Source organism: Scyliorhinus torazame, chromosome 5 (genome assembly GCF_047496885.1).
Source record: "Scyliorhinus torazame isolate Kashiwa2021f chromosome 5, sScyTor2.1, whole genome shotgun sequence".
Lineage (NCBI taxonomy): Eukaryota > Metazoa > Chordata > Chondrichthyes > Carcharhiniformes > Scyliorhinidae > Scyliorhinus > Scyliorhinus torazame.
The window spans coordinates 145,541,190-145,752,630 of NC_092711.1; the positions used below are offsets into that span (position 1 = coordinate 145,541,190).

The 211,441-nt window shown below is 47.6% G+C and overlaps 5 protein-coding genes, 8 long non-coding RNA genes and 3 other non-coding genes across 18 annotated transcripts in view; 8 read left to right on the forward strand and 8 right to left on the reverse strand.

Moving 5' to 3' along the window:
• LOC140421949 (uncharacterized) overlaps window positions 1-4,673 on the forward strand; it is a 5,428-nt gene extending 755 nt beyond the window's left edge. The window contains exons 2-3 of one of the 2 annotated variants that reach the window (XR_011947177.1): window positions 37-1,530; window positions 4,315-4,673. Coding sequence is in view for 1 of the 2 variants with exons in the window: in XM_072506943.1 (XP_072363044.1) it covers window positions 393-1,238 (846 nt within the window). In the remaining variant the exon portion in view is untranslated. Of the gene's footprint in view, window positions 1-36 lie in introns of both variants that reach the window. The other variant, XM_072506943.1, reaches the window with a different exon arrangement.
• Window positions 4,674-6,154: 1,481 nt separating this feature from the next.
• LOC140422001 (uncharacterized) lies at window positions 6,155-18,988 on the reverse strand. Its single transcript, XR_011947215.1, has 2 exons — window positions 18,798-18,988; window positions 6,155-6,439 (listed from the first exon to the last, which is right to left on the reverse strand). It is a non-coding gene; the product is annotated as an uncharacterized lncRNA (long non-coding RNA).
• A 167-nt stretch (window positions 18,989-19,155) lies between these two features.
• Window positions 19,156-26,536, forward strand: LOC140421971 (uncharacterized). The gene is made up of 3 exons (XR_011947185.1): window positions 19,156-19,268; window positions 22,901-23,230; window positions 26,069-26,536. It is a non-coding gene; the product is annotated as an uncharacterized lncRNA (long non-coding RNA).
• LOC140421917 (uncharacterized) lies at window positions 25,463-38,528 on the reverse strand. Of its 2 annotated transcripts, none has more exons than XM_072506884.1 (2): window positions 38,435-38,528; window positions 25,463-32,296 (listed from the first exon to the last, which is right to left on the reverse strand). In XM_072506884.1, the coding sequence occupies exon 2, from the start codon at window positions 31,936-31,938 to the stop codon at window positions 30,679-30,681; it is 1,260 nt and encodes a 419-aa protein (XP_072362985.1). In that variant the 5' UTR covers window positions 31,939-32,296; window positions 38,435-38,528; the 3' UTR covers window positions 25,463-30,678. The 2 variants fall into 2 exon arrangements, with proteins under 2 accessions (XP_072362985.1, XP_072362987.1); XM_072506886.1 differs by lacking the exon at window positions 38,435-38,528 and adding an exon at window positions 36,623-36,923.
• A 207-nt stretch (window positions 38,529-38,735) lies between these two features.
• LOC140421975 (uncharacterized) lies at window positions 38,736-46,678 on the forward strand. Its single transcript, XR_011947189.1, has 2 exons — window positions 38,736-38,884; window positions 43,782-46,678. It is a non-coding gene; the product is annotated as an uncharacterized lncRNA (long non-coding RNA).
• A 1,717-nt stretch (window positions 46,679-48,395) lies between these two features.
• On the reverse strand, window positions 48,396-55,518 carry LOC140421993 (uncharacterized). Its single transcript, XR_011947207.1, has 2 exons — window positions 55,207-55,518; window positions 48,396-52,710 (listed from the first exon to the last, which is right to left on the reverse strand). It is a non-coding gene; the product is annotated as an uncharacterized lncRNA (long non-coding RNA).
• Window positions 55,519-62,215: 6,697 nt separating this feature from the next.
• Window positions 62,216-134,606, reverse strand: LOC140417955 (uncharacterized). The gene is given in 6 exon segments (XM_072501387.1): window positions 62,216-64,761; window positions 78,493-78,811; window positions 96,668-96,933; window positions 126,363-127,884; window positions 130,425-131,456; window positions 133,855-134,606. Coding segments are annotated over 4 exon segments (2,280 nt in total). The 5' UTR covers window positions 127,539-127,884; window positions 130,425-131,456; window positions 133,855-134,606; the 3' UTR covers window positions 62,216-64,242.
• Window positions 81,698-95,600, forward strand: LOC140421979 (uncharacterized). The gene is made up of 2 exons (XR_011947193.1): window positions 81,698-81,919; window positions 85,896-95,600. It is a non-coding gene; the product is annotated as an uncharacterized lncRNA (long non-coding RNA).
• LOC140421974 (uncharacterized) lies at window positions 114,199-115,973 on the reverse strand. Its single transcript, XR_011947188.1, has 2 exons — window positions 115,825-115,973; window positions 114,199-114,566 (listed from the first exon to the last, which is right to left on the reverse strand). It is a non-coding gene; the product is annotated as an uncharacterized lncRNA (long non-coding RNA).
• On the forward strand, window positions 116,025-120,679 carry LOC140421933 (uncharacterized). Its single transcript, XM_072506916.1, has 2 exons — window positions 116,025-116,136; window positions 118,737-120,679. The coding sequence occupies exon 2, from the start codon at window positions 119,095-119,097 to the stop codon at window positions 120,100-120,102; it is 1,008 nt and encodes a 335-aa protein (XP_072363017.1). The 5' UTR covers window positions 116,025-116,136; window positions 118,737-119,094; the 3' UTR covers window positions 120,103-120,679.
• A 76-nt stretch (window positions 134,607-134,682) lies between the features above and the next one.
• Window positions 134,683-138,236, forward strand: LOC140422002 (uncharacterized). Its single transcript, XR_011947216.1, has 2 exons — window positions 134,683-134,758; window positions 135,086-138,236. It is a non-coding gene; the product is annotated as an uncharacterized lncRNA (long non-coding RNA).
• A 9,725-nt stretch (window positions 138,237-147,961) lies between these two features.
• Window positions 147,962-152,051, reverse strand: LOC140422007 (uncharacterized). Its single transcript, XR_011947220.1, has 2 exons — window positions 151,245-152,051; window positions 147,962-149,474 (listed from the first exon to the last, which is right to left on the reverse strand). It is a non-coding gene; the product is annotated as an uncharacterized lncRNA (long non-coding RNA).
• Window positions 152,052-182,244: 30,193 nt separating this feature from the next.
• On the forward strand, window positions 182,245-189,052 carry LOC140421911 (uncharacterized). Its single transcript, XM_072506874.1, has 2 exons — window positions 182,245-182,305; window positions 186,816-189,052. Exon 2 carries the CDS (start codon window positions 187,183-187,185, stop codon window positions 188,554-188,556), a length of 1,374 nt encoding a protein of 457 aa, XP_072362975.1. The 5' UTR covers window positions 182,245-182,305; window positions 186,816-187,182; the 3' UTR covers window positions 188,557-189,052.
• Window positions 189,053-198,524: 9,472 nt separating this feature from the next.
• On the reverse strand, window positions 198,525-198,596 carry trnae-cuc (transfer RNA glutamic acid (anticodon CUC)). The gene has a single exon. It is a non-coding gene; the product is annotated as a tRNA-Glu (tRNA).
• A 1,183-nt stretch (window positions 198,597-199,779) lies between these two features.
• trnae-cuc (transfer RNA glutamic acid (anticodon CUC)) lies at window positions 199,780-199,851 on the reverse strand. The gene has a single exon. It is a non-coding gene; the product is annotated as a tRNA-Glu (tRNA).
• Window positions 199,852-201,097: 1,246 nt separating this feature from the next.
• Window positions 201,098-201,169, forward strand: trnae-uuc (transfer RNA glutamic acid (anticodon UUC)). Its single transcript has one exon. It is a non-coding gene; the product is annotated as a tRNA-Glu (tRNA).
• The last annotated feature ends 10,272 nt before the right edge of the window (window positions 201,170-211,441 follow it).

A 211,441-nucleotide genomic window follows, 5' to 3' on the forward strand; every position in this document is an offset into this window, starting at 1 on the left:
ACTTTTGTAAACTCATTTTGTAAACTCCTTTTATAGGATATTAGAAGAGGAGGAATTACAGACAGAAATCTCAAACGTAACCTCTCGATGTGACGGAGTCACTCTATTCCTTGGGACCTGAATATCATCAGCCTTTGAATCTAGAAGGAGAAATGTTTGTCTGTTCTGTCGGCTTCAAAATATTTTAGCCATCAGTGTGACTGGAAAAGCACCGAGACACACACACCCGAGTGAGAGTGTTCCAGAGCACTGACTGTGGAAAGAGCTTTAACCGGTTACACAGCCTGAAAAAAAAATCACACCATTCACAGCGGGGAGAGACCGTACACGTGTTCTGTGCAGGAGGCGTCAACTGATTGTCTGACCTGGAGAGACACGAGGAGACCCAAAACATGGAGAAACCGTGGAAATGTGGGAACTGTGGGAAGGGATTCAGATCCCCATCTGTACTGGAAGCTCATCGACGCATTCACACTGGGGAGAGGCCCTTTACCTGCTCTGTGTGTGGGAAGAGATTTGCTGTGTTATCCAACCTGCGGGCACACCAGCGAATTCACACCGGCGAGAAGCCATTCAGCTGCTCTCAATGTGGGAAGAGATTCAGTGATTCATCCAACCTGCGGAATCATCAGCTGATTCACACTGGGGAGCGACTGTTCACATGCTCTCAGTGTGGGAAGAGATTCACTCAGTTATCCCAGCTGAAGAGTCACCAACGGGTTCACACTGGCGAGAAGCCATTCACCTGCTCTCTGTGTGGGAAGGGATTCACTGAGTTATCCAGCCTGAAGAAACATCAGCGAGTTCACACTGGGGAGAGGCCATTCACCTGCTCTCAGTGTGGGAAGGGATTCCGTGTTTCATCCGTACTAGTGAAACACCAGCGAGTTCACACTGGAGAGAGGCCATTCACCTGCTCTGCTTGTGGGAAGGGATTTACTGAGCTATCCATATTGAAGAAACACCAGCGAGTTCACACAGGGGAGAGGCCATACACCTGCTCTCAGTGTGGGAAGAGATTCACTCGGTCAGACACCCTGCAATCACATGAGCGAATACACACTGGGGAGAGGGCATGCAAATGCCCTCAGTGTGGGAAGGCATTCTATGTTTCAACCAGCCTATGGTCACATCAGCGAGTTCACACTGGGGAGAGGCCGTTCACCTGCTCTCAGTGTGGGAAAGGATTTATTCACTCATCCAGCCTGCGGTCACAACAACGACTTCACACCGGATAAAGGCCACTCGTGCCCACAGCCTGGGAAGGAAATCTGTGATTCATCGCAGCTGCTGATTCGCCAAGTTCACAATTGATTACAGTGGTTGGATTCTGTTATTGTTTCTGCTTCAATTACATCCAGGACTGCATTTTGTTCATTCTGACAGTTGGCCAATGGGGATGGTCAGACGGTTTCTTTCTGCTGGACTGCCGGTCTCACGAGGTTGCCTCCAGTGGGCTGATGCTCTTTGAGACTTGTTGCAATTGTCTGGTTCTAAATTTCACGAGGATCACAGACTGAAAGAGTGTTTGTAAGTTTGAAGATATTTAGTTCCCATTTCTGTTTGGAACCCCCAAAGCTTGCCACCTTGCCATGGAGATGGGCTGTGGTGGTTATATGTTTTTTTCTGTTTAATTTATTTGGGTGTTCTTCAGAGAAGAAAACTATGAGGGTATGAAATAAATGAAAGAAAATTGCTTATTGTCACAAGTAGGCTTCAAATGAAGTTACTGTGAAAAGCCCCTAGTCGCCACATTCCGGTGCCTGTTCGGGGAGGCTGGTAGGGGAGTTGAACTGTGCTGCTGGCCTGCCTTGGCCTGCTTTCAAAGCCAGCGATTTAGCCCTGTGCTAAACAGCCCCCTCGGAGGGGCAAGTTGTTTGAGGTGGATTGGGAAACCGGGATTAGCTAAGATTAAAGGAAATATGACATATTTACCAGCTGGTCAGTTAGCTCAGTTGGCTGGTTCATGATGCGGAGCGACGCCAACAGCATGGGTTCAATTCCCCTACAGAGGTTATTGATGAAGACCCTGCCTTCTCAACATTGCCCCTCACCTGAAGTGTGGTGACCCTCCAGTAAGTAATCACCAGTAAGCTCTCTCTCTCTCAAAGGGGAGAGCAGCCCATGGTCCTTTGGTGACTTTCATTTTACAGAATACAACAAGATTCCTTTAAGGATCACAAATCAAAGTTAAAGATCCCATTAGATCAAAGGAAGCGGCTCTTGAAGTGGCCAAAACAGTAGTAAGCCTGAGGATTGGGAACTTGTTTCGAATTCAGCAAAGGAGGACAAAGAAACTGATAAAGAAAAAATAGAATATGAGAGCAAACTGGGGAGAAACATAAAAACCCACTGGAAAAGCTCCGATAGGAATGTGAAAAGGAAAAGATTAGCAAAGACCAACATGGGTCCATTCCAGGCAGAGACAGGAGAGTTTATAATGGAGAATAAGAAAATGGCAGAGAAACTAAACAATGTGTGTCTGTCTTCATGGAGGAACATACAGAAAATTGTTCAAAAACTCAAGGGAACCAAGGAACTGGTATTCAAGAGGGACTGAAAGAGATTAGTATTAGTGACAAAGTAGTATTGGAGAAATTAATGTGGGTTGAAAGTTAATAAATCCCACAAAGTTGATGCTCTACATCCCAGAGTGCTGAAAGATGTGGCTGTAGAGATAGTGGATACATTGGTGATCATCTTTCAAAGATTCTACAGATTCTGGAATGGTTCCTGCAGGTTGGAAGGTGGTAAATGTAACCCCAATATTTAAGGAGGGAGAGAGTAAACAGGGAACCACAGACGCATTAGCCTGACATCAGTAGGAGGGAAAATGCTGCAATCTATTATAAAGGATGTGATAACAGACAAATTAGGAGCAGGAGTAGGCCACTCGGCCCCTCGAGCCTGCTCCACCATTCAATAAGTTCACAGCTGCTCTGATTGTAACTTCCAATCCACATTCCCGCTACCCTCCCGATAACCTTTCACCCTCTTGCTTACCAAGAATCTATCCAGCTCTGCCTTCAAAATATTCACAGACTCTGCTTCCACTGCCCTTTGAGGAAGAGTGCTCCAAAGACTCACGACCCTCAGAGAGAAAAAAGTTCTCCTCTGCCTTAAATGGGCAAGTTATTACTTTTAAAGTGACTCCAATTTCTAGATTCTTCCACAAGAGGAAACATCCTTTCCACATCCACCCTGTCAAGGCCCCTCAGGATCTTTTACGGTTCAATCAAGTCACCTAAACTCCATCGGACACAAGCCCAGCCCGTCCAATCATTCCTCATAAGACCAGCCTCCAATTCCAGGTACGAGTCCAGTAAACCTTCTCTGAACTGCTTCCAACACATTGACATCATTCCTTAAATGAGAGCAATACTGTACACAGTGCTCCAGATGTGGTCTCACCAATGTCCTTTGTAACTGAAGCATAACCTCCCTACTTTTGTATTCAATTCCCCTCACAATAAACAATAACATTCTATTAGCTTTCCTAATTACTTGCTGTACCTGTATACTCGCCTTTTGTGATTCATGCTCTTGGACACCCAGATCCCTCTGAATCTCAGAGCTCTGCAATCTCTCACCGTTTAGATTATAAGCTTTTTTTATTCTTTCTACCAAGATGGACAATTTCACATTTTTCCCTCATTATGCTCCATTTGGCAGATTTTTTCCCACTCACTTAACCTACCTATATCACTTTAGTCTCCTTATGTCCCATTCACAATTTACTTTCCTTCCTATCTTTGTTACAATTGGAACATAGGAGCAGGAATTGGCTATTCAGCCCGTCGACCTGCTCCACCATTCAATACGATCATGGCTGATCATCCACTTCAATGCCTTTCCCCCCACACTATCCCCATATCCCTTTGTGTAGGGGCTGGTTTAACACAGTGGGCTAAAACAGCTGGCTCATAAAGCAGGATAAGGCCAGCAGCGAGGGTTCCATCCCCGTACCAGCCTCCCCGAACAGGCGCCAGAATGTGGCGATTAGGGGCTTTTCACAGTAACTTCATTTGAAGCCTACTTGTGACAATAAGCGATTTTTGTTTCATTTCATGTTATTGGGATTTAGAAATCTGTGTCTCTGCTTTAAACACACTCAATGACTGAGCTTCCACAGCCCTCTGGGGTAGAGAATTCCAAAGATTCACAACCCTCTGAGTAAAGAAATGTCTCCTCTGAGACTGGTCCTAAATGGCTTCCCCCTTATTTTGAAATTCTGTCCCCTGGTTCTAGACTCTCCAAACGGGGGAAACATCTCACCTGCACCTGTTACCAATTATTTTTGGCTATCCTCAACAGACACAGAATACAAAGCAGCTGATAAATGTGAAGAACAGATGATGAATGCTGCAGCATCGATAGCAACCTGTCTGACCATCAAGAGAAGAATTCTGCTGTCAGAGCCAGGCAACTACAGATCACTGAATTGTTGAAGCTTTTCTTGTGTAATCTTGGAGGCCGCCCCGGTCTTTGGAAATCTAGGAATGGGTAAATTTATGCTCGCGACTGTGACATGTGAGACTAAAATGGACTACGCTCGTGTGTATGTTTGCCTGTTGAAAAATGTAAAATGTTATTATAGAGTACAAGTTGCATGTAATCATAAGAAATGTTTAAAATTTTAAAAGTTTTTAGAAAAATAAAGCCATCTGCGTACATCGCTGGTTCATTTTTTTTGAAGGGGGAGGTGTGACGATTGGAAGATTTTTGGAAAATTTGATTATAAATGTATTGGGCAATTTAAGGGTTAAAAGCGTGGGGTTAGAGTGTGATTCACTGCAAAATTATAGAGAGCAGTTTTTGGAGAAAGGTTTGGAGAGAGAAGTTCAATTTTGGGCCCACAATTCTCCCACAGTGAGATAGATTGAGATCTGTATCTTTCTTTTCCTGTTGTTTAAGGGGAGATTGAGTAGTAATGTTTAAATGGGTAATTGTAAGCTGTTGTTTTGGGTGTGAAGTTAAAAAGTTTAATATTGTAGCCACAATAAAGTTTTATTTTAAAAATAACCAAGCCCTATTTCTTCATGCGATCATTCCTGGAGTGAATCATTCCTTCCGCACAGTCACACAAATAGACTGAAATATTGGGGTTTTGGTCCAGTATCCTAGCCACTGTTGGGGTCTGGTCTGGGATCGGAATAGTGAACGATGTACCAATTGGTTGGTGGCCCATTTTCCAGTCAGTCCTCCAGCACCTTCCTGTCTCTCTATTACTGCGACGCCCATGGCAGTTTCCCAACTGGGACACAGGCCCCGTTATTCTCAGCGAAATTCATCCCTCAGCTCTGTCGCCCGGCTGTCATTGATATGAGCAACAGAGACAGAAAGGTGCAGAGGAGCAAGTGGGAAGTTAAAACTTGTGGCTCAAAATCAATACTTCAACATTTGTCAGTGAAATCCATGTTATTTATACTGGGTTTTTAATTATTAGATTTAGGCATCGGAGGCAAAGGGTGGAGGGTTTTAAAGTATAACTTTTCCTTTCTAACTAGAGTCCGCCATGGCTCAGGGGGCAGCACTATCACCTCTGGGTCAGAAGGTTAAGACCCAGTTAGGGACCTGTGGACAAAAACCAGTTCCAACATTCCTGGTCCCAGCACTGAGTGAATGCTGCACTGTCAGAACAGCTTTCTTTCAAATAAGATATTAAACTGAGGCCCTGTCTCCCCCCCCCCCCGCCCCCCCCCCTCCCCCCCCCCCCCCCCCCCCCCCCCCCCACCTCCCACACCCCACCTCCCACGCGCCCCCCCCCCCCCACTTTGAAGAAGAGCAGAGGAGTTATCCCCGGTGTCCCGGTCAATATTTATCCCTCAATCAACATCACTAAAACCAGATCATCTGCTCATTATCATTTGGTGTGTGGGATCTTGCTGTGTGGAAATTGGCCGCTGCGCTTCCTACATTACAACAGTGACTACACTTCAAAAGAACTTCATTGGCTGTAAAGCACTTTGGGACGTTCTGTGGTTGTGAAAGGCGCTATAGACATGTAAGTTTTTTAATTGAAGGTTTATGTTATCTGATCTTGTTATCTGGAACTTAATTGATTTGAGCCACACCCAACTTGCGATTTAATAAATTCACTTTGGTTCAGACAAGACTTTAACCAATTAAGACAAAATCAAAATTCTCTGGATAGTAAATTTAAAAATAAGTTTATTAAATGAAAAAATTTTACTGAATAACTTTAACACATTGACTTTTCCAACTTCATGTGGGTGATCAGTCTGTAGAAGCGTAACCCTCTCTGGCTCCTTTGACAGTAATTCTTGTAGAATTCAGCCTCGGGAGTCTGGCTCCTTCTTTGACAGTAATTTCTTTGGAACTCAACCTCGGGAGTCTTCAGTACTTGGCCAGCAAGGAAGATCTTCCGAACCTCTACTTTTATCCCCAAAGTGACCATTATCTCACGTCAGAGTTGGGTCTGTTGTAACATGATAATTGGTCAATTTGGTCACTCGATTAATTTAATTGGATCCCCAATTACTGACACCTTCTCATTATCTCAGACAGGAATACAATAGAACTGTTTCATACTATCCCTTTATCTGATTCTCTACAATCCCTTATTCATACAGTTTCAAATGTTGAGGCTAATCAGAGCTTGAAGGTCTCTCTTGTCAGTACATTTGTCCTTATTGCACTTTCTTTATACACAGCAATTAACCTTTGACATTTTTACAGCAAATGAGAATCAGGGCACGACCTAATGGCCACGATGCGCAAGGCGCAAATCCAAGTGTGCCAGTTAGATCGCAGGAGAGTCCGAAATTGGGCACCAAGCGCCAATCGGTTTCCGATCTAACCGGCCTATTCCCACTGGCCGGATTCAGGCCAATCTCCATCCCGTTAACGGGAAGGACCCCCTATCTAAAGGCAAAGCTTGATTTAAGCGACTCCATAGCCGGTCACATGGACGCCGATGAGTATTGGCCCCACACAGACATGGGCCAGGCATCACGGTACCGGAGGGGTTCCCGGGCCATGGAGGCCCCCGACTGGTCAGGTATAGGGCAGGGTGCCCCCCCCGGCACAGCCCTGGGACGTGTGCATCTTGGCACCGCAAACCTGGACATTTCACACTCTGCCCACTCACTAAGATCATTCATAAAGACTGAGTCTTGATTTTGTGCAACAACCATGTCTTTCTCTCCATTTCAAATCCCCTGTGAAAATCCAAACACAGTGTATCGTGAAATTATTAGATTTAAAAAAGAACGAGTTGTTGGGATTCACTGCCTCACAATGGTGCAGGAAGGAAATTCAACTGTAACTTTCACAAGGGAACTGGACAGATTCTGGAGGAAAAGAAACTTGCCGGGCGATGGGACTAATTAGTTAATTCAAAGAGCTAGCATGGGAACAATGGGCGGGATGGCCTCTTTCTGTGCTCACTGAGACTCGTTTGCATTTGAAGAAAGTGGGAAATACCTGGAAGCCACTTCCTATGATGCGGGTAGAAGCAGAGATAATGGAAAGTCTCCCAAAGGAAATTAGATGGGCTTTTCAGGGAAATAAACTGACGGATACGGGAATAGGACGGGGCAATGGTTTGATCTACAGAGATCTACAAGTTGTGAATGTTTGGAATTCTCTACCCCAGAGGGCTGTGGGAACTCAGTCATTGAGTGTGTTTAAAGCAGAGACTGACAGATTTCTAAATACCAATAACACAAAGAGATATGGGGATAGTGTGGGGGAAAAGGCATTGAAGTGGATGATCAGCCATGATCGTATTGAACGGTGGAGCAGGCTCGACGGGCTGAATGGCCAATTCCTGCTCCTATGTTTCAATGATACAAAAGTAAGCAGGAAAGTAAATTATGAAGAGGACATAAGGAGGTTAAAAAGGTAGATGTTAAATGAGTGAAACAAGATCTGCCAAATGGAGAATAATGTAGGAAAATGTGTAATTGTCCATGTTGGGCAGAAGAATAAAAAAGTTTATTATCTAAATGGTGAGAGATTGCAGATATCCGAGACTCAGAGGGATCTGGATGTCCACGAGCATGAATCACAAAAGGCGAGTATACAGGTGCAGCAAGTAATTAGGAAAGCTATTAGAATGTTATTGTTCATTGTGAGGGGAATTGAAGACAAGAGTAGGGAGGTTATGCTTCAGTTGTACACAGTAGCACAAGTGGATACCACTGTGGCTTCACAGCTCCAGGGTCCGAGAATCGATTGCCCACTGGATCACTGTCTGTGGAGTCTGCACGTTCTCCCCGTGTCTGCGTGGGTTTCCTCCAGGTGCTCCGGGTTCCTCTCAGTCCAAAAGTGTGCAGGTCAGGTGGTTGGCCACGATAAATTGACCTTAGTGATCAAAAAGTTTAGGAGGGCTTATTGGGTTACGGGGATAGCGCTTAAGTGGGTCGGTGCAGACTCGATGGGCTGAATGGCCCCCTTCTGCACTGTATGTTGTATGTACTATATTGGTGAGACCATATCTGGAGCACTGTGTACAGTATTACTCTAATTTAAGGAATGATGTAAATGTGTTGGAAGCAGTTCAGAGAAGGTTTACTGGACTCATACCCGGAATTGGAGGCTGGTCTTGTGAGGAATGATTGGACAGGCTGGGCTTGTGTCCGATGGAGGTTTGGTGACTTGATTGAACCGTATAAGATGCTGAGGGACCTTGACAGGGTGGCTGTGGAAAGGATGTTTCCTCTTGTGGGAGAATCTAGAAATTGGAGTCACTTCAAAAGTAATAACTTGTCCATTTAAGGCAGAGGAGAACTTTATCTCTCAGAGGGTTGGGAGACTTTGGAACTCTCTTCCTCAAAGGGCAGTGGAAGCAGAGTCTTTGAATATTTTTGAGGCAAAGATGGATAGATTCTTGAAAATCAAGGGGGTGAAAGTTTATCAGGGGTAGGTGGGAATAAGACCACACTAAGACCATAAGGAATAGGAGTAGGCCATTCGGCCCTTCCAGCCTGCACCACATTTCAACAGGATCATGGCTGAAACCAACATTCCTCACATTCACTTTCCGGCCCTTTCCCCATAATCCTCGGTTCCCTGACTGAGCAAGAATCTAGCTCAGCCGGGCAGCACGGTGGCACAGTGGTTAGCACTGCTGCCTCACGGCGTCAAGGTTCCAGGTTCGATCCCGGCTCTGGGTCACGGTCCATGTGGTGTTTGCACATTCTCCCAGTGTTTGCATGGGTTTCGCCCCCACAACCCAAGGATGTGCAGGGTAGACGGATTGGCCATGCTAAATTGTCCCTTAATTGGAAAAAAATGAATTGGGCACTCTAAATTTACATTTAAAAAAACAAATTGAGATAAAAAATCTATCTCAGCCTTAAATATACACAAGGACTCTGTCCCCACAACTCTCTCAGTTCCAAAGTCTCTCAGAAGAAATTCCTCCTCATCTCAGTCTTCAATTGACATCTCTTTATTCTGAGACTATGCCCTCTGGTCAACTCTCCCATGAGGGAAACATCCTCTCAGCATTTACCCTGTCAAACCCCTTAAGAATCCTGGATGTTTCAATGAGATCACCTCTCATTCTTCTAAATTCCAATGAGTAGAGTCCAAACCTGTTAAACCTTTGCCCCGAAGACAATCCCCCCATAATGGGGATCATCCTAGTGAACCTTCTCTAAACAGCCTCCAATGAAATAATATCTTTCCTTAAATAAGGGGACCAAAACTGCTCTCAGTTCTCCAGATGTGGTGTCACCAGCACCTTGTACAGCTGCAGCAAGACTTCCCGACTCTTATACTCCAACCCCCTTGGAATCAGGGCCAACATTCCATTAGCCTTCCTGATTACCTGCTGCACCTGTCTGCTAGCTTTCTGTGTTTCGTGCACAAGTTCCCCCAAGTCCCTTTGTGCTGCAGCTTTCTGTAGTTTTTCGCCATTTAAATAATACTGTTCTTTTGTTCTCCCTTCCAAAATGAACTTCACATTTTCCCACATTATGCTCCATGTGGCAACCTTTTGTCCACTTGCTTAACCTCTCAATATCTCTTTGCAAACTGTTTGTATCCCCCTCACAACTTGCCTTTCCATCTATTTTTGTGTTGTCTGTAAATTTGGGCACAGTACGTTCGCTTCCTTCCTCCAAGTCATTAATATAAATTGTACACAGTTGCGGTCCCAGCACTGATCCCTGTGGAACCCCACTGGTTACAGGTCACCAACCTTAAAAAGAACCCCTTATCCCCAATCGCTGTTTCCTGCTCATTAGCCAATTCTCTATCCACGCCAACCCCATGTGTTCTTATCTCATGACTTAATGTTTTGTGAGGTACCTTGTCAAAGGCCTTCTGGAAGGTTAAATACAACACATCTACTGGTCCCCCTCTATCCACTCTGGTTGAAACTTCCTCGAAACACTCTGATAAATTAGTCAGACACAGTTTCCCTTTCACAAAGCTATGCTGACTCTGCTTGATTAGATTATGATTTTCTCAATGTGCTGCTATTACTTCCTAATAATTGATTCCAACATTTTTTTCAACAATAAATGTTAGGCTGATCGTCGTATAGTGTCTCGTTTTTGCCTCCCTCCCATTCTGAATCGGCGGGTTGTCACATTGGCAGTTTTCCAATCCTCTGGTACTTCTTCAGAATCCAAGGATGTTTGGAACATTACAATCAATGCATCCACTATCTCTGTAGACATTTCTTTTAGGATCCGAGGATGCAGCCATCCAGGGGACATATCTTATCCCCATCGGTTTGTCCAATACAACTTCTCCAGTGATGGCATTTAATTGCTCCCTCCGTATTCTTTCGTATTAATGGAATATTCGATTTATCTTCCACCATAAAGGCTCATGCAAAATATCTGTTTAACTCCTCTGCCATTTCCTTGTTCCCCATAACTGACACAGTGGCGTGGAGGCACAGTGGTTAGTACTGTTGCTTCACAGCTCCAGGGACCCGGGTTCAATTCTCGGTTTGGGTCACTGTCTGTGCGGAGTCTGCACGTTCTCCCCAAAACTGCGTGGGTTTCCTCCGGGTGCTCCGGTTTCCTCCCACAAGTCCCAAAAGACGTGCTTGTTAGGTGAATTGGACATTCTGAATTCTCCCTCTGTGTACCTGAACAGGTGCCGGAGTGTGGCGACTAGGGGCTTTTCACAGTAACTTCATTGCAGTGTTAATGTAAGCCTACTTGTGAAAATAATAAAGATTATTTTTATAATAAAAAATATTATTAGGCTCTCCCAAGATTTATTTTCAAAGGAGCCTCTGTGGAGTTGAGGTTTCAATTAGATCAGCCGTGAACTTATTGAATTGTGGAGCAGGCTCGAGGGGCCGAGTGGCCTGCTCCTGCTCCTAATTTGTATGTTATCACATCCTTTATAATAGATTGTAGCATTTTCCCTCCTCCTGATGTCAGGCTAATGGGTCTGTGGTTCCCGTTTTCTCTCTCTCCTTAAATAGTGGGGTTACATTTACCACCTTCCAACTTGCAGGAACCATTCCAGGATCTATAGAATTTTGAAAGATGATCACTAATGTATCCACTATCTCTACAGCCACCTCTTTCAACACTCTGGGATGGAGAGGTCAGCTTTTGGGGATTTATTAACTTTCAATACCATTAATTTCTCCAGTGCTACTTTTTCACTAATACTAATCTCTTTCAGTTCGTCGTGCTCACTGGTCCCTTGGTTCTCTCGTGTTTTGGGGATGATTTCTGTCTCTTCCTCTGTGAAGACAGACACACATTGTTTAGTTTCTCTGTCATTTTCTTATTCCCCATTATAAACTCTCCTGTCTCTGCCTGGAATGGACCCACATTGGTCTTTGCTAATCTTTTTCTTTTCACATTCCTACAGAAGCTTTTCCAGTCGTTTTTTATGTTTTCCCCAGTTTGCTCTCATATTCTATTTTCTCTTTATCAGTTTCTTGGTCCTTTGCTGAATTCTAAAACAAATTCCCAATCCTCAGGCTCACTACTATTTGGGCCACTTTATGAGTCTCCTCCATTGATCTAATGGAATCTTTAACTTTTCTTGGTAGCCACGATAGCTTCATTTTGCTGTTTAATTTTTGCTTCTTAAAGGAATCAATATTTTATGTAAATAAAATGCGAGTGGTTGCCTGTCTATTGTCTATCGTCATACAAAGAACAAAGGACAGTACAGCACATGAACAGGCCCTTCGGCCCACCAAGCCTGCTCGGATCATGATGTCTGTCTAAACTAAAACCTTCTGTGCTTCCAGGGTCTGTATCCGTCTATTCCTATCCTATTCATGTATTCGTCAAGATGCCTCTTAAACGTCACTATCGTACCTGCTTCCACGACCTCCTCCGGCAGCGAGTTCCAGGCACTCACCACCCTCGGTGTAAAAAACGTCCCTCGCACATCTCGGCTAAACTTTGCCCATATGTCACCTGGTAATTGACTTTTGCCCCTTGCACCTTAAACCTCTGTCATCTGGGAAAAAGCTTCTATCAACTCTGTCCATGCCACTCATCATTTTGTAAACTTTTATCAGGTCGTCCCTCAACCTCGTCGCTCTAGTTAAAACAATCCGAGTTTATCCAACCTCTCCTGACAGCTAATCCCCTCCAGGCCATGCAACATCCTGGTAAACCTCCTCTGTACTCTCTCCAAAGCCTCCACATCCTTTTGGTAATGTGGTGACCAGAATTGTCGGCAATATTCCACGTGTGGCCTAACTAAGGTTCTGTTCAGCTGCAGCATGACTTGCCAATTTCTATACTCAATGCCCCGACCAATGAAGACAAGCATGCCGCCTGCCTTCTTAGCTCCTTATCCACCTGCGTTGCCACTTTCAGTGATATGTTTATTGTCATTTCCCAATCTACCACAGACAACTTGCCCCTCATACCATGACAGTCTCCTTCTGCGACAACCACCCAGATAAATTAGACAAATGAAGTATGTAACCACCATAGCCCATCTTCATGGCAACATGGTTGCTTTGGGAACTAAATATCTTCCAACGTGCAAACACCTTTTCATTCTGTGCTCCTCGTCAAACTTGGAACCAGGTAATCGCAACGAGGCTCAAAAATGGTCAGCCCACCGGAGGCAGAGGTGTTAGACCGGCCGGTCCAGCAGAAAGAAACCCTCCAATCATCACCATTCACCAGATGTCAGAATGAACAAAATGCAGTCCTGGATGTCAGTGAGAGCAGAAACAATAACAACGGAGCCAACATCTGTAATTTATTGTGAACTTGTTGGAGTCACAACAGATGTGATGAATCAGAAAACCCCTCCCCACATTGAGAGCAGATGAATGGTCTCTCCCCAGAATTAACTCGCTAGTGTCTCCGGAGTTGGGATGGATCATTGAATGTCTCCCCTGCTCAGAGCAGGGGAATGGCCTCTTCCAGGTGTGAACTCTCTAGTGTTCCCGCAGGGTGTATGGATATCTGAATCCCTTCTCTCACTAAGAACAGGTTAACGCCTTCTCCCCTGTGTGAACTCGCTGGTGGCTCTGCAGGTTGGATAACTGAGTGAATCCCTTCCCACACTGAGAGCAGATGAACGGCCTCTCCCCAGTGTGAACTCGCTGGTGTCTCTGCAGGTCGGATGAGTGAGGGAATCCCTTCTCACACTGAGAGCAGGTGAACGGCCTCTCCCCAGTGTGAACTCGCTGGTGTCTCTGCAAGTCGGATGATTGAGTGAATCGCTTCTCACACTGAGAGCAAATGAACGGCCTCTCCCCAGTGTGAACTCGCTGGTGTGTCCGCAGGCCGGATAACTGAGTGAAACATTTCTCACATTGAGAGCAGGTGATCGGTCTCTCCCCAGTGTGAACTCGCTGGTGTCTCCGCAGGCTCAATGAAGTAGTGAATCCCTTCTCACACTGAGAGCAGGTGAACGGCCTCTCCCCAGTGTGAACTCGCTGGTGTGTCTGCAGGACGGATAACTGAGTGAAGCACTTCTCACATTGAGAGCAGGTGAACGGCCTCTCCCCAGTGTGAACTCGCTGGTGTCTCCGCAGGCTCGATGAAGTAGTGAATCCCTTCTCACACTGAGAGCATGTGAACGGCCTCTCCCCAGTGTGAACTCGCTGGTGTGTCTGCAGGACGGATAACTGAGTGAAACACTTCTCACACTGAGAGCAGGTGAACGGCCTCTCCCCAGTGTGAACTCGCTGGTGTAATTGCAGGGTGGATAACTGAATGAATCCCTTCCCACACACAGAGCAGATGAACGGCCTCTCCCCAGTGTGAATGCGCCGATGAGCTTCCAGTGCAGATGGAACCCAGAATCCCTTCCCACAGTCCCCACATTTCCATTGTTTCTCCAGGGTGGGGGTGTCCTCGTGTCTCTCCAGGTTTGTCGATCAGTTGAAGCCTCGTCCACACACAGAACACGTGTAACGTCTCTCCCACTGTGAATGGTGTGATGTTTTTTCAGGCTGCGTAACTGGTTAAAGCTCTTTCCACAGTCAGTGCTCTGGAACACTCTCACTCGGGTGTGTGTGTGTCTCGGGGCTTTTCCAGCCACACTGATGTTTTGAAGCGGACAGAAAAGACAAACATTTCTCCTTCTCGATTCAAAGTCCGGTGATATTCAGTTCCAAGGAATTGAGAGACTCAGTCAGATTGAGACGTGACGTTTGAGATTTCTGTCTGTAATTCCTCCTCCTCTAATATTCTGTAAAAACAATTTACAAAAGTTACTTTTCCTCTCCTCATTTTGGAGAAGGTATCCTGAGGGTAACGACAGTCTGGCTGTGGGATTAATCCTCCGGGTCCTCAGTCTTATTGAGGAATGTCCCCTTGGGTCTATTGTGGTGGTGATTCTTTTGTATTTTTGTTATTATGGGAGGGTTTATGTGTTGTTGACTTTATCCTACTCTGGTACAGACGGGGCTTTTATCTGTGAAAGGAGCAGTTTGGGGAGACTTTGGTGCCTCTGGTGTAAAGTGAGTTGGAGGAGGGGGTAATGGCGCACGCCCGATTGTGGTGTGAAAATCTGTTCCTGTCTCTCTGTCGCCTAACTAATGGCGGCAGTTAATCGGCAAATTTTCTCAGGGAATGTACGGGGCATCCATCACCCTATCAGAAGGAAAAAGATCCTCTCTTTTCGAAAGGAGAACGTCGACATCGCTTTATTACAGGAAACGCATCTGGATTATGAGGAACACTTTAAATTGAGGCGGGATTTGATTGAGCAGTTTTTTTCACCTCTTTTTCATCGAGTCGCAGACTTGTGACAATGCTTATTATACACTATCCAAGCAGTCAGGGTAACTGTGCCGATTACAATGTGCATGTCAATTTCCTTTGTGTCGGTCCCTCCATCTCCCGTCCCTCCCCTCCGCCCCCTTCACTTGTCGTTTCTGGGTCCTTTCCTGGCCCTTCACTGTACAATGGGAGTTATCTGTTATTTACAAGTGGACGGTGCCCTCCCTTCCCCCCCCCTCCCCCATTGATGGGCCTCCCCCCTTCCACCCCGCGCACTCCCTGTCCTGTTTTTCACCTTCCCTTGGGGGTTCCTCTTCTTGTTTTTTGTTCTGGGCTCTCTGGTCTCTGTGTCAGTTGGTTTCTGTTTCTTCCTCCTTGTCCCAGTAGCCCCCTTCCCCCCGTCCCGTTTTCCTGCCTGTTCCCTGTGATCCCGTTGGCTCCCGTACGCCCACCTCCCTCCCCAGTGTTCCATTGGCCGCTGGCTTCAAACAGGTCCTGGAACAAGTTGGTGAATGGCCTCCACACTTTGTGGGAACCATCCTCTGACCCTCGGACGGTGAACTTGATCTTCTCCAGGTGGAGAAATCCAGATAGGTCTGCCAGCTCGTCTGAGCTGTGGGTGGTGCTGCTAATCGCCAGCCGAGCAGGATTCTCCAGCGGCCGATTAGAGAAGCAAAGGCAAGGGCGTCCACCCTTTTCCCCATGAATAGTTCTGGCTGGTCTGATACCCCGAAGACTGCCATTTGTGGGCACGGCTCCACCATCATAACCATGGACATTGTCTCTAAATAGGCTGTCCAGAATTCAACTGTAAATATGCTGTCCAGAATTTGACAATTCTGGGACATACCCAGAACAGGTGGGCATGGTTTGCCGGGCCCCCCTGGCACCATTCACATTTGTCCTCCATCTCCGGGAAGAACCTGCTCATTTGGGTTCTTGTCGGGTGTGCTCTGTGCACAACATTCAGCTGCATGAAGCTTCGCCTTGCGTAGGAGAAGGTGGAGTTGGTCCCGTTCAGTGCTTCGCTCCAGAGTCCCCACCCTATTTCCGTCCCTCGCTCTTCCTCCCATTTTTCCTGGGTTTCGTCAAGTAAGGAGCGCATCCTTATTAAGAGTTGTCCGTACAGGTCCCCACAGTTTCCCTTCCCCAGACTGTCTGCGTCCAGTAACTCCTCTTGCATTGTGCTTCTCAGGGTTTCTGGGTATGCTGGTGTCTCCTTGCGGAGAAAGTTTTTGACCTGGAGCTCATCCCTGTTTGGTAGGTCCAGTCTATCCGTCAGCTCCTCTAAGGTCGCTAGTCTATTTCCCGTGTAAAAGTCCCTAACCATCAGTGTTCCCCCTTCTTGTCTCTACCTCTTGAAGGTGATGTTGAGAATGGCTGGTGCAAACCGATTGGTTGCCGCAGATGGGGGCCATAAAGGACACATCGGTCATACTGAAATGCTGCCACATCTGGTTCCAGGTTCTCAGGGTAGCTGCCACCACTGGACTGGTGCTGACGGGGATGGGAGTGTTGCCGTAGCGAGGGCCGGGAGGGTCATTCCTGTACACGAGGACTCGGCCATCATCAACCATTCCATGTCTGGGTCCTTTACCCATCTCCTCACTCTTTCGGCCGTGGCTGCCCAGTGATAGTATTGCAAGTTCGGGAGGGCCAGGCCTCCCATGTTTCTTCTCCATTGTAGTACTGTTTTAGGGATTTTTGAATTCTTGCCCCTCCGCACAAACGATGTTAGGTTAGGTGGGTTGACCATGATCAATGGACCGGATTATGGGACTAGGATGGGGAGTCTGCCTCTGTGAGTGCTTTTTCTGAGGGTCAGTGCAGACTTGAAGAAGCAAATGGCCTCCTTCTGCACTATAGAGATTCTACGTCATCTATGTTATTTTAATTCGACTCTGCTGTTAGTGTGTTTTGTAATATTTTGGGGTATGCGCCCTGCATTGTTATTCTTCTGTTTTTATATAATTTTACCCTCTTTCCCCGCTCACTATGTTAACCTGTTAACTGATCTGGCATTTCATCTAGAGGCTCTGGTCGCTCAAATATCCTGCTCTGAATTAATTCTGCAATGTATTGCTTGTATTTATGCGGAAGTATCAGTTGTTCTACACTGTACCCATTTTCCAGCAATATTTCTGTTATTCTGTTGCATTCATTATTTTAAAAATGGTAAAAAAACATGACAAAGGAAATATTAAAAATCTGTCCAACTCATCCTTGAATATATTCAGTGACCCAAAGACTCCACTGATCCCTGTGGAAGAGAATGCCATAGACTAATAGCCTTTTGAGGGAAGAGATGACTGGAAATATATAAAGCCGATCATAGAATTTACAGTGCAGAAGGAGGCCATTCGGCCCATCGAGTCTGTACCGGCTCTTGGGAAGAGCACCCCACCCAAGGTCAACACCTCCACCCTATCCCCATAACCCATTAACCCCACCCAACACTAAGGGCAATTTTGGACACAAAGGGCATTTATCATGGCCAATCCACCTAACCTGCACATCTTTGGACTGTGGGAGGAAACCGGAGCACCTGGAGGAAACCCACGCACACACGGGGAGGATGTGCAGACTCCGCAGAGACAGTGACCCAAGCCGGAATCGAACCTGGGACCCTGGAGCTGTGAAGCAATTGTGCTATCCACAATGCTACCGTGCTGCCCACTTTTTTTTAAGAAATAAGAACAAATAGCGACAGTACAATATTATACAACCAGAAATAATAGTAAATGTACTTTATTACAGACCATAAATAATATATCTAATTTAAAACTACTAGACATATCTCTAACTGATATTAATTTACTGTCCCATTAAATAGCAGCCATCTCCTGGAGAAACCAGCCCTTTAATTGTGATAAAAGAAAATTACTGTGGGTGCTGGCATCTGAAACGAAAGAGAAAATGCTGGAAAATCTCAGCAGGTCTGGCAGCATCTGGAGGGTGAGAAAAGAGCTGACGTTTCGAGTTCGATGACTCTTTGTCCAAAGCTTTGTCAAAGAGTCATCGGACTTGAAACGTCAGCTTTTTTCTCCCTACAGATGCTGCCAGACCTGCTGAGATTTTCCAGCATTTTCTCTTCCTTTAATTGTGAACATCAGGAAAGAGACCATCCTTTTATTTATTAATTATTTTTTTTTAAAAATGCATTTTATTCAAACTTGTATCAAAGTAGGTTACAGCAAATAAACACCCCGGGAAACATTCTTCCCAACAATCAACTATACGGTTTGTACAGATTTTTCTCCTTTTTCATTCCCCCCACACGACGAACAGCTCCTCAAACATGGTCACAAACATCCCCCACCTTTTCTCAAACTCCCCTGCTGCAACCTTAACTCAGACTTTCTCTTCTCTAACCGCAGGAAGCCGTGCAGGTCACCCAACCGCGCTGCTACCCCGGTGGCGAGAGACCATCCTTTTAGCCAGACAAATAAATGTGTCAAGCTGAGGGAGCAAAGGGTGTCAATGTCTTTGAGAGAGAGAGAGAGAGAGACCTGGGCCAAGCTTTCCAGAGTCTGCACTCTCCCTGGATTCACTTCCTTTCCCTTCAGTTGCTGCAAGTGACCAATTGAAGGTCAGAATGAGAAAAGAAATGGAAAGGGGGAGAAAAGAAAGTGTTTTACTCACAGATGTTGGAGAAAGGAGTTTTTTTCCTTCACTTCCGCTGTGACATCACAATGGGGCACTGCCCGAATCAGCCAATAGGAATTACTCTTCCGCGCTGTCGTCACCGGGTTCCAGTGCGCAGGCGCGGCGCTCCCCGCCCCCACCCGTTGTTTCGCCTGCCCCTTGAATAAGGGGGGAAATAAACCGGCAACAGAACCTCCTCGAGACAAGGTTTCCAGGCAACCGGCTGACGGCCAGAGCGAGAAGCCAATCGGTGATCTCCCCCTGCCCACGACTGCGCATGTCCAAGGGAGAGGGGAGGCTGTGCATGTGCAACGGGTAGCCCGCCTTCTGACCTTTTACCTGAGGTATTAACCAATGGCAAGAGTTGGAGGACCAGAAGGATGGTCCTCCTGCTAATCAGCTCGGGCTTTGTGTGACTGCTCGATTGAACTTCACAAGGATGCAAACCTCCTTCCGTCTCCAACAACTGTGAGTAAAACATTTTCTTTTCTCCCCCTTTCCATTTCGTTTCTCATTCTGACCTTCAATTGGTCACTTGCAGCAACTGAAGGGAAAGGAAGTGAATCCAGGGAGGGTGCAGAGTCTGGAAAGCTTGGCTCAGGTCTCTCTCTCTCTCTTAAAGACATTGACATCCTTTGCTCCCTCAGCTTGACACATTTATTTGTCGAGATCTTCTCAGAAGCCCAAATACGACATTCATGAACCCTGCCGCTGCCCAGCTTGTAATATAATTAGGAGCCAATTTAGCTCAGCTGGTTAGTGATGCAGAGCGAGGTCAGACTGGTCCTCCCTCATGATTGTCAGATGGAGGGCAGCACGGTAGTGCAGTGGTTAGCACTGCTGCCTCACGGCACCGAGGTCCCAGGTTTCATCGCGGCTCTGGGTCACTGACCATGTGGAGTTTGCACATTCTCCCCGTGTTTGTGTGGGTTTCACCCCCACAACCCAAAGATATGCAGGGGAGGTGGATTGGCCAAGCTAAATTGTCCCTAAATTAGAAAAAATGAATTGGGTACTCTAAATTTAAAAAATAAATTGATTGTTGGAAGGATGCCCTCCAGCTTTCTCACCAAAACTTTAGATAGCAGTTTCAAGTCAACATTCAAAAGATAGATTGGCTGATAAGAGATGCGCTCCCTCGATCCTTGTCCGCTTCAGAATCAAACAGACATAAGCCTCAGAAAGAGTCAATGGCAGCATACTTGAGTCAAAGTGATAATACAAACCCACAAATAGTTCCAACAGTAAACCTCAAATCCCCTATAAAACCCACACCCACAGCCATGTGGTCCCAGCGCTTTACCTGGCTGAAGCTCCTCCATGGTCTTTGACATCGCTTCCCTAGAAAGAGTAGCATTAAGAGCCTCATGCTGGCTTTCTGAGGCTTCCGGGAGATTCAAGGAAAATAAATAATGCCCCACACTGCCAATACATCACCAGACTGCTCAGACTTGTATAATCCTGCATAGAATTCCCGAAATTCCTGTTTATTTCCTCCGTCTTCGTGACCCTTTTCCCTTTGCCAAGCCGCACAGAGAAATTCGCTCCAAAGTCGGCCTTTGTATTTGCTCGGGTTACTCCCAAACTCGTACAACTTCTGCCTCGCAATCTTTCAACTTTTCTCAACCTGCTGAGTAAATAGGGAGTCTTGCTGCGTTAACCTCCTTCAGCAATAGCTTACTCGGGCCTCCTTATAATTCTCCTCGGCCTTCGCCAAACAAACCTCCAGACAGCGCTGGTTCTCCAACACCTGCACCTCTTATTTGCAGTGTAAGAAGTATTCATCCACCTGCCCCGCCCCCGCCACCCCCCCCCCCCCCGATGAGTGAAAACATCGCCCAGTGTCTTATTAACCCATGTCCACAAAGTCCTCAGTTCGGCACCAGCCCTCCTCTCTTGGCGAAGTCCATCGCATCCTCGGGCTCCTCAAAGTAATGGTGCCGTCCCTCGTGTGTGATCCACAGGTGAGCCGGATACAGCAGCCCAAACTTCACCTGCTTCTTAAACAGAATCTCTTTGACTTGCCTGTAGCCTGCCCTTCTTCTGGTCACCTCCACGCTCAGGTCCTGGTAGATGCGCATGGCACTGTTATTCCAATGGCAGCTCCGCGTACGCTTAGCCCACTGTCGCACCCGCTCCTTGTCCAGGAACCTGTGAAACCGGGCCACCATCGCTCGGGGGAGGGGGGGCGCCTCTCGCGGCTGCCTCACCAGCGCCCTGTGCGCCCTGTCCACTTCCACCGGGCGCGGGAAGTCATCATCTCCCAACAGCTTCTGGAACATGCCCGCCACATCGCGGCACCGTCTCCCTCAGCCCCCTCCGGGAGACCAACGATTCTCAAATTCTGCTGATGCGACCTATTTTCCAGGTCCTCTACCTTCTCCAGAAGCCTTTTTTGTTGGTCCTTCAGCCTCTCTATCTCCGCTTCCACCACCGTTTTGGTTATCCTCCTGCTCCTCCAGCGCCTTTTCCAACTTCTGGATCGTACGATCCTGGGCATCCAGCCTATGCTCAAGCCCTCGATGTCCTTCTGAATCAGGTCTCAACTGTTCCGCTGCAAAACAGTAAAGCACTCTTGAATGACCTTCAACAGATGCTCCGTCGTTGGCTGGGCTGTCTGCACCGCGGTCCGGACGTCGGCCATATTGTCCTCAGCAGCAGCTTGTACACTGCCCTTGTTTGCCCACTTCTTCAACTGTTTGCGATTCTTTCTGCTTCTTAATTCCATACACCTGTGTCTGGAGTCAGTGCCTGAGTGCCTATGCCTTCCAAACTAGCACTCAAAAGTACAAAAAAGTCAGGGGAAAAGTCCGACTGGATTGAGAGCCACCAAGTGTGCGACTTACTCCTCCTTAGCCGCCACCGGAACTTCCACCTAACCATTTTGGACACTAAGGGCAATTTATCATGGTCAATCCTCCTAACCTGCACATCTTTGCACTGTGGGAGGAAACTGGAGCACCCGTACGAAACCTACGCTGACACAGATTTCCACAGACAGTGACCGAAGCCGGAATCGAACCTGGGACCCTGGAGATGTGAAGCAACGGTGCTAACCACTGGGCTACCAGGCTGCCCATCTAGAATGCCTGAAAGACGTGCGTTTGGTGAATTGAACATTCTGAATTCTCCTTCTGTGTACCCTAACGGGCGCCGAATGTGGTGACTAGGGGAGTTTCACAGTAACTTCATTGCAGTGTTTTTTTTAAAATATAGATTACCCAATTCATCTTTTAAAATTAAGGGGCAATTTAGCGTGTTCAATCCACCTACCCTGCACAACTGTGGGTTGTGTGGACAAAACCCAGGCAAACACAGAGAGAATGTGCAAACTCCACACGGACAGTGACCCCGATCCAGAATCTAACCTGGGACCTTGGCGCCGTGAGGCGGCAGAGCTAACCACTGCGTCACCGTACCGCCCCATTGCAGTGTTAATGTAAGCCGACTTGTGACAATAATAAAGATTATTATTTAAAAATTTTAGGGTACCCAATTCATTTTTTTCCCCAATTAAGGGGCAATTTTGCGTGGCCAATCCACCTAGTTTGCACATCTTTTTGGTTGTGGGGACAAAACCATCACAAACACGGGGAGAATGTGCAAACTCCACACAGTGTCCGAAAGCCGGAATCAAATCTGGGATCTCAGTGCTGTGAGGCCGCAGTGCTAACCCACTGCGCCACTGTGCTGCCCCCGATTATTATTAAGAGGGAGTAGCCTCTCCAACTCTACTTTACCTTTCCATTTCTTTTCTCATTCTGAGGGGACTTTGGTGACTTGCAGCAACTGAAGCGAAAGGAAGTTTGTATGTTGCACACATTTTGAGTTGGTATTATAGACATATTCCTGTCTGGCAGCCTGCATGGAGATTTTCAGGCCTCTGTCCAGGACAGGAAGCAGTGAGCATGGATCTGTGAATCAGCCTGAAGCAGCACCTTTCGAGATTTGGGAGGATTAGAGAAGATAAATATTACATACTGTAGAGTGAGAATGGAGGGAGAGTGTGTTGGGTGGAAATTTACAGCTTTTGGAGAATGAGAAAGGAAAGAATGTTTTATAGAAACTAGAATTGTCTGTTCTCAACTTGCATCTTACAGGATATTAGATGAAGATTTGCAGAAAAAAACAAACATCACTTCAGGATTTGGAAGAGTCACTTGGTTTATCGGGACCTGAATACGGTACACGTGACAATAAACAAATCCAATCCAATCCGGAGAACCATCACAGCAAGACACCTCTGGGGTTAAGGGTTGCCAGTCAGGCAAAGGAACACAATGGCAGTAAACACAGGAATGAAGAATCACATTGGGCTGGTTCCAGGAGAATTGAGTGACAATTTCTGCAACGTAACCATGGAGTGTGATTATTGATCGTGTTAAAGTAAAAGTAAGAAGTCTCACAACACCACGTTAAAAGTCCAACAGGTTTGTTTCGAATCACTAACTTTCAGAGCACAGCTCCTTCCTCAGGTGAATGAAGAGGTGGGTTCCAGAAACATATAGATAGATAAAGTCAATGATGCAAGACGATACTGTTGAATGAGAGTCTTTGCAGGTAATTAAGTCTTTACAGGTCCAGACAGAGCAACTGGAGAGAGGGATAATCACAGGTTAAAGAGATGTGAATTGTCTCAAGCCAGGAGAGTCGATAGGATTTTGCAACCCAACAATGCAGAATCGCCAAGCAGAAACTTATAGCTAGGTTCCGCACACATGAGTACAGCCTCAACCAAGACCTTGGATTCATGTCGCATTACATTCACCCCCCACCATCTGGCCTGGGCTTGCGAAATCCTACCAACTGTCCTGGCTTGAGACAATTCACACCTCTTTAACCTGCTCCATCTGGACCTGTAAAGTACATTTATTATTATTTCTAGTCTTTTAATATTGTACTGCAACCATGTTATATATTTTCAGTAATCTCTTATCTCAGAGGGTTGTTAATCTCTGGAATTTGTTTCCCCCAGGGTCCAGTGGAGTCTGGGAGTCATTGAATATATTCAAGAATAAGCTAGACAGAATTATTTGTTTTATTATACGTGCCCAGTCTTTTTTTCAATTAAGGGTCCCTCTCCCTTGGACATGTGCAGTTCCAGACCACCCACCCATCTGGGATAAAGCAGTTTCTCCAGCATGGGAGGATTGTGGGAGCTGCGTCCGCCATTACTTGTCCGGAGCAGTCTCCAACCTCCTGAGACTCGGATGAAAAGTGAGGGGGTGGACATTGACACCAACCTGACACAAAGTATATGTGGGTAGTCACTGGATTTGATTGTGCCCCCCCACCCCCCCTCCCTCGCCAAAACATAATTTTTTCATTTAAGGTACCCAATTCATGTTTTTTCCAATTAAGGGCCAATTTAGAATGGCCAATCCACCAACCCTGCACATCTTTGGGCTGTGGGGATGAGACCCACACAGACACGGAGAGACTGTGCAAACTCCAAACGCAGTGTCCTGGGGCCGGGATTGAACCTGGGTCCTTGGCGCCGTGAAGTTAGACAGAATTCTGATTGACGAGGGAGTTGAGGGGCACGGGGAACAGGTAGGAAAATGGACTGAAAGTTAAGATGAGGAGCGAATTCTTCACTCCAGGATGTGGTGAAGCTTTGGAATTCTCTGCTCCAGAGGACTGTGGAGCCTCAAGTCATCAAGTATTTTCCAGATCGAGTTGATAGGTTTCGAGATGTTGAAGTCACTAAGGGAAATGGTGCTGAGCTAGATCGGCCATTGAGCTTATTACAGGGTTGAGCAAATTCAATGGGCCAAATGGTCAACTGCAGTGCCTATTTGTACTGGAAGCTCATTGGCGCATTCACACTTGGCTGAGACCATTCAGCTGCTCTCTTTGTGGGAAAGGATTCAGTCAGTCATTCACCCTGCAGACACACCAGTGAGTTCACACTGGGGAGAGACCGTTCACCTGCTTTCGGTGTGGGAATGGATTCACTCAATTATCCAGCCTGCAGAGGCACCAGTGGGTTCACACTGGGGAGGCCATTCATCTGCTCTCACTGTGGGAAGGGATTCTGTGAATCATCCACACTGCGGAGGCACCAGCGAGTTCACGCTGGGGAGAAGCCGTTCACCTGCTCTCAGTGTGAGAAGGGATTCTGTGCTTTCTCGAACTTGCTGAGACACCAACATGGTCACAATTGATTACAGGGGTTGGATTCTGTTGTTATTGTTTCTGCTCTCAATTACATCCAGGACTGCATTGTGTTCATTCTGTCAGTTGGTCAATGGGGAGGGTCGGAGGGTTTCTTTCTGCTGGACTGGCCTTCTCATGACTGATGCTCTTGAGCCTTGTGGCAAATTTCATAAGGATCACAGAGTGAAAGGGTGTTTGGAAGGTAGATGACAGATAGTTCCTGTTTCTGTTTGGAACCCCAATGCATGCAGTTCAGATGAAGATAGGCTATGGTGGTTACATGGTTCTGTCTCAGAAGGAAACTGTCAAGCTATGAGGGGCAAGTTGATTGGGAACATACAATAAAATGTGTAATGAAACACAGGCAATCGCATTTAAGGAATTATCACATATTTACATAAAATATAGATTCCTTTAAGAAACAAAAATCCAACAGGAAAAGTGACGCAACCGTGACTATCAAGAAACATTAAAGATTCCATTAAGTCAAAGGAAGAGGCTCATTGATAGATTACAGATTTATTGCTTCACTGATTTATTGGTACCTTGAAGAATCAATGCAGTATAATTCTTAAATTCAGTATACATACAGGCAGAAATTGTTTCAGATAAAAATATGAGAATTGCTGTACAGCAACTTAATATGTGTCAGAATCTAACACAGTTTCAAGAAAAGTTGCATAAAAGCCCTCGTCATGAATAAAACATTGTTCTACAAATACATCTAGCAATGAAAACGTATCGCAGCCTCAGCAACAGAAACATTTACAAAATGTAGCAAAGCCTTAGCAACAAGCAAGGTTAATGCAGAACGCCTTATCTTCAGAGGATTGGTACACGTGGCGGGAGCATGTAGACATTTAATTAACTTGATAGACATTAATGAATCTTCAGTAAAGACCAATGCCTGGATAACAAATCATGCTCCAAGTGACAGAGTTTTCTGATTAAATCAGGAAGCCTCAGCTGAGAATTTGAAACCAATAAGGGGTTAGACCATTGATAAGAATTTCTTTAAGAATAGTTTCATGACTAAAGTTTGTTCTATATTCATGCTTTAAGAAATTCTGAACCATCTATTGATTTCCTAATATTTTCTTATTTCATAGAATTAACAGTGCAGAAGGAGTCCATTCGGCCCATCGAGTCTGCACCGGCTCTTGGAAAGAGCACCCTACCCAAGGTCAACACCTTCACCCTATCCCCATAATCCAGTAACCCCACCCAACACTAAGGGCAATTTTGGACACTAAGGGCAATTTATCCTGGCCAATCCACCTAACCTGCACATCTTTGGACTGTGGGAGGAAACCAGAGCATCCGAAGGAAACCCACGCAGACACGGGGAGGATGTGCAGACTCCGCACAGACAGTGGCCCAAGCCGGAATTGAACCTGGGACCCTGGAGCGGCGAAGCAATTGTGCTATCCACAATGCTACCGTGTTTCCCCAATGTTTTTGTTTAACTCTCTTTGTTATGTTTTGACGTATTATTTGATCTGAATTTTGAATTATTTTTATGTAAGAGAATTGAGGTGGATAATTAGCAATAAAGTTGTATTTTTGGACACCTCCAATCAACCAGATCTTGGGCTCATTTTTGAAGATAAAATAAGAGATCTTATCACTCATATAGTTGCCAAAATAAGTGTAACCCTGAGGATTGGAAACTTGTTTTAGTATTTACAAAGGAGGATCAAGAAACTCATAAAGAGAAAATAGAAGACGAGAGCAAACTGGCTAGAAACATAAAAAAACGATTGGAAAAGTTCCTATAAAATGTGAAAAGGAAAAGATTCGCAAAGACCAATGTGGGTCCATTCCAGGCAGAGACAGAAGGGTTTATGATGGGGAATAAGGAAATTTCAGCGAAACTAAACAATGTGTGTCTGTCTTCACAGAGGAAGATACAGAAATTGTCCTAAAACACTAGAGAACCAAGGGACCAGTGAGCACGAGGAACTGAAAGAGATTAGTATTAGTGAGAAAGTAATACTGGAGAAATTAATGTGGTTGAAAGTTAATAAATCCCCAAAAGCTGATGCTCTCCATCCCAGAGTGTTGAAAGAGGCGGCTGGAGAGATAGTGGGTACATTGGTGATCATCTTTCAAAATTCTATAGATTCTGGAATGGTTCCTGCAGATTGGAAGGTAGTAAATGTAACCACACTATTTAAGGAGTGAGAGAGAAAACGGGGAACCACAGACCCATTAGCTTGACATCAGTTGGAGGTAAAATGCTACAATCTATTATATAGGATGTGATAACATACAAATTAGGAGCTGGAGTAGGCCACTCGGCCCCTCGAGCCTGCTCCACCATTTAATAAGTTGATCTGATTGTAACCTCAATTCCACATTCCCCCCGATAACCATTCACCCCCTTGCTTATCAAGAATCTATTCAACTCATTCTTCAAAATATTCAAAGACTCTGCTTCCACTGCCCTTTGAGGAAGAGAGTTCCAAAGACTCCCAACTCTGAGAGAAAAAAGTTCTCCTCTGCCTTAAATAGGCAAGTTGTTACTTTTAAAGTGACTCCAATTTCTAGATTCTCCCACAAGAGGAAACATCCTTTCCACATCCACCCTGTCAAGGCCCCTCAGGATCTGATACGGTTCAATCAAGTCACCTAAACTCCATCGGACACAAGCCCAGCCCGTCCAATCATTCCTCATAAGACCAGCCTCCAATTCCAGGTACGAGTCCAGTAAACCTTCTCTGAACTGCTTCCAACACATTTACATCCTTCCTTAAATGAGAGCAAGACTATACACAGTGCTCCAGATGTGGACTCATCAATGTCCTGTATAACTGAAGCACAACCTCCCTACTTTTGTATTCAATTCCCTTTTTGTGATTCATGCTCTTGGACACCCAGATACCTCGGAGTCTCAGAGCTCTACAATCTCTCACTATTCAGATCAGAAACTGTTTTATTCTTCTGGCAACATGGACAATTTCTCATTTTCTCACATTATTCTCCATTTGGCAGATCTTTTCCCACTCACATAACCTACCTCTATCCTTTGTAGTCTCCTTATGTCCTCTTCACAGTTTACTTTCCTACCGATCTTTATACCATTGGAGCATCAGAGCAGGAGTTGGCCATTCAGCCCATCGATCCTGCGCCGCCATTCAATGCGATCATGGCTGATCATCCATTTCATGGTAGCACACTGGTTAGCACAGTTGCTTCACAGCTCCCGGGTCCCAGGTCCGATTCCCGGCTTGGGTTACTATCTGTGCGGAGTTTGCACTTTCTCCAGGTGTCTGAGTGGGTTTCCTCCCACAGTCCAAAGATGTGCAGGTTAGGTGAATTGGCCATGCTAAAATGCCCTTAATGTCCAAAAAGGTTGGGTGGGGTTACTGGGTTACGGCGATAGGGTGGGGGTGTGGACTTTGATCGGGTGCTCTTTCCAAGGGCCGGTGCAGACTCAATGGGCCAAATGGCCTCCTTCTGCCCTGTAAATACTATGATCCTATGATTCAATGTCTTTTTCCCCACACTATCTCCATATCCATATGGGTTATTGATATTTAGAAATCTGTCAGTTGGGTGGCACGGTTGCCCAGTGGTTAGCACTGTTGCCTCACGGCACCAAGAACCTGCGTTCGATCCTGGCCCTGGGTCACTGTCCATGTGGAGTTTGCACATTCTCCTAGTGCCTTGTGGGTCTCAGATCCACAACCAAATTTGATGTGCAGCATTGGTGAATTGGCCTCGCTACACTGCCCCTTAATTCGAAAAAAATAATTTATTAAACAAAAAAAAAAAGAAATCTGTCGGTCTCTGCTTTAAACACACTCAGTGACTGAGCTTCCACAGCCCTCTGGGGTAGAGAATTCCAAAGATTCACAACCCGAGGAGTAAAGAAATGTCTCCTCCGAGACCGGTCCTAAGTGGCTTCTCCCTTAGTTTGAAATTGTGTCCCCGGGTTCCAGACTCTCCAACCAGGGGAAACCTCTCACCTGCACCCACCCTGTCTATTCCTTTATGGATTTTGTAAGTTTCAATGAAATCCCCTCTCATTCCTTGGAACTCTAGAGAAAAGAGGCCTAGTTTCCCCAATCTGCTTTCATAGGACAGTCCTGCCATACCCGGGACAAGTCTGGTCAAACTTTGTTGCTGTTCCTCTGTGGCAATACCTTTCCTAAGGCAAGGGGAGTAAAACTGCACACATTACTCCAGCTGTGGTCTAAGCATTTCATAATGATCAATGTCATTGAGGCACGTTGCCTGGTTCTTCTTTGGCACCGGTATGATGGTGGTCTTCTTGAAGCAGGTGGAAACCTCAGAACGGAGGAGGGAAAGGTTGAGGATGTCCGCACATGATCTGGGTGTATGGCAGGGACTCCCGTCAGGACCTGTCGCTTTCCGAGGCTTCACTTTCAAGAAGGCCAATCTGACTTTGGAGGCTGTGACGGTGGGCATGGGCGTGTCCAAGGCTGCTGGGGCAGATGACAAAGGTTTGTTGATTTCCTGCTCGAAATAAGCATAGAATGCATTGCGTTTGTTGGGAAGGGGAAGCACTGTTGCTAAAGATTCTACTCGGCTTTGCTTTTTAGCGCATTATGTTGTTTACGCCTTGCCACAATCGATGAGAGTCCATGATTCTTGCTTAGTCTGGACAACTCTTCTGTTGTCTCTTGGTATCCCTGTTGGCTTTGCAGAGGTTGTACCTAGATTTTTTTGTACAGGTCAGGGTTGCCTGACTTGAACGCCTCAGACCAGTCGGGAGTGAATCTCCCGATTAAGCCATGGTTTCTGGTTGGGTAACGTATGTACTACCTTCTTTGGCACACAATCTTCTACACACTTGCTGATGAAGCCTGTGATGGTGCTGACATACTCGTTTCGGCTAACTGCCGAGTTCTTGAATATGGACCAGTCACGTAGGAGCTCTTTTGCCTCAAACCAGCATTTGCACAACCTTCTTAACCGGATTTTCCCGCTCAAGTTTCTGCTTGTACGCCGAGAGAAGGAGCGCCATCTTGTGGTCCGATTTTCCGAAGTGCGGTCAGGGGATGGATCATCAGGCGCCCTTGATGTTTTTGTGGCAATGGTCAAGGATGTTGGGGCCCCTGTCGGGACAGGAGATGTGTTGGTGGAATTTTGGCAGTACACACTTGAGGTTGGCCTGGTTAAAGTCCCCGGCCACGATGAACAAGGCCGCCAGGTATTCTGTTTCATTGTTATTTATAGCGGTTACAATTCATCAAGCGCCTTCTTCACTTCCGCCTGGGGTGGGATGTAGACCGCCGTGATGATGGCAGAAGTGAACTCCATGGAAGGCAGTATGGATGGCACTTCACAGTCAGGTATTCCAGGTCCAGGGAGCAGTAGTTCCCCAGGGTCGCCACATCCGAGCACCAGGTGTTGACGAGGAGACAAATCCCTCCACCCACTCCAGGTTCAGTCCTGGATGTGATTAACAGCAGGAATAACAGCAGAATCTAACCCATCATCACTTGTGAACCCTTTGGTGTCTCAGCGTGTTGGACGACTGAGTGAATCCCTCCCCACAGTGAGAGCAGGTGAATGGCTTCTTTCCAGTGTGAACTCGCTGATGTCTCCGCAATGTGGATGATGTTTGAAACCTCTTTGTCGCAGTGAGAGGAGCTGAGCGGTCTCTCCTCAGTGTGAATGCACTGGTGTTCCATCAGTACCCAAGAGCTTTGAAACCCACTCCCACAGTCGGAGCATTTAAAAGGGTCTCTCATTGGTGTGAGTGACGTTGTGGCTCAGCAAGTGATGACCGAGTGAATCTTTTCCCAGTCGGCGAGGTGAACGGGCTCTCCCCAGTGTGACCTCGCTGGTGTCTCCGCAAGTTGGATGAGGTACTAAAGCTCTTTGTGCAATGAGAGCAGCTGAACGGTCTCTCCTCAGAGTGAAAGCGCTGGTGGGACATCAGTAGCTGAGAGCTTTTGAAACCCCTCTTGCAGTCAGAGCATTTAAAGGGCCTGCTCTTGGTGTGATTGACATTGTGTTTCAGCAGGTGGGATGAATGAGCAAATCCCTTATCACACACAGTGCAGATGAACGGCTTCTCCCCGGTGTGAACTCTCTGGTGACTCTGCAGGTCGGACAACTGAAAGAATCCCTTCCCACAGTCAGAGCAGGTGAATGGCATCTCCCCGGTGTGAACTCGTTCGTGCCTCCGCAGGCTGCTAATGTTAGTGAATCCCTTTCCACACTGAGAGCAGGTGAAAGGCCTCTCTCCAGTGTGAACTCGTTTGTGTTGCCGCAGGTGGCCAATGTTACTGAATCCCTTTTCACACTGAGAGCAGGTGAAAGGCTTCTCCCCAGTGTGAACTCGTTCGTGTTGCCGCAGGTTGCCAATGACATTGAATCTCTTTTCACACTGAGAGCAGGTGAAAGGCCTCTCTCCAGTGTGAACTCGTTCGTGTCTCCGCAGGTTGCCAATGAAATTGAATCTCTTTTCACACTGAGAGCAGGTGAAAGGCCTCTCTCCAGTGTGAGCTCGTTCGTGTTGCCGCAGGTTGCCAATATAATTGAATCTTTTTTCACACTGAGTGCAAGTGAAAGGCCTCTCTCCAGTGTGAACTCGTTCGTGTCTCCGCAGGCTGCCAATGTCAGCGAATCCCTTTTCACACTGAGGGCAGGTGAAAGGCCTCTCTCCAGTGTGAACTCGTTCGTGTGTCCGCAGGCTGCTAATGTTAGTGAATCTCTTTTCACACTGAGAGCAGGTGAAAGGCCTCTCTCCAGTGTGAACTCGTTCGTGTGTCCGCAGGCTGCCAATGTCAGTGAATCCCTTTTCACACTGAGAGCAGGTGAAAGGCCTCTCCCCAGTGTGAACTCGTTCGTGTTTCCGCAGGCTGCTAATGTCAGTGAATCCCTTTTCACACTGAGAGCAGGTGAACGGCTTCTCTCCAGTGTGACTGCTTTGATGCCTTTCCAGCTTGTGTGGGGCTCTGAATCCCTTCCCACAATCCTCACATTTCCATGGTTTCTCCATGGTCCGGGTGATCTTGCGTCTCACCACGTTGGATGATCAGTTGAAGACTCGGCCACACACAGAACACATGTACAGTCTCTCCCTTCTGTGAATGGTGTAGTATTTGTTCAGGCTGTGTCACTGGTTAAAGTTCTTTCCACAGTCAGTGCTCTGTAACAGTCTCACACGGGTGTGTGTGTGTGTCTCAGTGCTTTTCCAGACACACTGATGTTTAAAATCTCTTGAAGCAGACAGAATAGACAAACATTTCTCCTTCTAGATTCAAAGGCCAATGATCCCAAGAATTGAGTGACTCAGTCAGTTCTTGCGTGATATTTAGTTTGAGATCTCGGCCTCAAACTCCTCTTGTTCGAACTTCCTGCAAACAGATTTTACAACAGTAATCATTGTTAGTACAGGATAGAAACTCAGAACATACAATTCTAGTTTCTATCGAACATTCTTTCCTCTCTCTTTCCCTGAAATGCTCTAAATCTCAATCCCACACACTCTCCCTCCATTCTCACTCTGCTGTATCTAATATTCCCCCTTCCAATTCTCCTGAAGGTGCTGATTCAGGCTGATTGACAAATCCAAGCTCACTGCTTCCTACCCTGGACAGAGAGACCTATATTCACTTACTTTCCCTCCCAATTTTCCTGAAGGTGCTGATCAACAAATCTAAACTCACTAAAACCTGTACAAGAGTAGAGAATCTCCATATAAATACATTTACTGATTAGAGATAGGGAAATTCTGAGGAAGAACTTTATTTAGTCATGGAGTGGTCATGACAGGGAACTCACTGCCCACAAGCGTTGTGGAAGTCGAGATGATCAATAATTCAAAATAATATATGAAGAAAATAAGCTTTCAGGGGAACAGGGATATCGAGGGGGAATGGCACTGACTGGATTGCTGTACAGAGAGTCAGCATTGACTTGAGTTCCCAAATGGATTCCATAAGTGCTGCAATGACTGTATGACTGGAAATATATAACGTAGGTAGAACTAATAATACATGTATTTCATTACAGAACCATCAATAATATATCTAATACATTCTATATAACACTAGATATATCTCTGTGCAATATAACATTTTTTAAAATTCATTTACGGGATGTGGGAGTCGCTGGTTCAGCCAGCATTTATTGCCCATCCCTAGTTGCCCTTCAGAAGGTGGTGATGAGTTGCCTTCTTGAACCGCTGCAGTCCTTGAGTTGTAGGTACACACCCTGTGCTGTCAGGGAAGGAGTTACAGGATGTCGCCCCAGCAACAATGAAGGAAGGGCGATATATTTCCAAGTCTGTCTGGTGAGTGACTTGGAGGAGAACCTCCAGGTAGTGGGGTTCTCAACTATCTGCTGCTCTTGGCCTTCTAGATAGTAGTGGTTGTGGGTTTGGAAGGTGCTGTCGGAGGAACCTTGGTGAGTTACTGCAGTGTATCTTGTAGATGGTATACACGGCTGCCACTGTTCGTCGGTGGTGGAGTGTTTGAATATTCATGGAATGTGGAGCAGTCAAGCGGGCTGCTTTGTTCTGGATGGTGTAGAGCAGCATGTTGGAGCTGCACTCAACCAGGCAAGTAGTGATTATTCTGTTACATGCCTGACTTGTGCCTTGTAGATGGTGGAGAGGCTTTGGGGGTCAGGAGGTGCGTTAGCCGCTGTAGCCTTTGGCCTGCCCTGGTGGCCACCATATTAATATGGCTAGTCCAGTTCAGTTTCTGATCAATGATAACCCTCAGGATGTTGGTTGTGGAGGATTCACCAATGCTAATGTCAAGAGGCAGTGGTTAGATCCTCCTTGGTAGGAGATGGTCGTTGCCTGGCACTTGTGAAGCACAAATGTGATTTGCCACTTATCAGCCAACATCTGGATACTGTGCAGGACATGCTGCATTTGGACATGGACTGCTTCATTATCTGGAGTCATGAATGGTGCTAAAGATTGTGCAGTCATCCACAAACATCCCCACTTCTGGCCTTATGATGAAAGGTAGGTCATTGATGAAGCAGCTAAAGATGGTTGGGCCTAGGAGTGTGCCCTGAGGAACTCCTGCAGCTGAGATGATTGACCTCCAACCACTACAACCATCTTTTTTTGTGCCAGGTATGACTCCAACCAGCGGAGAGTTTCCCCCGATTCCCACTGACTCCAGTTTAGCTGGGGCTCCTTGATGCCATAGTCGGTCAAATGCTGCCCTGATACCAAGGGCAGTCACTCTCACCTCTGGCATTCACCTCTTTTGTCCATGATTGAACCAAGGCTGGAATGAGGACAGGAGCTGAGTGACCCTGGTGGAACCCAAACTGAGCGTCCGTGAGCAGGTTTTGCTGAGTAAGTACCACTTGATAGCGCTGTTAATGACCCCTTCCATCACTTTGCTGATGGTGGAGAGTATTCCGACAGGAAAGTAATTGGTTTGGTTTGTCCTGTTTACTGTTCCCTTTAATGTCAGCCATCTCCTGGGGAAACCAGCCCTTTAAATGTGAACATTAGGAAAGAGACCATCATTTTAGCCAGACAAATAAATGTGTCAAGCTGAGGGAGCAAAGGATGTCAATGTCTTTCAGAGAGAGAGACCTGGGCCAAGCTTTTCAGAGTCTGCACCCTCCCTGGATTGACTTCCTTTCCCTTCAGTTGCTGCAAGTGACCAATTGAAGGTGAGAATGAGACAAGAAATGGACAGGGGGAGAAAAGAAAGTGTTTTACTCACAGATGTTGGAGACAGGAGGACATTTCAGTCTGTGTGAAGCCCAATCTCCTTTCACATAAAGCCCGCGCTGATTGGAGGACCAGCGTCCTTCCGGTCCTAACTCTATCCATTAGCCAACACCTCACAGGAAGGTCAGGGGCTGGGCTTTCCTCCACACATGCGCAGCTTCCCCTCACCCTTGGACATGCGCAGTACCTGATCACCCGCCCGTGCGGCGGATAGAGCGGGTTCCCCAGCGCGGGGGATTGTGGGAGCTAAGGCCGACACTGTCCAAACTCCTGGGGTGAAAAGTGGAGGAGGCTTGGGCGGTTGTGTGCGAGCTTGGTGTCCGCCCCCGGGCCGATTCGAAAAGCAGGCCGCCTCTGGGAGCTTCCTGGATGGGGTGAAACAGCAACTCGGCGCCCATTGCTCCTGGTCCCTGAGGGAAGGGGAGAAGACCGGTTTCGGAGTACTGCGACCAGTCGTGTTTCAAGTCAGCGGTTGAGCTGCGGAGACGCTGCTTCGGACTGCGAGGTTTGCTGTCGGCGGTTTTGAGTTCGCCCAATGGAGGACGAAGGAATGGAGGAAGGATGGCAGCTGGATAGGCTGCTGGAAGCGGCGGGTCGGAACCAGGAGTGGATACCCGATGGGCGGCCCGCGGCCTGCAGCCCGGGGTGGGTTGCTGCCGTTCCTGGGGTCTCCGGGGGTTCGGCCCCCCTGGACGCCCTGTGGGCGGTTGGGACTGACTCTGGGACTTTCCTCCCCGTTGTCGACTGTTGCCAACATTGGAGTGACTCTGGCTGCTGCCATTGGAGGACTTTGAGGACATGTTGTTCCTCGTGAAATTTCGGCAAGAGCGCCGGTGCTGTGTTATGGAACTTGCAAAATTAATGGACTTTTTCTGCAGACTTTTTCTATGTATAATGAGGGATTTGCTTTCTTGTTTTCCTTGCTTTTGTTTTATTTAGTAGCCTATAACATTTAACACATTTCGGTCCTCCGGAATGGTATTTAGTAATTGTGGTGGAACGCTGGTTAGTGCAGAACTGCTCTCCCTCCGAATGGTCCTGTGCCCTCGGGCGGGTCCAGGAGAGGGGAACCCTCTCTCCTCCGCCGCGCCCGGGTCTGGCTCTCCGGGGGGTCTGTGCTCTCAGCCAAGGGGGGGCCTTTCCCCCGGGGTGTCGGCGGCAGGGCGGGGCGAACGGGGGTGGGTGAGCAGGGATTAGTGTTCGGTGATGGATTCTACCCCGTTAAACCATTTCTGGGGTAAATTAAGGCCTGGTGCCTGGTGATTGGGTTTTGATATGATACTGTTAAAAAGAATTGAGGCCCTGTGGGTCATATTTGTAACTGGAGCGGCCGTATTGTATCGGGGCCTTGTGCCTCGCGACTGCTTGTCTTTTGTGTTTAGAGTCGTTACCTTGAAACGTGCCTGTGTCGTGTGTTGTACTTTTGGGTTTTATTTCTCTTTTCTTTACTTTATTTTGGAGTGGTCGTATGGTTTTGGGGCCTTGTGCCTCGCGACTGCTTGTGTATGTGTTTGGAGGTTGATGCCTCGATGTAATTGTGCTTTGTGTCTCCTTGTTTCTTTTTACTTTTAAAACAGTCGTTTGGTTTCATGGCCTTGTGCCTTACGACTGTTCGAGTTATGAACCTGTTTGATTGTTACCTGAACTACACGTAGGGCCTGTGCCTTGCGGCTGGTTGTGATAAATGACTGGTTAATTGGTATTTGGAAATGTATCTCGGCCCTGCGCTTTGCAGCTGTTTGTGTTCAATGACTGTTACAACGTTGTCGTGAAATGTAATTGGGCCTGGCGCCTCGCAGCTGTTTTGTGGTCAGTGATCGTTTAATCGTTAATGTGAAGTGTAATTGGGCCTTGTGCCTTGCAGCTGTTTCGTGTTCAGTGACTGTTGAATCGTTAATGTGAAGTGTAATTGGGCCTTGTGCCCTGTAAATGAGTCTGTGTTGAAAATTGTGACGACATTAAAAGAGGTACTCACAGATGTTGGAGACACAGGAGGATGTTTCAGTCTGTGTGAAGCCCAATCTCCTTTCACATAAAGCCCGCGCTGATTGGAGGACCAGCGTCCTTCCGGTCCTAACTCTATCCATTAGCCAACACCTCACAGGAAGGTCAGGGCTGGGCTTTCCTCCACACATGTGCAGCTTCCCCTCACCCTTGGACATGCGCAGTACCTGATCACCTGCCCGTGCGGCGGATAGAGCGGGTTCCCCAGCGTGGGGGATTGTGGGAGCTACGCCGACACTGTCCAAACTCCTGGGGTGAAAAGTGGAGGAGGCTTGGGCGGTTGTGTGCGAGCTTGGTGTCCGCCCCCGGGCCGATTCGAAAGGCAGGCCGCCTCTGGGAGCTTCCTGGATGGGGTGAAACAGCAACTCGGCGCCCATTGCTCCTGGTCCCCGAGGGAAGGGGAGAAGACCGGTTTCGGAGTACTGCGACCAGTCGTGTTTCAAGTCAGCGTTTGAGCTGCGGAGACGCTGCTTCGGACTGCGAGGTTTGCTGTCGGCGGGTTTGAGTTCGCCCAATGGAGGACGAAGGAATGGAGGAAGGATGGCAGCTGGATAGGCTGCTGGAAGCGGCGGGTCGGAACCGGGAGTGGATACCCGATGGGCGGCCTGCGGCCTGCAGCCCGGGGTGGGTTGCTGCCGTTCCTGGGGTCTCCGGGGGTTCGGCCCCCCCTGGACGCCCTGTGGGCGGTTGGGACTGACTCTGGGACTTTCTTCCCTGTTGTCGACTGTTGCCAACATTGGAGCGACTCTGGCCGCTGCCATTGGAGGACTTTAGGACATGTTGTTCCTTGTGAAATTTCGGCTGGAGCGCTGGGGTCATGATGTGGAACGTGCAAAATTAATGGACTCTTTTTTTTATGGACTTTTCTATGAGTACTAAGGGATTTTGTTTTCATGTTTTCTTTGCCTTCGTTTTCTTTAGCAGCCTATGACATTCAACTCATTTCGGGTTTCCTTGAAATGGTAATTAGTAATTGTGGTGGAACGCTAGTTGGTGCGAAACTGCTCTCCCTCCTAATGGTCCCGAGCCTTTGGGCGGGGTCCAGGAGGGAGGAACCCTCTCTCCTCCGCCGCGCCCGGGTCTGGCTCTCCGGTGGTCTGTGCTCTTAGCGAGGAGGGGCCTTTCCCCCGGGGTGTCGGCTGCAGGGCGGGGTGAACGGGGGTGGGTGAGCGGGGATTAGTGTTCGGTGATTGATTCTATCCTGTTAAATCTTTTCTGGGGTGAATTGAGGCCTGGTGCCTGATGATTGGGTTTGATATGACACTGTTAAAATGTATCGAGGCCCTGTGGGTCATACTTGTTGCCGAAGCGGCCGTATTGTATCGGGGCCTTGTGCCTCGCGACTGCTTGTCTTATGTGTTTAGAGGTCGTCACCTCGAAATGTACTTGTGTCTTGTGGTTTTTTTGTTCCTTTTTTCTTTGGAATGGTCGTTTGGTTTCGAGGCCTTGTGCCTCACGACTGTTCGTGTGATGCGACTGTTCGATTGTTACTTGAACTATGTGTAGGGCCTGTGCCTTGTGGCTGGTTGTGATAAGTGACTGGTTAATTGGTATCTGGAAACGTATTTCGGCCCTGTGCCTTGCAGCTATTTGTGTTCAATGACTGTTCCAACGTTATTGTGAAATGTAATTGGGCCTTGTGCCTTGCAGCTGTTTTGTGTAAAGTGACTGTTTAATCATCAATTTGACGTGTGTTTAATCGTCAATTTGAAGTGTAATGAGGCCTGGAGCCTTGTAAATTGGTTTCTGTAATAATTGTGACGACAATAAAAGAGTTACTCACAGATGTTGGAGACAGGAGGAAGGTTCAGTCTGTGACGTCCAAGCTCCATTCACACAAAGCCCGCGCGGATTGCCTTGGAGGACCAGAGTCCTTCCGGTCATCCAACCCTTCCCATTGGTCAACGCCTCAGCAGGAAGGTCAAGGGTGAGCTTTCCCTCGCACATGCGCAATCTCTGCTCTCCCTCAGACATGCTCAGTCCCGGGGTGGGGAGAGGGGAATCACCGAGAGACTTCTTGTTCTGGCCGCAGCCGGTTGCCTGGAAACCTTGTCTCGAGGAGGGGAACAATGAGTGAGGCGGAGGAAAGTTGTTGACCAATGGGAAGAGTTGGTGAACCGGAAGGACTCTTCCACCATCCAATTAGTTTCCCGTTTTCTGAATGCGGAAGCTGGACAATGAGCAAAACTGGGGCCTCACACAGACTGAAAACTTGTTTTTGTCGCCAACATCTGTGAGTAAAACACTTTCTTTTCTCCCCCCTTTCCATTTCTTTTCTCATTCTCACCTTCAATTGGTCACTTGTAGCAACTGAAGGGAAAGGAAGTGAATCCAGGGAGGGCGCAGACTCTGCAAAGCTTGGCCCAGGTCTCTTCTTTCTCTCAAAGACATTGACATCCTTTGCTCCCTCAGCTTCACACATTTATTTGTCTGGCTAAAAGGATGGTCTCTTTCCTAATATTCACAATAAAGGGCTAGTTTCTCCAGGTGATTGGTATTAATTTACTGTCCCCTTAAATGTCAGCAGACAGGCATATCTTATATGGTACACATCAGATATATTATTTATGGTTCTGCGATAAAGTGCAATCCAGTCATCTCTTCCCTTGGAGGGTTATTAGTCTCTGGATTTCTCTTCCACAGGGACCAGTGGGGTGTGGAGTCATTGAATATATTCACAGATGAGTTGGACAGATTTTTAATAAATTGTTTTGTTTTAAATCATTTTTAAACAATGAATGCAACAGAGTAACAGAAAAAATCGTGGCAAATGGGTACAGAGCGGAACAAGAGATATTGCCAACATACATCTAAGCAACACATTGCAGAATTAATTTGGAACAGGATATTTGAGGGAGCAGAGCCTCGAGATGAAATGCCAGATTAATTGAAGAACCAGTTTACAGGTTAAAGTCGTGAGTGGGGAAAGAGGGTAAGATTATATAACAATTCAGTTTGTAAACCCCAAAATATTACAAGCAGACTAACAGCATAATCAAATTAAAATGAATAACACAACACGGATAACATAGAACTATAGTGCAAAAGGCCATTCGCCCCTTCAAGTCTGCACTGAGTCGCAGAAAAAGCATTTCACTGAGGCCCATTCCCCATCCTATCCTCGTAACCCGTTGCATTGATCATGGTCAACCCACCTAACCTACACATCTTTGATACTAAGGGGCAAATTAGCGTGACCAATCCACTTTCACTGCTCATCTTTGGACAGTGGGAGGAAACCGGAGCACCCGGAGGAAACACACGAAGACACGAGGAGAATATGCAAACTCCACACAGACAGCCACCCAAGGCTGGGATTGAACCTGGGTCCCCGGCGCTGAGGTAGCAGCACTAATCACTGTGCCCTACTCCCGGCCTAAGTTGAATTGAATTCACTCATGGAAAGCCAGGAGGAGCAAGTCAGTCAAATGTAAGAGTCCCATCCTTTACCCAATGCATAAGACTCAGAATGAATCACGGACATTAAAAATTGCATGGAGATGCATTTCATAATCAGCCTATGCTGGTTTTGGATCGAGAGAGAACTGACTGGTCTGCTTCTGTATTGAGCCAGATGAATGTTGGCTCCATCCTAACCCAATCCCTTATGAACCTAAGACGAGAGGCCAATTGATGAAGCCTGATTTTCGGAAGACCATACCCTCCCTTATCTTGGTGATTGGAGCTGAACAAACATTTTGTTCCAGGTAGAGTTATAGATGTTTACAGCATGGAACCAGGCCCTTCGGCCCAGCTTGTCCATGCCGCCCAGTTTCTATCACTAAGCTAGTCCCACTTGCCAGCATTTGGCCCATATCCCTCTATACCCACCCTGCCCATGTAACTATCTAACTGCTTTTTAAAGGACAAATTTGTACCTGCCTCTACACTGCCTCTGGCAGCCCATTCCAGAAGTTCACCACCCTCTGTGTGAAGAATTTTCCCCTTTGGTCTCTTTTGTATCTCCTCTCACCTTAAACCTATGCCCTCTAGTTCTAGACTCCTCTACCTCGGGGGAAAAAATGTTGGCTATCTTCCTTATCTATGCTCCTCATTATTTTATAGACCTCTATAAGATCACACCAAACCTCCTACACTCCAGGGAAAAAAGTCCCAGCCTCTCCTTATAACTCAGACCATCAAGTCCTCGCAGCATCCTGGTAAATTTCTTTGCACTCTTTCGTGTTTAACATTATTCTTTCTATAATAAGGTGACCAGAACTGAACACAGTATTCCATGTCCGGTCTTACCAATGTCTTGTCCAATTTCAATAAGACATCCCGACTCCGGTATTCAATATTCTAACCAATAAAACTGAGCATACTGAATACCTTCTTCACCACCCTGTCCACCTGCGACTCCACCTTCAAGGAGCTATGAACCTGTACTCCTAGATCTCTTTGTTCTGTAACTCTCCCCAACTCCCTACCATTAACTGAGTAGGTCCTGCCCTGATTTGATTAATTTCCCGAACAACTCTGGTTGACAGTAGTATAGACAGCATCTGCAGAGGGTACAACAGTCTGGGCAACACATTTTAATGAAGGGGATCCTCCCTCACCATGAAATCGGAAGAGCCGACCACCGGGCAAGGTCCCACCTAATAGTCACCATCAGCTGTGGAAAGTTGGCCCCATAAAGCCGTCATTGATCGGTTTGGGCTGGTTTAGCTCAGTGGGCTAGACAGCTGGTTTGACATAGACATAGACCAAACAGTGCAGAAGGAGGCCATTCAGCCCATTGAGTCTGCACCGACCCACTTAAGCCCTCACTTCCACCCTATCCCCGTAACTCAATAACCCCTCCTAACCTTTTTGGTCACGAAGGGCAATGTATCATGGCTAATCCACCTAACCGGCACGTCTTTGGACTGTGGGAGTAAATTGGAGCACCCGAGGAAACCCAAGCAGACACGGGGAGAACGTGCAGACTCAGCACAGACAATGTCCCAGCGGGGAATCGAACCTGGGACCCTGGCGCTGTGAAGCCACAGTGTTATCCACTTGTGCCACCATGCTGCCCCTAGGCTGCAGAACGAAGGTCCTTTGTCAAACAGGCCAAGTATTTGCTCGGCTTATTCCCAAACTCGTACAACTTCAATCTCACTAACTTTCAACTTTTCTCGGCTTGCTGAGTAAATAGGGAGTTCAAAGCCACTCTTGCTGCGTTAACCTCCTTCAGCAGTAGCTTACTCGGGCCCTCCATATGATTCTCTTCCACCATCGCCAAACAAGCCTCCAGAGGCTGCTGGTTCTCCAGCATCCTGCACCTTTTATTAGCAGTGTAAGAAATGATCAGCCCCCGAGCATAAACCGTAAATGTCTCCAACAAAATGGAGAAGGAAATACAAGGAGTCGAGTTAACCAAAATGAAGAACTCAAACTCGTCCCGAAAGTGCATAATAAATGAACTCAGGGAGGCTCCAAACCTCCACATTCTCGACCTGGGGGTGAGCCCTCGAGCAAAAACTCCAGGGGAAGGTCTGCGATTACGATGATCCCTGTGGTGCAAGTGGACACCAGGTGTAGGATCGTCCTCGGCACAAAAAAGGTTGTCGATTCTAGTCTGACATTGCTGGGGGCTAGAAAGAAGGTAAAATCTCTGCTCCTCGGGTACAAAGTTCTCTAACCATCCACATAGCCCACCTTCTCATGGTTATGATCCCGGACCAGACCCCAACAGTGGCTCGGATACTGGGCACAAACCCCAATATTTTATTTGTGTTTTGTCAGACTGTGAGGAAAGGATACCTCACTCCAGGAGTGATTTCACACAAAATGGGGCCATGCTATGTGAAAACAAACTTTATTATTGACACAATATTCAAATATATAACATCACACCAGAAAACAGCTGACAATTAGCCCTTAAACAATGCTAATCAATACAGTGAATACAGTAACCCTTAACTGCTACCTTTATTCCCACTCAAACAGCAAAAACACATCTCAGCTCTCAATCCACCGTTAAACACAGTTAGCCCTCAGCAATACCTGCTTTACACAGATGTTCTTTGAGAAAGAGAGATCTTGTGTCACCGCTTTAAAGACAAGATCTCAAACCTGTCAGAACCATGAAGAAACTTGGGAAGCTGTTTCAGCTTGTTTCAGCTCACCTTCTAACGACACTCTTCTGAACTGCTTGGAAAGAAACTGCTCATCTAGCGACAGACATATATTTTCAATTGAACTGAGATGCTTGACCTCTGCTCACATCTTGAACTAATTCTCAACTAAAAGACTGCTTTGCTGCAAAAAGCCTAAAACCGTGGCTCCTCCCAGTACTGATACCATCTTACCAAGCTGCAATCTAATTAACTCCACAGGGAATCCCCTTCATCCAAACAACATTCCATTAGCCCACACTTTTTATGATGCTTTAATTACACCTCTGGCTGCAAAACTTAGTTGTCCTTCAAAATAAATAAATTTAGAGTACCCAATTCTTTTTTTCCAATTAAGGGGCAATTTAGCGTGGCCAATTCACCGACCCTGCACATCGTTTTACATTGTGGGGGTGAGACCCACGCTGGCCTAGGGAGAATGTGCAGACTCCACATGGACAGTGACCCGGGGCTGGCATCAAACCCAGGTCCTCGGCACTGAGGGGCAGCAGTTCTAACCACTGCGCCACCGTGCTGCCCCGGCAATGAATTTAAAGACAATGTGGTGAAACTTTGGGATTCTCTACCCCAGAGGACTGTGGAGCCTCAGCATCAAGTATTTTTAGACCGAGAGTGATAGGTGTCTCGATATTGAAGATATCGAGGGATATGGGGGATAGTGTGGAAAAATGGTGCTGAGGTCAATCGGCCAATGATCCCATTGAATGGTCGAGTCGGCTTGATGGGCTGAATGGCCGACTGCAGCTCCTATTTGTTATGATCTGTGACCTGGACAGGAAGCAGTGAGCAGGGATCTGTCAATCAGCCTGAATCAGCACCTTCAGGAGAATTGGGAGGGTGAATATTAGAGACAGCAGAGTGAGAATGGAGGGAGAGTGTGTGGGATGGAGATTTACAGCTTTTGGGGAACGAGAGAGAAAAGAATGTTCCAGAGAAATTAAAATAATCTGTTCTGAATTTCTGTCCTGTACTGACTCTGATGTCTTTTGTAAACTCCTTTTACAGGATGTTAAAAGGAGAGGATTTACAGACAGAAATCTCAAACATCACGTCTGGATCTGACAGAGTCACTCGGTTCATCGATCATTAAAACTAGGAGAAATGTTTGCCAGACCTGTTGACTTCAACAAAGTTTAACCATCAGTGTGACTGGAAAAGCCCCGAGACACACACGCCCGAGTGAGAGTGTTCCAGAGCACTGACTGTGGAAAGAGCTTTAACCAGTTACATAATCTGAAAAACCATTGCACCATTCACAGCGGGGCGAGACCGTACACGTGTTCTGTGTGTGGACGAGGCTTCAACTGATTGTCCAACCTGGAGAGACACGAGGAGACCCAAAACATGGAGAAACCGTGGAAATGTGGGGACTGTGGGAAGGGTTACAGAGTCCCATCTGTGCTGGAAATTCACCGACGCAGTCACACTGGGGAAAGACCATTCATCTGCTCTCCGTGTGGGAAGGGGTTTAGTCAATTATCCCACCTGAAGTCACACCAACGAATTCACACTCGGGAGAGGCCGTTCACCTGCTCTCAGTGTGAGAAGGGATTCACTACGTTATTCAGCCTGAAGTCGCACCAGCGAGTTCACACTGGGGAGAGGCCGTTCACCTGCTCTCAGTGTGAGAAGGGATTCACTACGTTATTCAGCCTGAAGTCACACCAGCGAATTCACACTGGGGAGAGACCATTCACTTGCTCTCATTATGGGAAGGGATTTACTGACTCAAGCAGCCTGCAGAGACACCAGCGAGTTCACACTGGGGAGAGACCATTCACTTGCTCTCATTGTGGGAAGGGATTCACTGACTCAAGCAGCCTGCAGAGACACCAGCGAGTTCACACTGGGGAGAGACCATTCACCTGCTCTCAGTGTGGGAACGGATTCACTCAGTCAAGCAGCCTGCAGAAACATCAGCGAGTTCACACTGGGGAGAAGCCGTTCACCTGCTCTCAGTGTGGGAAGGGATTCTATGTTTCCTCGTCCCTGCTGAGACACCAACAAGTTCACAATTGATTAGTGATGGATTCTGCTGTTATTGTTTCTGCTTCAATTACATCCAGGACTGCATTTCGTTCTCTCTTCTCTTTCTCTCTCTCAGGGATTCTGAGACAGGAAAAGTGATGCAACCTGTGGCTAACAAGAAAAGTTAAAGATTCCATTAGATCAAAGGAAGAGGCTCATAAAGTGGCCAAAATAGTAGTGAGTCTGAGGATTGGGAACTTGTTTTAGAATTCATCAAAGAAGGACCAAGGAACTGATGAAGAGAAAATAGAATGAGAGCAAACTGGCGAGAAACATAAAAACCGACAGGAAAAGCTCCTATAGGAATGTGAAAAGGAAAAGATTAGCAAAGACCAATGTGGGTCCATTCCAGGCAGACAGGAGAGTTTATAATGGGGAATAAGGAAATGGCAGAGAAACTAAACAATGTGTGCCTGTCTTCACAGAGGAAGATACGGAAATTGTCCTAAAAACACTGGAGAACAAGGGACTAGTGTGCAGGAGGAACTGAAAGAGATTGGCACCACAGGGAACACAGTCCATTCCAATGAGAAACGTGGCAGATTTGCCGGATTCACGATTGACACTCAGGAGGCTGACAAGCTGCAGCTGCACAAACACACTTCACTCCCCACCATCATCCCAGCCAACAAGATGGCAGTGAGGAGAGTGGCACTCCGCTTTACGACACCGAGCTTGAGACCCTGCTGGACGCCATGGAGGAGAGGCGGGCAACCCAGTACCGCGGCCCGGGAAGGAGGCTGCCAGCTGCCACCATTCATCGTGCCTGGGTGCAGGTGGCAAAGGCAGTAACCTCCGTGAGCAACACCGTCCAGACAGGCCAACAGTGCTGTAAAAAACTGTACAACCTCCTCGGGGTGAGTGGCAGCACTGTGCCTCTGGCACCAAACCCGTCCCATGCTGTTCCTTGGCTCCACCCAAACAGATTTCACATTTTGTATTCCTGATCTGAGATCCTCCCTTATTAATGTACTGATGCCGTCCCTTATCAGTGCAACACCACCTCCTTTTCCTTTTTGCCTGCATCATCAGCAAACTTAAATGACCATATCTTCAGTCCCATCATCCAAGTCATTGATATAAATTGTAAAAGATTGACTCCCCAGCACTGATCCCTGTGACACACCACTCGTTACATCTTGCCAACCAAATAATGACCTATTTATGGTTAGTCTCAGTTTTCTGGTAGCTCGCCAATCTTTCACTGTGAAAGACTGTTCTGGAGTTAAAGGCTGCCAGATTGGGAAAAGAAAAGAACTGAACCCTCAGGAATCACTTTGGACTGATACTTTTAAGGTGTAGGTTTCCTACAAAAATAATATTTAGTTAATGTTGCTTCTAGTTTGTTTGTTGCAGTAAAGTTATAAAACCTTATGTCCTGTCATGTGGTCCTTTAATTTGTTGACTGGGGATTTGATTTTTGTTTTGAAGTTACTGATCTTTACAGAGATCCCAATCCACAAGTTTTGTCTCCCATTTGAGCCTCGGGCACCTTTCTGTCTCGTTATTGATCGTGTCAATGACAGCCAGGCAACTGAGCTGAGGGCTGAATTTAGCTGAGAAGAACAGGGCCTGTGCCCCAGTTGGGAATCTGCCATGGGTGTCACACTAATAGAGGACTGACTGGGAAATCAAGGGATGGGGATGATCAGGGCTGATGGTGTCTTGAACCCAGGGTTCAGTGCATGTGTCCAAAGTGGGGAGTCACAGGAACAGGCTACAGAGGAACCAAAGAGAAACATTTGGGTCCTGAATATTGTAAACATCCTTTCATGGTTACTCTTTACTCTGGTTGTCTTTGATCCACAAGTAATGTTCCGATATTATTTAAAACCATGTTCTATTTCATTAATAAACTTGGTTCATTGAAAATATTTGATTTTTGGTGGTATTTTTCTGCTTAACTTCATTCACTTTGGGGAAAGTGGGTGAAAGAGGTTGACAGGCTCTTTAACTGAAAGTGAGTCTCTCTTAAGCTAATTGCAAAGGAGCCAGAGGGTGAGAGGAGATTTTATTTTTCTTTTGACACAATGTTTGAAAATGTGGTTCAGAGAGTCAATCGGGATTGACTAATTTATAGAGTCTTTTTCAGGAAGTAACAAGGGATGTCAATAAAGGGGAACCTGTTTATCTAGGTTTCCAGAAAATATTCCCCAGGATGTCACATCAAAGGTTATTACACATATTAAGAGCTAAGGATGGGGGGGGGGGGGGGGGTGGGGGGGGGCAACATATCAGCATGGTTAGAAGGTTGGTTAGCTAACAGGAAGCAGAGAGTAGGTATAAATGGGTTACGTTTGGGTTGGTAAGATGCAACAAGTGGAATGTCACAAGGATCAGTGCTGGGCCCTCAACGATTTTACAATCTATATGAATGAGTTGGATGATGGGATTGAATGTATGGGGGCTAAATTTGATGATGGCACAAAGTTTGGTTGGAAAGTAATTTGTGAAGTGAACTTAAGGAGTCTGCAAAAGACAACAAATAGGTTAAGTGAGTGGGAACAAATTGACAGACGGAGCATAACGTGGGAAAATGTGAATGTGTCCACTTTGGCAGAAAGGGTTAAATAAAACAGAACATTATTTAAATAGGGAGAGATTGCTGAAGCATGAGGGACAGAGATTTCTGGGTGTCCTGGTACAGGAACCACAATAAATTAGTTTGCAGGTACAGCAAGGGATTTGGAAGGCAAATGGAATATTGTCATTTGTTGCAAAGGGACTGGGATATAAATGTAGCTATGATTTGCTACAGTTGTACAGGGCTTTGGTTAGAGCACTGTGTACAGTTTGGGTCTCCTTATTTCAGAAATGAGATTAATGCATTGTAAGCAGTTCAGAGAAGGTTGACTCCCTCGGTTCCTGGAATGAGGGGGTTATCCTCACCGGTATCCCAAAATCATGTCACATATTCTTAACTCTCAGATGCTCTGATGAAAAGATCAAAGAGAGTGTGTCTTTCTTATCTGCCCTGTTATGGTGCTGATATTTCTTGTAGTATCTGGGCTTTCAAATGTGGATTTCTTTAAAATTAAGTTCATGGGCCAGGGTGTAAATATATCTGGGTGGCACGGTGGTCAGCACTGCTACCTTAAGACGCCGAGGACCCGGGTTCGATCCCGACCCCAGGTCACTGTCTGTGAGGAGTTTGCACATTCTCCCCGTGTCTGCGTCGGTCTCACCCCCACAACCCAAAGGATGTGCTGGGCAGGTGGATTGGCCATGCTAAATTACCCCTTTATTGGGAAAAAATAATTGGGTCCTCTATTTTTTTTTAAAAAGCATGTCAATATTTCCAAGAGAAAGTGATCAACTTATTCATCCCGTCTACACATTCCAGACTTTCACTAGAATGTCGGAGGATACAAGATTGATATATTCCATTCACCCACACCCAAGGTAAATATTCCAATCATTTATTGTCCAGGACAATATTCCCAGTATCTTTCATACAGAAATTAAACATTCCCGTCTGATCCCAGGTATTAACCTATTCTGTTTGTTTGTTCATGTCAGGCTGGGATTGTTCACCTCGGAGCAAAGGAGGTTGAGGGGAGATTTGAGAGAGGTGGACAAGAATATGACAGGTTTATTTGATTTGATTTATTGTCACATGTATTGGTATACAGTAAAAAGTATTGTTTCTTGCATGCTTTACAGACAATCCATACCGTACACAGGGAAGGAAGGAGAGACTGCAGAATATAATGTTACAGCTATAGCTAGGGTGTAGAGAAAAGATCAACTTAATACGAGGAAGGTCCATTCAAAAGACTGATGGCAGTCGGCAAAAAGCTGTTCCTGAGTTGGTTGGTACGTGACCTCAAACTTTTGTATCTTTTTCCTAACGGAAGAAGGTGGAAGAGAGTATGTCTGGAGTGAGTTGGGTTCCTAATTATGCTGGCTGCCTTTCCGAGGCAGTGGGAATAGTAGACAGAGTCAATGGATGGGAGGCTGGTTTGCGTGACGGATTGGGCTGCATTCATGACCTTTTGTAGTTTCCTGCGGTCTTGGGCAGAGCAGGTTCATTACCAAGCAGTGATACAACCAGAAAGAATGCTTTCTATGGTGCATCTGTAGAGGTTGGTGAGAGAGGTTGGTGACATGCCAAATTTCCTTAGTCTTCTGAGAAAGTAGAGTTGTTGGTGGGCTTTCTTAACTTCGTGTCGGCATGGGGGGGACCAGGACAGGTTGTTGGTTTTCTGGACACCTAAAAACTTGAAGCTCTCGACCCTTTCTACTTCATTCCCATTGATGTAGACAGGGGCATGTTCTCCACTACGCTTCCTGAAGTCAATGACAATCTCCTTTGTTTTGTTCACATTGAGGGAGAGATTATTGTCGTCGCACCAGTTCACCAGATTCTCTGTACCATTCCTGTACTCTGTCTCGTCATTGTTTGAGATCCGACCCACTGTGGCGATCTCATCAGCAAATTTGAAAATCGAGTTGGAGGGGCGGGGAATATTTTGATGTGGCGAATGGTAATGACCTGGAACTCACTGCCTGTGAGGGGAAGGTGTTGTGTGGAAATGAAGACAATGGAAGATTTCAAACGGGAATTGGATCGGCATTTGAGGGAACTAAACTGCAGGGCTGCAGGGATAGAACGGGGCACTGGGAACATATCAGTCATGACAGAGTCAATGGATGGGAGGCAGGTTTGTGTGATGGACTGGGTTGTATTCACGACTCTCTGTAGTTTCTTACGGTCTTGGGCCGAGCAGTTGCCATACCAAGCTGTGCTGCAGCCAGATAGGATACTTTTTATGGTGCACCTGTAATAATTGGTAAGAGTCAATGTAGACATGCTGAATTTCCTGAGTTTCCTGAGGAAGTATAGGCGCTGTTGTGCTTTCTTGGTCGTAGTGTTGATGTTGGTGGACCAGGACAGATTGTTGGTGATTTGCACACCTAGCAATTTGAAGTTGGCAACCATCTCCCCCTCGGCACCATTGAGGCAAACAGGGGTGTGTACGATATTTTGCTTCCTGAAGGAAATGACTAGCTCCTTAGTTTTGCTGACATTGCTGGGGAGATTGTTGTTGTTACACCATGCTCTATCTCCCTCCCGTACTCTGACTCATTGTTGTTTGAGATCCGACCCACTGCAGCCGTGTCATCGACAAACATGGAGGTGGAGTCAAATTTTGCCACACAGTGGTGTGTGTACAGCGAGTATAGTAGGGAGCTAAGTATGCAGCCTTGTGGAGCCCTACTATTGACGACTATCGCAAAGGAGGAGGCATTGTTGTTTATCCTTACTGATTCCTGTCAGGGGCTGGTTTAGCACACTGGGCTAAATAGCTGGCTTTTAAAGCAGACAAAGGCAGGCCAGCAGCACTGTTCAATTCCCGTACCAGCCTCCCCGAACAGGTGCCGGAATGTAGCGACTAGGGGCTTTTCACAGTAACTTCATTTGAAGCCTACTTGTGACAATAAGCGATTTTCACTTTCATTTCAGGAAGTTGATGATCCAGTTGCAGGGGGAGGAGCCAAGATCTAGGTTTTGGAGTTTTGATATGAGCTTGGCTGGGATTATGGAGTTGACGGCAGAGCAGTAGTTAATGACTAGAAGTCTGACATAGAGGTCCTTGTTGTCGAGATGCTCCAGGAATGAGTGTAGGGCCAGGGAGATGGCAGTGGCGTCTGCGGTGGACCGGTTGCGGTGGTATGCGAATTGCAGTGGATCAAGGCACTCTGGGGGTCTGGAGTTGATGTGTCTCATGGCCAACCTCTCGAAGCACATCATAATGATCGATGTCAAGGCCACCGGATGGTAGTCGTTGCCTGGTTCTCCTTTGGCACCGGTATGGATGGTGGTCTTCTTGAAGCAGGTGGGAATCTCGGAACGGAGTAGGGAGAGGTTGAGGATGTCCGGAAACACATCCGCCAGTCTGCACAGTATCTGGGTTCATGACCAGGGATCCCGTCAGGACCCACCGCTTACCGAGGGTTCACTTTCAAGAAGGCTGATCTGACTTCGCAGGCTGTGATGGTGAGTGTGGGTGTGTCCAAGGTTGCTGGAGCAGTTGACAAAGGTTTGTTGGTTTCCTGTTGAAGTGAACATAGAATGCATTGAATTTGTCGGGGAGGGGTGCCCTGTTGCCGAAGATTCTACTTGGCTTTACAGCTCATTATGTTGTTTAAGCCTTGTCACAACCGACGCGAGTCCATGTCATTAGTCTGTGATTCTAGCTTAGTCTGGTATTGTTTCTTGACGCCCTGTTGGCTTTGTGGAGGTCGTACCTAGATTTCTTGTATAGGTCAGGGTCGCCTGCCTTAAATGCCTTCAGTACGAAGTGAATCTCCCGATTAAACCATGGTTTCTGGTTGGGCAATATACGTACTACCTTCTTTGACACACAATCTTCTACACACTTACTGATGAAGTTTGTGATGGTGCTGGCATACCCGTTTAGGTTGACTGCTGAGTTCTTGAATATGGACCAGTCCACTGACTCGAAGTAGTCACGTAGGAGCTCTTCCATTTCCTCGGACCAGCACTGCATGACTTTCTTAACCGGATTCTCCTGCTTAAGTTTCTGCTTGTATGCCGGGAGAAGGAGCACCGTCTTGTGGTCCGATTTTTCGAAGTGCGGTTGGGGGATGGATCGAGAGATGCCCTTGATGTTTGTGTAGCAGTGGTCAAGGATGTTGGGGCCCCTGTTGGGACAGGAGATGTGTTGGTGGAATTTTGGCAGTACACTCTTGAGGTTGGCCTGGTTAAAGTCCCCGGCCACAATGAACAAGGCCTCCAGGTATTCTGCTTCATTGGTAGGTGTGACCTCGCACGTGTTTCATCAGGTTGGATGACGTTCTAAACCTCTTTGCGCAGTGAGAGCAGCTGAACGGTCTCTCCTCAGTGTGAAGGCGCTGGTGGATCATCAGTACCGGACAGCTTTTAAACCCACTCCCACAGTCAGAGCATTTAAAGGGTCTCTCATTGGTGTGAATGACATTGTGGCTCAGCAGGCTGGATAACTGAGCAAATCCCTTATCACACACCGAGCAGATGAATGGCCTCTCCCCAGTGTGAACTCGCCGGTGTGTCTGCAGGTTGGATAACTGAGCAAATCCCTTATCACACACAGAGCAGGTGAACGGCCTCTCCCCGGTGTGAGCGCTCTGGTGTCTCTGCAGGGTGGATAACTGAGTGAATCCCTCATCACACACACTGCAGATGAATGGCCTCTCCCCAGTGTGGACTGTCTGGTGTCTCTGCAGGTTGGGTAACTGAGTGAATCCCTTCCCACAGTCAGAGCAGGTGAACGGCCTCTCCCCAGTGTGAACTCGCTGGTGCACCTTCAAGGTGGATAACTGAGTAAATCCCTTCCCACACACAGTGCAGGTGAACGGCCTCTCCCCGGTGTGGACTGTCTGGTGTCTCTGCAGGTTGGATAACCGAGTGAATTCCTTCCCACAGTCAGAGCAGGTGAATGGCTTCTCTCCAGTGTGACTGTGTTGATGCCTTTCCGGCCCGAATGGAGCTGTGAATCCCTTCCCATAATCCTCACATTTCCATGGTTTCTCCATGGTCCAGGTGATCTTGCGTCTCACCACGTTGGACGATCAGTTGAAGCCTCGTCCACGCACAGAACACGTATACAGTCTCTTCCTGATGTGAATGGTGTAGTATTTTTTCAGGCTGTATCACTGGTTGAAGCTCTTTCCACAGTCAGTGCTCTGTAACAGTCTCACACGGGTGTGTGTGTGTGTGTCTCAGTGCTTTTCCAGACACACTGATGTTTAAAATCTCTTGATCAGACAGAATAGACAAACGTTTTGCCTTCTAGATTCCAAGGTCGATGATATTCGGTTCCCAAGAATTGAGTGACTCAGTCAGTTCTGACGTGATATTTAGTTTGAGATATCGGCCTCAAACTCTTCGCGTTCGAACTTCCTGCAAAAATATTTTACAAAAATCATCATTGTCAGTACAGGTCAGAAACTCAGAACAGACAATTCTAGTTTCTATCGAACATTCTTTCTTCTCTCTTTCCCTCAAATGCTCTAAATCTCCATTCCACACACTCTCTCTCCATTCTCACTCTGCTGTATCTAATATTCACCCTCCCAATTCTCCTGAAGGCACTGAATCAGGCTGATTGACAGATCCAAGCTTTCTGTCCTGGACACCGAGGCTGCCAGACAGATATATGTCTCTGTTACTGGACGATAAATGTGTGTAATATACAGACTGGATTCACTTCCTTCCCCTCCCAATTCTTATGAAGGTGCTGATTGATGCTGATCAACAAATCTAAACTCATTACAACCTGTACAAGAGTAGAGACTCTCCATCTAAGTATATTTACGGATTAGAGATGGGGAGATTCTGAGGAAGAATTTTATTTAATCATGGAGTGGTCATGACCGGAAAATCACTGCCCACAAGTGTTGTGGAAGTTGAGATGATCAATAGTTCAAAATAGAATATGAAGAAAATAAGCTTTCAGATGAACAGGGATATCGAGGGGGAATGGGACTGACTGGATTGCTGTGCAGAGAGTCAGCACTGACTTGAGTTTCCAAAAGGATTTCGTCAGTGCTGCAATAACTGTATGACTGGAAATAGATAATGTAGCTACAGTACTATATTACAGAACTAGAAATAATAATACATGTATTTTATTACTGTACCATCAATAATATATCTAATACATTCCATATAACACTAGATATATATCTGTCCGATATAACATTTTTAAAAATTATTTTACGGGGTGTGGACATCGATGATGAGGCCAGCATTTATTGCCCATCCCTAGTTGCCCTTCAGAAGGTGGTGATGAGTTGCCTTCTTGAACCGCTGCAGTCCTTGAATTGTAGGTACTGAGGTTCCCAGGTATCTGCTGCTCTTGGCCTTCTAGATAGTAGTGGTTGTGGGTTTGGAAGGTGCTGTCTGAGGAACCTTGGTGAGTTACTGCAGTGCACATTGTAGATGGTATACACGGCTGTCACTGTTCGTCGGTGGTGGCGTGTTTGAATATTCGTGGAATGGGGAGCAGTCAAGCAGGCTGCTTTGTTCTGGATGGTGTAGAGCAGCATCTTGAGTGTTATTGGAGTTACACTCAACCAGGCAAGTGGTGATTATCCTATTACATGCCTGACTTGTGCCTTGTATATAGTGGACAGGCTTTGGGGGTCAGGAGGTGCATTACTCGCTGTAGTCTTTGGCCTGCCCTGGTCGCCAACACATTAATATGGCTAGTCCAGTTCAGTTTCTGATCAATGATAACCCTCAGGATGTTGGTTGTGGAGGATTCAGCGATACTAATGCCACTGAATGTCAAGGGGCGGTGATTAGATCCTCCTTTGTAGGAGATGGTCATTGCCTGACACTCGTGTAGCATAAATGTAACTTCCACTTATCAGCCCACATCAGGATACTGTCCAGGTCATGCTGCATTTGGACATGGACTGCTTCATTATCTGAGGAGTCACGAATGGTGGTAAACATTGTGCAGTCATCCACAAACATCCCCACTTCTCACCTTATCATGAAAGGGAGGTCATTGATGAAGCAGCGAAAGATGGCTGGGCCAAGGAGTGCGCCCTGAGGAACTCCTGGAGCTGAGATGATTGACCTCCAACCACCACAACCATCTTCCCTTGTGCCAGGTATGACTCCAAACAGCGGAGAATTTTCCCCGATTATCATTGACTCCAGTTTAGCTGGGGCTCCTTGATGCCATACTCGGTCAAATGCTGGTTCAGCACACTGGGCTAAATCGCTGGCTTTTAAAGCAGACCAAGCAGGCCAGCAGCACGATTCAATTCCCATACCAGCCTCCCCGAACATGCGCTGGAATGTGGCGACTAGGGGCTTTTCACAGTAACTTCATTGAAGCCTACTTGTGACAAGCGATTTTCATTTCATACTGCCTTGATACCAAGGGCAGTCACTCTCACCTCTTTAAACCATGTTTGAACCAAGGCTGTAATGAGGTCAGGAGCTGAGTGACCCTGCGGAACCCAAACTGAGCGTCTGTGAGCAGGTTTTGCTGAGTAAGTACCACTTGATAGCGCTGTTAATGACTCCTTTCATCACTTTGCTGATGGTGGAGTGTATTCCGACAGGGAAGTAATTGGTTGGGTTTGATTTGTCCTGTTTACTGTTCCCTTTCATGTCAGCAATCTCCTGGGGAAACCAGCCCTTTAAATGTGAACATTAGGAAAGAGATCATCATTTTAGCCAGACAAATAAATGTGTCAAGCTGAGGGAGCAAAGGATGTCAATGTCTTTAAGAGAGAGAGAGAGACCTGGGCCAAGCTTTGCAGAGTCTGCACCCTCCCTGGATTCACTTCCTTTCCCTTTAGTTGCTGCAAGTCACCAGTTGAAGGTCAGAATGAGACAAGAAATGGAAAGAGGGAGAAAAGAAAGTGTTATCCTCACAGATGTTGGAGACAAGAGTCTGTGTGCAGCTCAAGCTCATTCAGCGTTGGGGGAACAACAGCTTTGCTCGGCAGAAAACACCATGTCCAGCTTCCGCATTGAGACAATGGGGGAGCTGTGATTGGTGGAGGAGCAGAATCCTTCCGGTCCTCCAATCTTCCTATTGGTCAACACCTCAGCAGGAAGGTCAGCAGAAGTGAGCTCCCCTACACATGCGCAGTTTCCCCTTCCCTTAGAAATGCGCAGACCCGGGTGAGGGGCTGTGGAAACCATCGACGGTCGGAACTGTCAGCCGTTTGCCTGGGAACCTTGTCTCGAGGATATGTGGGGGATGGGGAACAATGGATGGGGCGGGGCTCCCGCGTCTGCGCGCTGGCAAGTGACGTCACCCCAGAGCGGACTCATTCCTATTGGTTGATTTAGAGGCCGAGTTCCTTTGCGATGTCACAATGTGGAGGTTGGACAATAAGTTTCAGACTAAAACATTCTCCTCTGGGCAACATCTGGGAGGAAATCAATGTCTCCCCCTTTCATAAATTCATAAGATATAGGAGCAGAATGAGGCCATTTGGCCCATCGAGTATAACCCTTCAACCCCGATTAAAAATCTGTCGAACTCCTCCCTAAAATTACTGTCCCAGCTCCACCGCACTCTGGGGTAGTGAATTGCACAGATTCACAGCCCTTTGGGAGAAGAAGCTTCTCCTCAACTCTTTGGAATTTGCTACCACTTTTTAAAAATAATATTTATTGTCACAAGTAGGCTTACATTAACACTGCAATGAAGTTACTCTGAAAAGCCCAACTCGCCACATTTTGGCGCCTGTTGGGCACACGGAGAATTCAGAAAGTCCAAATTATCTAACAGCATGTCCTTCGGGGCTTGTGGGAGGAAACTGAAGCACCCGGTGGAATCATAGAATTTACAGTGCAGAAGGAGGGCATTCAGCCCATCGAGTCTGCACCAGCCCCTGGAAAGAGCACCCCACCCTAGCCCATGCCTCCACCCCATCCCTGTAACCCAGTAAACCCACCTAACCTTTTTGGACACTAAGGGCAATTTATCATGGCCAATCTACCTTTTACATGTCCAATCCACGTAACCTGCACATCTTTGGACTGTGGGAGGAAACCAGGCCACCCGTACAAAGCCTACGAAGACACAGGGAGAACATACAGACTCCACACAGCCAGTGACCCAAGCCGGAATCGAACCTGGGACCCTGGAGCTGTGAAGCAACTGTGCTAACCACTGTGCTACCATGCTGCCCATCTTATCCTAAGACTATTACCTCTCGTTCTAAAATGCCTGAAAGACGTGCTGTTAGGTGAATTGAACATTCTAAATTCTCCTTCAGTGTACCCTAACAGGCGCCAGAATGTGGCGACATGGGGAGTTTCACAGTAACTTCATTGCTGTGTGTTTTTTAAAATTTAAAGTACCCAATTCATTTTTTCCAATTCAGGGGCAATTTAGCGTGGCCAATCCACCTAGGCTGCACATCTTTGGGTTGAGGGGGCGAACCCACTCAAACCGGGGAGACTGCAAACTCCGCACGGACAGTGACCCAGATCCGGGATCGAACCTGGTACCTCGGCGCCATGAGGCGGCAGTGCTAACCACTGTACCACCGTGCTGCCTCATTGTGGTGTTAATGTAAGCCTACTTGTGACAAAAATGCAGATTATTATTATTATTAAGTGGGAGTAGCCTCTCCAAGGCAGCCTTCAGGACGCGCGTATATGCAGAATCGCCAAGCAGGAACTTTTAGCCAAGTTCCACACACGAGTACGGCCTTGACCGGGACCTTGGATTCATGTCACATTACATTCACCCCCCCCCCCCCACCATCTGGCCTGGGCTTGCAAAATTCTACCAACTGTCCTGGATTGAGACAATTCGCACCTCTTTAACCTGTGATTATCCCTCTCTCCAGTCACTCCGTCTGGACCTGTAAATACTTAATTACCTGCAAAGACTCGCATTCAAAAGTATCGTCTTGTATCATTGACTTTGTCTATGTATGTTTCTGGAACCCACCTCTTCATTCACCTGAGGAAGGAGCTGTCCGAAAGCTAGTGATTCGAAACAAACCTGTTGGACTTTAACCTGGTGCTGTAAGACTTCTTACTGTGCTCACTCCAGTCCAATGCGGGCATTACCCCATTAAAGTAAAGGGGCAAAGTGGCAGCATGGTGGCACAGTGGTTAGTGCTGCTGCCTGATGGCGCCGAGGTCCCAGGTTTGATCCCGGCTCTGGGTCACTGTCCGTATGGAGTTTGCACATTCTCCCCGTGTTTGCGTGGGTTTCACCCCCACAACCCAAAGATGTGCAGGGTAGGTAAACTGGTATTGCTAAATTGCCCCTTAATTGGAAAAAATAAATTGGGTACTCTAAAATTTCAAAAAAAGTAAAAGGGCAAAGTCTATTTATAGTTTGAGATACATTCCTAATAAAAACAGTGTTTAGGCACTGTTGCTTCTAGTTTTTTGCAGTAAAAGTTATAAAATCTGAAGTTTTTGCCTTATGACTCTTTAATTTGTTCACTGGGTTTAGAATTTATCATTTAAAGTTACTGATCTGTTCAGAAATCTTACACAGTTGATTTAGAGCTACAAGTTTCAACTTCCCATTGAGCCTCAGGCAACTTCTGTCTCTCCATTGCTCATGTCAATGACAGCCCAGCAACAGAGCTGAGGGCTGGAGATGCTGTCACTCCTTGTAGGAGCTGGAATCAGTAGAAAGAAGAACCATAGTTTCTGGTTGAGCTATTTGTTCGCTGTCTGACCATATATAAATAGCTAAGCAGGTAATATGCTGTGATGAGGGTTTAGAAACAGACCCTGGGTCGACGAGTTCACTGAAGCTGTGGGCTTGTCAGCTGTACAGTGAAACCAGGCATCCAACAGCCACAGAGACCTCTAATATTGGACACTGGGTTTAACCCTGTTCTGTAAAAAACAGACCTATCTGATACTGGGGGTGATATGGTTAATCTGACCCTTAATTCATTTAATTCCAAAAGTGAATAACATTGATTCAAGTATAGTGATTACTCTGTTAATCTGTCAACAAAGTGGTGTCAGTTCATGCAGAACTCTGTCTGAACTCAATTTAATTACATATTTTTGTTACTGACTAGTATAGTGTCCAATCTAAAAGGACGGTAGCACAGTGGTTAGCACAGTTGCTTCTCAGCTCCAGGGTCCCAGGTTCAATTCCCGGCTTGAGTCACTCTCTGTGAGGAGTCTGCACTTTCTCCCCGTGTCTGCGTGGGTTTCCACCGGGTGCTCCGGTTTCCTCCCAGTCCAAAGATGTACAGGTCAGATGGATTGGTCATGATAAATTGCTCTTAGTGTTCAAAAAAGATTAGCTGGGGTTACTGGGTAACAGGGGTAGGGTAGAGACATGGGCTTAAGTAGGGTGCTCTTTCAAAGAGCCGGTGCAGACTCGATGGGCCAAATGGCCTCCTTCTGCACTGTAAATTCCATGATTCCTCTATGACACAGCTCAGAATAGGGATGTTTGGTTTGTGTTTCCTGTCTGCAAAACCTCTCTGCTCATCGCCTGGGAAAGGTGATTACAAAGGACATCGCTGTGAGTAAAGGGTAGAAATCCAGAACTGACAATTCTAGTCATCAGAGAACATACTTTTCCCTCTCAAACTATAAATCACTGTTCCCCACACACTCCCTATTGATTATAGATCGAATACATCCTCCTATCACATTACCATGGGCACCTCACCAGTAGAGAGACAGGAAGGTGCTGGAGGATGGACTGGAAATGGGGCTCTACCAATCAGGGCACAAGGTTTGGGACAATGTGTGTGTGTGTGGGGGCTTTGGTATCGTGACTCACAGGGTTCAGTTCTCATGTCCAAAGCAGGGAGTCACGGGAACAGGGTACAGAGGAACCAAAGAGAAACAATTTGGATCCTGAACATTGTGAACATCCTTTACTCTGGTTGTATTTGAGCCGCAAGGCATTTTGTCTTTATCACCTTGTTTGTTTCATTAATTAACATTTGTTATAAAAATGTTGATTTTTGAGACTTTTCATGATTAGATTGATGCACTTTTGGGAAAGTGGGTGAGAGGGGTTGACAGGCTCTTATTAAAAATAAATTTAGAGTACCGAATTATGTTTTATCCAATTAAGGGGCAATTTAGCAGAGCCAATCCACCTACCCTGCACATCTTTGGGTTGTGGGGGTGAGACCCATGCAGACACTGGGAGAATGTGCAAACTCCACACAGACAGTGACCTGGGGCTGAGATCGAATCCGGGTCCTCGGCGCCATGAGGCAGCAGTGCTAACCACTGCATCACCATGCCGTCCCTGACAGACTCTTTTAACAGAAAGTGAGTCCCTCCACGGTAATTGGCAAAGGAGCCAGAGGGACAGATGAGATTTTATTTTTGACACTGCGATGTTAGACAATGGGCTTCCGGGAGTCAATACAACCTTTATCCCTCTTTCCCAAATTCGGGAATGATTCACAGTGATAACCCTTATTGGTGACAGCGGTTAGATTTTATTCAGTAGAAACAAGAGCTGACTCATGCTAATGTCTGAGCAGTTGTATCAAAGTGCAGCAGCATTCCCATTACACTCTGGGTCGAAGCACCATCTCCAGGTAAATGCTCCCTGCTCTGCCCCAGATGCCATGGCCCCAGTCAGTGGAATATGTAAAACCTCAACAAATCTCTGTGCTCAGGGAGTCCCTTCTTATACTTTATTACATCACAAAGTCTGTGGAGACTGATTTAACCCAATCATTGCTGAGCTAACATTTGAACGGACCAATTACAAAACCAGCCATTGAACCATCTGTACCCACTCAAGCCACATCAAACTCGCAAACAATTGTCTTCCCCACGCTCCGTCCCCGGTACAGGGAGTCAGCATCCCCATGCCAAGCAGTGAAAACATGGTGGCCTTGACACCCAGGTGTTGTCCAGGATTCCAGGCACTCTTGTTTTCTCTGTCCTCTGGGATTTGTTTATCTCCCTGTTCCCACACAGCAAGTTGTCTGTTCTCAGCTCTGCTCGATTTCTGCTGGAGTTTGGTCCCTTTTACACCTTTCGGATCAATAAAACATTTGGTCAGCGAAGACCCAAACCACAATTTCCCATCCTGTCACCTGTCAACCATCCTTACCCAGAGCGTAATCTCAACAGGAATAAAAACAGAAGTGCAACAATCAAATTCAAAATAAATCCACAGCCAGTCATAGAATTTAATTTAATGTTCACTAATTAGCAAGAAAACCCGAAGCAGGGAGTCCCCCAGGCTTCTTACACTCCACACCTTGAGGGAGAGGAGAACTCTCTCTCTGACCCCTCACTCAATTTCACTCCGTTATTTTCCAGTACTGTTCTGGCTCCACCTGGGGTAACATCTACTCGATCTTTTCGTCTCCTGGAGCACCGTGAGTTCTTGGTTACTGGTACAGTGGGACAGATGTTTCAAGGAGTAGATGAAACATGGACGTAAAAGATTCTCCAACTCTCTCTTTACCCCCGTTCAACTTGTGAGCACTTCTTACTTGTATTATTTCTCCCAAGTCCATTATTGGCCCAACTGAATTTTTAAATTAAAAAATACATATAGTTACAGGATGTGGGCCTTGCTGGCTAGACCCAGCATTTATTGAACATCCCTAGTTTCCTTAGAGAAGGTAGTGGTGAGCTGCCTTCTTGAACCACTGCAGTCCATGTGATGTTGGTATATCCACTGTGCTATTAGCGACTGAAGGAACAGCAATATATTTGCAGATCAGGATGGTGTGTGGCTTGGAGAGGAACATCCACTTGGTGCTGTTCCCATGTGTCTGCTGTCCTTGTCCTATATGGTAGTGATCATGGGTTTGGAAGGTACTGCCTGAGGAGCCTTGGTGAGTTCCTGCTGTGCATCTTCTAGATGGTACACACACTTCTGCTCCTGTGCCTTAGGTGGTGGAGGGAGTGAATGTTTGTGGGTGGGTGCCAGTGAAACAAGCTGCATTGTCTTGGAAGGTGCCGACCTTATTTAATTTTGGAGATGCACTCAGCCAGGTAACTGGAGAGTGATCCATCACACTCCTGAACTCGAGATAATGGGCAGCCTTTCAGGAATGAGGAGGTGAGTGACTCACGGCAGGATTCCCAGCCTCTGACCCACTCTTGTAGCCACAGTATTTATATGGCTAGTCCAGTTCAGTTTCTGGTCAATGGTAACCCCCAAGATGTTGATAGTGGGGTATTTAGCAATGGCAATGCCATTGAATGTCATGGGGAGGTGGTTAGATTCTCTCATGAGGGAGGTGGTCTTTGCCTGGCATTTGTGTGGCTCAAAGTTACTTGCAGGACTGCAGAGCTCAAATCTGATCGATTGGTTGTTGGATCATTTAGCTCTGTCTATTGATTGCTGCTTTTGATGTCTGGCATGCAAATAGTCCGGTTTCATTCATAATACTATTCCTGCCTCGCAGTGCCAGGGACCTGGATTCAATTCCAGCCTTGGGTGACTGTCTGTGTGGAGTTTGCACATTCTCCCCGTGTTTGCATGGGTTTCCTCCATCGCTCTGGAGTCCTCTCACAGTTCAAAGATATACAGGTTAAGTGGGTTTATGGGGATATGGCGGGGGAATAGACTGAGGTAGCTGCTCTGGGTACGGTTGGTGCAGACTCGATGGGCCGAATGGTCCCCTTCTGGGACTGTAGAATTCCATTCTATGGAATAAACATCCTTGCGGATTCTTACAGCTTTGTGCTGGGCCATTTCAGAGTCAACCACATTGCTGTGGATCTGGAGTCACACGTAGTCTAGACCAGGTAAGGAGGCAGATTCCTTCCCTAAAGGGAATTAGTAAACCAGATGGGTTTTTTCTACCAACAATGGACAAGATCATTCGACTTTTAGTTCGCGTTTTTAATATATGTATTTTATTCCAAACACAATCAATTATACAAACAAACAACAACCGAATACCATTGGCTTTCAAACAGTTTGTCATTTTCCCCCTTTTCTTCCCTAAACTACCCCAACATTCCTTTCCCAACTGCTGCCCCCCCCCAACCCCGGCGACAAACAGATCCTCAAATAGAGACAGAAAGACCCTCCATCTTACGTAGAACCCTCTTTACCCTCGGAGAACGTACTTAGTCTTCTCCAACTGTAGAAATTCCGCCAAATCCCCCAACCATGCGAATACCTTCGGTGGGGCGACCGACCTCCAACCCAGTGAGATTTGCCGCCGGGCAATCAGAGTGGTGAAGACCCACTTCCCCTCCAGCAGCTCTGGCAGATCTGAAACACCAGAAAGCCCCACCAAAGAGCACGGCTCCATCGTCACCCCCACACTTCCGGCAGGGTCTCGGAAATCAATGGCCAGAATCCCCCAACTTCGGGCACACCCAAAACATGTGAACATGATTGACAGGCCCCCTCCTGTACCTCTCACATCTGTCCTCAACCTCCGGGAAGAACCCACCCATACGAGCTTGAGTCATAACATGCAAAAAACAACATAACATTTACAAAACTTGTATATACACGTCGAGACAGAACGATCCCACCATTAGTCCTCCCCCAATCCAAGCTCCTTGACAAAGTCATCCGCTTCCTCTGGCATCATAAAATAATGCCGTTTGCCCTTGTGAAAGTCACCCAGAGTTTGTCCGGGTACAACACCCCAAACCGGAGCTTGGTCAAAAGAGCGCCACCTGAGCTCTGTTAAAACCCGCCTGCCATTTGGCCAGGTCAGCCCCAATGTCCTGGTAGATCCGGATCAGATTCCCCTCCCAGCTACAGTCTCACATTGACTTCACCAACCTCAGAATCCTCTCCTTCTCCTGGAACTTGTGCATCCGGCCGATCACTGCCCACGGTGGCTCACCAGCTCTCAGCCTCCGTTGTAATGATTGGGGAGCCCGATCCACCTCCGGGGCCTTATCGCAGACCCCCTTCTCAACCAGCTTCGTGAACATTTTCAATACATAGCCCGTGGCACTCGTTCCCTCCACCCCTTCCTCAGACCTACAATTCACAGATTCTGTCGCCTGGACTGATTCTCCTGGTCGTCCACCTTCGCCCTCAGCACCTTGCAGGCCTCTCCCAGCATCACTATCTCTGCCTCCAGCAACACGATCTGATCACTGGGATCCAACACCATCCTTTCCACCTCTCGGATCATTGCACCTTCTGACTCCAGGCGCTCCACAACCCACTCCAAAGTCCCACGAAGAGGGGCTACTGCTTCCTCAATCACCCTGGACCAGTTCTCTTGCATCTCTTTCCGATGCTGCCGAAACATCCTCCAACTCCACCATACTCTCAGTTGCTGCACCACACAGATCCTCCATCTCAAGCCAAGGCTTTACTCAACTTTTGCCGGGTGTTGTAACCTGCTGATATTCCACTTTGGAGGAGAAACCACTTCCCTCCACTTATTCTGCACTTTATACAAACTAAGTCGCCATTAACTGGGCAGAAAGGGCCAGAAATCCAAGCTTCCAAGATGCAGCCACCTTGTGTGCAGCCGATAAATTCATGGCCTCCACTGGAAGTCATTCCAGGACATTTTTGTCATTTAATCTCACCAATCCCTGACTTTCGCTTTTGTTCTCCCTGACCCTCCTCCTTTCTCACCAGCATAAAACCCATCACATTTCTCCCTAGTTAGTTCTGAAGTAGAGTTACATTGGACGTGAAACGTCAACTCTGTTTCTCTCTCACAGATGCTGCCAGACCTGCTGCGTTTTTCCAGTTCTTTCTGTATTTATTTTAGATCTACCTGTAATGGGGGGAAAACACTATTATTATTCAGGATAAAATAAATGTCCTTCATCAATTTTTGTGGATCAATTCAGTGGAAATGCGCTCTCCCAGGCTCAAAGAGCATCAACCCACTGGGAGCAAAGTTGTGAGATCGGCCAATCCAGCAGAAAGAAACTCTCCGACCCTCCCACTTCACCAAGTGTCAGAATGAACATGGTTCAGTCCTGGATGTGATTAACAGCAGCAATAACAGCATAATCCAACCCCTCTCTTCACTCGTGAACTTGCTGGTGTCTCAGCAGAAGTGTTGACCGAGTGAATCCCTTCTCACACACGGTGCAGGTGAATGGCCTCTCCCCTGTGTGAACTCGCTGGTGTGCCTGCAACGTGGCTAAGAGAGTGAATCCCTTCCCACATTCAGAGCAGGTGAATGGCCTCTCCCCAGTGTGAATTCGCTGGTGTACCTGCAGATTGGGTAGCTGAGTGAATCTCTTTCCACAGTCAGAGCAAATGAACGGCCTCTCCCCAGTGTGAATTCGCTGGTGTGTCTGTAGGTGGGATAACCGAGTGAATCCTGTCCCACAGTCAGAGCAGGTGAATGGCCTCTCCCCAGTGTGAACTCGCTGGTGTCTCTGCAGGTGGGATAACCGAGTGAATCCCTTCCCACAGTCAGAGCAGGTGAACGGCCGCTCCCCAGTGTGAACTCGCTGGTGTGCCTGTAGGTTGCTTATTTGAGTGAATCCCTTTCCACACTGAGAGCAGGTGAACGGCCTCTCTCCGGTGTGCAGGAGCTGGTGTGTCAGCAGATGGGATGAGATTCGAAACATCTTTGTGCAGTGAGAGCAGCTGAACGGTCTCTCCCTCGTGTGAACTAGTTGGTGTGTCAGCAGTCTGGAAGAAGTACTGAACCCCTTCCCACACGTGGAGCAGGTGAATGGCCTCTCCCCGACGTGGACTGGCTGGTGCTTCTTCAGGTTAGATAACTTAGCAAATCCCTTCTCACACTGAGAGCAGGTGAACGGCCTCTCCCCAGTGTGAATGCGTCGATGAGTTTCCAGTGCTGATGGGAATCTGAATCCCTTCCCACAGTTCCCACATTTCCATGGTTTCTCCATGGTGCTGGTGTCCTTGTGTCTCTCCAGGTTGGACGATCAGTTGAAGGCTCCCACCGAACTCGGGTATGGTCACTCCCCGCTGTTTTTTTCAGGCTGTGTAACTGGTTAAAGCTCTTTTCAGTCAGTACTCTGGAACACTCTCTCTCAGGTATGCGTGTCTCGATGATTTTCCAATCACACTGATGGTTAAATCCATCTGAAGCAGAAAGAATAGACAAATCTTTTTCCTTCTCAATTCAAAGGCCGAAGATATTCAAGTCCCGGTGAATTGAGTGAATCAGTCAAATCGAGACGTGAGGTTTGGTTTGAGATTTCTGTCTGTAATTCTTCCTCTTCTGATATCCTGTAAAAGGAGTTTACAAAAGACACCACTGTCAGTACAGGATCGGAATTCAGAACTTTTCTGGTTTCTATGGTCCTCTCTCATTTCCCCAAATCTGTAAATCTATATCCCACACACACACCCTCCATTCTCACTCTGCTGTATCTAATATTCACCCTCCCAATTCTCCTGAAGGTGCTGATTCAGGCTGACTGACAGATCCCTGCTCACTGCTCACTCATCACAGAGAGATGAAAATCTTCATGCAGGCTGCTAGCCTATCGGAAATATGTAACAGGACTAAAATTGTGTTTGATGTATGGGATTGTTCCAGTTGGTTAAAATATACGGGGTTGTGATTGATCATGATCTGGAACTTTCTGGATTGGATGGACGCTGCAGGGTTACTTTTGTCAATAATAGATTATTATTATCCTCCTGTAACCAAAGGCTATCCTACTCACTATTTACCACCACCAATTTTCACACAATCCGTGAACTTACTGAGAGACCTGGCCCAACCTTTCCAGAATCTGCACCCTGGAATCACTTCCTTTTCCTTCAGAACCAGAGACCTTCCGGCCCTCCAACTATTCCAATTGGTCAACACCTCAGCTGAAAGGTCAGGAGGTGGGATCTTTCTGCACATGCGCAGCTCCCCATCGCTCCCATGGACATGGGCAGTCCGGGCCGCCCGCGCGGCGAATAGAGCGGTTTCGTCCCCGCGGTGGGTTATGGGAGCTGTAACCGCCATTACCCATCCTGTTTCCAGTCTCCAAACTCCTTGGCATGGGATGAAATGTGTGTGTGTGGTGTGTGGCCGGGGGGGGGGGGGGGCGGGGGGGGGATGACTCTACCCTGACACACAGTACATATGGGTAGCCAGTGGATTTGATTGTGGCGCCCCTTAACAAAACAGTTTGTTAACTTAATATGTAAAGGTTAGACACGTGGGTGAAATATTGGGGAGGGCAATAGTTTAATGTGAAACTGAACTCGAGTGTCAGCGCCTTCAGGGGAGGAGATTTTGGGGAAAAGCAGGAGGATAGTGGAATGATTTAGCGTTGAAATGAATAGGAAGGAGAGACTATGTGGGGGAATGAGATGTAGAATTTCTGAGAGCAGTATTTTGTGTCACATCACGATCTTCGACAACCTTCGTGAAACTTTGTTTTACAATGTTCCTGGAAAATCCTTGGCATTTTTTTATTAAGTCAAATGTGCTGACCAATAGGGCGGCACGGTGGCACAGTGGTTGACACTGCTGCCTACAGCGCTGAGGAGCTTGGTTCGATCCCAGCCCAAGTTGACTGTGTGGAGTTTGCATAATCTCCCTGTGTCTGCGTGGGTTCACCCCCGCAATCCAAAGATGTGCCGGTTAGGTGAATTGGCCACATTAAATTGCCCCTCAATTGGAAAAAAATAATTAGGTACTCTAATTTTTTTTTTAATGTGCTGTCCAAATGCAATTAATGCTTTATTGATGACAGCCACTTGAACTCCTCGACTACTCCCAAATACCAAGTACCTGTTCATGAACAGTCTGATCAACCATCTAATTCACACAGACCAGCCGAGCCCACCCATTAGCCTGGTATTGCCTTTAACTCTGACATTGTCCATTCCGGATTCAAGAGAAAATGTTTCACTCACAGAACATTTCAGATCATTGTTTCCAATATTGCCCAATCAATGCCTTTCCCAATCCGGTATCTGAGTGAGCTGCTGAGGCAATAAATTCAACTACAAACATCAAATGGGATTTCTTCCAATATATCTTTGAAGAGCAGATCTTTTTTCAAGTGGACTAAATTGGTTATGTTTTCTCGGTCACAGTCCTTTCCGACAACAATTATTAATTATCAGCCAGTCTTATTCAAATTATGGAGTCTGTTTTATGCAGTAAGAAGTCTCACAACACCAGGTTAAAGTCCAACAGGTTTATTTGAAATCAAAAGTTTTCGGAGCACTGCTCCTTCATCAGGTGAAGTGCTCCAAAAGCTTGTGATTTTAAATAAAGCTGTTGGACTTCATCTTGGTGTTGTGAGACTTCTCACTATGCCACCCCTGTCCAACGCTGGCATCTCCACATCATGTTTTATACAGGACAAAGCATCTGCTTGTTCAGTACCTCATTCACCATCTGAAACAGTGACTCTCTTGACATCCTGAGCACAATGGTGGCAGTGTGTGTACCATCTACAAGATATTTCACTGTAGCACAGTGATAGGGCAGGATGTTAGCACAGTATTAGGGGCAGCACGGTAGCACAGTGGTTCAGGCAGCATAGTGGTAAGGGCAGCACGGTAGCACAGTGGTTAGCACAGTTGCTTCACAGCTCCAGGGTCCCAGGTTCGTTTCCAGGCTTGGGTCATTGTTTGTGCAGAGTCGGCACATTCTCCCCGTGTCTGCGTGGGTTTCCTCCGGGTGCTCTGGTTTCCTCCACAATCCAAAGATGTGCAGGTTAGGTGGATTGGTCAAAGTAAATTGTCCTTAGTGTCCAAAAAGGTTAGGTGGGGTTACTGGGTTATGGGGATAGGGTGGGGCATGGGCTTAAGTGGGGTGTTCTTTCCAAGATCCGGTGTAGACTCGAAGGGCTGAATGGCCTCCTTTTGCACTGTAAATTCTATCATCTATGAGCTCACAAGGCCTCCTTCAACATCACCTTCCCAACCCATAACCTTGACTGTCATGAAGGACAAGGGCAGCAAACACATGGGAACAGCACCACCTGAAATTCCCTTAGGACGACTTGGAATTATCTGCTTCAGGGTCTGTGAATACAAAAAGTGCTTCAGATCAATATCTGTGTGTACACAAACCTCTTTAGTTCAGAGTCTGTCCAGACCCTGGTCCCTTTCAGCTCAGTATCAGCTTGCTCAGCCCATTCTGCTGCATTCTGGGCCGGTTTTAACATGGCTATTTCCTGATCTTTAGCCCCTACCCTCTGATCCTCGCTATTTTTACATTTATAAGCGTGGCGCTGTTTCAACATTAAGATCCCCACCCTAAACTTGAGCAAGTTTTCCATGTTAAAACACCGCATCTCAAACAAAGTTTTTAACACATCAAATGCCAAAACGTTTTTTTAATAAGTATTTCATTGGCTGAAGAGGTGGGAATCTTCTGTGATGCAAGTTCTTCGCTCACAATGTACAGCACCCGAACCAGGCCATTCAGTCCCTGTTATTTATACTGTACACGAGACTCCTCCACTTTACTTCATCAAGCTCCAGCTTTCTTCCTCATGTGTTTACCCAGCTTCCCCTTACATACACCTGTATTGTTCACCTCAAACACTCTGTGGCAGCGAGCTCCACATTCTCACCACTCTTATCCTTCTCTTCCCCTTCATCTGTTCATCCAGCCACCCCTGATATACATCAATACTATCCACCTCATCCACTACCCGTGGTAGTGAGTTCCACAATTACACTTCGCTGGTAAGAAGATTATTTTTGTAACCTTTGTCTTTATCCCTTTTAGTTACTGCCCAGTTTCTCAGCTCGATTTGCTGTTCCTGGAATGGGGTAAAGGATAGGGAAAGGATGAGACTGAGACTTCACATCACTTCCCCGAACACCGTGGCTCAGTCAATCTCATACTCTCGCCTCTGAGGCTGAAGGGTTCAAGTCCCCCCTCCAGAGACTCGACTCCCCCATAATCCAGGGCTGATTCTCTTTCAGTCTTCAGCTGCCAGGTTCCTAAACTCTGGAATTCCCCCCCTTGACCCCCTCCACTTCTCTCCCCTCCTTCAACACTCTGCTTAAAACCTACCTTTTCCTTTCGGTGACATCAAGGACTTGAAAAACTCACGGGAGATAATTTATTTGAAATTAATCCAGAATAATAAATTCCCAGCCCAGTTACAGGGATTATTAACAACAACAGAAAATACCTCAACTGTCAGAGTGAACATGGTTCAGTCCTGGATATGATTAACAGCAGCAATAGCAGAAGAATCCAACCCCTACATTCAAACAGAAACTCACTGGTGTGTCAGGATATTGTCAGGGAATGAGTGACTCCCGTCCCACTGTTATGGGCCAGGGTTTAGGCAACTCCAAAATGTATTATGGAGTTCACCTGATCTACAACCTTTATGTTGAATTTGGCTAGGATGAGCACAACATTTTTCAAAATTTTTCATTTTTCAAAAGCCTTCGCCTCAGGTGTGATTCAACAGACTCCCTAGACACCTTAATCAGAACAAGTTTTATTCGAAGAATATAGTTAACATATATATATAAACACACAGCAAGAATGATCAATTACATATATAAAGGCGCCACACAGCTACAGTAATTTATGTATAACATTTAACAAATTCCCTCTTTAACTGTTCCAATTCAATAACAAAATCCAATAAACCAAAAAGCCCTACTCAAACCACACACTGCATTCTCACTTGAATGGGACTGGTCTTTTTCCTGAAATTTTGATCCAGTCTCAACCAGCAGATTTAAACTCCTTCCGGAAACCAAACTATATATTTTTAAGATACCAAAGCAGGTATCCACAACCAATGTTTTTTTTACTGGAACAGATATTTCAAATGAAAATAGAGAGAGATAGGAAAAAAACACTTATTTCCTCCTCTGCACTCAATGCACACAATGAAGCTGAGACCAAACACCTGACAGCGACAGCCCAGCTCCATACACAAAATGACATCACTGAAGCCATGTGATAAGACAATAATCTTTCTTCAAGGGACACTCGCATGACACCACACACACAACATTTAATCAGCCTCTTCCTGGAGTGAACTCACCGGGGCGTCAACAAATTGGAAAACTGGGTGTATCTCTTCACACACAGGGAACACTTAAATGCACCTAAGATAAAAGCTAATTACTGCAGATGCTCAATCAGAAACAAAACAGAAAATGCTGAACAGTCTCACCGGTCTGCCAGCATCGGTGGAGAGAGAATGGAGCTACCGTTCTGGATGTCTCTTTGTCAAAGCTGGAGGAAACTGGCAATAAGATGAGATTTCTCCTGTTGTGAGGGGTGGCGGCGTGTAGCAGTGGGGCTGGATAGAGGGCCAGTGACAGGTGGAGATATAGGGGCTGGTTTAGCACAGGGCTAAATTGCTGGCTTTTAAAGCAGACCAAGGCAGGCCAGCAGCCGGTTCAATTCCTGTACCAGCCTGCCCAACAGGCGCCGGAATGTGGCGACTAGGGGCTTTTCACAGTAACATAGAACATAGAAAATACAGCACAGAACAGGCCCTTCGGCCCACGATGTTGTGCCGAACCTTTGTCCTAGATTAATCATAGATTATCATTGAATTTACAGTGCAGAAGGAGGCCATTCGGCCCTTTGAGTCTGCACCAGCTCCTGGAAAGAGCACCCTACCCAAACTCAACACCTCCACCCAACACCAAGGGCAATTTTGGACATTAAGGGCAATTTATCATTGGCCAATTCACCTAACCTGCACATCTTTGGACTGTGGGAGGAAACCGGAGCACCCGGAGGAAACCCACGCAGACACGGGGAGGACGTGCAGACTCCGCACAGACAGTGACCCAAGCCGGAATCGAACCTGGGACCCTGGAGCTGTGAAGCAATTGTGCTATCCACAATGCTACCGTGCTGCCCTTAAGAACAAATAAATCTACACTATATCATTTTACCGTAATCCATGTACCTATCCAATAGCTGCTTGAAGGTCCCTAATGTTTCCGACTCAACTACTTCCACAGGCAGTGCATTCCATGCCCCCCACTACTCTCTGGGTAAAGAACCTACCTCTGATATCCCTCCTATATCTTCCACCTTTCACCTTAAATTTATGTCCCCATGTAATGGTTTGTTCCACCCGGGGAAAAAGTCTCTGACTGTCTACTCTATCTATTCCCCTGATCATCTTATAAACCTCTATCAAGTCACCCCTCATCCTTCTCCGTTCTAATGAGAAAAGGCCTAGCACCCTCAACCTTTCCTCGTAAGACCTACTCTCCATTCCAGGCAACATCCTGGTAAATCTTCTTTGCACCTGTTCCAAAGCTTCCACATCCTTCCTAAAATGAGGCGACCAGAACTGTACACAGTACTCCAAATGTGACCTTACCAAAGTTTTGTACAGCTGCATCATCACCTCACGGCTCTTAAATTCAATCCCTGTTAATGAACGCGAGCACACCATAGGCCTTCTTCACAGCTCTATCCACTTGAGTGGCAACTTTCAAAGATGTATGAACATAGACCCCAAGATCTCTCTGCTCCTCCACATTGCCAAGAACTCTACCGTTAACCCTGTATTCTGCATTCATATTTGTCCTTCCAAAATGGACAACCTCACACTTTTCAGGGTTAAACTCCATCTGTCACTTCTCAGCCCAGCTCTGCATCCTATCTATGTCTCTTTGCAGCCGACAACAGCCCTCCTTACTATTCACAACTCCACCAATCTTCGTATCGTCTGCAAATTTACTGACCCACCCTTCAACTCCCTCATCCAAGTCATTAATGAAAATCACAAACAGCAGAGGACCCAGAACTGATCCCTGCGGTACGCCACTGGTAACTGGGATCCAGGCTGAATATTTGCCATCCACCACCACTCTCTGACTTCTATCGGTTAGCCAGTTCGTTATCCAACTGGCCAAATTTCCCACTATCCCATGCCTCCTTACTTTCTGCATAAGCCTACCATGGGGAACCTTATCAAATGCCTTACTAAAATCCATGCACACTACATCCACTGCTTTACCTTCATCCACATGCTTGGTCACCTCCTCAAAGAATTCAATAAGACTTGTAAGGCAAGACCTACCCCTCACAAATCCGTGCTGACTATCCCTAATCAAGCAGTGTCTTTCCAGATGCTCAGAAATCCTATCCTTCAGTACCCTTTCCATTACTTTGCCTACCACCGAAGTAAGACTAACTGGCCTGTAATTCCCAGGGTTATCCCTAGTCCCTTTTTTGAACAGGGGCACGACATTCGCCATTCTCCAATCCCCTGGTACCACCCTTGTTGACAGTGAGGACGAAAAGATCATTGCCAACGGCTCTGCAATTTCATCTCTTGCTTCCCATAGAATCCTTGGATATATCCCGTCAGGCCCAGGGGACTTGTCTATCCTCAAGTTTTTCAAAATGCCCAACACATCTTCCTTCTTAACAAGTATTTCCTCGAGCTTACCAATCTGTTTCACACTGTCCTCTCCAACTATATCGCACCTCTCATTTGTAAATACAGAAGAAAAGTACTCGTTCAAGACCTCTCCTATCTCTTCAGACTCAATACATAATCTCCCGCTACTGTCCTTGATCGGACCTACCCTCGCTCTAGTCATTCTCATATTTCTCACATATGTGTAAAAGGCCTTGGGGTTTTCCTTGATCCTACCCGCCAAAGATTGTTCATGCCCTCTCTTAGCTCTCCTAATCCCTTTCTTCAGTTCCCTCCTGGCTATCTTGTATCCCTCCAATGCCCTGTCTGAACCTTGTTTCCTCAGCCTTACATAAGTCTCCTTTTTCCTCTTAACAAGACATTCAACCTCTCTTGTCAACCATGGTTCCCTCACTCGACCATCTCTTCCCTGCCTGACAGGGACATACATATCAAGGACACATAGCACCTGTTCCTTGAACAAGTTCCACATTTCACTTGTGTCCTTCCCTGCCAGCCTATGTTCCCAACTTATGCACTTCAATTCTTGTCTGACAACATCGTATTTACCCTTCCCCCAATTGTAAACCTTGCCCCGTTGCACGTACCTATCCCTCTCCATTACTAAAGTGAAAGTCACAGAATTGTGGTCACTATCTCCAAAATGCTCCCCCACTAACAAATCTATCACTTGCCCTGGTTCATTACCCAGTACTAAATACAATATTGCCCCTCCTCTGGTCGGACAATCTACATACTGTGTTAGAAAAGCTTCCTGGACACACTGCACAAACACCACCCCATCCAAACTATTTGATCTAAAGAGTTTCCACTCAATATTTGGGAAGTTAAAGTCGCCCATGACTACTACCCTATGACTTCTGCACCTTTCCAAAATCTGTTTCCCAATCTGTTCCTCCACATCTCTGCTACTATTGGGGGGCCTATAGAAAACTCCTAACAAGGTGACTGCTCCTTTCCTATTTCTGACTTCAACCCATACTACCTCAATAGGGTGATACTCCTCGAACTGCCTTTCTGCAGCTGTTATACTATCTCTAATTAATAATGCCCCCCCCCCCCCCACCTCTTTTACCACCCTCCCTAATCTTATTGAAACATCGATAACCAGGGACCTCCAACAACCATTTCTGCCCCTCTTCTATCCAAGTTTCCGTGATGGCCACCACATTGTAGTCCCAAGTACCGATCCATGCCTTAAATTCACCCACCTTATTCCTGATGCTTCTTGCGTTGAAGTATACACACTTCAACCCATCTCCGTGCCTGCAAGTACTCTCCTTTGTCAGTGTTCCCTTCCCCACTGCCTCATTGCACACTTTGGCGTCCTGAATATCGGCTACCTTAGTTGCTGGACTACAAATCCGGTTCCCATTCCCCTGCCAAATTAGTTTAAACCCTCCCGAAGAGTACTAGAAAACCTCCCTCCCAGGATATTGGTGCCCCTCTGGTTCAGATGCAACCCGTCCTGCTTGTACAGGTCCCACCTTCCCCAGAATGCGCTCCAATTATCCAAATACCTGAAGCCCTCCCTCCTACACCATTCCTGCAGCCACGTGTTCAACTGCACTCTCTCCCTATTCCTAGCCTCGCTATCACGTGGCACCGGCAACAAACCAGAGATGACAACTCTGTCTGTCCTGGCTTTTAACTTCCAGCCTAACTCCCTGAACTTGTTTATTACCTCCACACCCCTTTTCCTACCTATGTCGTTGGTACCAATGTGCACCACGACTTCTGGCTGCTCACCCTCCCCCTTAAGGATCCTGAAGACACGATCCGAGACATCCCTGGCCCTGGCACCCGGGAGGCAACATACCTTCCGGGAGTCTCGCTCGCGGCCACAGAATCTCCTATCCATTCCCCTAACCATTGAATCTCCTACAACTATTGCTTTTCTTTTCTCCCCCCTTCCCTTCTGAGCCCCAGAGCCAGACTCAGTGCCAGAGACCTGGCTGCTAGGGCCTTCCCCCGGTAGGTCATCCCCCCCAACAGCATCCAAACGGTATACTTGTTTTGAAGGGGAACGGCCACCAGGGATCCCTGCACTGTCTGCCTGTTTGTTTTTTTTCCCCCTGACTGTAACCCAGCTATTCTTGTCCGGTACCTTGCGTGTGGTTACCTCCCTGTAACTCTTCTCAATCACCCCCTCTGCCTCCCGGATGATCCAAAGTTCATCCAGCTTCAGCTCCAGTTCCCTAACACGGTCTTTGAGGAGCTGAAGTTGGGTGCACTTCCCGCAGGTATAGTCAGCGGGGACACCAGTTGTATCCCTCACCACCCACATCCTACAGGAGGAGCATGCAACTGGCCTAGCCTCCATCCCCTCTTACCATACAGAATATAGCTGCCCTGTAGACCAACTGGACCTCCGCCCTCCGACTCTGCTCCCAGTCAGCTGCACTCTCTGTAAACTCCTGGCTCTCTTCTCACTCTTTGCGGAAATGTAGGAAACAAAATAAAAGGAGCACCTTACTCCCTCCTCACCTAACTCTCTCAGTCACCAAACTCTCACTATAGCACTCAAATGCACCAAATTCAGCACTCCCTCAGTCACCAAACTCTCACTATAGCACTCAAATGCACCAAATTCAGCACTCCCTCAGTCACCAAACTCTCACTATAGCACTCAAATGCACCAAATTCAGCACTCCCTCAGTCACCAAACTCTCACTATAGCACTCAAATGCACCAAATTCAGCACTCCCTCAGTCACCAAACTCTCACTCTAGCACTCAAATGCACCAAATTCAGCACTCAGTGCAAACAAAGTCTGCACTGTAGGGGATCACTTTTATACTGTGAATCGAGCCTCTGAAAACTGGCCTAATCCAATTAACTAATTAACAAGCTCCAGCTGCAAGTGCCTACAAGTAGAAGCTTGTTTAAAGCTGATTGAAAATTCACCTTCTTCTAAACCAAACAGCAACTTTTAAGTTAATTAACTAAATAAAAGAAAGACTAGACTTTAGATAAAAATGAAGCCTTATACTCCCTCAGTCACCAAACTCTCACTATAGCACTCAAATGCACCAAATTCAGCATTCAAACTTCATTTGAAGTCTACTTGTGACAATAAGCGATTTTCATTTCATGAACAACGTCTGATGCATTTATTTATAAGAAACAATAATGAAATTTGAGACATGATTCACACATGATTGTAAGTAACAGGTTCACAGAATGTGTAGGTGACTATCTGTGTAAAAGAGGTGACTTTAATGTGAATGGTGAGTCAGTCTTAGATTATATAAAATTGGTCTCTTCCTTCATACATCGGAATAAAGCTGATCCTGAGTATCTCCTGGTGGGGACTGGGTTGTCCCACAACGGTCGCCATCAGCATTCTCAGCCTCAGAAGTTTTTGTTTGATTAGTTATTATTCAAAAACACGATTCTTTCGCTGATGACAATTCATTACATAATGATACTGAGAATCAATGATGAAAACACTGATTAATCATCCCCAGTGCATTTCCCGGGTTCAAACACCTCCGGTTACCATCCAAGACCCATATTTTGTTTCAACTTTCAAATTGATGAACAGTTTGACTATTTTCACATCACCTATCAACAAACATACCTTGCTCCCAATATGTCACCCAGGTGTCTAAATCTTTACACCTGAAGTTAACGAAATATTTTGTAAACATAGAATATAGAACATACAGTGCTGAAGGAGGCCATTCGGCCCATCGAGTCTGCACCGACCCAATTAAGTCCTCACTTCCACCCTGTCCCCGTAACTCAATAACCCCTCCTAACCTTTTTGGTGGCTTTATCATGGCCAATCCACATAACCTGCACGTCTTTGAACTATGGGAGGAAGCCGGAGCACCCGGAGGAAACCCACGCAGACACGGGGAGAACGTGCAGACTCCGCACAGACAGTGACCCAGTGGGGAATCGAACATGGGAAGCCACAGTGCTATCAACTTGTGCTACCGTGTTGCCCCCCCCCCCCTCTCCCGTAAGGGGGTGTCACAATCAAATCCAGTGACCACCCAGATGTACTTTGTATCAGGGTGGGGTCACCGCGCCCTGCCCCCTTTTGAACACTGTCCCAGGTGTTTGGAGACTGGGCCCTGGATGAGTAATGGCGTCCGTCGCTCCCACAATCCCGCGCGCTGGGGAAATCGCTCCATCTGCCGTGCGGCAGGCGGCCCAGGACTGCGCATGTTCAAGGGAGAAGAGAAACAGCGCATGTGCAGTGGAGTGCCTACCCCCTGACCGTTCCCTCAGGTTTTGACCAATAGAAAGAGGTGACACCGAACAGACTCTTCTCCTCCAGCGAATCAAAGTGTGGGCTTTGTGTGACTGATTTAGCCCCACACAGACTGAAACTTCCTCCTGTGACTAAAACACTTTCTTTTCGCCCCTTTCCCATTTTCTCATTCTCACCTTCAATTGGTCACTTGCAGCAACTGAAGGGAAAGGAAGTGAATCCAGGGAGGGTGCAGACACTGGAAGGTTGGCCCAGGTCTCTCTCTCTCTCTCTTAAAGACATTGACAGCCTTTGCTCCCTCAGCCTGACACATTTATTTGTCTGACTGAAAGGATGGCCTCTTTCCTAATGTTCACAATTAAAGCGCTGGTTTCCCCAGGATATGGCTGACAATTGAGGGAGCAGTAAATTATCAGAAAGAGATATGTCTACTGTTGGTATATGGTACAGATTAGATATATTATTCATGGTTCAGTAATAAAATATATTTGTTATTATTTCTAGTTTTGTGATATAGGTGTGTATCTATGTTTCATTTTTCCAGTCATTGAGAGATGATAGCACAGAAGGAGTCCATTCATTAATTTGAAACCGTAACGAATCTGTTGAGCAAACTAGTCAGTGCAATTATATCTCTCTATCCATGTTCCCCTGCAGATTTAGTTCCTAAATGGGCCCAAGCTATTTCATTTTGAAATCAATAATCATTGCAGCTTCCATCAACCTTATAGGCAGGAAGTTAGATTTCCTGACAACTCGCTCCTAAATAAAGTTTTTCCCGTACACCCATCTGTAATCAAGCAATACAGTTCGGCGGCACAGTGGTACGGCTGCTCACAATACCAGAGACACAGGTTCGATTCCAGACTTGGATGTGACTTGGGTGACATATCCTTTGCTAATGTGGTGACCAGAAGTGTAACCAATATTCTACGTGTGGCCTAACTAAGGTTCTGTGCAGCTGCAGCATGACTTGCCAATTTTTATACTCAATGCCCAGACCAATGAAGACAAGCATGCCGTATACCTTCTTAGCTTCCTTATCCACCTGCGTTGCCACTTTCAGTGATATGTTTATTGTAATTTCCCAATCTATCACAGACAACTTGCCCCTCATACCATGACAGTTTCCTTCTGCAAGAAACATCCAGATAAATTAGGCAAAAGAACCCTGTAACCACCATAGCCCATCTTCATGGCTGCTTTGGGAACTAAATATCTTCCAAAGTGCAAACACCTTTTCGTTCTGTGCTCCGCATCAAACTTGGAACCAGGTAATTGCAACTAGCCTCAAAAATGGTCAGCCCACCGGAGGCAGAGGTGTTAGACTGGCCAGTCCAGCAGAAAGAAACCCTCCAATCATCACCATTCACCAGATATCAGAATGAACAAAATGCAGTCCTGGATGTAAGTGAGAGCAGAAACAATAACAACGGAGCCAACATCTGTAATTTATTGTGAACATGTTGGAGTCACAACGGGTGTGATGAATCACAAACCCCCTCCCCACATTGAGAGCAGATGAATGGTCTCTCCCCAGAATTAACTCGCTCGTGTCTCCGTAGTTGGAACGGATCATTGAATGTATCCCCTGCTCAGAGCAGGTGAATGGCTTCTTCCAGGTGTGAACTCGCTAGTGTTCCTGCAGGGTGTATGGCTATCTGAATCCCTTCTCTCACTAAGAGCAGGTTAACGCCGTCTCCCCTGTTAACTCGCTGGTGCCTCTGCAGGTTGGATAACTGAGAGAATCCCTTCCCACACTTAGAACAGGTGAACGGCCTCTCCCCAGTGTGAACTCGCTGGTGTATCTGCAGATTCGATGAAGTAGTGAATCCTTTCTCACACTGAGAGCAGGTGAACGGTCTCTCCCCAGTGTGAACCCGCTGATGTTTCCGCAGGTTCGATGAAGTAGTGAATCCCTTCTCACACTGAGAGCACGTGAACGGCTTTTCCCCAGTGTGAACTCGCTGATGTATCTGCAGGTTTGATGAAGTAGTGAATCCCTTCTCACACTGAGAACAGGTGAATGGCCTCTCCCCAGTGTGAAGTCGCTGATGTTTCTGCAGGCTCTTTAAAGTAGTGAATCCGTTCTCAAACTCAGAGTAAGTGAACGGCCTCTCCCCAGTGTGAATGCGTCGATGAGCTTCCAGCTGAGATGGAGCCCTGAATCCCTTCCCACAATCCCCGCATTCCCACGGTTTATTCATGTTTTAGGTCTCCTCGTGTCTCTCCAGGTTTGGCAATAAGTTGAAGCCTCGTCTACACAAAGAACACGTGTACGGCCTCTCCCTGCTGTGAATGGTGTAATATTTTTTCAGGCTGTGTAATTGGTTAAAGCTCTTTCCACAGTCAGTGCTCTGGAACACTCTCACTCGGGTGTGTATATCTCGGTGCTTTTCCAGTCACACTGATGTTTAAAATCTTTTGAAGCCAACAGATCAGACAAACATTTCTCCTTCTAGATTCATAGTCCGGTGATATCCAGTTCCAAGGAATTGAGAGACTCGGCCAGATTGAGACGTGATGTTTGAGATTTCTGTCTGTAATTCCTCCTCTTCTAATATCCTGTAAAAACAGTTTACAAAATTCATCACTGTCAGTACAGGATAGAATTCAGAACAGACAATTCTAGTTCCTAGAGAACATTGTTTCCTCTCTTATTCCCCAAAAGCTGTAAATCTCCATCCCACACACTCTCCCTCCATTCTCACTCTGCTGTATCTAATATTCACCCTCCCAATTCTCCTGAAGGTGCTGATTCAGGCTGATTGACAGATCCACTTCCTGTCCTGGTCACAGAGATCATAACAAATAGGAGCTGCAGTCGGCCATTCGGCCCATCAAGCCTGCCCATTTATTCTGTGGGATCATTGGGCGATCTATGTCAGCGATATTTTCCGTGTTATTGACCAGAGGCTGAGTGTGCTGACTCAATATCTGTGAGCTCAGGAGGCCGAGCTGTAAAACACCAAGGAAAGGATCGACGATCCTGAAGAGAGAATCCTGAATGTTGAGCAAGATGCCTCCTCGGGGGAGGCAAGAATTAAATCCTTGGAAAACCAGCTGAGTGGTGTGGTGGACTCCTGGAGAACTTGGAGAACCGAGGGTCAGAGAAAGAACATCCGAGTTGTCGGCCTGCCAGAAGGTGTGGAGGGTGAGGCTCCGGTTAGGTTCTTCGAGGACCGGCTGCCATGTTTTCTCAAGCTGGATGTGAAGCCTGGGTGTTTCAAATTAGAAAAGGCATCGGATCCTGTCTTTGAGGCCGAAGGATAGTTTTCACCCCAGGCCTGTAATCATTCACTTCCATGTGGGAGGGACTTTCGACCCCCATTCCCTTGTTGGCCCTTCTTTTCTTCTCATTTTGGAGAAGGTGTCCTGAGGGTAATGACAGTCTGGCCGTGGGGTTAATCCTCCGGATCCTCAGTCTTATTGAGGATCACCAGAAGGTCCTGGAGATGGGTCAGATGAGATGGGACTTGGCTCCATGAGGGAGTGAGGATTTCCTTATTCGAGGATTTTTCAACAGCAACGCAAACGAAGCATCGAGGCTTCAATGAAGTTTGAAGGGAACTCTAGGCTGTGGGAGTGAATTATGTCGCTTTATCCTGAGACTCTGAAAATTGTATCTACAACTCCGTCAAGTCTTTCGAGAATCCATCTAGTGCCTTGGCCTTCGTTAAATCCATGAAGGTCAAGGATTTGGAGGGATGGTTTGCAGCTCAGACTAACTCAGGCTCTAATCTGGACTCTTTCCCTATCATGGTGTTGTCTGAATTTGTTATCTTTTATCCTGTTGAAGGAAGTTGTTATTCTGTGAGCGCCGATTGAATGTCTTCTCCTCCTTGAGTGTTACAGGTTCTCGTGTTATCTTATCTCAGTTATGGTAGATGTGCCATATGCTTATTATCTGCCGTCTTTCTTCTATTATCCGAGCGTTAATCATGGCAGAATTGAGTGGTGCCATTGCCGAAGGGTGCGTTGTGGTGGATACCGGTCTTCACGGGTGGGTCTAAAATGTGGGAGGGATATTCAATCCCCATTCCCTTGTTGGCCCTTCTTTTCTTCTCCTCATTTTGGGGAAGGTATCCTGAGGGTAACGACAGTCTGGCCGTGGGGTTAATCCTCCGGGTCCTCAGTCTTATTGAGGAATGTCTCATTGGATCTATTGTGGTGGTGATTCTTTTGTATTTTTGTTATTATGGGAGGGTTTATGTGTTGTTGACTTTATCCTACTCTGGTACAGACGGGGCTTTTATCTGTGAAAGGAGCAGTTTGGGGAGACTGCTTCTGTTCTCTCTGTCGCCTAACTAATGGCGGCATTTAATCTTCAAATTTTCTCAGGGAATGTACGGGGCATCCATCACCCTATCAGAAGGAAAAAGATCCTCTCCTTTCTTCAGGAGAAAGTTGACAGAGCTTTATTCCAGGAAACTCATCTGGATGATGAGGAACACATTAAATTGAGACGGGATTGGGTGGGGAAGATTTTTTTCCTCCTCCTTTTCATCAAGTAGCAGGCGTGTGACAATCCTTATTGATAAAATATCCCTTTTAAGTTTTAAACGTATATCAAGGACAAAGGAGGTAGATATGTGATCATTAGAGGTTTGGTGCATGGAGATGCTGTTTCGAGAGTGAATGTTTATAGATCCCTGAGTTACTCCCTGGAGTTCATTACGAAGGTGTTTCTGGATTTTGCAGAGTTAGCTTCGACTAATTCTTTTGTGGTTGGTGACTTCAACGGCCACTTAAGTCCTCTGGTAAATAAGCTCCCCCTTACCAGGATCACCCCCCGCCCCGCCAACCATGCTGCAAGCTAGGCCCTCCCACTCTTCCCATTGGTCGACATCTCAGCAGGAAGGTCAGGAGGCGGGCTCTCCTTTGCACATGCGCAACTTTCCCTCTCGGACATGCGCAGTCACGGGCCGGGGGAAGGGGGCGATCACCGAGCGGCTTCTCGCTCTGGCCGGAGCCGTCAGCCAGTTGCCTGGAAACCTTGTCTCGAGGAGGTGAAGGGCGTGCGAACTGGAACCCAGAGATGTCATGGCGGAGATGATGATTTCTATTGGTAGATTTATTCAGGGCTTCATTTAGACGTCACAAAGCGAAAATTGGAGGTAAAACCTCCTCCTGTCTCCTGTGAGTAAAACACTTTCCTCCCCCTTTCCATTTCTTTTCTCATTCTCACCTTCAATTGGTCACTTGCAGCAACTGAAGGGAAAGGAAGTGAATCCAGGGAGGGTGCAGACTCTGCAAAGCTTGGCCCAGGTCTCTCCCTCTCTCTCTCAAAGACATTGACATCCTTTGCTCTCTCAGCTTGACACATTTATTTGTCTGGCTAAAAGGATGGTCTCTTTCCCAATGTTCACAATTAAAGGCTGGTTTCCTCAGGAAATGGCTGACATTTAAGGGGACAGTAAATTAATACCAGACAGAGAAATGTCCAGTGTTGTTATATGTTACAGATTAGATATATTATTGATGGTTCTGTAATAAAGTACATTTATTATTATTTCTAGTAGCGTAATATTGTACTGTAGCTACGTTATATATTTCCAGTCATCTCTTCCGTCAGAGGGTTTTTAGTCTGTGGGTTTCTCTTCCACAGGGACCAGTGGAGTCTGGGGGCCATTGAATATTTTCACAGATGAGTTTGACAGATTTTTAAAAATTCATTTTTCACATTTTGTTTTACCGTTGTATGACAATAAACACAACAGAGTAACAGAAAAATTGGTGGAAAATGGGCACAGAGCAGAACAAGAGGTATTGCCGCATAAATACAAGCAAAGCATTGCAGAATTCATTCGGAACAGGATATTTGACGGACCAGAGCCTCTAGGTGAAATGCCGGATCAATTGAACAACCAGTAATCGTGTTAACACGGTTAGAATGGAAAAAAGATTAGATTCTATAAAAACAGGAGGATAACCATGCAGCTCGCACACCCCAAAATATTGTGAAACAGACTAACAACATAGTTGACTTAAAATGAATAAGGTGAATTGAATTTGGTCATGGAAAACCCAGGAGGAGCAAGTCAGCTGAATTGGAGCCTATGAATTTAAGATAGGGCTCCCATACTTTACACAATACTACTTTACACAATATTTCAGACTTGGAGCAGAGTACAGATGTTAAAAATTCCATAGGGATGCATTCTGTAATCAGCCTATCTCGGTTTTGGATAATCTAGGGAGATTATGCTTCAGTTATACAGGACATTGGTGAGACCACATCTGGAGCACTGTGTACAGTATTGCCCTCATTTAAGGAATGCTGTAAATGTGTTGTAAGCAGTTCAGAGAAGGTTTACTGGACTCATACCTGGAATTGGAGGCTGGTTTTATGAGGAATGATTGGACGGCTGGTCTTGTGTCCAATGGAGTTTTGGTGACTTGATTGAACCGTATAAGATCCCAAGGGGCCTTGACAGGGTGGATGTGGAAAGGATGTTTCCTCTTGTGGGAGAATCTAGAAATTGGAGTCATCTTAAAATAACAACTTTTCCTACATTGTACTCCATTTGGGAAATTTTATCCCACTCATTTAACATATATTTTTGTAACCTCCTTATGTCCTGTTCACAATTTAATTTCCTACCTCTCTTTGTAACATTGGAACATAGGGGCAGGAGTTGGCCATTCTGCCCATCGAGCCTGCACCATCATTCAATACGATCATGGCCGATCATCCACTTCAATGCCTTTTCCCCCACACTATCCCCATATCCCTTTGTGTTGTTGATATTTAGAAATATGTCAGTTGGGCGGCATGGTGGCGCAGTGGTTAGCACTGTTGCCTGATGGCACCAAGGACCCGGGTTCGATCCTGGCCCTGGGTCACTGTCCGTGCGGAGTTTGCACATTCTCCCCTTGTCTGTGTGGGTCTCACCCCCAGAACCCAAAGATGTGTAGGGTAGGTGGATTGATACTGGTTTTGCAAATCAGTCCATAATTTTCCATGGTTTTTAATTCTATCTGGAATAATTGATTCTGGAAGCTTGCCCACCAATGATGTTAAACTAACTGATCTGTAATTGCTATCCTTTTTGAACAAATGCATAAGATTTGTAATTCTCCAGTCCTCTGGCACCTCCAGCAAAGACTGGGAAATTATTGCCAGCTCCCCTGTAATTTACATTCTCACTTTAACATTTCCTCACCTGTTCAGGTACACTGAGGGAGAATTCAGAATGTCCAATTAACCTAGCAAGCATATCTTTCGGGACTTGTGGGAGGAAACCAGAACACGTGGAGGAACCCCACGGAGACACAGGGAGAACATGCAGACTCTGCACAGGCAGTGACCCAAGCCGGGAATCGAACCCGGGACCCTGGCACTATGGAGTAAAAGTGATAATCACTGTGCTACTGCGCCGCTCTAGCGACAAAGTTTCCTAGTCTGCCTCCATGGCCTGGGTAGCATCTATATCCTTGGTAAAGACAGACAATGAGTTTAGTTTCATTTTGAACAGGGTGTCAAGTTACTGTGTCTCATTCTTTAAAAGATCCTTCTTCCCATTTAAACAGGTAATGGTAAGTGGGGGAAAAATGATGCACAGTGACCCAAAAACAAGATACTGTCGACTTTCAGATAAAAGCAAATTACTGCAGATGCTGGAATCTGAAACAAAAGCAGTAAAAATTCAAGTATTTCAGCAGGTCTGACAGCATCTGGGGAGAGAAAGGGAGCTAATGTTTCGAGTATGGATGGCTTTGACAAAGAGTCATCCAGGCACAAAACATTTGCTCCCTTTTCTCTCCACAGATGCTGTCGGACCTGCTGAGATTGTCCAGCATATTCTGTTACTGTAGACATTCCCTGTCTGCCCAGTTCTATTTTGAAGTCAGCCCCTGAATTGTGTGGACATAGTTTCAACTTTCTACATTTGAGGAACAAACGTTGAAATATTTGCTCCACACCCACAGGGTCTCATCTGTTTAAAGCCACAAACAGAAAGGTGCAGTTTCCTCCTGGAGTTTGAGACAAATTAGCTTTCAAAATGCTGCAGAGTTTCAACCAATGAGGAAGATCCGGGCTCAGGCCCGCCCCTCATTCACTCTGATTGGCTGGTGGATCAGCCGCTCCCGTTCAGGCGTCCAGGTCCGTCCCCTCTTCGTATTGGTCTGGAGCTGCTGTCAATCAACCTGGCATTGTGATGCAGAGCATGCGCAATGCGGCTGCTATAGTTGGACACCAGTGCGCAGGCTCAGGAACGAAATTTGGAGCATGCGCAATTCCAGTGTTGGCCTTGCGGATAAGTCCTTTGTCCCGGAGAAGCGGAGTCAGCGTCAGGCGGTGAGTGGGAGAATCCGCAAACCCTTCAGAATCATTGTCAGCTCCCTGGTTTGCAGCTGCCGGGAACAGGCCCAGGTTAACCCTCCTACTTCAGCGACTGGAGGATGGTTCACACCAGAGGAGGGGGGACAGTAAATAAGAGCTGTCACTTTGCACTCAAATCAATGAGGATTCTGATCTCTGGAAAGGAAGGAAACCCTGGGAGGTGGGCGGGGAGGATTCACAAACACCCGCTGGAGGCCCCAAACCCCCAATAGGAACCTGCAGGTCCCGAGTTTGCAGCTCCCGGGGCTTGTTTACTTGTGTGCCCAAGTGAGCGGGCATCAGGGTCCCAGCGACCAGGACAGAAAATGATTGATTAATTGATTTTATTCTCACTTTGCAAAGAGAGGCTTGAGAATTGAACACAGCCAGAGTGGAGGCAGGAGGTAAATTGTAAGGAAAATAATTGTGACGGTGCTGTGCTGGGTTTGACGGGCTGACCAACTCTCATGGTGAAAATTAAGGGTGGCGTCTGCCAGAGCTGTTGGAACATAGAAGCGGTAAGGAACATGGTTCTGTGCAGTGACAAAGATCCAGTTTATAGTACAGCCAGCATCCAGGCAGCATGCAGACTGGGGCAGTGAACTCAAATACATTTCTGTAAAATATGGGACTATTAGTCACCCTGGGATTTGCATTCAGCGTGGGGTGCAAGAGAGTGTATGGGTTTACTGTTTTGCAGGTACAAATGAGGAAAATATGTTGTATAGAAAATAGAATTGTATTTTCAGGATTTCTCTCTATATAACGTTTTGTAAACTTCTTTTCCAGGGCTGAATGGGTGGATTTACAGACAGGAAGCTCAAACTGAACATCACAGCATGATCTGACAGAGTCACTGAGTCGCCATGGCCAGAATATCATTAGTCATTGAATTTGCAAGGAGAAAGGTTTGCGTGTTCTGCCTGTGTGACACCATTTCAGACATCATTGTGACTGGAAAAGCATCAGGACACACAATGGAATGAGAGTGTTCCAGTACATTGACTGTACAAAGAGCTTCAACCAGTGAAACAGCCTGTAAAAAAATCACACGATTCACAGCAAGGAGAAACCATACAGGTGTTCTGTGTGTGTGGACAAAGCTTCAACTGACTGTCCAAACTGGAGAGATATGAGGAAACTGGCACCATGGAGAAACCGTGGAAATGTGAGGACTCTGGTGAAGGATTCAATTCTTCACCTCGGCTGGAAATCCATCGACGCGTTCACACTGGGGAAAGGCCGTTCAGCTGTTCTGTGTGTGAGAGGAGATTCACTCAGTCATCTGCCCTTCGCTTACACCAGCGAGTTCACGCTGAGAAGAAACCATTCAGCTGCACAACCTGTGACGAGAAATTCAAGTCTTTATCCATCCTCACTGAACACCAGCGAATTCACACGGGTCAGAAACCATTCATTTGCTTTGTGTGTGGGAAGGGATTCACTCAGGTATTCACCCTCCAGACACACCACCAAATGCACACAAACGAGGAACCATTCAGGTGCATCACCTGTGGAGAGAGTTTCAATCAGTCTACTGACCTCAGTGAGCACCAACGCATTCACACTGGGGAGAAGCCGTTCACCTGCTCCGTGTGTGGGATGGGATTTCCTTGGGCATCCCAACTGCTGACACATCAGTGGGATCACACCGGGGGGAGACGGTTCTCCTGCTCCTTGTGTGGAGCGGGATTCACTCAGTCACAACACCTGCTGAGACACCAGCGAGTTCACAAATGACTGCAGGGATTGGAATCTGCTGTTTTGCTGCTGCTAATCACATCCAGGATTGATAGTCTGACAATATCTGGTTTGATTCTGCTGATGTTAACAATCCCTATAACTGGCTGCAGTTTAATATTCTGAAAATGTCACTGATTTTTGGGGCTGAAATGTCCCTTTTTAAAATTCCCCTGTGATCTTTCTCCTCAATTCAAAAACTCTCAACAGGAACACATTTACAGTAAAATTATGAACTTGTACTTCAATCCTAACGTGATCTTTGATGCAAATCAGTGTCTAAAAGGTTCCACTGATTGTCATCTCCAATTAGAAAGTGCAGATTAATCCTTGCTGACAATTCTTACTGACTCCTTCAGTGTTATGTCCATTATGATATTAAAATTGTGAAGGAAGCAAAACAAACAGTGAAATATTATACAGGTACTGTAAAAACGTACATAAAAACCATTACATCAACATTGACACTGATGAAGTTTGGAAGTCGCTGAGTTGAATCATTTCTGACACAGCAGCAGCAACATTTGGTAAAGGTGGAACCCACAACAAAGACTGGTTCAGACTCACTCAGCCGAGATGACGTCTGGCATTGAAGCAAAAAGCAAAGTCGACCTGATGTGCAACATAAACCTAACAGCTAGAACACTGCATTACTTGAACGTAGCCAAGACAGTTGTGTAAATATCAGGGAGATCCTGTGCAAATAAACATTGGACCAGCCTCTGTCAATAATTCCAAGCTGCCTGTGACAATGGAAATCTACGACTGATGGGGTCAAGAGGGATCTTTGTCCGACCATCACCAAAGTTGTGCGACTGAAATTGGCAGCTGGTGAAGTTCTCACCAACAGAAGTAAACAGATGTCCTGCTGGGTTGATCACGACTGTGAGCTGGACATCTCCCAGACTCTGATTGCCTCTATTGCAGCTTCCATGGTTGAGTTGGACAAGGAACCCTCACCGGTTGAGCTGGAAAAGGCCATTGATTGCTGAGCAAGCAGAAAGGCACCCGACAAGGATGGGATTCCAGCTGATCTGCTTACACACGGAAAGTCCCTTCGGCTGTTACACCTTCATGACCTCCGACGTCTCTGATGGGTGACAGGAACCATTCCATACGTGTGATGGAAAATCATCACAATATATAAAATCAGCAGTGACAGAGGAGATTCCAACAACTACAGGGACATCTCACTCCTTAGCATCACTGGGAGGTCCTTCACTCGGGTCATGTCTAAAAGATCCATCTACTTGCAGATTGAATGTATCCAGAAGCACAGTGCGGTTTCTCTGCTGACAGGTCTGCAGTGAACATGATCTCCACACACCAGCTACAAGAGAAGTGAACAATTGGTATTTAATCTAAAATGTCTATGCTGAGAAAAGTGAAACGTTATCATTACTGAGTGAAAGTGAACCATTCAGTGTGAATCACAATTTAATTGTACAATTGGAAAAGGCACCAAAATGTTTGATTCCCTCAAGACAAACTTCAGCCTCACATAGAAACATAGAAAATAGAAGCAGGAGGAGGCCATTCGGCCCTTCGAGCTTGCTCCATCATTCATTATGATCATGGCTGATCATCCAACTCAGTAACCTGTTCCCCGCTTTCCCTCCACATCCTTTGATCCCTTTTGTCCGAAGAGCTGTGTCTAACTGCTTCTTGAAAGCAGACAATGTTTTGTCCTCAACTCTTTCTGTGGTAGTGAATTCCCCAGGCTGACCACTCTCTGGGTGAAGAAATTTCTCCTAATTTCTGTCCTAAGTGGTCTACCCCATATCCTTCGACTATGACGCATGGTGCTGGACTCCCTCACCATCGGGAATCCTTCCCGCATTTACCCTGTCTAGTCCTGTTAGAAGTTTATAGGTTTCCATAAGATCCCTTTCATTCTTCTGAACTCCAGCGAACATAATCCTAACTGGCTGAATCTCTCCTCATACATCGGTCTCGCCATCCCAGGAATCAGTCTGGTAAACCTTCACTGCACTCCCTCTATAGCAAGAACACCCTTCCTCAGATAAGGAGACCAAATCTGCAGACAATATCCCAGGTGTGGTCTCACCAAGGCCCTGTATAATTGCAACAAGACATCCCTGCTCCTGTACTCAAATCCTCCTGTTAATAAGGCCAGCATACCATTTTTCTTCTTCAGCACCTGTTGTACCTGCATGCTTACCTTCAGTGACTGGTGTGCGAAGACACCCAGGTCTCATTGCACATTCCCCTCTCTTAATTTAGAGTTATTCAGATAATAATCTGCCGTCCTGTTTTTGCTGCCAAACTGGATAACCTCGTATTAACCACATTATACCACATCTGCCATGCATTTTTCCACTCAACTTGTCCAAATAGCACTGAAGCATCCCTGCATCCTCTTCACAGCTCATCCTACCACATAGTTTTGTGCCATCTGCAAATTTTGGGATATTACATTTATTCCCTCATCTAAATCATGGATATAGTGAATAGCTGAGGTGCTGGTACCGATCCTAGCGGTACCCCACTGGTCACTGCTATTCGGAAAAATACTTGTTTATTCCTACTCTTTATTTCCTGCCTGCCAACCAGTTTTCTATCCATCTCAATATATAATCCCGAAACCCATGCGGTTTAACTTTCTGATGTGGAACTTTGTTGAAAGCCTTCTGAAAGTCCAAATAACCCACATCCACTGGCTTCCCCTCATCAACTATTCATCAGTTACATCCTTGAAGAATTGCAATAGATTTGTCAAGCATGATTTCCCTTTCCCAGGATGGTGTATTGCCTCCCTGGTGCCAGGGTCAAAGATGTGTCGGAACGAACACAGGACATCCTGAAGGGGGAGGGTGAACAGCCAGACGTCGTAGTATACATAGGTACGAATGACATAGGCAGGAAAAGGGATGAGGTCCTTCAGAAGGAGTTCAGGGAGTTAGGCAGTAAGCTAAGAAGCAGGACCTCTCGGGTTGTAATCTCGGGATTACTCCCTGTGCCATGTGCCAGTGAGGCTAGAAATAGGAGGATAGTGCAGCTAAACACGTGGCTAAACCAGTGGTGTAGGAGGGAGGGTTTCAGATTTCTGGGCCAGAGGGATCTCTTCGGAGGCAGGTGCAACCTGTACAAGAAGGACGGGTTGCATCTAAACTCGAGCGGTACCAATATTGGGGCAGCACGGTAGCATTGTGGATAGCACAAATGCTTCACAGCTCCAGGGTCCCAGGTTCGATTCCGGCTTGGGTCACTGTCTGTGCGGAGTCTGCACATCCTCCCTGTGTGTGCGTGGGTTTCCTCCGGGTGCTCCGGTTTCCTCCCACAGTCCAAAGATGTGCGTGTTAGGTGGATTGGCCATGCTAAATTGCCCATAGTGTCCAAAATTGCCCTTAGTGTAGGGTGGGGTTACTGGGTTATGGGGATAGGGTGGAGGTGTGGACCTTGGGTAGGGTGCTCTTTCCAAGGGCCGGTGCAGACTCGATGGGCCGAATGGCCTCCTTCTGCACTGTAAATTCTATGAAATATCCTGGCTGGAGGTTTGCTTGTGTCACTCGGGAGGATTTAAACTAATATGGCAGGGGTTGGGGACCAGAACGTTAGCTTAGAAGCTGTCATAACTGAAGAGGAAATAGAGAACAAAAATAGTAGAACATCACCCTCAGGCAGAACAAAAAAGGTGACAAGTGTGAGAAGGGAGGTGGTCAATGCAGGACTGAGGGTATTGTACCTTAATGATCGCAAGATACGTAATAAGATCAATGAGCTTGTTGCGCACATTGAAATTGGCCGGTACGATGTTGTGGGCATCACAGAGACGTGGCTGCAAGGGGATCAGGGTGGGATCTAAATATACAAAGTGCTGGTGGACAAGGATAAGAGCGGACCTCGGTTGAATGTGGTAAATTGGGGGAAGGCTAATTCTAACAATATTAGGCGGGAACTGAAGAACCTAGATTGGGGGCGGATGTTGAGGGTAGATCAACATCTGACATGTGGGAGGCTTTCAAATGTCAGTTGAAAGGAATTCAGGACCGGCATGATCCTGTGCGGAAGAAGGATAAATATGGAAAATTTCGGGAACCTTGGATAACGAAAGATATCGTAGGTCTCGTCAAAAAGAAAAAGGAGGCATTTGTCAGGACGAGAAGGCTGGGAACAGATGAAGCCTGTGTAGAATATAAGGAAAGTACGAAGGTACTTAAGCAAGGAGTCAGAAGGGCTAAAAGGGGTCACGAAAAGTCATTGGCAAATAGGGTTAAGGAAAATCCCAAGGCTTTTTACACGTACATAAAAAGCAAGAGGGTAGCCAGGGAAAGGGTTGGCCCACTGAAAGACAGGCAAGGGAATCTATGCGTGGAGCCAGAGGAAATGGGCAAGGTACTAAATGAATACTCTGCATCAGTATTTACCAAAGAGAAGGAATTGGTGGATGTTGAGTCTGAAGAAGGGTGTATAGATAACCTGGGTCACATTGAGATCCAAAAAGACGAGTTGTTGGGCGTCTTGAAAAATATTAAGCTGGATAAGTCCCCAGGACCTGATGGGATCTATCCCAGAATACTGAAGGAGGCAAGGGAGGAAATTGCTGAGGCCTTAACAGAAATCTTTGGATCCTCACTGTCTTCAGGTGATGTCCCGGAGGACTGGAGAATAGCCAACGTTGTTCCTTTGTTTAAGAAGGGTAGCAAGGAGACTACAGGCCGGTGGGCCTTACGTCAGTGGTAGGGAAATTACTGGAGAGAATTCTTCGAGGCAGGATCTACTCCCATTTGGAAGCAAGTGGACATATTAGCGAGAGGCAGCACGGTTTTGTGAAGGGGAGGTCGTGTCTCACTAACTTGATAGAGTTTTTCGAGGTCACAAGATGGTTGATGCAGGTAGGGCAGTGGATGTTGTCTATATGGACTTCAGTAAGGCCTTTGACAAGGTCCCTCATGGTAGACTGGTACAAAAGATGAAGTCACATGGGATCAGGGGTGAGCTGGCAAGATGGATACAGAACTGGCTAGGTCATAGAAGGCAGAGAGTAGCAATGGAAGGGTACCTTTCTGATTGGAGGGCTGTGGACTCGTGGTGTTCTGCAGGGACCAGTGCTGGGACCTTTGCTGTTTGTAGTATATATCAATGATTTGGAGGAAAATGTAACTGGTCTGATTAGTAAGTTTGCGGACGACACAAAGGTTGGTGGAATTGCGGATAGCGATGAGGGCTGTCAGAGGATACAGCAGGATTTAGATCGTTTGGAGACTTGGGCGGAGAGATGGCAGATAGCGTTTAATCCGGACAAATGTGAGGTAATGCATTTTGGAAGGTCTAATACAGGTAGGGAATATACAGTGAATGGTAGAACCTTCAAGAGTATTGACAGTCAGCAACATCTAGGTGTACAGGTCCACAGGTCACTGCAAGGGGCAACACAGGTGGAGAAGCTAGTCAAGAAGGCAGATGGCATGCTTGCCTTCATTGGCCAGGGCATTGAGTGTAAAAATTGGCAAGTCATGTTGCAGCTGTATAGAACCTTAGTTAGGCCACACTTGGAGTATAGTTTCAATTCTGGTCGCCACACTACCAGACAGATGTGGAGGCTTTAGAGAGGGTGCAGATGGGATTTACCAGGATGTTGCCTGGTATGGAGGGCACAAGCTATGAGGAGAGGTTGAATAAACTTGGTTTGTTCTCATTGGAACGACGGAGGTTGAGGGGCAACCTGATAGAGATCTTCAACATTATGAGGGGCATAGAGAGTGGATGGTCAGAATGAAGGGGTCAATTACTAGGGGGGATAGGTTTAAGGCGCGAGGGGCAAGGTTTAGAGGAGATGTACGAGGCAAGCTTTTTACATAGAGACTAGTGAGTGCCTGGAACTCGCTACCGGAGGAGGTGATGGAAGCAGGGACGATAGTGACGTTTAAGGGGCATCTTGACAAATACATGGATAGGATGGGAATAGAGGGATACGGACCCTGGAAGTGTAGAAGATTTTAGTTTAGTCGAGCAGCATGGTCGACGCAGGCTTGGAGGGCCGAAGGGCCTGTTCCTGTGCTGTCCTTCTCTTTGTTCTTTCATAAATCCATGTTGACTCTGACCAATTCTGCCACTGTTTTCTAAGTACTCCACTATAAAATCTTTGATTATGGACTTTAGAATTTTCCCCACTGCCGTAATCACGTCGATTAATCTATAATTGCATTTTCTTTCTACCTCCCTTTTTAAATAGTGAGGTTACATTAGCCTCCCTCTGATCTGTAGGAAAGGTTCCAGAGTCTATACAATCTTGGAAGATGACCACCAATACATCCACTATTCCTTGAGTCACTTCCTTAAGTCGTCTGGTATGTAGATTATCAGGCCCCGGAGATTTATCGACCTTCAATCTCATCAATGTCCCCAACACCATTTCTCTACTCTGATTTCCTTCAGTTCCTCCCCTCTCTGAACCCTGCATTCCCCAACATTTCTGGTATGTTATTTGTGTCGTCCTTTGAGAAAACAGAACCAAAGTATGTATTGAGTTGCTCAGCCATTTGTCTTCACCAATCTCTTTCTCTTCATGTATCGATAGAAACTTTTGCAGTCAGTTTTTTATGTTCCACGCAAGCTTCCCTCGTACGCTATTTCCCCTTTCTTAATCAATCTCTTGGTCCTCCTTTGCTGAATTCTAACCTGCTCCCAATCCTCAGGTTTGTTGTTTCTCCTGGCCAATTTGTATGCTTAGTCCTTGGATCTTGGAGTAATGTTTCAGAACTCTCAAACTGTGGGAGGCTTCACCCTCTTTAAGAAGGTTGAAGCTTACCTGTGAAAGCTAATGTTCTTGCTTTATTTTTCTTCAGGTTTATTCCTGTGATTTGGAAAGGTGCCTCAAGGAGAATGGGGGAAAACAGTCACAATTGGGCAAAGCTGAAACCCCCTTCCCAAAAGAATTGGAAAACAAAGTTTAAAATGGTATTTGGTTCATCTTTGATCTGAAAAGGAAAGTCACCTAAAGTCAGCACAATTGGCAGAGTTGGGAATGTTTGCAAACAAACCGAGAAGTTAACCCTTTCCACTGACAGCACGGTGATAATTTGCCTTTTAAAGATTTGGCTTTATCCCATTTCTTATCTTTCAAAACAGGGTGTTTGAGAACGGGAGATATGGGAGTTATCTCCAAACTGATTTCAAATATTTGTGTCTCTGATATACAAAGACAATATTGTGTGAATGCAATACTATTGGACAGTAAAGTTTCTCCAGGACTCCTGAATGAAACTGAATAATAATTAATAGGATGGCCCACTCAGAATAAGATCGAGAAAATCACATTACCCAATGGAAATTGGAATAACTCACCCCGGGGAGAGCTCAATAGAATAGATCAATGTTATATCGATGTACATTCTAGTGAAAATCAGTGTAGATCAGACAAATAGATTGATAACTTTCTCTTGGAGATAAATGTGTCCCTGCCTCTGAACTTTAAAAGATAAACTGAATTGATTGGCCATTGACTGAGGCATTGGAGCCATGCAGGGAGAGAGAAGTACAGATCCTCCGACAGAGATCTCCCGCCCCCCCCCCCCCCGGCCCACGCGCCAGATGTTTTGGTAAGATCACCTGAAAGTCCAAGAGTGACGTGTGTGGCACATGGAGCCTGATACTGGGATACCAGTGTGGGTGTGCTGATGTGGAAATGCATGGTGAAGCTGGAAGCTGCACTGAAGAGCGGGTCCCAGACATACTCAGCTATTTGATAACAGAACAACATTGAGTGATTAATGTGGTCAGTAAAATGAGACAACATTTTAAATCATTATGATATTGACACATATTCCACTGGAAAATAGACTTTAAAACAATCAGAATCTAATTATACACACTTGTATCTGTCAGAGGGAGTGAAATTAAAGTGAAAAGGGATCTAGAATCTGGATTTAGAAAATATCTACAAGCTGGAGGTAGGTGAACAGAGAGCTGGAGAATCTTTAAAGTCCGTGCATGAACTTCTGTTTGAAGCTGATGTATTTTCAACATGCCAATAATTTGGAATGGTGTGAGATGCTCTGCAGCTGGGAAAGATGAATCTAAGTGAACAGTTATCACATTTTACTGGAAAGGTTTTTACTTTTATTCTTGGTGGCAGCTCAAGCATTTGTGTTGCTGATTCTGATAATTTTAGCAGTTTTAGTATGTTGTCGAAATGTGTTATCGACGTAATCAAGAAATTATGAAAACAAGCTTGTAGTGTAGAAATAGGTGGGTTGATCAGAAATCAGTTGAGAGAAGTCAATAAGGATATTCACTTCTCAAGACGGGAAGATTTGTAAGAAATAAATGATAAAATATGAAGGCATTTATTGAATATTATAGGAATAGCTCACTTCCTTTCTCGCCTGTGAAGAAATCTTCCACAGCAGCTTGCTGGGTGACAAACACAGGACAGACCTGTTCTTTCTGCCCAGGACTGGTCTCTAACACAGGCTCTTAAATTGACATTTCTAATCCTGATATGATTGGATGTCAGGATCCATCCGCAAACCATTTGTCTGTGTAAAGGTTAAAACAGGAAGAGATTTCTAAAAAGATCCATACTGGCTTCACCCAACACCCACACTGGCTCACAGCAGTGAACCATCCAGAGTAGACTGCAGCCACTAGTCATGGAGACCAGTACTCATTCTGCATCATCCGTCTGTCCTCTGGGACTGGGAAATCATTCTCAGGCTGTATGATGTTTAGTGTGTCCATTATGCATCATTTTTAAACTGTTGTTTCTTAATAAACCAGCGTAAAATCGCATATTAGCTTGGTCCCATTTTTTGGGTTATCTGTGACTCTTGGATCAAGTATCTCACCGATCACTGCATGTTGTTCCGGTCACGATATTATAAAATGATACCGAGGCACTGAAGAGGGTGCAAAGAAGATTTATAATGGTGAAACCAGAAATGTGTAGGTACATATAAAATATCAGGAAAGGATTGACAGGCTGGGTCTCATCTCTCCTTAGAAATGAAGGCGGTGGGGATAACCTAATAGAAATCTTTAAAATAATGGAAGGTTTTGTGAGAGAGGATATGGAGAGAATGTGGGGAAGAGCATAACTAGAGAACATCAATACTTTATACACATGACATGGAGTCACCAATCCATATCTACATGTGTTCCAGATTTTAATGTAATTGTCCAATACAGAAAACACAGTATTTTGTGTCTGTGTGGGTCTCACCCTCAAACCCAAGGAAGTAATAAGGTATGAGAATTGAAATAATATAGAGTTAGAAAGGAGAAAAGTCCAAAAAATGGAGCAGTCTGTGACAGGACACAAATTAGTTGCCTCTTATCCTGGAGAAATTAAGGACCCAACAAAGTGTGTGTCTGAAACATTAATTTATTTGACAAATATCAAAATATTAAACTCCAACTGGTTACAGGGATTATTATCAGCAGAAACAAACTCCAGCTGTCAGAATGAACATGGTTCAGTCCTGGATGTGATTAACAGCAGCAATAACAGCAGAATCCAACCCCTGCAGTCACTCGTGAAGTCTCTGGTGTCTCAGCATGTGGGATGACCAAGTGAATCTCTTCCACACACACAGCAGATGAACGGCCTCTCCCCAGTGTGAGTGTGTTGGTGTTTCAGCAGATCAGATGTAGTTTTATAGCTCTTCTCACAGTCAGAACATTTAAAAGGTTTCTGATCACTGTGAACAAGTTGATGTGTAGCAAGGTTCCATAAGTGAAGGAATCTCTTCCCACACTCAGAGCAGGTGAACGACCTCTCTCCAGTATGAACTGTCTGGTGTCTCTGCAGGTTAGATAAATGATTAAATCTTTCCCCACACACGGAGCAAGGGAACAGCCTCTCTCCAGTGTGAACCTGCTGGTGTGTGAGCAGGTTGGCTGACTGAGTGAATCCCTTACCACACTCGGAACAGGTGAATGGCCTCTTTCCGGTGTGAACTCGCTGGTGTCTCAGCAGATCCATTTCACTTTTGAAGCTCTTCTCACAGTCAGAACATTTAAAAGATCTCGTATTACTGTGCACAAGTTGATGTTTCATAAGGTGTGCTGACTGAGTAAATCCCTTTCCACACAGGCAGCAGGTGAATGGTCTCTCCCCAGTGTGACTGCGTTGATGAGCTTCCAGCAGGGATGGAGATTTGAACCCCTTCCCACAACCTCCACATTTCCACGTTTCTCCATGGTGCCGATGACCTTGTGTCTCTCCAGATTGGAGCCTCATTCACACACAGAACATCGTGTACAGTTTCTCTCTGCTGTGAATGATGTGATGTTTTTTCAGGCTGTGTAACTGGTTAAGGCTCTTTTCACAGTCAGCTCACTGGAACACATTCACTTGCGTATGTATGTGTCTCGGTGCTTTTTCCAGTCACACTGACCTTCCCGCAGATAGAACATAGAACATAGAAAATACAGCACAGAACAGGCCCTTCAGCCCACGATGTTGTGCCGAACCGTTGTCCTAGATTAATCATAGATTATCATTGAATTTACAGTGCAGAAGGAGGCTATTCGGCCCCCTGAGTCTGCACTGGCTCTTGGAAAGAGCACCCTACCCAAACTCTACACCTCCACCCAACACCAAGGGCAATTTTGGACACTAAGGGCAATTTATCATGGCCAATCCTCCTACCCTGCACATCTTTGGACTGTGGGAGGAAACCGGAGCACCCGGAGGAAACCCACGCAGACACGGGGAGGACGTGCAGACTCCGCACAGACAGTGACCCAAGCCGGAATCGAACCTGGGACCCTGGAGCTGTGAAGCAATTGTGCTATCCACAATGCTACCGTGCTGCCCTTAAGAACAAATAAATCTACACTATATCATTTTACCGTAATCCATGTACCTATCCAATAGCTGAAGGTCCCTAATGTTTCCGACTCATATACCACAGGCAGTGCATTCCATGCCCCCACTACTCTCTGGGTAAAGAACCTACCTCTGATATCCCTCCTATATCTTCCACCTTTCAACTTAAATTTATGTCCCCTTGTAATGGTTTGTTCCACCCGGGGAAAAAGTCTCTGACTGTCTACTCTATCTATTCCCCTGATCATCTTATAAACCTCTATCAAGTCGCCTCTCATCCTTCTCCGTTCTAATGAGAAAAGGCCTAGCACCCTCAACCTTTCCTCGTAAGACCTACTCTCCATTCCAGGTAACATCCTGGTAAATCTTCTTTGCACCTTTTCCAAAGCTTCCACATCCTTCCTAAAATGAGGTGACCAGAACTGTACACAGTACTCCAAATGTGGCCTTACCAAAGTTTTGTACAGCTGCATCATCATCTCACGGCTCTTAAATTCAATCCCTCTGTTAATGAACGCGAGCACACCATAGGCCTTCTTCACAGCTCTATCCACTTGAGTGGCAACTTTCAAAGATGTATGAACATAGACCCCAAGATCTCTCTGCTCCTCCACATTGCCAAGAACTCTACCGTTAACCCTGTATTCCGCATTCATATTTGTCCTTCCAAAATGGACAACCTCACACTTTTCAGGGTTAAACTCCATCTGCCACTTCTCAGCCCAGCTCTGCATCCTATCTATGTCTCGTTGCAGCCGACAACAGCCCTCCTTACTATCCACAACTCCACCAATCTTCGTATCGTCTGCAAATTTACTGACCCACCCTTCAACTCCCTCATCCAAGTCATTAATGAAAATCACAACAGCAGAGGACCCAGAACGTATCCCTGAGGTACGCCACTGGTAACTGGGATCCAGGCTGGATATTTGCCATCCACCACCACTCTCTGACTTCTATCGGTTAGCCAGTTCGTTATCCAACTGGCCAGATTTCCCACTATCCCATGCCTCCTTACTTTCTGTAGAAGCCTACCATGGGGAACCTTATCAAATGCCTTACTAAAATCCATGTACACTACATCCACTGCTTTACCTTCATCCACATGCTTGGTCACCTCCTCAAAGAATTCAATAAGATTTGTAAGGCAAGACCTACCCCTCACAAATCCGTGCTGACTATCCCTAATCAAGCAGTGTCTTTCCAGATGCTCAGAAATCCTATCCTTCAGTACCCTTTCCATTACTTTGCCTACCACCGAAGTAAGACTAACTGGCCTGTAATTCCCAGGGTTATCCCTAGTCCCTTTTTTGAACAGGGGCACGACATTCGCCACTCTCTAATCCCCTGGTACCACCCCTGTTGACAGTGAGGACGAAAAGATCATTGCCAACGGCTCTGCAATTTCATCTCTTGCATCCCATAGAATCCTTGGATATATCCCGTCAGGCCCAGGGGACTTGTCTATCCTCAAGTTTTTCAAAATGCCCAACACATCTTCCTTCCTAACAAGTATTTCCTCGAGCTTACCAGTCTGTTTCACACTGTCCTCTCCAACAATATGGTCCCTCTCATTTGTAAATACAGAAGAAAAGTACTCGTTCAAGACCTCTCCTATCTCTTCAGACTCAATACACAATCTCCCGCTACTGTCCTTGATCGGACCTACCCTCGCTCTAGTCATTCTCATATTTCTCACATATGTGTAAAAGGCCTTGGGGTTTTCCTTGATCCTACCTGCCAAAGATTGTTCTTGCCCTCTCTTAGCTCTCCTAATCCCTTTCTTCAGTTTCCTCCTGGCGATCTTGTATCCCTCCAATGCCCTGTCTGAACCTTGTTTCCTCAGCCGTACAGAAGTCTCCTTTTTCCTCTTAACAAGACATTCAACCTCTCTTGTCAACCATGGTTCCCTCACTCGACCATCTCTTCCCTGCCTGACAGGGACATACATATCAAGGACACGTAGTACCTGTTCCTTGAACAAGTTCCACATTTCACTTGTATCCTTCCCTGACAACCTATGTTCCCAACTTATGCACTTCAATTCTTGTCTGACAACATCGTATTTACCCTTCCCCCAATTGTAAACCTTGCCCTGTTGCACACACCTATCCCTCTCCATTACTAAAGTGAAAGTCACAGAATTGTGGTCACTATCTCCAAAATGCTCCCCCACTAACAAATCTATCACTTGCCCTGGTTCATTACCAAGTACTAAATCCAATATTGCCCCTCCTCTGGTCGGACAATCTACATACTGTGTTAGAAAAGCTTCCTGGACACACTGCACAAACACCACCCAATCCAAACTATTTGATCTAAAGAGTTTCCACTCAATATTTGGGAAGTTAAAGTCACCCATGACTACTACCCTGTGACTTCTGCACCTTTCCAAAATCTGTTTCCCAATCTGTTCCTCCACATCTCTGCTACTATTGGGGGGCCTATAGAAAACTCCTAACAAGGTGACTGCTCCTTTCCCATTTCTGACTTCAACCCATACTACCTCATTAGGGTGATACTCCTCGAACTGCCTTTCTGCAGCTGTTATCATAGAATTTACAGTGCAGAAGGAGGCCATTCGGCCCATCGAGTCTGCACCGGCTCTTGGAAAGAGCACCCTACCCAAGGTCCACACCTCCACCCTATCCCCATAACCCAGCAACCCCACCCAACACTAAGGGCAATTTTGGACACTAACGGCAATTCATCATGGCCAATTCACCTAACCTGCACATCTTTGGACTGTGGGAGGAAACCGGAGCACCCGGAGGAAACCCACGCACACACGGGGAGGATGTGCAGACTCTGCACAGACAGTGACCCAAGCCGGAGTCGAACCTGGGACCCTGGAGCTGTGAAGCAATTGTGCTAACCACCATGCTACGTTGCTGCCCCGGTGGTTATACTATCTCTAATTAACAATGCCCCCCCCCCCCCCCCCCACCTCTTTTACCACCCTCCCTAATCTTATTGAAACATCTATAACCAGGGACATCCAACAACCATTTCTGCCCCTCTTCTATCCAAGTTTCCGTGATGGCCACCACATCGTAGTCCCAAGTACCGATCCATGCCTTAAGTTCCCCCACCTTATTCCTGATGCTTCTTGTGTTGAAGTATACACACTTCAACCCATCTCCGTGCCTGCAAGTACTCTCCTTTGTCAGTGTTCCCTTCCCCACTGCCTCATTACACACTTTGGCGTCCTGAATATCGGCTACCTTAGTTGCTGGACTACAAATCCAGTTCCCATTCCCCTGCCAAATTAGTTTAAACCCTCCTGAAGAGTACTAGAAAACCTCCCTCCCAGGATATTGGTGCCCCTCTGGTTCAGATGCAACCCGTCCTGCTTGTACAGGTCCCACCTTCCCCAGAATGCGCTCCAATTATCCAAATACCTGAAGCCCTCCCTCCTACACCATTCCTGCAGCCACGTGTGCAACTGCATTCTCTCCCTATTCCTAGCCTCGCTATCACGTGGCACCGGCAACAAACCAGAGATGACAACTCTGTCTGTCCTGGCTTTTAACTTCCAGCCTAACTCTCTAAACTTGTTTATTACCTCCACACCCCTTTTTCTACCTATGTCTTTGGTACCAATGTGCACCACAACTTCTGGCTGCTCCCCCTCCCCTTAAGGATCCTGAAGTATTTGGCAGGAAGGATCAAGGAAAACCCAAAAGCTTTCTATAGGTATGTCAGGAATAAGCGAATGACTCGGGAAAGAGTAGGACCAGTCAAGGACAGGGATGGGAAATTGTGTGTGGAGTCTGAAGAGATAGGCGAGATACTAAATGAATATTTTTCGTCAGTATTCACTCAGGAAAAAGATAATGTTGTGGAGGAGAATGCTGAGCCCCAGGCTAATAGAATAGATGGCATTGAGGTACGTAGGGAAGAGGTGTTGGCAATTCTGGACAGGCTGAAAATAGATAAGTCCCCGGGACCTGATGGGATTTATCCTAGGATTCTATGGGAGGCCAGGGAAGAGATTGCTGGACCTTTGGCTTTGATTTTTATGTCATCATTGGCTACAGGAATAGTGCCAGAGGACTGGAGGACAGCAAATGTGGTCCCTTTGTTCAAAAAGGGGAGCAGAGACAACCCCGGCAACTATAGGCCGGTGAGCCTCACGTCTGTAGTGGGTAAAGTCTTGGAGGGGATTATAAGAGACAAGATTTATAATCATCTAGATAGGAATAATATGATCAGGGATAGTCAGCATGGCTTTGTGAAGGGTAGGTCATGCCTCACAAACCTTATTGAGTTCTTTGAGAAGGTGACTGAACAGGTAGACGAGGGTAGAGCAGTTGATGTGGTGTATATGGATTTCAGCAAAGCGTTTGATAAGGTTCCCCACGGTAGGCTATTGCAAAAAATACGGAGGCTGGGGATTGAGGGTGATTTAGAGATGTGGATCAGAAATTGGCTAGCTGAAAGAAGACAGAGGGTGGTGGTTGATGGGAAATGTTCAGAATGGAGTACAGTCACAAGTGGAGTACCACAAGGATCTGTTCTGGGGCCGTTGCTGTTTGTCATTTTTATCAATGACCTAGAGGAAGGCGCAGAAGGGTGGGTGAGTAAATTTGCAGACGATACTAAAGTTGGTGGTGTTGTCGATAGTGTGGAAGGATGTAGCAGATTACAGAGGGATATAGATAAGCTGCAGAGCTGGGCCGAGAGGTGGCAAATGGAGTTTAATGTAGAGAAGTGTGAGGTGATTCACTTTGGAAGGAATAACAGGAATGCGGAATATTTGGCTAATGGTAAAGTTCTTGAAAGTGTGGATGAGCAGAGGGATCTAGGTGTCCATGTACATAGATCCCTGAAAGTTGCCACCCAGGTTGATAGGGTTGTGAAGAAGGCCTATGGAGTGTTGGCCTTTATTGGTAGAGGGATTGAGTTCCGGAGTCGGGAGGTCATGTTGCAGCTGTACAGAACTCTGGGACGGCCGCATTTGGAGTATTGCGTACAGTTCTGGTCACCGCATTATAGGAAGGACGTGGAGGCTTTGGAGCGGGTGCAGAGGAGATTTACCAGGATGTTGCCTGGTATGGAGGGAAAATCTTATGAGGAAAGTCTGATGGACTTGAGGTTGTTTTCGTTGGAGAGAAGAAGGTTAAGAGGAGACTTAATAGAGGCATACAAAATGATCAGGGGGTTGGATAGGGTGGACAGTGAGAGCCTTCTCCCGCGGATGGATATGGCTGGCACGAGGGGACATAACTTTAAACTGAGGGGTAATAGATATAGGACAGAGGTCAGAGGTAGGTTCTTTACGCAAGGAGTAGTGAGGCCGTGGAATGCCCTACCTGCTACAGTGGTGAACTCGCCAACATTGAGGGCATTTAAAAGTTTATTGGATAAACATATGGATGATAATGGCATAGTGTAGGTTGGATGGCTTTTGTTTCGGTGCAACATCGTGGGCCGAAGGGCCTGTACTGCGCTGTATTGTTCTATGTTCTATGTTCTATGTTCTAAGACACGATCCGAGACATCCCTGACCCTGGCACACGGGAGGCAACATACCTTCCGGGAGTCTCGCTCGCGACCACAGAATCTCCTATTCCCCTAACCATTGAATCTCCGACAACTATTGCTTTTCTATTCTCCCCCCTTCCCTTCTGAGCTCCAGAGCCAGACTCAGTGCCAGAGACCTGGCCGCTAGGGCCTTCCCCCGGTAGGTCATCCCCCACAACAGTATCCAAAACGGTATACTTGTTTTGAAGGGGAACGGCCACGAGGGATCCCTGCACTGTCTGCCTGTTTGGTTTTTTCCCCCTGACTGTAACCCAACTATTCTTGTCCTGTACATTGGGTGTGGTTACCTCCCTGTAACTCTTCTCTATCACCCCCTCTGCCTCCCGGATGATCCGAAGTTCATCCAGCTTCAGCTCCAGTTCCCTAACACGGTCTTTGAGGAGCTGAAGTTGGGTGCACTTCCCACAGGTATCGTCAGCGGGGACACCGGTGGTATCCCTCACCACCCACATCCTACAGGAGGAGCATGCAACTGGCCTAGCCTCCATCCCCTCTTACCTGACAGAATATAGCCGCCCTGTGGACTAACTAGATCTTCGCCCTCCGACTCTGCTCCCAGTCAGCTACACTTTCTGTAAACTCCTGGCTCTCTTCTCACTCTTTGCGGAAATGTCGGAAACAAAATGAAAGGAGCACCTTACTCCCTCCTCACCTAACTCCCTCAGTCACCAAACTCTTACTATAACACTCAAATGCACCAAATTCAGCACTCCCTCGGTCACCAAACTCTTACTATAGCACTCAAATGCACCAAATTCAGCACTCCCTCGGTCACCAAACTCTTACTATAGCACTCAAATGCACCAAATTCAGCACTCCCTCGGTCACCAAACTCTTACTATAGCACTCAAATGCACCAAATTCAGCACTCAGTGCAAACAAAGTCTGCACTGTAGGGGATCACTTTTATGCTGTGAATCTAGCCTCTGAAAACTGGCCTAATCCAATTAACTAATTAACAAGCTCCAGCTGCAAGTGCCTACAAGTAGAAGCTTGTTTAAAGCTGATTGAAAATTCACCTTCTTCAAAACCAAACAGCAACTTTTAAGTTAATTAACTAAATAAAAGAAAGACTAAACTTTAGATAAAAATGAAGCCTTATACTCCCTCGGTCACCAAACTCTTACTATAGCACTCAAAATGCACCAAATTCAGCACTCTGTGCAAACATTTCTCCTTTCACATAGAAGACAAACATTTCTCCTTCCACATTCAGGGGTCGATGATATTCATATCCTGAGAAATCAAAAGGCTCTCAAACCTTGAGTTTGCTGCCTGTAAGTCTTTCCATTCCATACCCTGTAAAAAGAATCAAAGTAGAATGAAACTCAATAGACAGCACAAAAACAGGTCATTGTACCCAGTGTCAGTGTATATATTCCCCATGAGCCTATCACTTCTCTCTGTCAGCAGGTATTTCTACTCCTTTCTCTCTTGTGTCTGCAACTTGCTAAGTGCATTCATGCTGTTTTCCTCAACCAGTCCCTGTGGCAGCAAGTTCCACACCCTCTGGATAAAGACATTGAATCTAACCAGTACTATCCTGTGTGGCCGCAGAGCAATGCTGCCTCTTTTCTCAATTTCCTGCAGAGGCTGAATCATTGTTGATGAAAAAGCGTTGAGCCCAGCAGCATTACTCTTGTCTGATCATCTCTGGAAAGCAGGCCTACCAGAAAAGTCAGCTCAGCCTTCACAACACTCAGAATAAAGCCAATACCTTGTCAAGGAACTGCAATGAACCACAAACAACTATTTGTAGGAACCACTGTCTGCCTATCCTCCGGTAAAACATCTTGAGATGTCAATGGCGATATGTGAATAAGATGAGGCGTCTCTTCATTCAAGTTTGTCAATTGGAATTCGACACCTTGAAGGCTGTGGATGCTCAGTCGCTGAGTATATTCAAGACTGAATTCAACAGATTATTGGATACAGGGGGAAAGAAGGAAAATGGCGACAAGGAGAAAAAGTGGAGCAGGCTCTATGTCCTCCAACTGCTCCTGTTTATTCTGCTCTTAAGTAGCTCTTGATGGACAGTGTCCTCTTTACATTTAGTAAAATGACCAATAACGATTTCGGATTTTATTTTGCTTCCATTCAGGTTCCGAGAATCGTAGAGATGCATTGCACAAGAGGGGGCGATGGGGGTTGTTCAGCCCATCTTTCCTGTGCTGACTTTTAGAAAGAACGGACTTGTTCAGTCCCTCAGTCCAGTTTCATGTCCCTCGCCTTGCACCTTCTCATACTCAGGTAACTATCCACCTCTCTTTTAAAATTAATTAGTGAATCGTATCGCTGCCTTTTCAGGCAGATCCTGGAACTCACTGAGTTTTGCTCAACTGCCATTGTGATACAGGTAGTTCAATGAAGGTTTTGCAGTGGGCAGTACGAGAGTATTTCAAAAATATCAACTGAAAACTATGTTTGAATATTAAAATTATTGGATGGGAGGGTAGAGCTGGTCCAGGGTTCAGAATGATTTTTCTTCTGGTCACTGGGACCCTGAAGCCTCCACTTCCTGTTCCTTCACCAAAATGGCCACACGTGCGCCACTTCTACCAAGTTTCTACTTTGTTTCTACCAAGATGGCGGCCGGTCACCCTGGGTCAGTGGGCTGACACTAGACTCTGGACACTTTGGGAGCAGAAGGGGACAAATAGAAGTGGAGAGACAAGAGGTGAAAGAGACAGATTTTATACAACTACAACTTCAGACATGGTTGAATGGTGGAGTGGACTCGATGGGCTGAATGGCCTTACTTCTGCTCCTGTGTCTTATGGTCTTATGGTCTAACTTGAACAATAACTTTGACAGAATCTCAAACCCCCAACTTCCCCAAAGTAAGAGGTGTATATGAAAACCACCACCTCCAATTCACACATCGTCCTGACTTGTCTGACATCCAGAATTGGGTGAACAGACATTTCCTCCAATTAAACATTGGAAATAGTGAAGTCATTGAGTTTGCACATTCTCCCAGTGTCTGCGTGGGTGTCATCCCCACAACCCAAAGATGTGCAGCGTGGGTGGATTGGCCACGCTAAATTGGAAAATAATAATTGGGAACTCAAAATTTATTTTAAAAAATAAATAGTGAAGCCATTGTCTTATGGCCCTGCTACAAACTCCATTCTCTAGTCACCATCCACCTCCCTGGAAACTGTGTTTATTTTATCCTTTCACAGGGCGTGGATATTGCTGGGAGAAATCATTGCCCACTCCAAATTGCCCTTGAGAAGATGGTAGTGAGTTGTCTTCTCAAACCGCTGTAATACATGATGTGTAGGTTGAGTCACAGCATAGCCAGGGTGGGAGTTCCAGGATTTTCACCCAACAACAGTGAAGGAACAGTGACATAGTTCCAAGTCAGGATGTTGTGTGACTTGGAGGGGAACCTGCAGGTGATGGTGTTCTCCTGTGTCTGCTGTTCTTGTCGTATGAGGTGGTCAAGGGTTGAAAAGTACTGTCTAAAGAGCCTTGATGAGTTGCTGCAGTGCATCTTGTAGGTGGTACGCGCACTGTGTGCGACTAATGCAGATTTCAATGTCATATTTGACCAGATGAGCTTTTGACTACATATTTGCACCATCACTAAGACTGTTTATATCCAGCTCAATAATATTGCCCTCACCTCAGTGTGTCTGCTCTGAAACCAACATCTATGCAACTGTTATCTTTAAACTTGATGATTGCAACATACTCCTGACCAACTTCCCAACTTTTATCATCTGTAAACCTGAAGATAATTTGCTGCCCATTTTCTCACTCTTACCAATTCCCTTTTCACTTGGCGCAGTCTTATCAACTGGTTGAACTGTTGATTACCAGAGGCAGCAGCAACACATCCAGCTCTACCTGGCCCTGCTCTCCTCTGCCTAAACTGATCACTATTTCTGGATTGTTCCTGGAAGCAAAGACAACCCAGATTCTGTTCTTCATGAATATCTTCTTAAATCTCTTTCCTGACTTCAAACAAGTGCAAGAAGCTCATTGATTTCTTTGTCACTGACACTGAGATCATCCGTTCAGCTGAATCTACTTCCAAAAGTTATTTGTGAACTCGCCTGTGTCTCATTAGGTTTTGTGACTGCGTGAATCTCTGCCCACACATGGAGCAGTTGAAAGGCCTCTACCCGGTGTGAACTCGCTGGTGTGTTAGAAGGTCAGGTGAATTAGTAAATCTCTTCCCACACTTGAAGCAGATGAACGGTCTTTCCCCAGTGTGACCACGTTTGTGTTTCAGCAGGTGTGATGAACTGCTGAATCCTTTCATACACACAGAGCAGATGAATGACCGCTCTCCAGTGTGAATTCGCTGGTGTGTGCGAAGGTTGAACAATCGATTAAATTGTTTCCCACACATGGAGCAGGTGAAAGGTCTCTCCCCTGAGTGACTACGCAGATGAGTTTCCAGTTGGGATGGAGATATGAATGCCTTCCCACAGGCCCCACATTTCCATGGTTTGTCTGTGGTGTGGATGTCCTTGTGTCTCTCCAGGTTGGACGATTTCACACCTGTAGATTTCAAATTTCCCATAAAAAGAGTTTCTAAACATCATCATTGTCAACACCGAATAAAAATGAAGGAGAGACAATTTTCATTTGTATGGAAAAGGCTTTCTGCACTTCTTTCTGCGAAACAGTAAATCCTCATCACATCCATTCTCCCTCCTCCCTATGCTGGAATCCAAACCAGCCCACATTTTATGGGCCATATTTGAATCCACTGAGATTTGCTGCTTGGGTGTCTGACTCATCAACTGGACCTATGTAGAACTCTGTTCCAACCCTTCTGGCAGCCAACCACCCCCTCCCTGGCCTCACATTTCTGTCAGCAGCCCACCCAACACCGCCCACCTCTTCACGCAGACCCGTGCAGGCTTACCTTTAATTTTCACCATGAGAGTTTGTCAGTCTGCCAAACCTTTCAAACCATCTTCAAAATTCCTTTCCTTACAGTTTACCCGCTCCCTCCACTCTGGCTGGGTTCAGTTCTCAAGTCCCTCTGTGTAGAGTGAGAATAAATGGGTAATTTTCTCTCCTGGTCACTGGTACCCTGATGCTCCGCTCACTCTGTTGTTTCAACAAGACAGCCGCAGCTGAAGCAAACAAGCCCCGGGAGCTGCAAAATCAGGATCTGTGGGTTCTTCTTGGGGGTTTGGGGCCTCCAGCAGGTGTTTGTGAATCCTCCCCGCCCACCTCCCAGGGCTTCCTTCCTTTCCAGAGATCAGAGTCGTCATTGATTTGAGTGCAAAGTGTAAGCTCTTATTTATTGTCTCCCCCCTCCCCCATCCTCTGATGTGAACCATCCTCCAATCGCTGAAGCAGGATGGTGACCTTTAACCTGGGCCTGTTCCTAGGAGGGAGAAGCCCCGCAGCTGCAAATCAGGGAGCTGACAATGATTGTGAAGGGTTTGCGGATCCTCCCTCCCACCGCCTGACACTAACTTTGCTTCCGCGGGACAAAGGACTCTCCTCCAGACGAACAATAGCATTGCGCCTGCGCGCTACTGTCTCACCTCATCAACCGCACTGCACATGCTCCAGATCACAATGCCCAGGGGAATGATTGACGGCGGCTCCTGACCACTAGTAATAGGGGGCGGGACTGGAGGACTGTATGGGAGCAGCTGGTCCTCCAACCAATCGGAGCGAATGAGGGGCAGTGAATGAAGCATGCGCAGTGCGGGAAATGGCGAGGGGTGGATACTTTTTTTCTCGGATCTGTAATTTGTAAGCGGAAAATCACAGATCAGAGCGTATGATGGAGCTGGCGTGTGGACGGTACAATTTCTATTCAGGTTCTGTCATCTACAAACTCCCTCAAAAACTCATCAATCCCATTTGTACTGAGCGGGGCCAAAGATCCCTTAAATCGTCCCGGTTAATGATCACCATCTTTATTGGGGGCAATGTGCAGCACTGAGCATGTGCGGCCGCCATCACGTTGGGGGCATTATTTTCATAGCTGGGTGGAGCTTGTCCCCCATTATTTCGAATAGAGACAACCTGTCCATCAAACTGGGTCACCCTTTGAGTCCCAGTGTCTTAATGAGGAGGCAGGGTGGGAGCAGGGAAGGAAGGAAAAGGATGTAACTCCTGCTCTCTGGATCCTACTACCTCAAGGGACGTCCTGCCTTTTGTGCCCAAAAATCTGTGGCGAAAGTACCCTAAAACATATGGAATTATGCTCACTACTCCCAAAATGTTCCCCTACTGAAACCTCAACGACCTGTCCAGGCTCATTCCCCAATACCAGATCCAGTACTGCCCCTCCCCTCGTTGGACTATCTACATATTGCACCAGGAAGGGACTGCTGACAATGACAAGGGGTAAAGTTAATTTCAGTAGGGCACACGAGTGTTCATCCTAAGTTAGAATTATATTCACACCCAAAGATGTGCTGGTTGGGTGGATTGGCCACGCTAAATTGCCCCTTAAATGGAAAAGAAATATAATTGGCTCCTCTGAAATATTTTTTAAAAGTTAGAATTATAGAATCCCTGTTTCTGGGAGGGCAGTTTACGAGCTTTGAGGAGCTGACCGAGATGTTTGGGTTGGCGTGGGGAGAATGTTTTAGGTATATGCGGGTGCTGGACTTTGCAAGGAAGGTCTTCCCGACCTTCCGAATAGTGCCTGTCTCCTCGCTGTTGGAGGCTGTGCTGTCAGCGGACCGGGGGCGGTGGGGGGGGGGGGGTCGTCTCTGTGATTTACAGGGGATTTTGTAGGAGGATGAGGTGTCCATGGAGGAGTTAAGGTGAAGTGGGAGGAAAAGCGCTGGAAGAGGGGGTGTGCTTTGAGGTGCTGCGGAGACTTTGTGTGCGAGGCTGGGGCTGATACCGCTGAAGGTGGTGGACAAGGTGCACCTTACAAAGTCTTGTGGTCTTGGCACCTTCAGGTAATGCCACCTAAGACAGAGTAAATAAAATCAGGAATACTCAGGAAGTATCAATTCGAGGAGCATAGATCTCTCAGAGGTAACAAAGGAATAGATCAGAGTTTCAGCAACAGATGCTCTGAGCCTTGGCTGGAGTCAGGCAATGTTACTGAGGTGGAATCCAGTCTTCAAGATGATGTAAATATGTGGTTGGGAGCAAGTCACAGGGTCAAATATCACACCAACCATTTGGACAATCTCTTTCAATCTCAATTTCAAAACAATGACCAGGGTGAGGGATGGAGTCAGTGGCTAATAAATGGAGTTTGTTACAGGGGCTGAACGCAATGTCTTCCCAATGTTGAAGTGGAGAAAGTTTCTGCTCACCCATTACTTACTGTCAGAACTGTGTGTGCCTTGGAGGGGAACCTGGATGTGATGGTGTTCACAGACCCGATATCCTGGTCCTTCAAGGAGGTGGAGGTTAAGGGTTTGGGATATTCTGTCAATATAAATTCCCTTGCCTTCTCCACCTCTGCTCTCAATCTTTTCTCACTCTCCTCCCCCCACAAAGGCTTGTAACTTTTCTGGCCCAGACCTGTGGAAGGTTCCCTTCCCTGAACGACATCAGTGAATCAGTTCTTTTGTGAACATCTGGCAGTTTTGAAGGTCACCTTTTCCTAGTGCCGGCCTCACAAATGACCAGATTTCAGCTCAATATTCACAATCCACCTTTGTGTTTTTCTGGCTTTTCTCTCACTCCTTTTTTCTGTCTAAACAGATTTCACAGGATATTGGAAGGGGAAGGTTTGCATTTGGGAAACATCACATCAGGATCTGACGGAGTCGCTTAAGTTATTGTTACTGAATATCAGCAGGTTTTGAACATAATATAAAAATATAAGAACTGGAAGCAGGAGTAGGCCATCTGGACCTTCGAGCCTGCTCCGCCATTCAATGAGATCATGGCTGATGTATTGTCGACTTAGCTCCACTTTCCCGCCAGAACACCATAACCCTTTATTCCTTTATCCTTCAAAAAACGATCTATCTTTATCTTGAAAACATTTAATGAACGAGCCTCAACTGCTTCACTGGGCAGGGAATTCCATCGATTCACATGGAAGGAAAAAACACCGTTCACAGTGGAGAGAAACCATACATGGGTTGTGTGTGTGTGGACGAGGTTTCAGCCAATCTTCTGGCCTGTCAAGACACAAGCGCATTCACACTGGCGCGAAACCGTGGAAATGTGGAGATTGTGAGGTGGCATTTGGTTTCCCGTCTGAGCTGGAAACTCATCGACGCACTCACACTGGGGAGAGACCATTCATCTGCTCCGTGTGTGGGAAGGGATCTACTTGGTCAATAAACTTGCTGACGCAACAGCGGGTTCACACTGGAGAGAAGCTGTTCACCTGCTGTGCGTGTGGAAATGGATTTACTGATTCATCCAACCGACTGAAACAGCAGCGAGTTCACACCAGGGGAGACCATTTGCCTGTACTGAGTGTGGGAAGGGATTCACTCATATATCCACACTGCTGAGACACCAGCAAGTTCACACTGACAAAATTCCTTTCAAATGTCTGCACTGTGGGAGTGCCCAGACTATGTGAAATGTTATGAAGGCTCCTGGGAGCTGATGTCCCATCAACATATTCACACTGATGAGAGACCGTTCAGGTGTTCTCGCTGTCGGACTGGGTTCAGGCGATCATCTCAACTCACTGCCCACCAGCGAATTCACACTGGGGAGAGGCCATTCATCTGATTGTGGGAAGGGATTCATGCAGTAATCCGCCTTGCTGAAATACTAGTGGGATCATATTGGGGTGGTACAGTAGCACAGTGGTTAGGGGTCCCAGGTTCGATTCCCGGCTTGGATCACTGTCTGTGGGAAGTCTGCACGCTCTCCCCGTGTCCACGTGGGGTTTCCTCCGGGTGCTCCGGTTTCCTCTCACGAGTCCCGAAAGAGGTGAACATAGAACAATACAAGAACAACACGGTGGCGCAGTGGTAGCACTGCAGTCTCATGGCACCGAGGTCCCAGGTTCAATCCCAGCTCTGGGTCACTGTCCGTGTGGAGTTTGCACATTCTCCCCTTGTTTGCGTGGGTGTCACCCCCACAACCCAAAAGATGTACAGGTAGGTGGATTGAACATGCTAAATTGTCCCTTAATTTGAAAAGATGAATTGGGTACTCTAAATAAAAAAAAGCAGAGAACAATACAGCACAGGAACAGGCCCTTCGGCCCTCCAAGCCTGCACCGACCCTGGTACCTGCCTGAACTAAAACTGTCTGCACTTATGGAGTCCATATCCTTCCATTCCCACCATTTTCATATATTTATCTAGATGTCCCTTAAATGCTGCTACCGTACCTGCTCCCACCACCTCCCCAGGCAGCACGTTCCATATATTTCCCACCCTGTGTAAAAAACCTGCTCCGCACATCTGTTCTGAACATTTCCCCGTGCACTTTAAACCTCTGTCCCCGAGTACTTGACTCTCCTACCCTAGGAAAGAGCATCTGACTATCCACTCTGTCCATACCACTCATAATCTTGTAGACCTCTATCAGCTCACCTCTCAACCTCCGTCGTTCCAGTGAGAACTGACCGAGTTTATCTAACGTGCTGTTGGGTAATTTGGACATTCTGAATTCTCCCTCCGTGTACCCGAACAGACGGCAGAATGTGGCGACTTGGGGCTTTTCACTTCATTGCAATGTTAATGTGAGCTTACTTGTGACAATAGAGATTATTATTATTAAAGACAGACCTTTCAAATGTCTAAACTGTGGGAAATTCTATAAAATGTCCGGGGAACTGATGCCCCATCAGTTTGGTCACTGATGAGAGACCGTTCAGGTGCTCTCACTGTGGGACGAGATTCATGCGATCGGAGCAACTCACTGTACACCGGCGAATTCACACTGGGGAGATCCAATATTTCCTCATAGTTAAAATTCTCCATCCCTGGTAACATCATCATAAATCTCCTCTGCAGCAGGCAGCATGAGGTCCCAGGTTCGATCCCGACTCTGGGTCACTGTCCGTGCGGAGTTTGCACATTCTCCCCCCGTTTGCGTGGGTTTCGCCCCCACAACACAAACTTGTGCAGGGTAGGTCGATTGGCCAAAATAAATTGCCCCTTAATTGGAAAAATTAATTGGGAACTCTAAATTTAAATAAATAAATAAATAAATCTCCTCTGCAGTCTCTCTCGTGTGATCACATCCTTCATGTAATATGGCTGTGGTCTAACTGGTGTTTGATGCTGTTCCAGCACAATCTCCCTATTCTCATAATCTCAGCCCTCGGCTACCAAAGGAAACTATCCCACCTGCCTTCCTAAGCACTGAAGAGAGAGAGTGATTGGCAGCTGAGAGAGACAGAGGGAGAGAGAGGAAGCAGAGGGAGTGAGAGGCACCAGAGAGAAAGGAGCACCAGAGACTGAGAGAGGCAGGAGAGAGAGAGGAGAGAAGAGAGAGACAGTCTAGTCAGTAACAAAAATAAGTAATGGAATTTAGTTCAGACATGGATCTGCATGAACTGACACCACTTTACTGACAGATTGACATGGTAGTTACTTTACTTGAATCAATGTTATTCAATTTTGAATAAAGGGTAAGATTAACTATATCACAGTCACCCAGTATCAACTAGGTCTTCTGTTTAATACAGAACAGGATTAAACCCAGTGTCCAATATTCGAGGTCTCTGTGGCTGTTGGATGCCTGGTTTCACTGGACAGCTGACGAGCCCACAGCTTCACTGAACTCGTCTACCCAGGGTCTGTTTCTAAACCCTCATCACAACATATTACCTGGTTAGCTATTGCACATATCATCATGGTCAGACACTTCACACAAAGCTCAACCAGAAACAACGGTTCTTCTTTCTACTGATCCCAGCTCCTACAATGGGTCACAGCATCTCCAGCCCTCAGCTCTGTTACTGGACTGTCATTGACATGAGCAACAAAGAGACAGCAAGTTGCCTGAGGCTGAATGGGAAGTTGAAACTTGTGACTCAAAACCAACTGTGTAAGATCTCTGAAAGATCAGGAATTTTAAAGGATAAATTCTATACCCAGTGAACAAATTAATGAGACATAAGACAAAAACATCATGTTTTATGATTTTTACTGCAACAAACTAGAAGCAACAATGCCTAAACACTATTTTTAAAGGGAACGTATCCCTTAAACTATAAATAGAATGTTGCCCTTTTACTTTTAAGACAATCAAAAATCACACTCCATGGTTTTGTCGCTGAAGTTGTCACTCAATTCTCCTGGAACCAGCCCAATGTGATTCTTCATTCCTGTGTTTACTTCCATTCTGTTCCTTCGCCTGACTGGCAATCCTTAACCCCAGATGTGTCTTTTGCAGTGATAGTTTTCCTGATGATATTCAGGTCCTGAAAAACCAAGTGACTCTTCCAAATCCTGAAGTGACGTTCGTTTTTTTTCTGCAAATCTTCATCTAATATCCTGTAAAAGGAATTTATAAATGGAAATTGAGAACAGGCAATTCTAGTTTCCATCCAACACACTCTCCCTCCATTCTCACTCTGTAATGTTCATCCTCCTAATTCTCTAAAGGTGCTGATTCAGGCTGACTGACAGATCCCTGCTCACTGCTTCCCATCTTGGAGAGGCCTGAACATCTCCATGCAGACTGCCAGACATAAATATGTCTATATTACTGAACTCAAAATGTGTGGAACATATCGACTAGATTCACTTCCTTTCTCTTCAGTTGCTGCAAGTTACCAATGACCCCTCAGGATGAGAAAAGAAATGGAAAGATAAAGTAGACTTGGAGCGCTGCTGCCTCTTGTGGGGCATTCCAGAACGAGAGGTAATAGTCTTACGAAAAGCGGTAGCAAATTCAAAACAGTTTTAATTAAAAAAAATTTTTTTTTTAGAGTAACCAATTATTTTTTCTTCCAATTAAGGGGCAATTTAGTGTGACCAATTCACCAACTTTGCACATCTATGGGTTGTGGGGGTGAAACCTACGCAGACACGGGGAGAAAGTGCAAATTCCACAGGCAGTGACCCGGGGCCGGGATCGAACCCAGGTCCTCAGCACCGTAGACAGCAGTGCTAACCACTGGTCCACAGTGCTGCCCTATTCAAAACAGAGTTGAGGAAAAACTGTTTCTCCCAAGGGCTGTGAATATGTGGAATTCACTACCCCAGAGTGCGGTGGAGCTGGGACAGTGAGTAAATTTAGAGTTGGACAGATTTTTAATCGGGTTCAATGGTTCTGAAGAACTCTCAGGACAGTGGAGATAAGGCCAGGATGAGATCAGCCATGACCGAATGGCAGAGCAGACTCGATGGGCCAAATGGCCTAATTCTGCTCCTATATCTTATGAACTTCTGGTTAAAGTCCAACAGGTTTATTCCTCAGGTGAAGGAGCAGCGCTCCAAAGCTAGTGACATCGAAACAAAACTGTTGGACTTTAACCTGGTGTTGTAAGACTTCTTACTGTGCCCACCCCAGTCCAACGCCGGCATCTCCACATTATGAACTTCTGAAAGGGGGAGTCATTAATTTGATTCCCAGATGTTGCCCAGAGGAGAAAGTTTTAGTCTGAAACTCATTGTCCAATCTCCACATTGTGACATCACAAAGGAGATCATCCTCTAAATCAGCCAATAGGAATCGATCCGCTCCGCGGTGACGTCAATGCATTAGTGCGCACACGCAGGCGCGCGGACGCGCGAGCCCCGTCCCCACCCTTTGTTCTCTCTTCCCCAACACATCCTCGAAACGGTTTCCAGGCAACCGGCTGACAGTTCCGACCGTCGGTCATATCCCCCTCCCCTGACCCGGGACTGCGCATGTCTCAGGGAGAGGGGAAGCTCCGCATGCGCAGGAGAGCTCACTTCCGCTGACCTTTCCGCTCAGATGTTCACCAATGGAAAGACTGGGAGGACCGGAAAGAATCTGCCCCTCCGCTAATCAGATGCGGAAGTTGGAAAAGGAGGTTTCTGCGGAGCAAAGCTGTTGTTCCTTGAACCCTGACTGAGACTTCTGTCTCCAACATCTGTGAGTAAAACACTTTCTTTTCTCCCCCTATTCTCATTCTCACCTTTAATTGGTCACTTGCAGCAACTGAAGGGAAAGGAAGTGAATCCAGGGAGGGTGCAGACTCTGGAAAGCTTGGCCCAGGTCGCTCTCTCTCGCTTAAAGACATTGACACCCTTTGCTCCCTCAGCTTGACACATTTATTTGTCTGGCTAAAAGGATGGTCTCTTTCCTAATGTTCACAATTAAAGGCTGGTTTCTCCAGGAGATGGCTGGCATTGATGGGGTCAGTAAACAGGCCAAATCCAACCCAGCCAGTTACTTCCCTGTCGGAATACTCTCCATCATCAGCAAAGTGATGGAAGGAGTCATCAAAGGTCCTATTAAGTGGCACTCATTCTGCAATAACCTGCTCCTGGACGCTCAGTTTGGGTTCCGCAGGGTCACTCAGCTCCTGACCTCATTACATCCTTGGTTCAAACTTGGACGAAAGAGCTGAATGCCAGAAGTGAGGTGAGAGTGACTCCCCTTGACATCAAGGCAGCATTTGACCTAGTATGGCATCAAGGAGCCCCAGCTAAACTGGAGTCAATGGGAATCGGGGGATAACTTTCCACTGGTTGGAGTCATACCTGGCACAAAAGAAGATGGTTGTGGTGATTGGAGGTCAATCATCTCAGCTCCATGACATCACTGCAGGAGTTCCTCAGGGCAGTATCCTAGGCCCAACCATCTTCAGCTGTTTCATCAATGATCTCCCTTCCATCATAAGGTGAGAAGTGGTGATGTTTGTGGATGACTGCACAATGTTCAGCACCATTCTCAACTCCTCAGATAATGAAGCAGTCCATGTCCAAATTCAGTAAGACCTGGACAATATCCAGACTTGGGCTGATAAGTGGCAAGTTACATTCGCGCTACACAAGTGCCAGGCAATGACCATCTTCGAAAAGAGAGGATCTAACTACCACCCCTTGACATTCAGTGGCATTCCCATCGCTGACACCCACACAACCAACATCCTGGGGGTTACCATTGATCAAAAACTGAACTGGACTAGCCATATTAATACTGTAGCTACCAGGGCAGATCAAGGGTTGGGAATCCTACGACGAGTAACACGCTTCCTGATACCCCAAAGCCTGTCCACCAGACATCTACAAGCACAAGTCAGGAGTGTAATCGAATGCGCTCCACTTTGCTGGATGAGTGCAGCTCCAACAACAAAGAAGCTCTATCCAGGAGAAAGCAGCCTAATTGATTGCACCCCCTTCCATAAACATTCAAACCTTCCACCACTTTCCAAACAGTAGCAGCTGTGTATACCATCTACAAGATACACTGCAGTAACTCATAAAGGTTCCTCAGACAGCAACTTCCAAACCCACAACCACTACCATCTAGAAGGACAAGAGCAGCAGAAACCTGGGAAGCCCACCACCTGGAAGTTCTCCTCCAAGTTACTCACCACCTTGACTTGGAAATATATTGCCATTCCTTCACTGTCCCTGGGGCAACATCCTGGAATTCCCTCCCTAACAGCACAGGGGATGTACCTACACCTCCAGGACTGCAGCAGTTCAAGAAGGCAGCTCACCACTACTTCGGAAGGGCAACTGGGGAAGGGCAATAAATGCTGGCCTGACCAGCATTGTCCATATCCCGTAAATTAATTTTTAAAAATTTAATATTGGACAGAGATATGTCTAGTGTTGTTATATGGTATGTATTGTAGATATTATTGATGGTTCTGTAATAAAATACATGGATTATTATTTCTACTTTTGTAACGTAGTACTGTACCTACATTATATATTTCCAGTTATAGTCATTGCAGCACTGACAGAATCCATTTGGGAACTCAACTCAATGCTGACTCTCTGTACAGCAATCCAGTCAGTGCCATTCCCCCTCGATATCCCTGTTCACCAGCAAGTTTATTTTCTTCAAGTAACCATCCTATTTTACTTTAAATTATTGATCATCTCGACTTCCACAACCCTTGTGGGCAGTGAGTTCCCTGTCATGACTAAATAAAATTCTTCCTCAGAATTTCCCTACCTCTAATCAGTAAATATACTTATATGGAGATTCTCTACTCTTGTACAGGTTTTAGTGAGTTTAGATTTGTTGATCAGCGCCTTCACGAAAACTGGGAGGGAAAATAAGTGAATACAATCTGTATATTACACACATTTTTCATCCAGTAATATCAACATATATCTGTCTGGCAGCCTGCATGAAGATTTTCAGGTCTCTGTGTCCAGGACAGGAAGCAGTGAGCTTGGATCTGTCAATGAGCCTGAATCAGCACCTTCAGGAGAATTGGGAGGGTGAATATTAGATACAATGAAAATGAAATGAAAATCGCTTATTGTCACAAGTAGGCTTCAAATGAAGGTACTGTGAAAAGCCCCTAGTCGTCACATTCCGGCGCCTGTTCGGGGAGGCTGTTACGGGAATTGAACCGTGCTGCTGGCCTGCCTTGGAGTGTGTGGGATTGAGATTTACAGCATTTCAGGGGAAGAGAGAGGAAAGAATGTTCGATATAAACTAGAATTGACTGTTCTGAGTTTCTATCCTGTCCTGACAATGATTACTATTGTAAAATCTGTTTGCAGGAAGTTCGAACGAGAGGAGTTTGAGGCCGATATCTCAAACTAAATATCACATCAAGAACTGACTGAGTAACTCAATTCTTGGGATCATCGGCCTTTGAATCTAGAAGGAGAAATGTTTGTCTATTCTGTCTGCTTCACGAGATTTTAAACATTAGTGTGTCTGGAAAAGCACTGAGACACAAACACACACCCGTGTGAGACTGTTACAGAGCACTGACTGTGGAAAGAGCTTTAACCAGTGACACAGTCTGAAAAAGTACTACACCATTCACAGCAGGGAGAGACTGTATAGGTGTTCTGTGTGTGGACGAGGCTTCACTGATTGGTCAACGCGGTGAGACGCAAGATCACCTGGACCATGGAGAAACCATGGAAATGTGAGGATTGTGGGAAGGGATTCACAGCCCCACACGAGCTGGCAAGGCATCAACACAGTCACACTGGAGAGAGGTCGTTCACCTCTCAGTGTTTAAAGGGATTCACTGCCATTGGCAGCCTGCGGCGACACGAACGAATTCACACTGGGGAGAGGCCATTCATCTGCACTGTGTGTGAAAAGGGGTTCACTGACATTGGCAGCCTGCGGAGACACGAACGAGTTCACACTGGGGAGAGGCCATTCATCTGCACTGTGTGTGATAAGGGATTCACTGACATTAGCAGCCTGCGGAGACACGAAAGAGTCCACACTGGAGAGAGGCCTTTCACCTGCTCTCAGTGTGATAAGGGATTCACTGACATTGGCAGCCTGCGGAGACACGAACGAGTTCACACCGGAGAGAGGCCATTCATCTGCACTGTGTGTGATAAGGGATTCACTCATTTACACAACCTGCAGACCCACCAGCGAGTTCACACCGGGGAGAGACCATTCATCTGCACTGTGTGTGATAAGGGATTTACTCGGTTACCCCACCTGCAGAGACACCAGAGAGTTCACACCGGGGAGAAGCCGTTCATCTGCACTGTGTGTGATAAGGGATTCACTCAGTTATCCCACCTGCAGAGACACCAGCGAGTTCACACCGGGGAGAAGCCGTACATCTGCACTGTGTGTGATATGGGATTCACTCAATTATCCAACCTGCGTAGCCACAATGTCACTCACACCAAGAGCAGGCCCTTTAAATGCTCTGACTGCAGGAAGGGTTTCAAAAGCGCTCAGCTACTGATGTCCCACCAGCGCATTCACACTGAGGAGAGACCGTTCAGCTGCTCTCACTGCACAAAGAGGTTTCAAACATCATCCAGATTGCGGAGACACCAGCGAGTTCACACTGGAAAGAAGCCATTCACCTGCTCTCACTGTGGGGAGGGATTCACTCAGTCGTCCAACATGCTGAAACACCAAAGGGTTCACAAGTGATGTTGGGTTAGATTCTGCTGTTAATCACATCCAGGACTGAACCTGGAGTGGGTGAAAGTGTTTGTCTCCTCGCCAACTCCTGGTGCTCGGACGTGGTGACCCTGGCGAACTACTGCTCCCCGGATCTGGAATACCCGACTGTGAAGTGCCGTCCAAACTACCTTCCATGGGAATTCTCTTCTGCCATCATCACGGCGGTCTACATCCCACCCCAGGCGGAAGTGAAGAAGGCGCTTGATGAATTGTACACCGCACTGTTATAAATAACAATGAAGCAGAATACCCGGAGGCCTTGTTCATCGTGGCCGGGGACTTCAACCAGGCCAACCTCGAGTGTACTGCCAAAATTTCACCAACACATCTCCTGTCCCGACAGGGACCCCAACATCCTTGACTGGAAGTATCGGCAGTATCAAGGTGCTAAAGTACGTCCTGTACTTTCCCACTAACTTACAGACAAAACAGCAGCAACTGTACTGTGTATAAACGTGTGTTATTGTAACTACTCCCAGAGATGCTTCGGTTCGCTGAAGCATTCCCTGCATGTTTGTAATAAAGATTCCCAAACTTTACCCAACTCTAGACTCCGAGTGACATTTGTCCCAAAACAACCTGGTGTCAGGAACAGGATCCACTGACGGCTCTGATTAAAGGAAAGTCCCCGTGGACAGCAGATACCGGGGTGAGTATTGTTTGTTTTATACCACCCGTGTTTAGTTCAGTTTGACTGACCACTGGGGACTCCTCAGAACCTCAGGGAGCTGTTTCTGGTCTGTTTCTTTGACATCCATTCAATGCAATTTCAATAACTGGAACATTTCAGGCAGGGAATTGTCGGTTTTACACCAAGGATATGTTTGGGGGCGATACTGAAGTCCCCGTGACCGAGAGGGTTTTGTAGCTGCCAAAATATGAGGGGATAAAGGCGTACGGGAGGTAAAACAGAAAGAGTTAGGCAGTTGGACAGAGTTTGGCGTGTGTTCAGAGGTCCCAGATAGGGGTCAGCCAGCATCATCACATCGATGGATCTGCACAGAAAAGGTCCAACCAGATGGAACTTATAAGGCCCAAGGTGAGGTCAGTGACGCGGGAATTTGAAGAAATCTTTGGAGAGAAAGTGGTCAGAGTGGACTCACCCACAGCGGGAAAGGTAAATTTGAAATTTCTTTGGCCCTTTTCGTGACATTTTCTCGGAACCTTCAGTCAAGAAACATAAAAGCTGCATTTGCGCTGGGGGATCTCCTCCAGAGGGCAGTGTTTCTGCAACCACCAACGGTGCCAGATGGAGATCGAAGACTTTGGAAGTTCAATAAGTTTGTCTATGTTTTGAACAATGTTTCAAGTGTATGGCACTTCTCAGTTAGATCAGTTTTGTCCAAGTCAGGTTGTCCCTACCTGAAGGCAGAAGCTGCCGTGCTTTATTGGTACGAAGGCAGGAAACTCTCGGGCATCTTTATGATGCATGTTGATGGCTGCCTATGTGGTGGTACTAGTGAGTTCCAAAATAATGTTACTGACAGGATCAGAACGACATTTAAGGTTGGAGCCAGGCTTCTGGGACCTTTAAATAAATTGGATTGGAAATCGGGCAGTGTGGGGGTCTGACGTGACTTTACATCAACAATCTCAGGGAGACAGTATGAACCCTGTCACAGTCAATGGGGCCAGGGCCTCACAGAAAGATGAAGATGTTTCCAAAGCTGGGACTGAGCTGCTGCAAAGTTGAATTGATGAATGGAGCCCACAGGCAAGGCCGGATACAAGTTTTGATGTCTTTGAGCTGAGTTCTGTAATGAAACATCCAGAAGTCGAGGATATTTAACGGGCAAACAAAACATTAAAAAATACAAGGTGGAGAAATGTGTGCTGAAATTTCCATCTTTGGGTGAGCTGCAAAATATAAAATGGATTTTTTTAGTGATGCCTCACTCGGATGAGCCTGGCTCAGTGTCTGTACACTGAGTGATGTGTAAGAATCTCTTTCAGCAGAAGAACAGACGAACATTTCTCATTCTAAATTCAAAGGTCGATGATATTCAGCTCCCATGAATCGAGTGACTCTGTCACATCTTGATGTGATGTTTGGTGTGAAATTTCTGTCTGTAACTCCTCCCCTTCTAATATCCTGTAAAAGGAGTTTACAAAAGCCATCACTGTTAGTGCAGGATACCCAAATGAAATGTGAAATTCGATCCTATTGTAAGATCCGGGTTTGGCTCCAATCTCAATTGTAACACTCAAATCAATTACACGTCAGACTGTGTTGTGAAAGTTACCTGCAGCTCCTGACTAGTTACAGACCATTCCAGGTACAAGAATATTGTCACAGAATTTATTAAGTTAATTGTAATAAGTACAAAATCACAATAATTAACAAAGGCAGTGGATCAGTCCGTTCACTCTGGATCACCAGCTCTCAGCTTCCAGGTGACTGTGGAGCTGGCTCTTGTTCTGTTGACTGAAGTCTATCCTCTTACTTCATGTTGAGTTGTGCACCGAGCTCAAGAATTGTAGCTCATTAACCCTTTCTAGTACCTACCTCTACGCATGGCTGGTAGTTTCCTGTGGTTCTGATTGGCCCAAGCAGCCCATGATCAGTCCCTGATTGGTTAAATGGCGCACGATCACTGTCTGATTGCTCTCTGAAGGATATCGGTCACCTTGCTGATGTGTGATGTCAGTTTCTCATTGTGGTGTCACTTCCTCATGATTAATATTCGTCAGGCTCATCGTCCTAACTGATGCCTAAAGTCACCCATGATTATTGTGGTACATTAATTACAAGCCTTATTTAATACTTCCTGTACACTCTACCTACAATGTAACTACTGTTAGGAGGCCCATTAACTACTCACACAAGAGACCTTGTAACTTATTAGTTCTTATCTCGAGCAAAGCTGATTCCACACCCTTAACGGTCAGGCTAAGTTGATCTCTCTGTCCTGAACTAATGTAATCCTTAATGAACAGGAGCAATCCCATCATCTTTTCCGAGCTTCATGCATTCCAATATGTCAAATACCCTTCAACATTTAGATTCCAGCCTTGGTCCCCTTTCAAACAAGTCTCTGTAACGTCTATCAGGACACACATTTATCTCTATCCGTGCTGACAATTCTTTTTTTTAAATTTAGAGTACCCAATTCATTTTTCCAATTAAGGGGCAATTTAGCATGGCCAATCCACCTAGCCTGCACATCTTTCAATTGTGGGGGTGAAACCCACGCAAACACGAAGAGAATGTGCAAACTCCACATGTCAGTGACCCAGAGCCAGGATCGAACCTGGGACCTCGGCGCCGTGAGGCAGCACTGCTAACCACTGCACCACCGTGCTGCCCCATCTGCGCTGACAATTCATCCAATCTCTGTCAAATGCTGTGTGCATTTTCAATCCATTTTCAGGGGTTCAATAATCCAATAGGGATTTCAAGTGAAACCTCTTCATCCAGCGAGTTGTGAGAATGTGGAACTCGCTACCACAGTGAGTGGTTGAGGTGAACAGCATGAATGCTGCATGAACAGCTGTATCTTGACAAGGGAGAAAGGAATAGAAGGATATGCTGATGGGGGGAGATGAAGAGGGCTGGGTGGAGGCTCATGTGGAGCATAAATACTGACAGAGACCAATTGAGCCGACTGGCCTGGCCCTGTGCTGTAGACTCAATGGAACCGAGACAAATGTATTTATTTTAGATCCACCTGATAAAACTCTTTTCTTGGGATGGAGACATCACGGGCTGGGTCAGCATTTGTTACCCATTCATAATTGCCCTTGAACTGAGTGGCTTGCTAGGTCATTACAGTGGGGGACAGTTAAGAGTCAACCACATCTGTGTGGCTCTGGAGTCACGTGTGGGCCAGACCAGGTAAGGATGGCAGATTTCTTTCACTGAAGGACATTAGTAAAACAGATGGGTTTTTACAACAATTGACAATGGTTTCATGGTCATCATTAGACTTTTAATTCCAAATTTTTATTGAATTAAAATCTCACCATCTGTCCTGGTGGGATTCGAACCCCAGAATAATACCTGGGTCTCTGGATTACTAGTCCAGTGGCAATACCACTAGGCCACCGCCTCCCCCATACTATCCAGGATAAAATAAACACAAAGTCGTGAGACTGTCCAGAATGTACCTGTTGTGTAGAACCTTGGTCAGACCGCAGCTGGAGGACTGTGTGCAGTTTTACTGCCCTTGTCGCCAGAGGGAAAGGGCAACAAAGGTTCACCAGACTTGTTCCGGGGATGGCAGGACTGCCCTTAGAGGAGAGATTGGAGAAACCTGGCCTGTATTCTCTAGTGTCAAATAATGAGAAGTGATCACAATGAAACCTACAAAATACTGAAAGGAATAGACAGGGGAGGTGCAGGTGAGATGTTTCCCCTGGTTGGGGAGTCTGGAACCAGTGGACACAATTTCAAAATAAGGGGGAAGCCACTTAGGACCGGTCTCGGAGGAGACATTTTTTTACTCCGAGTGTTGTGAATCTTTGGAATTCTCTACCCCAGAGGGCTGTGGAAGCTCAGTCATTGAGTGTGTTTAAAGCAGAGACTGACAGATTTCTAAATAGCAATAACACAAAGGGATATGGGGATAGTGTGGGGGACCCAGACTCACTCACTCACTCACACAGACTCACTCACTCACTCACACAGACTCACTCACTCACTCACACAGACTCACTCACTCACACAGACTCACTCAATCACTCACTCACTCACTCACACAGAATCACTCACTCACTCCCACATACTCACTCAATCACTCACTCACTCACTCACACAGACTCACTCAAGTGGATGATCAGCCATGATTGTATTGAATGTTGGCGCAGGCTCGATGGGCTGAATGGCCAAGTCCTGCTCCTATGTTCCAATGATACAAAGAAAAGTAGGAAAGTGAATTGTGAAGAGGACATAAGGAGGTTACAAGGTGATATAGATAGGTTAAGTGAGTGGAAAAAATATGCAAAATGGAGAATAATGTGGGAAAATGTGAAATTGTCCATTTTGGCAGGAAGAATAAAAAAGCTTCTTATCTAAACGGTGAGAGATTGCAGAGCTCTGAGATTCAGAGGGATCTGGGTGTCCAAGAGCATGAATCACAAAAGGCGAGTATACAGGTACAGCAAGTAATTAGGAAAGCTAATAGAATGTTATTGTTTATTGTGAGGGGAATTGAATACAAAAGTAGGTTATGCTCCTGTGAGCGGGAATGAATCCAAAAGAATCCCTCGACATTCAGGTCTGCTTCAAACACAAAACAGTTTATTGTTGTAACACCGGCGGGGAGTAAGCCTCTGGGCAAAGGCAGATACCTCTCCACTGAACAAAGGGAATCATCATCATTTATACAATTTCAAATAGTTAGTCAGCCCAAGTCAGCCGGACACGATCCAATCACAATGATTGTAGATTACACACATTGACTGGTAGATCCAATGAAAGTGGTTACTGGGCAGCAGGGAATTGTGTGATCAGCTCATGGACAGCTAGGGGGTTACTCATGATGCCTTCCAGACCCCCTCATCGACCATCCTTGGGTCTCGTGTATACATAACTCACTTATCTTAACCTTGTTACTGGCTGGTACCATTGTCAGAATTCCATAAGAGCATCCCCCTTTGTGAGGGAGAGAGTGAGCTGACTGGTGGTGATTTAATCTGACGGTCACCACACCTCAGACGAGGGACAATGTTGAGGAGGCGGGGCCTTCATGGATGGCCTCAGCCGGTACGGCAGTTGAACCCACGCTGTTGGTGTCGCTCAGTATCACAAACTAGCCATCCAGCCAACTGAGCTAACCAATCCCCTGAAATATTAGTTATTGCCTGTCTCCCGTCACACCATTTAATGTTGTTTCTCAGTCCATGTCAGACAACCTGCCCCATACCTTGATAATTTTCTTCTGCGAGAAACACGAGATAAATTAAACAAAAGAACCATGTACCCTCCATGGCCCATCTCCATGGCAAGGTGGCATGCTTTAGGGGGATCCAAACAGAAATGGGAAGGAAACATCTTCCAACTTCCAAACCAACTTTCAATCTGTGATCCTTGTGAAATTTGAAACCAGGTATTCGCAACAAGGCTCGAAGAGCAACAGCCCACTGGAGTCAAAGTCATGAGACCGGCCAGTCCAGTAGAGGAAACTCTCCAACCATCCCCATTGACCAACTGTCAGAATGAACAAAATGTAGTCCTGGATGTCATTGAGAACAGAAACAATAACAGTAGAATCCAACCCCTGTAATCACTTGTGAACTTGTTTGTGTCTCAGCAGGTGCGTTGAATCACGGAATCCCTTCCCACATTCAGAGCAGGTGAACAAACTCTCCCCAGTGTGAACTCGCTGATGTGCCTGCAGATGGGATAACTGAGTGAATCCCTTCCCACACGGAGAGCAGGTGAACGGCTTCTCCCCAGTGTGAACTCACTGGTGTCTCTGTAGGTTGGATAACTGAGTGAATCCCTTCCCACACGGAGAGCAGGTGAATGGCTTCTCCCCAGTGTGAACTCGCTGGTGTCTCTGTAGGTTGGATAACCGAGCGAATCCCTTCCTACAATGAGAGCAGGCGAATGGCTTCTCCCCAGTGTGAACTTGACGGTGTGCCCGCAGGTTGGATAACAAAGTGAATGTCTTCCCACACTGAGAACAGGTGAATGGCCTCTCCCCAGTGTGAACTCGCTGGTGTGTCTGCAGGTGGGATAACCGAGTGAATCCCTTCCCACACTGGGAGCAGGCGAATGTCCTCTCCCCAGTGTGAACTCGCTGGTGTGACTGCAGGCTGGACATATGAGTGAATGCCTTCCCACACTGGGAGCAGGTGAATGGCTTCTCCCCAGTGTGAACTTGCTGGTGTGTCTGCAGGTGGGATAAGAGAGTGAATCCCTTCCCACACTGGGAGCAGGTGAATGGCTTCTCCCCAGTGTGAACTTGCTGGTGTGTCTGCAGGTGGGATAAGAGAGTGAATCCCTTCCCACACTGGGAGCAGGTGAACGGCCTCTCCCCAGTGTGAACTCGCTGATGTGACTGCAAGTTATCGAACCGAGTGAATCCTTTCCCACACTGAGAGCAGGTGAACAACCTCTCCCCAGTGTGAGTTCGCTGGTGTATCTGCAGGCTGATCAACTGAGTGAATCTCTTCTCACACTGAGAGCAGGTGAACGGCCTCTCCCCAGTGTGAACTCGCTGATGTATCTGCAGATGGGATAACTGAGTGAATCCCTTCCCACACTGGGAGCAGGCAAACGGCCACTCCCCTGTGTAAACTCGCTGGTGTCTCTGCAGGTTGGATGAGGAAATGAATCCCTTCCCACACTGAGAGCAGGTGAATGGCCTCTCCCCAGTGTGACTGCGTCGATGAATCTCCAGCGCAGATGGGACTCTGAATCCCTTCCCACAGTCCCCACATTTCCATCGTTTCTCCATATTTTGGGTCTATTTGTGTCTCTCCAGGGCGGACAATCAGTTGACGCCTTGTTCACACACAGAACACGTGTACGGTCTCTTCCTGCTGTTTTTTCAGGCTGTGTAACTGATTAGAGCTCTTTCCACAGTCAGTGCTCTGGAACACTCTCACTCGGGTGTGTGTGTCTCGGTGCTTTTCCAGTCACACTGATGTTTTAAAATCTTCTCAAGCCAACAGACGAGGCAAACATTTCTCCTTCTAGATTCAAAGTCCGATGATGTTCATGCCCTGATGAATCGAGTGACTCAGTCTGATCGAGACGCTTAGTTTGAGATATCTGTCTGTAATTCCTCCTTTTCTAATATCCTGTAAAAACAATTTACAAAACACATCAGTGTCAGTACAGGACAGAAACTCAGAACACACGGGGACTTCCGGTTGCGACATGTCGGGAGCGGCCGCATATGAGGCAGCTCTCATCCGGGGACTTTGTTTTCCATCTTTTTCACCCAGTCTTTGAGGGGGTTTGGGGATATTTCAAATTTGTCAATGGGATAAAGCTCAATTACTGTGGAAATGTCCAAGAAACCAAGTTTGAAGAAGCCAGCGGGCAAAGAATCGTCATCCGATTCAGATTCTTTTCCAGGCTCATTGGAAACAAAATGGCGGCGGCTGCTGCCGAAGCGAAAGTTATGGTGTTGTCAGTTGAGATGCTCATGGGCATCTTAGCAACAGCCGACTATCTCCGAGGATGTCCCTATATCAACCGAGGAGCCCCCAGCTCCTATTCAATTGATAAACGGTAAAGGGTGCAGGGCATGGGGGTGGCTCTTTCGATGAAGAGCAAGCGGATTGTCTCTTTAGAGGCTAAGATGGTCTTTTGGCTGATAATAACAAATCTCTATGTGCCAAAGTAGACGACTTAGAGAATCGCTTCAGGAGACAAACTCTTCGCGTTATGGGGCTGCTGGAGGGATTGGAGGGCCCGCACCCGACTGAATACACGTCCAGGATGTTTGGGAAGATGGTGGGGAGGGTGAACAGTTGTTCCTTCCTGAGCTGGATGGGGCCCATCACTCGCTCTGTCAGACGCCTTGCCCAGGAGAGCCACCTCGGGCAATTACCGTCAGGTTCCACAGTTACCGGGATAAGGAACGAGTCCTGAGGTGGGCGAATGATCACCGTAACTACAAATGGGATAGCCATGCCATCAGGCCCCATCAGGATGTGGGGGCGGAGCTGCCAAAAAAGAGGGCGGCATTTATCAAGCCCAAGGCTGCACTTTTCATACGTGGTGTTCGGTTTGGGGTGGTTTACCCAGCACACCTCACAGTGAGTTTTAATTCAAAAGACCACTACTTTTGAGGCGCTGGATGATGCCGATGCTTTTGTGAGGAAGCTCAGGCTCGGTATTTTTGTATTATATATGGGGTCTTGTTGTTTTTGGAGAGGGATTGTGGTTTTGGGGTCTTGTTGGGGTTTCTTGTACCAGTTTGTATTTGACTGTTTTTTTGTGGGGGTGGGGGTTTCCTTTATTTAAAGTTGGGTGCAGGTGGGAGGGGGGTTTGTTATGGTTACTCAGTTTTATATGCCCCGTGGGGGAGTTGCCCTGCGAGCTGAAGAAGGTAGTTAATGGGAACAAAGTGGTGGGGGTAACTGCAGCTCATTAACATAGTATAGGTTTTAGATTATGGGCTGAGTGTGTTGGTTCTGTTTGGCGTTAAGGATTGTTGAGCAAGGATTGTTGAGCTAAGGGTCTGAGGGGGTTCTTCGGGCTTTTGGTTGTGGTTTTAATGAGAGGCAGGGAGATGGGGGATGGAGAGCTGGGGGATGGAGAGCTGGGGGATGGAGAGCTGGGGGATGGAGACCTGGGGGATGGGGAGCTGGGGGATGGGGAGCTGGGGGATGGGGAGCTGGGGAGCTGGGGGATGGGGAGCTGGGGGATGGGGAGCTGGGGGATGGGGAGCTGGGGGATGGGGAGCTGGGGGATGGGGAGCTGGGGGATGGGGAGCTGGGGGATGGGGAGCTGGAGGATGAGGAGCTGGGGGATGGGGAGCTGGGGGATGGGGAGGGTTTATCAACAGTGACTACAGCTTGCTCTTTGCTCTGTTTTGTTGGGGGCCTGGTGGCCGACTCAGGTGGGCTCGATGCCGATACTTTTTCAGTCATTTTAGAATGATCTCTTTTGGTGGATATGGCTGACTGGGGTACGGGGTGGGTGGGGGTAAACCCTCAATCCGACTGGCCATTTGGAATGTGAGGATGTGAGGGGGTTGAACGGTCTAGTGAAGAGATCAGGGATATTCGCTTATGTGAAGAGTTTGAATGCGGATGTGGTGTTTTTGCAGGAGGGCCATTTGCGGGTCAGGATCAGACACTGTTACGGAAGGCTTGGGTGGGACAGATGTAGGTCCCAGGGGACCGCAGTGTTGATAAGTAAAAGCGTTTCTTTTTCAGCTTTTCGAATTCTGACAGATCCGAATGGGAGACACGTGATTGTCAGTGGGTCTTTCGTGGGCACCTTGATAGTCCCAGTACATGTGTCCACTCCGAATTGGGACGATCACAGTTTATATTAATAAATTACTGACCTCTATTCCTGACTTGGACACACATCAGCTAATCTTGGGGGGAGACTTTAATTGTGTTTTGGATCCTAGTCTGACCGATCTATGCCCAGGTCTGTGATTCCTTCGGGGTGGCCAAAGTGGTGGTGACTTTCATAAGACCATATGACATAGGAGCAGAATTAGGCCACTCGGCCCATCGAGTCTGCTCCGCCATTCAATCATGGCTGATATTTTCTCATCCCCATTCTCCTGCGTTCTCCCCATAACCCCTGATCCCCTTATTAATCAATAACCCATCTAACTTCATGGAGCAGATTGGGGGGCAGAAATTCATACCTTGGATCCGTTGTTATAAAGGCCTCCCACCACTAGTGTTTATACAAATATGCTGAGCTCAGGTTATTTTCAGTTGGATAGGGGCACAAGGCAGTGTTGCCCACTGTCTCTGCTTCTGTTTGCCTTGGGGTGGCATGGTGGCACAGTGGTTAGCACTGCTGCCTCACAGCACCATGGACCCGGGTTCAATTCCAGCCTTGGGTGACTGTCTGTGTGGAGTTTGCCCTTTCTCCTCGTATCTGAGTGGGTTTCCTCCTGGAGCTCCGGTTTCCTCCCACAGTCCAAAGATGTTCAGGTGAGGTGGACCGGCCGTGATAAACATCCCCCTAGTGTCCAAAAGGGGATGGTTGGGTTACAGGAATAGGGTAGAGGTGTGGGCCTAGGTAGGATGCTCTTTCAGAGGGGCGGTGCAGACTTGATGGGCCGAATTGCCTCCTTCTGTACTGTAGGAATTCGATAATACTATGAATAAAGCCATTGGCTACTACGTTGAGGTTTTCCGGGTGATGGACAGGGTTAGAGAGGCGAGGGAGAGAGCACAGGGTGTCCCTGTATGCAGATGATCTGCTTCTTTATATCACGGACCCAGTCTCCATGATGGATGAGATAATGAAGCTTTTGTGGAGTTTTGACTCCTTTTCTGGGTACAGAGTAAATCCGGACAAGAGCTCATATTATCTGGTGATCCCCCAGAGAGGGGGGCTGACCTGGGGATGTTGCCTTTTAACCTTGCCAGATCCAGCTTGGTTATCTGGGAATCCACGTAGCCCACGAGAGGGCCTCTCTTCAGAAATGTCAGTTTGCTCGGCTGGTGAATGAGGTCAGGGCAGATTTGCAGAGGTGGCAACCTCCCACTGTCTTTGGCCGACAGGGTTCAGATGGTTAACATGAACATCCTTCCGAGGTTGCTGTTTCTTTTCCAATGTCTCCCTATCTTTTATCTTTCTTCACAAATCATCCAATGTTAAAATCAATACGCTGATTACTTCTTTCATTTGGGTGGGAAGGACCCCGAGGATTTGCAGGACATTCCTGCAGAGAGAGAGAGACAGGCTTAGCCATATTTCATCTGTTTAAGAAGGGTAGCAAGGATAATCCAGGGAACTACAGGCCGGTGAGCGTTACGTCAGTGATAGGGAAATTACTGGAGAGAATTCTTCGAGACAGGATCTACTCCCATTTGGAAGCAAATGGACGTATTAGTGAGAGGCAGCATGGTTTTGTGAAGGGGAGGTCATGTCTCACTAACTTGATAGAGTTTTTCGAGGAGGTCACTAAGATGATTGATGCAGGTAGGGCAGTGGATGTTGTCTATATGGACTTCAGTAAGGCCTTTGACAAGGTCCCTCATGGTAGACTAGTACAAAAGGTGAAGTCACACGGGATCAGGAGTGAGCTGGCAAGGTGGATACAGAACTGGCTAGGTCATAGAAGGCAGAGAGGAGCAATGGAAGGATGCTTTTCTAATTGGAGGGCTGTGACTAGTGGTGTTCCGCAGGGATCAGTGCTGGGACCTTTGCTGTTTGTAGTATATATAAATGATTTGGAGGAAAATGTAACTAGTCTGATTAGTAAGTTTGCAGACGACACAAAGGTTGGTGGAATTGCGGATAGCGATGAGGACTGTCAGAGGATACAGCAGGATTTAGATTGTTTTGGAGACTTGGGCGGAGAGATGGCAGATGGAGTTTAATCCGAACAAATGTGAGGTAATGCATTTTGGAAGGTCTAATGCAGGTAGGGAATATACAGTGAATGGTAGACCCCTCAAGAGTATTGAAAGTCAGAGAGATCTAGGTGTACAGGTCCACACAGGTCACTGAAGGGGCAACACAGGTGGAGAAGGTAGTCAAGAAGGCATACAGTATGCTTGCCTTCATTGGCCGGGGCATTGAGTATAAGAATTGGCAAGTCATGTTGCAGCTGTATAGAACCTTAGTTAGGCCACACTTGGAGTATAGTGTTCAATTCTGGTCGCCACACTACCAGACGGATGTGGAGGCTTTAGAGAGGGTGCAGAAGAGATGTACCAGAATGTTGCCTGGTATGGAGAGCATTAGCTATGAGGAACGGTTGAATAAACTTGGTTTGTTCTCACTGGAACGACGGAGGTTGAAGGGCGATCTGATAGAGATCTACAAAATTGTGAGGGGCATAGACAGAGTGGATAGTCAGAGGCTTTTCCCCAGGGTAGAGGGGTCAATTACTCAGGGGCATAGGTTTAAGGTGCGAGGGGCAAGGTTTAGAGTAGATGTACGAGGCAAGTTTTTTTACACAGAGGGTAGTGGGTGCCTGGAGGTGGTGGAAGCAGGGACGATCGTGACATTTAAGGGGAGTCTTGACAAATACGTGAATAGGATGGGAATAGAGGGATACGGACCCAGGAAGTGTAGAAGATTGTAGTTTAGTCGGGCAGCATGGTCGGCACAGGCTTGGAGGGCCGAAAGGCCTGTTCCTGTGCTGTACTTTTCTTTGTTCTATTATTGGGCAGCCAATATTGAAAGGGTGCTGGGGTTATTCAGAGATCTGAATTCTATATGGGGGTAGATGGAGACAGGCACTTGTCAGGGTCCAGTTTACGGGCCTTGGTTAATGCCTTGCTTCCGTTTTCTCCTATGAAATGTACCTTGAGCCCTGTGGTGGTGGCTACACTGAGGGTTTGGAGACAGTTCAGGCAACGCTATTGGCTCAGCTCAATATTGTTGTTGGCCCCTCTCTATGGGACTCACCACATTTTGCCTACGGATTTAGATTTAGGTCCTGGAGGAGGGAAGCTCTGGAAAAGTTTGGTGACTTGTTTGTGAACGGCAGGTTTATTGGTTTTGATGAACTGGTGGAAAAATTACAACTCGCGAGCTCTAATTTTCTTAGATGCATGATTTCCTACGTAAGGAGATCTCGGCGTTTCCTTTAGCACGCCTGCCGTCTCTGATGATTTGGATTCTATCTCTTGCTGACGTGGGTGAGGGTAGGATTTCAGATATCTACAGTCTGCTAAGCAAGCTCCACTGAATGAGGTGAAGAGAAAGTGGAAGGGGGAATTGGATCTGGTTTCTGTGGAGGGGGTGTGGAGTGAGACTGTACAGGGTCAACACAACCTCCTCCTGTGTTAAGTGGAGCTTGACAGGGGACATCTGACTAGATTGTGTGGTTTTGTTCTCGGGGGTGGCAGACAGGTGAGCTTGGTGTTCTCGGGTCTGGCGAATCATAAAAGGTACCATCTTTTTAGCCAGACAAATAAATGTGTCAAGCTGAGGGAGCAAAGGATGTCAATGTCTTTCAGAGAGAGAGAGAGACCTGGGCCAACCTTTGCAGAGTCTGCACCCTCCCTGGATTCACTTCCTTTCCCTTCGGTTGCTGCAAGTCACCAATTAAAGATCAGAATGAGAAAATAAATGGAAAGGGGGAGAAAATAAAGTATTTTACTCACAGATGTTGGAGACAAGAGGAAGTATCAGTCTGGGTAAAGCTCAATAGTCATTCACACAAAGCCCGCGCTCTGATTGGCTGGAGGGCAAAAGTCCTTCCGGTGGCCCACTCTTTCCTTTCAACATTTCAGCGGGAAGTCAGGGCGGGGGAGGGTCTCTGCACATGCGCAGCTGCCTCTCTGTTATGGACATGCGCATTACCGGTCGACGTTGGGACGCAAACGGAATTGTCGGTGTTTGGAGCATGCGCATTCGGAATAATGGGCCTGTTCGTTTTGGAAAGCCCGAGCAAAACTAAGGAGGTGGGTGGAAAGATTTGGAAATACTCTGTGGAGCCGCAAAACCTGATGAATAGTTGTCAGCTCCCTGATTCTGGTTCGGGAAATTCTTTCCCAGGACCAGGCTCAAGTTAATGCCCAAAATATTTGTTCAGTGAGTGGAGGATAGGGAGGGGAAAACAATAAGGTTAGACCCCGCCCCTCATGCACTCTGACTGGCTGAAGGACCGAGCGGCTGTCTCCGTCCTGTAGCCCCGCCCCTCATTCTCTCTGATTGACTGGAGGACCGAGCGGCTCTCTGAGTCCTCCAGACCCGCCCCTCATTCACTGCGTGCTGGAGGACCATGCGTCTGTCTCAGTCCTCCAGTCCCGCCCCTCATTCACTCAAATGGCTGACACAGTCCTCCAGCCCCGCACCTCATTAACTCTGACTGGCTGGAGGGCCAAGCGGCAGTCTCAGTCCTCCAGGCCCGCCCCTCATTATCTCTGATTGGCTGGAGGACCAGTCGGCTCTCAGTCCTCCAGACCCGCCTCTCATTCACTCTGATTGGCTGGAGGACCAGGCAGCTCTCAGTCCTCCAGCTCCGATCCGTTACCTGGAGACTGTGCAGCGCATTCCCAACGGAAGGTATTCAAATTCCGGCTCCAAAATCACACCCTAGCGAGTAGGCCGTGAATCCCCAAGGAAAGGTTTTTTCATTGAGCTCCGAAAATCCGGACCTCTCAGTCCACTCCCTGGAAACTAGGCCGTGAATCCCCGAGGAAAGGTCTTTATACTGACTGCTCCGAGACTCTGCCTCTCCAAGTCCACTCCCTGAAGACAGGGAGAAAGAGGCGTTAGAGACTCGGTATTGGGGAATGAGAGAGGAAAGAATGTTCTCCAGGAACTAGAATTGTCTGTTCTGAATTTCTATCCTGTGCTGACAGTGATGTCTTTTGTAAACTCCTTTTACAGGATATGAGAAGAGGAGGAATTACAGACAGAAATCTCAAACGTAACGTCTCGATCTGACAGTCACCAGATTCCCTGGGAATCTGACTATCATCAGCCTTTGAATCTAGAAGGGAAGAAGAACTGTTTGCCTAATCTGACAGCCTCTAAAGGATTTTAAACATCATTGTGACTGGAAAAGCACTGAGACCCCCCCCCCCCCCCCCCCCATGAATCAACATTGTGCCATTCACAGCGGGGAGTGACACGTGTGAACGAGACTTCCAACTAATTTTCTGACCTGGAGAGACACAAGGAGACACAAAACATGGAGAAACCGTGGATATGTGGGGACTGTGGGAAGGGATTCAATGCACCATCTCAACTTGAGTTTCATCAACGCATTCACACCGGGGAGAGGCCGTTCACCTGTGCTCAGTGTCGGGAGGGATTCACTGTGTTATCCCGCCTACAGACACACCAGCGAGTTCACACTGGGGAGAGGCCGTTCAACTGCTCAGGGTGGGAAGGGATTCACTCAGTTATCCCATCGACAGACACACCAGCGAGTTCACACTGGGCATAAGCCATTCAACTGTTCAGTGTGGGAAGTGATTCACTCAGTTATCTCATCTGCGGAGACATCAGCAAGTTCACACTGGGGAGAGGCTGTTCACCAGCTCTCAGTGTGGAAATAAATTCTCTGAGTTATCCAGCCTGCAGACACACCAGTGAGTTCACACTGCGGAGAGGCCTGAGAAAGATGGAAAACAAAGTCCCCGGATGAGAGCTGCCTCACATGCGGCCGCTCCCGACATGTCGCAACCGAAGTCCCCGTCTGTTCTTAATTTCTGCTGTACTGACACTGATGTCTTTTGTAAATTGTTTTTACAAGATATTAGAAAAGGAGGAATTACAGACAGATATCTCAAACTAAACGTCTCAATCAGACTGGGTCACTCGATTCATCAGGGCCTGAACGTCATCGGACTTTAAATCTAGAAGGAGAAATGTTTGCCTCGTCTGTCAGCTTGAGAAGATTTTGAACATCAGTATGACTGGAAAAGTACCAAGCCACACACACCCGACTGAGAGTGTTCCAGAGCACTGACTGTGGAAAGAGCTTTAACCAGTTACACAGCCTGAAAAAAACATCACACCATTCACAGTGGGGAGAGACCGTACACGTGTTCTGTGTGTGAACAAGGCGTCAACTGATTGTCCGCCCTGGAGAGACACAAATAGACCCAAAATATGGAGAAACGATGGAAATGTGGGGACTGGGAAGGGATTCAGAGTCCCATCTGCGCTGGAGATTCATCAACGTAGTCACACTGGGGAGAGGCCCTTCACCTGCTCTCAGTGTGAGAAGGGATTCACTCAGTATTCTGACCTGCAGACACACCAGCGAGTTCACACCGGGGAGAGGCCGTTCACCTGCTCTCAGTGTGAGAAAGGATTCAGTCAGTTATCCAGTCTGCGGACACACCAGCGAGTTCACACTGGAGAGAGACCATTCACCTGCTCTCAGTGTGGGGAGGGATTCATTCAGTTGATCAGCCTGCAGATACACGAGCGAGTTCATAGCGGCAAGTGGCCGTTCACCTGCTCTCAGTGTGGGAAGGGATTCATTTCCTCATCCAACCTGCAGATACACCAGCGAGTTCATACTGGGGAGAGGCCGTTCACCTGCTCTCAGTGTGGGAAGGGAGTCACTCAGTTATCCCACCTGCAGTCCCCACATATCCACGGTTTCTCTCACCTGTGGAGACATCAGCGAATTCACACTGGGGAGAGGCTGTTCACCTGCTCTCAGTGTGGAAATAAATTCTCTGAGTTATCCAGCCTGCAGACACACCAGCGAGTTCACACTGGGGAGAGGCCGTTCACCTACTCTCCGTGTGAGAAGGCCATCACCACGTTATCCAACCTGCGGAAACACCAACGAGTTCACACCAGGGAGAATTAACTCAGTTGGCTGGATGGCTGGTTTGTGATGCAAAGCGACTCCAACATCAGGGGGTTCAACTCCCGTACCGGCTGAGGTTATCCATGAAGGCCCCACCTTTTCAACATTGCCCCTTGCCTGAGGTGTGGTGACCGTCAGATTCAATCACCACCAGTCAGCTCTCTCTCTCTCAAGAGGGCAAAGCAGACTCTGGTCCTCTGGGACTTTGGCGACTCTTATTTCACACAAATACAACAAACATAGATTCCTTTAAGGAGCAAAAATCCAACAGGAAAAGTGATGCAACCGTGGCTAACAAGAAATGTTAAAGATTCCATTAGATCAATGGAGGAGACTCATAAAGTGGCCAAAATAGTCGTAAGCCTGAGGATTGAGAACTTGTTTGAGAATTCAGCAAAGGAGGATCAAGAAACTGATCAAGAGAAAATAGAATATGAGAGCGATAAACATAAAAAACGACTGGAAAAGCTCCTATAGGAATGTGAAAAGGAAAAGATTAGCAAAGACCAATGTGGGTCCATTCCAGGCAGAGACAGGAGTGTTTTTTTTTTAAATTTAGAGTACCCAATTCATTCTTTCCAATTAAGGAGCAATGTAGAGTGGCCAATTCACCAACTCTGGACTTCCGGTGGCGGCTATGGATGGAGACTTCCGGTGGCGGCTATGAAGGAGTAAGTTGCACATTTGGTGGCTCCCGCTCTGGTCGGACTTTTGGACCTTTCCCCTGGACTTTTTTCTGGTTTTAAACAGTAAATTCAAAGGCTGAATCAATTGGACACTGTTTCCACGTATTCGTGTATGGAGCAAAGAACCAGAAGTGCACGAAAAGGCAGAAATAAAAAGTTGGCCAAGAGCTGTGTTGAAGCTGCAGCAGGAGACAGCATGGCCGAGGACGGGACGCCTGGGGTGGCGGCGCTGCGACCATCCGAGCAGTTGATGCAGGTCATCCAGGATGGTTTCGGGGTATAAGCTCAATATGGGGAAGAGCAAGATGTTTGTGGTCCAGGCGAGAGATCAGGAGAGACGACTGCGGGATCTGCCATTCAGAGTGGTAGGGGACAGTTTCAGGTACCTAGGTATCCGAGTGGCGATGGATTTGCGACTAAATAGAATTTGGCCCGGCTGGAGGATCAGATGAAGGAGGGATCCGGAAATGGAATGCGCTCCCGTTGTCTCTGGCGGGCAGAGATTAAACGGTAAAAATGACGGTCCTCCCAAGATTCCTATTCATTTTTCAATGCCTCCCCATCTTCATCCCGCAGTCCTTTTTTCAGCGGGTCAATAAAGTTATTGTGGGCTGTGTGTGACGGGGGGCAAGTCCTCGCGGGTGAAGAGGGCAATGCTCGAGTGGAGTCAGGGGGATCGTGAGCTGGCGCTGCCGAATTTCAGCAATTATTACTGGGCGGCTAACATAGCCATGGTGAGGAGGTGACTGGTGGGGGGGAAGCCGGCGTGGGTGTGCATGGAGGCGGCTTCTTGCAAGGGCACAAGTCTGAGGGCGGTGGTAACAGCGCCTCTACCATTCCCGCCAGCGCGGTACTCCACCAGTCTGAGTGGTGGTGGCGGCCTGAGAGTCTGGGGGCAGTGGAGGGGACATGTGGAAGCAGAGGGGGCATCGGTATGGTCCCCAATCTGCGATAATCACTGCTTTGCCCCGGGGAGGATGGACGGGGGGGTTCCGAATTTGGCGGAGAGCGGGGATCGAGAGGATGGGCGACATGTTTATAGAGGGGAGTTTTCCGAGTATGAGGGCGCTGGAGGAGAAGTTTGCATTGGCGGGGGGAAATGAATTTCGATATCTGCAGGTGCGGGACTTTTTGCGGAAGCAGGTACCAACCTTCCCACTCCTGCCGCTAAGGGGGATTCAGGATAGGGTGGTTTCTAGAGGATGGATAGGAGAGGGAAGCGCCTCGGACATATATAAAGAGCTTATGGGATCGGAGGAGACGCAGACTGAGGAGCCGAAGCAAACGTGGGAGGAGGAGCTGGGGGAGAGTTAGAGGAGGGCCTTTGGGCAGACGCGTTGAGTCGGGTCAACGCGACCGCAACATGTGCCAGGCTCAGCCGGATCCAATTCAAGGCCGTTCACCGGCCCACATGACAGTGGCTCGGATGAGCAGATTCTTTGGGGTGGAGGACAGGTGTGCGAAGTGCGCGGGGGGCCAGTGAACCATGTCCACATGTTCTGGGCATGTCCAAGGCTGAGGGGATTTTGGCAGGGGTTTGCCGACGTCATGTCCAAGGTATTAAATACGAGGGTGGCAATGAGTCCAGAGGTGGCGATTTTCAGGTTGTCGCAGGATCCGGGAATCCAGGAGGAGAAAGAGGCAGATGTTCTGGCCTTTGCTTCCCTGGTAGCCCGGAGATGGATATTACTGGCATGGAGGGACTCAAAGCCCCCGAAATCGGAGACCTGGCTTTTGGACATGGCTGGCTTCCTCTGCCTGGAGAAAATTAAGTTTGCCATGAGAGTCTGTTAGGGTTCACCCGGAGGTGGCAACAATCCGTCAACTTCTTTGCAGAGAATTAATCATCAGCAGAAGGGGGGGGGGGGTTAGGCTCGCGTTGATTATGGGCAGCACGGTAGCATTGTGGATAGCACAATTGCTTCACAGCTCCAGGGTCCCAGGTTCGATTCCGGCTTGGGTCACTGTCTGTGCGGAGTCTGCACATCCTCCCCGTGTGTGCGTGGGTTTCCTCCGGGTGCTCCGGTTTCCTCCCACAGTCCAAAGATGTGCAGGTTAGGTGGATTGGTCATGACAAATTGTCCTTAGTGTCCAAAATTGTCCTTAGTGTTGGGTGGGGTTACTGGGTTATGGGGATAGGGTGGAGGTGTTGATCTTGGGTAGGTGCTCTTTCCAAGAGCCGGTGCAGACTCGATGGGCTGAATGGCCTCCTTCTGCAAATAAAAATTCTATGATTAGGGGGGTAAGTAATTGTTGAACCTGTGGGAGAGGGAGGTGGTATTTGCACTAGGTTAATATTTTCCTTGTTATGTACATTGTTATTTTGTTGCTGTTACAATGCCAAAGAAATACATCAATGAAATGTTTCTTTTTAAAAAACGGGGTGGGGGGGGGGGGGGGGGGGCGGGGGGCGGGGGGAAGGCCCGGGATGGCACCAAGTTGAGGTGGGGGGAGGGAGTAAGGATGTTGTGGCTGTTCGCTGTTGCCATGGTTATTTTGTGTTTTTCTTTGTTAAGTATATATTTGAAAATGCCTCCAATAAAATATTTAAACAAAAAGAATCCCGCCGCCGGCGAATGGCGCGCCGCCGAGAACCACGCGGCTGGGGAACCGCAGAACCCCACGCCCTATCTCTCTCGGTACATCCAGACCATCTAACTCGCCCTATCTCTGTTACCAATTCCAATCTCTGCAACGCTCCCATCAATCTCACATTTTCCTCCCACTGGAACCCTCTAGTTCTCTTTACGATCCACTCAACCTTCGCCCCTTCCGATCTGAGTTTGTCATTCAGAGGCTACATCCTATATCCTCCAGCTCCTACAACCCTTCCTATCTCTGTGACCTCCTCCAATCCCAAAACTATCCCTATTTCTCCAACCTCATTAAGAGGTATAACCCTGTTTATCGTTGTAATATTCTTCAGTTCCTACATCCCCTCCACCCTCCATAACACCCGTTAGCTCAACTCTTAGATAGCACATCAAATTACAGCAGTCTCCTCCAGATGCTGCAACCCTAAAGCCCCTGCAACCCTACCTTATCCCTGAAACCACTTTAACCCCCTCCAACCTCTTTTTTTCTGTTAAATCCTCGATGCCCCCACATTGCACACAGTGCTGTAATCTTCCCCAGCCTCTAAAAATACTCACTATTGCTGTATCCCCTCAATTGCTCCCTTGTCTGATAATCCCAATAGCCATAAAACTCTCTCCATCCCAGTTACTGTGTTGAGACTCTTAATACCACCCCATGCCTGTTACCTTCTCTCAACTGTACAATTCTCCCTGTCTCTGTCACATCCTCCAGCCCCTACAACTCTCTCTATCTCTGTAGCTTCCTCCCATCCCTACAACGCTTCCTATCTCTGTAGCTTCCTCCCATCCCTACAACGCTTCCTATCTCTGTAGCTTCCTCCCATCCCTACAACGCTTCCTATCTTTGAAACCTCCTATTGATGTTACACCCCACCTGAACTTTCATACATCATACAGCCCCAACAACCTTCCCTATCTCTATAATAGTTCGCTCCCCAACAGTAAAGTAAGTAAGTCGCAATAGTTGCAGATGACCATAGGCTGCTTTCCCCTTTGAGGGGGAGAGCTAACTTGTGGTGATTTAACCTGAGGATTACCATACCTCAGGTGAGGGGCAACATTGAGAAGGAGGGACCTTCATGCACAACCCTACATCCCCCACAGCCCTCCCTCTGTCCCCAGCATCCTGCTATCCATATAGGTTTCCCTCTCTGTGTAAAAATTATTTTAGTCCCGACGACCCTCTCTATCTCTGTAACATTGTCTACCCCTACAACACTCCTGAATTCTGCAACCTCCTTCAGCCCCTGTGACCCTCCCTATCTCTGTAACCTCTGCTGTTCTCCTGCTGTGTTCTTCTCCTTTGTAGTTAATATAAACTCCGTATCCTTAAATCTGTCTCATCCGGTTCTGGTAACTTACCGATTTTCAGTAAATTCAGCCTATCAAATACCTCACTGTCAACGTTTAACCCATCAGTGTCTCGACTGCCTCCTTTTTCGCTCTGGCTTGGACACCAAGTTCTTTTTTTAAATAAATTTAGAGCAGCCAATTATTTTTTTACAATTAAGCCTGGCCAATCCAACTACCCTGCACATCTTTTTTGGGTTGTGGGGGTGGGACCCACACAGTCACTGCGAGAATGTGCAAACTCCACACGGACAGTGACCCGGGGCCGGGATCGAACCAGGGTCCTCGGTGCCGTGAGTCAGCAATGCCTTGGACACCAAGTTCTGTGGTAAAGGCAGATACTCGTTCAGTACCAGTCTCCCTCCCTTCATGTCTAAATCCCCTTTCAGTTCCATATTCAGCTCCATGCTCCTTTTACAGCTTTGGGAGCAAAAATAGTGAAGCAGATTATTATTTGAATGGGTGTAAATTGTGAGAGGTGGGTACTCAGCGAGAACTTGATGTCCTCGTGCATCAGTCGCTGAAAGTAAGCGCACAGGTACAGAAGGCAGTAAAGAAGGCAAATAGTATGTTGGCCTTCATAGCGAGAGGATTTAAGTATTGGAATCGAGATGTTTCACTGCAATTGTATAGGGCATTGCTGAGGCCACACCTGGAATATTGTGCGCAGTTTTAGTATTCTTATCTGAGGAAAGATGTTCTTGCTGTGGAGAGAGTGCAGCGAAGATTTACCAGACTGATCCCAGGGATGGCGGGACTGTCATATGAGGAGAGACTAAATCGGTTAGGATTAAATTCATTGGCGTTTAAAAGAGTGAGAGAGGATCCCAAAGAAATTACAAAATTTTAACAGGATTAGACAGGGTAGATTCAGAAAGAATGTTCTCAATGGTGGGCGAGTCCAGAACTAGGGGTCATAGTTTGAGGATAAGGGGTAAACCTTTTAGGACTGAGGTGAGGAGAAATTTCTTCACCCAGAGAGTGGGGAATCTGTGGAATTCGCCAACACAAAAAGTAGTTGAGGCCAAAAGGTAGTTGTGTAATTTCGAGAGGAATTAGATATCGCTCTTGGGACTAAAGGGATAAAGGGATATGGGGAAGGCGGGATCAGAGTATTGAACTTGATGATCAGCCATGAGCATAATGAAGGGTGGAGCAGGCTCGAAGGGCTGAATGGCCTCCTCCTGCTTCTATTTTCTATGTTTCCACCCTGTCACTTTTTAGACGGCAATTGAAGTCTGTTGTGTTGATTTGCATGCTCACTGGCAGTCTCCACCCACAGTATTTTGGCCTCGGAGAAGGCAGTGCTGTGAGCAGAATGTTCTCAGACCGAGGCAGTGGGTGGTACGGTCACAGAGGCTCAGGCCCCAAACAGTAGTGACTGAGGCCGAGGCTGTGAGTGGCTCAGTAATGGGATGGGGGGATGGGAGCAGTGCAGTCACAGAGGCCGTGGCCCTGAGCCGAGTGGTGACAGAGGCCGAGGCCTTGAGCGGCTCGATGGGGGGATGGGAGCAGTGCAGTCACAGAGGCTGTGGCCCTGAGCCGAGTGGTGACGGAGGCTGAGGCCGTGAGCGGCTCGATGGGGGGATGGGAGCAGTGGAGCCACAGAGGCTGTGGCCCTGCGCCGAGTGGTGACGGAGGCTGATGCAATGAGCAGAGCATTCATAAAATCTGAGTCTGTGAGCAGTGTGAACAAAGAACAGAGAAAAGTACAGCACAGGAACAGGCCCTCCGGCCCTCCAGGCCTGTGCCGAACATGCTGCCCGTCTAAACTAAAATCTTCTACACTTCCGGAGTCCGTATCCCTCTATTACCATCCTATTCATGTATTTGTCAAGATGTCCCTTAAACATCACGATCGCCCCTGCTTCCACCACCTCCTCCGGCAGCGAGTTCCAGGCATCCACTACCCCCTGTGTAAAAAAACTTGCCTCGTACATCTCTAAACTTTGCCCCTTGCACCTTAAACCTATGCCCCCTAGTAATTGCCCCCTTTTTGTGAGGGCCAAGAAGAATCCAGCACGAGTTTCAAGGATACAAAGAAATAACATTTATTTACAATAACATATAAATACACAACAGCAGCAACCTCACTTGCTGCTTACTCCATCCTGCTAGTTCCAAACTGGCCAGCTTTATTTATACAGGGAGTCTGCTAATGATTTCTCCGCCCCCCTCATTGGGGAAGCTCATACTCCCACAGGATTGTGGGATTGTCATTAGTCTCCAGCCAATGGTAAGCAGGCAGGTTATAACATCCCCACCCCAACCCCCCGCCGAAGTCCAAGGAATCCACTGAAGACCCTGGCGAAGAAGGGCGTCGGACTCGTTTTGCCGCAGGCCGGACACCATTCGCACGAGGCGCTGGATCGGGCGGCGTGTAACGAGACGGAGACCGGCGCTTCCGTGATGAACGGCGTAACGGTTGTACATCCACGGCCCGTGTGCCCGAGGATTCCCCCTCTGATGCGTCCTGTGTCTCCATCTCGGAGTCAGAGTCTGCTGCCTCTGTCATCTCGGCGTCTCTATCTCCATGCGGTTCAGTAACGACCTGCGCAGGCTTTGAGTGAGGCTGGGTCACCAGGTGCAAACTGCCGAATTGGCCGATGCCGAGAAAAACCCTGTCCCTGCCGTTCTTGTGTGCGGCGTACTTTTGGGCCAATGTCTGGGAAAACCATACTAAGGCGGGTGCGAAGTCTCCGGCCCATTAGGAGTTCTGCGGGAGCTACCCCAGTCATCGCATGGGGGGTGGTTCTATACGAAAACAAAAAGCGAGCCAGTCTCGTGTCCATTGACCCGGAAGACTGCTTCTTTAGGCCTCGTTTGAATGTCTGCACTGCCAACCCATTTGAAGCCGGGTGGTAAGGGGCAGTGTGGATATGGCGTATGCCGTTCATCTTAATGAACCTCGCAACCTCCTCACTGGTGAATGGAGTGCCGTTATCCGTGACCAGCACCTCGGGGAGGCCATGTGTACTAAAAGACAAATGCATCTTCTCAATTGTTGCGCAGGACGTTGTCCCCTGCATCTTATGCACCTCTAGCCATTTAGACTGGGCGTCGATTAATAGAAGGAACATGGATCCTTGAAAAGGGCCTGCAAAATCTGCATGCAAGCGTGCCCAAGGCCGCCCTGGCCAGTCCCAGTGATGTAGGGGCACGGCCGGCTGTAGCTCCTGGCAAATGGAGCAGTTTTAGGCCACCTTCTCAATGTCGGTGTCGATGCCTGGCTAACATAACTCCGGGCCAACATTTTCATTTTGGTCACACCTGGATGCCCATTGTGCAAGTCTCTTAGTATCAGTTCCTGTCCTTTTTCCGGGACAATCACACGCGTCCCCCACAAGAGGATGCCGTCTTCCACGCTGAATTCTGACAGCTTGGAGGAAAATGCCTGCAACTCGCCTGGGAGCTGTCTCTGCTGTCCACCATACAGGACTATGTGTCGAACCTTTGACAGGACTGGCTCCGTCTGGGTCTACTCATGGATTTGTGATGCCGTGATAGGCAAGGTGTCCATAAAATTTAGGGTTGCAACCATCTCACCAGTCGTGGGGGTCGACATGGGGCCGGTCGATAAAGGCAATCGGCTCAGTGCGTCGGCATTCGCTATCTGCGTTCCTGGTTTGTGCTCCAGAGAATACTCGTATGCCGCGAGCAACAAAGCCCAGCGCTGGATCCGTGCGGAAGCAATGGGCGGTATTGGCTTATCCTCTCTGAAAAGTCCCAGCAGAGGCTTATGATCAGTCACGAAAGTGAAGTGGCGGCCATACACGTACTGGCGGAAACGTTTCACCGCAAAGACCACTGCAAGGCCCTCCTTCTCGATCTGCGCATACTTTTTTTCCGCTGCAGTCAATGTGCGGGAGGCGAAAGCTATCGGCCGCTCGGCCCCGTTCTCCATCTTGTGGGACAGGATGACTCCAATACCATAAGGGGATGCATCACATGTGACAAGCAAAGGCTTTCCAGGATCATAGTGGGTTAGTAACCCGGACGACGACAATTGTTGTTTTACCCGCCGGAAAGCAGTTTGTTGCGGCTGACCCCAAACCCAGGTGTGATTTGTCTTCAGCAGAAGATGCAACGGGGCCAGCGTAGTTGCCAGATTGGGGAGGAACTTCCCGTAATAGTTTACGAGGCCAAGAAAAGAACGAAGATGCGAAGTGTCAGTCGGGGCGGGGGCCTGTTGAATTGCACGCACCTTCTCTGCGACGGGGTGCAAATCTTCGTGTTCCACCCGATAACCCAGGTAGACTACTTCCTTTGCCTGAAAGATGCACTTTGTGCGACGTAAACAGACGCCAGCCTCCGAAAAGAGTCTAACGACAGCCTCCAGATTTTCCAAATGCTCCTGCTCCAACGTCCCTGTGATCGAAACGTCATCTAAGTAGACAGCGCCACACGGTAAACCTCAAATGCCCTCCATAACGCGTTGAAAAATAGCGCAGGCAGAGGATACTCCAAAGGGCAAACGTGTACATTCATACAGGCAGTGTGTATTAATCGTTACATATGGTCGGGAGGCAGGGTCCAGCTCCAACTGTAGGTCGGCGTGACTCATATCTCATTTTGTGAACGAGAGTCCACCTGCAAGCTTTGCGTAGAGATCCACTATGCGAGGCATTGGATATCGGTCGAGTAGGGAAGCCGTGTATTCACTGTAAGTTTATAGTCGCTGCACAAGCGAACTTTGGCATCTGGCTTCATTACAGGTACAATTGGTGCTGCCCAGTCAGCGAAACGGACGGGCCTGATAATACCCAAAGTTTCCAAATGAGTGAGCTCCCCTTCTACCTTCTCGAGCAAGGCGTAAGGCACCGGGCGCGCCCGGAAATAGCGCGGCGTGGCTCCTGGTTCGGCTTGGATATGGGCTACGGCCCCTTTTATTTTCCCCAAACCGGGCTGGAATACATCTGGGTATCGTCCTAGCACCTCAGTCAACCCTCCAGAAACTGTTTGGAGGATGTGCTGCCACTGCAAGCGCAAATGGCGCAACCAGTCCCGACCCAACAGGCTGGGCCCATGGCCGCGCACCACGATAAGTGGGAAACACCCCTCCTGGCGTCTATAAACAACAGGGGTCATCGTAGTTCCTGCGCTGTCCAATGGTTCCCCCGTGTCAGTGGCCAACCTGGCCTGTGTGTCGGTTCCTGTAAGGGTCTGTATACCATGCTTGATGCGGTCGAATGTCCTCTGGGCGATCACGGAGACCGCTACGCCAGTGTCCAACTCCATCTCAAGCGGGTGACCATTGACCCGTACTGTCACCTTAATGGGGGCCACACGGGGAGCTGCCACACAATGGAGCTGCAGGCAGTCGTCCTCCGTCTCCACGTCCTCAGGGGTAGTCGCCGCAGGTTCGTCCACATGGAAGGTACGGCCCCTGGGCTGGTCCCAGTTTCGGTCGGAACGACGGCGCCTGTGGCGCCCCCAGGACCGGCGTCCGCGAAGGGGTCGGCGCCTACAAGTCTGACACGGACATGGCTCCTCATCCATTGGTTCTGGAGAAGGCTCCCTTCGGGGAGGAATGTCCGACGGCCACTGGCATCGATCCGGACGTCGTCTCGCCCAAGGTGCCGCAGGAGTGCGGGGGGACGTTTTCGGACAGAAGTGGTAGCGCCCCAAGGCATGCACTTCCATTCTCTGTATTTCCTGCACTCCTCGTTCTGCACTCTCTCGGGACAATACTATTTGAATGGCCTGTTGAAAAGTCAATGTTGGCTGAGCTAACAACTTTCTCCGGGTGGCCGCATTATTAATACCGCAAACCAAACGGTCGCGTAACATTTCTGACAAGGTCTCACCATAGTCACAGTACTCCGCAATCCTGCGTAGCCTGGATAGAAAGTCGGCAAGGGATTCTCCTGGGGTCCTCTCAGCGGTCTTAAACCGATAACGTTGGACTATCGTGGACGGGGCTGGGTTAAAATGCTGCCCCACTAAATTCGCAAGTTCCTCAAGCGTTTTGGTGTCCGGCAAAGTTGGGTTCGTAAGGCTCCTAATCACCCCAAATGTATGCTGGCCAAAGGTGGTGAGCAATATGACCACCTGGCGCTCATTTTAGGTGATATTGTTTGCCCGGAAATAGTAACGCATCCGTTGTGCATACTGGTTCCAGCTTTCCAGCGCAGCATCAAAAGCATCCAAACATCCGTACAGAGGCATGGTGTAATAGAAAACTACTTCCAACCTGTATCCAACAAAAATCCAGGGAGGTGGCTTCAGTAGTGTAGACAGCTATTCACTTTAATTCTCGTCGCCAGTTTTGTGAGGGCCACGAAGAATCCAGCACAAGTTTCAAGGATACAAAGAAATAACATTTATTTACAATAACATATATATACACAACAGCAGCAACCTCACTTGCTGCTTACTCCTTCCTGCTAGTTCCAAACTGGCCAGCTTTATTTATACAGGGAGTCTGCTAATGATTTCTCCGCCCCCCTCAATGGGGAAGCTCATACTCCCACAGGATTGTTGGATTGTCATTAGTCACCAGCCAATGGTAAGCAGGCAGGTTATAACACCCCTCTACCCTGGGACAAAGTGTGGTGACAGTGGGTGAGACTTTGAGCAGAGCTGGCACTGAAACAGAGGCCATGAGGGAGCAGACACTGACACTCACACTTTCTTCCTCTCTTTCTCCCTCTCTTTATCATTTTTCCCTCTCTGTGAGTCTGTGATTGGAGCTGGAAGAAACATTCACATCGATCATCACAACACAAGGAGGCGTGTAGGGTTAAATCTGTAAACATTGAATTTAATATAAACACCTCTAATGCAAGCTAGATCAAATAATTAATTTAAAACCAATAATAAAACCTAATTAAAAAGTAAACTGAATTAAATACATAACAGTAAAATTTGTATTTTACACATTGTATATCTATGAACAAAGGCAAATTATATCAGTAAACATTTTAAGTTTGTCTACATACAACTACATTTGTATGAAGAAATTGGATTAAACACAAGTTGAATTTGAGCAAATAATCTGTTTCAGTGGAGCGTTTATCCATGCTGCTGGTCTCCCGCTCGCTGTCTCACTGCTCCGTTATCCTCCTCGCTGATCGAGCGATCGCTGCTCTCACCGCTTCATTATCCTCCTCGCTGATCGAGCAATCGCTGCTCTCTCCGCTCCGTTATCCTCCTCGCTGATCTAGCGATCGCTGCTCTCACTGCTCCGTTATCCTCCTCGCTGATCTAGCGATCGCTGCTCTCACTGCTCCGTTATCCTCCTTGCTGATCTAGCGATCGCTGCTCTCACCGCTCCATTATCCTCGCTGATCTAGCGATCGCTGCTCTCACTGCTCCGTTATCCTCCTCGCTGATCTAGCGATCGCTGCTCTCACTGCTCCGTTATCCTCCTCGCTGATCGAGCGATCGCTGCTCTCACCGCTCCGTTATCCTCCTCGCTGATCTAGCGATCGCTGCCCTCACCGCTCCGTTATCCTCCTCGTTGATCTAGCGATCGCTGCTCTCACCGCACCATTATCCTCCTCGCTGATCTAGCGATCGCTGCTCTCACTGCTCCGTTATCCTCCTCGCTGATCTAGCGATCGTTGCTCTCACCGCTCCATTATCCTCGCTGATTTAGCGATCGCTGCTCTCACTGCTCCGTTATCCTCCTCGCTGATCTAGTGATCGCTGCTCTCACCGCTCCGTTATCCTCCCCGCTGATCTAGCGATCGCTGCTCTCACTGCTCCGTTATCCTCCTCGCTGATCTAGCGATCGCTGCTCTCACCGCGCCGTTATCCTCCTCGCTGATCTAGCGCACGCTGCTCTCGCCGCACTTTTCTGCTTACTGCTGGTCTCCGCAACGTTTAGGGAAAAGGGAAAATAAGAACATACAAGAATTAGATAAGCTCTGGAAAAGAATAGAAAAGAATCGAGAATAAAAACACTTGGGGCCAATTTCAAGGGATTTAGAACCTATTCCGGATTAATTGCAACCAACGATTGGCAGCAAAACTGTAACAGAACAGTGGTCCCCTTCTAGAGATTAAATACTTCAGGTACCGTCAGTGTTTATTCGTACAAGAAGGAAAAGCAGGACAACTCGTTGAGCTCCCAGGATGATAAAAGAACTGAAGTGTAAGATGAAGCAGAAATAGGGTGGCTAACGTCAGCTTAATAATCAGGTGAAAAGCAAGATCATGGCTGATCTGATTGTAACCTCAACGCCACATTCCCAGCTGCCCCCAACAACCATTCACGTTCCTACTTGTCGAGAATCTATCCAGTTAGCTGTAAATATATTCACCGACTCTGCTTCCACTGCCTTTTGAGGAAGAGTGTTCCAATGACACATCCCGCTCGGAGAGAAAATACTTCTTCTCAAATCTGCCTTAAATGGGCAACCCCTAAAGTTACTTGTATCCTTTCGAATGAAGAATTATACAATTTTGTTCAATTCATCAGGCAGCTCCTTATTTTCCATTATCAATTTTTCACTCATTTTCTAGAGGACAAAAGCTCACGGCATTCACACATTTCACAGAGCAAACCCCAGACAGCACACAGCCATGTGGCCAAGGAGACCTGCACAGTGATTCAGGGATGCCGACCTCACCAGACTGTTGAACACGGTGGAGTCCACACGGGATAAATTGTTCCTCCAAGTGGTTGGAGGGTCAGCCACAGGTCAGCCAGTGCCGCCTGGGAGGCAGTGGCAGCGGCCATCAACTCGGGGGGTTTCACCAGGAGGACCGACACCCAGTGCCGCAAGAAGATCAACGACCTCCATCGGGCAGCAGGGGTGAGTTAGCATCCGCCACCTCGCACCAGTCTCACACGCCACCGCGGCTGCACCCCCTTATCCTCACGGCCCTGTGGTTTGCACAGCACCCCCACCCCCAGTACACATTGGCACCAACCTGCGCACCCCACCCATCATCAGCAGCGTTGCCCATGCCTGTCACCCGCCACAGCTCCCCCTTCCGCTGCCACTGAAGCTTTTATGTGGCTCACATTGCCCTCTCTGTCCCACAGGAGAAGTTGGCCCATAACAGGCGAGAAAGGGCCCAGATGTTCAACCATCTTGTGGATTTAGTAAAGAAACATTACGACGCTAAACTGTCCGTAAACCTGCAGCGTTACCGATTCTACACGGCTGGGACGATCCCTGGGAATACCAGGACAGAATTCCCTATGAAAGCTCTCATGTGCCACACTCACCATCAACTCGACATTCAGCAAGGACATTCTGGCATCTCTAGACAGACACAAAACCCTAGAAATACTGGGCAAACCTTCCGGGAGGACGACAAATGTCAGCCGCAAGATTGCTGTAAGTGTGGCCAAAAAACATGAGCCAGTCAAAGCTGTCAGAATGAGCAATACTAAACTGCATCATCATCCCTACGGTGTCCCTGATAAAGATAACACTCTTGGTCAATGGCCATTCCCGAGAAATAGAGGCGGATACGGGAGCTGACGTCTCCACCGTCAGGGAATAAACATTCCGGCAATTCCGGATGGGCATCTTGCCCCGAGCCCTGCGAGACTCCAGGGCCACGTTGGCCATATATACAGGGGAACCTTTGAAGGTTATGGGGATCACAATGACTCCGGTTACCTGTGAGCAGCAGACAGCCTCGATACTACGATCCTCGCCCCGGCCCCAACGATGTCTAGGAAACTGGACCAAAACCCAATATTTTAGTTTATTTTGTAAGAGTGTGCAGAAAGAATGATTCACTCCAGGAGTGACATCATAAAAACTACGGCTTGGCTATTGTTAAACACAACTTTGTTCTGAATCAGAATATTAAACTAGCTTTAACTTTAAACCCAAACTGAACAAGGTGCTGGGATGGCACTGCCGAGCCAGCAGGAGCACTGCCTGGTTGCCAGGGTTGCAGTGCAAGGGTGCCAGCTGGACAGTGAAAAGTTGACCGCATACCAGGGATAAGGCCAGAGGGCGACCCTGCAGCTACCCTGACCACCCTGGAGTCTCTGATGACCCCCCTGGGTGCCGTTCGGCCTGGTCCACCTCAGGTTGTCTCTTCCAAGGGGCGAGGGGGAGCTTGCCCATAATATGAGGGTGGAGGGAGGGTTTGAAGGGAGGGGGAGTACAGGGCCCGTAAGTTGGGAGTGGGTGATGGGTGGGGGTCCTGAAAGGGAGACAGTGCTCTTCAAAATGGCGGCCCGATCTCTGAGTTCAGCTCCCCAGTGCCAACAGAAATTCTGGGCATGATCTTCCGGCCTCATTACACCTGTGCTCAAGCGTAACGAGGCCGGGAAATAGTGGGCGAGGCCAAAAACAGTAACCGCGCCAGGTGCCAAACAGTTTGCGATGCAACCGGCCTGCTCCCGTCGGTGAATTCGGAATCCCGCCGTAGCGTGGCAGAAACCAACCATCACCGATTTAAGGCCCATTTCCATACAATTAACGAGAGGCACCTGTCATCCAACGGCCTCCTGTCATTTCCCGGCCTCCCCAGCAAGTGGTCACGCCGGCGCCCATCGATACTCCTTTTTCAAAACGTGCACCTGGCGGAAGGGTTTCCGTGGGGAGCCGAGAAGAGGAGAAGCAATCTTTGTGCACAGGAAAGAGACCGGGGGGTGGGGGCTGGTCTTGCCACCCTAGTACTCGGCGGGGGGTGGGGAACCCTCGGCTGGGGGTGGGCCACCATGGGAGGGTGGAGGGGAAACGCTGGGGGGGCAATCCCTTGCAGCGCCACCATGCCAACCCTTGAATCCCAATCCCATGTGTCGTGCCAAGTGGGGCCATGTAGCATGTGGGAGTCATTGCCCAGCATTCCAATCGAACCTTGATGCCTGGAGACTGTGTGGGGATCAACACCACACACGCAGCAGCCAACATCCGAACACCCAGGGGCTGGGACACAGCTCCCGGGAGATGATCACGGCCGGTGGGTGGGTTGGTGCCAGGGGGAGGGGGGATTGTCTGGAGAGACAGGCAAAGTGTCCGGGGGTCAGCCCGCATTGCGGAGGAAAGTGACAGAGGCATCAAAATGTTTGTGAGAGAGTTGTTTAATGTGCTGCACAATATCCCATTTCCGAGAGAGCCCCCCCACCCCCCAACCCTCACGACCCCCAGCCCCACTCCCTCATCACCCTCTACCTGGCCCCTCCCCCCTACCCCAGTGCCCTCTGATCCTCAACGTGCCTGGCCCTCCGAGCTCTACCTCGGCGAATCAACTGGCGAGCCGGCATTCGGGGCGGAAAGCACTATTGGGAATGGGATATTGTCCAGGGCCTCTGCGGATCTTCTCTTCAACTTCGGCTTTCCAACTTCTGACGGAAACTGCCGAGCGTTCAACGATGTTCCTGGTGTCTGAAGCGACTTGACTTTTTTTCAGTCCTTTCTTCACTTGAGCTGATTTGTCAGCAAACCAAGACTGCATTCTCTCAACAGAATGTGTCAGTAATGGTCTCCGAATAGACTGCTCACTCTCAGTGTCACTCAGGAACTGCAAGCGTAAACGTCCGGTGAAATTGTAGGTCTCTGAGTCCAACAGCGATTCCAGGTCGATGTTGTCATCCATTCCTCTTGCTGTGGTATTGTCCATTATGGCTCCCTCAATGTTGCTCAGCAGTGAGTCATTCTCACCGCTGCTCGGGAATTGCACGAATAAAACTCCGGTGTACCTGAAGCTCCCAGTGTCCGATCATCGGTACCAGGATCACCCTCCTCCACAACAGCTGACCTTTGATCTCTGACATGAGGGCCTGGAGGTTCAGCTCCTCTTCTGGCTGTTCAGTTCCAACTTCGATCTCCTCTGCAGACACAACAGAGGCATCAAAATGTTTGTGAGAGAGTTGTTTAATGTGCTGCACAATATCCCATTTCCGAGAGAGCCCCCCCACCCCCCAACCCTCACGACCCCCAGCCCCACTCCCTCATCACCCTTTACCTGGCCCCTCCCCCCTACCCCAGTGCCCTCTGATCCTCAACGTGCCTGGCCCTCCGAGCTCTACCTCGGCGAATCAACTGGCGAGCTGGCATTTGGGGCGGAAAGCACTATTGGGAATGGGATATTGTCCAGGGCCTCTGCGGATCTTCTCTTCAACTTCGGCTTTCCAACTTCTGACGGAAACTGCCGAGCGTTCAACGATGTTCCTGGTGTCTGAAGCGACTTGACTTTTTTTCAGTCCTTTCTTCACTGCATTCTCTCAACAGAATGTATCAGTAATGGTCTCCGAATAGACTGCTCACTCTCAGTGACACTCAGGAACTGCAAGCGTAAACGTCCGGTGAAATTGTAGGTCTCTGAGTCCAACAGCGATTCCAGGTCGATGTTGTCATCCATTCCTCTCGCTGTGGTATTGTCCATTATGGCTCCCTCAATGTTGCTCAGCAGTGAGTCATTCTCACCGCTGCTCGGGAATTGCACGAATAAAAATCCGGAGGACCTGAAGCTCCCAGCGTCCGACGCGGATTCTAGATCGATACTGTCCATTTCTTCATCATCTATGAAGAAGATGGGGTATTGTCCACAGTGGCTCCCTCAGTGTTGCTGAGCAGTGAGGTTTGGTCCTCTGGATGATGATCGATGGCAACAGAGGAGACCTCACCGGCAGATCTGTCTTCCACATCACTACTGCCATTGATGCTATTTTCCTGCAGTTCAATTTGGCATTCAATGTCATCAAGATTAACAGCTGGAGTAAGAGATTCAACCATTGGTTCAGGTGCGCTGCTTGTCCACTCGATCATTTTACAGTCTCTCACACCTTCGCTGATCTCCAGGGAAACTCCCAGATCCTGCTGGTCATTCTGGCCGCTCGGTACCAGGATCACCCTCCTCCACAACAGCTGACCTTTGATCTCTGACATGAGGGCCTGGAGGTTCAGCTCCTCTTCTGGCTGTTCGGTTCCAACTTCGATCTCCTGTCCAGACACAACAGCAGCTGAGGTATTTTGACTGTTGACACGTTGTGCCTGATCTCCACTGGGGATAATTTCTACAGTATTCACTTCATCAATCTGTGCGATAGAAACGGAACAAACTGTTCCGTGTATCTTGCCATTTGCCCAACAATATATAATCCACGTAGTCACGATCATTGTTCTGAGTGCTTGGATAAAATGTTCACTCTTAGCAATCGTTTTCTGTGTGAGCAGTTGGCAGGTAGAAGACCAAATCAATGGTAAAGATTCTGTCAACAGCGAGTTAAACTGGGTAACTATGGAAAGAGGTGATGCGGGATGACGTAAACAAACATGGTGGGTACCGTGACATCACAGAACTCTGTCACAATAGCATCATACCCGACAGTGTGATGTCACAGGGACCACAATTCCCCAATTTAGAGAATCAAGTCAGGAAGCAAAGAACAAGGGGCAGAATTCTCTGTTTGAGAGGCTAAGTGTAGACACCAGGACTGAATGGGAGGTGTTCCCCGGTCCTGGTGGGGGCGTGACTGCCGGAGCCGTTTAGGACATGCTAATGCGGCAGCATTCACACCACGTGGCACTAATGCAATTCCAAAGCAGGCCCCGAGATTCACAGATACAGAGCTTGAGCTTTTACTGGATGCCATGGAGGAGACGTGGGGCACACTGTTCTCCGAGGTGGGAAGGAGGTTGTCACCCACAGATGTCAACCGGGCCTGGGCGGAGGTTGCAGAGGCCAGGATCGGATCATGGTCAGTAATTCGGGACCGAGTGGTTAGTGTCTACCTATATTTTCCAGTTATGGACACAGTGTACTCCCTATCCCCCCCCCCCCCCCCCCCCAAACTCCCCATCCCCCCCATACTCCCCAACTCCATACTCCCCATCCCCCATATTCTCCATCCCCCCATAGTCCCCAGTCCCCTCCGTACGCCCCCCCCCCCCCAAGCCCCGGCGATGAATGAACGAAGCACGCAGCTCACAATGCCTCCTCTGTATGATGCAGGAGAAGTTGGCCCACAACAGATGGGAGAATTCCCAGACACGCGGTGGGGTGCCGGATATCAGAGTCCTCATCTCCTACGAGGAACAGGCCCTGGAGGTCGCGGGGCTGCTGTGGACAGATCTGTCATCGACGTAGAGGTCGCCGCAGAGATCCCCGTTCCACCGGCCCTCACCCAGATGACCTGTCACCCGTGAGTTGTTAATGCCATACAGCCTGACCCATCCCTCCCACTGACCACATATGTCCATTCTCCTGCAGGCTCCTCATCTGACGGTGCCGGCCCATCCAGGGTGGTACCCCCCCCCCCCCCCCCCCGAGTGTATCGAGACCAATGACCCTCACAATTAGATTACCACTTTGCAGTGGATTGAGCCAAGCCTCACCTTGATGGTTCAACACCGCACTGAAGTATATCCAATCACATCCCAGTCTTGACTTGCGAGGAAGTGCAGCCGGGTCCGATGATGAAAATGGAGTAATGGCCTGTGGCAGTGTGACTGTTCTTTTTTTTTTTAAATAATATTTTATTGAAAATTTTTGGTCAACCAACACAGTACATTGTGCATCCTTTACACAACATTGTAACAATACAGATAATAATGACCTTTTTAAATTTAAACAAAAACAACAACAAATAAATAAATATTAAATAACAAAAAAAAAAAAACTAGCCCTAATTAGCAACTGCCTTGTCTCAGGCCACACCCCCCCCCCCATCCCCCCCATCCCTCCCCCCCCCAAAGTCCTGGGCCGCTGCTGCTGCCTTCTTTGTTCTCCCCTATCTATCTTTCCGCAAGATATTCGACGAACGGTTGCCACCGCCTAGTAAACCCTTGAGCCGACCCCCTTAGGACGAACTTAATCCGCTCTAACTTTATGAACCCCGCCATATCATTTATCCAGGTCTCCACCCCCGGGGGCTTGGCTTCTTTCCACATTAGCAATATTCTGCGCCGGGCTACTAGGGACGCAAAGGCCAAAACATCGGCCTCTTTCGCCTCCTGCACTCCCGGCTCTTGTGCAACCCCAAATATAGCCAACCCCCAGCTTGGTTCGACCCGGACTCCTACTACTTTCGAAAGCACCTTTGTCACCCCCATCCAAAACCCCTGTAGTGCCGGGCATGACCAAAACATATGGGTATGATTCGCTGGGCTTCTCGAGCACCTCGCACACCTATCCTCCACCCCAAAAAATTTACTGAGCCGTGTTCCAGTCATATGTGCCCTGTGTAATACCTTAAACTGAATCAGGCTTAGCCTGGCGCACGAGGACGACGAGTTTACCCTGTTTAGGGCATCTGCCCACATCCCCTCCTCAATCTCCTCCCCTAGCTCTTCTTCCCATTTCCCTTTTAGTTCGTCCATCATAGTCTCCCCTTCGTCTCTCATTTCCCTATATATATCCGACACCTTACCGTCCCCCACCCATTTCTTTGAGATGACTCTGTCCTGCACCTCTTGTGTCGGGAGCTGCGGGAATTCCCTCACCTGTTGCCTCGCAAAAGCCCTCAATTGCATGTACCTGAATGCATTCCCTTGGGGCAACCCATATTTCTCGGTCAGCGCTCCCAGACTCGCAAACTTCCCATCCACAAATAGATCTTTCAATTGCGTTATACCTGCTCTTTGCCACATTCCATATCCCCCATCCATTCCCCCCGGGGCAAACCTATGGTTGTTTCTTATCGGGGACCCCCCCAGTGCTCCGGTCTTTCCCCTATGTCGTCTCCACTGTCCCCAAATCTTCAGTGTAGCTACCACCACCGGACTCGTGGTATAGTTCCTTGGTGAGAACGGCAATGGGGCTGTCACCATAGCCTGCAGGCTGGTCCCCCTACAGGACGCCCTCTCTAATCTCTTCCACGCCGCTCCTTCCTCCTCTCCCATCCACTTACTCACCATTGAAATATTAGCGGCCCAATAATACTCACTTAGGCTCGGTAGTGCCAGCCCCCCCCTATCCCTACTACGCTGTAAGAATCCCTTCCTCACTCTCGGAGTCTTCCCGGCCCAAACAAAACCCATGATACTCTTTTCTATCCTTTTGAAAAAAGCCTTCGTGATCACCACCGGGAGACACTGAAACACAAAGAGGAATCTCGGGAGGACCACCATCTTAACCGCCTGCACCCTCCCTGCCATTGACAATGCTACCATATCCCATCTCTTGAAATCTTCCTCCATCTGTTCCACCAACCGCGTCAAATTTAGCCTGTGCTATGTGCCCCAATTCTTAGCTATCTGGATCCCCAGGTAACGAAAGTCTCTTGTTACCTTCCTCAACGGTAGGTCTTCTATTTCTCTACTCTGCTCCCCTGGATGCACCACAAACAGCTCACTCTTCCCCATGTTCAATTTATACCCTGAAAAATCCCCAAACTCCCCAAGTATCCGCATTATTTCTGGCATCCCCTCCGCTGGATCCGCCACATATAGTAGCAGATCATCCGCATATAAAGATACCCGGTGTTCTTCTCCTCCCCTAAGTATTCCCCTCCATCCCTTGGAACCTCTCAGCGCTATCGCCAGGGGCTCAATCGCCAGTGCAAACAGTAATGGGGACAGAGGACATCCCTGCCTTGTCCCTCTATGGAGCCGAAAATATGCCGATCCCCGTCCATTCGTGACCACACTCGCCAATGGGGCCCTATACAACAGCTGCACCCATCTAACATACCCCTCTCCGAACCCAAATCTCCTCAACACCTCCCACAGATAATCCCACTCCACTCTATCAAATGCTTTCTCGGCATCCATCGCCACTACTATCTCCGTTTCACCCTCTGGTGGGGCCATCATCATTACCCCTAACAACCTCCGTATGTTCGTGTTCAGCTGTCTCCCCTTCACAAACCCAGTTTGGTCCTCATGAACCACCCCCGGGACACATTCCTCTATTCTCATTGCCATTACCTTGGCCAAGACCTTGGCATCTACATTGAGGAGGGAGATTGGTCTGTAGGACCCGCATTGTAGCGGATCCTTTTCCTTCTTTAAAAGAAGCGATATCGTTGCTTCTGACATAGTCGGGGGCAGTTGTCCCCTTTCCTTTGCCTCGTTAAAGGTCCTCGTCAGTAGCGGGGCGAGCAAGTCCAAATATTTTCTGTAAAATTCAACTGGGAATCCGTCCGGTCCCGGGGCCTTTCCCGTCTGCATGTTCCTAATTCCTTTCACCACTTCTTCTATCGTGATCTGTGCTCCCAATCCCATCCTTTCCTGCTCTTCCACCTTGGGAATTTCCAGCCGATCCAAAAACTCCATCATTCTCTCCCTCCCATCCGGGGGTTGAGCTTCATACAATTTTTTATAAAATGTCTTAAACACTTCATTCACTCTCTCCGCTCCCCGCTCCGTCTCTCCATCTTCGTCTCTCACCCCCCCTATTTCCCTCGCTGCTCCCCTTTTCCTCAATTGGTGTGCCAGCAATCTGCTCGCCTTCTCTCCATATTCATACTGTACACCCTGCGCCTTCCTCCATTGTGCCTCTGCAGTGCCTGTGGTCAGCAAGTCAAATTCCACATGCAGCCTTTGCCTTTCCCTATACAGTCCCTCCTCCGGTGCTTCCGCATACTGTCTGTCCACCCTCAAAAGTTCTTGCAACAACCGCTCCCGTTCCTTACTCTCCTGCTTCCCTTTATGTGTCCTTATTGATATCAGCTCCCCCCTAACCACCGCCTTCAACGCCTCCCAGACCACTCCCACCTGAACCTCCCCATTGTCATTGAGTTCCAAGTACTTTTCAATGCATCCCCTCACCCTTAAGCACACCCCCTCATCCGCCATTAGTCCCATGTCCATTCTCCAGGGTGGACGCCCTCTTGTTTCCTCCCCTATCTCCAAGTCTACCCAGTGTGGGGCATGATCCGAAATGGCTATAGCCGTATATTCCGTTCCCCTCACCCTCGGGATCAATGCCCTACCCAACACAAAAAAGTCTATGCGTGAATAGACTTTATGGACATAGGAGAAAAACGAGAACTCCTTACTCCTAGGTCTACTGAATCTCCACGGGTCCACCCCTCCCAACTACTCCATAAAATCCTTAAGCACCTTGGCTGCTGCCGGCCTCCTACCAGTCCTGGACTTCGACCTATCCAGCCTTGGTTCCAACACCGTGTTAAAGTCTCCCCCCATTATCAGCTTTCCGGTCTCTAGGTCTGGGATGCGTCCTAGCATTCGCCTCATAAAATTGGCATCGTCCCAATTCGGGGCATACACGTTTACCAACACCACCATCTCTCCCTGTAATTTGCCACTCACCATCACGTATCTGCCCCCGTTATCCGCCACTATAGTCTTTGCCTCGAACATTACCCGCTTCCCCACTAATATAGCCACCCCCCTGTTTTTCGCATCCAGCCCCGAATGGAACACCTGCCCTACCCATCCTTTGCGCAACCTAACCTGAGCTATCAGTTTCAGGTGCGTTTCCTGTAACATGGCCACATCTGCTTTAAGTTTCTTAAGGTGTGCGAGTACTCGTGCCCTCTTTATCGGCCCGTTAAGCCCCCTCACGTTCCACGTGATCAGCCGAGTTGGGGGGCTTCCCACCCCCCCCCCTTGCCGGTTAGCCATCATCTTTTTCCAGCTTCTCGCCCAGTTCCCACGCAGCTGTATTTCTCCCAGACGGTGCCCCCCCGCCCATCCTTTCCCGTACCCACTCCCCCCTTTCCCCAGCAGCAGCAACCCAGTAATTCCCCCCTCCCCCCCCCCCCCCCCCCCCCCCGCTAGACCCCCCGCCAGCGTAATTACTCCCCCCATGTTGCTCCCAGAAGTCAGCAAACTCTGGCTGACCTCGGCTTCCCCCCGTGATCACGGCTCGCCCCGTGCGGCGCCCCCTCCTTCCTGCTTCTCTATTCCCGCCATGATTATCATAGCGCGGGAACCAAGCCCGCGCCTCTCCCTCGGCCCCGCCTCCCATGGCCAACGCCCCATCTCCTCTCCCTCCCCACCTCCCCCCATCACCACCTGTGGGAGAAAGAAAAGTTACCATACCGCAGGATTAATCATACAATCCCTCTTCGCCCCCCCCCCACTCGTCCCACCACTTTGTCCAAACGTTCATTTTCGTAGTCCAATCATTCCAATTTTTCTTCGACAATAAAAGTCCACGCTTCATCCGCCGTCTCAAAGTAGTGGTGCCTCCCTTGATATGTGACCCACAGTCTTGCCGGTTGCAGCATTCCAAACTTTATCTTTTTTTTGTGAAGTACCGCTTTGGCCCGATTAAAGCTCGCCCTCCTTCTCGCCACCTCCGCACTCCAATCTTGATAGACGCGGATCACCGCGTTCTCCCATTTACTACACCGAGTTTTCTTTGCCCATCTAAGGACCATTTCTCTATCCTTAAAACGGAGAAATCTCACCACTATGGCTCTGGGAGCTTCTCCTGCTCTCGATCCTCGCACCATAACTCGGTATGCTCCCTCCACCTCCAACGGACCCGTCGGGGCCTCCACTCCCATTAACGAGTGCAGCATCGTGCTCACATATGCCCCGACGTCCGCCCCCTCCACACCTTCAGGAAGGCCAAGAATCCTCAAGTTGTTCCTCCTTGCGTTATTTTCCAGTGCCTCCAACCTCTCCACAGATCGTTTCTGGTGTGCCTCCTGTATCTCCGACTTCACCACCAGGCCCTGTATATCGTTTTCATTCTCTGCTGCTTTCGCCTTCACGACCCGAAGCTCCTGCTCCTGGGTCTTTTGTTCCTCTTTCAGCCCTTCAATCGCCTGTAATATCGGGGCCAACAACTCTTTCTTCATTTCCTTTTTTATCTCCTCCACGCAGCGTTTCAAAAACTCTTGTTGTTCAGGGCCCCATATGAAACTGCCACCTTCCGACGCCATCTTGGTTTCTGCTTGCCTTCCTTGCCGTTGTTCCAAAGGATCCGCTGCAATCCGGCCACTTTCCTCTCCTTTTTCCATCCATGTCCAGGGGGAACACCCTTCTGGTTTACCGCACGGTGTTTTCAGCCGTTAAAATTGCCGTTGGGGCTCCTATCAAGAGCCCAAAAGTCCGTTTCACAGGGAGCTGCCGAAACGTGCGACTCAGCTGGTCATCGCCGCACCCGGAAGCCACAGTGTGACTGTTCTCAGTGTGCTCCCACTTCTGAACACTTGTGCCCCTCCCTCTGTCAGATCTGGACAAGCTGCCTCCTGTCCTAATGACCAACTCTCTCTAACACACTGCTGCTGCCTCCCAGAGCCAAGGACCCGGGTTCGATCCCGGCCCCGGGTCATTACCTGTGTGGGGTTTGCACATTCTCCCCGTGTCAGTGTGGGTCTCATCCCCACAACTAAAAGCTGTGCAGGGCAGGTGGATTGGCCGCGCTCAGTTGCCTCTTTATTGGATTTTTAAAAATGTCTCTCTAACATTCTCCAACCCCTGATTCTATCCTCAGCTCTTGCAACCCTCCCCATAACTGTAACTTGATACAGAGCCAACGATCCTCAACAACTGTGTCAGCTTCTTCAGCCGTTATTACACTCCCTGGGCGGAATTCTCCATAGCTGACACCAAAATTGGGATCGGCTACAGGGTGGAGAATGGCTTCCGACGCCGGAGTCGGGGCAGGCGCCGGTTTGATGCCAGGTCACGATGCTCTGCCCCCTCCAAATTGGCGTCATTGGGACGCGTGGCACACACAGTCACAAGGCCGTTGCCACATCATCAGCCGGCCCACCCGCGATGATCCGTCTCCGATGGGCCCAGTTCCAAACGGCACGGGCCACGTGTGGTCCCAGCGGTCGTGAACCTGGTGTGCCGGCTGCGAACAGTGTCCTGCGCCGCCACATTGGGCCAGGATCCGTGCCGCTGGCCGGGGGCGTCTGCTAGGGCTGGAGGGAGTGGTGGGGGGTGGCCAGGGGGTGGGCTGTGGGGTTGAGGTGGGTGGGTATGCAGTCCAGCACGGCCGGCGGCATGTTTTCCAGCACGCCCGGTGCAGCTTGTCGGCCCTGCGCATGCGCGGCCCGGGACCCGGCCATTCTCCAGCCGGTTTCTGCACGATCCATGGGTGTTCCACGTGACGCTGGTGCTAGCCTCTCACCGGTACCGGAATCGTTGAGGGGTTCGTGCCAATTTTCCCATCATCACAAATCCGCAGATCCTCCGTTGGCACCGGCACGTAGCCTCAGGAATGGAGAACTCCGCCCCCTATCTCTATTACCACCTCCAGACCATCGATCTCTGTTCCCAACTCCAACCACTGCAACCCTCCCAATCAATTAACATTTTCACCCCTTGATCCCTCCATTTCTCTTTAAGATTCTCCAAACCTACGGCCCTTCTGATCTGCATTTGTCATTAAGAGGCTACAACCTATATCCTCCAGCTCCTACAACCCTTCCTAGCTCTGTAAAATCCTCCAATCCCTACAACTGTCCCGATTTCTGTAATTTCATTCAGAGACTATAACCCTCTCTATCTTTGTAATATTCTGCACCTCCTACAACCGGTACAACATCTGCAATACTGTAAGAACACCCCCAGTTGTTTTAAGCTCTTCCTGCCTGCTATGTGTATTCTCTTCTAGCTCTCCTCTGAGATAGCACATCCTATCTCAGCAATCTCCTTCAGACCCTATAACCCTACCGTCCCGACAACCCTACCTATCTCTGTAACCTCCTCCAGCCTCTCCAACCTCCCCTATCTCCCGTAAAATCCTCTATTTCACCACAATGCACACAGAGCTGTAATCTTCCCCAGCCTCTAAAAATACTCACTATTGTTGTATCTCCTCAATTGCTTTCAAATGCTCCCCTTTGTCTGAAATCCCCAATAACCATAAACCCCGCTCCATCCCAGTAACTGTCTTTGGTCTCTTAATACCGCCCAATGTCTGTAACCTTCTTGTCAAGCTCCCAGTATTTCTTCCTTTGTACTCCGTGTATGGTTTGGGTCCTGTTAGGCAGCCTGGCCACCGCTCCCACAATGACTTCTGGCATTCATCATTTCTGATCGCTACACAAAACCCTTTTCCTGTACGTTGTCTTCCCTCTCTACCGTGCTAAGACCACCATTGATTAACAGAGCCACCCAGCCAATGCTTCCTACCTCCTGTCCTTGCTAAATGTCATCAGTTGTTACAATTCTGGAATCAATTATTAAGGAGGTCTTAACAGTGCAATTAGTATTGTATGATTAGAACAAGTCAACACGGTTTTACCAAAGGAAACCCTGTAAGTCAATGTTATTCGAGTTCTTTAGAGGATGTAAATAACAGGTAAGATAAAGAACAGTAGATGTAATCTACTGGATTTCCAAACTGCATTTGATAAAGTGGCACAGAAATGGTAAAAAGGCAAAATAAGGGCTCACGGAGTTGGGGGCAAGATGGTTCGAGGATTGGGTAGAATAGTAATCAGAAACTGGGCATATGGAGAGCATCTCCAAGTTGGCAGACAGTAAACGTTCCGTACCACAAGAATCAGTGCTAAGGTCTCAGCTATTTACATTTATATTATTACTTAGAAAAAGAGACAGAGTAACGTATGTGTGATAAACCTCACGAGGACCACGGGGGATCGCTGATTGATCTCCCCATGGGATTTGTAGAATACAAGTTCCCGTGGTGAGTGGGCGGAGGCTGGCCCCACTGGGGTTCATTCACGAGATCTTTAAATGTAGCCCCCAGAACCAGACCGACAGTTGCCGATAGTCCAGGGCTGGGACGCTTGTTTTGTGCTGCGATAGCGGTTTTATTTTCAGTTTAAAATAAACCCATTTGGCCTTTCACTCCACTCATCCTGTAATTATTACAATGTGCAAGTTTTCTGATGATACAAAGCTCAGTGGAAAGGTAAGCTGTGGGTGGGTTTGGAAACTGCAAAGAGACATGGACAGGTAAATGGAGTGGGCAACAAGATAGCAGATGGCGTATCATTTAGGAAAGTGTGAAGTTATTTATTTTGGTTGTCAGAAAAGAACAGTAATATATTTGTGAAGAGATGAGAAATTTGTAAGTGTTTTTTAAAAAATATATATTTTATTCAAATTTTTCGGTCAAAGACAAAACAAAATTTTTCCATTTTACAACTTTAAAAACAATATATATATGACCGTTTTTTAAAATAAATAATATGCTAACTAATTGGCAACTGCCAACAACAGAAATAGTAACTAATACCTAAAATAATAATGTCACAAAAACCGATATAAATAACTAATATATAAACACGTGTATAAAACCCCTGAGGACCTGAATGCCCTCCCCTCCCCCCCTCTCCCCCCCCCCCCCCCCCCCCCCACCCCCTCCCCCCTGGGTTGCTGCTGCTACCATTCCTATTTTCCCTTATCGTTCTGCGAGTTAGTCGAGGAACGGTTGCCACCGCCTGGTGAACCCTTGAGCCAAACCTCTTAGTGCGTATTTAATCCGCTCCAATTTTATAAACCCTGCCATGTCGTTTATCCAGGCCTCCACGCCCGGGGGTTTAGCTTCTTTCCAAATAAGTAATATCCTTCGCCGGGCTACTAGGGACGCAAAGGCCAAAACATCAGCCTCTCTCGCCTCCTGCACTCCCGGCTCATCTGCAACCCCGAATATAGCCAACCCCCAGCCTGGTTCGACCTGGACCCCCACCACCTTTGAAAGCACATTCGCCACACCCACCCAGAACCCATGCAGTACCGGACATGACCAAAACATGTGGGTGTGGTTCGCTGGGCTTCCCGCGCATCTCCCGCACCTATCTTCCACACCAAAAAATCTACTTAGTCTTGCTCCAGTCATGTGCGCCCTGTGTAGAACCTTGAATTGTATCAGGCTGAGCCTGGCGCATGAGGACGAAGAGTTTACCCTCAGGGCATTTGCCCACAGCCCCTCCTCGATCTCTTCCCCCAGCTCCTCTTCCCATTTTCCCTTCAGCTCCTCTACCATCGTCTCCCCCTCGTCTCTCATTTCCCTGTATATGTCTGACACCCTACCATCCCCCACCCATGCCCCCAAAATCACTCTGTCCTGGATCTCTTGCGCCGGGAGCGGGAATTCCCTCACCTGTTGCCTCGCGAATGCCCTCACTTGCATATATCGAAATGCATTCCCCGGTGGCAACCCATATTTTTCTGTCAGTGCTCCCAGACTCGCGAACGTCCCATCTAGGAACAAATCCTTCAATTTCACAGTCCCTGCTTGCTGCCAAGATTTAAATCCCCCATCTATCTTCCCCGGGACGAACCTATGGTTGTTCCTTATCGGGGACCACACCGAGGTACCCGTCACTCCCTTATGCCGTCTCCACTGCCCCCAAATTTTCAAAGTTGCCACCACCACTGGACTTGTGGTGTATTTTTTCGGGGAGAACGGTAAAGGCACCGTTGCTAATGCTTTTAGGTTGGTTCCCCTACAGGACGCCATCTCTAGTCTTTTCCACGCCGCTCCCTCCCCTTCTCCCATCCACTTACATACCATTGACACGTTGGTGGCCCAATAATAGTCACTTAAACTCGGCAGCGCCAGTCCCCCCTATCCCTGCTACGCTGCAGAAACCCCCTCTTCACTCTTGGGGTCTTCCCAGCCCACACAAAGCTCATAATACTCTTATCCACTTTCTTGAAAAAGGCCTTTGTAATCATTACAGGGAGGCACTGGAACACAAAAAGAAAATGAAACTGAAATGAAAACCTCGGAAGGACCACCATTTTGACTGCCTGCACCCTGCCCGCCAGTGACAGGGGCACCATGTCCCACCTCCTAAAGTCCTCTTCCATCTGCTCCACCAATCTTGCTAAATTAAGCTTATGCAAGGTTCCCCAGTTCCTGGCCATCTGGATCCCTAGGTACCGAAAATCCCTTAGAACATAGAACATAGAACGATACAGCGCAGTACAGGCCCTTCGGCCCACGATGTTGCACCAAAACAAAAGCCATCTAACCTACACTATGCCATTATCATCCATATGTTTATCCAATAAACGTTTAAATGCCCTCAATGTTGGCGAGTTCACTACTGTAGCAGGTAGGGCATTCCACGGCCTCACTACTCTTTGCGTAAAGAACCTACCTCTGACCTCTGTCCTATATCTATTACCCCTCAGTTTAAAGCTATGTCCCCTCGTGCCAGCCATTTCCATCCGCGGGAGAAGGCTCTCACTGTCCACCCTATCTAACCCCCTGATCATTTTGTATGCCTCTATTAAGTCTCCTCTTAATCTTCTTCTCTCCAACGAAAACAACCTCAAGTCCATCAGCCTTTCCTCATAAGATTTTCCCTCCATACCAGGCAACATCCTGGTAAATCTCCTCTGCACCCGCTCCAAAGCCTCCACGTCCTTCCTATAATGCGGTGACCAGAACTGTACGCAATACTCCAAATGCGGCCGTACCAGAGTTCTGTACAGCTGCAACATGACCTCCTGACTCCAGAACTCAATCCCTCTACCAATAAAGGCCAACACTCCATAGGCCTTCTTCACAACCCTATCAACCTGGGTGGCAACTTTCAGGGATCTATGTACATGGACACCTAGATCCCTCTGCTCATCCACACTTCCAAGAACTTTACCATTAGCCAAATATTCCGCATTCCTGTTATTCCTTCCAAAGTGAATCACCTCACACTTCTCTACATTAAACTCCAGTTGCCACCTCTCAGCCCAGCCCTGCAGCTTATCTATATCCCTCTGTAACCTGCTACATCCTTCCACACTATCAACAACACCACCGACTTTAGTATCGTCTGCAAATTTACTCACCCACCCTTCTGCGCCTTCCTCTCGGTCATTGATAAAAATGACAAACAGCAACGGCCCCAGAACAGATCCTTGTGGTACTCCACTTGTACCTGAACTCCATTCTGAACATTTCCCATCAACCACCACCCTCTGTCTTCTTTCAGCTAGCCAATTTCTGATCCACATCTCTAAATCACCCTCAATCCCCAGCCTCCGTATTTTCTGCAATAGCCTACCGTGGGGAACCTTATCAAACGCTTTGCTGAAATCCATATACACCACATCAACTGCTCTGCCCTCGTCTACCTGTTCAGTCACCTTCTCAAATAACTCGATAAGGTTTGTGAGGCATGACCTACCCTTCACAAAGCCATGCTGACTATCCCTGATCATATTATTCCTGTCTAGATGATTATAAATCTTGTCTCTTATAATCCCCTGGCCTCTCAGAGAATCCTAGGATTAAAAAAATAATAATAATAAAATATGGTACTTACCTCACACCAATGGGTTTTATTATTAGGTTAGAGGAGGAGGGCGGGTGGGAGACACTACACGTGTAGTGTCTCGGGTTTCCTCTCCACCAGAATATATTGGTGAGGGTCTTCCCAGATGTCCGCGGGTCGAACTTCCTGTTCCCGCCTTAAACACTAAAAAAAATTTTTAAAACAGCAAAGAGGGACCGAAAACGGGACCAGGTAAGTGTTTACCGCTGAAATTGACTAGCCTGCTCCTGTGAAGGTCTCCCAGAAATCACTAACGCACCGCTCCCGCTGAAATCGACTGGCCTGCTCCTGCAAAGACAAGTGTTTTTAAAGGAGAAACTTACCTCCCAGAAATCACTTGCGCACTGCTCCCGCTGAAATTGACTAGCCTGCTCCGCTCCCACTGAAATCGACTGGCCTGCTCCTGCAAAGACAAGTGTTTTTAAAGGAGAAACTTACCTCCCAGAAATCACTTGCGCACTGCTCCCGCTGAAATTGACTAGCCTGCTCCGCTCCCGCTGAAATCGACTGGCCTGCTCCTGCAAAGACAAGTGTTTTTAAAGGAGAAACTTACCTCCCAGAAATCACTTGCGCACTGCTCCCGCTGAAATTGACTAGCCTGCTCCGCTCCCGCTGAAATCGACTGGCCTGCTCCTGCAAAGACAAGTGTTTTTAAAGGAGAAACTTACCTCCCAGAAATCACTTGCGCACTGCTCCCGCTGAAATTGACTAGCCTGCTCCGCTCCCGCTGAAATTGACTTGTTACTCTCCTCAACGGCAAATCATCTATTCCCCTGCTCTGTCCCCCAGGATGCATCACAAACAGCTCACTCTTCCCCATATTCAATTTATATCCTGAAAATTCCCCAAACTCCCTGAGTGTCTGCATTATCTTGGGCCCCCCCCTCCACTGGGTCCACGACATACAACAACAAATCATCCGCGTATAATGACACCCGATGTTCTTCTCCTCCTCTAAGTACTCCCCTCCACTTCCTAGAGCCCCTCAGCGCAATGACCAGTGGCTCAATTGCCAACGCGAACAGTAATGGGGACAGGAGACATCCCTGTCTTGTACCCCTATATAGTCGGAAGTGGTCAGATCGCTGCCTATTTGTAATCACACTTGCCACCGGGGCCCTGTATAGGAGCTGAACCCATCTAACGAACCCCTCTCCAAATCCAAATCTCCTCAACACTTCCCACAGGTAATCCCACTCCACTCTGTCAAATGCTTTCTCTGCATCCATCGCCACCACTATCACCGCCTCCCCCTCCGGTGGGGGCATCATCATCACCCCCAGCAGCCTCCGTATGTTATTCAATTGTCTCCCCTTAACAAACCCCGTTTGATCCTCATGAACCACCCCCGGGACACAATCCTCTATCCTCGTCGCCATCACCTTGGCCAAAAGCTTGGCATCTACATTCAGGAGGGAAATAGGCCTGTATGACCCGCACTGCAGCGGGTCTTTGTCTCTTTTCAAGAGCAGCGATATTGTCGCCTCCGACATCGTCGGGGGTAGTGTCCCCCTTTCCCTAGCCTCATTAAAGGTTCTCGTCAGAAGTGGGGCCAGCAGGTCCACGTACTTCCTATAGAATTCCACCGGGAACCCATCCGGTCCCGGGGCCTTCCATGCCTGCATGCTCCCAATCCCTTTTACCACCTCCTCCACCTCAATCTGCGCTCCCAGTCCTGTCCTCTCCTGCTCCTCAACCTTCGGGAACTCCAACTGGTCTAGGAAGTGCATCATTCCCTCCTTCCCTTCCGGGGGTTGAGCCTTATATAGCCTCTCATAAAATGCCTTAACCACCCCGTTCACCCTCTCCGCTCCCCGTTCCATCTTACCCTCCTCGTCCCTAACTCCTCCAATCTCCCTCGCCGCCCCCCTCTTCCTCAGTTGTTGGGCCAGCAACCGGCTCGCCTTCTCTCCGTACTCATACTGCACTCCCTGTGCCTTCCTCCATTGTGCCTCCGCCTTGCCCGTGGTCAACAAATCAAATTCCGTGTGCAATCTTCGTCTTTCCCTGTATAGCCCTTCATCTGGAGCCTCCGCATACTGCCTATCCACCCTCAAAATTTACCTCAACAATCTCTCCCTTTCTTTGCTCTCTTGTTTCCCCTTATGGGCCCATATGGAAATCAGTTCCCCTCTGACCACCGCCTTCAGCGCTTCCCAGACCACTCCCACCTGAACCTCTCCGTCGTCATTAATCTCTAGGTACCTTTCAATACATCTCCTTACCCTTACACATACCCCCTCGTCCGCCAACAATCCCATATCTAATCTCCAGAGTGGGTGCTGTTCCTTTTCTTCTCCTACTTCCAGATCTACCCAATGTGGGGCATGATCTGAAATGGCTATAGCCGAGTACTCCGTCCCTGCCACCTTCAGGATCAGCGCCCTTCCCAGGAAAAAGAAGTCTATCTGAGAATAAACTTTGTGGACATGGGAGAAAAAGGAGAACTCTTTACTCCTAGGCCTAGTAAATCTCCAGGGGTCCACTCCTCCCATCTGCTCCATGAAGTCCTTAAGCACCTTGGCCGCTGCCGGCCTCCTCCCGGTCCTAGACCTGCACCGGTCCAACCCTGGATCCAGCACCGCGTTGAAGTCTCCCCCCATTACCAACTGTCCCGCCTCCAGGTCCGGGATACGCCCCAGCATACGCTTCATGAAGTTCGCGTCATCCCAGTTCGGGGCATATACATTCACCAGCACCACCGCCTCACCTTGCAATCTGCCACTCACCATCACGTATCTACCACCACTATGGTCTTCGCCTCAAACAATACCCGTTTCCCCACCAGTATTGCCACCCCTATATTTTTCGCATCCAAGCCCGAATGAAATACCTGTCCCACCCATCCTTTTCGTAATCTGACCTGATCCGCCAGTTTCAGCTGCGTCTCCTGCAGCATGACCACATCTGCCTTTAGCTTCTTTAGGTGCGCAAGTACCCTTGCCCTCTTAATCGGCCCATTCAGTCCTCTCACGTTCCACGTGATCAACCGGGTTGGGGGCTCTTTACCCCCCCCCCCTCGTCGACTAGCCATCCCCTTTTTTAGGCCAGCTCCTCACCCGGTTCCCACGCACCCGCTTATCCCCCCAACGGAGCCCTCCCGTCCAGACCATCCCATCCCGTGGCAGCTCCCCCTTCCCCTTAGCAGCAGCAACCCAGTTAACACCCCCACCCCACCCCGCTGGATCCCCCTCTAGCTTAGTTGCTCCCCCCATGTTGCTTCCGGAAGTCAGCAAAATCTGGCTGACCTTGGCTTCCCCCGTTTATCCTTAGCCTCCCATTGTGTGAGGCCCCCTCCTTCCTGCGCCCCATTTTCCCGCCACAATTACCATAGCGCGGGAACAAAGCCCGCGCTTCCCTCTCGGCCCCGCCCCTAATGGCGCATCTCCCTCTCTCCTTCCCCCTCCCCTTCCCCACCGGCGCCCACAGTTCACCATGCCCCCCCCCCCTTCGAGGGTAAAGAAAAATTTCCCCCCATCCGATTCCCAGTCCCATGCAACCACCCCACTACTTCATTACAAAAGTTCTTTCTCCAAACTAGTCCAACTTCTCCTCTTCAATAAATGTCCATGCCTCTTCTGCCGTCTCAAAGTAGTGGTGTTTTCCCTGGTGCGTAACCCACAGTCTTGCCGGCTGCAACATTCCAAATTTCACTTTCCTCTTGTGGAGCACCGCCTTGGCCCGATTAAAACTCGCCCTCCTTCTCGCCACCTCCGCACTCCAATCCTGATACACGCGGATCACCACGTTCTCCCACCTGCTGCTCCATGTCTTTTTCGCCCATCTCAGGACCATCTCCCTGTCTTTATAACGGTGAAACCTCACCACTATAGCTCGAGGTATTTCTCCTGCCTTCGGTCTTCGCGTGAGGACTCGATACGCTCCCTCCACTTCCAAGGGGCCCGTCGGGGCCTCCGGTCCCATTAAGGAATGAAGCATCGTGCTCACATACGCCCCGACGTCCGCTCTCTCTGCACCTTCGGGAAGACCCAAGACTCTTAGGTTCTTCCTCCTCAAGCTAGTTTCCAGGGCTTCCAGCCTCTCCATACACCTCTTATGCAGTGCCTCGTGCGTCTCTGTCTTCACCACCAAGCCCTGTATCTCGTCCTCATTTTCGGCAGCCTTTGCCTTCACGCCACGAAGCTCCATCTCTTGGGTCTTCTGCGCCTCCTTTAACCCCTCAATCGCCTGCAGCATCGGGGCCAGCACCTCCTTCTTGAGCTCCTCCACACATCGCCGAAGGAACTCCTGCTGTTCCAGGCCCCATACCAATCGGCCTCCCTCCGCCGCCATCTTGCTTCTCGCTTCCCTTCCTTGCCGCTGCTCCAGAGGATCCTCTGCAATCTGGCCACTATTATCTCCTTTCTCCATTTACATCCGGGGGGACTCCCTTCTATATCGCCACACAATGGGTTTAGCCTTCAAAAATTGCCATTGGGGCTCCCGATAAGAGCCCAAAAGTCCGTTAAAACGGGAGGTGCCGAAACGTGCGACTTAGCTGGTCATCGCCGCACCCGGAAGTCGGAATTTGGTTTGTTAACCACAGGAAGGGGAGTGGAGCAGCTCAGAAAGGCGAAGGGGGTGATTTACGAGCACAGGGAGAAGGCCAGTAGGATGCTTGCACAGCAGCTCAGAAAGAGAGAGGCAGCTAGGGAAATAGGGAAAGTTGTTGACGGGGATGGGAACTCGGGGTCTCGGCAGGAGTGAGCAAGACCTTTTGGGACTTTTATAGTAGGTTGTATAGGTCGGAACCCCCTGCGGGGCCGGACGGGATGAGGCACTTTTTGGATGGGTTGGCTTCCCCGAAGGTGGATGGGGAGCTGGTAGAAGGGCTGGGGGCCCCGATCGGGCTGGAGGAGATAGTGGAGGGTTTGAAGGCCATGCAGTCAGGTAAGGGACAGGACAGGTACCCAATCGAGTTCTATAAAAAGTTCTCCAGAATATTGGGGCCTGTACTGTTGAAGGTCTTTAACGAGGCGAAGGAAAGAGGGGTTTTACCCCAGACAATGTCACAGGCCATGATCTCACTCATTCTGAAAAGGGACAAGGACCGGAGCTGTGTGGTTCTTATAGGCCGATAGCCTTGCTGAACGTGGATGCCAAACTTCTGGCCTCTAGGATTGAGGACTGTATACCGGACGTTATAGGGGTGGACCAGACAGGGTTCGTTAAGGGTAGGCAGCTGGGGGCCAAAGTATGAAGGTTGCTAAACATGATCATGATGCCCCTGGAAGGTAGGGAAGTTGAAGTGGTGTTGCGATGGACGTGGAAAAAGCCTTCGACCGGGTCGAGTGGGATTACTTATGGGAGGTGCTGGAGCGGTTTGGGTTTGGAAGGGGCTTTGTTGACTGGGTTAGGTTGCTGTACCGGGCTCCGATAGCTAGGGTACGGACAAACAGGACGACTTCAGAATATTTCAGGCTACACCAGAGGACGAAACCGAGATGACCCTCTCCCCACTGCTGTTTGCGCTGGCGATAGAGCCGCTGGCAATTGCTCAGAGAGCCTCAAGGGGCTGGAAGGGGTTGGTCCGGGGGGGGGGGGGTGGGGGGGGGGGGGGGGGGGGGTGGAGCACAGAGTCTCGATGTATGCGGATGACCTACTGCTGTATGTCTCAGACCCAATGGAGGGGATGGGGAAAATTATGGGAATCTTAGGGGAATTCGGCCGGTTTTTGAGGTACAAGCTTAACATGGGGAAGAGCGAGTTGTTTGTGGTTCAGGTGAGAGGTCAGGACAGGCGACTGGGGGATCTGCCGTTTAGAGATGTAGGGGACAGTTTTAGGTACTTGGGTATTCAGGTGGTGAGGGGTTGGGACAGGCTACACAAATTGAACCTGGCCCGGTGGGTGGACCAGATGAAGGAGGATTTCCGGAGATGGGACACACTCCCATTGTCTCTGGTGGGTAGGGTGGGCGGTAAAAATGATGGTCCTCCCGAAGTTCCTTTTCGTTTTCCAGTGCCTCCCCATCTTCATCCCGCGGTCCTTTTTTAAGTGGATCAATATGATTATCGTGGACTTTGTGTGGGGGTGGCAAGCCGCCGAGGGTGAAGAGGGCAATGCTCGAGCGGAGTCTGGGGGATGGTGGGCTGGCGCTGCCGAATTTCGGCAATTACTACTGGGCGGCTAACATAGCCATGGTTCGGAGGTGGTAGGTGGGGGGGGTGAGCCGGCGTGGGTGCGCATGGAGGTGGCTTCATGTAAGTACCGTGCCGCTGCCGTTCCCGCCGGCGCGGTACTCCACCAGTCCAGCGGTGGTGGCAGCCCTGAGAGTCTGGGGGCAGTGGAGGAGACATGTGGGAGCAGAGTGGGCATCGGTGTGGTCGCCAATCTGCGACAACCATCGGTTTGCCCCGGGGAGGATGGACGCGGGGTTCTGAATTTGGCGGAGAGCAGGGATTGAGAGGATGGGTGACTGGTTCTTGGAAGGTAGCTTCCCGAGTATGAGGGCGCTGGAGGAGAAGTTTGCATTGGCTGGGGGAAATTAATTCCGATATTCACAGGTACGGGACGTTTTGCGGAAGCAGGTACCAACCTTCCCTGCCGCGTAGGGGGATTCAGGATAGGGTGGTCTCTAGAGGATGGATAGGGGAGGGGAGTGTCTCGGACATATATAGAGAGCTTATGGGTTCGGAGGAGACGCAAACAGAGGAGCTGAAGCAAAAGTGGGAGGAGGAGCTAGGGGGAGAGATAGAGGAGGGCTTCTGGGCAGACGAATTAGGAAGGGTCAATACTACCGCAATATGTGCCAGGCTCAGCCTTATCCAATTTAAGGTTGTTCACCGGTCTGACATGACAGCGGCCCGGATGGGGTGGAGGACAGGTGTGCGAAATGCGCGGGGTGGGGGGGGCCAACGAATCATGTCCATATGTTCTGGGCATGTCCAAAACTGAGGGGATTTTGGCTGGGGTTTGCCGATGCCATGTCCACAGTATTAAATGTGAGGGTGGCAATGAGGACGGAGGTGCCGATTTTTGGGGTGTCGCTGGATCCGGGAATCCAGGGGGAGAGAGAGGCGGATGTTCTGGCCTTTGCTTCCATGGTAGTCCGGAGGCGGATATTGTTGGCATGGAGGGACTCAAGGCCCCCGAAATCGGAGACCTGGCTTTTGGACATGGCTGGCTTCCTCTGCCTGGAGAAAATTAAGTTTGCCATGAGAGGGTCTCTGCTGGGGTTCGCCCTGAGGTGCCAACCATTCATCGACTTCCTCGCAGAGAACTAATCATCAGCAGAAAGGGGGGGAGGGAGGAAGGGGGTTAGGTTCGCGTAGGTTAGGGGGGTAAGTAATGGCAAGACCTGTGGGAGAGGAAGGTGGAATTTGCACTATGTTTATATTTTTCTTGTTATGTATATTGTTGATTTTGTTGTTGTTGGAATGCCAAAGAAATACCTCAATAAAATGCTTATTAAAAAAATAGTTTTTCTTTGAACTTTGTATTGGATGTGAGTTGTCAAGTCTTTGACATCTTCTGGGTGATGCATGAAAGCTTGTTGAAAGGGTTAATTTTCCTGCAGAAACAAAAATGGGCGTATAGTGGGTGGATAACTTGGAATGATGCCATTTGCATCTCTAAACGTTTTTTATATATATATCACTCAAATGGACTGGGAGTAAAAGTTGGATTGCTGCCAAATTCCCGTTATCAAGTGTCTTAGAACGATGTGTTCTATCCATGGATTTGCTTTTTAATCAGAGTTACTTTCCTCAAAAACAGTTTCCACATTGTCTGTAGTTTTAATTTTCAAGCTAATTTTAAACATTTATTTTAAAATATCAAACAGAACAACTTATTGAATATATGACTGAACCAATCTTGCGCTGAATGAACTTGGTTTTCTGTAGATAAATTTGTCGATTCTGTTAAAGGAAGCACAGCTAACAAGATTTGTTAATTTCTTAAAATTAATAAAGCAACATTCAAAATAATGACAGTTTTCTTAAGTTAACAGTTCTTGACAACTTTTAGCGATACGTGACTTGGGGCGTATCCCTGTAGCCAGGAGGCAGGCCTTCATCGTAGGAAACCAGTTTGTAATCATGAAATCTGAAACTCTCAAAATGGCCGTCTTCAACACAAGAAAGGAATTTCATATCTCTTCTGGACAGATTTGTTGGTAATGGAGGAGGAGAGGTGGTTTCGGACTGAGGTCTGGGTAGGATCAAGTTTAAAGCTGCAGACAGTTCTGGTTTTAAACCAGTGACAACATCTTTTTTTGATAGATCTTTTAAATGGTTTAAAACCCAGGTTGTTGTCTTTATCACTTCAACTTCAAGCTGTTTGGTGCTTAATGGGTTAAGTTGTGTTACACTTTGTTTGCCATGAGGCTCGTTGCTTAACCAAATAGGCTTTTCTTGTTTAAAAATCTCACAGTCTATTAAAGCTGCCACTGTCATAATATACACCAGTATATCATGGTGCCGAAACACACACTGATGGACGCACAGCAAGACCAATCAACACACACAACACCGCAGCCAATTACCAGTTAGAGCACACTCACTATAAAGACAGAGGGCATCAGTTTTCCCGCTCATTCGGGATGCAGCCTCTCAGAAGGACAGAGCTTACAGCACAGATCTTTACCATGTGCTGAGTGCATAGACTGGTTAGGACAGGCATAGGTCTTTAGTTTAATCTAACATCGTGTTAGCCCACAGTGAAAGTATGTTCAACAGTTTCTAGCTTAATAAAATAGTGTAGTACTGTTTTAAGTGTTGGTGGCCTGTATGTGTTTCACGGATCCAGAACACCCAACACATCAGCCATGAGAGGCTTTTGGATCGGTGCCAGCAGTATTTCGTGGTCGGTCTCAGAGTAAGAATTAGGTTTGTTCTGGGGTAAAAGTGTCCTTGACAGATAGTTCATTTTGCCAGTCTCACCCTGTGGAACTTCGATCAGTGTATTCATTGTTTTCATGTCAGTAGCAGCTTGCAATAATGTAGGATTTGGTTTGGATCATAGATCATAGATTTTACAGTGCAGAAGGAGGCCATTCGGCCCATCGAGTCTGCACCGGCTCTTGGAAAGAGCACCCTACCCAAGGTTAACACCTTCACCCTATCCCCATAACCCAGGGCAATTTTGGACACTAAGGGCAATTTATCATGGCCAATCCACCTAACCTGCACGTCTTTGGACTGTGGGAGGAAACCGGAGCACCCGGAGGAAACCCACGCACACACGGGGAGGATGTGCAGACTCCGCACAGACAGTGACCCAAGCCGGAATCGAACCTGGGACCCTAGAGCTGTGAAGCAATTGTGCTATCCACCATGCTACCGTGTTGCCCACATGGATATCACTGGTATATCTTGGGCCTTAGTTAAAATCATTTCAACTCTTCCCGTTGGTGGCGCTGTTTGCTTTGGAGAGTTCAACTGATTTATTAAAGACAGATTGATGGCTTTTGAGCTGTACGTTTGTCTGTCAGTAATTTGTTCTGACATTTCACGGTGTCCATGTCATTTTCCAAAATACATTTTTCCTCAAGTAACTGGCAATTTTGACTTTTCAGACCACCATTTTCTAATATTAACTGTTGAAGTTTGGATTCTGAGTCAGTATCTTTCTTTTGGAGTTCATCAATTTGAAATGATTGTTGTTGAACTTTAAAGGTCTCATTTTCCAATAATGTTTTAATCTGATCACATTGTTCAAGTTTAGATTTTGCATCTCATAATTCTTCAACAACTGCTGCTAGTTGGGCTTTAGTGAACTTAAGGTCATGATCGAATTTAGCTTTTGCGATTGTCTCTTGATGTTTTTGGAGCTGTGCAATTACTGCAAAAGACCATTTCATACGCTTTCCTCTATTTAAGCGTGTAGTTTTCCCCCATGCCTTCTTGATATTATCAAGGGACCACTGTCCTTTGGGGATATTATAGTTTGATTCAATCTTTTTTGCAACTTCAGACAGTCCAAATTATCTACAAATCAAAGATCTAAGATCACCCAATATATCGTCAATAGAGACATCCCGTACAGCGTGCCCTCCCTTGGACGTTGTGGGAAGTAGTTCTCTACCATTTGAAGGTCCTGAATCTATTTTGGGAGTCATGTCCGCCATAAACTCAGCCTTACACCCAAGTTCTTGGTCGCCAACTATGTTTGTGTATCTGTGTACACTAGCGCGACTATTCTTTCAGTCCCGTTTTATTTTAGTTTCAACGACCAGCACCCGATTGAATTAACACAGTCTATAAAAAGGTCCTTTCTAGGGATCGAAGCACTGCTTGAGGCGGCTTTAAGACTTTTAATGGATGAAAAAGATATTTCTTACCGCAGTCTAGCCGTTTTTCTTTGGGTCTTCCATCCTTCTGATCTTTCTTCAGTCTTCTGATTTCTTCCTGGCTGGCTCCTCCCCTTTTGCCAAACTACGCCAGTTGTATAGACCTACCATGCGGATTTAGTGGCACTTGCGACACTATGGGCAGCACGGTAGCATTGTGGATAGCACAAATGCTTCACAGCTCCAGGGTCCCAGATTCGATTCCGGCTTGGGTCACTATCTGTGCGGAGTCTGCACATCCTCCCCGTGTGTGTGTGGGTTTCCTCCGGGTGCTCCGGTTTCCTCCCACAGTCCAAAGATGTGCAGGTTAGGTGGATTGGCCATGCTAAATTGCCCTTAGTGTCCAAAATTGCCCTTAGTGTTGGGCGGTGTTGACCTTGGGTAGGGTGCTCTTTCCAAGAGCCGGTGCAGACTCGATGGGCCAAATGGCCTCCTTCTGCACTGTAAATTCTATGATAAAACTCAGTAGAAATTTGAGTTAAAACTTCTCGGGTGCAAATAAGATTTGTTTATTGCCTCTATTTGTTTACAATTGAGAATCACTTAAACCTTATTCTCTAATAAGTCCGGCTAGCAAAAAGGACTTAAAGAGAAGCAACTTGTACACAATTTAACTTTGAAATAATACAGAAATGATTTCTTGCTTATGGCAAAACAGATTGCATTTACTTCAACAGTTAGAGTGGAAAAGTGAAAGTATGGAGACAGCGAATAGTTCAGATCAAAGTATCGATGATTCTTGAATAAAGATGGCCGTACGGACCTACACGGTTATACAATATCATATCAGTCTTTAGCCATCTATATACACCCCTATGTAATCCTAATTGGTTTAGGTTAGAATCAAATGAGTTTGATTTGACGGTTAGCTGTCAAACTTCAATGTGCAACATTAGCTTTAAATGTTTCATATCTGAATACTTGTGTATATTATGGAATGCAATTCTGTGCTATTATCACAACCAGTTTAAACTAGACTTCTGCTGACTTTGCTATTTTCCACATTGTGGACACTAGCGCCTTAATGTTGCTATGGTGCCTGCCCTGTCCTTGGAATGATACCTGGTACGACTTGTGTTTTAATGTCACACTGTCTTACAAATGTATTTGTTAGAACAATGGAGCTCAGTAAAAGTACTGTTTTAATCTATAATGGAATTATGCTGTGTCGTGCTGTTTTGTGTCTCTCTTCTGTTGAAGCTATATGTTTTGAGATGACCTGAGGTTATGAGTGTTGAAATCCTTAATTTAAAATGGGTATTTAAAACTGGGGCTCAATATTTACGCTAAATAGCTATCTTTTACCTATCAGGTGTATTAGAAAATAGTTGGTTTCTACAGAAGCCATGTTAAACTCTAGCCTGTGATGAGATCTTTATTTCAGAAATTAATACTGTATAAACGTGAATGCTTCGACGCTGCTGAGTGAGCATTAATTGTTGAAATAAATAAATTCTCCAATAATTTTGACAAGAAAGCGAACATTAAATTGTGCCAATGTCTGGCTCAGCCACAAGGCTGTTTGTTGAATCCAATCAAGATGAGTAAGAAATAAAGCTATTATCTTTCACAAACTGTCTTTTTGAATCAGTGTGCCTTGGAGTGACCAAATATATTAATTAAAGATTACTGTTTTATTTATCCACTAATCAGTAACAGATGATTGATCCTTAATTCAGTTACAATGAATGAATCAATAATGAATCAGTAGTTCTCGTAAAAGACTGATTTTTATTAGCTGTAAAAATATAAAAGCAAGGCAGCAGAGTGGCACAGTGGTTAGCACTGCTGCCTCATGGTGCCGATGTCCCAGGTTCGAACCTGGCTCTGGGTCACTGTCCGTGTGGAGCTTGCACATTCTCCCCGTGTTCGCGTGGGCTTCGCCCCCACAACCCAAAGATGTGCAGGGTAGGTGGATTGCCCCTTTATTGGAAAAAAATGAATTGCGTACTCTAAATTTCTTCAAAAGCTTATTTGCTGTTTATGTAAAGAATGTTTTGGGTGGCATGGTGGTGCAGTGGTTAGCACTGCTGCCTCACGGTGCCGAGAACGGGTTAGATACCGGCCCAGGGTCACTGTCCATGTGGAGTTTGCACATTCTCCCCGTGTCTGCGTGGGTCACACCTCCACAGTCCAAAAAGATTGTGCAGGATAGGTGGATTGGCCACGCAAAATTGCCCTTAATTGGAGAAAAATAGTTGGGTCGTCTAAATTTATAAATTTTTAAAAAAGGAATGTGTAATGAAGATAAATGTACTGGCAAGAGAGACTTTCAAGGTCAGATTAACCTCATCATTTGAAGTTGTAAAATAAGGAATTCTATAGAAGCAGATAAAGGGATAGTATGAAACAGTTCTATTGTATTCCTGCCAAAGTTAATGAGAGAAGGTGGTGTCAGTAATTGGGGATCCAAATCAATTAATCTAGTGACCAAATTGACCAATTGTCATGTTATGAGGTAATGGTCACTTTGGTGATAAAAGTAGAGGTTCCGAACGTCTTCCTTGCTGGCCAAGTACTGAGGATTCCTGAGGCCGAGTTCCAAGGAAATTACTGTCAAAGAAGGAGCCTGACTCCCGAGGCTGAATTCAACAAAAATTGCTGTTGAAGAGAGAGCCAGAGAGGGTTCCACTTCTACTGACTGATCACTCACATGAAGTTGGAAAAGTCAATGCCTTAAAGTTCAGTAAACTTTTTTCTTTTCATGAACTTATTTTTGAATTTACTATCCAGAGAATTCTGCCTTCATCTTAATTGATTCAAGTGCTGTCCAACCTAAAATGAATTTATTAAATGGTAAGTTGGGGGTAGCTGAAATCAATTACGTTCTCGATAACAAGATCAGTATCTTCAATTAAAAACCTTGCATTTCTATCGCACCTTTCACAACCACAGGGCGTCCCAAAGTGCTTCACAGCCAATTAAGTAGTTTTGAAGTGTCATCACTTTTGTAATGTAGGAAACGCGGCAATCAATTTACACATAGCAAGATCCCACACACAGCAATGTGATAATGAGCAGATGATCTGTTTTTAGTGATGTTGATTGAGGGATAAATATTGACCAGGACACCGGGGATAACTCCCCTGCTCTTCTTCAAAATAGTGGCTGTGGGATATTTAACATCCACCTGATAGGGACAGACAGGGCCTCAGTTTAGTATCTTATGTGAAAGAAGGCTGTTCTGACAGTGCAGCACTCCCTCAGTGCTGCGAGGAGGAATGTTGGATGTTTTTTTTTTGTTCTCAGGTCCCTGGACTGGGATTTGAATCCACAACCTTCAGACTCAGAGGTGAGAGAGCTGCCCACTGAGCCACGGCTGACATTATAGACAATACAAAGTTCGAAAGTGAAAGTTACCCTTTAAAACCCCCACCCTTTGCCCCCAGTGCCTAAATGTAATAATAAAAACCCCAGTATAAATAACATGGATTTGACTGACAAATGTTGAGGTGTTGGTTTCGAGTCACAAGTTTTGACTTCCCATTTGAGCCTCGGGCACCTTTCATGTCAATGACAGGCAGCGACGGAGCTGAGAGCTGAATTTAACTGAGAATAACGCTTCAGTTGGCAAACTTCCATGAATGTCACACAGTTTATGTAAAGGGCTGAATCCAGATTTATAGAAGACAGATTTTTAATTGGTAATGGGTTGAAGGGCAATGGTGAACTGGCAGTATGGTTGAATTAAAGCCTGGATGAGAACAGCCATGATAGAATGGCAGAGCAGACTCGATGGGCCAAATGGCCTAAATTCTGCTCCAAAATCTTATTAACTCATGAAAGGGGGAGACATTGATTTGCTCCCAGATGTTGCCCAGAGGAGGAAGTTTTAGTCTGGAACTCATTGTCCAACCGCCACATTGTGACATCACAAAGGAGCTCGTCCTCTAAATCAGCCAATACGAATAAATCCGTTCCGCAGTGACGTCACTGCATTTGAGCGCACCCGCCCCCACCCTTTGTTCCCCCTCCCCAGCACATCGTCAAGACGGTTTCCAGGCAACCGGTCGACAGCTCCAGCCAGAGCGAGAAGCACCTCCCCAACCCAGGACTGCGCATGTCTCGGGGAGAGGGGAATCTGCGCATATGCAGGGTGAGCTCAATCCCGCTGATTTTACCGCTGACTTGTGCCCAATGGAAGATTGGAGAACCGGAAGTACTCTGTTTCTCCGCCAATCAGAGCTCCCCCATTGTCTCATTCCGGAAGCTGGACATGGAGGTTTCTGCCGAGAAAAGTCGTTGTTCCTCCAACCCTGAATGAGCTTGAGCTGCACACAGACTCCTGTCTCCAACATCTGTGAGTAAAACACTTTCTTTTCTCCCACTTTCCATTTATTTTCTCATTCTCACCTTCAATTGGTCACTTGCAGCAACTGAAGGGAAAGGAAGTGAATCCAGGGAGGGTGCAGACTCTGCAAAGCTTGGCCCAGGTCTCTCTCTCTCTCTCTCTTAAAGACATTGACATCCTTTGTTCCCTCAGCTTGACACATTTATTTATCTGGCGAAAAGGACGATCTCTTTCTTAATGTTCACAATTAAAGGGCTGGTTTCCCCAGGAGATGACGGACATTTAAGGGGACAGTAAACAGGGCAAATCCAACTCAGCCAATTACTTCTCTGTAGGTCTACTGTCTATCATCAGCAAAGTGGTGGAAGAAGTAATCAAAGTTGCTATTAAGTGGCACTTATTCTGCAATAACTTGCTCCTGGATGCTCAGTTTGAGTTCCCCCAGGGTCACTCAGCTCCTGACCTCATTCCAGCCTTAGTTGAAACTTGGACGAAAGATCTGAATGCCAGAAGCGAGATGAGAGTAACTGCCCTTGACATCAAGGCAGCATTTGACTGAGTATGGCATCAAGGAGCCCTAGCTAAACTGGAGCCAATGGGTATCGGGGGATAACTCTCCACTGGTTGGAGTCACACCTGGCACAAAGGATGACGGTTGTGGTGATTGGAGGTCAATCATCTCATCTCCAGGACATCACTGCAGGAGTTCCTCAGGGCAGTTTCCTCAGCCCAACCATCTTCAGCTGCTTCATCAATGATCTCCCTTCCATCATCAGGTGAGAAGTGGTGATGTTTGTGGATGACTGCACAATGTTAAGCACCATTCTCAACTCCTCAGATAATGAAGCACTCCATGTCCAAGTTCAGTAAGACCTGGACAATAACCAGGTTTGGCCAAATAAGTGGCAAGTTACATTCATGCTACACAAGTGCCAGGCAATGACCATCTCCTACAAGAGAGGATCTAATCACCACCCCTTGACATTCAGTGGCATTTCCATCGCTGAATCCCCCACAACCAACATCCTGGGGTTTACCATTGATCAGAAACTGAACTGGACTAGCCATATTAATACTGTAGCTCCCAGGGCAGGTCAAAGGCTAGGAATTCTACGGCGAGTAACACACCACCTGATGCCCCAAAGCTTGTCGACCAGACATCTACAAGCACAAGTCAGGAGTGTAATGGAATATGCTCCACTTTGCTGGATGAGTGCAGCTCCAACAACACTCAAGATGCTTGACACTGTCAAGGTCAAAGCCTGATTGATCGCGTCGCCTTCCACAAACATTCAAACCTTCCACCACCGACAAACAGTAGCAGCTGTGTTTACCATCTACAAGATACACTGCAGTAACTCATAAAGGTTCTTCAGACAGCACCTTCCAAACCCACAACCACTCCCACCTAGAAGGACAAGAGCAGCAGATACCTGGGAACCCCAACACCTGGAGGTTCTCTTCCAAGTTACACGCCACCCTGACTTGGAAATATATTGCTGTTCCTTCACTGTCCCTGGGGCAACATCTTGGAATTCCCTCCCTAACAGCACAGGGGATGTAGGGCAGCATGGTGGAGCAGTGGTTAGAGCTGCTGCCTCACGGCGCCGAGGTCCCAGGTTCGATCCCGGCTCTGGGTCACTGTCCGTGTGTAGTTTGCACACACTCCCCGTGTTTGCGTGGGTTTCGCCCCCATAACCCAAAGATGTGCAGGGTAGGTGGATTGGCCACGCTAAATTGCCCCTAAATTGGGAAAAAATGAATTGGGCACTCTAAATTTATAAAAAACTAATTTAAAGAAAACAGCACAGGGGATGTACCTACACCTCAAGGACTGCAGCGGTTCAAGAAGGCAGCTCACCACTACTTTGGAAGGGCAACTGGGGATGGGTAATAAATGCTGACCTAACCAGCATTGTCCACATCCAGTAAATTAATTTTTAAAAATGTAATATCGGACAGAGATATGTCTCGTGTTGTTGATATGTTATGTATTGTACGGTATTATTGATGGTTCCGTAATGAAATACATGTATTATTATTTCTAGTTTTGTAAATAGTACTGTACCTACATTATATATTTCCAGTCATACAGTCATTGCAGCACTGACAGAATCCATTTGGGAACTCAAGTCAATGCTTTTTAAAAAAAATATATTTATTAAAGTTTTTTAACACAATTTTTCTCCCTTACAAACAATAACCCCCCCCCCCCCCGTAACAAAAAAAACCCGAGAAATCGCGCAGAGCAAGATATATACATGGCAAAATGATATATTTACACAGCTTTGTACACTGGCCGTACGTGCCAGTTTCCCCAACCCTTCATGTTATCTCTTGCTCATCCACCCTCCCAGGCAGTCCCGTCCGTCCCGTTCTCCCCCCCCCCCCCCAAGGTTGCTGCTGCTGCTGACCGACCTTCCTCTAACGCTCCACGAGATAGTCTAGGAACGGTTGTCACCGCCTGTAAATCCCCTGCGCAGACCCTCTCAAGGTGAACTTAATCCTCTCCAAATTTATGAACCCAGCCATATCATTTATCCAGGCCTCCAGGCTGGGGGGCTTCGCCTCCTTCCACATTAGCAAGATCCTTCGCCGGGCTACTAGGGACGCAAAGGCCAGAATGCCGGCCTCTTTCGCCTCCTGCACTCCAAATATTGCTAGCCCCCAGCTTGGCTTGACCCGGACTTTCACCACCTGAGATATTGCTCCCGCTACTCCTCTCCAGAACCCCTCCAGTGCCGGGCATGACCAAAACATATGGACATGGTTCGCCGGGCTCCGTGAGCACTTTCCACATCTGTCCTCTACCCCAAAGAACCGACTCAACCTCGCCCCGGTCAAGTGCGCTCTGTTGACCACCTTAAATTGTATCAGGCTGAGCCTGGCACACGAGGAGGAGGAATTAACCCTACCTAGGGCATCTGCCCACAGACCTTCCTTAATCTCCTCCCCCAGCTCCTCCTCCCATTTACCCTTCAACTCTTCTACCAGTGTTTCCCCCTCTTCTTGCAACTCCTGGTGTATTTCCGACACCTTGCCCTCCCCGACCCATACACCCGAGATCACCCTATCTTGAGCTTCTTGTGCTGGGAGCAAAGGGAATTCCCTCACCTGTCGCCTCACAAAAGCCCTCACCTGCATATACCTAAAGGCATTTCCCGGGGGTAACTAGAACTTCTCCTCCAGTGCCCCTAGGCTCGCAAACGTCCCGTCGATGAACAGGTCCCCCATTCTTCCAATCCCCGCCCGATGCCAGCTCTGGAAATCCCCGTCCATCTTCCCCGGGACAAACCGGTGGTTACCCCTGATCGGGGACAACACCGATGCTCCCATTGCACCCCGGTGCCTTCTCCACTGGCCCCAGATCCTTAGCGTTGCGGCCACCACCGGGCTCGTGGTATACTTTGTCGGTGAGAGCGGCAGCGGTGCCGTCACCAACGCCCCCAGGCTCGTTCCTTTACAGGACGCCATCTCCATCCTCTTCCATGCTGCCCCCTCTCCCTCCATAACCCACTTGCGGATCATCGCCACATTTGCTGCCCAGTAGTAGCTCCCCAGGTTTGGCAGCGCCAACCCTCCTCGGTCTCTACTGCGTTCCAGCAACCCTCTCCTTACTCTCGGGGTCTTATTCGCCCACACAAACCCCATAATACTCCTGCCTACTGTCTTAAAAAAGGCCTTAGTGATCACGATGGGAAGGCACTGAAACACAAACAGAAACCTCGGAAGGACCACCATTTTGACCGACTGCACTCTACCCGCCAGCGAGAGCAGTAACATGTCCCATCTTTTGAAATCCTCCTCCATTTGCTCCACCAACCTCGTCAGATTCAGTTTATATAGGGTCCCCCAACTCCTGGCAACTCAAGTCAATGCTGACTCTCTGTACAGCAATCCAGTCAGTCCCAATTCCTCTCGATATCCCTGTTCACCTGCAAGTTTATTTTCTTCAAGTGACCATCCTATTTTATTTTAAATTATTGATCACCTGGACTTCCACAACCCTTGTGGGCAGTGAGTTCCCTGTCATGACCACTCCATGACTAAATAAAATTCTTCCTCAGAATTTCCCCATCTCTAATCAGTAAATGTACTTGTATGGAGATTCTCTACTCTTGTACAGGTTTTAGTGAGTTTAGATTTGTTGATCAGCACCTTCAAGAAAATTGGGAGGGAAAGTAAGTGAATACAGTCTGTTTATTACACACATTTTTCATCCAGTAATGTAGACATGTATCTGTCTGGCAGCCTGCATGAAGATTTTCAGGTCTCTGTGTCCAGGACAGGAAGCAGTGAGTTTGGATCTGTCAATCAGCCTGAATCAGCACCTTCAGGAGAATTGGGAGGGTGAAGATTAGATACAGCAGAATGAGAATGGAGGGAGAGTGTGTGGGATGGAGATTTAGAGCATTTCAGGGAAAGAGAGAGGAGAGAATGTTCGATAGAAACTAGAATTGTCTGTTCTGAGTTTCAATCCTGTACTGACAATGATTACTATTGTAAAATCTGTTTGCAGGAAGTTCGAACGAGAGGGGTTTGAGGCCGAGCTCTCAAACTAAATATCACGTCAAGAACTGACTGAGTCACTCAATTCTTGGGAACCGAATATCATCAGCCTTTGAATCTAGAAGGAGAAATGTTTGTCTATTCTGTCTGCTTCAAGAGATTTTAAACATCAGTGTGTCTGGAAAAGCACTGAGACACACACACACACCCGTGTGAGACTGTTACAGAGCACTGACTGTGGAAAGAGCTTTAACCAGTGACACAGCCTGAAAAAACACGACACCATTCACGGCTTGGAGAGACTGTATAGGTGTTCTGTGTGTGGACGAGGCTTCAACTGATCGTCCAACGTGGTGAGACGCAAGATCACCCAGACCATGGAGAAACCATGGAAATGTGAGGATTGTGGGAAGGGATTCAGAGCCCCATGCGAGCTGGAAAGGCATCAACGCAGTCACACTGGAGAGAGGCCGTTCACCTGCTCTGACTGTGGGACGGGATTCACTCAGTTATTCAGCCTGCAGAGCCACCAGCAAGTTCACACTGGGGAGAGGCCGTTCACCTGCTCTGACTGTGGGAAGGGATTCACTCAGTTATCCAACCTGCGGAGACACCAGCGAGTTCACACTGGGGAGAGGCCTTTCACCTGCTCTGACTGTGGGAAGGGATTCACTCAGTTATCCAGCCTGCAGAGCCACCAGCGAGTTCACACCGGGGAGAGGCCGTTCACCTGCTCTGACTGTGGGAAAGGATTCACTGAGTTATCCAACCTGCGGAAACACGAACGAGTTCACACTGGGGAGAGGCCTTTCACCTGCTCTCAGTGTGAAAAGAGATTCACTGACATTGGCCACCTGCGGAGACACGAACGATTTCACACTGGGGAGAGGCCTTTCACCTGCTCTGACTGTGGGACAGGATTCACTCTGTTATCCAACCTGCAGAGCCACCAGCGAGTTCACACCGGGGAGAGGCCATTCACCTGCACTGTGTGTGATAAGAGATTCACTCAGTTATCCAACCTGCAGAGCCACCAGCGAGTTCACACCGGGGAGAAGCCGTTTATCTGCTCTGTGTGTGATAAGGGATTCACTCAATTATCCATCCTGCATAGACACAATGTCACTCACACCAATGAGAGACCCTTTAAATGCTCCGACTGTGGGAGTGGGTTTAAAAGCTCTCGGGTACTGATGTCCCACCAGCGCATTCACACTGAGGAGAGACCGTTCAGCTGCTCTCACTGCACAAAGAGGTTTCAAACATCATCCGCATTGCGGAGACACCAGCGAGTTCACACTAAAAAGAAGCCATTCACCTGCTCTGACTGTGGGACGGGATTCACTCAGTTATCCAGCCTGCAGAGCCACCAGCGAGTTCACACTGGGGAGAGGCCGTTCACCTGCTCTGACTGTGGGAAAGGATTCACTGAGTTATCCAACCTGCGGAAACACGAACGAGTTCACACTGGGGAGAGGCCTTTCACCTGCTCTCAGTGTGAAAAGAGATTCACTGACATTGGCCACCTGCGGAGACACGAACGATTTCACACTGGGGAGAGGCCTTTCACCTGCTCTGACTGTGGGACAGGATTCACTCTGTTATCCAACCTGCAGAGCCACCAGCGAATTCACACCGGGGAGAGGCCATTCACCTGCACTGTGTGTGATAAGAGATTCACTCAGTTATCCAACCTGCAGAGCCACCAGCGAGTTCACACCGGGGAGAAGCCGTTTATCTGCTCTGTGTGATAAGGGATTCACTCAATTATCCATCCTGCATAGACACAATGTCACTCACACCAATGAGAGACCCTTTAAATGCTCCGACTGTGGGAGTGGGTTTAAAAGCTCTCGGGTACTGATGTCCCACCAGCGCATTCACACTGAGGAGAGACCGTTCAGCTGCTCTCACTGCACAAAGAGGTTTCAAACATCATCCGCATTGCGGCGACACCAGCGAGTTCACACTAAAAAGAAGCCGTTCACCTGCTCTCACTGTGGAGAGGGATTCACTCAGTCATCCAACATGCTGAGACACCAAAGGGTTCACAAGTGATGACGGTTTAGATTCTGCTGTTATTCCTGCTGTTAATCACATCCAGGACTGAACCTGGAGTGGGTGGAGGGGTTTGTCTCCTCGTCAACTCCTGGTGCTCGGATGTGGCGACCCTGATGAACTACTGCTGCCCGGACCTGGAATACCCGACTGTGAAGTACCGTCCAGACTACCTTCCACGGAGTTCACTTCTGCTATCATCATGGTGGTCTACATCCCACCCCAGGCGGAGGTGAAGAAGGCGCTTGATGAATTGTAACCGCTACAAATAATAATGAAGCAGAATACCCGGAGGCCTTGTTCATCGTGGCTGAGGACTTTAACCAGGCCAACCTCAAGTGTACTGCCAAAATTCCGCCAATACATCTCCTGTCCCGACAGGGGCCCCAACATCCTTGACCACTGCCACACAAACATCAAGGGCCCAGATGATCCATCCCCTGACTGCACTTGGAAAATCGGACCACAATACGGTGCTCCTTCTCCCTGCTACAAGCAGAAACTTAAGCGGGAGAATCCGTTTAAGAAGGTCGATGCAACGGAAGAGCTCCTACGCGACTGCTTGGAGTCAGTGGACTGGACCATATTCAAGAACAAGGGCAGCACGGTAGCACAAGTGGATAGCACTGTGGCTTCACAGCGCCAGGGTCCCAGGTTCGATTCCCTGCTGGGTCACTGTCTGTGCGGAGTCTGCACGTTCTCCTTGTGTCTGTGTGGGTTTCCTCCGGGTGCTCCGGTTTCCTCCCACAGTACAAAGACTTGCAGGTTTGGTGGATTGGCCATGATAAATTGCCCTTAGTGACCAAAAAAGGTTAGGAGGGGTTATTGGGTCACAGGGATAGGGTGGAAGTGAAGGCTTAAGTGGGTCGGTGTAGACCCGATGGGCCGAATGGCCTCCTTCTGCACTGTATGTTCTATGTTAACTCAGCAGCCAGCCTAAACGAGTATGCCATCACCATCACAGACTTCATCAGTTAGTGTAGAAGATTGCGTGCAAAAGAAGGTAGCCTGTACGTTACCCAACCAGAATCCATGGTTTAATTGGGAGGTTCACTCCCGACTGAAGGTGTTCAAGGCAGGCAACCCTGACCTATACAAGAAATCTATATATGACCTCCGCAAAGCCAACAGGGACTCCCAAGAGACGATACCAAACTAATCTAGAGTCGCAGACTAACGACCGGCACTCTCGTTGGTTGTGCCAGGTCGTGCACCCAGATCCTGCACCTGCCCTGACCCACTGGCAGGTGTGTTTCCGGACATCCTCAACCTCTCCCTCCTCTGTTCCAAGGTTCCCATCTGCTTCAAGAAGACCACCATCATACCAGTTCCGAAGATGAACCAGGCAACGTGGCTCAATGGCTATCATCCGGTGGCCTTGACATCGATCATTATGAATTGCTTCGAGATGTTGGACACATCAACTCCATACTCGCAGCATTCCTTGTTCCACTGTAATTCGCATACCGCCACAACCGGTCCACGTAAGATGCCATCTCCCTGGCCCTATACTCGCCCCTGAAGCATCTCGACAACAAGGACTCCGACGTCAGACTCCTATTCATTAACTACAGCTCCACCTTCAACACCATAATCCCAGCCAAGCTCATATCAAAACTCCAAAATTTAGGACTAGGCTCCTCCCTCTGCAACTGGATCCTCGACGTTCTGACCCATAGACCACAATCAGTAAGAATAAACAACAATACCTCCTCCATGATAGTTCTCAATTCCCCGCAAGGCTGCACTCCCTATACACACACACAACTGCATGGCAAAATTTGGCTCCAAATCCATCCACATGTTTGCTGATGACACGACCGTAGTTGTTCGGATCTCGAACATCTCCACGATAGTCCTCAATACCAGGCCCACAAAGCTGCGTACTTAGCCCCCTACTACGCTCATTATACACACACGACTGTGTGGCAAAATCTGCTCCTGCTCCATCTACAGGTTTGCTGATGACACGACGTAATGGGTCGGATATCAAACAACGATGAGTCAGAGTCCAGGAGGGAGATAGAGAACCTAGTGGTATGGTGTAATGACAACAATCTCTCCCTCAATGTCAGCAAAACTAAGGAGCTGGTCATTGACTTCAGGAAGCGAAGTATCGTACACACCCCTGTCTGCATTAATGGGGCCGACGTTAGTAGCTTCAAATTCCGAGGTGTGCACATCACCAGCATTCTGTCCTAGTCCACCCACATCGACGCGACGACCAAGAAACCTATAGTTCCTCAGAAAACGAAGGAAATTCAGCATTGCCACAGTGTCTGCCACATGGGCGGCACGGTAGCACAGTGGTTAGCACTGTTGCTTTACAGCGCCAGCGTCCCAGGTTCGATTGCCGCTTGGGTCACTGTCTGTGCGGAGTATGCATGTTCTCCCCTTGTCTGCGTGGGTTTCCTCTGGGTGCTCCGGTTTCCTCCCACAAGTCCCGAAAGACACACTTGTTAGGTGAATTGGACTTTCTGAATTTTCCCTCAGTGAACCCGAACAGGTGCCAGAGTGTGGCGACGAGGGGATTTTCACAGTAGCTTCATTGCAGTGTTTCCTTACCTGAGAAAGGACATATTGGCACTGGAGGGAGTGCAGAGGAGATTCACTAGGTTGATCCCAGAGTTGAGGGGATTAGATTATGACGAGAGGTTGAGTAGACTGGGACTGTACTCATTGGAGTTTAGAAGGATGCGGGGGGGATCTTATAGAAACATATAAGATTATGAAGGGAATAGATAGGATAGATGCGGGCAGGTTGTTTCCACTGGTCGGGGAAAGCAGAACTAGGGGGCATAGCCTCAAAATAAGGGGAGGTAGATTTAGGCCGGAGTGTAGGAGGAACTTCTTCACCCAAAGGGTTGTGAATCTTTGGAATTCCTTGCCCAGTGAAGCAGTTGAGGCTCCTTCTTTAAACGTTTTAAAGAAAAAGATAGATGCCTTTCTAAAGAATAAAGGGGATATGGCGTAAGGGCCGGAGAGTGGCGCTGAGTCCACAAAGATCAGCCATGATCTCATTAAATGGTGGAGAAGGCTCGAGGGGCCAGATGGCCTACTCCTGTTCCAAGTTCTTATGTTCTTAACGTAAGCCTACTTGTGACAATTTTAAAGATTATCATTGACTTTTACCAATTTTTACAGGAGCACCATAGAAAACATCTTATCTAGCTGCATCACAGCTTGTGTTATGGGCCAGGGTTTAGAAAACTCCAAAGTATATCATGGAGTTCACCTGACCTACAATTGTTTATTGATTTTGGTTACGATGAGCACAGGGCCTGCCTTTCAGGGGTTATTCAACAGAGGCCTTAACACACACAGTAAGCATTTGTATCAATTACAAACATAAATACCCGACACAGCTACTGTAATCTATGTATAACCCTTAATAAATTCCCCCCTTTAACTTTTCCAATTTAATAACTAGATCCCATAAACCAGTACCTCCTTTTCAAAGGTGTGGTCCAGCACACAGCACTCAAGACCTGGTATGGATGCTCTTGTTTCCTTTCCAAAACAGCAGGTTTGAATTCCTTCCAGAAAACAATGATTTCTTTTCAAGTTATCAAGCAGTCTGGAAACAGCTTTTAAAATGAAGATAGAGAGAGAGGCCAAAATACTCCTCTTTCTGAGTACAGCAGCCAAAAATGTGAGAACGAAAGCAAAACACTCAGAGCCACAAAACAGCCCCAAACCAAAGCAGAAGTAAAACCAACTCCCAGAGCCACAGCCCAGATCCACCCACACAATGACATCACTGAAGCCTTGTGATAAGTCAAAACATTTCTTAAAGGGACACTCCCATGACACTGGTATGGTAACTGCTCAGCCCAAGACTGTAAGAAACTACAGAGAGTTGTGAACACAGCCCAGCCCCTCACACAAACCTGCCTCCCATCCATTGACTCTGTCTACACCTCCAGCTGCTTTGGGAAAGCGGGCAGCAAAATCAAAGACCTCCCACTGAGGTTATTCTCTTTTCCAATCTCTTCCATTGGGCAGGGGTTACAAAAGTCTGAGAATACGCAATAACAGATTCTAAACAGCTTATTTCCCGCTGTTACCAGACTCCTGAATGACTCTCTTATGGACTGAACTGATCTCGCCACACATCTTCTCTACTGAGTAGCACTACGCTCCGTATGCTTTACCTGATATCTATGTATTTAAATTGTGTATTTATCATATGTCCTATGTTTTTTCATGTATAAAATGATCTGTCTGTATTGTACGCAGAACAATACGTTTCACTGTACCTCGGTACACATGAATACATTTAATCAAATCAAACTTTGTTCATTCTGACACTTGATGAAGTGGGAGGGTCGGAGGGTTTCTTTCTGCTGGATTGGCCGGTCTCACGACTTTGCTTCCAGTGGACCGATGCTCTTTGAGCCTGGGGGAGAGCACATTTCCACGGGAATGATCCACAAAGGCTGAAGTACATTAATTTTATCCTGGATAGTAAATAGTGTTATTCCCCCACTACAGGTGGATCTAAAAGAAACCAGATGGGTTTTTACAACTATCGACAATGCTTTCATGGTCATCAATGACTTTTAATTCCAGATTTTTAATTAATTTAAATTTCACCATCTGCCGAACCTGGATCCCTATTGCATTACCCTGGGTCTCTGGATTACTGGTCTGGCTATTGTTTTCCGAGATGTGTTTTGTGAGAGATGAAGTCACTATAGCCAATAAGTGAGCTATTTTCGAGTTGTTTCCTTTACGTCCTGTACTTTCCCACCAAATTGCAGACAAAACAGCAGCAACTGTACTGTGTATAAATGTGTGTTATTGTAACTACTCCCACAGATGTTTCGGTTCGCTGAAGCATTCCCTGCATGTTTGTAATAAAGATTCCTAAACTTCGACCAACTCTGGACTCCGAGTGGCATTTGTCCCACAAGAACCTGGTGTCAGGAACAGGATCCACTGACGGCTCTGATTAAAGGCAAGTCCCCTTTGACAGCAGATACCGGGGTGAGTATTGTTTGTTTTATACCACCCGTGTTTAGTTCAGTCTGACTGACCACTGGGGACTCCTCAGAACCTCAGGGAGCTGTTTCTGGTCTGTTTCTTTGACATCCATTTAATGGAATTTCAATAACTGGAACATTTCAGGCAGGGAATTGTCGGTTTTACACCAAGGATATGTTTGGGGGCGATGCTGAAGTCCCTGTAACCGAGAGGGTTTAGTAGCTGCCGAAAAATGAGGGGATAAAGGCGTACGGGAGGCTAAACAGAAAGAGTTAGGCAGTTGGACAGAGTTTGGCGTGTGTTCAGAGGTCCCAGATAGGGGTCAGCCAGCATCAACACATCGATGGATCTGCACAGAAAAGGTCCAACCGGATGGCGTTTATAAGGCCCAAGGTGAGGTTAGTGGCTCAGGAATTTGAAAAAGTCTTGGGAGATAAAGAGGTCAGAGTGGACTCGCCCACAGTGGGAAAGGTAATTTTGAAATTTCTTTGCCCCTTTTCGTGGCATTTTCCCGGAACTTTCAGTCAAGAAACATAAAAGCTGCATTTGCGCTGGGGGATCACCTCCAGAGGGCAGTGTTTCTGCAACCTCCTACGGTGCCAGATGTATGGAAGACTTTGGAAGTTCAATAAGTTTGTCTATGTTTTGAACAATGTTTCAGAGTGTATAGCACTTCTCAGTTAGATCAGTTTTGTTCAAGTCGGGTTGTCTCTACCTGAAGGCAGAAGCTGCCGTGCTTTATTGGTACCAAGGCAGGAAACTCTCGGGCATCTTTATGATGCATGTTGATGACTGCCTATGTGGTGATACTAGTGAGTTCCAAAACAATGTTACTGACAGGATCAGAACAACATTTAAGGTTGGAGCCAGACTTCTGGGACCTTTAAATAAATTGGAATGGAAATCGGGCAGTGTGGGTCTGACGTGACTTTACATCAACAATCTCACAGAGACAGTATGAACCCTGTCACAGTCAATGGGGCCGGGGCCTCACAGAAAGATGAAGGTGTTTCCAAAGCTGGGACTGAGCTGCTGCAAAGTTGAATTGACGAATGGGGCCCACAGGCAAGGCCGGATACAGGTTTTGATGTCTTCGAGCTGAGTTCTGTAATGAAACATCCAGAGGTCGAGGATATTTAACGGGCAAACAAAACATTAAAAAATACAAGATGGAGAAATGTGTGCTGAAATTTCCATCTTTGGGTGAGCTGCAAAATATAAAATGGATTTTTTTAGTGATGCCTCACTCGGATGAGCCTGGCTCAGTGCCTGTACACTGAGTGATGTTTAAAAATCTCTTTCAGCAGAAGAACAGACAAACATTTCTCATTCTAAATTCAAAGGTCGATGATATTCAGCTCCCATGAATCGAGTGACTCTGTCACATCTTGATGTGGTGTTTGGAGTGAAATTTCATTCTGTAACTCCTCCCCTTCTAATATCCTGTAAAAGGAGTTTACAAAAGCCATCACTGTTAGTGCAGGATACCCAAATGAAATGTGAAATTTGATCCTATTGTAAGATCCGGGTTTGGCTTCAATCTCAATTGTAACACTCAAATCAATTACACGTCAGACTGTGTTGTGAAAGTTACCTGCAGCTCCTGACTAGTTGCAGACCATTCCGGGTACAAGAATGTTGTCACAGAATTTATTAAGTTAATTGTAATAAGTACAAAATCACAATAATTAACAAAGGCAGTGGATCAGTCCGTTCACTCTGGATCACCAGCTCTCAGCTTCCAGGTGACTGTGGAGCTGTCTCTTGTTTTGTTGACTGAAGTCTATCCTCTTACTTCATGTTGTGTTGTGCACCGAGCTCCAGAAAATTGTAGCTCATTAACCCTTTCTACTACCTACCTCTGCGCATGGTCGGTAGTATCCTGTGTTCAGTTTTGGTCTCCTTACTTGAGAAAGGACATACTGGCACTGAAGGATGTGCAGAGGAGATTCACTCGATTAATCCCAGAGCTGAAGGGGTTGGATTACGAGGAGAGGTTGAGTAGATTGGGACTGTACTCGTTGGAATTTAGAAGGATGAGGGGGGAATCTTTATAGAAACATATAAAATTATGAAGGGAATAGATAGGATAGATGCGGGCAGGTTGTTTCCACTGGCGGGTGAAAGCAGAACTAGGGGGCATAGCCTCAAAATAAGGGGAAGTAGATTTAGGACTGGGTTTAGGAGGAACTTCTTCACCCAAAGGGTTGTGAATCTATGGAATTCCTTGCCCAGTGAAGCAGTAGAGGCTCCTTCATTAAATGTTTTTAAGATAAAGATAGATAGTTTTTTGAAGAATAAAGGGATTAAGGGTTATGGTGTTCGGGCCGGAAAGTGGAGCTGAGTCCACAAAAGATCAGCCAAGAACCGCGGGAGAATCGTCATCTTAACAGTCTGCACCCTCCCCGCCAATGACAGCGGGAGCGCATCCCACCTCCGGACCTCCTCCCTCACTCGTTCCATCAGTTGGGACAGGTTGAGCTTGTGCAACCTGTCCCAGTCCCGTGCCATCTGAATCCCCAAATATCGGAAACTCTCCCCCACCAGCCTAAACGGTAACCCCTTCAGCCTACTCTCCTGCCCCCTCGCCTGAATTACAAACAACTCGCTCTTAGCCATGTTCAATTTGTATTCGAAGAACCGGCTAAATTCTCTCAGAGTTGCCATAATACCGTCCATCCCCACCATTGGGTCTGATACATATAACAGCAGATCATCTGCATATAACAAGACTCTATGTTCGACTCTTTCCCCCCCCCCCCCCCCCCCCCCGGACTAGCCCTTTCCAGCCCCTAGAAGATCTCAGTGCAATTCTACAGTGCAATCTCAGTGCAATCTCTATGGCCAGCACAAACAGTAGTGGGGAGAGAGGGTAGCCCTGTCTTGTCCCACGGTGCAGTCTAAAGTAGTCCGATGTTGTCCTGTTCGCCTCCGGGGCCGGAGACAATAGCCTAACCCAGTCGATGAACCCCGCCCTGAACCCGAACCATCCTAGTACCTCCCACAGAAAATCCCACTTGACCCGGTCAACAGCCTTTTCAGCATCCATGGCTACCACTATCTCTACCTCCCTACTCTCCAGGGGCATCATAATCACGTTGAGCAGCCTTCTTATGTTGGCCACCAGCTGCCTCCCCTTTACAAACCCGGTTTGGTCCTCCACAGTTACATCCGGTACACAGTCCTCAACTCTGGTCACCAAAATGTTGGCCAGTAGCTTGGCGTCTACGTTAACCAAAGAGATCGGCCTGTGTGACCCACAGGCCTCCGTGTCCTTATCCCGTTTCAGAATGAGCGAGATGGTGGCCTGCGACATCGTCGGGGGTAAACTCCCTCTGCCTGTTGCCTTGTTAAAGACCCTGACCAGCACCGGCCCCACTATCCCAGCAAATTTTTTGTAAAACTCCTCCGGATACCCGCCCGGCCCCGGGGCTTTACCCAATTGCATGACCTTCTGGCCCCCAATACCTCTTCGATCCTGACCAGGGCCCCCAGTCCGTCCACCAACGTCTCCCCACTCTTGGGAAGGTCAGTCCGTCCAGGAATCGCCTCATTCCCCCGGGTGGTTCCGAAGTGTACAGGTTCCTACAAAAGTCCCTAAAGACCTTGTTTAGCCCTGCTGGAACACCCACTAGATTACCGTCCCCATCCACTACCCTCCCTATTTCCCTAGCCGCTTCCCTCTTCCTCAGTTGCTGTGCAAGCATTCTACTGGCCTTCTCCCCATGCTCATAAATCACCGTTACCTTCCTATGCTGCTCTACAGCCTTGCCTGTAGTCAGCACCCCAAATTCGGCCTGCAGCCTCTGTCGTTTCCTGAGTAACTCTGGCCTCGGGGATTCCGCGTAATTCCTGTCCGTCCGTAGAATTTCCTGAATGAGTCGGTCCGTCTCTGCCCTATCTGTTCTGTCCCTGTACACCCGGGTTGAAATCAGCTCCCCTCTCAACACTACCTTCAGTGCCTCCCAGAGCACCGCTGCTGAGACTTCTCCAGTATTGTTCACCTGCAGGTAATTCTGCATGCATTTCCTCAGCTTCTCACACACCGCCTCATCTGCAAATAGTCCAACTTCCAGCCTCCATGGTGGGTGCTGAAAGCTGTCTTTACAAAACTGCTGGTCTACCCAGTGCGGAGCATGGTCCGATCTGGCAATTGCCGAATATTCTGCCCCCACCATTCCGGCAAGCAGGTCCAGACTCACAACAAAGTAGTCAATTCGGGAGTACACCTTGTGGACTTGGGAGTAGTACGAGAACTCCCTCGCCGGCGGCCGGCTAAATCTCCACGGATCTGCTCCCCCCATTTCCTTTGAGCTTCTTTAGGTGTATTCAGCTCCTGTGACCTTAATGGACTGAATAATTTCAGTTAGAAGTTTTCTTGTCATCACGTTGGAGATTTGCACCGAGATCGGGGAGATATTTCTGTCTGTGAGAGCAATAACATCTGGCCCAATACAACGCAGATTTGCGCTTGCGTCAACATCTCTCTCACTTGCAGCCAATCACTGACCGTTTCTTCCTGCCTCTGTATTTGTTCTCGACCTGCTGCACTTCTGACTTTATCAGCTCTGATGTGAAACAACAAATGTCACTGTACTGATTCTGGCAGAGCTCTTTTCTGTGAAACTGCGATTCAGCTTCGTTGAACATTTTGCTGGACAACAATAATACATCATTCCCTGACCGGGAATCGAACCAGGGCTGCGGCGGTGAGAGCGCCGAATCCTAACCACTAGACCACCAGGGAAACTGACAAGGAAAGTTGTAACCCGGGTTGACAGTACATCACTCACCTTTTATTTTGGTTTTTGAGTTTTCATTAGAAGTATACAAAATTACCTGTTTAAAATGAAGACAAGTGACATCTTCAGCCAATCACAACACCGATTGTTGTTCGCTGTAACATGAAATCGACAGTGAGGTGAAATAGTCCCAAAAGCTGCTCATGTGTAACTTCCAATTTCCTAAACCCACCAACCTTATCACTGTGGCTCCTGTGAAACTGACAACACGTCATCCAGCGGTCATTCATTCGTCATTTCAAATAACTCATTTTACTTTTTGAAAACATAGTTAATCCTTTTCGCAATTAAGTTTTGATCAAAATTAGAATAGTTTCCAATTTTTGATGTTCTTATTCTGAACTGAAGCTATCACACGTTTGCGGAACAAACACAAACTCTCCTGTTTCACACTAGGCAGGAATATTAAAAAGTACTCATCTGTAACTATGAGGAAAGCTTCCTGGTTCCGATATGTTGTTAAACATTAACACAACACGTCATCTCACAGCCATGGGACATTTACACTTCCACAAGTTTTGAATGAGATTATTTCTTGCCTGGCTCCACAGTGGGTGAGAGAGGGACAAGCAGCAGGATTTTACCCGAACGCGGGGACTGCAGCTTCAATCAGCGGGTTACTGCCCATCCCGGGGACACTCCAACCAGGAGCAAAGCTCCCAATACACCGAGCACAGGCTCAGAAACATGCAGGTAGATTATACCCCGCTCACTTAACCTCCGAGCAGCATTTACACAATCCCTCAGTCAGTGGAACATCCTTTGAGCTTCTTTAGGTGTATTCAGATCCTGTGACCTCAATGGACTGAATAATTTCAGTTAGATGTTTTCTTGTCATCACGTTGGAGATTTGCACCGAGATCAGGGAGATATTTCTGTCTGTGAGAGCAATAACATCTGGCCCAATACCACGCAGATTTGCGCTTGCGTCAACATCTCTCTCACTTGCATTGCAGCCAATCACTGACCGTTTCTTCCTGCCTCTGTATTTGTTCTCGACCTGCTGCACTTGTGACTTTTTCAGCTCTGATGTGAAACGACAAATGTCACTGAACTGATTCTGACTCCTTTCTGTGAAACTGCGATTCAGCTTCGTTGAACGGTTTGGTGGACAACAATAAAGCATCATTCCCTGACCGGGAATCGAACCCGGGCCGCGGCGGTGAGAGCGCCAAATCCTAACCACTAGACCACCAGGGAAACTAACAAAGAGGAAACTTCAAATTTTGATCAAAACTTAATTGCGACAAAACGTTCAACGAAGCTGAATCGCAGTTTCACAGAAAAGAGCTCTGCCAGAATCAGTTAAGTGATATTTGTCGTTTCACATCAGAGCTGAAAAAGTCACAAGTGCAGCAGGTCGAGAACAAAGACAGAGGCAGGAAGAAACGGACAGTGATTGGCTGCAAAGTGAGAGAGATTATGAAGCAAGCAAAAATTTGAGTGGTATTGGGCCAGATTTTGATGCTCACACAGACACAGTAATTTCCGCCCCCCCCCGATTAGGGTCCGAATCTCGGGCGTGATGACAAGAAAACTTCGAACTGAAATTATTCAGTCCATTGAGATCACAGGAGCTGAATACAACAGAAGAAGCTCAAAGGAAGCGCCACTCACTGAGGGATTGTGTAAATGCTGCTCGGAGGTTAAGTGAGCGGGGTATAATCTACCTGCATGTTTCTGAGCCTGTGCTCGGTGTATTGGGAGCTTTGCTCCTGGTTGGAGTGTCCCCGGGATGGGCAGTAACCCGCTGATTGAAGCTGCAGTCCCCGCGTTCTGCTGGCAGCGAGTGAATGGAGAATTAGGGTAAAATCCTGCTGCTTGTCCCTCTCTCACCCACTGTGGAGCCGGGGAAGAAAGAAACACATTCCAAACTTGTGAAAGTGTAAATGTCACAAGGCTGTGGGATGACGTGTTGTGTTAATGTTTAACAACAAATCGGAACGAGGAAGCTTTGCCTCATAATTACAGATGACTAAGTTTTAATGTCCCTGCCCAGTGTGAAACAGGAGAGTTTGTGTTTGTTCCGCAAACGTGTGATAGTTTCAGTTCAGAAAAAGATCAACAAAAATTGGAAACTATTCTAATTTTGTTCAAAACTTAATTGCGAAAAGGATTAACTATGTTTTCAAAAATTAAAATGAGTTATTTGAAATGACGAATGAATGTCCGCTGGATGACGAGTTGTCAGTTTCACAGGAGCCACAGTGATAAGGTTGGTGGGTTTTGGAAATTGGAAGTTACACATGAGCAGCTTTTGGGACTATTTCACCTCACTGTCGATTTCATGTTCCAGCGAACAACAATCGGTGTTGTGATTGGCTGAAGATGTCACTTGTGTTCATTTTAAACATGTAATTTTGTATACTTCTAATGAAAACTCGGAAATCAAAATAAAAGGTGAGTGATATACTGTCAACTCAGGTTACAACTTTTATCGTTAGTTTCCCTGGTGGTCTAGTGGTTAGGATTCGGCGCTTTCACCTCCGCGGCCCGGGTTCGATTCCTGGTCAGGGAATGATGAATTATTGATGTCCAGCAAAATGTTCAATGAAGCTGAATCGCAGTTTCACAGAAAAGAGCTCTGCCAGAATCAGTTCAGTGACATTTGTCGTTTCACATCAGAGCTGAAAAAGTCACAAGGGCAGCAGGTGGAGAACAAAGACAGTTTCCCTGGTGGTCTAGTGGTTAGGATTCGGCCCGGGTTCGATTCCCGGTCAGGGAATGATGAATTATTGTTGTCCAGCAAAATGTTCAATGAAGCTGAATCGCAGTTTCACAGAAAACTGTGCCAGCAGAACGCGGGGACTGCATTAAAACTTAGTCAATAATTTGAGTGAGAAATTTTCCTGATGCCACGCCCGAGATTTGCACCCAGATCTGGGAGATACTTGTATCTGGTGAGCAATAACATCTGGCCCATTACCACCCAAATTTTGGTTGACGTCAGCATCTCTCCGTCTCTTCCAGCATATGTACTTGTTCTCAACCTGCTGCACTTGTGACTTTTTCAGCTCTGATGTGAAACAACAAATCTCACTTAACTGATTCTGGCACAGCTCTTTTCTGTGAAACTGCGATTCAGCTTCGTTGAACGGTTTGCTGGACAACAATAAAGCATCATGCTCTGCCCGGGAATCGAACCCAGATCCGCGTCAACATCTCCCTCATTTTGCTGAATTCCAGTCGATTTGTCAAGCATGATTTTCCCTTTCATAAATCCATGCTGACTCTGCCCAATCCTGCCACTGTTTTCCAAGTACTGTGCAATAATTTTGGGATTCTCACATCCCTACAGTGCAGGAGGCCATTCACCGTATTTTATTACAATGAAATAAAGGTAACTACAAAGACATGAGAGAGGAGCTAGCCGGAGTTGATTGGAAAAGGAACCTAGCAGGGAAGATAGTGGAACAGCAATGGCAGGGGCTTTGGGGGGTTATGAGGCAGGCACAACAGAAATTCATCCCAAGGAGCAGAATATATGCTAAGGGGAGGACAAGGCATCCATGGCTGATGAAGGATGTCAAGGACAGCATAAAAACTAAAGAAAAAGTTTACAAAGTGGTGAGGATTAGTGGGAAGCCAGAGGATTGGGAAGCCTTTAAAAGCGAGCAGAGGACAAATGTTGCTCGTTTTAGCCTTAGTTTAATTGCTCTTGTTCTATCACCTTTGATCTTGAGTCACCAGGTATCTTTCTCATACCGCCACGTGGTTCAAGTCCGAGTAATGATCAATAATCCAACACACCGCTTAGTAAGAGTTAAATCAACGCACATTTATTATATACAGTAAATACTTATACGTTAATTCTACTTCTAAGCTACTTCCTACAACTAACAGGCCAATACTTAACTTTGGGAATGGCCCACCAGGTCAGGGAAACGAATGGCCTTTCGTATGGGTTCTGAGCCTGCGGGATTCAAAGCTGGTACAGGTCGATAGCCAGGAGCGCCTATCTCGTAGCGAGTGTTGAAGTAAGACTTACCATTTTAGCAGCTGTTGCAGAAGGTCAGCAGAAGGGTCTCGAGGGATGGAGAGAGGAGAAGAAGGGTGCAGAGAGATCAATTTGAACTTGGACTCTATTCTTATAGTCCCCAGAGGCTTCCCGCCTTTCGGGGCGGACCCTGTACCTGGTTCCAAGTGATTGGACGTTGTCCCAATCACTTGGTTCGATATTCTCCAATGCTGGAGCGATTCCTTGATCAGTGGGCGGTTTTGGGGTGGTCGTTCACCTCTCTTTGTGTAGGCTTCTACTGGCGCCGACTAGTCTGGGTTGGCTTTGTGTCTAATTTGTTGCACATTGTTCCCGGGGATTGCTAATTAATATTCAGATGGCCGGTGTGTTGTTCTGCTGATGGCTGCAGGTATCGATTCTGTCTGGCCTCCCCAGAGGCGAATACACAGTTTTACCTGCAGCTGTTTGTTTTAGTCCTGTTGGCTGATTTTCCCATCAGCCTCTTCCGTTTGCCATTTTAAATCGGGGTTTGGCCATTCTAATCGGGAGTTAGCCATTTTAACTGGCTACATTTCCTCCTTGTGATCCTAACGCGAAGATTGAAGGATCACATCATTATGTTACTTTCCATTCCCTGACCCCGGGGGGGGGGGGGGGGGGGGGCACTTCCTTCATGGCCTCTGCACTGACCATATCTATGCACAAAATTTTTTAACTAACAATTCTAAGGGCGCTATGTCAGACAGGGACATGCATTACAAAACAACAAACTTGGAACCTCTAACTTATCCTTAATATACTACACTCGCTTAAACATTCCATTATCCTACCTTCCTCAATCATACAACAAAATCATAGCATTTCAGACAGTCTTTCCTGGCTTGGCAGTCAAGCTCAGGATCATACAATTTTTGCTCATGAAAAAGTTTTTCACATCTCTTTATTTACAACAACAATAAACGCAAGTGAATGCACTTTATTATTTTATAATAGATCGCGGGGGTCGGGGGTCTGGTCATAACCGAACATAAGGGATCTGATCCTATATACCGGGGTTCGAGGTAGGTTATCCTTCTTTATTTTCGTAGACGTACCAGGTTATGAACCTGGCACACCAAGAAGATGTAGTGTCGCTGGTGACTGGGCTCTGGGTACTGCGGGACAATGAAACATTAACGGCTGGGGGGGGGGGGTTGAAGTCATGGGGTTCGCGGTCACGCGCAACCAAATGTCCAATAACATTATGTTGATCCATATGAAGGAAGTCCTCATGGCTGTTCTCTTTCCTTTTCTTTCTTTGTTTTCTCCGATCCTGGAGCTTCTGGAGTTCTGTAGAAACAAGCATAGTGTCTGTAACTATCTTTGTTTAATATCTGGTATGCTAGTGTGTCTGTCCTTTTGTGCCAATTATTCCCTTTATAGTTGGTCACTATGTGTGACTCCCTCATTTTAAAAAAAAACAAATTTTAGGAGAAGACACACTTCCCAATGATGAACCAGTGCTGATTTAGCATCCAAATGTTCCAGGATGTAAATAGCAGATGGCTGGCAACCTAAAGGCTACCTAAACAAACAAAACCTTTTGAACTGAAAAATGCCAAAATGAGGTGCGTATGGGCAGCGACGGGTACGATTTGGATGGAGTCCCCGGGTAGGATGGCTACCAATGCCGTATCTCTCCTACCTGAGCGTAGTTGACCAGTGGGGGGTTTCCAGGCAGGGCGGGTCTCAAACTGTTTCTCCACTGCCTGAGCAACCGACAAGTACGGGCAAAAATGTAGTCATCGTGGTGGGGCTGCCGTCGTGGTTCTATCCTTCGAACCAGAAGGGCAGTTACGATCGGGCGTCTGGTACCCGAACAAGTGTCTGCAGACAAGCTAGTTCCGCTGAACAAGTGTCTGGCAACAGTGGGTCTCTGTGGGCAAGTGCTCAGAGGTTTCAGGTGAATTGGCGTCTGGCAATGGTTAGTCTCTGAAGGCAAGTTCTCAGAAGTTTCGGCCGAATAGGCGTGTGGCAGTGAGAAAAATTCTCCTGTCGGACATACAACATTTAACAAACTTACAAACACCATAAAAAATTCTGCAGGTGCCATCAGAAAGGACAACACTTCTCCCAAGCGGTTCCTTTAAAACATCATCTGGACACCTCTGTTCTCGGTTGCAAACAGGGTCGCAAAGGGGTTGGCGGTTTGGGAGTCAGACCCGAGGTCGTCACCTTCTCCTGGGTGCCAAACTCTGGCGTGGATTAGGGCTGAAAGGGCTGCATGGTGTGAGGTGGGGGTCACTCTCGTCGTTGCGGACGAGTCGGTACGAGTTGTCTCGGTGCCAGTAATTGGTGTCTAGTTGTTTGGGGACAAAATCGGGGTCGTCAGTGTGGTTCGGTGGTTGGTGGTGGGGCTTGTTCAGGAAAGTGATCAGGAAGGGATCACGTGTATCGAAGTAGGAGTCGCTAGGTGTGGGTCCTGGTGTATGAGGATAGTAGGGAGGTGTGCTGTGGCTATCGTCCGAGTCACAGTCGCTGTCTCTGCTGCTGCAGTCTGTGGACGTTCCGGGGCGGAGTGTATATTTCGGGGATGGAGTCGAGGTCGAGTCCGTGGCTGGGCTGGACGTGGTGGGGTTTGGTAGGGTTATGTTAGCTGTGGGCGGGCTGTGGTGTGCTGCGTCAAGCATGACGTGGTGTGCGTGGTTCGACTGTGTTCCATAAGCCTTCAGCTGGTTTATATGAAACCACGCAGTCTTACCATTGGGGTACTTTATTTTGTAAACGGAAGGGCTTACTTTATCCGCAATGGAATACGGACCCGAGTATTTTGGTGACAGGAACGTGCTGGGGTTATATACAGAAAGCACCACTTGCTGTCCGATACTGTACTCAGTCGCATGCACTGTCTTGTCGAAATAAGCCTTGCTCTGTTTCTTCTTGGTGCCCAATTTTACTGCGGCTGCTAGCTGAGCCGTTTTAACATTTGCAACAATTGCTCCACGGCTTTCTCGTGTGTGAGAGCCGTCACTTCGGGGCTGGTCAGGTCCAAACCTAACAAATATTCTGTGCCTTGCATGGGGCGTCCGGTCATGAGGGTGTGTGGGGTGTAACCTGTGGAGGTAGAAATAGTGTTACGCAAAACATCGGCGCAAAAGGGAGGACTGAGTCCCAAGTGGTGTTGTTCTGCTGGACCATTTTTCTGAGGGTGGTTTTTAGGGTCCGATTCATGCGCTCCACGATACCACTCGACTGTGGGTGGTGTGCTTTGTGGAATTTTTGGATGATGCCAAATATCGTGAGGACGTTCTGCATGACACGTCCCGTAAAATGGGAACCTTGGTTGGATTCAATGTGCGGGTGAGTCCCAATCTTGTAAACATGTGGTGGGTCAAAATCTTGGATGTGGTTTTTGCAGTGTTTGTGTGGGCTGGGAATGCTTCCACCCATTTTGTAAATGTGTCTATGACCACATGTACATATTTATAGCCATTCCTGCAAGGGGGCAATGGTCCTATAAAATCAATATGGAGGTTAGTCCAGGGACCATTAACAGGTCGGGTGTGGCTGAGTTGGGCCATTTTGGCATATCTGTCCGGATTATTCTGGGCGCAGATAAGACAATTTTCTCTGTAATGGTTTACATCTTCCTTCATATTCGGCCACCAACAAAGCTGCTTGAGATGGGCTGTAGTGGGATCGATTCCCTGATGTCCATGACCGTCATGGAACAAGTAAATCAATTGGTTCCTGTCCTGTTCAGGAACCACATAAAGGGTGTCCTTTCACACCACACCGTCATGTGTGGTCAGTGTATTTCTAAATCTCTCATAGGGAGCTGGATAGTTTCCCTTTACAATCTCCTTGAGATTGGTGTCCTGCTTCTGGGCCTCCACTAGATCCTCGATCTTTGTCTGTGAGACCTGAACTGCACTCACTGCGCGCTTTCAGGGGGTTTCCAAAAATACCCATGTCTGGAACCTGCGTTAGCCAGTGCGTCGGCTTTTACATTTCCAGGCAGGGAGGAACGATGGTGGCTGCGGACTTTGATGATTCTAAAAGTCCTGTTCTGGGCTTTTTCTAAAATATGACGGAGCAATGGGGCTGAGGGGAGGGGTTTTCCGTCTGCGGAAACAAATCCTCTTGCTTCCCACAGGGGCAGAAATTCCGTAAGGCTGTTACAGACATAGAGGCTGTCGGAGTATATGTCTGCTGGGCTGGGGAAGGAATCTGGGTGTTCAACTATATATATACGATGGCCGCGAGCTCTGCTGCCTGCGCGCCTAAGTGTCTGGGTAGTTTTAACGATATTTCCTCGAGGGCGCGTTCCTGCACGTCCTCGACATAGATACCGCAACCTGTTATGCGTTTCCCATCCAAGACCTTGGAAGATCCATCCACATAAATCTTTAAGGGCTCACACGTGTCCGTGTGCGGGGGGCTCGGAGTTGAATTCTCTATCTTTCTGGGGGTGTTTTAGCGATAAAGGGGCCTGTGTTGTGGTGTCGAGAGATAATCTCACAGTCATGGGAGGTTCCGGGGTATTGTAAATTGTCGGCTAAATAGGTGTGTGTCTTTGTCCTTTTCACAGTGATGTCCCATCCCTGCAAGAGAAGGGTCCATCTAGCTGCTCTTATTTGACTGACGGTACCGTCCTTGAGTTGTCCGTCCAGTAAAAGCTGGGTGGGGGTGTGTTCGGTGAGAATTGTGATGGGGTTCAGTCCGGTAATGTATGAAAAATACTGGACTGCCCAGAAAACTGCGAGCAGGTGCCTCTCACAGGCTGAAAATCCCTGCTCCACAGCATCTAAAAGTCGTGAGGCATAAGCTACGGGCCTTAACTGGTCGTGCCGTTCCTGGAGGAACACGGCCGAAAGGGTGCGGTCTGTGGTCGCTACCTCTATAGCGTAAGGGGAAAGCGGGTCTGGAACTTGTAGTGCGGGGGCTGCTATGAGTGCCTGTTTTAAAGAGTCCACAGCATCTGTATGCTGTGGAAGCCATTCCCAGGGGTCTCCTTTCTTTAGGAGGTCTGAGAGGGGTGCTGCCTTTCTGGCGACACCGTCAATGTGGTTTCGGCAGTAGCCAACCAGTCCTGAAAACGGCCGGAGGGCTGAAACGATATGGGGAAGGGGCAATTTAGCAATCGAGTCAATCCTTTTATGCTCGATCTCGCGTTTACCGTGCGTGATAATTGTTCCCAAATATATCACTTTTTCTTCCAAAATCTGGGCCTTTTTGGGGTTGACTTTACAACCAATTGAATGTAATAGTTCCAGGAGTTCGGACAGAAGCTCAATGTGCTCTTCCTTGGTGTCTGTCTACAGTAGTAGGTCATCTACATACTGTACCAGACATTCGGGGCGAGAGAATTTGGCTAAACCATTTGCCAGCTGTCGGTGGAAAATGGAGGGGGAGTTGTGGAATCCTTGTGGCAGGCATGTCCACGTGTATTGCTGTGCTTTAAAGGTGAAGGCAAATTTGTACTGGCACGCCTTTGCCAATGGAATGGACCAGAATCCATCACTGACGTCCAAAACCGTAAACTATCGGGAATTGAGTCCCTGCTTAAGCATGGTCTCAGGACTTGTTGCTACGGTGGGGCGACTTTGTTGAGTTCCCGATAATCGATGGTCAGTCGCCATGATCCATCGGGCTTTCTCACTGGCCAAATCGGGGCATTATTAGTGGAGGATACTGATCTAAGTACGCCCTGCTCTAATAAGCTCTCCATTACTTTTGAGATTTCTCCCTCTGCCTCTTGGGGAAATCCGTACTGTTTCTGGGGTCGAGGGTCAGGTCCTGTTACTTGTACGGAGCCAGTCATCCGTCCACAGTCATGCTTGTGGGTCGCGAATGCTGCCCTGTTCTTTTGCAGAACTGCCCTAACCTGCTTGTCCGTGCTAAGCGTGGTCGGGTTGAACCAAAATTCGCCGAAGGCACTAATTTTGTTCATATACTCTCCTATGATGAGTGTTGCGGGGGCTCTTGCGGATTTCGCCATCTTCCAGACACACTGGTTGACTGGATCGAATGAAAGATTATGGGAATTCATGAAATCAATTCCCAGAATGTGTTCTGCTGTGTGGGGCAGGTCAACTAAAACTACGGGGTGTTTGGTGGTGATGGTTCCGATTTGAATGGGTACAGGGGCTGTGATGTGTTCCTGCTGTGAGTGGCCTGTAAAGCCGCTGAGGGCGATAGTGGCTGTAGTGGGCCATGTGTCCTTTTGAAATAGGGTGGAGGAATTTATGGTGGTGCGGGACCCTCCTGTGTCCCAAAGAAATTCGATAGGCTGTCCCCGAATCTTTGCTGCAACTACGGGTTGTCCTGACCTATCCCAAAGGGTATCGCAGACCCAACTGAGTGAGCCCGTACACCGTCAGTCCGTTCCGGTCAAGTCCTTCTGATCCGAACGGGTGCTAAAGCTATGGATGGGCTCTGTCATTTCTTAATCAGAGTGCCTGTCTGTTGGGCTCTCTGGCTTTTTAGGGGCATTGCACTCTTTCACGAAATGTCCCAACTGTCCGCAATTGTAACACTCTTGTGACTTGGGTGGGGGACTGTTCTTTCCCTCATTTACCCATGCGGGGTTCTGGTGTGTTATTTTCACTGCCTGTATCTCTGCGGCGGCTTGCTTTTCCTCGGTGTTTTTAACGGTGGGTTTGCTCTGAACAGATTGCTCCCAAACACGGAACAATCTTTTCACCACCCATTTCTCATTATGGGCCTCCTCCGAGGGATCATAACTAGTACAGGATTTCTGTCCTGCATCTGTGGCATGGGAGATAAGGGTGCGGGTCCATTTGGCCATGTTGTCTGGGGACAAATGGACACGGTCTAAGTCTCCAAAAACGGCTGCGAAGTGAATCCACAGGCGTCCAGCGAACGCTGTGGGGTGCTCAGATTTCTTCTGCCTACATTTATTGAGGCCATCTACGGGGTCACCCCGGTTATACCCGATCGCATCCAGGATCGCGGTATGCATTTCTGCAAGGGTGCCTCCTCCTACATTCTGTGGGTCGGGAAGGGCTGCTGCTACCGACGGATCTAAACTTAGAACCATGAGCGTTAATGCTCTCTCTCATCCAGGAAGTACATGTGGGCCTGGCGTCTAACTGTGGCAAAGAAATGGTGGGAGTCTGAGCTGGGGAGGAACGGTGTGATCTTCTCTCACGCGTCCCGTAATTGGGTCACTGTTAAGTGGGGTGGAATATAGATATTCCGCATCGTCCGATGTGGCTGTGCGGTGGGTGGTTACAGGGTTCATTGGATCCGGAACTATCTTCTGTGTGGATTGTCGGAGTGCTTTTCTCCTCTGGGGCTTTCCCTGCGCACATGTTCCCTGAACATATCTCTGTGCTGTTTCATGTAACTCTTCCCAATCAGGGCCATCTTCCTGGTCTAACTTTTCCCCAAAGGTGTCCTGAAAACCTTTTTGCACAGAAAGCAGTGATTGCAGCTCTGCAATCTGCTTCCGGCATTTTGCGTGGTCTACGGTGCTCTGTCTTTGTTCTGTGGTGGCAGCGTGGAGTGCTCTTAATGCTGCCGTGAGATCACTACACTGTTTCTGTAGCATCTCTACCTGTTTTTCTGTCTCTTCTCTTACCAGGACTGCACATTGCGTGTCCTGATTGGCCTTTTCATATTGTGACTGGAAACTGCTTAAATGCGCCAGACAAGACTGGTGACCCCGTTTGGCTTCAACCACCTCTTCATCCTTTGCTGCCAATTTCCTCCTTAATTCTAAATTCTCTTTTTCAACTTCGCATACATCGACTTTACTCATCCGATGTATGCCCTCAACTTCTTTGCGGAGCGTCTTGACAACCTCCTCTGTGCCTCGCAATTGTGCAAAACAAGACACGATTGCCATCGGCTTGCGAACTTTTCCCAAGGTCTTTTTGTGTATCTCGCTCAGATTCTCCCACCAAGTATGCCCTATACGTCCGGGACCTGATTCCTCATTATCGCAGAAATCATTCCACAGGGGCCATCCTTTGCCCTTGAGATATTTCCGGATTTCCTCCTCCCAAATGGGACACTGTCCCACTCTACTGCTGCTGGTCGCAAATTCCTCAGGGTTCATGAGGCGCTGCATTGCCTGCATGGTCATCTTTCCTATCCGACTGCTTCATTTAAATTTGGAACAGGGGGCTAAGACGGTGTTGTGGATGCGGGTACGGCTTTCGCTAATTTCCGAAAATACAGACTTCCAACAGTTTTGACGCAACAAAAATCGATCAGTTTTACCTTATAGCCCTGTTAGTTACGCATGCATACACACACTTCCGAATTATGACTATTAATCAGAACCGCTTGAACACTTGTGGTTTTCTGTTTCCAATTGGTTTCTAATTCAAATTTCTTGGGTTCTCCCAGAGTGGTTTTCCACTTCTCGATCGGTCCCATCAGGATGTCGCCAAAAATGTTGCTAATTTTAGCCTTAGTTTATTTATTCTTATTCTGTCACCTTTGCTCATGAGTCGCCAGGTATCTTTCTGATACCGCCACGTGGTTCAAGTCAGAGTAATGATCAATAATCCAACACACCGCTTAGTAAGAGTTAAATCAACGCTCATTTATTATATACAGCAATTAATACTTATACATTAAATCTACTGCTAAACTACTTCCTACAACTAACAGGCCAATACTTAACTTTGGAAATGGCCCACCAGGTCAGGGAAACGAATGGTCGTTCGAATGGGTTCTGAGCCTGCGGGAATCAAAAGCTGGTACAGGTCGATAGTCAGGAGTGTCTATCTGGTAGCGATCGCTGGAGTAAAACTTACGTTATCTTGCAGAAGGGTTTCGAAGGGTGCGGACAGGAGGAGAAGGGTCAAGTTGAACTTG

Coding starts and splice junctions, on each gene's coding strand:
- LOC140421933 (XM_072506916.1), top strand. CDS start 119,095: ATGGAGAAACCATGGAAATGTGAGGATTGTGGGAAGGGATTCACAGCC.
- LOC140421911 (XM_072506874.1), top strand. CDS start 187,183: ATGGAGAAACCATGGAAATGTGAGGATTGTGGGAAGGGATTCAGAGCC.
- LOC140421917 (XM_072506884.1), bottom strand. CDS start 31,938: ATGGAGAAACCATGGAAATGTGAGGATTGTGGGAAGGGATTCAGAGCC.